At 40.2% G+C, this 281,518-nt stretch overlaps 1 protein-coding gene and 1 long non-coding RNA gene across 2 annotated transcripts; one reads left to right on the forward strand and one right to left on the reverse strand.

Annotated features, from left to right (window-relative positions):
* Positions 1-7,829: 7,829 nt before the first annotated feature.
* LOC136793309 (uncharacterized) lies at positions 7,830-219,490 on the reverse strand. Its single transcript, XR_010838444.1, has 3 exons — positions 218,659-219,490; positions 79,382-79,445; positions 7,830-7,898 (listed from the first exon to the last, which is right to left on the reverse strand). It is a non-coding gene; the product is annotated as an uncharacterized lncRNA (long non-coding RNA).
* A 2,140-nt stretch (positions 219,491-221,630) lies between these two features.
* AGA (aspartylglucosaminidase) lies at positions 221,631-232,816 on the forward strand. The gene is made up of 9 exons (XM_059049083.2): positions 221,631-221,874; positions 223,749-223,902; positions 225,213-225,325; positions 226,442-226,554; positions 227,782-227,896; positions 228,521-228,596; positions 229,418-229,525; positions 230,231-230,364; positions 231,775-232,816. The coding sequence occupies exons 1-9, from the start codon at positions 221,745-221,747 to the stop codon at positions 231,873-231,875; spliced, it is 1,044 nt and encodes a 347-aa protein (XP_058905066.1). The 5' UTR covers positions 221,631-221,744; the 3' UTR covers positions 231,876-232,816.
* The last annotated feature ends 48,702 nt before the right edge of the window (positions 232,817-281,518 follow it).

Here is a 281,518-nt window from a genome sequence, read left to right on the forward strand (position 1 = left end):
CCTGAATATCCTGAGTATCTAGGGTGGTTGCTACTTACTGGGACAAGTCATCTGGGAGCCGGAGGAATCCCTGAGACGTCACTTGGAACTTCTAGGCCTGTTGACACGATGAAGCGGGATCATAGCATTCTGAACTGATAGGAGACCAAGTCCCCCAAGAGCTGAAATTCTGCACCTCAGCTGCCAGCAGCAAGCTAAAATGTGGGCCAAGAGTAAGGGACATCCCGCATGGGTGATGGAAGAGGGAGGTCATTGATTACAGCCCCGAACTGGCTGCAGCGACGGGGACTGCATCTCGTTACACTTACTTCCCTAAGAAACACGGGTCTGACTTACCACCGTGCTGAGCTGGGCACAGAAAAGACCTAACGATGGATCTGAACAGCACAAAGGACGGACAGGATGCACACAGAAGAGAGGAAGAGCCGCTGCCCCTTCTCATTCCCTTGGCCTGGCTCTCATTTCAGAGGTAGTGAGATTGGGCGATTTCGTGCAAGGTGACCCTCAAACGGAGCCTTCCACCGTCACTGCCTTTCCATGTTCTTTCAGATTTCTGTCATAGAATCATCTTCCAAGTCTAAAATTCGGACCGACGGGCCCTGTACAAATGTGTTACAGAAGCGAGGAGTAGTTGATACTAGGAACTCCTCAGCCAGTACAGGAGGAGAGCTGGTGGGTAAAAGCTGCAGCCCAGGGCCAAGTCTGGGAAGCCTTCTACATGCTTCTCAGGTGTCCCTGCAAAACCCAATCCCTGGTCAGAGTCACAGATGACATACTCTGGTCACTGCTTCCGTTTCTCCCTGCTTCCTCTCTCCTTCCCAGAGTCAAGTCTCAAATCAGCCTGCTGCCCTGATCGCAGACCCTGCTTTCCAAAACAGAATGGAGACACCTGTGTTTCATGGAAACCTCCTAGATATTAAGAACGATCCATATATACTTATTATCATTTATAATATCAGCATTATTGAACAGGTGCTAGACAAGTGTATATTATGTATGTACATTATCATATGTAAATAAGATGATTCCTGTATGAGCTGTGGTTTTATTCACTGATGATATTAAAGTTTATATTGAACTACGTCTCTCCATTTTAAGTGCGAAAGTATACAATCATCCGACTGAGCTGACATTTTTCAGCCTGACATTTAATACTGTCACAGACAAACAGTCCTACTGAGCCTTGCCTAGGATTTCAAAGACAGTGTCTCCAGGCAGAAACGTTTTAAGTTTGATTTAATGAAAATTATGAGTCACAAAAATAACTGCTTCAAGTAATATTAAATATCCAGACTAGAAATAAGTCTGTAAAGTTCTAACCTAAAAGCTTTCGATCGTCTCTAAGTTTGCTATGACGACCACGAGGTTCAGATTTCCACCATTGTCAATTTTGTTCCATTTACTACCTTGTAGAATTTGTAAACAAGCCCATTTCCCTGTACGGAAATGAGCAGTCCTTTTTGTTGTTGCTGCTATACTGTTTTCAATTTTGCGTTCCCCAGTGAGTCTCACATAGTAATAAAAGGCATATTAGCTAACGTTTTGATCTCATGCTATGTAATAGTTTGTTTTACACACATGTTCACATATATAGTTTTTGCAGCATCTTTGTGAAATAAACTGATCATCCCCATTTTACAGATAAAGAAATTATGGTACAAAGATATAAAATAAACATATCTAATATGCCTGGTGGTAACACAAGGATAAAAATCCCAGCAGTCGACTCCAAACAGTACATTTCTAACAACTAGACAATTGTGACTAAAAATCTATTTTAGGGAGGTAATTCCTCCAATAAAACTCTTAAGGTTTTAAGAAACTACAGCTGTATCTATGCAATTTTTCACCATCCTATATACCAATATATACCTCTATATTTCAAATATTCTTTGAGAATATGCTTCATTCTTATTCTAAATCAAGAAAATAATTTAATGTACAGGTCAAAAAGCCAATCCTCATGGCACCACTCAACACAATTTCTTAAACTGACACCATATTTTAACGGCCAACTCACATTCCATCAAGTCTATCCATACTCAAGTGCATAAATACCTTATGAGTTTTTTTACCAAATTCTTTTGATGCAAATTATGCTTTCATGGCTATAACTAGGCTAGAAAAGGTAGGTCTTTCTATGTGTTTAGAGAAATATGCCATTAGGATATTACTTTCTTCTGAAATTTAAAGAAACAATTAAGCAAACCCATCCGTGGAGTTTAAAAATCAGTTGAAGAATAAAACTGTCTGATTTATGAGGAAAAGTCTAAGAAGCTAGATAAGCTGATATCTGATGAGAGAGAAAATAAAGGTAGTAATATAACTGAAAGTTATAAACACCATTAAAGACAGAACTATTTGTCACCCTGGCTTTTCTGCTGTATCTTGGAATAGGGCGATACTGTCGAGTGCGAAGAAGATTTTCTTCACCACTTTTGAGGTTTTATAATCTGCTGCCTTGGAAATGAAACTCCCCGATAAAAGTAGAACAAGTTTGCCACTTATGTAATGGGTACCAATTTGCTGTGAATAGACTTAATTTTATTAAATCCTTTGAGATTCCATAGGAGTCACTCTGTCAATATTGACTGCAATTTAGATAAAAACTCTTCAGCTTTGGAACCTTCTCTTTTGTGTAAACTGTGCTCAGCTCGAAAGATAATTCCTTAAAGCCTGCTCATGTACAAAATGGCCGCAGACTCTATCCTTTATGCTGCATTCCCACTGCAGTCAGGGTCTCCTCACCACCAGGCACGAGGCACACTAGTTTGATGAGACCGCCTCACATCGGAGGAAGTCGGCTTCCTCTACGGCAAGTTCCAGCGTGCGACAACCCTTTTACCCAATTGCCAGAGGACTTCTGTGTAGCCAGGCCAGCTCTCCCCCGTAGGGGATCCGGGAAGCGGAAGACAGACCTGGGGGGGAGGCAGCTGAGGACAGGCAAGTGAACCACACGCTAGTGAACACAGAACCTAACCTGACATCGACATCCAACGTCCAGAAATCCAGAACTTTCTGTCAAGCTCTTGAAGAACAGAGGACAAACACAAAGAGAAAGAAAGGGAAAACGAACTTTCCCCTAAGGAATCAAAATAGGATACAAACTGTTTACCTTTGTTCAAGACAGATGAATACAATGGTTCAAAAGGAAAATGTAAGCACTATCTATAAATTAGTGAAATGAAAGAGAACGAAGAGCTATTTAAAATGCCCAACTGTAAAATCGAGAGCTAGTGGGAAGTGACCGCATAGCACAGGGAGATCAGCTCAGTGCTTCTGTGACCACCTAGAGGGGTGGGATAGGGAGGGTGGGAGGGAGGGAGGCGCAAGAGGGAAGAGATATGGGCACATATGTATATGTATGGCTGATTCACTTTGTTATACAGCAGAAACGAACACACCATTGTAAGGCAATTATACTCCACTAAAGATGTTTAAAAAATAAATAAAATGGGCTTCCCTGGTGGCGCAGTGGTTGAGAGTCCGCCTGCCAATGCAGGGGACACGGGTTCGTGCCCCGGTCCGGGAAGATCCCACATGTCGCGGAGTGGCTGGGCCCGTGAGCCATGGCCGCTGGGCCTGTGCATCCGGAGCCTGTGCTCCGCAACGGGAGAGGCCACAGCAGTGAGAGGCCCACGTACCACAAAAGGAAAAAAAAAAAAAATAAATAAATAAATAAATAAATAAATAAATAAAATGAAATGAAATGCCCAATGCTTTAACAGAGTCTATAAACGTTCTATACAGAGCTATGATACATGGGGGCGTTTGCAGGGGTCAAGCCAGGAAAAAATTACCTTTAGAAATTCTTTTAAAACTGCCAAGGATAACCGTTAATAAATTAAGAACTTTAAGAGCACAAAATGATTATGTTTACTTAAGTTTACAATCCGTCTTTCCTGAATTATACATGTAATTCGCTAAAATCAAAATTACTTATAATTCTGAAACTAGGTGAATCATTTTTTCCTTTGAACTGCTATTGTTCATGTATTATCTAAAATACCTTCCCAACTCGGTGCGTCACTAGTACCACAGCGTGTTTCAGATGTCTTTATGAGATAAAGAGACCATGGTTGCAGAGATAGTCAAGCGTACTCCCTAAGGTCATAACCCAGAATAATTTCATTTTTAAAGGCCTCTCTCATGTGTAGAACAATTAATTCCGTTTCATACACTGAACTTGCGTTGTCAAGCCCAATACATAGACAACTCACAACAACAGATATTGTTCTTGACATGATCGTTATACAAAGGATGAACTGTTAGGCAAGATGGGAAAACCTAGGATATGCTCCCCTTTGACACATAATCATTCTTCCTTTTCTGGATTTTCCCATTACGTATTTTATTTAGCCTTCCAAATGTCAGTTTTCTGGGAGGAAGCTGGTGGCAAGATCATTTGACTGTTGGATGGATTTAATGTGAGCCTCTAGGAACTGTGCAAACCTCATATGTGTTGAAGAATTTTCACCTCGAACAAATTGCTTGTTACATGCAGATAACTCCAAGTCCAATCTCAGGCTGTTAAGTGTATATTATCCCACGGGGCTAAATTATGATTCGCCAAGCTTAAGTCTCAGGAAAATTTGAATGAATTTTTAAATAGTGGCTCTCTTATCTTATAATTTGATTAAGTTTTAAAAATTGAATCATACAAATTCTAATAGAATCATTCAAAGTTAATTACTATTTACAGAAAAAGTTATTTGACCTTTTATAATCATGAAGGACAAAGGGGAAATTAATTGTATAATGTTATTGAAAAAGTCCACGTATTACATCAGTAGTATTTTCAATGTAAATGTTTTAATCCCACAAATATACTGCAAGTGCCTACACCATTAAATTTACCACTCATTTTATTTACCATACTCTGACACAAAAGATTCAAAGGTATTTTTAAGATTCATCTGTCACACCAAGTTTGCTGCGGACATGCAATTTTCTGCATGAAAATTTTATCCATCTTGAAACCTTCTATATAGGAAAGTTGAGCATGAAAGATTCACTGGCGAAATCACAGGTGTAATTCTATAGACTTTGTTATGCATGTTTTGGAAATGTCACCATCATTTCTATAGTAAGCATCTTCTTATTTCAGGATGGCTGCTTTCCATACAAAGCACAGATAGAGAGAACTCAAATTCTTTAAATAACGATGGACATTCTCCTCCAAATGTGCCTAACGTTTTAACTCCTTTAGACATCTATGTAATTTGTGTTCGTGTACCTTTAACTTTGTCTAAATACCAAGTATTTTGGCAGAAAAGACATTATGAATATGCGTACGTGACAAAAACTTGTCTGAAAAGTCTAGAAGCCTTCTGACGACGGCAACCAACTAATGAAGTCATTATCATACCGGTTAGCAGTAGAAACGAAGGGAAACTCGGGAGAACAGAGCTCTGAGACCACCTGGACTGATCCACAGGCAAAGCATTAACAGTATGCAAATGATTTAACAGCAATACAGGCTGCATTCCCAGAGTAAATTTCATCATTTTCATTTTGTAGGCAGCTACTGCAAGCTTTCTGCTTGACCCTGAATTAATAGTTCCAGCAAGCTGCATCCTGCAGTTTAGAGTAACACTACCTGAAAGCCTTTGGAAAAGGAGATCAAGATTGCCAAGGACTTCTGCAGAGAAACTGCTCGAAGCTTTAATTGTTTCTGTAAATGAGGGTCTCCACGCATGAGTGCAAAGAGAAACAATTTGCACACACAATGCCACAGGTGGGTAACATACAGCCTCGGTGCCAGGGTAAGATGAGCGTTCCTGTCAGGAGCTGGGTCACCTCAGCAAAGACAGTCTATTTCTTTAAATCTCTTTCCCACTGGCACAGTGACCTTCATTCCTGCCACCCAACTCCAGGGAGCTGTTGTGAGAATTAAGTCAAATAGTAGCTACTTCTATTTGTTTCCTTTTCTCTGATTCCCTATTTTCTCCTCTCTTAAAAGATTTGTACTAGAGGAGCCCATGCTCTCAAGCTCTGAATTTCTGTGATTTGGGGGGGCATAGGCTGTAAAGAAACTTTCAGAGCTTAAGAAGCCTTGAGTCTCTTCCTTTTGTGAGTAGCTAAGAATATAAGAAACATATTAAATAATTTAAGTAGTAAAAAAAATTTCTAAATCCTGTCCGTAGTTATTCAGGTTGTACTCTTACTGTCATCTAAATATAAAGTCATGGCTTAACTCGAGGCTTTTCAAGCAGAACTGGTGGGAACAGTGGAACGGTGGTTACCAAGGGCTGGGGGTCAAGGATCGGGGAGATGATGTTGAAGGGTAGAACTTGCAACCAGTAGATAAATAAGCAGACAAACAAGTCCTGGAGAGCTAACGCTCAGCATAGTGACAATAGCCAACAGTACTGCATTATAAACTTCAAAGCTGCTAAGAGACAATTGTTCTCACTATAAAAAATAATAATTATGTGACATGATAGAGGTACTAGCTAGTGCTACAGTGACCATACAGCAATATATGAATTCATCAAGCCAACACCTTGTACGCCTTATACTTATACAACGTTAGACGTCAATTGAATCACAGTAAATAAAAAATTTGAGACTTTCTTAACTGTGAGGTTGAAACAACTCATTGTGCCCCAATCCCCCAATTTCCCACAATCTTCCCCCTAGAGAAAGGTACTCTCGGGAATGAAAGCATAAAATATCTTCAGACTGTTACCAACAACAAAGTGCCATCATCATACAACATCTGAAGCACCTCTAGTTACCTCTTGAAACAATTAGGCTGACTTTTAGGTCACATCCTGAGAGAGAGAACATTTCCGCTTACACAAAAGCAAAAACACGTTCCCATCAAATAGTACAACAGAGCACACGAAACTGCCACATACACACGCACAGAAGCTGTCTTTGCTCACGTGGCTCCCATGTGCTTGAATTCCAGTTACTGTGGTTAAGTTAGATGATACAGTCCCAACAACAGCTCAAATGTAAGTTACCACTTCATATTAACTATGAGTAATTGCATTCATTACAAACTTCGCTGCTAGCTCTTCAGTATGCAAACCCCAGCGTAGATATCAGATGTGCATTGTGATCAAAGCCCATTCAAATATCTCAAACTTCACTGATGACTCATTGTACATCTGTTATTCAATTCATGCACAGACAGTAAAGCATGCAGTTGTGCTGTCTCCTTGTCTCCCAGCGATAAACCCAAGTAACATTTCTCGACAATTCAAAGACGATGTGACTAATACAGATAAAAGTACAGCAAAGAAACCTGAAAACACCACCAGAAGTCAAGTCAGAGCCATAGCAGAAGTCAACCATGGGACTTCTGTCATTGCTTCTGGTCCAGAAACTCTGGATATGCAGCCAGAGGAATTCAGTGAAGCCGAACTGATCCACATCAATAAGGAAAGTTGGTTGTAATGAAAAGGATGAAAATGTCCCAAGGATTAGAAGTGGGTAAGAAGCTCATATTAAAAGGAACTTGGCAATATTCCACAACATCAATGGCACAAGGATAAAATGATAGCTGATCCCAATTCAAAATATGACAATTAGTGTAGGATGTAGGCACAGAAAACATGCTCACCCCGTATCAGAAGTTGTACAATGAGGGGAAAAAAGTACTATCGAAAACTATTCTGGTACCTATTTACGAAGAATTGGCCATCCCATGCAACTGTAAATTTAGCAACCAAATGTCCTCTCCCAACAGGAATCCTGACTCCAAGGCAGGCGCGTGTAGGATCCGCAGAGCATAGGACCCAGGGAAGGAGCCGTGCAGTCGGACCAGAACTAGGTCAGAGAGATTTCTCTGCTCCACACTTACCTCAGATGCCACCACTTTCCGCCCTCACATGAAGAAAATGAAGTCACTGTCGGAATAACGTTCAATATCCACTGTTGTCTGTCGGCTGAAAAACAAAAAAAAAACAAAAAACACTTCTCAGTGTTTCCAGTGTGTCAAATTACCGTGAATAATTTTACTGTTTTTCATTTCCCTCTACATTATAAATGACCAAAAAGGAGTGTTTAGTATTTAGACCAAAATGTATCAAAGTCATGGGGAAAAAAATGATTTTTGCCATTTATTAGATCACTTTGCAGTTTCAGTCTACAGAGTAATTTTCATGGTTCCACAGTACCATTCAAAGCCAAAAGATGTATCTACACACACACAGTGGGGTAAAGGGAGATGCTCTGAAGGATAATCAAAGCCTTGAAGGAATGGGATGGGATCAAGAGATCAGCATTGAGTTGTTTTCATGCTGCTTTTATTTTACTTAATTGAACTTGGTGCTCTGACGTATATAAACTCATAATTAACGTGTATTTCTTCTAAAAAGTTCATGTTTCTGCTCTCCTTACCTTCAAGGTGACATCTCCACCACCACAGGTGGATTTAACAGCAAGCTTATTTTTAGTTCTCCATATGGCTGCCTTGACTTTGCTCTGGCCATTACAAGGCGCATTCGTTTCTTGCCAGGATGCTTTTTATCATGGAAGTAGGCTTGGGGCCTATCACAGTCCTGGGTTTTAAAGTTAAATACCTTTCTTTGCCTTGAAATAAATCTCTTCAGCTTCCTTATTTTCCCATTGTCCTACCTTTGGCACTAGAGAGAGTTATACTTTCTATTTTTAATCAAAAACATCTCCTGTGTGTTCTTTTAACACTTCTATTTTGCAGGATGATGCCTAGTCATTGCTATAAAATCTGCAAGGCCTAACGAATTTGCGGGACTTTTTCAAGTTAAAATAAGTATTATGCTAACATGTAGAAGGTTGTCTACAGTCTGCTGCACTGAGAAACTCTCCTCTTAAGAATCCTGTTGAAAGTTTACCTGATGAAGCTTTTCTAACTGGTTTGTACTTCTCATGTTTCCTGAATTGTTATCTTGTCTTTTGTTTACAGAACCATGGCACCTGATTTTATAATCAGTTGTAGGTTGTCATTAATTAAGCATTTATGCTGAATAATCTACGTTTTTAAAGGGTTTCCATCATCATCTACTGTGTATTAATGTATTGATAGTATAGATGCTATAAAATAATATAGCATACAGAGAAGTTTGGTTTTAATAAAAGATTTGTTATTCCTTACTTTTGTTAGCACTAAAACAAGATAAGTGAAAACAAGATATTGCTCAAAGAGTTACGATTTTATGAGCAATCTACAAAGAAACTAAAACTGTGATATATAACTCGCTTCAAAGGTAGGCATCTAAAATGCTCTGGGCACGTTTCACGCTAAGTTTTCAACCTTAGACAGAAACGTCAAATCCATCTGTAACTCTTTCTGAAACCTATTATCAAATGAGAAAAAATTTCCTGGCTGACACCCTTATCTTGTGATGGAGCTTTGACACTTGAATCAACTAATAATTGTAGCTGTTTCACAGAAAAGGTCAGTTTTGACAAATGGCCTCTTGCACCTGGTGAAAACACTCGTTCACAGTTAGGCTCAGGTTTTATTCAGTAAATGCAGTTACATAATCAGAAGCATCTTTGGATGGACCACAATATACCACAGGGCTTTTACATAAAGGAAAGCATAAAGCTACATCTTTGTCTTAATTTATCCTCCTAATGACAAGAACAAACAGATTAGTATAAAAAGCTATAGGAAGCAGAGTTATGTGAACATGTCACTGCAGATATGTAACAGTAAGACCGGTGCCAAGCAATAAAGGGTAGATGAAAGTTAAAAGACGATAATTGTACACAGCCCCCATTGTATACTATTATGAGAAAACTTGGTAGTGAAAGTCACAGTAAATGAAAAATCCAAAGTAGTGACCTTCTTCATACAAGTCTGGTTAGATAGGCAAATTCACATGTATTCATTTTTTAAATTTAAGATTGAAAAATGAATGTTGTATAAGTTATTTTCTTCTCTAGTCCCTGAATAATTCTCATAACTCATTAACTTTTTAAAAATTATCCCCGAATGTCATCAGAATTAGCTGAAATATTTTTAAGACTCAATAACCAACATACTAACATGTTTCATTTTAGATCTTGTTTGCAAAACAGAAACAGGCTTACAGACATGGAAAACAAACTTATGGTTACATTGGGGAAATGTGGTAGGGAGGGATAAATCAGGAGCTTGGAATGAACATATACACACTACTATATATAAGATAGATAACCAACAAAGACCTACTGTATAGCGTAGGTAACTATTCAATATTCTGAGATAACTTATATGAGAAAAGAATCTTAAAAAGAATGATAATACGTACATATATGACTGAATCACTTTGCTGTATGCCTGAAACTAACACAACATTGTAAATCAACTATACTCCAATAAAATTAAAAATCATTTTAGAAAAGAGAATTCTTACTGTAGACACATAGAAAAGAGGCTAACTTACACAACTTTCTGAGAAATGTGGACATGTATTCTATGACCAAGAATTGGTCCATCGAAAAGAGTGTTTGTTTGAATGCCTAGTAGGTGCTTAGCAATGCTACATTATGTGGGGAATGGAAACAAATGGTATCACAGTGCATTAGACGAAATTTGCATGTTGCACTAAGGGTTAAACAATTATAACCCTTGCACCTGGTAAACACTCATTCACTGTCAGGCTCAGGTTTTACACCCTTTCACCAGGTGCTGGGACAATGTAACAATTCACAGGAGATGAAGATGAAAAGGGGCCAAAGGGAAAGGATGTCCTGATGGAGGATATTGGTTTTCATTTTTGTTATCACCGTCTACTAGAACTTTGATAGGTAAGAAGAACACTGAACACCATGACAAAGAGGGAGAAAAAGTGGAATCATAGACAGTGGTGAGAACCTGATGTTATTTCCAGACAGTGGGGCAGGAGAAAAAGGAGGGAGGAAGAAAGGAGAATAAGGGACAGGGGAACACTAAAATGTAAGAGACACAGGGAACCCTGGTGGAGAGAGAGTGATAAGTAAAATGACATATTAAGATAGGCCTCACTTATCCTTCTCAAACTCTTCCAAAAGATAGAAGAGGGATGAACACTCCCAAACTCATTCTATGAGGCCACCATAACCCTGATACCAAAACCAGGCAAAGATGTCACAAAGAACGAAAACTACAGGCCAATAACACTGATGAATATAGATGCAAAAATCCTCAACAAAATACTAGGGAACAGAATCCAACAGCACATCAAAAGGATCATACACCATGATCAAGTGAGGTTTATTCCAGGAATGCAAGGATTCTTCAATATATGCAAATCAATCAACATAATACACCATATCAACAAACTGAAGGAGAAAAACCACATGATCATCGCAATAGATGCAGAGAAAGCTTTTGACAAAATTCAACACCCATTTATCATAAAAACCCCACAGAAAGTAGGCATAGAGGGAACTTTCCTCAACATAATAAAGGCCATATATGACAAACCCACAGCCAACATCATTCTCAATGGTGAAAAACTGAAACTATTTCCACTAAGATCAGGAACAAGGCAAGGTTGCCCACTCTCAACACTCTTATTCAACATAGTTTTGGAAGTTTTAGCCACAGCAGTCAGAGAAGGAAATGAAATAAAAGGAATCCAAATAGGAAAAGAAGAAGTAAAGCTGTCACTCTTTGCAGATGACATGATACTATACATAGAGAATCCTAAGGATGCTACCAGAAAACTACTAGAGCTAATCAATGATTTTGGTAGGGTAGCAGGATACAAAATTAATGCACAGAAATCTCTGGCATTCCTATACACTAATGATGAAAAATCTGAGAGTGAAATTAAGAAAACACTCCCATTTACCATTGCAACAAAAAGAATAAAATATCTAGGAAAAAACCTACCTAAGGAGACAAAAGACCTGTATGCAGAAAATTATAAGACACTGATTAAAGAAATTAAAGATGATACAAATAGATGGAGAGATATACCATGTTCTTGGATTGGAAGAATCCACATTGTGAAAATGACTCTACTACCCAAAGCAATCTATAGATTCAATGCAATCCCTATCAAACTACCAATGGCATTGTTCACAGAATTAGAACAAAAAATTTCACAATTTGTATGGCAACACAAAAGACCCCGAATAGCCAAAGCAATCTTGTGAAAGAAGAATGGCGCTGGAGGAATCAGGTGCCTGGACTTCAGACTAAACTACAAAGCTACAGTGATCAAGACAGTATGGATCTGTATTTCTGTTTTGTGCCTGTACAATTGTACAGGATAGAAAGCCCAGAGATAAACCCATGCACATACGGGCACCTTATCTTTGTTAAAGGAGGCAAGAACACACCATGGAGGAAAGACAGCCTCTTCAATAAGTGGTGCTGGGAAAACTGGACAGCTACATGTAAAAGAATGAAATTAGAGCACTCCCTAACACCATACACAAAAGTAAACTCAAAAGGGATTAAAGACCTAAATGTATGGCTGGACATTATAAAACTCTTAGAGGAAAACATAGGCAGAACACTCTATGACATAAATCACAGCAAGAACCTTTTAGACCCACCTCCTAGAGAAATGGAATTAAAAACAAAAGTAAACAAATAGGACCTAATGAAACTTAAAAGCTTTTGCACAGCAAACGAAACCATAAAGAAGATGAAAAGACATCCCTCAGAATGGGAGAATATATTTACAAATGAAGCAACTGACAAAGGATTAATCTCCAAAATATACAAGCAACTCAGGCAGCTCAATATCAAAAAAAACAAACAACTAATCCAAAAATGGGCAGAAGACCTAAATAGACATTTCTCCATAAAGTTATTCAGGTTGCCAACAAACACATGAAAGGATGCTCAAAGTCACTAATCATTAGAGAAATGCAAATCAAAACCACAATGAGGTATCATCTCACACCGGTCAGAATGGCCATCATCAAAAAATCTAGAAACCATAAATGCTGGAGAGGGTGTGGAGAAAAGGGAACCCTCTTGCACTGTTGGTGGGAATGTAAATTGATACAGTCACTATGGAGAACAGTATGGAGATTCCTTAAAAAACTAAAAATAGAACTACCATATGACCCAGCAATCCCACTGCTGGGCATATACCTCGAGAAAACCATAATTCAAAAAGTGTCATATACTACAATGTTCACCGCAGCACTATTTACAATAGCCAGAACATGGAAGCAACCTAAGTGTCCATCGGCAGATGAATGGATAAAGATGTGGCACATGTACGATGGAATATTACTCGGCCATAAAAACAAAATTGAGTTATTTGTAGTGAGGTGGATGGACCTAGAGTCTGTCACACAGAGTGAAGTAAGTCAGAAAGAGAAAAAGAAATACCGTATGCTAACACAAATATATGGAATCAAAAAAAAAAAAAAAAAATCGTTCTGATGAACACTGGGCCAGGACAGGAATAAAGATGCAGATGTAGAGAATGGACTTGAGGACATGGGGAGGGGGAAGTGTATACTGGGATGAAGTGAAAGAGTAGCATTGACATTCACCAAATGTAAAATAGATAGCTAATGGGAAGCAGCACATAACACTGGGAGATCAGCTCAGGGCTTTGTGACCACCTAGAGGGGAGGGTTAGGGAGGGTGGGAGTGAGATGCAAGAGGGAAGGGATATGGGGATATATGTATACATATAACTGATTCACTGTGTTATACAGCAGAAAGCTACAATAGTGTAAAGCAATTATACTCCAATAAAGATGTTAGAAAAAAAATACTGATGGCAAAAAGAGAAAAAAAGATGATTAGTAATGAAGCGTTACTTAGCAACAAAAGAGAATGCACTATGCATACACACAACATGCACGAATCTCAAAAGAATATTGTTGAGTGAAAGAAAAGACGTGGTGATTCTATTTATACAGGTTTCTGTAAAATGCATCTCACCTGTGTTGACAGAGCAGATTATTGGTTGCTGAGAGATGCGAGATAAAAGAAAGGTATTACAAAGTGGCATGACAGATTTGGGGAAATTGTAGACACACTCTAATTGTGGTGATGGTTTTATGGGTGTATACATATGTCAAATCCTATCACACTATGACTTAAGCATGTACAGTTCTCTGTATGTCAATTATACCTTATAATCTATAAAACTCTTAGGCCATGATTTAGGAAACTTCTTATAATATAAAATGTATTGAAAATAAACAATAAGAAATGCAAATGATAATGGTTAGTATTCTCTCCAGTTATACAAAGTAAAATAAATATTATCTTCTCAGTCTTATTTGGTGCTAAGAACCAGATATAAACAACTTTATCTATTTGAAGGGTACACATAAACGTTTACACTTAATAGAATTTTGTTTGGAAATATTCAAAATTGTTTGAAATTATCAAAACCATGAAGAACATGTAGTGGTAATGCATATAATCTGGAGCAAAGGAGATGATACTGAAAAGAAAATATTTGCAATGTTTTTGTTCTATTTTGTTTTTATTTATTTTCTATTGAACTATAGTTGATTTACAGTATTAATTTAGTTTCCGGTCTACAACTTAGTGATACAGTATTTGTATAGATTATACTCCATTTCATTTTATTATAAAATACTGGCAATATTCCCTGTTCTGTACAATATATCATTTGTTTAATTTATTTTTTGTTTATTCTTGGATGCATTGGGTCTTCGTCACTGCACTCAGGTTTTTCTCTATTTGTGGTGAGCAGGGGCTACTCTTCGTTGCAGTGCACAGGTTTCTCATTGCAGTGGCTTCTCGTTACAGAACACGGGCTTTAGAGCGCAGGCTCAATAGTTGTGGCACAGGGGCTTCAGTAGCTTGGCTCACAGGCTCTAGAGCACAGGCTCAGTAATTGTGGAGTGCGGGCTCTAGAGCACAGGCTCAGTAGTTGTGCCACATGTGCTTAATTGCTCTGCGGCATGTGGGATCTTCCCGGACCAGGGCTTGAACCTATGTCCTCTGCATGGGTAGGTGGATTCTTAACCACTCTGCTACCTGGGAAACCCTGTACAATATATACTTGTAGCTTGTTAATTTTATACATAGAATTTTTGCCTTTTGATCACCTAGCCTTATCTTGTCCTGACTCCTTCCCTGTCCCCCGGTAAGCACTAGTTTGTTCTCCATGTCTGTGAGTCTGTTTCTGTTGGTAGATCCATGTGTTTATGCTTTAGATTTCACCATGTAAGTGATAAAAGACAGTGTTCTTCTGACTTACTTCATTAAGCGTAACACCCTCTAGGTCCATCCAAGTTGTTGCAAATGGCAGAATTTCATTCTTTTTTAGGGCTGAGTAGTATTCCACTGTATATATGTGCCACATCTTTATCCATTCATCTGTCAATGGACACTTAGGTTGCTTCCATATCTTGGCTATTGTAAATAGTGCTATCATGAACATTGAGGTGCATGTATCCTCATAATAATCTGAAAAATTAAGATGTGAGTACTTTATAAACTTTTAAGTCATGAACTCTAAATAGATAAATTAAGTGATTTTGAAAAACAAGAGAAGGGAAGTAATTTGGGTCCAAGAGAACCTAGAAGATGGGTTGAATCTTAAATGGAAATTTTAAATAAGAAACCTGAGGTTCAAAGAAATAAAATTTACTATCCAAAACTATACTAATAGCTATTTGCAACATCAACTCCAATCCCTTAATTCAAATCCAATTTTGTTTACAATATACCATTTGAAACTTGATATTTTGGCAGAAGTTAAAGAATCTGTTGAAAGATTGAAGGCAGAGCAAGGAAGAATCCACTGATCCTAAAAGTCATCAGAAAGTAACTTGCAGTATCATTCAACATGTAGCACATAAAATAAGAGCTTCCATCCTGGACATGTTTGGCCCCGGTAGACCCAAAGAGTATACTCATTTGCCCTCCTTTTCATTAACCTGTTCTCTGTGACAAGCCGTTCCTTCCCCTTTCTATTCTATGTAGTTTGGTTCGATTGACCCAATTCTCCATCACCAAGCATTGGGATGTGGTCCAAGCTTACTAGGATTACCACTTCCTCTTAGATAATTTCATTGCAGCCTCCTCAATATAGCTATGCCTGAAGCCAAGCTAGTTTGATCTGGGTTTCTGACCTCAACAACCTCCCAAATATCTTGACTATAACATGGAATTTACAATGGTTCCAAATGTTGTATTAAGTTTTAGATTTGATTATTTCTCAAGTTTCCTAGAATAAGGCTGAAAAAGTTCTCTTTATTGAACATTCCTGTTGAGATCCAGGAGTTCAAGAAAGGAAGAAATTCTATTGTAAAAGCTGAAAACGGCTATCAATTAGGCCCACATTATTATGACACTTTAATGAGAAATCTGCTCACGGTAGGGCAAGGGAAATTTCTGAGTTTGAAGAGCACGCTGGCTTAGAAAAGTTTATGGTGTCAAGTGATGTGCCACAGAAGTAATGAGTTCCTCTTGGACCAAGTTTTGTGGTGTGATTTTTAGCTGCTATCAATCCTCCTATATTTCTACAGCCTCTCAGGGAGCCTGTGAACTACCTAATAGCTTTAGAATACATTTCCTTTCTGCTTTACAATACATTTCCTTTCTGCTTAAGTCAGCAGAGGGTTTTCTGTGGCTTGAAATTATATTGCTACAGTAAGGGACAATTTCTTTGGATGGAGTTTTCCCTGCTTCTAAGACTTTCATCCACAGTGAGGCAGCTTACTCATTTATTTATTTAAATATGTATTTTTTAAATATTCAAACACATATTTATTGAAGTATCATTGCTTTACAATGGTGTGTTAGTTTCTGCTGTATAACAAAGTGAATCAGCTATAGGTCTACATATATCTGCATATCCCCTCCCTCTTGCATCTCCCTCCCACCCTCCCTATCCTATCCCTCAAGGTGGTCAGAAACCACCGAGCTGATCTCCCAGTGTGATGCAGCTGCTTCCCACTAGCTATCTATTTTACATTACTTTCGGGATGCCTAGAGGCCCCTCGGTTTTCACTTTGAGAAGCTAATGATTTCTAATGATGGAGAACTCATCACCTTGGCTAAGTACCTCAATTTCTCCATCAGGAGGTCAGAATTGCTTTCTAAAACAGAAGAAGCCGTATCATTTTTTGAGCTCTGTATAAGTGTGGTCATTTAGTTGTAGCTCCACATTTGCACTGCTCCAATTCTTATTCCACTACCCACCTCTTACATCCTGACAGATGGCTTGAACTACAGGCAAAACACTGCCTTGTATCCATTATTTTATTTCAGTAAGTTACTGTCTGCCTGCTTGACTTGACTATTATTAGTTTTCACTGTTTAAGGAAATCCTGACCTGTTTTCCTGTCTTGGTTTTGACCTGTGATTCTGTTTCATGCTTCATTAAGTAAATTTCCATCTTCCTTTAAGTTTTTGAGAACTCACTCATCTTCTAGATCCTGCCTTGGATCCAGAAGGCTCTCTGCAGTATTTTTCTTCTAGGCTAACTATGTCAGTTTTTGAGTCTCAGGGGGCAGGGAGGAAAAAGGAGGGGGAAAACTAAATTCCATTCTCAAGTCATCTAATATTTTCATCTTACTATGTTACTTAATACACAAACGAAAAATAACGCACAAGACCTACCAACTCCGTTAAGAAATTAGACATGACCAATATGGCTGAAACCCCGTGTATTTCTACCTTCCATATCTCATGGCCTCACTGCCTTTCCTAAAATGCACATAACCCTCCATCTGCTTTGTGCGAGGTCCCTGCACAACTTTACGGTGGTGACTAATCTTTGGAATTTCTCCAGTTTGGGGTTGAGGGTATGTCCTTTGGGGAGTATTGCTTCCTTTTTTTTTGGTTTTTTTGTTTGTTTGGTTTTTTGCTTTTTTTTTTTTTTTTTTTTTTTGCTTTTTTGCTTCCAAAAGCCCCACTGTGCTCACGTTCAAGGCCTCGTCTCTTGTTCCATACATGTCCCTTAAAATGCAAGCCTTTTCGTTACCAAGATTAGCAAAAGACTCCGATACATGTATAACTTCAGCTGACAGCTCTGGTTTCCAGTCCCCTCTGGTTTTCCACACTAGAATCTTTGCTCTACAGCACTTCTGGATGTTTTGTGTATTGAAGTGGAAGCCAAGGTCCTAGATAGCTTATCTGCCATGTTGCTAGAAGCAGCTCTATGCTTACTTTTTACATTTCCTTTGATAATTGCATTTACATATCTTAAACTATTAAGTTTCCTTTAAGTTCAATGTGGCTATTGCAAGTGACTATTATTACCTATTAAAAGTTACAGTGTAGGACTTCCCTGGTGGCACAGTGGTTGAGACTCCGCCTGCCGATGCAGGGGACAGGGGTTCGTGCCCCGGTCCGGGAATATCCCACGTGCCGCGGAGTAGCTGGGCCCGTGAGCCATGGCTGCTGAGCCTGTGCTCCGCAACGGGAGAGGCCACAGCAGTGAGAGGCCAACATACCGCTAAAATAAAATAAGTTACAGTGTAAAATCTAAAACTAAAGAGTGGTTATTGTAGGTATTGGAGATTATAATTGTTATGGTGCTCATATTGTTATTTTATTCAATTTCATAATATGTAAGTTATAAGGTCTAGATAGAAACAATTATAGAAAAGCAGAATAAAAAAAATTAAGTTGCCCAAATACATTCTAAAAGAGACCCAGGATATATTGGGCTTCTGTTTCCAATTGTCAAGATGAATCATCATGTCTAAACAACTGGTGATAAATTGATCTCTCACTGTTGGTGCTGAAAGCATTCTCCTGAGAAAATAGAAGCTACTATCTCCTTGAAATATGTTCATCACCACAAATGATACTAGATGGACTCACTCTCGTTATTTGTTAATGACGATTAATAATCTCTGCCACTTTCACCACATACTCGGTATCAAGAATAATATCGCTACTTAAGAGCCATCACTGCCAGGTGTTCCAAACTCAATTTCCTGCAGAGGAAATTATGAAAAACCATATACCTATATCCTTAGAGTAAAATCGGGTATTACAGATATGTCCTTAAAGTAAAATTGGGTATTACAGATAACTGAATTAGGCCAGCAGAAATTACAAAATGATGGCAGAGTCAGAGAACCTACGTAACAGACAAGATTATCAATTGAAACCGATGATGGTTGAAGTCAGGGAGAACAGGACTGGCAGGTTCTAGGTGATACAGCCTGTGTGTGATTCTAGAGGAGTCACAGCGTGGGACTTGCTCAAGCAAGTGAAAATCTAGGAAGAGATGTGACCACACAGGAAAGAAACAATCTCCACAAACCCTGCAACTCTACACTCAAGCGGATGTCTTGTCAAGGACACATCAAAATGAAGACATATCCGTCCTGCTGGCAGTCTTCAGGAAGTATTAGATCTCTTAACCTGATGTAGGTGTTTAGCATATTAAGTTTTCTCAAGGAAGTCTGCCAACTAAAAATAGATCTGTTCACTTAGACCCAGTCAACAGTATTTTCTTCTGTTTTGTGAAGTGTTTGTGCCAATGAGATTCTTCCACTTCCTGAAATCTGCCACTAAAATGTATATAAAATCTGCATTACCTCTATTATATAGACTGCATTACCTCAAGCTCAATCAGATTAATTCATCTCTGGCAGATAGATGTGGAATAAAAAGTCATACCTTTCTTTCAAGTGAGTGCTCAGATTTGTAGATATTGAGTAAAGCAACCATCACTTCACAAGTGGAATAAAAGGAATATGTAAATAGTTTTCACTCATACTCATTGGGGATTGTAAAAGAAACTATGACACCTTTGTCAAAAATCAATTGACCACAAATGTACAGGTACATACTGACCATTCTATATGGTTTCATTGAGCTGTATGTCTGTCCTTTGACAAACACCCAACTGTTTCTACTGTAGGCTTCAAATCTTGAAATCAAGTGCTGTTTATCTTGCAAATTTTTTCAAAATTGTTTTGGTTATTCTAATTACTTTACCATGAATTTTAGAATTGGTTTGTCAATTTTTATAAAAAGTGTTGCTGTACTATCAATATGGACTTTACCGCACCTAGAGATCAATTCAGGGAGGATTAGAATTTCTAAAATATTGTCTTTCAATCTATAAATAGGTATATCTCACCATCTTTAATTTCTCTCAGCAATATTTCGGTGTATATTTCTTGACCATATTTTCTTACATGTACCACTAAACACTTTGTCATTTGATACTATCATAAAAAGCATTTTTATTTCAATTTTCAGCTGATAGTACCAAGAAATACAAATTGAGATTTCCACATTGACCTTGTATCCTACATACTTTGTAGTTTCACTAGCAACTTACATATTCTACAGATTTTGCACTTAAGAAATCACGTCATTTGCAAATGCAGACATTCTTTCCCAACGCCAGTGCATTTTTCCTTGCTCTGCCTCTGTTACTACAGCCAGCACTTTTGGTTCAATGTAGAATGTAAAAGTTAAAAGGAGAAATCTTTGCCTTACTCTTATGGGGGTGGGCATTTCTTTTTTCACTATAAAGAATGATGTTAGGTTTTTCCCATAGAAGTCCTTTATTGTGCTGATTTTTCCTTCTAATGTTATCTCATTGAGAATTTTATCAAGGATGACTGAAATTTGACAAATCTGATTCCACTGAAATCATTTTTCTTCCTTAACTAGTTAATATAGTTAATAACATTGATGTCCAAATAAGCCAAACTTGGATTCCCGTGATAAACCCGTTTGTCATTAGTCTTTTATACATTGCTGGATTTGATTTGCTAAAATGTTCTTCAAAATCTTGTCTATGTGTTTAAGTGGTATTGTCTGTAGACCTCCTTTCTTATAAGGTCTTAAGTTTGATTATCAGAGTAAGGCTCACCTCCTAAGATGAGTTAGAACGTGTCCTGCTGTGGTGTGCGGAATTGGTAATTTTCTTCAAAATGTATCTAGAGAGAAGTTTTCATTTGGAGGTTTGTGACATCAAATGGAATCAGGTTAACATTTTCATGTTCTAGTGAGAAACCTAGGGTGTTCTCTGGAAAATTGCCCATTTCACATAAGTCTATTAAACTGGTACAAATTTTTATATAATTCCTCTATTATTTATAAACAGGGATTAGTAAACTTTCTGTAAGATGCCAGATATTTTAGGCTTTGTGTACCATACATTGTCACTATCATTCAACTCTATTAGAGTACAAAAGCAGTATAGGCCTGAAGACACAGCTATGGCTGGGCTACACTAAGACTCTCAGTGACCAGCAGGTTAGATTAGGCCTAGAAGCCATAGTTCACTGACCTTTAAGTACCTGTAGCATCTCCTGTGATTATCTGCTTTTTAATTCCTGATCATGGTAATTTTATCTATTGATCTGTCCAAAGAAACAGTTCTTGGTTTCATTGACTCATTTTTATTTTGTCATTTGTGGCTTTAGTTTTTATTATTTGTTTCTGCTGTTCACCTTCTGTTTACTTTGCTCTGCATGCTTTAGTTTCTTAGGGTTGAAGTTTATATCATTGATTTGGAATCTTTCTTCTGTTCTAACATCAGCACCTAATATTATAAATATCCCTGTATGCACTGCCTTACCTGCATCTCAGAAGTTTTAATGTGTGAATTTTAATTTATTTTGAAACATTTTAATACACTTTATTTCCTTTATAACCAATGAATCCTTTAGAAGTACACTACATTACTTCCCACTGTTTGGTGATTTTATGTGTCTATGTTGATTTCTCATTTAATTTCAAAAAGCTCAGGAGATACTCATTTTTTCTAATCCTTTAAAACTTGAGACATTTTGTGGCCCAGAACATGGTCTTGATCAATGTTCTGTGGGCATTTGAGAACGTTTTTTGCTGTTTGGCATATTATTCCATAAATGTTATAGGTGTGGTTGCTTGCTGGTGTTTTTCACATCTCCTGTGCCCGTATGTGTATAATTGCAGACATGCTGTAATTGAGTTATCCAGTTTTCCTTATACTTTGATTAGATTTTCTCTGCATACTTAAGCTTATTTTGCATATATAGATAAGAGTTTTGTATCTTTGTAATTGACCAATTTATCAAATATTCCCTTTACCCTTGGTAATATTTCTCCTTCTGAAGTCTACTTAATCTGATATGAAGTAATTTGCTACTATATTATAGTATTTAAACTTTTATATTTAACCAATCTATCTTTATAAAATATGTGGGAGATAGCATATAATTGGTTCTTGCTTTTTTAATTGAGTTTAACATCTGCTTTTACTTGGTTATTAGGTCATTTAACATTTAATTCGTATGGCTGATCTTATTTGTTTTCTATGTTACCACTGTTCTTTGTATGTCTTTGTTTTTCACACTCTTGTAGATTGAGTTTAGAACTTCTTATATCCCCAGAAGCCTAATAGCTGCATTTTTGTTTTCATTGTTTGCTATGTTTAACATACATCTTTTAGTGTATCTTCAGTACACACAGAAAAGCCTTACAACGGTATACTTCTGTTTCCCCTCCCGTACATTATATTCTTGTCATATTTTGCATCTACTTGAGCTATAAAACTTTATATATCAGTTTTTGCTTTAACAGTTATATTTTAAAATATTTAAAGACAGACAAGAATGACTTCTCTTCCTATTTTCATAATACTAGGAGTCCTTGAATAAAATTATCTATTTGCACATAACAAGACCTAAAAATTGAAATGCAAACCCTAAAGTTTACACAAAACACCAAACTGTTAGAACTAAAAGAACTCAGTGAAGTTTCTGGATATAAAAATATATTGGCATTTTGATATATAAACCAACTGAAAAGGAAATTAAGAACACAATTCCATTTACAATGGGATCAAGAATATTTAGGATTAACTTACCAAGGAGGCAAAAAGACATGTATGCTGAAAACTATAAAACACTGCTGAAAGAAATTAAATTTGACAAGTAAAGGGAAAGACGTCATGTTCATTGACTGGAAGAATGTTGTTAAGATGGCAGCATGACCCAAAATGATCTACAGAGTCAATTCAATCCGTATCAAAATCTCAATGAAGTGTTTGGCAACAGTAGAAAAATGTATCCTAAAATTCACATGGAATCTCAGTAACCAAGTTACAGTCTCCCATTTCCCCATTGCTTACCATAGCTTTGTAGCCAGTTTTGCAAAGGAGTGTGGTACTGTCACAAAGAGGCATACAGACGGTAAAAGAGAGAGCCTCAAGTTGGACCCTTACCTTATGCCATATACAAAAATTAACTCAAAATGTAAAGTCTAAGTGATCTGGAACTATTCAACCGTTGGGAGCAAACACGGGGAAATCGTTTCACAACATTGGATTTGCCAATTATTTCTTGGATGTGACACCAAAAACATATAAATTGAACATCAAAATTAAGATCTTTTGTGCCAAGTACACTATCAACATAGTGAAAAGGCAACCCATGGAATGGAATATATTAGCAAATCACTATCTGATAGGGAATTAACATCTAGAGTATATACAGCACACCTACTAAACAAAAATCAAGTTTGTTTTAAAAAATGGGCAAAGAACTTAGACATTTCTCCAAAGAAGATACACACATGGCCTGTAAATACATGAAAAAGATGATCATCACTCATCATTAGAGAAACGCAAATAAAACCATACTGAGATACTAACTTACATCTACTAAGATGCTTACTATCTAAAAAAAATACAACAAATAGCAGCAAGTATATAGCAAAATTGGAACCCTTGTGTACTGTTGATGGTAGAACAGCGCAGTCATTCAGGAAAACATAGCATTTCTTCAAAAAACTAAAGACAGAACTACCATATGGTCCAACAATTCAACTTGTGCATACCCAAAAGAGAAAGCAGAGACTTGAACACGTTTTGTGCTACCATGTTCATAAGAGCCTTATTCACAACAGACTAATGGTGGAAGCAAACCGAGTATCCAACGACAGACGAATGAATAAATGGTACATTTTAAGACAGTACGCTTCTCCCTGACCACTGCTGCTACGGTCAGACTTACATTTTTCCCAATTAACTATTTTTTTCATTTCAGTTTCTAAGTAAGTGGCTGGGTTGAGGACTGCTCCGTATGAGGCGGCCCTCTTGGGGGGGGGGGGGGCTGCACTGCATGGCTTTCAGTTCCCCGACCAGGGACTGAACCCGGGTCACAGCGGTGAAAGCCTGGAATCCTAACCGCTAGGCCACCAGGGAACTCCTGAAAAGCCTTTTTATTTTCCACTCCCAGAATTCCCTTAAGATCCTTCACCCATCTCTTTGAGAAGTTTTTACTTCTTATTGACTTGAAGCAATTATATGTTTACATACAAATTGTCTGCTATGTCCATTTTAACTATTTTCTCCAAGAACCTAGCCACACTGAGATGATTTTTTTGTCCTCATGCAATCCACCTTAGCATAGGGAAAGGAACAGCCTCCTGGAAAGCAGCCCCCTCTTGGCTAGAAGGGGAAGCGCCCCAGCAGGAAACCTCCGTCCCCGGACTTTGCGGCTTCGCAAAACCTGCCGCTCACGGCACCATCCTGCCTCTGTGTTCAGGACTGCTCCCACTTGTGCTAGGTGCCCCGTCTCACACCTTGGCCCACAGAAGAGATGAGAACATACAAGGATCAAGCAGCCTGACAGGTCCCTCTGCAGGGCTTGAGTTCATCTCCCTGCCAGGTGGTCCCACACCTCTCCGGCTCCCGGGGTCCACCCCCTCCAGGCATGTATGGCTGGTTCACTGTGAACCTCCCTTCTGCAGGCTCTCAACGTTCCTACGTGTCGCCAATTCACTCTTCAGTATCATCTTCCCTTTCTTAGGAATTTTTTTCTTTAAAATTATTTATTTATTTATTTAGCGATACGCGAGCCTCTCACCGCTGCGGCTTCTCCCGTTGCGGAGCACAGGCTCCGGACGCGCAGGCGCAGCGGCTACGGCTCACGGGCCCAGCCGGTCCAGACGCGCAGGCGTAGCGGCCACGGCTCACGGGCCCAGCCGCTCCGCGGCACGTGGGATCTGCCGCCAGCCGCGGCGGGTCCTCAAAGTGCAGCAACAACCGACGAGAGGGGGCAGGGAACTGAACGCACCAAGCTATGGGATCAGAAGGGCACAAGCAACTGACGGTTGGTTGCAAGGCAAGTTTAACAACAAAGTGTAGCCGTATATATACCCCTAAAGCAGGGAATTTGCTTAGTCACGCCTTATCGGCATCAGCTGGTTGATTGGCTTCCCGGCTTCTCCCTCAAAGGCACCAATTTCCCCTCCAGGGTTGCTTTTCCTAGCTTTAGGGAACAACCAGGGACTCCCAGTAACTGAGCAGGTCCCTGGAGCGATCTGGCCAAAGGCCATCTCCTTTTTTACGTTCATACCATAAAGTCCAGGATGCAGACCAAGGAGAGTACAATCGGGCCCCGAGGCCCATGAGGGTCTTAATGGCGCCTTCCTCAGAGGACAATGCTCGCCACAGGGATCCTCCCGGACCGGGGCACGAACCCGCGGCCCCCGCGTCGGCAGGCGGACTCCCAACCCCTGCGCCACCAGGGAAGCCCAGGAATTCTTCACAGTTCCTTCTCCTCTGAGAAATTCTTTTACTCTTGTTAATCACAGTGTACGTGTGCGTGTTCTATCATTACATAGTTTGTTTATATGGTTTGAGGTAGGAGCAAAGAGTGAAACTTACCACCTTGTCCCAGCTCTGACAATTCCAGAGCATCCTGGCAGGAGGAGAGAGGCTCAATAGTCCACTACAACGGAACTTCAACTTTTTAAAACTCTTTGAGGCATAACGTAGGTTTCATTCACCCTCTAAGAAACGAGCCTGACGCCTGATAAGATCAAACAAAGCACTTCATATACACCCCCTTATACCACACAACTTCTAGGTTAGGACGCCCACAGCACCTACTAGAAAACAGATTAAATAACTGGTATCAGTAATCCATTAGTGTAAAAAAGATACTTATGTTAATAGATTACTGAATTAATATCACAATAAACAAAGCTGTAAAATTTTAAAGCAAAGAAGTACTTTCAATTAAAGCAGGATAACTTTGAATGTCCACACATCTACAAAATGTATTCCTTTTTCCTTTCCTTCTCACCTGAATTAAGATACTTTAACGGCAGGCCCGTAGATGTTGGCCCAAGTTAGACAGCAGTGTAAATAAGGGCCAAGAGGGAGGAGAGCTCAGGCTAAAGGCTGGGGCTCACAGCACTAAGATGCTTCTCCAACAACAGCTGTTCACCCTCCACTCACTGACGGATCCGAGTTGTTGGAGGACATTTTAATGGGAGATAAAACTGGTGGCAGAGTCTCGATGTTTTGATCATATTTACTTTATAACATCGTGTGGAGGCAGCTATTCTGCGTGCTGGCTCGGGCCGTCACTACTTGTCTTGCATGGAGGGAGTCATGTTGAAAAATCACACCTCCTAAGGCTCAGCCAGCTACAAATTTCTTTTTTGTTTGTTTTTGTTTAAACTAAGAGGGGACATATCCACAGGGTGAGGCTGGTTCCCAGCAGTGTCACAGACCCCAGAGGAAACGCAGGCGGGGTCGCAGGCCTGGCTGAACACTCCAGCCACCGGTTGCAGCAGAAAGAGGCCTTCATAGCCCATCAGGCCGCACCCCAAGCCGGTTAAGCCCGCGTCTCCGCGGCTGCGATCGGGTGTCAGACGCTGAAAGCCCCCCAGCTGATTCCTCTGAACCCTCAGCCAGAGCTGAGAAACTATCCCAGAGCTTCGGAGGCGGTGCCTTAAAGCTTCGTGGTTTCGTCCACGCAGAGAGTGGTCCTTTCCACTGGATTTTACCCTTTTTTTTTTTTTTTTTTTTTTTTGCGGTACGCGGGCCTCTCACCACTGTGGCCTCTCCCGTTGCGGAGCACAGGCTCCGGACGCGCAGGCGCAGCGGCCACGGCTCACGGGCCCAGCCGCCCCGCGGCACGTGGGATCTTCCCGGACCGGGGCACGAACCTGCGTCCCCTGCATCGGCAGGCGGACTCTCAACCGCTGCGCCACCAGGGAAGCCCTCTTACATACTTTAATTTACTTCTGGGTACTGAATTGTTTTATGCTACTATAAATAGTATCTAGTTAGTTTTTCATTTTCCACCTGTACCTTGTAGGCATAGAAATAACAATTTACCTGCCTTGTTAGCAAATAAATATATAGCTTGACACGTCAAATATACTTTAAGTCTAGTAACATACAGCTATCTAAATCTGGGACCAACTTTCAACATTTGGCTGATTTCATGGTGTTTACCATAATATTTCTAAACAGTGTGCTTAAAGTGTTATTTCTTGATTTCTCAATTTTGGATAGTACGTAGTACTTTCCAAAAAAAAAGAAAAAGGAGGATTTAGGGGTTTTTTTTTTTCCCCTTTAAAACACACACACACACACACACACACACACACACACACACACAGCCTTTTATGAGTTGTATCAGAATTTTAAGCCATTATTCAAAACTCAACCACGGACAATATTGTGACTTTTTTTCTGATGTACTTGTTTTTTGCTTTTTGTGGGGTTTTTTCGCGGTACACGGGCCTCTCACTGCTGCGGCCTCTCCCATTGCGGAGCACAGGCTCCGGACGCGCAGGCGCAGCGGCCACGGCTCACGGGCCCAGCCGCTCCGCGGCACGTGGGATCTTCCCGGACCGGGTCACGAACCCGCGTCCCCTGCATCGGCAGGCGGACCCTCAACCTCTGCCCCACCAGGGAGGCCCGGACTTTACCCTATTTTACAAGGTTCTGATTCCTTACGCCTCCCAATGCTATTTACCGCCATTGAACCTTCTTCCAGAGAAGGTTACGAAATCCCGAGTACCCCGAAACAGGTATTTAAGCTTTTCCGTCGACATTCACTTGAAAAGGAAGGGACGTTTAGAGTCACTGCTCCCTCTACACTTCTTCCATTTAGAATCACAAGAAACTCAAAATAGATTTTTCAAACATAGCTTTTTTCCCTCTGTAACACATTCCTTTGTGATTAGAGCCATTACACAAGCGTTTTTATTTTAATTGAATTTCATTATCTCTAAAGTGATTCAACCTGCTGTGCTCTTCGCCCAATCATCCGGCTGAAAACAGCTCTCTCGCAGGTACTTTGCAAGGCAGCAAAATATATATATACACAGACACACACACAGACACACACACACACACAGACACTACTCATTGAGCAGTTCTTCCTAAAAGATGTAGTTGTTACTGTAAACAATTTTCGTTTCAAAGAAGGACGTGGAACACGTTGGTTTTCATCATTACTTTTCTAAACATAAGACAAGCGCGGGGCGGTTGAGGCCCCCAGTGCCCCGTAAATGCGCTCAGGAGGCCGGAGACGAGAGGCGCACCCCCTGCTCTCTGTGTGTAGCTGCGGTTAAACACGCAGAACTTTCTGGTCGTCCCGTCAGCGGGGAGGAGTTCGCCCCGGGTCACTCCTTGGCCAGCTCGGCAAGAGCCTTGGAACCAACAGCACGTGTTTTAAAAACGAACAGCCGGAGACAACGCGGTTTCTCGCCAGGTCGGCAGCAGGGAAGAGAGACCCTCTCGCCACCGCCCTCCGAGGCTGGGGGGCGGGGAGGGGGTGGGACGGGTGGGCCTTGACTCTCAGAGAAACCCAGGAACGAGGGGCCGTAAGGCTGGGCAGCCTCGGGGGAGTCGGGCCGGGACCAGGTCTCGGAGCCGAGGTGACCCGAGTCCAGGGGCGTCTGCGGAGAGCACGTGCGGAGCTTCTCACGGGTCGCCCAACGCGCCTGCAGCACCCGCTGCTGCAGAGAGAGCGCCGTGACGCCACCAACGCGAGCTCTTACCTTCCGACGCGTGAGATCGAGGTGCTGCGCAGGGCCGCGTCCCTCCCGGAGGCTCCGGGGAAGAGCTCCCGCTCTCTCTCGGCGTCTCGAGGGGCCCGCGGTGCTCGGCTCCCGCCCGCTTCTTCCCGCCGTCCTGCTCCCGGCAGCGCACCTCCAGCTATGGCTGCGAGCCGCACGCCTCCCTCCTATAAGGTCGGGCCCACATCGACTCCACCTGGATACGCTAACTCCCATCTGAAGACCCTTCACTAACCCCACCACGCAAGGCGGTGCGTTCTCAGGTGCCGGGGATCAAGGTGCGCGCATCTCCGAGGGGGGAATTCTCAGCCCACCAGGATTCGCATCGTGCGGATACACGTCACGTGTGATTCTGCCCCTGAAAGCAATTTAGGGATCAGACAAGAAAGATGTGGCACGAAGACCTTTGGGCAGCTCCTAACACCCTAATGAAGCAGAAGGGAACCGTGCAGCTCGGTTTCTATTACTGCAGCTTAGTAAGAGCCACTATTAAAACATCAAGCTTCCTATGTGCCAGCTGCTGCAGTTGGTACTTGGTATGTGCGACCCCATTCAGGACTGCAAGGGTGTTTCTCATTCACCCATGAATAAACTGAACCAGAGAGAATTTAAGTAATTTGGCCAAAGTCACACGGCCAGTAGGTGGCAAGACGAGGGTTCTCATCCTTGGCTCTGGGCACCAAAGCCCGTGGGCATTCCTGCTGCGCGAGATGCCGGGTCTGCTGACGGCGCAGGAGGCACGCAGGACAGTGGCGGCAGCCCCGCAGCAGGACTCGGAGAGCTGCGGGCTGCGGAGAGACGCAGTCACCTGTGAAAGGAAAGATCTCGTTCCACCAGCCTCTTCCTCCTTTTTTGCTCCGAGTCTCAAATGAGCACCTTGTTTGCTTCTTCCAGAAGACCCGAGGATAAGAATCTTCAGGGCAACCTCTCACTCTCAGGTGCATCTCCTAAGAGAGGGTTTTCCTGAGGCACTGCGTAATCTTGCCTCCAGCCCTGAGGACTTTGACCTTTCAGTTATCTTCACATCTCTTTCTCCAAGAAACTGACTTCTGCTTCCTCGGGCCCATCTGCCAGTTCTTTCTGTTGTTTGTTGGCTTTTTTTTGGTTTATTTTAACATACTTCGTTGAAGTCTAATTTATATAAAGTGTACCCATTGACACGCACATTTCAATGAGCCTAGATAAATGTACACACCCATGTCACCACCTCCCAAATCAAGATACAGGATGTTTCCAACACTTCAAAATTTCTGTCCTGCACCTTCTCACTCAATCCTCTCTTCAGCTCTAGTCCTACGCAGCCACTGATCTGGTTTCCGTCACAGCAGATTATACTGGTCTTTCCTGGAGCTTCATGTGAATAGAATCACACAGTAATACTCTCTATGCCTGGCTTCTTTCGCTCCGTGTGATGTTCGTTGAGATCCCTGTTATTGCATCATCAGTAACTAATTCACTTGTATCACTAGGTGTTATTCACCCAGAGCTGTATCTCTAAGAACTTAGAGCACAGTGATGTGAAGGGTGTATTGGACTTCATAGTGAAATGGAGCAGCACCCTAGGGTCCTTACCACCCAGGTCCTCCACCCGCCTTTTGTCTGTGGAAGAACTTTAGCCAAAGAATAAGTTTAATCAGAGAATGGCGAAAATGTAGAAACAAAGGAAAATAATCCAACAAGACTAAATAATAATATTTAGTCATTAAGCAAAGTCAAGGACCTTTAGTTCCCGTTTAAGGGCTACAGATGATATTCTGAGCCGTGACCTGTGAGCTGCCTTATAGATACTAAACCCCACCAGGTGGAAGAAGTTAGCTACGTGATGACCAAGCTGTAGCCATGACATAAGCTGCCACAATTCCGAGAACTGGCCTCAAAGAAATGGGAACAAACCGACCCCGGAACTGAAGATTAACTGTACCTAAAACTATCGAGATTTAATCGTTTGCTTATACTATGGGTTGAGATGTGCCAGATATTCCTTGTGAATACTCAGTGTATTTCACACCATTCTAAACTCTCTGCTGTATGCAGAGGTATCAATCCTGAACACTTCGCTTGCAAGTCTTTCTTGCCAGGAGGGTTATGGACAGTACCACCAAGAATCTGTGGGTTTAGGAAGATGGAAGAGAGTATTCTCAAGTGGTGACTGCAGATAGATGCTTGGGTGTCAGCAACTTACTGACTTGGGATGCCACCTGTGGATTCTGGACGCCCTATGGAGAGTCGTCTGCTTTAGTTCAATCACAGTTGAGACTGTTGGAAGTGGCTTCTTTGTACTCCTTGGGCTTCCATATTTTTTCGCTTCTCAGACCTTCCAACGGTTTTGTCAGCCTCTCATTTTCTGCGTTAAATGTACCACTGGAAGTAGAAAACCGCAAAGCAAACATGGTGATACAATTAAAAGAAATTATCAAGTCTAAGGCGTGGAATATGCTGGATGTCAGTGAGAGGAGCCCAGCATTTGAGATCATTCTGCCCCGTATTAAAACAACACAAACAGCTGAGAGAATGAGCTGGAAACCTTCATCCTCGTGGAACTAGCAGGACAGGAGCTGGAAGAGGCCCTGCTATCTATATAGCACTGTAACCACCCTTTAAAGTGCTGTCTCCTAAAAATAAATATAAATAGCAGTAAACAAGCCCTTACATAGACCATAGCACTTCTGTGAGTTATATCAGTGATCCAAACTGATCTCATGTTCTGCAGCTGGGTTTGGCTGATCATGTATTTCTAATGTTCTCAGGTACCTGAAAGAGGTTTACAACCGTCTCTGAAAGAATACTACATCATCTAACATTTTGACAATTATTTCTAAAAAATAATATTTCAACTAAAACGTTCAGCACTCAATCAAAGATATCTAGAGACGTAAGAAGCTATGACATCTGAATGGAGACCAACACACAAAAAGTGTTAAGCAAAAATAAGTCCTCAGTTACTCCAGGTAGTAGAATCAATAGATATGGGTTGTCAAATAACTATGCTTACTGTGGAGATACAAGGAAAGCACAAGCATTTCAGCAAACAACTCAAAGATTTTAAAAAACAAATTTTATATTCCAGGTTTGGAAGAGAAGCAAGTAAAAATTCTACACTAAAAATGCAGTTCCTGAAATTGAGGACTCAGTAGACAAATATAACAGGAAATGAGATTTAGCTGAAGAGAAAGTTAGTAACTGGGAAATAGATGAGAAGAACTGCCAAGAATGAGGCACAGAGAGACAAAGGACTAAAAACTACAGAAGAGAGGATGAGACAGCAAGGATACAGTTAGAAGATTTAATATGTTTAATTGAGGAAACCAAAGAAAATGCAAAATACATGAATAAATACAAAGTAACGCTGACTGAATAAAAAAATCAGATACTGTGGTGTTTGAAAGTATTTATAGAATTAAATAAGTCAAGAGAGCATAAAATGTCTAGGTTAACAACTGAAGAAGACTAAAAGACTATATATCTAGCCCACCAATAGGAAAAAATGGAATAATAAAAATATCTCAGTCAATCAACAAAAGGGAAATGAGAAGTAAGATACTGAGGGCAGATAAGGAAAATACAGTAGTATCATATAAAGTCCAATCTATAAATAAATGGTAATGAACCATGGGAAAGAAAATGCTTGATAATCTAAATGAAGTACAAACAATATATACTTGCTTCTAAGAGATATATCTGAAATATAAGCATGCAGAAAATTTAAAGTAAAAGGATGGAAAAGATATGCCATTTAAACACCAATCAAAGAAAAGCGATGTATAGGCAGACCTCAGCGATATTGTGGGTTCCGTTCCAGACAACAGCAATAAAGCAGATGTCACAATAAATTGAGGCACACATAGTTTTTGGTTTCCCATTGCATATAAATGTTATGTTTACATTATACGGTAGTTTATTAAGTGTGCAATAGCAGTTATGTCTGAAAAAATGCATGCCACAGAGAGCCATGGCCGCTGCGCCTGCGCGTCCGGAGCCTGTGCTCTGCAACGGGAGAGGCCGCAACAGTGAGAGGCCCGCGTACCGCAAAAAAAAAAAAAAAAAAAAAAAAAAAAAAAGGCATTATCTATGGAGCGCAATAAAGCGAGGCGCAATAAAGTGGCGTATGCCTATACCTATACTAATATTAGACAAAGTAGACTTTAAGGCAAAACAAAGTCCTAGAGACAACGCAGGTCACTTTGCAATGCTATAATCTTTACTTCACCAGAAATAAATCTTGACCAGTAAAGAACTGGCCAGCCTAGCCCAGTCCAAACTTCTTCCCGTAGAATGATCACCTACTTAAATAAAGTCTTCTGAAGTTACTGCTTTGAGATGTGGCTGGATGCATACACAGACAAATCTAATTGATACTCTGAGGAAGAAGAGCTGCAGAAAAAAATTCAGCAACTATCTTACTGGTAAACATTGCTTTTTCTCCCTTGAGTTCAGAACGAAATAAGAACGATTGACATTATTACTCTCATTCATCATTGTGCTAAGGCCTCCTAAACAGGTCCAAACATGGCCTGAGAGAGCAGAGAAAATAGATAGGGGAGATGTTTTTATTGTGCTGGGGGTTGGGAGCTGAGGGAGGGTTCCCAAGCATCTCAGGGGCTCCTGGGGTTTGGACCTCCCACCAGTGCATCAAAGGAAGCCATCCTTGTCAGCTTGCCCAGGTGCAGGGCAGAAGGGAAAGCAGGGGGGAGGCTGCAAAGCTGTCAGCAAACATCAAAACATGGCATCAGATTCTTTATTTCGCTTTCTCTCCCCTGTATCTTGGACACCGCTAATTTATAGGTCTTAGATCCCAAAGAAGATATGTTTCCACCAGGAATCACAACAATGGTCTCTCTGAATCACAAGCTGAGGCTGACACATTGTCGCTTATGGCTCATCGGTCAGCAACAAATGGGATCACAGGTGACTGATCTTGCTTATCAAGGGGAAAATGGAATTGCTACTACAAAACTGGCTGAAGAAGCCGAATGTCTGGAATTCGCCCGTGTCCAGTGCTACAAGTTAATGAAAGGGTACGACACCCCCAAATAATTGAGATCTTTAACGACTCACAATTTCAGTGATAATTTGGTACAATCTATGAGGTTAAGAACTATTACTGGATGAGGCTCTAGTTGAGGGCAAAGAGAGCAAGAAATTGGTATTGGAAGAAAGAGCTTAGAAATCCTAACTTGTGACAAGTGTCAGAAGCTCATTCCCTTCTGCTAATATTGTCTATATGATGAGTGATCATTAAACTGTCCTTAATTGAGGACAGTTTAATGAAGTTTCTCCTTTTGCGGTGTAGTTGCAGTTTAGGGCATCGTAAGGAAGAGTGAGGGGGTAACAGCAGCACAAAGCCATTACCACACTCAAGACTGAGAGGGGAACAAATCGCGTTGGAGGAGACTGAATGAAGTCAGGCTCTGGAAGTGTGGGTTCTGTACGGGAGATGGAGGTTTACAGCACAGCCACTGCTCAGAAGAGAATTAGTGAGCTTGTGGTGGGTGGAAACAGCTGCCCTGACCTACTCCCAACTCTCCATCTCCAGCTGGTGTCTCCCTGTGACTGATCCCGACTAGAAACCCAAGAGCAAGGAAGCCTAAGGGATGTCATCAAATTCCTGCCAGGGAACTTCCCGGACAGAAAGCTGAGCAGGAAGGGGCAAAGAACGGATGTTAGGGTCAGGGCTGCAGGAGGGGGAGGGAAATAGAATACAACCAACCATCATATAGTATAAATTATATCTCTCTAGTAGACGTATGGCATTGTGAGTTAAGTTTCATGAAAATGTTCATACGCTCGATTGAATAACTCACCTCTAGGAATTTATCTTAAGGACACTATTGAACGAAAATACAATTGCCATTGCATTACTATTTATAACTGGGAAAAAAGAAATAGCTTAAAATTTTAGAGTAATAGGTTAGTATGATGGAGAAATATGTCACCATTATAATCATGCTATATGCGGGTTCTATGCTTTGCCACCCCTTTGTATCCTCAGCACCCTCACCTCTCTTTGAGAAAGTGTCTTTCTTTAATGCAACAGGATTTAAATGTCAAGAACAATCTATACGTATATATAATTTATATATATTTATTTATATATTTAATTTTATTTTATATATATGTATATAGTTTTTTCTCTTAGGTCCTCCCCTCTGAACAGTTGCAAATATGGATAGAGCAGCAGCGGATTAAAGGAAGAGCAGTGTACAGAGTTGCTACCTGCGGAAAAGCAGCAGAAACGCTAAGAAGGAAGGACACCAGAGGAGGAGTCTTCTACACGTCGATATGGGTTCACTCTGTCACTGCTTTAAAAGGGACCCAAGGACAATGGTAAAGAAGAATTAGTGCTGTCATCTGGACTTCACACGTACTCCGGATCAACTCTGTATGACAATGGGTCATTTCTAGTTAAGACTTCCACCTGCCTGCTTTTCTCATAATTATGGCTTAAATTAGCATTGCAACATATGCAAGAATACTTTGGAATCTGGAAAAATCATGTGCTGTTAAGTATAATAGGCAGGTTACAAAATGTAATATACCATTACAGTGTACTCTGTCTTCATGACCCTAATTTAGATTTTCAAATACCTATTTTACAATGCCTATATGAACACTATTTCTGAAGTGTTAACAGAAGTTAATTCTGGATGGTGGAATCACGCTAACTTGGTTTTTTACTTCCCTAAGAAGTTTTCCAAAATTTTCTAAATATTTGTTACATGTATTATCAGAAAAGATCTCTTAAGGAATTTGTATCTCAGTGTGGACTGTACGATTCGTTAGTGAATGCTGGCTTAATAAAGCCATTTTCTGAGAGTGTTACACATTTTAACATGCCAAAACTAATCACTTCAACAAATCACATACTTTAAAGCCATGCCTCAAAAGTTTGAACTACACAGTACAACAGAGAATGAGAATTTGAACCACAATAAATACCATAAATGCATAGGGATACACAATTCACCGCCTGACATAGATTAAGGTACAACTGCCGCATGATTAAGGTACAATTACGTGCAGGTGTTGTGACCTGATCTTCCAAGAATAGGCGAGTTCAGAGATCTCTTTATTTTAAATAGTCCTCATCTTTAGCTTCCTTCTAAGAAAGAAGGCGTTTGGGAAACAGAATGTGACACTGACACTCTCGGACAAAGGGCATTTTCCCCCTCGCCTCGCCGTATGAACCACGCACAAAGATGCACCAAGAATTACCCTAACAAGCTTCCCAGTTTAAAAATAGGGGCCAAAACTCACTGAGTTTTCACCGTTGTAGATTTTAGTATGAAATTTTCATTCCCTGAGTTGATTTAATTGTTTGGAATTGAATGAACTAATGAACTCCGAATAGAAACAAGGGCTGGGAACTCCGCTTAATGTTACGTGGCAGCCTGGATGGGAGGGGAGTTTGGGGGAGAGTGGATACACGGACATGTGTGGCTGAGTCGCTTTGCTGCGCACCTGAAACTCTCACAACACTGTTAATCGGCTATACGCCAATATAAACTAGAAAGTTTAAAAAAAAAATTTTAAAAAGAAGAAAGAAGGTTCCACTGCAAATGGGGCGTTTCCACATTGTCCCCCCAACTCAAGTGTATTTCTTTGGGGGAAATGAAGTGCATGACATGATTGTTCTTTTAACTAAATAGATCTTGTGTTGTACCAAATGTAGCTAAAGGATGAAGAGAAATGAGTTCTTTTTGGTGAACCCATTAACCCATAGAAGTCTTCACTTATGCCTTCCCAAACTTCTAAAATATGTGCTGATTATGGGTCAGAACTTATGTTGTAAACATTTGGAAATAGAACTTGACCATCACCTCTCTGTAGTTCATTGTTAGTTGTACGGCGTAAAATGCAGTTAGAAATTTTGGTGAGAATATTTAATGAAATAAAATAATCATCATCATAATGTAAGAAACCAGGACTACAATTATTCTGTTTCTGACTATAATTCATAATTGCTACCTAAGCTTTACTGTATGCATTAATACTACCCTAAGAGGATAAATGGTAAATCTGATATTAAAACGTAGAGTAGCTTTTATCATTTTATGTGTAATCGTAGTAGCCTAAATTACACACATTTTCAACATCAGATAATTTATGTAATTGCTCTGCTTTGGTTAGACTGAAGCTCATAATTTCTCTGATTTGTCCTGAGTATGATAAAAAGACAACAAATACTGGGGCATCAGATGGTATTCAGTCAGCAACCAGATAGTGTCAGGGAAATTGGAGTTTTCTGAAAGCTTAAAAGAATTTATTGGGAAAAAAAGCACTCTTGATTACACTACACCTGTTTTCCTCTGTCTTTATTGTAGGGCATGGGATAAATTGATCATCTGGATATTGGATTTGCCTCTTAAAAAAAAAAAATCAATGTTGTAAAGATAGTCATACAGGTTGAGAAAAATGAGGTGAGATTCATTTCATAAGCATGAATTTCCATTAATGCTTATGGTTGCCAAAACATCTAAACAGAGATGTGACTGAGGAGAAAAATATTTTCTCGTAAATATTTTCTTTTTAGTCATTCTTTAAAAATTATCTAATTTTTCCTTCCACTCACCAGGTTCAAGATTTAATTTCAAGCAGTAAAGAGCAAAATATTTTAAACGAGTTAGTACAGGATTTTCTAGCCATTTAACTAAAAATTTGAAGCTGCACTGTTAGAGCTCATCTATGCCTATTTCATAACCAGTCTATAGTTCTACTAAATTTTACCTTTGTTAACTATTGATAGAAGCCACAACTACTGACCACCAGAAACACAGGTGGCCAAAACAAAATGTGGGCTTATTTAGTTTGCAGCCACATTTTAAATTTTTATTTACTTAATTGTTTTTGGTATTGACAGGAGTTGAGGAAGGAAAAGGGAGTTTGGACCCGATTATAAAGGACTTTCAAACGGCATGCCAGAGATCTTGGACTTCACCTGCTAGACAGTGGGAAACCAGCTCAGCTTTTTAGATGGTGAATGAGTTAAGATACCAGTTTACTAACATATTAAAATAATAGCTAGGGCTTCCCTGGTGGCGCGGTGGTTGAGAGTCCGCCTGCCGATGCGGGGGACGCGGGTTCGTGCCCCGGTCCGGGAGGATCCCACGTGCCGCGGAGTGGCTGGGCCAGTGAACCGTGGCCGCTGCGCCTGCGCGTCCGGAGCCCGTGCTCCGCAACGGGAGAGGCCACAACAGTGAGAGGCCCGCGTACCGCAAAAAATAATAAAAATAATAATAATAATAGCTAATATGTATGAGCTCTTTTGGTATACCTTCTCCATATAATTCTATAAACTCTACATGCATTAACTTATTTCATGCTCACAGTAACCTCATTACGTAAATGTTAGGATTTTCTTCCATTTATAGGTGAATAGACTAAAGCTTGGAATCACTTGTGTGCGATCACACAGGGAAAATGTATCAGAAGCAAGTTTCGCACTCCAGTCTTTCTGTCTCCAGGGATTTCACCACTAACCTCTGAACTGTATAACATTAAATTTCTCAGGGTGGTTTATAAAATGAAATGCACAAGTAAATGATTAAAATTTTGGAGCTAATCGCCTCTTCATTTTGTTTCCCCAACCCTGGACTTGGAAGAGGCTTGTTTTGGATCTTGGGGGTTGGGGCTATGGGGACAATGGGTATCTATTGTACTTGAAAAAATAACTGGAAACAATAAAGGAAAGCTAAATAATATCACCCATAAAAAAATCTATTACTGCACTCCACTGCTTTTTAATGCTTGCTCTAAAAAATTATTGACATGCTCAATATCTTCCTTTGAATTTCTCAAGTAACTTCCAGAGAATTTACGTGAGGTAGATAATAAAAGAGACAAGAAGTGGTTCGTGAAAGCTGATGAAGTTGAATTTAAGAGCATACTTTTAAAATCCTTCTAATAAATGTTGCTTGTTTCAAAGCTCTTTTCAGTTCACAGTGCAGGAACAAGATGGCAACATTAATGGAGATTCAGAATAGATTCAAATACAAAATGATGTTATATGATGTGTAGCCATATGTGTAGCCATATTTTCCCTGACTTGATGATCTGCTTCCTATGCTTGGTGACCCTGAAGTATTATCTTGACTCTATTCCCCTCTGTTTTTGATTTATGATTTCCAAATTCAAAACTAGATCTGATGAATTTATCCTGATTCTTATATACATTCTTCTCTACGGAGATTGTTTTTTCATTGGGAAACTCGTTTTTCCTGATCCTTGTTTATAATCCTGCCACAAATTAGGCATTCTGTTCCCCTCCATCTAATGCTCCCGAAAAGAGCATAACTTTTCACCATGTACATTACTCACCCAAATGGATCATAAAACTAATAAAAGTCCAACAGACTTTTGAGACTGTCAACAGACTCTCAAGGTGTCCAATGCTTGAGTTACAGAAGTTGTAAAATAACTAATAATACATTTGTTACAATCACAGGATTATAGCTTAGGAGCAGAGTTCCAGTTTGGGGGTTTGGGGAATTTGAATAGAAATAAAATCCTGGAGAAACCAAGAGAGAAACTCAGGCATAGGAGCAAGAAGACATAAATTCTCTTCCTACAATTTTTAAGTGGATCCTGAAACTTGAAGTTTGGCCATAATAAACAGGGTTAAAACAATATGACCTGTAGGCCGATGGCATCAAGGTTGATTCGATGCTGAATCCAAAGAGAAGAACCAAGTTCTTTTTGTATTTGTCCCCAGAAGATGGCCCGGTTGCAGGGCCTGGGGTCAATGTGAAACCAGCCTCCAGAAGTTAAGCCATTGCAGAATGAACAGCATGGTAAGGAGGCAAGAAAAGGGACAGGTCCCCAAACCCTCACTCTGTAAGATACATGAATGGGAGGAGCGCCAGGGATTTTTAGGGCAGTGCAACTGCTCTGTGTGATACAAGAATTGTGAATCCACATCATTCATTATACATTTGTCCAAACCCATAGAATATACAACACCAAGAGTCAGCCATAATGTAAACTCTGGACTTTGGTTGATAATGACATGTCAATATAGGTCCATCGATTGTAACAAATGTACCATCTGGTGACGAATGATGATACAGCTGGAGGTTATGCATATGTTATGGAAGAGTGGGAAATCTATGTACTTTCCTCTCAGTTTTGCTGTGATCCTAAAACTGCTCTAAACAATACAGTCTATTGAGAGAGAGAGAGAGAGAGAGAGAAAGGTGAAGCCAGCAACAGAATAATAAAGATGAGGGAAGATGATTCTAGAGGGAAGATTTTCCTTGGTCGTGTCTCCCAGTGTCCTAGAACAATGGAGGAAAACATTTAATGCCTTGGGTATGTCCCCAAGTTTTTCACTTTACTACCATTTTAGAAATTCAGAGCTAATAAGCTCTTGACAATAGTATTTCAGTCAAGTACTACCTGGCCTCCTTGAGTTCAGTCTCTCCTTCACCCAATCCACATGCCACACTGCTTCTATGTTTATGTTTCACAAATCACTAACTTCACGCCCCCGCTACTGGAATTTCTCAATAAACTCCTGTTACCAGGTGAAGTCTAATTTTTCAACATGTCATAGTAGGTCTGAGCAGGTTCAATGTTACAATGACCATTTAGTTTACAATCGAGGAATAGGTAAAATAATATTATGAATAAAACACACAGACAAATGCGTCCCTTCAAGAAATGGGGAGTATAGTAAGGAAACAAATTGTACAATGTGAAATACAATAAAATCTGATAGATAATACATTAAACAGTAAAGCAGAAATAGGAGGCAATCAGATTAATTCTAAGAAAGAAACCGTCTCCTTATGAGGGGCTTGTAAAGAAACATGAGTACCATCAGACGAGGGGCTGGGAAGAATTGCTTAAGCAAAGGTTAAGCCCAGCCGAAGCAGTGAGTTTAAACTGTGTTCACTTTGAGGAAACGAAGTAGACACTACAGTTAATTGGGGGCCAAAATGAAAAGAGTACGCCATGTTTTGCTTTTACAAAAATACGTATAACTTCTTAAAGAATAGGAAGTCTCAATGAGCTTCTGAGATCAAGCCAAATGATAAAATCAGCGTTGCACAACTCAAATACTCAACGATTTGAGTTTCAGTTGTAGGTTGGGTTTGCCAGGGGAATGAAAGATAGTGGACTCAGTTTACTCCAATCTGACCAGATGGACTTAGATGGGTATAATAAAATCAAGTCCTGATTTTAAAATAAATACGAATAACAATGATAATAATGGTAAAACAAGGCTATTAATTAGAGGAGACAGAGGAGGAGCAGTGGATAATGGATTAAAGCTTTGCCCCGGCTCATTACACAGGAATGTGTCCCCAGTTCAGGCATCTTTCCTCAGGATGGACGTGACTTGTGGCAGAAATGATGTTAGTGGTTGTCGAATTCTACTTTTGCTGATAGTGCCTGTCTTGGGTTTCTAGTACAAAAGGTCCGAGGTGAAGCTCAAAACTTACACACCACCAGAGAGAAAGGTCTTTTCTCACTGACCTATTGACTCCTCAGCACTCTTTTTAAAAGCCAGTGCCAATTTCAGGTGTACAGCAAAGTGATTCAGTTATACATATACATGTATCTGTTCTTTTTCAAATTCTTTTCCCATTCAGGTGATTACAGAACACCCGAAACGAACACAGCATTGTTAATCAGATATACTCCAATAGAAAATAAAAAAAAAAAAATTTAAATCCATTTGTTAAAAAAAAGAATTTGTGCATGACTCTGCCACCTCAGGACTCAGACCAGAAGCATTTTTAATTAAAAAATATTAAAAATAAAACTGTTTAAATTCCAAAAGAAAAATAAAAAGCCAGTGCCTAATTGTTAGCGGCTCAACTGTTTACTAAAACAGCAAACGTTTAGGAGAAAAAATAGGCATGAAAATACTCTGAATTTATCACTCAGTGATGATTCCAAGATGGTCGTTTTTGCTTTTTTCATCATACTACTTACGCTCTACCTTCCAGCGCAGTGCTTAAGATTATGCACTCTAGCCCTGGTCCGGGAGGATCCCACGTGCCGCGGAGCGGCTGGGCCCGTGAGCCGTGGCCGCTGCGCCTGCGCGTCCGGAGCGGCTGGGCCCGTGAGCCGTGGCCGCTGCGCCTGCGCGTCCGGAGCCTGTGCTCCGCAACAGGAGAGGCCACAGCAGTGAGAGGCCCGAGTACCGCAAAACACAACAAACAAACAAACAAAAAAGATTATGCACTCTAAAATCAGACCACTTGAGAGGTCACATCTTAGCTCTGCGACCTACCGGTCATGTAATCACATGACCCAGACATGTAACCTGGCTGACATCACTTGCCGTATCTCTAAGGCGGCAAGAATGATGGACTCCTCCTCATAGTTTATTCTGGGAAGTAAAAGACTCAATACTTGAAAAAAAATTAAAATATTGCCAAGGACACAATATAAGAGCTGGCAAGATGAGGAAAATCACAAAATGCAATTTATCAATACGTAGTCATTTCTATTGTCCCTTGTAGGCAAACAGAGGTCATCATCACTCTCCACACTGCTACAATCAATGGTCAAGTCTCTGGATCCCCACCTGCCACGGCTTCCCTGGCCCATCACGGCAGATTCTGCCTCTTCACACCATGTCTCAACGGTGCAGTACCTTAACATTCAGCACTCAGACCTTTCTCTTTTCTCCTCCTGTGATTTCATGCAGATCCTGATTTACAAACCTTTCATTAAATGATGTCTCCTAAATGTAAGTATCCCAGATAGAACTCTCTCCTGAACTTAAAGTTCACGCATCCAATTACCTACTGAAAAATCACGATGTGGGTGACAAATAGATAGCCCACAGTTAAATTCTTCCTAACTGAATATCGGAGCTTTCCCAGCACCTGTTGTACCCAGTTTTCCTGACCTGATGTTACAACTACATCATCCTTTTTGTAGTGGAGGAGAAAAGCCTTGACAACATTCTGGGTTCCTCTTTCCTCTAAAGCTCTATGTCTAAACTGCCAGTAGATTTTGTTGCTTCTGTCATCAATATACACCCCAAATCTGACCACCTCTTTAGCATTTGCGCTGCTATTCTGGTCCATCCTGGTCCAGGCCATTGTGATCTCTTGCTAGGACTATTTGGATAGCCTCCAAATTGGTCTCCTTCCTTTTACCTTCCCCCCAACAGTCAGCTCTCAACTCAGCATCGACTGGTGCTTCTAAAATATCATTTCATTCACAACACTCCTCTGCTTACACTACTCCAATGGCTGTTCTTTTCACTCAGAGTAAAAACTGAAGCCTCTCCCTGAACCTACAGGGTCTATCCTGACCAGCACCTCTTACTTCTCTGAATATCTCTCTTGGTCTACCTTTAATAACTAATAAATAATGAGAATGAGAATTCCTGACATACGTAAAGTGAGTAGATTAGCCAATACAAACAATTTATCTATAATATAGAATAAGAGGACCAGCTTGATGTATGGTTTTGAAAAAATTATTAAAGTTTTTATTATTTTGACTTTCTTATGCCGACTTTGAAGAAAATGAGTTTGCTACCAGATGAAAGAAAAGGGAAGGGAAGGGAGAAATTGAGAGAGAGAGAGAGAGAGAGAGAGAGAAAGCAAGGAAAGAAGAAAGGAAGCTAGATCTATACATATAAACACAGCTACATACCAATAAATATAAAGGTATTTTACACACTATTCTTCTTTTTAAAACACACAAAGCAACAATTTATTTCAAGATAAATTACAGTCACAGAGGTATCTCAAGTGTTTGTAAAACCACCTATACATTTAAACAAATTGTAAAATATGTTAAAGAACATCAACTATCTCAAGGATGATATCTACTAACATACTACAAGAATTCCCTAACTAAGGAATTCTCACTGATTATGACTGTCATTGTAATTAACATCTCCTGAAATAAGTTATCTATAAACAGAGAACTTGAGTACAGTTTGCCAATGTCCACTTTTACTCATGAATGAGTTTTACTCAGAATCCCACATAAATTGGTCATTCTATGCAAACACACAACTACTGATGGAGTTGTTTTCTTTGTATTTGAGATGGAGAGGAGCAATCCTGTCCAACTGCCATACTTGTGGGTTATGAATTAATTTCACATCCACCATTATTAAAATATTATTACTCATGGTTGAATGTGTTAATGAAAAATAACTACTTGTCACAGGCAAATATTATCGAAAGAGCAATAAGGCAATGAAAGCCACCCAGCCAAAAATGTAATCCATTTGTCACTTCATTGAAGAATTCAGTAACTCTGGAGACATGCAATCGTGTAAATAATCTTGGTTTACTTGTGGGAGAAACATTCAGGACAAACAATAATAATATTCTGGATTTATTTTTCTTTAGATACTCAAAAAAAATTGTAATTCTTAAAATGTTGGGAAATATAAGATAATATTTCCCATGCATGCATGCATGGAAAATTTTAGAAATAAAGCTAAATTTAGAAAAAAACACATATTCTGATAAAATATACTGGGGGAATTAGTTCAGGCCATAGGATAAATTGATCACATAAATCTCTAGCAAAATATATTAATAGCTACAGTAAAATCCAATAAAACAAAATTAGTATCCTTATGCCTCAAGGCACATTCGACTTCTCTCACAAATCTGTTTCCAACACCATTTCAGCTCGATGCCCTCTGTCTGCCAAGAAAGTATGTCTTTAAGACTTTTTTCTCAAATAAGGAATCTTTTTAACATTGAAAAACTTTTTATTAGAACTGTACAAAGCTTGTTTTGAATAACCATTTGGACAGATAACTAGAGAAAAACTTTCTTTTCCTTGCTTTCTTATCATTAGTCTAAAAACAAAAAACTAAAACCATAATAATGCTCTTAATTCTGGCAGTCATGCCCCTATTTGTACGTCCATTAAATGAAATAATGTAATGAAGATTTTTTGCAGACCGTAAAGTTATAAAATGGTAGGCGGTATGATTATCATTTTATTTACAAGAAAACACCTAAGACAGGGACTCTGTTATGTATAGTTGGCCAACAAAACATTGCTGCCTGTCCTACAATAGAAGTTTAGATTAATAGAACTTTGCTACCTTTTCCAGAATACTCTTTTAGTGCTCTATTTAACCACTTGATCTGCTTCCAAAGTAGGTAAATTTATTTTGTTAAGCAAATATTAGAATTACTTATTAGCATAATCATGTTATTGATTTATTATTCAAAAGCTGACTTAAGTAGTTAAATAGCTCATCTTCAGAGTGCTTTGCATGAAAGATGCACATTATTTTTCTTCTGGAATAAGAACAGAATCCGTGTCTTCTCACAAAGATGAGGAAGGTGAAAACAGCCCTCAGGGTGAATAACAATGAAACACATACACCTTTCTCAGAAGCCAACCCGATTCAACAGCTACATCACATTACTTTCACCTTTCCAATTAGGTGAAGACAAGCTAATCTGTAGTGATGTGTTAGAAGAAAAGTTAATAACTTTGGTCTCCTCAGAAGTACCTATATGTGTAGCAAAAACAACAAGAGAAGTAAAAACCAGCCACTCTTTTGTTATTCTGTGTGTCTCTGTCATACAGACATTAGGCTTAGCATCTTGGGTTCTGACTGAGTGCCTTGTTGGCCTAAGGTAAGGACAGCTTTCCTGTGACTATCACTGAAGAGCCATGGTATTCATTACATGGCAGAGACAGATATTGGGAGAAGAAGCAGTAACTCAGAAGGAGGGCTTTCCATAACAAAATGGAAAGTTATTTTGTTTTCTTAGACATCAAGGATTCCAGGTAAAGTGAGGCCGTTTCTTGGTGATGGGTTGAAAGACCGTACTGTTCCATGGAGGCATAGACCAGGGCTAAAAGATTCCCTGTTAAGAACCTTTTTTTTTTTTTTTCGGTATGCGGGCCTCTCACTGTTGTGGCCTCTCCCGTTGCGGAGCACAGGCTCCGGACGCACAGGCCTAGTGGCCATGGCTCACGGGCTTAGTTGCTCCGCGGCATGTGGGATCTTCCCGGACCAGGGCACGAACCCGTGTCTCCTGCATCGGCAGGCGGACTCTCAACCACTGCGCCACCAGGGAAGCCCCCCTGTTAAGAACCTTAAGGAATAGTTGACTAAACCATGTGGTTGATGCTTTTTCTAATTGCATTTTATCTATATTTTCTTGCCTTTTTCAAACCTTTAAAAAAGTCCTATTAAAATATTTTACTCTGGCTTATACTTCGCTACAAAGGTGGGGCATTTCTGGCCCCTCACATCTCAGGTCAGAGGTAAAATACAAAGAAGCAATTTTGCTAAAATCAGGATGATGCGGACAGTGGTAATTTTCTCCCCCAGTTAGGAGAAAAGGAAATAGTTACTCCATTGCATGATATGTTGCTAAAAGACCAGTGGGTTTCCTCTCAGTCAAAGAAGATAACTGGGTTTTATGGAGAGGAGGTGCTTTTTTGTTGTTTTAAATAGTTTTTTTTTTTTTTTTAATAACACCCTAAACCTAGGTCTTTAAGAAGCAGGACTAGATGGAAATGTTTTCAATAGTTTGGGGTTAGTCTTTCATGGATTAGCATGTGATTTGGATAAGTTTTAAAACAATGTTTACAGATTCAGGACGATATCCAATACATCAGGAAAACCCTTTGCTTCTACCTTTAAAATAGATTCGGAACCTAACCTTCTCAACAGCTCCCCTCCCACTACCTTGAAATCTACAGCCCTCCTACTGGTCTACCTACTTCCTCGTTCTCCCCTACAGTCTGTTTTTAGCATAGCAGCCTGATGATCACTTAACATGTAAGCCATCGCATCCCATCCCTTTAGTGGAAACCCTGAAAGGCCTCTCCATTTCAGTCACGCCAGATTTGTACCGCAGAACCAAAGGAGCTCTCGGATCTGACTCCTAGCTCCCACCCTTGATGACTCTTTTCACTCACTCTTCTCTAGCTACAGTGACCTCCTTACTCTCCCTCAAATATACCAAATGTGCTTCCTTTTGTATTAACTGCTTTTCTGCCCACAAAAAATCATCTCTTCTCCCACATATCTGTAAGGCGAGCTTCCTCCTTCAAGTACTGGGTTGGCCAAAAAGTTGGTTTGGGTTTTTCTGAAAGATGGGCAACCCAATATTTGATTAAATGTCACCTTCTCAATAGGACTTATCCAGACCAGCCTATATAAAACTGCAACTCTCTTCATCTACATCCACATTTTTTTCACCTTGTTCTAGGTTTCCATTTTCCTATTATGCAATATAATTTCTTTATTATGATCAGTATTTATCACGTGTGGTCTATATCCCCAGTTTAAGTGCCATGAGGGGAGAGATTTTTATTTTGTTTACTACTATGCCTAAATCATTTTAAACAATGTCAAACATGTAACAAGTACTCAAAGAATTGTTGCTTAATAAAGTTAGGGACACAACAAAAGAGGATTCAGACAAGCCCAGAACAGACCCCATCCTAATCCTAACAGAGATACCAAATCACTGCAAGAAAGAGGTTTTCCTCACTCATTCTTTTCACTCATATTTATTGGTCTAACTACAAGCCAGTTAGATTTCTAGGTGCTGGGGATACACTGATAAACAGAAATTAACAGAGTCCCTAACTGCATGAGCTTATGTACCAGTGGGGTAATCAAAAATTCTAAAAAACACAAAAGTAAACCTCCTTTGTTATAATAGTTAGGGTGTTACAGGGAGATATATACCCTCATCAAAATTAAAAACTTGTTCTTCGTAGAATACCATCAAGAAAGTGGACAAAATAACCTATAGAATAGAAGAAAATATAAAGGACTTATATCCAGAATACGTAAGAATTTACAATTCAACAAGAAGACAACTGAATTTTAAAACTTGGCAAAGGATCTGAATCGAAACTTCTCCAGAGATGATATACAGATAACTAAAAAGTAAAAAACACGCTCAACATCTTTAGTCATGAGGAAAGTGCAAATCAAACCTATAAAGAGATATCAATTCACACGCACTAAAATGGATATGAACACAAAGGCACATAATAACAACTGTTGGCGACGATATGAAGAAATCAGAAACCCCATACAATGTTGGTGGGAAGGTAAAATGGCACCATGCTTTAGAAAATAATGTAGCCATTCCCCATAAAGCTAAACATAGAATTACCAAATGACCCAGAGATTTCACTCGAATGTATACGCCAAAGGGAACTGAAAGCAGATATCCTCAAAAAACTTGGTCAAGGGCTTCCCTGGTGGCGCAGTGGTTGAGAATCTGCCTGCCGATGCAGGGGACACGGGATTGAGCCCTGGGCTGGGAAGATCCCACATGCCGCGGAGCAACTGGGCCCGTGAGCCACAACTACTGAGCCTGCGCGTCTGGAGCCTGTGCTCCGCAACAAGAGAGGCCGTGACAGTGAGAGGCCCGTGCACGGCGATGAGGAGTGGCCCCCGCTCGCCGCAACTAGAGAAAGCCCGCGCGCAGCAACGAAGACCCAACACAGCCGAAAATAAATAAATAAATAAATAAAAATGAAAAAAATAAAACTTGGTCAAGAATGTTCATAGCAGCAATAATTACAATAGCCAGAAATGGGGAAAAAAAGTCCATCAACTGATTAATGGATAAACAAGTGTGATATAACCATAAAATGGAATATTATTTGTCCACAAAGAAAAATGAAGTATCAATACAGTTAGTCAACAGAAAAGGCATAATCTTCCATCAGGATAATGCATGACCGCATGTTTCTGTGATGACCAGGCAAAAGCCGTTACACCTTAGCTGGGAAGTTCTGATTCCTCTGCCGTATTCTTCAGACATTGCGCCTCCGGATTTCCATTTATTTCGGGTCTTTACAAAATTCTCTTAATGGAAAAAAATTTGATTCCCTGGAAGACTGTAAAGGAACCTGGAACAGTTCTTTGCTCAAAAAGATAAAAAGTTTGGGGAAGGGCTTCCCTGGTGGCGCAGTGGTTGACAATCCGCCTGCCGATGCAGGAGACACGGGTTCGTGCCCTGGTCCGGGAAGATCCCACGTGCCGCGGAGCAACTGAGCTCGTGAGCCGTGGCCGCTGCGCCTGCGCATCCAGAGCCTGTGCTCTGCAATGGGAGAGGCCACAACAGTGAGAGGCCCGAATACCGCAAAAAAAAAAAAAAAAAAAAAAAAAAAAAAAAGTTTGGGGAAGATGGAATTATGAAGTTGCCTGAAAAATGGCAGAAGGTAGTGGAACAAAAGGGTGAATATGTTGTTCAAGAAAGTTCTTGGTGAAAATGAAAAATGTGTCTTTTATTTTTATTTAAAAACTGAAGGCATGTTTTAGCCGACCCAATAGTATTGATATCATAAACCAATATCAGTTTCAAACAGACAAAAGAGTGAATATTTAAATAAATTATTAAAAAATAAAATTAAAGGAATATTTAACTTGCTGATTTGGAAGCAATTTATTAATTACTAAAGCAACAAAAAAAATTACCAAAAAAGAGAATTGAAGACCTGAGTGCACAGTAACTAAAGCTCCTTAATGCCAAGAAAGAACTTAAATAAAATCAACATAAACATTTTTAAATGAGAAAATATGCCAAGGTTAATGTTGTGTTTGTATATACACACACACACACAAACACACATACATATACCCTTAAAAAAATAGGAAAATGTACTAATGAATAGGCAATTGGACAAAAGAGAAAATATTCCATTTCTGTAGTTACTATAGTGATTGCAGAAAAACATGCTCTAATATGTGAAAGATATGTTTTAATATATTGTGCACTGCTCATGAGTGGGTACAGAGAATATAAATTGGTCCGAACATCTGGAAAACATTCAACAGTTTGCATCGAGAGACTGAAAAATGTGTATTCTATGTGACTTAATTATTCTGATTTTGACACCTTTCCTAATTACATCACCACATATTTGGATATAAAAATATGTAAAAAATATCTCCATTATGATATTGTTACAATAACAATCTTGTTATAATATGTAAATAAGTCAAATTTTCAACAATTAGAAAACAGTTCACTTAATTAGGACATATCTATATACAAGACTATTTTATTTAATAAAAATAGGTGTTTGAAAAATGTTAATGTCAAGAGAATATTTTCACAGTATAATATCTAGTGAGAAAAACACTACATATACTGTATTAGAGTTTGTTCACAGTTGGGGTAGAAAAAATATTGAACAGAAATACACAAAATGCAAATATGCTACTGATGAGAATACACTTTGGTGAGTATGAAGTGATTTTTATTTTTTCTTAATTTGTTCTCTATTTTCTAAAATTGGCATCTATTCCTGAGATAATCATATACACCACACCAGGAAGTGGCTTCTGCTGGAATTGTACTTTTGCTTGAATCATTTTTCTTATATCCTGCTAGTTTGCAATTATTGAAGTGTGACTCTGAGTTGCAGAATCATATTGAGTTTCATTTAAATGATAAAGCAAGTATTTTGTCACTGCCAGCTTTATAATAAAATTGATATTTTATGCTATATTCTCTATTATCAACATAAATGAGTTTTATGAAACATAAATAATAATTGAAAAGGCTATTAGGGCATTCACATCTTTTAAATATGTTCATAGTTTATATTTTCCCCTAACTCTTCCAAGTATTAAATGTTCAAAGAAACAAGTTTAAACAAAATATTATTTATACTTTTTTAATCTTTACACCTCTATATGTTATCAGTTTGGGGGGATACGGTCAGTAAGTTTATGAAGAAACTTAAATTGTAAGTGAAGCTTATGAGTCTAAAGTACACATCTTTAAATTACAGGCACAGAAATCGATACAAGACAAAACTACTTTGTAAGGAGCAATGAGGTGAAACTTAATACTAATTAATTTGCATTTGCTTAAGTTCAAATGCAAATTAAAAGTAAAGGACTTCTTCAAGTCATTGTTTCCATGCTATCTAACAATGATCACATTGATATGAAAGAGACATCACTTCTCTGACTTGTGATATTACTTACAAAAAACAAATACTGAAAGAGTAAATTGTACAGAATGTTTTTTGGTTAAATCATTTAAATGAGGTTATTACCTCTTTTGGTCCTATATCCTCCCCCCACCCTCCCCCCAAAATCCAAATATTTTAATCTTCAGGCAAATTCACACATGAAAATGAGAGTAATATTTAATTCATATCCCGTCCTTCTCCTCAGCCACGAACACGTTTTTAAATTTTATAATAGCAAAGGCATTGAAAGAGCATCAACAGCTTATTCTAATCTAAGTTTAAGTTTCCTGATTGCTGGTTACAAGCCCTCATTCCTTAGATACTTTATAAGAATTTGTTTTTATAAGAATAAAAGCCCAAGCACAATTTTTAAAAAGACATTTACACATTACAGCCTTGTGAAAAATTGAATCAGCTGACCTTCACATCCTTTCATTCTAATCTAAGCTATTTTAAAAATTGGTTATTTGGGGTTTGGCGCTTTTTTTTTTTTTTGTAATTTACAGTGTATATTGGTACAAGTTAGATTGTCTTGCCCATCTCATTTTTATTCCAAATCTATTTCTCCTGAGCAGTCAAAACTACAATATCATATTTATTACTATTTTTTATTATTCCTCAACCTTGTAGTAATATACATATATGTTTTAAACTTGTAAATACATTTCATGTCATATACTATTGGACGAGCAAAAATGATATCAATAAATCGACCCATGTTTGCAGGACTTCCGCCCCCCTCTTTTCTCGCCCTCTCTCTTTCTCTCATTTAACTCAGCACCCTCAAACTGTAGAAATGATTGGATTTTTATTAAGTCAGCAAAATAAGTCTTTATACATTACAATGAGCAGCTATCACTTAGGAAATGTCAATAACTTTAGATGTCAACCTGTGCTGATTCGCTTCCATTGAAGAACAGACAAAACTCTTCCTCTGGATTTATTAGCTATTCATACTGGGAACATTCAAATACAATTAAACTTTTGAGTATGGACATGGGTCATAAGGGGTGTGGGAAGTGCACTATGTTGCATGTAGAAGCTGTGGCTTCTAAGCATGGCTTGGTCCCTGACCAGCTCTGAGAGCCTCAGCAGACCAGTTACAAGATCTTCCTAGATCTCAGTTCTATCTATAAAAATGGTATTTGGTTATGATTTCAAAATTGTTATTCAACTATTGTTGAGGAAATATCATCAAAAACAAAATCTTCTTCCAACTCATAGAAATCACATAACATAAAATTATATATATACACATATAAGTCTATATATGTGTGTATATATATATATATATATCTATGTACGTATATATAGAGAGAGATTTATTATAGGAATTGGCTCACATGATTAAGGAAGTTGGGAAGTCCCAACGCCTACCATCTACCAGCTGAACAACCAGGCAAGCTGGTTGAACTGGACTTGAACTGGTGTAATTCACTCCAAATCCAACGGCCTGAGAACCGGGAGCACTGAGGCCCAAGGGCAGGAGACGATGGATGTCCCAATTCAAGCAAGAGAACGAATTCACACTTCCTCTGACTTTTTGATCTATTCAGTCCCTCAGTCAATTGGATGGTGCCCCCCTGCGTTGGTGGGGAACATCTTTTTTACTCAGGCTACAGATCCAAATGATAATCTCTTCCACAAACATCCTCACAGACACGCCCAGAAGTTATATTATCAGCTATCTGTAAATGATATATACCAGCTGTATTATACCAGTCAAGATGACACATAAAATTAACCATCACATAATAACAACAACAAAAAAGTTCTTGCCATGGTCTACAATGTTTTAAGAGATGTCTATGTGTGTGTCTAAGACAGAAATCTGTGGAATAGTGATGGGATAAAAATACACAAAACAAATGGGTAGGAATCTATCAATTATGGACATAGCACGAAAGGTCCAGTGTGGTGAGGAGACAATCAGGAAGTAAGCGAAAGGGAGGGAGGGCAGAATAAGAGTGTGAGAGGCCATTCCAATCCTGGAAAGGTCCGTAACAATTTTAAGGCTTCAAGGCTTTTACTTAATCACACATCTTCACTGAGGCTGCTTGTAGTATAACTATATTCAATTAAATCTATGTTCCTTCTAAAATCATAGATTCAATTAAAAAAATTTTTTTTGCTCTGTTACTCATCTTTCATTGATGAAACCATACATTTATTCAAAAGGACGATGTGATAAGGCAGAGAATTAGTGTGTGATTTAGACAGAAAATGCTACACAGCCCCTGAGGAAGTATACAGCAACTTCTTTCTAAGATTTGTTTCCTTTTTTGCATTACTCTGGGGCCTTCTTTTCAAGGAAAAAAGATGAGCTTATTGTTCAGTCAGGGAAGTATAGAGCCATACACTCAATAAACGTTGATTACTTATAAAGTTTTAAAAGTACAGGTATTTTTTCTGTTTTTTGTGTGTAATTTTACACAAGGGAATTTGTATGTCTGTTCTCTGCTGTCACATCTAGAGTGTCATTTCTTCTCCTGCCATGAGCGGCATGGAACCTATGAAAAATAGAGAAAGCATTCAGCGTAGACTGCGTAACATACATAAAGAAACATATTTAGTGTAGATTGAGACAGACTTGATTTAAACCGCATCACTACCACCACCACAGCGACACACACATTACACAACCATGCCTGCAAAAAGGAAGAAGAAAAACGTAGTCAAAGGAAATGCTTTATGACCTGTTTTACCTACTTTAAGATGCTGACTATTGAATAATTCTGCGGCCTCAGAACTAGGTTAACTACTTAAAGTCGTGTAAACGTTACTGATTGTTTCTGTTCTTTTTCATACAATTAACATAAACGTGATCTATGTTGGTAATTTTTTAAAACACGCACACAAAGGACCTCAGGCAGCATTAAAAATGCTGATCTGCAGTTTGCTCCCAGGAAAGCAGAAGCTCATTCTTACATACCCTGAGGGTGAGCGAGTTTAGGATATTTTACTAAATTCACAAGTTAAGTTCTATAAAAGAGAACATTTAGAAATTAATGCTAAACTCTAAACAGATTTGGATGTACCACACTAGATCTCAAATGATATGCAAAGGTTTTCTTTTAGGAAAAAAAAAAAAAAAAGAAATAGCATAATTTATAAAACTACTTTCAAATTATAGGCATTGAAAACAACTGTTCGCTAAGCTACTCTCCAATTACAGTTGACCTGCAAACAAAGCACAAGGGATTCCTAAAGGACATAATCTAAGGAGTGGTTCTCAAACCCACTGCATATAAAATCATCCCAGAAATTCTTATGTCATTATTCTGAGACAGGGCCCCTTGTCTAAGGATGATTGGGTTATGATTGGCATTGTAAGCCTAGAATATTTCAGATGTTAGCATTATGCATATCCTTCCCACATCCCTATACACAAAATACACTAAGGACAGAGAATGACTGAGGAAATCAACCTTTTCCCAATGTCTGATAACGGTATTGTCTAACCAGAGCTTTCTGGATCCAGTCGAGGAGTAGCATTGAGACTTGATGCTAAGCTAACACACTGGGGTGAGAAGGGGAGGGTGGGAACTAAAAAACAGAAGGAATAGATGTTGGGATAAAATCCCCTCCAAAAGTTGTTGTTAAACCGGTTTGGGCCTTACCTTCTAGGCATTTCCCCATCAATGAGCCCCTTCTACCATCTCAGCTGTGGTGAAAATTCTCTGAAATCTTCAATGACAGAAATTTCTCCCGGTCAGGAAATAAGCCTTTGGCGCCTCTCCAAGCTGTTGCGTTTCTGCATCTGAATGATGCAAACTCCAAGTTCAGTTTATTGGTTTGGTTCGCAAACTCGAGTTCCCAGACTCAGAAGCGAGGAGAGACCAAGAAGGAGGCAGCCACTCCAGACTGGGAGGTGACAGGTTTAATAAGCAGGGAACGCACACAGGAGGCTTGTCTTGGGCGCCCCTAGATGCGCAGGTCTCTACCCACCCGCCAGAATCTTAAGAGTTGACTGGTGTCCCTCATTTTATCGTGCTTCAGAGCCATTGTGTTTTTTTACAAACTGAAGGTGTATGGCACCCCTGTATTCAGCAAATCTCTTGGCACCATTTTTCCAGCAGCATTACTTTAAAATTAAGATATATATATCTATGTATTTTATATGTAAATATATATCTATATTTTGTAGACAGAATGTTATTGCACACCTAATAGACTACAGTATAGTGTGAACAACTTTTATGTGCACCAAAAAAGTCCGTGTGCCCAAAAACTTGGTGACTCGTTTTATTGTGATATCCACCATCCAGAGGGTCTCAACGACGCACTCATCTCTCAAGGCTGCGTCCCTGAAAACAGCTTCTGGTGTATGAACATGGGCAGAATGTATATTCCAAGGACAGGGAGCCGGGAAGGAGCCTCCGGTGGCCTTGGGTCAACTGCTCGACACATCCTCTCAATTATCTGCTTCAACAATTTTCCTAATTTGAGATGGACACTTTGAAACAGATACAAAAAAATAAATTTCCTTAACTACTGAGGTGAAGAGAGAAAAGCCGTATTTTAGATTCCTGATAGAATTACTAACAAAATAATGTACCATTCACCTGTACCGACCCTAAAATTGTACGTTCCACTCTCCAAACTCTAGTTCTGACCAACATGCAAAACGTGGAAACAGGGTCATGTCAGGTATAAAGAAACAAACCCAAATCAAGGCTGGAGAATAACTGATTACTTCCATCTCCTGTCCTCCATTTTTTCGGTACTGGTACCTTCACTCTAAAATCAAACATGGAGACTTCTGCTTCAGGCCATCTCAGACTTCCTAGAACTGAAATGACCTTCCTGCTATTAATAAATGGAAAATTTGACAGCATGTATAAGGAAACGGTTTTCAGACATTGGGCAACAAACAGCACTTGACTGTAATCCCTAAAGGAAAGAACGTGATGAGACCTATCATAACCCCAGATTTCCGCCTAAAGGCAAATCAGTCTCTCTTCCTTGAAGAGGAAGAGACCAGAGCTCAAGGAGGCTGAGACAGTTAGAGCACAGAAGAGAGAAAACTATGCAGAGAGAGCTCCAGAAATCTGCTTACTGTTTCCCTCAAGTTTATTGCTGAAAGCTAAGATGCACAGGCAAAGAGTGAAACTCCCTGAGGCCAGGTGAGAACACCAGGAAGCTATAAACTGCTCCATTCTCAGAGCTCACCCCAGGAAAGGGAACATTCGAGTTTTAAACATCCAGAATAGAAAATCCTCACTGAACACACAGGGTATCCTTTAGAGACCACAGAAGATTATTGCCTTAGTAATCAGGTTCAACAAGCCCTACATGAAGATCACTCTATGTCCACCTATGTAGAAGGAGTTCTAAGACAGTCTCTGACACTCCTGCCTCTGTCGTACCTGCTTTGGACTAACCCCTTCCCTTCAGTGTGGGCGGAACACTAGCCACTTAACAAAAAAGTTACATTTATTTATAAAGTTAAAGCTCTCGGCAAACCAGGAATAAAAATAAACTTCCACAAAAAATAAGAGTAAAAATCAATGAAATAGGCAATGAAAAGATAATAATGAAAATAAACGATACCAAAAGTAAATTCCTTGAAAAAATCAGTAAAATTGATAAAACTTGAACTAGACTGATCAAGAAAAAAGAGAGGATATAAATTATCAACATCACAAATAAAATGGGTAATATCGCTAGATACTAGAGACATCAAAAGACTAATAAGCGAATATTATGAACAATTACAAGCCAATAAATTTGATAATTTAAACAAATTACTTACCTTAAAAGACAGAAAAATTGACTGAATAAAAAAAGTAGAAAATTTGAAGAGCTTTATATCTGTTAAAGAAATTGTATTTCTTTACTTAAAAATTTCTCTTAATTAAAACAAAAAAACTTTTCAAATCCCAGATAAGTGCCCACAAAAATAAATAAATAAATTTAAACACTTGACATGTGAATATAAAACCTCTAGGCTCAAATGACTTTATTGGTTAAAAAAAAAGAAAAAAAAGGAAAAATATCCAACAACCATCATGATAACTCCCAGAAAATTAGGGATAGAAGGGAACTTTTTTAACTTGATAAAGAAGATCTACAAAAAACCTAGAGCTCGCATCGCATTAAACATGGAAAAACAATAATTTCTCACTAAGATCAAAAATAAAACAAAAATACCCACTCTCATCTCTTTTACTCAATTTTATTAGCGTACAGAAAGGAGGGAAATTGAAATAAAATTCAAACAGGTTGGGAATGATTTCATGATCCTGCATAGAGCAAAAGCTAAAGAAATATACAAGAAACTTAACAGAATTAATAAGTGAATTTAGCAAGGTGTAGAGTATACAGTTGACAAAAATAAATATATTTCTAAATAAAAGCAGTAAAATAAAACTGGAAATTTAAATTAAAAAATTAATTTATCGGGCTTCCCTGGTGGCGCAGTGGTTGAGAGCCCGCCTGCCGATGCAGGGGACACAGGTTTGTGCCCCGGTCCGGGAAGATCCCACATGCCGTGGAGCGGCTGGGCCCGTGAGCCATGGCCGCTGAGCCTGCGCGTCCAGAGCCCGTGCTCCGCAACGGGAGAGGCCACAACAGTGAGAGACCCGCGTATCGCAAAAAAAAAAGAAAAAGAAAAAAAATTATCTTATAATAACATCCAGAAACAAGACATTCTTGTTGAACTTTGAACAAGACAGGTACAGTGAAAACTACAAAATATCACTGAGATTAAACATTGAAATTAGTGAAGAAACTGGGACTTCCCTGCAAGTCCACTGGTTTAGACTTCCAGTGCAGGGGGCCCAGGTTCGATCCGTGGACAGGGAACTAGATCCCGCACGCCACAACTAAGAAACGGCGCAGCCAAATAAATAAATAAATATTAAAGCAATGGAGAAATATACCATGTTCAAAGACCGAAGAATGAAAATTGTTAAGATGGCAGTTATTTCAAAATTGGTCTTTAGAATCAGTGCAATCCCTATCAAGCACATTATTTCTTCCCATTCTCCCTTATTATCGCCATTGATTTTCTTTCACCGTACCATGTAAAAACCACGGATACTAAAGAGTGTTTCTGAGTCTATTGAGCTAGGAAGGAATAATAGTAGAACAACTAATACGGAATGTTTCAAGACGAAAAGTAAGGGGAATTATTATTTGCTGCAAAGAAGTCCAGTAGAATGAAGAAGTGAAGAGAGACCACTGGTATAATAAAGGGGTTTTCTGGTATCCATAATAAACACCTCCAGAAAAGTGTCCCCAATTGATGTGTCCTTTCCTTTGAGGATCATCCTTCATCCATCTATCCAGAGGAATGTGTGCTTTCAGTCATATACATACTGTGCCCCATTAGCATAATTTGATGTTTGATTGGTGCTGTTCCAATAAAGTTCTCTCCAGGTACACTGGAGTTGCAATCCATTAAGTTCAGTTACTCGGTGTTGGATCATTTAGAGAATTTAAACTTTTTCAACTGAAAATTGGGCCTGTCATTGTATGTGTCAGAAAGCAAATTGTCAATATCAAAATGTCTCAAACCAGGCTTCTAAAACTGACCATAACCTCTAATTTCCTATCTCAGGGAATATCACTCTACACAATAGATTCATTTACTTTCATTTATTCAACCTTTTCAAAAATGTGTATTATATTTGTAGGGCACAGAATATGGTATATATTAATTTAACCATATCAGTTATGTTGTTCAAACCTCCAATTTCTGCTTTATAATTTATGTATTTGATAACACTTTAACAAGAGTGGTCTATTAATGATTCTTCCAGTACCTGTGTGGTTGTCTTTTAAACTTGGATTTTCGATGGCTTTTGTCATAGATATTTTGCTCTTCATACTTTTATGACTAGACTGTCTTCATCATGAATTATGCCTGAAGGAGTTATTGCATATAATGAGCCTTCAGTAGTATACACTACACATAGGCAAAAGTGGCGATTACTGTCCTAGGAGTAAAAAGTTACCCTCTTTGTCTCATATTATTGAAAAAGTTTTTCTTGAAGGAACACTACGCACTCATCACTGTGTCTGGCCTTGGAGAGAGACTCTGTCCCCAAGGAGTTCACATTTTAGTGAGATTCAATACACAGCCTTATCATGGAATGTAATATTTTTTATCAATATAAAAATTAATAGTTTTATTCTCTTAAATTTTATTTTGTCTATCATTAAACTCCCATGTGTGTGTCTTTCCTCTTGTCTGTCTACTAAATGTTTGCCCATTCTTTCAAAATTTTCAGTGTAACTCTGCTTGAGGTTTTTCCATTATGGGCAGCACATAATTGAATTTACTTTTGTTTTTGTTTTTTGACAAAATCTGCGAGCGTTTTTGTTTCAGTAGGGGACTTTATCCTGTGAATATTTATAGAAATAACTGATGTCCTTGGTTATATTTCTGTTTTCCTGTTTTATGTTTTTGGTTTATTAGACTTCCCTGTTGTTTAATTTATTTTCTGCCTGTTTATTATATGCACAGAGCTCTTCTACTCTATGCAATGACTTGAAAGTCGAGTTTTTAAACATTCCACTGCTATTTGTCTTTCAGTTTTCCAAAACCTATGTCAATCTACTTCTCCTAATATGAGAGTTAAACAAATATACAAAAATGTTACTCTCTCTCATGCTGGAGGAAAATATATCTTTGATTTTTCTACCCCTCACCCATTTCTATTTTCTTGTGAAATCACTCTTGAAATATAAACCCCAAAAATCATTATTTTATTTTTAAGAAATTATAAGTATTTCCCTTTTGTTTTATCCATCCCAGTAGGAACTGATTTAGATTTTTCATTTCATGTTAATATGTCAGCAATCACAAGTAGTGCTTAAATATTATGAAGCACTCATTCTTAAATTCTTCACTGGCATTTATCTCAAGTTCAGTTGCTCAGCAGGAATAAGTCTTCAAGACATTCACTCTAATCCGACTATCCCAGCACCCTGAAAGACATGTTTCTGAGAAAATCTTTTTTTGTTGCATTTACGTGTATATATATCAACTTGCTTGGGTGTTGACACTTTGTTTCAAAACTGTTTTCTCTCAACATTTTATGGCTGGTTATTGCTCCACTGCCTTCTGGAATTTCACATGGTAGATGATTGTTACCATAGGATTTTTTTTAAGTAACCCAGATTTTGTTATTGTTGTTCTGCTTGAAAGCCAGTAGGATTTTTTTTGTTTTTTCTTGAGGCTGAAGATGCCACTAATATTTCTCTAGGCAAGGGTCTCTTTTTCAGTTTTGCCTAGAAAATAACAATCTCTTTCAAGCTTGAGATTTTATTTTTACTTCATTACAGTTATCTTCGTTCATCTTTCATTCATTCTGTTTTTTAAATTGCTTCTGTTCCATTTGTTTTGGCTTCTGCTTCAGGATTTTATTCTCTTATAAGCTTACAGAAAATATTTCTACTTATTATCTTTCCGCTCATTATCTTATCTTTTATCTTTTCCTCTGTGTTCTGGAGTAACTTGTATACCATCGGACTCACTCAATTTTCTGTTGACAGCTCTATACTGATTTCCTGTAGTTCTCAAGTCTCTTGCTATATTTTTAGGATTCCTTGCTGTTCCTTCTCATTTCCGTTCTCTCTCTTCATCTCTGCTTGTCTCAGAAGCTCACCACCTTCCTCTGCTGTTCTGTTCCAAGCGTCATACTAAGCACTGAGCTTATAAAGATGAATACACCATAGCTCCTGACCTCAAAGGGTTCACGTTCCAAAGAATGAGACAAACACACAACAGATAATTGGAAAACACTCTGATAATGAACTAATAGAAATGTGTAGAGAACATTATGAGTCCATCAAGACGAGGCCCAGTGGAGACACGAACGCTCCCTGGAGACAGGTTGCAAAGGATGACTAGGATTTCACCACATGAGGTGGGAAGGGGTAGGCTCTCTAGACTCAAGGCATTTTGGACAAGTGCCAGTAATGCTTGTGTGAAACACAGTCGATTCGGTACTGGTGAGCCTCAAGTGCCTTGTGAGAAGTAATGAGAAATGAGGCAGGATATGCACATAAGTGTCTATTCCTGGAGATACCTATGGCAGGTAGGTTGGATTTACATTGTGGGTGGCAGGGAACCATTGGAAATCATAGGCTTTTATGCAGGAGAGGATTTCAGAGAAATAAAACTAGAAGCAGAGAGATGAAGTAGAAGTAGAATAGGTGTCTCCTTACTGTCCCTGCTCTTGTACTTTGGATCATTTTATGAATATAAAGGGATTATTTATTTTTATTATATCTGATTTCTTATTCGATTTTAACAGATTCTTTACTCATAGCTTTCAGAGTAATGTTCCCTTCCCTTCATAGTGCAGATCTTAATGGATTTCACATGCAGTTAACATATCTTTGCTCAATTTTGAGTGAGGATGTTTCTTTTTAGGTCTGATTTTTGCCAACACAATAATACTAAAATGTTCCTAATCACCACTAACTTCATTTCTAGCTCTAACTCCATTCATGTGATAGCTAGGAACATTTTTCTCTCAAATCTAAACCAGGAGTGAATTATCATGCTACTACCTTCAGTCTTAATTCCAATAACTAATTTAGGATTATTCTAGAGTGACTATACTGAACTGTTAATTTCTGTCAAATTCTAAAACTCTGAAAAGAGAAAAAATGCTGAATAAAAGCGGTGGTCTCCAAACTGGTTACATCAAAATATCCCATCAGAAACAAAAACAAAAAACAAAAAAACACACACAGTATATGATACATGTGAGAGCTGATATATTAATAAGCTACTCTCCGATCTAAGTGTTCCTGTTCAGTCATGGAGTAAGTGCACTTTTTCTAGTTTAAACATCCCCTGTGACTCAAGCCAGAAGACAGATAAGTAGAAATCTTCTGTTTCTTACCTTCTTATTTCCCTCCAAGTGTGCATAGGCAAGGATTATGTTTATCATTCCAGCCCATCAATTTTTCAGTTAATCCTTGTGTAGCATGACTACTATTTTTAGGTTTCATTGTCATGGTTTATTTGCCTCACTTTCATGTGTAGGCAGACAGAAGGAGATTTTCATGAGCATTTGAGTTTGAACGTGGTATAGGACATATCATATATGGCCAGTCAACAGTTCACCCAAGAATATCTGAAAGATCAACATTCTAAAATAAAAACCTGATTATATCACTCCCCTCATTAAAATCCTTCAGTGACTCCCAATCACCTACAGAATACAATTCAAACTCCTCCATGGTGGATGTGGTCATTCATGACCTGGTTTCTGCCTTCTGTTTTAATATCACCTGTGTCCATTGCCCCAGACATACCCTGGACTCTTATGCTTTGGAACTACTTTATTCCCAAACATCATTTACTCTTTAATGCCATATGTCTTGGCATATACTTCTTTTGCTGTAAGAAATAAGGGGAATCTACTATTCTCCCCTCCTGTCTATTCAGCCAACAAGTCATTTTTCCAGAGAGCTAATATGTAAATCACCACAAGAAATGGGCATTCCACCTACTATACATGATTTTATACATGTGTATGATGGTGTGTATTCATAGATGTCTACACATACATACATACACATGTATGTGATTACATTAGACAAAGTATAATAGAGCTTCAAAAGAATGAAGACATCTTTAAGTAGTGTCTTCTGTCTGTCTGTCTGTCTCTCTCTCTTTCTGTTTTATAACATGGTAATATGTTATGTATTTATTTCCATCCATCTACCTTCTTTTTTTGTAGACCAGATTCTTTACTTACCATCTACATTATGTATTACCCCAATTTGCATCCCACAGTCTCTGTATCCCAAATATAAATGTATAAATCTGGAAGAGACAATCTAACTTGTGTTCACCCATGACCCAGTAAAATGCAGCAGAGCAGAGAATGTGAATTTAAGAAAAATGCCACCTACCAGGCCTTGGTCCATATACCTTGCCTAAGAGGATATATATAAGGGCAGTCAGGGAAGAAAGAAAAGAACTGATATGTCTGGTGCAGGCAGTAGGTTTAATATTCCTATTCTCTGGCTGTCTTCCTTACTAGACTGAACTTCTTCTAATAGAGTTTTTGTCTTTGTCATTTTTATATTGTCAGGGTCTACTATATAACAGAAACATAGTTCATTATTTGATGAGGTGATGAAGGAATGAAAGGTAGGGTAGCAAACTAAAAGGGAGTAACTATACATAGAAAATATATTTTATATGGAGGAGTCAAATATATTGGTAGGCTGAGAGGTTGAGCAATCTACTGATTCAGTGCAGTTCCTATCAAAATATCAATGGCATTTTTCACAGAACTAGAACAAATAACTTTAAAATCTGTATGGAAACACAACAGGCCCTGAACAGCCAAAACAATCTTGAGAAAGAAGAACAAATCTTGAGGTATCACACTCCATGACTTCAGACTATACTACAAAGCTACTGTAATCAAGACAGTATGAACTTGCACAAAAACAGACACACAGATTAGTGGAAAAGAATAGATAGCCCAGAAATAAATCCACACACTTATGGTCAATCAGTCTACGACAAAGGAGGCAAGAACATACAATGGAGAAAAGACAGTCTTTTCAATAAGTGATGCTGGGAAAACTGGACAGCTACATGTAAAAGAATGAAACTACAACATTTTCTAACACCATATACAAAAAAAACTCAAAATGGATTAAAGATCTAAATATAAGACCAGAAACCATAAAACTCCTAGAAGAAAACATAGAAGGAAAACTCTTTGACATAAATTGTAGTAATATTTCTGAGGATCTGTCTCCTAAAGCAAACTAAACGTAAAAGGTTTTGCACAGCAAAGGAAACGATGACAAAACAAAAAGAGAACCTACTGGATGGGAGAAAATTTTGCAAGGCATACAAATTTTTTAAATTAAACAGATAAATATTTTGAAGTACTTTTAGTAACTGAGTAGGGGTGGGTGGGAAGCAGCAAACTTTAAATTTTATATTTTGACTATGTAAGACATAATATGTAGATTTTAACACCATCGTTGAACTCACCTTAATGATGTTGCAAATATCAACATTTCTAAAAAATTGATATTGCAAATATCAATACTTCTAAAAAATAGTTAAAGAAAAAAGCATCAAACCATGGATATACCTAATGTACTCAAAATACCATATTATTTGCACATATTAATTAACATTCTGCTTATCCCTCAATGAACCTGTAGTCATAGTAATAAAATCTGATAAAATACATTAGAGATAACCTAATCTAAAATATTTTTAAGAATGAGAATCCAAATGATTTCTGATTACTCCAGAAAGATCCCTGAGTATATGAAATGCGCAGTTTATTTTTATGAATGTGCTAACCCACTGAATTACCACTCAGTCCTTTACAACTCTTGAACTAAAACTCTGTATTCTGTTGTTTCTTCTAAATTGGTTTCTATATAATTCCCAGAATCCAGGCCTGTAAACTAGGGCTTGTCTCTATCCTCTTTTTCAATGTAGACAAGGCAGCATTTTTGTCTATTTTAGTAAGAACGTTAGGTCTCTTTGGAGGGTTATTCAAACCACTGCTAACCCAGGATGTTAGTCTAATGTTGAAACTATTGTTTTGCTATTTTGTAATTAAACAGATTTTTCTTGATGCAAATATTCAGCAACATTCTTTAGGGACATTCTTAAGCAAACGTTCCCACTTTGTGTGGTGTAACAAATGAAGTAATTTTTGTATTCTTCCTGTTACATTTTGTAAGACTGTAAAAGTGCTTTTCTCCTAGAATGCCCTATAATGGCTATAAGCACAGCGGTATGAAGAAAAGATTTAAGAATACAGAAACACAGTTTGAAACAATGTGGAGTAACTGTGTCGACTTTAGGGAAATAACAACAGCAGACAGAGTGACCTGGCGCGCAGCAGTCAGAAATGAGGTCATTCACATTTAACAAAGAGCCTTGGGCGTTTTAAGGGAAGAGACTAAGCCAAAAACAATCATTTCCCCAAGCCCAGAGATTCTGCAGAGGTACAGTAAAAAAAAAGCTCCTGATTCCATATGGGTCCATGCAAGTACCGTTATGCCCACAGCTAAAAACAAGGACATAATCTTGTCATATTAACTTCAAATATGGAGTCCAATGTAACGTATTAGTGCAGATTCAGTACATTTCTTTAACCAAGCAATTCAACATTACTCTCTCCATTTTCAACTGCTGACTTTAGCATTCTTATTTCCTATGTTATTTCTTCAAGTAATTTTCTACATAGTCAGAAAACTGGAAGTAAAAAGATTTATCCGAGAACTGTGACTCATGTTCAGCTAGCTTTTAACTGACATGCTTTCTGAGAGCACACTTTTCAGTAAGGTGCTGCTAGGGGGGAAACTTTACCTCCCGTGGACTGTCTTCAAAGCTACGAAAACTCATTTTGTCTTCTTTTGCTTGATGTTACGTCCTCATTCAGATGAAACGATTTTTGTTCCGTACCTTCTGTTTGAAGGCCTGTAATTTCACCACGGTGGATGGTGGAAATGAAGTTTGGTGGAGGAAATGATGTGGAAAGCTGCGTTTGATATTTCTGGGCTGTCCTAGTGAGCTGGAGAGTGAACAAGCTAACAGATTTTACACACAGCAACTTCCAGGACATTAGAAAGCTAAACGTCCTTTCCTTTTCAAAGAATAATTATTGTGGTTTGATTTATCGATAATGGTTTCACTGTAATTATAATAGAAATAATGAATGGATCTTCTGTCTCCTAAGAGTTATGCTCCCTTCTTTGGAGCTTGTTGGTGGGCTCTACGAATAAGTCAAACAAATTTAACATATTAAGGCTGTTAGGCACATTAATTATCAGCAGAACAACACAATAGCTCTGTTTCCAGGCAATAGTTTCTTGTAATAAATTGACATCAAAACAAAGGAAGAGTGGGAAAGTTATTTCTGCTAACATAGAAATATGTATTATATAATGCACCTGTTTGCATGTAGGTTTATGGTGAAATCAACACTTCATCTTACTGCATCATAGTATTGAAACGCAGAAACGAACCAGGCTCAAGCAGAATAAACATGGAGAGTTCTGAAATCTATGGTAGAACAAAGCATAGGTTCAAAAACCATCCCGGTATATGGGTGGGCGTCTGCATCCTTTCTTCTTTCCTTCTTCTTCCTACCCTTCCTCCTTCCCCCCCTCCCTTGTTTCCTTCCCTCCTTCCTTCCCTCCTTTGAGAGACCTTACTGCAAAAACAATGTGATCCTTTCAATGAAACAACGCCACGTGATTTCTTAATCACTTAGCCTTTTGCTTGGTCATTTGTGGTGGTCACGCCTGTTGCCCCCCGGCTGCAGGCAATAATGAAAACGGACCTTTTCATTAGTCACATACAATACATAATGGCTGCAAGACTCTAACATCCTTTATGCAAATGATTTTTAGAGTTTATTAATTAGTTTTTGAGGAATATTAATTTCTCCAACCCTCCAGAATTATTGCTACTGGGAAATAGGCTTGAATTCATTTTAACTATGATAAAATTGCACTCAGTGACAATTAATGGAGCAAAGCAGAAGAGACCTCTGGATCAAATGAGAAGCACACTCTTACAATAGCTTCTCGTGGATACTTTTAGTTCGTATGCGCAGACACGATTTTAAGCACAATAAGTACTATCTCTGGTCAGATAAATGTTTCGGGCACTGGGTTTGAAAATAATTTATATGCAGCAAATTGAGTTCAGAGGTGTTTTATAATCAACGTGCCTATGTTTCTGTATATTGAAAAAATAAAAAGTAAAACTTCAAAACATGCCCAAGGGAGCATCTAGTAGTGTTTTGCTGGACCGCTACTGAGCTATTTATGCTCAACCAATAAGGCTGCCAGGTGATGCCAGGAATGCCTCCTTTTCGACTGCAAATGAGGGACTTGGTTTTAACTAGAAATACCCTGGAGCAAATATAAAAAGCACTGACAAAGTGCAAAGTTAATTTTGTAAAAATTAACAATATCTTTTATTCTACCAGTTTCCTGTTAGATACAATACCTTAGGCAACATTAGGAAGCAACCTATATTCGCATTTGTGGGTTAGGGATGTCAGAGTTGAGTTCCATTTTGTTTTCCACCTTAGGAGCAAGTGAATATAGTTTCAGAACTTACATATATGTTTTAAAATATATTCTTGGAACACTGAATTTGAAAACACCATCAAAAAAAAGGTTTTAAAAAATAAGCGAAATAAAATATTGTGAGCCACATTTTGTGATTTGTTTCTTTTTGCATTAAATGCTAGTTTAAAAGACTAGTGACTGTGACCTATTCAGAGAAGAAACTGATGAGCCAACAATTAAGTTCGGGAAGAAAAACAACCTAAGATTTTTGAGATTCTCAGATTGGTGAAGGATGAGATCCTTTGATGAGGAGTAAATAAATGCTTCAAGTTGTGGCAACCTATTTATGTAGAGAAACACATACTCTTATACAGTATACATCAAGTAGTTTAAAGAGTGGCTACATCAGAGATGAGAAAACAACTACCGTTGAAACGTGTCATCCGTTTTTATTGCATGCATAGGTGTTGGCTCTCTTCAAAAGTGTTTTTGAAGTTATTCAAAACAGGTCCAAAGTTTTTCATAGGTTGTGAGGTCTCAGATCCCACTGAGAATATAAATCGTCTTGTGAACTCTCCAGAAAAAAAAAAAAAAATTAAATATGCATATATTAACTGTTGCAAGCTCTTTTTATTGTTGCTGGTACTCTGAAAGCAATCTTTGAATCCTCTTGTGATTCTCAAAGATCTAGGCTAAGAAACTCTGGTTTAGCCAGTGAAAAGCTCTTGAAAGTTGCTGAAAAGCTAACATGTCTAAAAACATTACTCTTTAGTCTGCCTTCATGTCTAAAGTGGTCCACTATTAATATTAAAGTGTTAGATTTTGGAAATCACTTGCTAAGCATGCTAGGCTAAGTGTAAACGCTTACATAATATCATATCAGCATGTAAGCTTGTCAAAATAAGTCAAGTGCATGTTCAGAAAATTGTCTACTGTGAGGTTTAAAACAAAGCAGGCAAACAAAGACCCAGGCCCGTTCAGACCCAGGGAAAGCGCCACAGGAAGCAGGTGCAGCATGAGGACTGGGAAGTCCCGTGACTGGCTGGGGTGCAGGAGACTCAAGAAAACAGAGGGGCCGACAACCACCATTGCCTTTCTCACAGTTTTCTGTACCGAATGTCACTAGCTCGTGGTGGAGGTATTATGTCGCATCTTATGTCTAAGAATGATGACCATACAAAACTGGACAAAACCCCGATCTCTAACACATGCTGGTTTCACTTATGAAAATAACATACTTTTCATCTTTATCTTGAGAATACAGTATTGGCATTGCAAATTCACAGGAAAGTAACTTGGCTCTTTTTGTTAAGAACTTATCTCAGGACATTTCAAGTAATCCGAATGTGGTCTACTGATCAAACAAGGGTAGAAAAATGTGTCCCGTGAAGCACCTGAGTCCAGTGTATCTCATTAATCTTTTCCTTCCTCATTTCCTACTTAAGAAAAGATTCCGCCCAAATAAGACTCTGTGTACGTAGGAGATATGTTTATCCCTGACTCTATTCTCAACACTGGATGGTAGATGGTACAGGCAGGGCAAAGTCACCTCAGAGAAGGAGGTAACAATATAAAATTATCAATAGACGGATCTGGAAAGAAATGAGTATACCATCATGCAATGAGAGAGTAGGATGGAGAGGTAGCTACGGCGGGGGTAACTTGTGAGATGAAACTCCAGGCCCAGCAGGAAGAGGAGAAATATGGAAGGCACCGAACCCAGGAAGCATTTGAAGCAGTTAGGAAGAGGGGATGGAGAGGTGGGAACATGGTCATGACAACAGGAACCCCCGCATCACCTTGATGATTCACTCCCTGCACAATTCAGAGCACCACGGGGCGAAGCATGGGATTCATCGAACAGAGAGCTCGCGGCACGGCTGCTGCTCCAACAGCAGACTTGGAAGGAAGCCAGGATGGTTCTTCCTCGGAGACAGAAACACATGGCAAAGGGCAGAAAACGGGAGGCCATTTTAAGGCATATCGCCCAGGGAGTTAACATGAGAGAGTCCTGTTTGTTTTATCAAAATAGAAGAGGAAGTTAGTGAATGAGAGGGAATTCAGGTCTTGATGAGAATAAAACAGTCTAGGACCGTTCAGGGGTCAAACGCTGAAAAGACATGAAGAGATCTGTGGAGCCGCAGTAACGATCCGGGTGCGCTTGAATAACAAGGACTTCAGTTGAACTCAATCAGTGCGATTACATAACTTGCCACAGAAACAAAACTCCTCAGCTGGAAGTGGGAACAGTGCTATCAAAACTTGGGAAAATACTATATAGTATTATATTATATACAATTATATTATTAATATATAAATATACAATAATCATTATATAATATGTTATATACATTATAATTATTATTGTATTATAATATATTCTAGTGAATATATATATGCACTAGAATTATTCTGGGAAGAAAACATTTTTTAAGAAATATGTGGATAGGGCTTCCCTGGTGGCGCAGCGGTTGGGAGTCCGCCTGCCGATGCAGGGGACGCGGGTTCGCGCCCCGGTCCGGGAAGATCCCACGTGCCGCGGAGCGGCTGGGCCCGTGAGCCGTGGCCGCTGAGCAGCGGGAGAGGCCACGGCAGTGACAGGTCCACGTACCACAAAAAAAAAAAAAAAGAAACACTATGACGAAATCCTAGTAGTATGTCCTGCACAGGAGGCACAGGTTTCTGTTTATAGTAAAGTGTGAGGGTTAGGGCAATTAACTCCGAATTCATCAAAAATGGGGGAAAATCTCTCTTTAGGATTTTTTTTTTTCTCTTTAGGTTTTCAAAAATTTTTATTAATGACCCAGGTAGGGCTACAGGAACAAGGTGCAGCATGAGGACTGGGAAGTCCTGTTATTTTACACGTGATCTATGACAAACTAAAAGCAAAGGGATACCTAAAACCCAATGAGGATGTGACCTTACTGGCTTATTCGCTGGACCATGGAGTGTCACGTGCAAAATGTCATTTTCATTATTTATGCAGGAAAAAGAAATTCCACATTGCACTTGGACTTTTTTCCTTTTAGTCTCCATTCACGTCTAGAAAGAATGAAATTTGGGGTTTATATAGTGCATTTTGCCTCAGGAACACAAAGTGCTTTGAAAACATTATTGTAGGTTTTCCAAAAGAGTGAGATTAGATGCCTATTTTTATTCTCCTGCACTGAGCAGAAAACTGACTTGGACAAGGTTAGTCAAGTTAGTGACAGAATTCAGAATTAAAGTCAGGACAAAAGGATAAATCCTCCAAGACAAAAAGACGCATTCAAAGGAAAGTAGCACATTATTTTTGGCATTAAAATATACGTGTTACCAGATGTATCTTAAACAGCTTTTGAAAATCAGAATTAAAGATAAGACAGACTAATAATGGAACTCAAAGCCATGCAGGCTACCGAATGAATGACCCGGCCATTCCGAATTAAATATGTAATGCTCAACACATACAAATTAGCCATTTTTAATTTTTTCTCAGGAATTAAGTTTAATGAGTTAGGCACCGTGAAAGCAATATTCTCTTAGATAAGAGTACAATATTTAGTTTGTTCTGTTTTTTGCCTGTCATTGTTTTGAGACTGAGACTGATAACATTTTGCTTATTGGGTAATTGCAACCTTAATAAAAACAAGAGGTTTATGCCTTTGGTACTTTTCTTCAAAATAAACACATACAAACAAACAACAGCCAGTTATTCTAACCCTAGTCTGGGTCCACCATTCTCCTGGATATGCAGCGGAATTTTCACCCTATCACAAGTACAACTTCTAGAAACAAAACTTCCAACACTTAGCAATGGCATCCTTCTGTCCTTACTTTACTGTTGTCTAGTCACATCCTGGTCCTTTCTTTACAATTTTAAAAAATATTTTTATGGCAATATTTTAGCTCAACAGATACATGTAAGGGTCTACTATGTGTCAGGTTCTGAGGAGATAAAAATGAGTGAGAAAATGGTTCCTACAGTCAAGCCTAGGGAAGAGGGCAATTATATAAACAATTTTAATAGCATGTAAGAGATATAATAACAGAAATATTTATTTATGGAGTCCACAGAAGTAAGTAGGACCGCAAAGGGGGTACTACAGGGGACGCATTGCCTCTCTCATTGTCGAGCGGGTGGGCTGGGCTGGGGAGGAACAGCCGAGCATCCCAGCGCTTTAGGGTGGTGGAAATCATCCCGGCAACAGCACCAGTGGTCCTTTCTAAGGTTGAAAACTGTATTTCCCAGAAACCCCTCGGCCTGAACGGTGCCAGGTTAGAATCTGTCACTGACAGGAACTTGTGGGAGTTTGGGAAGGAAGAAGGAAAGCAGAAACCATTAAGCTTGGTATTTGACAGTAATGTTGCTACAGATTTCCGGACCTTCCACAGACTTCCTCTCTGCGGTCCCTAAAATCAGCAGCTTCACCGAGGCTGACACATTGCTCCAATCTCCCAGCCTCAGACTTCCAAGCCTTTGTTCTCCCAGGTCCTACCATATTCAGATAAATTCAAATTCCTATATTAGAGCCCATATACAGATTCCTATATTAAAGAGATCCTTCCCCTAATACTTGTACTAAATATCTTCCTGGCTGAATCCAGAGAGATGCAGACAATTTCACAAAGGAGAAACTTAAGCAAGGTTTTGAAAGCTAAATAGGAGCTCATCAGGTGAACAAGCTACAGAAATAATTCCTGTATAAGAGGAGAGCATGGCCATTGGATGCAAATTGATTGTTCTGAATCTATGAAGGAACAAAAAATAGGCATGGCTAAATGCTCCCAGAATCGTCCCTCTCTCTAGCCACTAAGACAGATGGTGCATTTTCCTGCTTAGTTTGAGCTCGTCACTCAATTTCCAAGGAGTGGCCCCGCCTTGGGATCAAAGGTTGAAAGACAGAGGTCAACTTGGGGCTTGAGGGGCCCCACTCAGAGACAGCTCATCTGAGAATAAACTCAGGCAAGGTGAGCAGAGCCCGATGGAAAGACAGAAGCTGGGCTCTGATGGCATAAATTGAAGCCTCATCTCCAGCCGTGATTGAAATTAGTTTATCTCTTGGATTTCTCAGTCATGTGAAGAAAATGAAGAGGAAAACCTTCTTCCTATAAAACACGTTTGAGAAACGTAAGCTTTCGAGTTACCGTGAAATCGTTCTTTGGTTCCCACGCTGATTCTACAAACCCTACAAAACTGTACCAAAGTGAAGTTTGGTAAGTGCAAGTCATTTTTCAGCAAATACTTATTGTGTCAGATAGTGCCTGGCGCTGTACTGGGCACTGGTCATTCAAAAAGACGAACAAAGGGCTTCCCTGGTGGCGCAGTGGTTGAGAATCCGCCTGCCGACGCGGGGGACGCGGGTTCGTGCCCCGGTCCGGGAGGATCCCACGTGCCGCGGAGCAACTGAGCCCGTGAGCCATGGCCACTGCGCCTGCGCGTCCGGAGCCTGTGCTCCCCAAAGGGAGAGGCCACGGCAGTGAGAGGCCCGCGTACTGCAAAAAAAAAAAAAGACGAACAAAGATGCTTGTCCTTGAGGAGCTTACATTCCACCGGGTAGAGGTAGAAAATAATTGGGAGAACAGGTCACAAATCAGTAAGTTACGTAGCGTCTCCTTCCTCAACCCCAGCTGACCACAAAGGAAAGAACTCACCAGTTTGCGACAGGGACGACCCAGGGACGCCCCGAGGTCCTTCCGCCTGCCTCTCCCCAGTTACTTCTCTCTTTAACCAGCACCCCTTTACTCACAGGGGTAGCTGGACAAAGGGCCCTTACAACCTGCTGTGATGAACTTAGAAAAACAAATTCCCTTTTTGGTGGCATCTGCGAGCGCCGCTTAGGAACCAGGTCCGATCAGGTGATGGTGAGCAGGAAATGTAGGGCCTCCTTATTCAAGGCACACGTTCTTTCCCTCCTGTCGTCCTGCCGCTGCTTTTCTGATGGCCCTGGCACCATCAGCTGCCAGGCGGAGAATCTCATTTTCTTCCGGGTGTCCTCAGTGCTATGACCATTAATAATAGAGCTTCCTCTCTTAAGGCTTGGTGTCGGTTCTGTCATGAGCACAGCCATCGGGTACTTCCTTGCGGATCACGGTGAGTCTGGGCATTGGGCAGGTCCCTCTAGGGTTGACTGAAGCACAGACTTCTGACTTCACGTGGCTGTTTACATCCTGAAGCTTCTCCTCCGTCCCTCCCTCCATACCTTGAGTTAGTGAATTTCCTCATACTTCACAAGGAAAAATGGAGCAATCACAAGATAACATTTAGCAGACTTTCCACCACGTCCATTACCTACCAGCTTCTGCTCTACATAATCAACTCTCCCATTTGTCGACTGAGATGAACATTCTGTGATACTTTGCAAAACCAACTCCTCCATGTTTCCCCCAGGATCCCATCCCGCCTTGGGCGCTCAAACAATCCTTTCTTCGTCTTCCTACATCAACATTTTTCACTTCTCAGTGGCTTATACCCGCAACACAAACGTATTCAGTTATTTCTGTCATCTAAAACTTTAAAAATCTCATTTTCCATTGTACCTGCAGAGGAGCCTGAGAAGGAGTGTCCAGGGAAGTAGGAGGGAAACAAAGGATGTGGACTGTTGTAGCCCGTGTGAAAAATAATAGTAGTAAAGGGAGAAGGAGTCATTGTCACGTCAACACTGCTGTCATACGAGAGGATGACATCTGGAAGCAACAAGGGTCGTTCCCACGTGGAGTCACTGGTGAGTCCTGAGAGCAATTTTGATGGAGAGGTGAGGGTAAAAATGGGATAGGAACATGTTTCATAAAGACCAGGGGAAGAGGCATGGGGTGCAGAGCGTTAGCTATTTCAAGGAACAAAGAAGCGGCATGGTACTGAAAAGGGAAGTAGAGACATTATCGAGGAATTCCATCTGGGGTAACAGGCAGAAAAGCAGCGTAGGTTAGGAGCAAGCGTAGGAGACAGACAAAGCAGAGTTAAGACACGGCCTATGGAAGGTCTTTTCTGATTGCTTCAAAATTTTTAGTGTAAGAGAAAGCAAGCTGAGAGTGAGGATAGAAGATATGAAACTGTCTTCTTGGGACCATCAATTCTGGACACACAGTATGATCCAAGCAGCCCTCTTGAGGTTCATGGTCAGGAATTCAAAGTGAGACAAGTCAACATGACTGTGTTTTCTTCAGCCCCATTATAATGCAGGCATGGAACCGGGTGGAGAATTGAATTTAATCAGGTTGTAGGTTGGCTAAGCCAGTATAAGCAAGCAAGGTACAAAAAAAAAAAAAATCTGAAATTATATGCAAAGGACATATAATAGTTATTGACCATGAAATTCATGGTGGGTAAAGGAGCAAAGCACATGAAGCAGGTAAGGGACAGTTCAACGATAGTAACACCGGTGGATTAAGGGATCTTGGCGTTACTGATTTGGGGACTGAGTGTGAGCTGTCATGATAGGAAGTATAGTTAGAATAGGGTGCATGAAATTTCGGTTTTAGAAGGGTTGTAATTATTGACTAGGTCTAGTACCATTCTTGGATGTCTGAGATAGCATGAAAGGCAAGGATGGTACGTTCCAGTACAAGTGAGGTGTTTCTCTTTAAACTTGTTGAGTGCCTTTCTATTATTGGCAAGATTAAAGTCACAGCTCCATAGCATATGACACTAGGCCCTTGATGGTTTAACTCTCTCCGCGTGCTATTCTAATCTAATCTCTCAGCCCTCTCTTATGAACCTTCAGAAATTCCAAACTACCTCAGTTTCCGTGAATAACACTTTTATTTGACTACATCTTCATATATAAATATTTCTCCCTCTTTCCCTAATGTTTTTGTTTTCCTTTCTGGCCAGACTGATAAATTCCATTATGCTTAATCATCTCTGAATTTTTTCCTGATGATTTTATTTACTTACATATATATGCAGTATTTATTGTCTTATGAAAATATGGCAAATATTGAGAAAATAGCCAGCTTCCTCATGTTTGTACATTTTGTGCCTAATTGAAATGCCTGACACATGAAATAAATATATTTCAGATGAATAAATGGACAGATAAATATTAGTCATTTCAAGTCTTCAGAAAGCCTTCTTGCTCCACTTCCTAACTCAGTTTAACTCTCATTTGTGGCTATTTCCTTATGAAATCAAAGGCCACTATGCTGATTGAAAGGTACCTGCTACTATCAGAGAGGAAATATAAGCTTCTCTTCTTCATATTCCCCCGTGGGCCAAATATCTTCAGATTGTCATAACCCAGAAGGCCAAACCTTCCTATAGCTCCCCTCCTACCTGAGCTAAGGTACACATTTACGGCTCATACCTACAATATATTCGGAAAAGCCCCGTTTCACAGAAGTCTATACATAAGACATGTTGCTTTGTTATAACAGGAAGGCTTATATTGAATAATGTTATTAGATTTTTCAATAGAAAAATAATATTGTTAACTGAATACTGTAACTTAATTAGAGATAAAACAAAAACTGGGGATACAGGAGATATCCAATAACTTCTGAACTCAGCAATTCCGGTGCATCTTGACTTAGTGCAAAGGGAGCACACCTGTAAGAAATACTACTCTATCCACTAACCTTAGTGGGAAAAATAACTAAAAGTATCTGATAGCAGAGATGTGAATCAGGTAACATGCTAAGTAATGTAATGGAAGTCTCCCCAAGCCACCAGATGCATAGCCAAAGAGAAAATTGTAGCAAAATGGTTATTTTGTTGTTCAGCCCCTTTTTCTTACTGAAAAGATAGGTGTGGTAGTTGGCACGTGTCTTACCTGCTGTATTGGTCCTGCCCTTGAGTCACGGAAATGACACTCTTTGCCCAGAAGATTTACAAGCTGCCCAGAGAGTCCAAGTCTTTTTTGAAAGAATACAGCAACTGTTGCTTCTCTATCTACAGACTGTGGGTAAAACATTATTTCACATTTGGTCTTTGAGGGTCCTGGGAACCATAAAAGGGCCACGAGATGCCCTTGTCTTAAACCACCTGTCTCACGAGGTAATTGCTCAAAACAGAATGGTGAAATCCCATCCACCTACTCCATGGAGACCTCTGGAATCTCTCAACCAAGCAAATAAGCTTCCTTCTTTCAATTCTCTCCCCAACTCAGGAGGAAGAAACCTTGGGTGAACCCATAAAAAAATCTCCCAATAGAAAACCTTAGAAATGCATAAGAATAGTGATGAGTTTGTGTGTGTGTGTGTGTGTGTGCGTGTGTGTTTGTGATATCTACAAGTAAGGAAAGAACCAATTAGAAAATATAAAGAAAATCCTCAGAGAAAGTACATGGCGATGCCCATGAATTGAAGCTGTGACTGAGGGATTCTGCTGATCTCAGTATGCTTGGGCTTGAGTCAAAATCCACATGAGGACAGGCAAAGAGGCCTTGAGAAGTTTTTACTAAGAACTTCACATATACTTTGGATGAAGACTCAATAAAAGCATAAAATAGAAAAGAAAGAAAATCCCCACTAATGGAGGAAGACCAAAAATAGTTTTTGCCTGTTTTATCCTGGGCTCTGCTCAGAAAAATTCAAAAGCTCCTGGAAATTCATAAACACAACAGGCTTGAGGCATGAAGTTCAAGGATAATCTAGAAATCCCTACTTCAAGAAATCAACATTAAATATAGTCTGAGCTGCTGAGAAACCTGTAGTTCCTGGAAAACACAGACCAAAAAACCAACAAAAAACACCTCTCTTGAGGGTCATGCCCTCTACATGGCCCAAAAGTTTTACTGCAAATAAACTCTCGCTAAAGATTTTCTCCCAACAACCCAACATTAGTGTGAACCGGCGGACACAACAGGCAGCAGAAAGAAATACTGAAGAACTACAACTAACAGAACTATCAGATATGAACAATACAACGAGTTCAACTGCCTAAGGCATAAAGGCATTCATCAAAAACATAAAAATCCCAGATCAACAGACTATTAAAAAAGGCATATTTAAAGAAGATAGACCCTTGAGTATTGAAAAATAAAGTCATTGTAGTCAAAAATTAGTTGAACAGGCTAAGAAGTCAATTAGAGCTAAAAACTTGGTGAATTTGAATATTAATCTGAGAAAATTACTGAGAATTGAGCATAAGGTTAAAACAGACATAGTAATAGGAGAGTTTAATAAATATAGAAATGAAAATAAGAAAATCTAACGAATGGCTAAGAAAAAGTTTTAAATGGAAAGAGAATTGTTCTACGGTCCAAGATGGCAACACAGGAGGCCCCTGAACTCACCTCCTCCCACAGATGCATTGGATCTACAGTTACACACAGAACAATTCCCTCTGAAGGAAATCTGGACACTAGCTGAGCGCCTCCTACACACTAGGTGAGCAAGGAGAAACCCAACCTGGGGAGGAAAGGTGAGACGCACTCTTACCAGAAACCCCACCCCAGCACAGTGCCCAGCAGGAGGGAGCTCACAAATTCCAGCTTCTTCCTGAGGAATAAACGGCTTGGACCCCACATTTTCAGACTTCCACCTGAGGGCTGGGCCCCCCAAACACCCAAATCTGAAAGCCTATAGGGCTTTCGTCCACGAGACCCACAAGACAATAGCAAACAAAGGAAGAGTTCCGACCAGGCTCCAGGCCTGCTCTGTCTGACCCCCAGGGCCCAGTGCACAGGCAGCGGACAGAAATGCGCACATGCTAGTCTTTACCTGAAAGAGGTCTACAGTAAGTCTCCTACATACGAACGAGTTCCGTTTTGAGACTGCATGCAGAAGTCCAATTTGTTCATAAGTCCAACAAAATTAGCCTGGGTACCCAACTAACACGGCATAATAACAGCATTTTTCACAATAGCCAAGATATGGAAACAACCAAAGGGTCTGTCAATGAATGAACGCGTGAAGAAGACGTGGCATATATACTGCGAAGTATCACGAAGAGGCCATCGGCAGTCATGAGTACTCTGTACACCTTGATTGAACTTATGGCCTTGCAGCTGTGTGCATTTGTCCAAATTAATCCACTATACACTTTAAATGAATGCATTTTGGGCCTATGAGTTATACTGCAACAAGGTTGATTTTAAAAATCCATCATGATTAAGTTTCCAAAGACATCAGCTAGTGGGATGAAAAACATTCAACAAATTAACCCCTATTATGGGTGGAAATTTGTTCCCTCCAAATCCATTTGTTGAAGTCCTAACCCCCAGTACCTCAGAAGGTGGCTATCTATGAATATGAGGCCTTCAAAGGGTGATTATGTCAAAACAAAGTGCTTTAGGATGGGCCCTAATGCAACATGACTGGTGTCCTTATAAGAAGATTGAGACAGAGAGACGCAGAGAGAGAGAGAGGGAGAGAGGCCAGGGAAGCTCACACATAAGGAAAGGCCATGTGAAGACAGAGAAGGTGGCCATCTGCGAGCCAAGGAAAGAAGCCTCAGGAGAAACCGGTCCTGCCGACAACTTGATCTTGGACTTCCAGCCTTCAGAGCTATCAGAAAATAAATTTCTGTTGTTTAAGCCAATGAGTCGATGGTATTTTTTGAAGGACAGCCAGAGCAAACCAATACACATCAAAATATATAAATATTTAACAGAAATATTTTATATATTTATATAAATACATATATATATAAATCATAAGTAGATACATAAAATCTACTTTACAAAAGTTAATACAAAAAACCCAGTAGATATATAAAAATCATAGGATAAAATTCAAATTCTCTAAATCACTTTAAAAAGAAAATTATTAGCAGAATAGGAACAGGAGTATAATACCTAAAGTGATGACAGTATCTTTCTAAAACCTTGATCAAACATGACTCATACTGACAAAACATTAGAGACCTTTCCTTTAAAAGTCAGGAACGGGCTTCCCTGGTGGCACAGAGGTTGAGAATCTGCCTGCCAACGCAGGGGACGTGGGTTCGAGCCCTGGTCTGGGAAGATCCCACATGTCGCGGAGCAACTGGGCCCGTGAGCCACAACTACTGAGCCTACGCGTCTGGAGCCTGTGCTCCGCAACAAGAGAGGCCCGCGTACCACGATGAAGAGTGGCCCCCGCTCGCCGCAACTAGAGAAAGCCCTCGCACAGAAACGAAGACCCAACACAGCCAAAAATAAATAAGAGTCAGGAACATACGAGGGTACTTACTACTGTAGTTTCTAAACGGTGACATAAAAAGAGGAAAAGAAATAAAACCATAAATATCGGAAAGGAAAACTCACTATTTACACGTTATAATTGTGTATATGGAAAATCTAAACATATCTACAAACTTTTAGAACAAAAAAGCGAATTCAGCAAGTTTGATGACAAGACCATTGTAAAAAATCTATTGCTTTCCTGTAAAATAACAACAGCAATAATAAATCTTTAAAAATTCAACTTTACAATGACAAATAAAACTGATTTGTCTCAAAAAGCTCCAGCAAAGAGGTGCAGTAACTTCATGGAATTTTAAAAACAAAAGGAGGTATATGAATTGAAGACTCAACATTGGAAAGATGTCAATTCTGCCAAAATCTCTAGAGCCAAAATGATCCCTTTCAACATTGAAACCAGCAATCTGTATTTTTTGCTGTTGTTTAGGAGAAACTTGACAAATTGACTCTAGAGTGTATACAAAAATTTCAGTGTCCAAAAATGACCAAAATTCTTAAAGAAAAATGACAGTGATACCTAAGAGTTTTATTATAAAATAATAATAAATAATATAGTGTGAATTTGTGCAAGAATAGACAAGAAGACCAGTGGAACTCAAGGATGCTCGGGATTGGAGACCCACGTGTTTGGAAACTTGATATAAGACAGGCTTACCATTGCAAATCAGCGGGAAAAGGAAGCCTTTTTCAATCATTTGTTCTGGGACAGTTGGTTTCTCCTGTAGAAAAACAAAATGACATCAGATCCTTACTTCAAACCACACACAAAAATAAATTCCAGGTGCATTAAAGACATATATGTGAAAGCATTTCTTTGAAAGTTTTGGAATAAAATATGTAAGAGTGTCTTCTAATTTCAAGATTAGAAAGGAATTTTTACATAAAACAAAAAATTTAATATGAAAGATTAAGTCATCTCTGTACGAGAAAATTCAATATAGACAAAATAGGAAAGAAACCACAAATCAGAAGAACATGTATAATCTACATCAACAAAAAATATATACTTAATATATTTAAAGAATCCCTTTAAACTGATAAGAAAAACATTGTTATACAGCAGAAACTAACACACCATTGTAAAGCAATTATACTCCAATAAAGATGTTCAAAAAAAAAGTAATCCAATATAAAAATAGGCCAAAGAAAATTACCAATTTGCAGAAAATCCAAATGGCTATCAAGCATATGGAAAGTTTCTTAAACTCACCAGTATTCATAAAATTGCTAACTCTAACAATAATGATATACTGTTTTACGATTGGTTAGACTTGTCAATATTGAAATTTGATAAGGTTTCAAAATATGAAAGTTTGACCTTATCAAGAGTTGGCAAAAATGTGAAGCAATAAGAACTCTTGCAAAGTGCTGGTAGGAGTGTAAATTAGTACCATTTTCTTGGAGAAATATTTGAATATGGAGTTTCACACTCATTCACACACCACTGAAACAATGTTTATAAGAGCAACACGAATGAATCTTCCCTACAAAAAGTGAGGCATAGGAAAGTAAACTGACATTCCTAGGGTCCCCCGGCTAGTAAGGGGTGAAATCATGATTCAAATCTAGGCATCTGACTGCAAGGGTCTCCCCGCTACCCACTCCAGTGGGTATCATAAAAGTGGGTATATACCAGCATCATAAAAGACTTTGAAGCCATTAAAAAATTATCGAACTCTGTGTTTACTAAAATTTAAATGAGCTCTAATATATTGTTACAAGAAGAATCAATGCTAATGAATGTGGATAATCTAACAGGATCTACAAATAATACATTAGAACTAAGAAATGAATTTGGATAATTTGTTACTTACAAGATCAAAATGTGAAAATCATTTTTATTTCTATACACCAGCAAGAGCAATTACAACATTTAATTTTAAAAAGATATTTTATGAGCACATATAAAAATTCAAATACATAGGACTACATTTAAAAGTACACAATTATTGAAAGAAATGAATAAATCCTAAATAAATGTGTGGGTAAATGCATATATGTAAACCATAAAAAATTGATAAAATTAGACTACAGTAAAATTTTAAAATTCTATTTATCAGATGATAGCATTAAGAAAGTAAAAAGCAGATCACATAATGAGAGAAGACACTTGAAACACACATAACCAAGAAACGACTTGTATCCAGAATATAGAAATCATTCCCTCAAATCCATATGAAAAGATACACAACTCAGTCATACAATGAGCAAAAGGGATAGCCTTTCACAGAAAAGATACACAAATGACTACTAACATATGAAAAGGTGTTCACCCTCATTAGTAATCTGGGAAATTTGAAATAGAACCTCCATGAGACACCACTAAACATGCATTAGAACGGCCAATGCCGTTTTTGTGAATCTCAAAAAGAGATTCACAGCTAAGTTTGGGTGAGCATGTGAAGTACAGGAAGTCACGAACAGTGCTAGAGGGTGTGTAAATGCGTGCAGCCACTTGCAAAACAAGGCTTATCAAACTTGATCTGTGACCAAACAATTCCACGCCTGGTATATACCAGCGTTGCATCCACGTGTACCAAAAGACATTTTTAAAATATTTCTGGCGGCTTTAGTTATCAGCTCCCCAAGCAGAAAAAAAAAAACAAAAAAATCTATCAACATGAAATGAACAGATAAACTTGTGGTATATTTTGTAAGTGAAATCGCGTACACTAAATGCAATGAATGAACTCTACCTACACATTCACAAACGTGTACGTTTACAAAAATAATTTTGAGCAAAAGCAGCCAGGCGCAAAAGGATATACACGGTATGATTGCAGTTATATAAGCAGGCAAGATCAATTTCCTGTCATATTAGAAGTCAGAAGTGAGGAAGAAAGAACAAGTTGCTGTTGTATGAGGCACCAGGGAGGGCTGGCCTTTTGAGGTTTGGGCAGATTTCTATTTCTTGACCTGAGATGTGTTTCCATTGGTGTCATTAGCTTCGATAATTTGGGGGGTTGTACATTTCTATGGCGTATACTTTTATATATGCATATCATATATAAAAAAAAATTGTTTAAGAAAACAATATTTAAAACAGACTGTATTTTTTTACTGTCTGCCCGTATGTACATAGTTTATCTAGATATATTACATAAGTGATGATGGTTACATTTGATGATAATATACATGTAGTTTGACATGTAGAGTATATTCACACTCTACATGTCAAACTAGAAAACTTAAAACTTTGTTTTCAGTTCAAACTCTCCAATTGTTTGGGGGGATCTTTTAGCTCTCCGATGTTTTAGACAATTTCTCCATTAAGAATCAGAGTGGTGCCTGTTGTTTGTGTTGCAGAAATAGAAGTAAAACACAAAATCTCTCCCCTCAACTCAGAAAAACCTCCACTACAGTTGAAGAGAAAGAAACCAGTTTCATTACTGAGTAAGCAGTAAACCAGAACGTGACGTGCATGGTACACCGTCCAGTAAGAGACTGTGAAAACGAAAAGAAATCTCACCTTTCATAGAGCCAAGCAGATACAGCCCATTTCACGCATGTTCTCAGCATCCACAACTAGTCCTCAAGTAAGAGGACTCAGCAGCTGCATACGTCACATAGAGTTCACACCCGGAGTTCACCCACCCACACGGTGGTGGCAACCATCTGGGTTAGCTAATTGGATTTATCCAAAGGAAAAATAAACTTCTAATATCTTTATGAAAAGGGGTACTTTGCGGCTTGGAGTGAGGTACCCACCAGGGTCAGACTTCCACCTTCCCTCTAGACGCTGGGAGCTAGAGGTACTTTCTTCCTTCATAATTACATTTTTAAGAGATGGTTCCTGAGACCTTGAGAAAGACAATCCTGGGTGATAAATCTAGCCAGAGACTTATTTAACTTTTAAAAATATTTACATACATTTTAAAGAGATAGAGAAAGAACTTAATTACAAGTTTTCTAAAGTAAACACTTTAAGAAAAGGGAAAGGAGAAAGTCTCTTCTCAACAGAGAGAACTAAGCCTCGTATTTAATTTGTATTTGCCTTTACACTTGCCACTTACAACCTAATGAATGAAGAGAAAGGCTGTCTTTAATAATATATTTGATAGATTTTGAATTTTTTACTATGCCCATATAGTATTTGACATGTATATAGGTATTTCAACTTACACGTTTATATACACGTATAGGTGTAAATTATACATTTTTAAAAAGAGCGAACTAAAAGAAAAATGGTAATTCAGTTCAGACATATAGAAAGTTAAAAAACTGAGTTTAATTGTTTCCAGTGTAATATCTATAAGTATCCCAACTATTTTTCCCATTCACATGGCAATATTGAATCAGGCTAAATTCCTAGTGACAATTTAGAGGTAAATTAATCCTTGTTAATTCAACAACACACTGTAATGAGCTACAAGGATGGAGGGAGATGCAGATTCTGATGTGTGGCTGCAATAGTACCTCTGATTTTGTCATCACTGTATTAAAATAGCATTTTAATACTTTGAAACTCAGCGTCTCCATTTTAAAAATACAGTAAGTCTAATTGCCAGTCTCATCAGGGTCTCCTGTGGTTGATTAAACCTTACTGAAAGGTCTAGTGGGGAAGCTCCAAGCTGCTCAGTTGTCTAATAAGCTTGTATCAAGCGATTCTCCTCACTCACAATACAGGTTCCAAGACACGAGGGACCTAGTTAGAGGATGGTTTTAAAAAGTGTCTGGTGAGCTTCTTAATTAAAAGAAAGAATCTCTGCTACGGTCAGTATGTGAATAATTTTTTAAAAGACTGCCACCCTTATTTCACTCCCCAAACCCATAATGTGTACATGAAATGTGAATGTTTTTATGGCTATGCATTTCGCTAAAAATGACTTTCAAACAAATATAAAATACTCGGTGAAACACAGTTCTTTACTTAATGCAGGGCAACTAAGACCTTGATAGAAGCAAGGAAGAAAGAATGAATTATTTTTTTCTTGCCTTCCTCTATGATTGTAATTAAACAATACAAAATATATATATTTATTTAAATGTATACATAAATTTTACATATAAAAGGTTATATTTTATATATATATATATATATATATATACTTACACACATACAGAGAGAGAAAGAGAAAGAGAGAGACTACAACATCAATCTCTTCAGCAAATATATTCCAAAATCTCAAGACACTTTACTATGAAATTCTTTTCAATAAAATCAAATTATATTATGCCAAATTAAATATATTTAGATTTGCTCTTGTTATTTCTTATGTGGAATAAGAAATACTTACTCCATGTCCATCTCACTCCTATAAATCCTTAAAAATTCAGATTAACTCTCTTTTTTTCTAACTATAGGTTTTCCACTTGCTCTAATCCCATTGAACCTATCCTCTGAAATGATACACAATGATTAGCCCAAACCTCACAATTTAGCCACCATTGCCCGTAGCCTCATGCTGTTCTATAACTGTCTTATTTTCCAGAATAGAGTATAAATTCCTAGAAGACTTTTCTTAATCCTCTCATCACAGGTAAACTATTTTAAACTGACCCAGTCCTTTAAACATCAGTATGATCTTCTCATTAAACCTCTTAAATCCTCAGCATTCCTTTGATGTTTGACTCATACCATTCTCAGAAATGTGTCTCCCGTGTATCGACTGCAATTTCACACATTTTTAAAGTTGGACCAAATACTAGAGTCAAATCTCGCTTTTGAATTTCATCCTATTTTTACTTGCACAGTTAGCCATTTATTTCGTATTCCTGTTGCTATTTGTGCAGGTTTGTTTGCTTGTTTACCTGTTGCAGTTTGTTTTTCCTTCCCAAGAATTTTTGTGCTCCGTGAATTTCACTTACTTCCTTTATGGCTGTGGTTCCATTTTCAAGGGTCATTTTATAATCATTCTATCACTAAAACTGACAGTTGACAGAGTGGGAAAGGGAAGAGTTCAAACTGGTAAACTGGATGAAAGACAAGTCACCAGAAATGGATTAAATGCATTTGAGTCCGAAGGAATTCAAGGGAAGCAGAGAGGAAGCACGAGCAAAGATGTAACGCCTGTCATTGTGAAAGGTGCTTGTCTCCGAGCCCTGACCTGTGAGAGAATCATCCGTCATATCTTAGCCCACAGCCTCCATGGGCAGAATTAGGGCTACACGCGGACAGATGGCCACCCCACTTTCAGCAACCAGAAGGATCTGGCCAAGCAGCATGTCTTTATTCCCTGGCCCTGTTGACTTGCAGGATCTGAATTCTGTCTTGATTCCCTAAGTTCAGTCCCTGAACCCCATCTGACCCCTCGCCCCTTGCTATAAACTACACCAGAAACTGAGGTTCCCCACAGGCTCTCTCTAGAAGAGCTTGCATGAATCTTCTCTCAGAAATGTGATGTTTCAAATGGGGAAGGGAAACAGCCTTGAGACCATCACCAGGAGACCAAACTCTACCCCCAGGACTCCCACCACCACCACACTACTTGCTATTTGAAAGATTAAGTAGCCACAGGGAAGGATTGGTATGGAGCCATCAGTGAAATGTTCTTGGTGTCATCGCTCCATAGAGCCCCTCCTACATAAAGTTTACTTTTAAAACAGAAATAGTCACAAATGTAGAAAACAAACTTACGGCTACCAGGGGGAAAAAGTGGGGGGAGGGATAAACTGGGAGATTGAGATTGACATATACACACTACTATGTATAAAATAGATAACTAATAAGGACCTACTGTAGTGCACAGGGAACCCTACTCAGTACTCTGGAATGACCTATATGAGAAAATAATCCAAAAAAAGAGTGGATATATGTATACATATAACTGATTCACTTTGCTATACAGCAGAAACTAACACAACTTTTTTTTTTTTTTTTTTTTTTTTTGCGGTACGCGGGCCTCTCACTGCTGTGGCCTCTCCCGTTGCGGAGCGCAGGCTCCGGACGCGCAGGCTCAGCGGCCACGGCTCACGGGCCCAGCCGCTCTGCGGCACGTGGGATCTTCCCGGACCGGGGCACGAACCCGCGTCCCCCGCATCGGCAGGTGGACTCCCAACCACTGCGCCACCAGGGAAGCCCCTAACACAACTTTGTAAATCAACTACACTCCAATAAAATTTTTTTTAAAAAAACAAAGATAACATATCATGTCTCTAAACTCCTCTAGCAACAAGTACCTATCAAATTTGTAACAGTTCACATAGGATTTAGCAAATTCATTTACTTTAATTATTCTTGCCTGTCTCTCCTTTGTTTTCATTTTGTATTTTTGTTGTTTCTTTTATTGTGCTGTTTTGGTTTTTGTGTTGCATATGCCCTTGAGTTCATTACGCCTCTTCATGGCATACTCAATACTGTCTTTGCTGGAGGTTTTGTGGATGTTCTTTTGAGCAGAATAATAATAAGGGATGCCAGATGCAGCGTCAGTCATCAAGGATGCAGGGGTAAGTAAGAAGCATCCCGCCAGCAAAGGACTGCACAACCCAGCGCAGCTGGCCAATCCAGAGACGAGCCGTCCGAGGTACACGGAGCAATGATAAACCCAGCATGGGCAGGTGATGGTGAAGAGGGGTTAGACACACCAGACTGAGAGAGTCACAGAAAGTTTCCTGGAGAAGGTGACAGCTCAGTTGAGCCTAAAACAGTGATAGGTAAATAGGGGCTGTTATTTCTCTTCGAGAAATACGAAGAGAGGGAAGTGTAAATAAAAGTTTAGTGGTAACAAGCAGCTCTGAGAATGTTTTGTATATCATTGATTAACACACTGCAAAAATTTTATGCTCCTCTCTGAATTGGTTTTGTCTACCATTCAATTTCAGTATGAGATGCGCTCCCCCAGAAAGGAAAAGGTTACGCCATAAGGGCTGTCCTGCTGACAGAGTAAGTCAATGAAGTTATTACTGGTTACACGACAGATATGCAAGTTGGTAGAAAACTTATAAAACATTATGTGTTAACTCTGGAAACATTCTCCACTTAGCACACAATTCAATTCTACCAGTAAACAACAAAAAACATTATTTGAAAGGTGAATTACGTTTTGTCTAAAAACTGGGACCTCACTGAATCTCTTGTCCTACAAGTGAGTTGACAATACATACTTTGTTCCTTTCACCTTGTAAGGGACATCTTGCTTGAATTCGATTTGTATGTGGATGAAACACCCAAGCTGTTAATTTACTGGTTAATATTCCCCTTTGCCACGTACTGGCAAAAGATAATTGGCAGTAATGTGATTTAAACTTACTTGAATTTGCAGCTGTTAATTGAACTTTCATTTTTAGTAACTCTGCATCGCAGCCTAGAAATAACTGAATTCACAAAAGATGCCCCCAGATCTCCTTCTGAAGAAAGAACCGTCAGAGTGGGAAAGGTTCCGTGTCCTCCCTCCCATCTGGACCCTAGGGGATCAACTCTCAGTCACCCTTAGCGTTATCGTCTATACTCGTGATCTGGCGATTATGGACTGGGCTACTTGTCCGCTTATCTCTCAAGGAAAGGAGAGCACAGCACAGTGCGAGGAGGAGCCATTAATCCAAGGACGGGACTCTGAACTAATTTCAGTGACGGATGAATGTAGTCAAGAGGTGATTTTAAACTGTAATGATGAAGAAAGCGATCAGCTGATGCAGATTTTAGACACCGTACCAGGAACAATAATGAGAAAAGAAGACACTTAATCACATTCGCAAAAGAATTAGAGGAATGCATAATGAATGAGCAATAAAACTCGTGGTGAGATATCTTTCAAATATCACTAGAGGGGCTTCCCTGGGGGCGCGGTGGTTGAGAGTCCGCCTGCCGATGCGGGGGACGCGGGTTCGGGCCCCGGTCCGGGAAGATCCCACGTGCAGCGGAGCGGCTGGGCCCGTGAGCCGTGGCCGCTGGGCCTGCGCGTCCGGAGCCTGTGCTCCGCAACAGGAGAGGCCACGTTAGTGAGAGGCCCGCGTACCGGAAAAAATAAAATAAAAAATATCACTAGAAAGGGAGAGTAAGACGCAAAAGAGACACTGTCGTCTGTGTTAGTGATAAAGATTTTGCATAGAAGTTCAAGAAGACAGTGGGTAGAGACAGAAAATTCTACAGCTAAATGCAAGTGGCCATTGGATTTGTGAAGAAGGGGTTTAACAAATTTGTAGGGTGTACACTGTACAAAAAACAAAAACAACAACAAGAAGACATTTACTATTTTAATATATCCTAAGAATAGGGGAGTAGCAGCTAGGAATTTATACATGAAATGGAGCAAAAATTGTAGAAAAAGCAAATGTCTTTCAAAAATGCAAATGTTAGCACAGACAAGCAAAACAAAAGATCTCATGGATTAGAGAGAAAAAATGTAGAAGAAATGTAATTTTGTAGATAGAAGTATTAGTAAGAGATTAAACAGAACATGACAATGAATGAAATACATTCACTGCCGGAAATCAACGTCACAAAAGCATAGGTTCTCTAAGACCTAAAACTCAAACATTTTTCTTTACAAAATGGAAGTGAGGACAAGGTAGAAATAAGGTTTATAAGCACCCAGAGACCAAATATTATGGAATAATGTATGCAATAAATAGCAAAATGCAAGGGAATTAAAATCATAAATAACAGTGATATTCGCTAGATATCCACTGTATAGTATAGTTATACATGTATTTACACATACGTGTATAGTATATTTATACATATATTTACATATATGTGTAGATCAATAAACAAATGATGTCCTGATGTCCTGTGTGTGTGTGTGTGTGTGCGTAGAATAAGCAGCAACATACAAGGAAAATAACATGCCATGTTTGCATGTATACATGCATGTATGTAGAAAATATAATGATGTATGTGACAGATAGATATGCATATAAACATTACATATATAAACGAGGGTTAATACTCTTAGTACCCACCAGGTGCCTATTACAGTTTTAAATGCTTTATACATTAACTCCTTTAATCCTTGTAATTACCCTATGAAGTGTGTGTGAGGTAGGTCCCACTATGGCTCCATTTTACAGAACCAGAAACACAGCAAGCAGACATGCTTAAAAAAAATAGTGAGTAGCCAAGCTGAGATTCTGAACCCAGGACACTTGGCTCTGTGGCCCTGCTCTTCGTCCTACTATCCCTGCCGCTTCCCGCGGTACAAAGACGGTTTTGCACAGCAGACAATATTTCCTTCAAAGGAAATTAACAACATTGTTCAAGAAATAAAAGAGGAAATCCAAAAGGTCAGCCTTTAAACTGTATTCCTTTCCGCTTCCCCTTTGCCACGTAATTGGCAGTAATGTGATTTACACTTACTTGAATTTGTAGCTGTTAATTGAACTTTCATTTTTAGTAACTCTGCATCGCAGCCTAGAAATAACTGAATTCACAAAAGATGCCCCCAGATCTCCTTCTGAAGAGAGAACCGTCAGAGTGGGGAAGGTTCCGTGTCCTCCCTCCCATCTGGACCCTAGGGGATCAACCCTCAATCACCCGTAGCGTTATCGTCTATACTCGTGATCTGGCGACTGTGATCACAGACTTCACATAAAGTACGAGGACATCAGCGCTGGGTACTTGACAGCACGAGACTTGCAGGTTTGGTGAATGTATGCTTACATCTTGACTCTGCGATCACTCCCTTTGTGAATTTAGGTGACCTCTTTGAACTTCGGTTTAACTTCTCCCTGAAAGGGATAAAGTTACTTATTTTGATAGAGAATTAACTTTATATAAAATAACTTTTGGTTAGAGGGTTTAATCATTTTTAGATGACACCTAGTACGCCTTGCTGGCCTTGTAAATTTTGCCCCTTGTGTTTTAATATAATGAAAAGCCTACTGTTTAAAATTTCCATGGCCTTTCTCACCGATCATTTTTCAGATTTGAAAAAGAGAATTTTTTCAAAGTGTTGTTCAGAATGTCAGACATCTGATGAAATTACAAAGCAAGGCTTTCTGAAGAAAAATTACTCAGAGAAAAGTTGCAGTAGAGGCAACACATTTCTTTCCTAAAATTTGCCTTTAAACACATCGAAGTAAATGATTTTAAAAAATTTTAATTACAAAAGTTAGTAACCAAACATGAATGCTTACTGTTCATTTCCCCTAAGAAAATGTATCTCCTTTGCTCTATAGTGGAGCTGGTAAGCAAGCTGCCCAGTTATTTCATGGGTACGTTGTTACGAACTTAAAACTCGAGAGCAAGCAGTGCTGAGGATGTTTTTAAATTTGAAGTGTGTGAAGGGATATGCACACCACAGCTCGATGCTAGTGGACAGAGATGTATGACTAGATACTAGAGTACTGAACGCACAATGCAACACATCATGAAAGAATCACAGGTGTGCAAGACACCTCCTTCCGCACCGGGAAATCGGTTAGCAGAGGTTCCCAGGAGAACTTTCTGCAACGATGAGAAGGTTTCTGACCTCCGCTGTTCCACGTGTCAGTCAACAGCCACAAACAGCTTTGGAGCACTTGCAAATGAGAACAGTGCAAATGAGGGAGGGAAATTTTTATTTTATTAAAATTAAATCAAATTAAAGCCTAAATATCTTTATGTGTCTAGTGGCTATTGGTGACAAAAGTGCAGAACACATTTTTTTAAATGTGTTCATGCTTGTGTGTGTGTGTGTGTGTGTCCAGATGGTCGTAAGGATCGAATAGTGTAAGCTGTAATTGTAGCATTTATATAACAGGCTACAAACCTCATGTTTCTTCCTCATTTGAAAGCCATGTGGGACTCACGAGTCACAGCTCCTAAAGTGCCTTATTTCACGTCCTGTCTGCTGTAAAGCTATGAAAAGAAATGCACTTTCAGGCCTAGTAAGTGGCTTCATAAGTTTAATTTTTGCTGTATAATGACTGATCTTAGGTAAACAGTAAACAAATAATATAATGTATTTTCTCAACAAATATTAAAGAATATTTGTGTTTCCAAAGCATTATTGTGTGCGGTCTATTGAAGGAACCAGTAACATTTAAAAATCATTTTTAGACTCTTCTTTTTTTTTTCTTTTTTTTGCGGTACGCGGGCCTCTCACCGCTGTGGCCTCTCCCGCTGCGGAGCACAGGCTCCGGACGTGCAGGCCCAGCGGCCACGGCTCACGGGCCTAGCTGCTCCGCGGCACGTGGGATCCTCCCGGACCGGGGCACGAACCCGCGTCCCCTGCATCGGCAGGCGGACTCCCAACCACTGCGCCAACAGGGAAGCCCTAAACTCTCCTTTTCATAATTTACTTCCCTATAATGTAAAAAGTAGAAGATATTTCTTCTGCCAGCTCTATTAGTTTTTTCTCTCCTTCATGGTTTTCATAACAGACAATATTTACAGTTAAAATGAATAAAAGTCTATCGTAGAATTTTCAATCTAGAGATTCCAAGTTTTATTCTTTAAACTAGTGGTACAGCTAGGACCTCAGGGGGATGAATAAAGATGAGTGAGTAACTTTTGATGATCTCTTTCATATTTACAAATATGCTGGCATTACACTACATGATTCATACCAAGGTACAAACTACCTAAATAAATGCATGCTTTTTAAAAAGTCTTTACATCTGTTAAAAAAGGAAGAGCATTTAAAAAAAAATCAAATGTCAATATGTCATTAATATTAAGAAAAATGAGCTTAGCAAGGTTCAATATATGATGAGAGTTTTTTCCTTGACATTTAACCCATCATATTAAAAGCTTCTTCAAAGAAAAGAAATATCAGCTTGTCACCTGGAGATCAAAATTGAGCTGTTCTAAGACAAACTGCTGTTTCTTCCCTATGATGAAATTCATAGGATGGACAAAAATGTCAGGATAAAAATAGACCACCTAGGAAAACGAAAAAAGCCATCAGGAGAAGAAGTATAGCTATTGTTATAATTACAACTAAAAATAATTTAAAAGGCAGTTATTCTTCCCTAGTAACACATAAAAAAAACACATAGCACATTGATTTATACTGTTAAATACTTATGTGAGAATAAGATGTGATAAGACAATGCTTATGGTAGCCTGTGGGTTTAATTTTAATAAAAGATGAATCATGGAAAACGTGGTTATTTTAAAAGATGGCAAATAGTTTAACTTATACTGTGCAAAGATCATACCACAAACTGGCATTTCAAAATTCCGGGATAACAAAAAGGGAGACACATATGAATATTAAATATCATGCAAGATGCTGGAAGGTTGGGTGCAAAATAAACATATCTTATACGGAAAATCTCTGAAAATTCAAGAGTGACAGAGCAGTAAATAAATCTAAATATAAAACTTATCTTGGATACATGCCATAGAACAGCAGCAGACAGCTCAAGATGAAATCTGTTACTCCTAAACACATTCCCCCAAAGAAAAGACTGAATATTAAAAATAACAGGCTTTTCTGTTTCTGTGAAGTGGAAGAATATGAATTTGTGCAGATTTTATGAAACGCAAATACTCTTTGCCACTGGCCACCTCATATTATTAATTGCTCGCTTTTCAACGTTATATTCTGAGAAAACTATTAGCTACTTTCATGGAGACTTTATCCTGTAGATTATATTCCAGTATTACCTAATGAGATTTTAATGCTTGGCAAATGAATACAGTTAGCAGTCGTATTTGGATTTTACTTAAGAACTATGATTATCACTTTTTATAGCTCACTTTCAATTATTCAGGGATGCATTTTCTAGTCTTCTTTATTCTACACTGTTTTTCCAATCCATATTTCTCCTATACAGTGAATGATGCAAAGAGAGAAGTTCAAATCAGGTATGGGCCAAAATTCACTGTGACTTTAAAGAAAATAAGTATCATAGTATGTGATACACCTGGCACATCAGATTGGCAAAATATTTTTTAATTTTGTAAGAGCATTGGATTTAGATTTTAACAGTGAAACGGAGAAAGGAGAAAGTGCTTAATGCATTATTTGGGGTTGTGCATAAAATGTGTTGCAGAAGGGATAACTAGTGACCAAGCCCTCAGAAACAAAAATAACAATAATAAAATAAAGTGTAATTCTGCACAAGCTAGACCTAAGACGTGGTATATTGTAGCTTCCCAGAGTGAAGATATTGGCTAGTATTAGAAGAGCAGAATGGCAGACGTGTCAGTTTTCCGGTTTAAGATGATACAAATGTTTTCCATATCTGCCGTGTGTTTATGGCATCATGAGAACATACAAGAAAATCGCCTTAACCAGAAATGATCCACACCACATTCAAAAGTGTGTAACAGTTAAAAACCTAATACTCAGGAAAATTTAAAGGATAACACTGAACGTTCTTCTCAGTTTTGTAAAGGGATTTCAAAAGATTTAGAATAGACTATGCCTGTGTGATCAGTTGTCTTTATGTTTTAAAGTATAATTTAACATGATATTTGACTTTCACCACAGGTTCACATAACTGAATGAAACACTTCCACAGGTCATGTTTTCACTTTTTTCAGTCGACATTAAATTCTGAGGACCAGCCATGTCAGTTAAGTGTTCCATAGTAAAGGACCAACACATTTTGCTTTCTTCACTCCCCTAATAATAAATACTTAAGTTGCCTCCAATTTTCTACTTCCACAAACATAGTCAGTCATGACCCTGCTTGGAACTGAGGACTAGATTTTCAGAAGTATAATAACAAACATCGGATTGTTGAATAAGATACAAGCATTTGTAAATTCACTACTATGTATTTCCCTCCAAAAAGGCTGCACCAGACTATGATCCTACAAGCTATAGATGACAAATATCATTCCTCTATATTCTGGTATCTTTCCCATTTTGTGAATCCAATGGGTGTGAATTGGTATTTTGTTTTTGTTTTATTTTGTGTTTATCTGATTATTAAAGAGGTTTCACATCTTTACATGTAATTAAGTCATTTTGTGCCTATTTATATGCTTTGCCAATTTTCTTACTCATTTCTCCACCTTTTCTGTTTGCTTAGAAGACATTCTTTGTACCGTTTCAATATTTAGTCCTTTGCAAACATCTTCTCCCAATCTGTCATCCATCTGTGAATACTTTCTGTAATAGTCTCCACTGAACAAAATTCCTGAATTTTTATGTAGATAAATCCATTGCGTGAAAACATGTGCAATGTGTTTTTAGGGTTCTGAAAAGAACTTTCTTCCCATCCCCAAACTTTTTATACTTTTGCTATTTACATTTATATCATTAATCAACCTGTAGTTCACCATTGCATGGGGTAGGACACAGGGAGACAACTTTATTACTTTATTGTGGAAGTCTGCTTTCCCAAAACAATTTATGAGCTGTTCAGCCTTTCAGCACTGGATATGGAACCACTTCCATTATTACCTAGTTCCCAGATCAAGGGGTCTGTTTTTGAACTCTATTTTGTTACATTAATCTTTTTGTTATTTCCTACAATAGTAATAATTGTGTTTATTATTTAGGCTTTGTGGTGCATCTATATATCTCTTAGGAGATATCTTCTTTTTTTGTCAATTGAGCTTTTCATGGATATTTATGTACATATGTTCAATTCTTCTAAATGATTTTTTATTCGAATCACATTGAACTTATAAAGCAATATAAAAACTATATTGTTAAAGACATTATGTCTCCACATTTATTCAGATCTCCTTTTATTTCCTTTACTACAATTTTAAAATTTCTATTACAAGGGTTTTGTGTATTGTTTCCCAGGTTAATTTCGACACACTTAATTTTTGTTGTTGTTGTTTCATATTACATTTTTTAAAGCAGTCATTACTGATTTAGATGAATGCTGAAGAAATAAATAAGTTGACCTCATATTCATCAAAATTACTCATTTTTCCTATTAATTTATAATTTGTTAATTCTGCTAGGATTTCTATGGCTATCATATCTCTGAAATGCTAGAGTTTACTCATTTGTTCTTTTTCTCAAATGTTCTCAAAATTCACATTTATTTTACTGGATTTTAAAGAATTATTCCTGATCTCCAGTGACTTATTGAACTTTAATAATGAAAATAGGACACCTTTGTTTTGCTCCCAAAGATAATGTGTCTAAAATTAATCTTTAGATATGACATTTGATATAATTATGGTATAGGCTTTTAACACATTAAGAGAGTTTGTAAACTTTTCTGAGCAGTTTAAAGTATATATTTTAAATAGAAATACAACTTTCTAAACTGTTTCAGTATTTATATTGTTTGCTTCAATATTTAACATAGATAATGAACTTCACCGAATTCTTGTTTAGCATCTATTGACATATTTATGTGATTTTTCTCAGCCTATTAAAGAGCTGAATTACACTGGCAAATTTTACAAAGTGAAACTATCCTTCTGTTCTTATTATAAACCTTATTTAATCAAAAAGTACTTCTAATTATATTTTTGAATTTAGTAAGCTAGTAAAATGGTATACTCAGATGGGATTATTTCCCTACCTATGGCTGAAATTCTAGGAAAATCAGTATTAACCACTCCCATAATCCACAGAACTCTAGACCCCTCCCAAGCAGCACTTGCATGCATATGACCCTTCGGTCAACCTCCACCTCCATCATAAAAGAGGTAGAGAAGCTGAACAAGGTTGGTAATCAAGGAGATGATTTGTCAGAGGCCATCAATCCACTCTAAGTGTCACTTTCCCCACTGGGAAGAAGTTGGGAGTATTTCAAGCCTAGAGAAGAGCTTCAAGGAGCCCTGGATTTTTTAGAACAACAATTAACTGAAGTCTGACAAAGGTCTGTGATGTAAAGATGGGAGGATTTGGAAACGGACAGAGAATGCTGTACAGGGCGTAAGCAGTGCAGGAGACCAGCTATGACCCCCCTATATCAGCTGGGGCAAGAAGAGCATGGGAGTGTTTCTCAGAAAGCCAATGTGGGCTACATGGAAATAACATTTGCCAAAAGAATGTTAAGTCCTTCCAAAGGACCAAGTAATCACAACAGGGGGCTGGACCACCCAATTCCGAGGGGCTAGGGGAGAAAACATCACCTACTTCGTGGGAAATGTAGTCAAGTTTTCCAACAGAGGCTTTCAAAGGACTCAGAGGGACTCACATAAGAATGAGTAAAGTATAGACATTCTCCTGACCAGTAGGAAATAAGAAAATTTAAATCAATCCTAAGGAAAATGTCTGTGTTAACATTTAGATAGATGTATTAATATCCAATTTTTTGTATGCATACCTATATGTATGTGTTTTTATACACTATGTATGTGTGTATATGGGTACATATATGTGTGTATATGTGTATAAATACATATATAAAATATGTATATGTGTATATATACATATATAAAGTAAATTTGAGCTTAAATTGTTCATAAAGTGCAAAATACTGTTGTTGTTTTTTTACTCAAAACTATACCATAAATGTTTTACTTATTAATAGTATTTTCTAAATCTTATATAGCATTGAAATTGACTGAACCAGGGTTGGCAGGTTAAAAACAGAAAATAACTACATTTATTTTTCGCTACCATTCTTTCCAATTTTGAATTGTTCTTATTCATTCCTGGATGAAATAATAGGCAGGTCTGCCTCTTTTCTCTGATCACTCTTAGGTATTAACAAGAACTCCCATTTTGGGGGGTATAAAAAGTCCTTTCCAGCCTTATATCTAAGCATGACTCTCTCATCCAATTCACTTTCCTCATTCTCTCTTCCCTAATCTCAGACAATCAGTAACAGACAAATAAATCATTATTTTCTCTCTCGTGGATTCCCTGGTGGTCTTCCATAACTGGCGTTTCCTCCCTGTCAACCTGGTCGGAGACACAACACTTTCTCCCCAGAATTAACACACTGCTGCTTAGCCCCACTATTCACTCGTCTGTTAGGACCACTTCCAGGTGGGCCTTTTTGATGGGGTTCATTTTGAAATCATTAAGTCCCTCAAGTCCAGCTTCTTTCTGAGTGCTCTGTGTCTGGCCCCCTGGAAACATGCATTTTTTAAATTGAACTATAGTTGACTTACAATATTATATTATCTTCAGGTATATAACATGGTGGTTCAATATTTTTGTAGACTATACACCATTCAAACTTATTTTACAAAATATTGACTATCTTCCCTGTGCTGCACATTACATCCCTGTGGCATATATTTTATCTTATAACTGCTAGTTTGTACCTCTTAACCCCCTTCACCTATTTCACCCCTACCCTTCTCCCCTGTGGTAACCACTAATTTGTTCTCTGTATCTATGAATCTGTTTGTTTTGTTTTATTTGTGTTCACTTTGTTTTTGAGACTCCACATATAAGTGAAATCATACAGTTTTTGACTTTTTCTGTCTGACTTTCACTAAGCATAATAGCCTCCAGGTCCATCCGTGGAAACGTGTATCTTTACCCCAACATCAGTGGGTGTGCACCAGTCTCCCACTCCATCTTTCTTCCTACTCTGCCAGCAATTATAAAGCTTTTAGACTTTTTCTCACACCTGTGTCAGGTACCAATCCCTGTGTCTACAGCACAGTCCATACAGGTCAAGATCCCTAAGTTCTTTTCCAAAAGCTCTCCTAACCTGGTTTAAAAAGAAAATGTACCTCACCTCCCTAAAATTTTTGTCCAAGGAAATTCCCATTTAAAAACATCCTGTAATGAATTCCTAGGCTTCTCTTATATACCTGGAGGTGTATGATGGTCTAATGGTGCAGAAAGAGTTTTTGGCCACCTCCTTTGTAATTCATAGATGGCCTAAAACAGCCTCTCAGAATATGGGACCACCTGGCTTCTACTTTATTTCTGTTTTGGTGCTCCGGCTAAAGTAAAAAAAGAATCATTGATCAAGGCCCTTAGATGTGATTTTTAAAGTTGTACAGTGTAAAACACTTAAAGGTATCAAGACTTAATTATCTTCCAAGCTCTTGCACAATGAAGGTTGCCTTTATGTTCTTTGCATTCATTATTTTATATAACAAATGTGTATAGTAATTGCTTACTATGAGTAAGGTACTGTTCTAAGAACTGGAACTGTAGTAGAAAACAAATCTATTCTCATGGAATCTACATTCTAGTGAGAAAGACAGACAAAAATGAATAGTTTTATTATAGGTAAATGTTATGGCAAAAATATAGAGTGTAGCTAATAGGACCGGGGACTGCCTTAAGTGTCGTTAGGAAAGGTAATGAGTAGATAAATTAAGTAGAATTTGTAAAGAAGTGACAGAGGGAGGCCCGCTTAGACTATGGAATAGCATCCAGGCAAGTACAAGGGCCCGGCAGAGAGCATGTGTTGTCGTCCCGTTAGAGGAAAAGCAAGAAGACCAGGAAAACTCTGAATATAAATGGTAAAGTTGGGCCTCCCTGGTGGCACAGTGGTTAAGAATCCGCCTGCCAATGCAGGGGACACGGGTTTGAGCCCTGGTCCGGGAAGATCCCACGTACCACGGAGCAACTAAGCCCGTGCGCCCCAACGACCGAGCCTACACTCTAGAGCCCACGAGCCACAACTACTGAGCCCGCTTGCCACAACTACTGAAGCCCATGCGCCTAGAGCCCGTGCTCCACAATAAGAGAAGCTACTGCAATGAGAAGCCCACGCACAGCAACGAAGAGTAGCCCCCGCTCGCCGGAACTAGAGAAAGCCCGTGCAGCAATGAAGACCCAACACAGCCAAAAATAAATCAATAAAATAAAGTTATTGAAAGAAAGAAAGAAAAGAAATGGTAAAGTTCCAGAGTCACAGTCTCATTTTTCTCATGATCTACTTTCTTGATGTTAAATTCACTTTTCAACCTGCACCGGGAAAGCAAGGTGACATACATTCTTTTCACAGCCTTTTTGTTGCTGTCTACCTGGCATTTATTTGACAGACCTTTCCTAGAAACCTATAGGACTGTCTCCTTCTCAAATGCCCATCTCAAGAAAACTCTGAAACAATGCAATACATGAAAAAAATACAGACTGTGTAATTAATCTGAACAAAGGCGAAAATTTTACCAGACTCATGCCTATCAAGTTATTCAAATACAAATGGCCACATTTAAATAAGAGATAAACCATGTACTTTTGGTCATCTCCAACTACTAGCTCTTTAATTTTCTCTGAGTTTGTAAACATCAGTCTTGTTTCATTCAATATTTTTAATAAGTTTAGTTTCAGTTGATATTTTGTCGAATGTAAAAAAAATTTTTAAGATGAAAAATAACGTTTGCACTGCATGAACTCATAGCCATTTGGGGGAAAGAGAACAAATAAATTGGACCAGAGTTGCAGTGAGGCTTTGCAAAAAGTACAAAGAAAGTACTATGGGTATAATGTGCTGGTCTTAAAAGATGGCCCCAAGTTCTTTGACATGCCTCACCTTTTGAACTTGGGCAGGATTGTGACTGCCTTGACCTACAGATTACAGAGGAAGTGATGCTATGTGACTTTCAAGGTGAGATCGTAAGAGACATACAGCTTCCGGGGTCTCTGTTAGAAAGCTTGCTCTCTAGATGCTCCCCCCCACCCAGAACACAGCCCTCGCAGCAGCTGCTGTGCTGGGAAAACCCTGAACATCATGGAGCGAGCATGTGTAAGTGCCTGGCTGACAGTTCCAGTGGAGCCTTCTGGTCAACCCAGCCCAGGAACCTGACTTGGAGGTAAAGAAACCTCCCAATGGCTGCAGCCTCAGAAGTGTGGCGCCTCCACCATCCAAGTCTTCCCAGGTGCAGCCCCAGACATGGAACAGAGACAACTTTTTCTGAGATGCTGTTTTTATTCCCAATCCACAGAAAATCGAAGCATAATGAAATGGTTGACATTTGACATCTCTAAGTTTGGGGTGGCTTGTTATGTTGCAATAGATAAATAGGATCATCTATTACAGAATTTCGGAAGGCCTTTATTTCAAACATTTAGTAACTATAATCCTTCACGATCCTTTGGATTTTCAGCTATTGGGCTAGAATTTTCTTTTGATAAGAGCAGACCCTGTATCACTTATTCTCCCTGGGAAAGTTGGGGAAGGCTTCAGAGCACACGTACCATTTGTCAATATTATTGAAAAATAGCCTGATCTATTTGATGTGTTCTCTGCACCACCAGTCAGGGCCAACACCCAAAAGCCTTTCATGTTTTGAAAAGCACCTCCAAATCATTTCTCAATTCCTCAGTTTTGTCATCTGCCTGAACTTGGTACAAACCCCGTGTCATTCTAGATGTAATTTCCCAAGGCAGGCCAGTCAGTATTGTGACAGCAGATTATGGAAAAAGCAAAGCTGCCTTCTTTTGTCCCTAAAAGAATAAGAAGGAAGGTAGAGGCAAAAAACACACAAGGATTCTATTGCCTTTTCATCTATCTTACCACTGTCCGTGTCAGCTCTGCAATGCAGAGGCATCGTTCAGTCTTTGCGCCCGAAAAATAAATGGGGGCATTTTTTTTTCTTTTTTGCTAACCTATCTTTTAAAAATCACTTAGTTAGGCCCAGAGGCTGTGCAATGGGAGTATACAGGGTTTAGGAAAAATAAAACCAAGGAGTGAATCAGGACATTTTGTATGCTTGAAGCTTTTAGGAGGGCAAGTGCTAACCGAGGACGTGTACCATTGTTATGACGACTGATTCGTCATGAACAGCAAGATTTCAGAAAGAAAAGGAAGAAGCCCCTACAAGCAGCTTACTGTCAGGTCTCCACAATAAAAATTCAAGACAGAAGACAATGAACCCTACATTCAGGCATTATTAATCTACCATTCCTCTACCTAGATTTTCGATTACTCTGTTCATTATAAATCTATTTCACATGTCACTTTCCTTGTGAGTACCCCTAGTTGATTTTTCCCCCCAGCTTCTGCTCTCTCTTGGCCCCAAACCCTTACCCACTCTCTGCTCTGATGATTTCAGTTCCACAAGGTATCTGTTGCCAAATTATCACAACTAATTTCCTCCTTTCAACTAAAGGTCATCGTTTGTTTGAGAAGAGCAAAAAGAACTACATGAAGCATATTGACATTGTGTAAATGAGAGCCAAACATCAAGGGGTGTGTGGTTAATGAACAAAGGATCATTGCTTAGTGTGTAACTGCAGCATTAAAGTCCACTGTATGCTTGTGAGAGAATGAGTGAAAAAACCAAAGGACATATTAGTATTATCATAAAAATGTTTTAACCTTCTGGATTCCCTGAAAGGGTCTCAGAAAAATGTCAGCATATTCTGAGAACTGTTGTCTTATACCCAAAGTTCCATTCTAGCTAATATTGATATTCTGATTTAACTTCTAAGGTCCTATTGACTGTTTTGAAGATTATGATTACTTTCAAAATACTAACAAAGAACGTGAAATGAATACACGGTAGAAAAATGTTGAATTCAAAATAAAGGGAAGAATAATAGAAAAGCGGTTTTTATTAGGAAGCCAATCGTAATAGAAAACTTAAATCTATGTACGCACCAAGTTAAAAAAAAAAAAAAAAAGATACCTCTATTAAAACGCTTGTCACATGAAAAAATTTTAAAAAGCCTTCCGGTTGAACTCCCTGCGAAGGGGACGGGCCAGAGGACAGCCCGCCAGGCCCGAGGACACCCACCCCAGGCAGTGGGTGCTCTGGCCTTCTTCCTATGCAGAGTCTGATTCTTCGGACTTAAGTGCCTATTAAAGAGAACAAAATGCATTTTGTTTCTCTTGTACACAGATACATAGGGAAGTGCTTATAAAATATGTGCCTGTTTATATAATTCAGCACAACATCCTGTGTAATGAAATTGCCTCTGTTCTCCTGTGGGCCAGGAAAAACAATGTAAGGAGGAAAGATCATTCTGAAACACATATTAGATATTAGGCTTATGATTCAAAGACTAGATAACTGCGCAAATAATAATGCAGCTACAACTACATCTTATGATGTAGTCTCTAAATGAAGCAAAATGATAAACACTTACTTAAGAGGAAAAGTACGAAAATAAATTGCTGGAATGTATTTTTACCTTACATAAAGAATTTTGTAGTTAGAGTCATACTTTTAAATTAGTTATGCTATGCTGGAGTAGTTACGTGTGTGTGTGTGTGTGCGTGTGTGTGTGTGTGTGTGTGTGTGTTCCATAAAGAGAACATAAAATATATTTTAATATTTTAAATTTCAGTGTCAATGTTTCATTGGAATGTAACTTCAGTGTTTGCTGATTTACAGTTGCAGAAAAAGAAACACGGGTAGACTAGCAATTAGTTATATAATTATCTGATGTGAAAGATTTATAAAATACACAGGAATCTTACCTTTAATACAAACTTTATGTTTTAATACGTCATGAAATTTGGCTTTCAGCTGTCAGTTATACATTATTACCATCACTGTAGCGATTAATTAACACATTTGGGGTTAGGTGAGAAGTGAGTCATTTGTCTATGTTTCATACTTTAGATAGCCTAAATTGTATGTTTAAGTATATGTTTAGATAGTCACTCATCTAAAATATAAAAGGAATACTATCTCTTCATATCCACCAGTAAAGATGCTAATAGACAATGTGTTAAGTGAACATTGTGGAAAATAGGGACCATTTCAAAAAGGCTAACAGAACTATTTTGCTATATTATTTCAACATTCATTTCATTTCTAGGAATAATTTTCCTTACCTACAAAAATTAAGGTTTAAATACCATGCCTGTATCTCTAAGGTGTCATCGTTAAAAGTTAATCACTTGCATAAATATTCTTTGTTTAAAAATTAGAGATAGTCTGTGCAGTAACTAACAAATACGATCCCTTTATTAACAGTTTAACCTTTGGAATTATAGAAGTATAGGGAGTGTACAAATATAAGACATACCCTCCTTCCTAAAAAAGTTTATCATTTCAGGAGGCAAACCTAACACACATGAGATGATCCAAGACAGCATAAAATTAGGACTAACCTATATTATATGAGCTGCAAGAGCTGTGAAAGTTCACGGGCAAAGAGATCAAGGAAGCTAGAATCACTGGGATGCTTTCGTGGGGGAAGCTTCCCCATTCAACAGTTCGGGATATTGAAAGTTTTCAGCTAACCAGCTCTTGGTCCCTGTGCACCTAAACTTTACTATAAAACTGAAACTACATTTAGAAATGGAAGTAGAGGAAATTATTTTTTTAATTTTAGGAGATGTTCACTGACAAAAATTCAAGCGATTTTCTATGAAAAGAAAATGTTTTAATGTATAGCTCACAAAATACAGAAGAACCAGTAATAAATGAAATATTAAAATGAACAGTTTTTGGTAAGCATAACGATCAAATAAAATAAGCTAAGTCTTACTTATTAGTTTTCCACTCACAAGTTTAGAGAGTAAATTATTCTGGAGAAAGAGGTTATCCCCGGAAGAATGAAAAGGAAAGCCAAGTCAGAAAAATGCACAGTGGCTGAGAAGTAATAAAAGGTTCTCTCAACAGAATTCATAAATTTGATATGGGTCAGCAGTTCCATAATTTTACTCTTCAAATTGAACTGGAAGAAAATTTAGATAATAATTTATTATGTGGTTACTGGGAGCAAACACTCAAAATATTTTTAATTTACAAACAATAAAAATGGAAATGCAAGCATCTGAGAACCTACAGGATGAGAGTAAATGGGAAACATATCAAAATAGGCTTTCTAGCCACCCTCAGGATTCAGAGAGGAGAGGTCTCACGCTGGAGGAGAGACATTGGGATAAACAAGATAAATAAAGAGGAAAAGATCTAATGGCTCTGTAGTGGTAGAGACAAGACAGATAAATGTACAACAGCTAGAAAGACAACCAGAGGAACTGACATGGGTGATTACCAACTGACCAGCAGTGTTGAACATATAGTACGTGCTTAATAAATAAATACTCCTTAGTTGATTTCTACATTGCCACGTGAGGAAAGTTAATGCTACAGAGTACAGGGAATGTAAATACGAACTGGTCACGAACACAAAACAAGAAAATACTGGTTGTATTCCATTATAGAAAGAAAGTTAGATTTTAAAATACATGTTTAATAATATATGAATACTAATTATCTTTTATAAATGTGAGCTGGGCGTAAAAGAAGAAAAAATGTTTGAGTTAAATATATTGATATAATCAATCAGATACTACAAAATGTTCAGATTTTCTTCAACGCCTTTTTCAACGGGGATAAAAGAAAACACATTGTACAAAATGGTACATCAAGTTGTACTTTCTTTGTCATTCCCCCAAAATGATCTCAGGAATATCAGTTAGGTAAATTTAGCAGTAATGAGTAAATTTTAAAAATTGGGTTAAAATTGGAAAAGATAAATCCAGTGAACTATTTATGACTTCAAAACTGTGAGACATTAAGAAATTTAGATAATTGAAGAAGGAAAGTGTGCACATAAATTCAATACATTATTTAGCATACGAAACGTGAATATTTTGCCTTGATTGAAACGAAATGTTTATTCCACAAGAAAAACATGTCAAGGAAAAAGACAAAATTGAGCGAGCACACCTCTAAAAGAAACAGTAAACCTTCTCTGCATTATCAAAATGGGGTTTTTCCTTTGTTGAGCTTTTGCTTCCACAGGCTCACCAGACATGGCAGGAAGTGTTTGGCTTCCAAGCACTAACTGTGGCTGGTGACGGGGGTGTACCGGAGCCATCACTGGGAGTGAATAGTTAATCTCACTGTTCTTATTAATTCATCCACAAGAAAGGACAGAAAAGCAAAATATCAAAGGAGTACTGAGAATGGCTTTAGTAAGAGTGAGGACCCTTTAGGCAAGAGAGCCTCAGAAATGTACGTCAAAAACATCATTAGACTCTTAACTTTATTAACTTACAACAGAGAACGTGGCAATGGGTACCAGGAGCGCTTCTTTGAACACAAAGCCGCACGAGCACATTGTCAAGCAGCAGACAGGCGGTTCGTTATCCATGACCCAACTGCTTTATCTCCAAGGAGAAAAAAAATAACCACCTCTCTGGCTTCCCGTGTTCACATTAAAATAAAGCATACACAGACATCAAATGTACTGTTTCCTAGAAAACCATGGATATATATTTCTTTTATATCTAAAATGTAACCAAATATAAGTACTATAAGACATATTTTAAATAGTTGTATTTATATAGTCACAATAGCAAAGCAATTCATATTTTTTGTTCGATCAATACACCTTTGAGTACAATTTTCAAAAAATATACCAAATTGAGTACATTTTGCATAAATTCAATATATTATGTTATTGTAAATAATGCAGCAAAAGTCATATTGACTCTAGGGAAAAGGACTAAGACTCATAAAGTGTTAATTTTTTTTTTTTATGACATGTCTCTACCACGCCAGGTGTTTACCCTGGTCTGGAATGACTCCCTAATTCTTCAATGCGTCTACTATAATTCTGGATATCTTCCCAGTTCCCTAAAGTTTCTACTCTATGTTGTTGGTTTCACTTACACCCCACGTATGTCTAGACTGACTGAGGTTGTCACCCTAATTCTCCAGGTGTGTTTGACCACAGACATTGTCCTAATTCCCCAGGCGTTTGTACTCTGACTAGTGATTTCCCCCTACCTTCCCAGATTTGCCTACTATCACCTAGGGTGTCTCTCTAACCCCAGGAGTTTCTAAACTATCGTTGGATGTTGCCCTACTTTTGCAGGTTGTAAACACTAACCAAAAAAGTCTTTCTAAATCCCTGGGTGTGTCTACGCTGACCTCGGTTGAATCTATAATTCCCCAGTTCAATCAATGTCATTGGATGTCCACTCAATTCTCCAGGAGTATCTTTTCTGATTTGGGATGCCTCTTGAATTAATCAATGTTTTTATCCTAATCTTGAATATCTCCCTATTTCCCCATGGTTGTCTATATTAAACTGGGATGGTTCCCTCATTTTCCAAGTTTTTTTCAACCCTAACCTTGTATGTGTGCATAATTCCCCTGATGTGTCTACACTGAACTGGGATGGCTGACAAATGCCCCAGGAATTTCTACACTGACCTGGTATGCATGTAAGAGTTCATTTAACTTGCTTTATTTTAGGAAATATGATTTAAGTCAGAAGAAAAATCATTGGAAACATTAGAAAAATCATAGATTACAATCTTCATAAAATACTGATAAATTTTCTTTATGAAAGGAGTTATTTGAATAAAAAAATCATACTTTGAAAGGAGAGCTATTGAGTTAATAGAGTACAACAAAACTTGAGGATGTCAAAATAAATGTCTATATATGGGTGTACTAAAAAGATAATGTGTAGTAGGCATAATGTATACTTGACTGAAAGGAGTAATTTGTTCTAATTATTCAAGAAAAAGTTAACATTTTTACTGTCAAAACATGGTAATGTTAACGTTAGTGGTTGCTACATCTCAAAAGTTTCTAATAACAAGAACAGAGATGTCAGATACAAAGTAAAACTATGTATTTGTATCGATAGGGATGGTGTTGCCCTAATAAATTAATTCTGCGGATGCTGATACCCTGACATCATGCAAATAATTGTTCATTCCTTTAAAAGAACAGTATAGAAAGTTACACTTTAATATTTTTTCAAATAATTCACTTGGCTTTTTAAGAAAAGGAATATCCTCAGGGAAATTTTCAAATAAGGATTAAACACAGAGACAGATTGCCTCAAAACAGAGATCGTCAACTGTACTTGCAAATGAGGTATCAATGCAGAGCATTTGTTAACATTTCCATTTTACTTACTAGTTAAATTGTACTTATTTGTAACTGTGAAAATCAACACTCTGAAAGTTATTTTTAAAGGTTGCACTCCACAATCGTTATTGTTACTGTGTTAAAACCTCACGTACATAAGTGACACCTAGGATTTAGGTTTTATGTCTTTTCTTCTCATTTTGAGGCTACAGGAACTTGAAGTAATCCAAAAATTAAATCATCTACCTTTTCGATATTTCAATACTGCCAATTATAGACCAGACACAGGGAATTGAGTCAATTATTTGGATATTATGAAATATTTTCCCATTTCCTATCGCACAGGGGAAATTATGGCTATTTAGGACAATTTAAATTATTTATTCGGAAATTCAGTGTCATGTATATAATATTATATGTGTATTTGTTGGGATTTGGGGACACTTGTTTAAAAATACCTAAACATCTTCCATTATGAGTATAGCATCAAAAATACATCTTGCTGATATTTTAATTTCCTTCTAATTAAAAATGTAAATGGTATTCCAGGCAAATTTTTTCATCTAGAATTTTATTTTTAACCTACATCCTAACTTTTTGACCCTCAGCAATTGATAAATTACTGTAACATTTGTCAAGGAGTGGGGATTATGTAAAATATGTAATATATATTTATATTTTATGCAGTAGTTAAAATATGTACATGATATATTTTACACATATAACCCTGATTTGTTTTGAGGTTTTGATTCTAAAATACAGAGATGACTGCTACTCTAAGATGTTGAATGTATGTTGTTAAAAATATAGCTTTCAGATAGTTAAACATTCAAGTACATAAGATATACCTTACAGTTTGAGAGAAAGCTATATATTATTTTCCTAACACAGAAATCTATCAGCAGTGATATTTGCCAAATGCTTGAATATGGTGACCTTAAAAAGAAACTAGTATTAAGAAATGTATTTCACTCTTTTAAAATTGTATCAATGAAATTCATGTATCCATAGTTGAAGAGAGAAATCTACTAATTCATATATATATATATGTATATACACATGCACACAATCAAAACATGCATTTTGTCATAGTAAATGGACTTTTTAATGATCCATTCAGCAAGGAAAAATTGTTTCCCAGCAGGAATTCCACAGATTTCAAAACTGTCTGAATGCACAATAATGAAATTACTCGAGCTCAGGTATTGCCTTTTTAATTATTTTTAGCATCTGCCATTCTTCCATGAAAGCACATTCATTCATTCTGTCACCCCGTTAGCATCACAGAAAGTTATGACAAACCAAATAGCGGGGGTAGGGAATCAAAGATAACATATTTTGTCCAGAGAAATAATCTTATCTGTTTGCCTTCTTTTTCAGATACATCTCAGCCATCTTATAAACTCAGTCTCTCAAAATCAGACTAAAGTCCAGTCACATTGCTATGCATCATTCAGAATAAAATCTGCATTCTATAGAAAAGTCAGTGATCTGAATATTTGATTGTGCTAAGAGAAATGGCTTTCTAAATTGGGGGATTTTCAAAACTTATTTTTATACTGTGAAAATACTCCTAAATGTTCAGTTTAATTCTCCTTGTATTTTACTTGTTATTTTTAAACTAGATAAGTGCTTTGCAATAGAGCAGACTCACCTGCTTTAGTAAATGTGACTGGGATTGTGTTTTTGTTAACTTTAAGCTATTACCATGACAATTGTTTTTCATTAATTCATAATTAACTAATAGCCTCATCAAATGAATTTATGAAACATTACTGTGATTTGGGTTGAGAAGATTTTTACCAGTGCACTTCATCATTTATAACAAATTCTGAAGACTACCATTAACATCTCTATTTTGGAAAGCTTACATCTGTTTATTCAGGTTGACTACAGGCTCAAATTTCTCACTGGAAAATATATTCAAATGTCTTAAAAAAACAGGTCCTTTAACCTTATATTTATAATTATGTAAATCATCCTTGACTAACAGGAGTTGATGTGTAATGTTTTTAATATAGGGCTTCCAGACTACTTAGACACAAAATTTCAGAAAGTTAGAATAAAATCACACCAGGAGTTTAACCTGCCTCAAGAGAGCACTTCAGTTTGTGTACACAATTGCCATGAGTCACTGTAAGTATTTTTCAGTCAACAAACATTTATTGACTGGTGTTTATGTGCCAGTCATTGTGCTAGAATGCTAAGTACATGGGGATTAAGTACATTCAAGACCTCAAAGAGCTAGAGTTACAATCCAGCAGGAAACAGAGCCAAGAAAATCAATAACATTTGAATACCATTACACAGGAATACAACAGATGCAATAGAAGTAAAGAGAAAGAACATATAACCCAAAGTGAACGGAGTCAGGAGGGGCTCTTCTGATGGCTAGGATGAAGTACACTAGCCTAAGAAGATGAAAGTGGTTTTCTGTTGCTGTTGTTGTTTGTTTGTTTGTTATAAAGTAACAGCAAATGCATTTACAGAAAGACAACAATATGATGTAAGTTCAATACAGCTGGAGCAGAATTTGGTGATTACCATTGACCAAAACAACTGATGTTTATTTTAATGTCTTAATAGTTCATGCATGTTCTTCTATATTCTTCATTTCTACATGTAGAAACTCTTCTGATATGTGTAAAATTTTTAAAAAATCTCTAACAATTCCACCATACAAAAATAATTGATATTACTCTTTCTGTGTATTTCTTTTCATTGTTTTTTTCAGTAGAGCTACATATTTTTTTATTAAATTGGAGTCACTGAGTATATGTAGTTTGATACCTGTTTTTCTCTTAACATTGTGAATATTTTCCCATATTGCTAAATGTTTTAAATTCTTTTTTTAAATAATATTTTTAGTGACCTTAAATACAGCATCATCAAAATGTACCAAAATATACTTACTTAAGCCCTTAGTTTTTTTGTCTGTTTGTTTGCTGTTGTTTTTTTAACATCTTTATTGGAGTATAATTGCTTTACAATGGTGTGTTAGTTTCTGCTGTATAACAAAGTGAATCCTACATGTGATATTATCCCTGATTATTTCTTTAGGATAGATTTTGAAAAGTGAGATGACTGGAGAAGAGTATATAAAAATTTTTATGGATCTTGATGTGAATTTCCAATCTGTTAACAAGAAAGAATGCATTCCCACCAACAGTATATGAGAAATTTTATCTTCTAAGCATCTCTTATCATATTTCTCATCTTTTAATTATTTGGATATTTTTATCTTGGTCTAACTTCTATTGTGACTATGCAAACTAAATTTAAAGGTCCTCTGTCACATTATATATACTACTAATTATTATTAAGCCACTATGACAACATATACTCATGGTTAACAAAGTTAAAATTTTATAAATCTGAGATTTAAAACTTCATTTTTCTCAAGTGAGAATATTATTAAAAGTATAGCTTTCCTGAGCAGTTGAGGTTTTTGAACACTCCTTATCCGGGGCTATCCACAGGCTCTCTAAATAAAGGCATATGATGAAGGAATGAAGATGCAGTTATGGAGTATCAAATTCACCTTCTCTCCTGACCTTCTCATCCACAGTTTTTTTAAATAATGTTACATATTGAGACTATATAATGTGAAACTTCCCTTAGAATTCAGAATATTTCTGTACATTTTTGTCATGCTCCAACATAACCTAAAATGGGACAAGTTCTTTTATTTGAGCATATTCTTTTTAAGACCAAAAGAACTTTGAATAAAATCCCAAACCTCAGGGTTAATTCCCCTAACCAACCACTAGCCAACAGTATTTCCAACTAAGATTACAGATTTTCATAAGACCCAGAGATGGTCTCAACAATGTTTGATGCCAAAATTAAGCTGGTGCCAACATTCAATTTTGCTAAGAAAAGCATGAACTGTGCATCTCTGTTTCCTATCGACAGAACAATTTTAGTTCACTCAGAAGAAGTTCCTGAGTAGGACTCCATGTAGTTCTAGATTAATGTAGATCTCTGGATTAATACTTAAAGCTCCTACAAAACATATATACATCTAATTGAAGATTCTGTAAAGCATATTATATACAATCATTTGTAACCTTATATTCTTGAGGATAACTAAGTTAGCTTCTGCAAGAGATACACTTCAAAGTCTCTATGGCTTAAAACAATATAGGTGTATTTCTTGTCCACCTGATCTTCAACAACCTGAAATCCAATACTGCTGTCTGGAACACATGCCTCCAACATCAAAAGATAGAGTGCTCAGGAGAGACACACCAGCTCTTCTCTACCTCAGCCCCTAGTTCATTAGCTGGAACAGCATGGAAGGCTAGGGAATGGAGGGGAGCAGAGGGAGGGTGGATGTTACTACTTGTCTTTCCCTGTATCTTAACTAAAGGATACTACACAGCTGTAATACATGAAAGAGTTAACAGAGGTCAGATCTCTACTATAAAATGTTTACTGAATGAGTTTTCGACCTTATTTTAGACCCTATTGGAAAACATAAGAAGTTGAAGACATAATCTCTACCCACAAAAATTCTGAAGTTTATGATATAGGTAAGCAGCTGATGAAAAATATATGAATAGTTTAAGGGCTATTTTTGCACCACAGAAACTGAAAACTTTAATAGGAAAGGGGGAGATCCAGGAATAATTAGTGTAGGCTTCATAACAAAGGTAGGGTGTAAGTTTGTCCCCAGTGGAGAGAAGAGTGGGATTTACAAAGGAGGAAGGTAAAAGAAAGAGCAATGGAGGCAAGATGATGGGCTCCAGGGAAGGCAAAGGTGAGAATGAGTGTGACAGCCTCAGAGAGCCTTAAGGAAATGGGCCTAATTAGAGTACTGAGCACATTTTGAGAAACATTAGGAGATAAAATTCAACAGACAGAGCAGAGACTCTCGTAAACCACACAGAGGAACTTAGAATTGATACAGTAGAAAACTGGGAAACATTTAAAGTTCCTGAGTAAAAGACTCAGATCTATTTGGTTAAGAATTATACTTCAGGAGGACCTTCAAGATGGCGGAGGAGTAAGACGTGGAGATCACCTTCCTCCCCACAAATACAACAGAAATACATCTACACGTGGAACAGCTCCTACAGAACACCTACTGGATGCTGACAGAAGACCTCAGACTTCCCAAAAGGCAAGAAACTCCCCACGTAACCGGGTAGGGCAAAAGAAAAGAGAAAAAACAGAGACAAAAAAAAAAAAAAAAAAAGAATAGGGATGGGACCTGAACCTCGGGGAGGAAGCTGTGAAGGAGGAAAAGTTTCCACACACTAGGAAGCCCCTTCATGGGCAGAGACTGTGGGTGGCAGAGGGGGGAAGCTTCGGAGCCACAGAGGAGAGTGCAGTAACAGGGGTGCGGAGGGCAAAGTGGAGAGATTCCCGCACAGAGGATGGGTGCTGACCAGCACTCACGACGACTACGAACCTGCAGCCTGCAAAAAGGAGACCCCCAAACACAGTAAGTTAAACAAAATGAGAAGACAGAGAAATATGCAGCAGATGTAGGAACAAGGTAAAAACTCACCAGAGCAAACAAATGAAGAGGAAATAGGCAGTCTACCTGAAAAAGAATTCAGAGTAATAATAGTAAAGATGATCCAAAATCTTGGTAATAGAATGGAGAAAATACAAGAAACGTTTAACAAGGACCTAGAAGACCTAAAGAGCAAACAAACAATGATGAAAAACACATTAAATGAAACTAAAAATACTCTAGAAGGAATCAATAGCACAATAACTGAGGCAGAAGAACAGATAAGTGATCTGGAAGATAAAATAGTGGAAATAACTACCACAGAGCAGAATAAATTTAAAAAGAAAGAAACGAATAGAAGGACAGTCTCAGAGACGTCTGGGACAACATTAAATGGACCAACATTCAAACTACAAGGGTCCCAGAAGAAGAAGAGAAAAAGAAAGGGACTGAGAAAATATTTGAAGAGACTATAGTTGAAAGCTTCCCTAACATGGGAAAGGAAATAGTCAATCAAGTCCAGGAAGTGCAGAGTCCCATACAGGATAAATCCAAAGATAAACATGCCAAGACAAAAATTAATCAAACTATCAAAAATTAAATACAAAGAAAAAATATAAAAGCAGCAAGGGAAAAGCAACAAATAATATACAAGGGAATCCCCAAAAGGTTAATAGCTGATCTTTCAGGAGAAACTCTGCAAGCCAGAAGGGAGTGGCAGGACATATTTAAAGTAATGAAAGGGAAAAACCTACAACCAAGAGTACTCTACCCAACAAGGATCTCACTCAGATTCGACAGAGAAATTAAAACCTTTACAGACAAGCAAAAGCTGAGAGAGTTCAGCACCACCAAACAAGCTTTACAACAAATGCTAAAGGAACTTCTCTAGGCAGGAAACACAAGAGAAGGAAAAGACCTGCAATAACAAACCCAAAACAATTAAGAAAATGGTAATAGTAACATACATATTGATAATTACCTTAAATGTAAATGGATTAAATGCTCCAACCAAAAGACATAGACTGGCTGAATGGATAAAAAAGCAAGACCCGTCTATGTGCTGTCTACAAGAGACCCACTTCAGACCTAGGGACACATACAGACTGAAAGTAAGGGGATGGAAAATGATATTCCATGCAAATGGAAATCAAAAGAAAGCTGAAGTAGCAATCCTCATATCAGATGAAATAGACTTTAAAATAAAGACTATTGCAAGAGACAACAAGAACACTACATGATAATCAAAGGATCAATCCAAGAAGTAGATAAAACAATTGTAAATATTTATGCACCCAACATAGAAGCACCTCAATACATAAGGCAAATGCTAACAGCCATAAAAGGGGAAATCGACAGTAACACAATCATAGTAGGAGACTTTAACACCCCACGTTCACCAATGGACAGATCATCCAAAATGAAAATAAATAAGGAAACACAAGCTTTAAATGACACATTAAACAAGATGGACTTAATTGATATTTATAGGACATTCCATCACAAAACAACAGAATAAACTTTCTTCTCAAGTGCTCATGGAAGATTCTCCAGGATAGAACATATCTGTGGCACAAATCAAGCCTTGGTAAATTTAAGAAATGAAATCGTATCAAGTATCTTTTCTGATCACAATGCTCTGAGACTAGATATCACTTACAGGAAAAAAAACTGTAAATAATACAAACACATGGAGGCCAAACAATACGCTAATAAATAACTAAGAGATCACTGAAGAAATCGAAGAGGAAATCAAAAAATACCTAGAAGCAAATGACAATGAAAACAGGAGGACCAATAACCTGTGAGATACAGCAAAAGCAGTTCCAAGAGGGAAGTTTATAGCAGTACAATCCTACTTCAAGTAATAAGAAACATCTCACATAAACAACCTAACCTTACACCTAAAGCAATTAGAGAAAGAAGAAAATAAAAACCCAAAGTTAGCAGAAGGAAAAAAAATCATAAAGATCAGATCAGAAATAAATGAAAAAGAAATGAAGGAAGCAGTAGCAAAGACCAATAAAACTAAAAGCTGGTTCTTTCAGAAGATAAACAAAATTGATAAACCATTAGACAGACTCATCAAGAAAAAAAAGGGAGAAGACTCATATCAATAGAATTAGAAATGAAAAAGGAGAAGTAACAACTGACACTGCAGAAATACAAAGGATCATGAGAGATTACTACAAGCAACTACATGCCAATAAAATGGACAATCTGGAAGAAATGGACAAATTCTTATAAATGCACAACCTTCCGAGACTGAAATAGGAAGAAATAGAAAATATGAACAGACCAATCACAAGCACTGAAATTGAAACTGTGATTAAAAATCTTCCAACAAACAAAAGCCCAGGACCAGATGGCTTCACAGGCGAATTCTATCAAACATTTAGAGAAGAGCTAACACCTATCCTTCTCAAACTCTTCCAAAATGTAGCAGAGAGAGGAACACTCCCAAACTCATTCTATGATGCTACCATCACCCTGATACCAAAACCAGACAATGATGTCACAAAAAAAGAAAACTACAGGCCAATATCACTGATGAACATAGATGCAAAATACTAGCAAACAGAGTCCAACAGCACATTTAGAGGATCATACACCATGATCAAGCAGGGTTTATCCCAGGACTGCAAGGATTCTTCCATATATGCAAATAAATCAATGTGATACACCATATTAACAAATTGAAGGATTAAAAACCATATGCTCAACTCAATAGATGTAGAAAAAGCTTTTGACAAAATTCAACATCCATTTATGATAAAAAATTCTCCAGAAAGTAGGCAAAGAGGGAACTTACCTCAACATAATAAAGGCCATATATGACAAACCCACAGCCAGCATTGTTCTCAATGGTGAAAAACTGAAACCATTTCCACTAAGATCAGGAACAAGACTAGGTTGCCCACTCTCACCACTATTATTCAACATAGTTTTGGAAGTTTTAGCCACAGCAATCAGAGAAAAAAAGAAATAAAAGAAATCCAAATTGGAAAAGAAGAAGTAAAACTGTCACTTTTTTCAGATGACATGATGTTACACATAGAAAATCCTAAAGATGCTACCACGAAACTACTAGAGTTAATCAATGAATATGGTAAAGTAGCAGGATACAAAATTAATTCACTGAAATCTCTTGCATTCCTATAAACTAATGATGAAAAATCTGAAAGAGAAAGTAAGGAAACACTCCCATTTACCATTGCAACAAAAGAATAAAATACCTAGGAATAAACCTACCTAAGGAGACAAAAGAACTGTATGCAGAAAACCATAAGAAACTGATGAAAGAAATTTAAGATGATACAAACAGCTGGAAAGATATACCATGTTCTTTGACTGAAAGAATCAACATTGTGAAAATGACTCTACTACCCAAAGCAATCTACAGATTCAGTGCAATCCCTATCAAACTACCAATGGCATTTTTCACAGAACTAGAACAAAAATTTTCCCAAGTTGTATGGAAACACAGAGGACCCCGAATAGCCAAAACAATCTTGAGAAAGAAAAACGGAGCTGAAGGAATCAGGCTCCCGGACTTCAGACTATACTACAAAGCGACAGTAATCAAGATAGTATAGTACTGGCACAAAAACAGAAATATAGATCAATGGAACAGGATAGAAAGCCCAGAGATAAACCCACACACATATGGTCACCTTATCTTTGATAAAGGAGGCAAGAATACACAATGGAGAAAAGACAGCCTCTTCAATGAGTGGTGCTCGGAAAACGGGACAGCTATATGTAAAAGAATGAAATTAGAACACTCCGTAACACCATACACAAAAATAAACTCAAAATGGATTAAGGACCTAAATGTAAGGCCAGACATTATCAAACTCTTAGAGGAAAACATAGGCAGAACACTCTGTGACATACATCACAGCAAGATCCTTTTTGACCCACCTCCTAGAGAAATGGAAATAAAAACAAAAACAAACAAATGGGACCTAATGAAACTTAAAAGCTTTTGCACAGCAAAGGAAACCATAAACAAGACGAAAAGACAACCCTTAGAATGGGAGAAAATATTTGCAAATGAAGCAACTGACAAAGGATTAATCTCCAAAATATACAAGCGGCTCATGTAACTCAATATCAAAAAAACAAGCCAATCCAAAAATGGACAGACGACCTAAATAGACATTTCTCCAAGGAAGACATACAGATGGCCAACAGACACATGAAAGGATGCTCAACATCACTAGTCATTAGAGAAATGCAAATCAAAACTACAATGAGGTATCACCTCACACCGGTCAGAATGGCCATCATCAAAAAATCTACAAACAATAAATGCTGGAGAGGGTGTGGAGAAAAGGGAACCCTCTTGCACTGCTGGTAGGAATGTATATTGAATGTATATTGTTCTCCACTATGGAGAACAGTATGGAACTAAAAATAGAACTACCATATGACCCCGCAATCTCACTACTGGGCATATACCCTGAGAAAACCATAATTCAAAAAGTGTCATGTACCACAATGTTCACTGCAGCACTATTTACAATAGCCAGGACATGGAAGCAACCTAAGTGTCCATCAACAGATGAATGGATAAAGAAGATGTGGCACATATATACAATGGAATATTACTCAACCATAAAAAGAAATGAAATTGAGCTTTTTGTAGTGAGGTGGATGGACCTAGAGTCTGTCATACAGAATGAAGTAAGTCTGAAAGAGAAAAACAAATACCGTATGCTAACACATATATATGAATCTAAGAAAAGAAAAATCAGGTTCTGATGAACCTAGGGGCAGGACAGCAATAAAGATGTAGACGTAGAGAATGGACTTGAGGACACAGGGCAGGGCAAGGGTAAGCTGGGATGAAGTGAGAGAGCGGCATGGACATATATACACTACCAAATGTAAAATACATAGCTAGTGGGAAGCGGCCGCATAGCACAGGGAGATCAGCTCGGTGCTTTGTGACCACCTAGAGGGGTGGGATAGGGAGGGAGGGAGGGAGACGCAAGAGGAAGGGGATATGGGAATATATGTATATGTATAGCTGATTCACTTTGTTATAAAGCAGAAACTAACACACCATTGTAAAGCAATTATACTCCAATAAAGGTGTTAAAAAAATTAAAAAGAATTGTAATTCACCTATTCCCATGAGGACATGAAGTAGCTAACAAAATTAGGCATAAAGGAAAAAAGCGAGCAGAGTGCTTGATGAATTTAATGAATTTAATGAAAGAGAAGGAAGAAATGCTGGGCTACAGAGCACCTGAAACAACATCTGGGCAGTGATGGCTCAACTGTGTATGAGTTTAGCTCTTAATTTTCTTACTTAAAACGAAAAGGAAAAAGATGGGGTTATATATTTTTCACCATGGGCCACAAGAAATTAACCTTCACCAATATGTGTCATGATACCTACAGTGCTTGAGAAAGGCCTGATTCGTAATTGTCTCCGGAGGGAGTTGGAGTAGCTCACAGAAGTTCGAGGGGGCAAAGCCATCGGCACTAGGGCCCTGCACCATTCTTGGCGACCAACACCCAAAGGACCAAAGTTATTTTACGGCAGTGGCAGTGATCCAACTGCAGGAGAAACTGCCTGGTATGAGTTGATCGTTGGAGTCCCTAAATATTCTCTGGGAAGTAAGTGCTCCTAAAGGAAGGGGCGGCATTCTCGAGTTTTCACAAAGGAAAGAAGACCTCGCTGAAAGCGGAACCGCGATCCATGCTCCGAGCTTCATACTGACGCGTCCACAAACGCAATTAGAGTCCTTTGTCCTTCAACTCATCCCTTTTATCTCTGCCAAGGGGCATAACGGTGATGTTGCTAAGGCTTTACACATGCTGGCGTTGATTATTTAGACAAGATAAGGAGACGGCTTATGTGAATAATTTAACTTGCCATGACTATTGGTGTTGCTTTCGAAACACCCAAACTTCATTCAGAAAAATCACACAATCTTAAAGCTGTTAAGAAGCCTTTGGGGAGGTCTTCCCTGGTGGCGCAGTGGTTGCGAGTCCGCCTGCCGATACGGGGGACGCGGGTTCGTGCCCCGGTCCGGGAGGATCCCACGTGCCGCGGAGCGGCTGGTCCCGTGAGCCGTGGCCGCTGCGCCTGCGCGTCCGGAGCCTGTGCTCCGCAACGGGAGAGGCCACAGCGGTGAGAGGCCCGCGTACCGCAAAAAAAAGAATCCAAACGGCACCTTCTCGTTTTCATGTAACGCCACATCTAAATCATTATAATGGCTACTATTTTAAAATCTTTTGGAACAGAAGACGGCATACTCTCTAATTGATAGTAGCCTTAGACATTATAAAATATATCCAGTTTACAGCTTGATGATTTTATGGAGAAAGATGACTAAAGGTAGACTCTCTGTAATATAAAGAAACCAATGCAAAAAAAGAAAAAAGTTTAAAAATGCAATTATGTTTGTTTTAAAACAAATTACGTAAGGTAAGATAGTAAATTCCCTAACACTGTTCCTCGGTTGCTATGTTCCTTTTTCAAATGACAGAAACATTGTGATACATATTCTTGTGTGACCACTTAGAAAAGACTGTTTCATAAAAGCATGTGGTTAAGAAATACACATGATTTTAACAAGAGGTAATGACAACCAACTTCATCGCATTGATCACTATCTTCTGTGTAATACAGAAAAGAAACAAATTTTTAAATCTATTCAAGAAAACATGAACAAGGGCTTCCCTGGTGGCGCAGTGGTTGAGAGTCCGCCTGCCGATGCAGGGGACGCGGGTTCGAGCCCTGGTCCGGGAAGATGCCACGTGCCGCGGAGCAACTGGGCCCGTGCGCCACAACTACTGAGCCTGCGCGTCTGGAGCCTGTGCTCCGCAACAAGAGAGGCCGTGACAGTGAGAGACCCGCGCACCGCGATGAAGAGCGGCCCCCACTCGCCACAACTAGAGAAAGCCCTCGCGCAGAAACGAAGACCCAACGCAGCCAAAATTAAATAAATAAAATTAAAAAAAAAAAAAAAGAAAGAAAGAAAATATGAACAACTAAATAATTACAATGCAATCTCACCACAGTCAGTCAGTGCGCTTTCAGCCGCTTCGCCCATTGTTACCAGTTCTGAGTAATAATTCAATGAACATTGTACATGCCCAGATATTTGTTGAGTCTCTCAGCATAATACAGATGATACAGTTTTGCTCCCTGGGTTAACATGTGACAATCCTCCAAGTTGCTGGGTTCTATACTGTGGATCTCAAAACTTATTGGAGACATTATGACATGGTTGGGGCTCCTTTGAAACAAAAGGTACCAATCTGTTCATGCTACATGCATAGGCTGTGCTGCGGTGTCACTGCAGAAGGTTTTACAAGCCTGACAACTGTATCAAATGCCACTCTACAATGAAAAAAGAAAGGCTGAATTCAAAGAAACATGAACATTATAACTAAAAGCCATGTTTCCTTTCAATCAAATAAGAAGATCTAACAATCTTTTGAGACTCTCCAAACAATGGACTAATTCTTTGATTCTGTCAGACTAAATTAAAAATAAGCTACAAAGTAAGATTTTTTTTTTACTTTCTTTTTTTATGCTTTTTCTTTGTTAGCTGTATCCTTTGCTCTTCAGTTTTGCTCATTTCTTTAAAATGGAAACAACCAATGGAAAATGCACTAGAAAAGGTCACTGAAATAAATGCATAAATGCACGATTTTGAAAACATTGTTACAGTAGCACTCTAGTAGATTCAGAAATATGTAGCTTGACATCTTTAAAAGCATACTGTCAAATTGACCTGAGTCAAACTGAGACATTATTGACAATCAAGTTAATAAGCATTTAGACCATCTATTGTTCCTTTGATAATTTATGACCGCTTCTTTGTAAGCAACATGATCTATAATTCTCTAAAAGTATAAGGCCACTTTCATTACCAAGAGGATTGTACTGACTTGTCTATGACTTACAAATGTATCGCTTTTGATTTCTAACAACTCCAGGGGTCTTGGATATTGATGCGGAACAAAGTAAGTTCATAACTAGCTTCAAGGTGTCAGAATTGCTAACATCACTAGCACCTCAGTGCTGTGCAAGTAGCATAAGAAATCGCTAAATTCTAATCTTATCAAACGACAGTTTTGTGGGGACTCAAGTTCAGTTCTCGAAAGTTTAAGCCAAGAAGTTCCCTTTCCGTGAAAGACAATTTGCCAACACCCATAAAACACCAATTCTTCTCTCCAACCACTCAGAAATGAATTTACTTGTAAAAAGAAGTTTTCACTTGTGTATTTGCTGTAAGAGAGTGCCTATGGATTTATACTCACAACAAATATATATAAAACACTAATTATGCCTGATATTCATATGTAAATGCATATATATATATATATATATATATATACACACTATTGGTCATATTTAGATTTTAAGTCCTTAATAGGTGGATACCCTACACTATACACACTGTATTTAATGTGTGACATGTAAAAACAGGTAAGTCTCACAGATGGCTGAGAACAAATGACCTCTGATAATAAATACAGCAGATCTACTGTCACAGTTTTGTGTTTCACCAGGCACCCATATGGATTCTACTTCCGCGTTGTACAAGATAAAGCTGGCATCGTGTACGTACACATTTTTTTTTTTTTTTTTTTTTTTTTTTTTTTTTGCGGTATGCGGGCCTCTCACTGTTGTGGCCTTTCCCATTGCGGAGCACAGGCTCCGGACGCGCAGGCGCAGCGGCCACGGCTCACGGGCTTAGCTGCTCCGCGGCACGTGGGATCTTCCCGGACCAGGGCACGAATCCGTGTCTCCTGCATCGGCAGGCGGACTCTCAACCACTGCGCCACCAGGGAAGCCCCACGTACACATTTTTTAAACTTACAAGTATTACAACCCCACAGAAATAATGCAACCTTTCAATATTTGTTTCTAAGAATAGGGCCCCACTACATTTTATATTTTAATAAAACAGATATTTTTCAACTAATCTCTTCTCTCTGTGCCAGTCCTTATCCTCATAAAGTGTCTAATAAAAAGCTGGTATTTAGGTGCAGATTGTACATTATGCAGAAGATACTGGATGAGGGCATCAGCTGTTTTACAATATTCCAAGGGTAAATTTACTGGTAAAACTGTATAATGTGTACTAACCGGACTCCCATCCATAACAGCAGAGATTCTGTGAGTTTTCTGATGAGCTAACCTGTTACTCCTTAAGGCACAATCAAACGCATGATTATTGTAACATTAAAACAATGGGCCTTGGTTAAAAGGCTCAGAAATTTTCTTTTCCACAAACTTAGAAAAGGCTTGATTTAAACTGAGTGTTTTAACCTCACATACATTCTTCTTAAAACCTCTTCTTTAATAATGTTTGCGCCAAAGTGTACTTACTGTGCCATCTTCAGGACATTTTTAGAAAACAGCTCTAGGCAGGAAGTTAGAATATAATATCCTTGATGGGGTTTTTTAAGAATTATCTTAAAGATATAGAAATTTTTGTATATATACATATATTTTGTTTGTTTGTTTTATTTTTTTAACATCGTTTTTGGATTATAACTGTTTTACAACAGTGTGTTAGTTTCTCCTTTACAACAAAGTGAATCAGCTATACATATACATATGTCCCCATATCTCCTCCCTCTTGCGTCTCCCTCCCTCCCACCCTCCCTATCCCACCCCTCCAGGTGGTCACAAAGCCCCGAGCTGATCTCCCTGTGCTATGATCTCCCTGTGCTATGCGGCAGCTTCCCACTAGCTATCTAATTTACATTTGGTAGTGTGTATATGTCCATGTCACTCTCTCTCGTCACATCTTACCCTTCCCCCTCCCCATATCCTCAAGTCCATGCTCTAGTAGGTCTGTGTTTTATTCCCGTCCTATCACTAATTTTTTTTTTTTTTTTGTGGTACGCAGGCCTCTCACCGTTGTGGCCTCTCCCGTTGCGAGGCACAGGCTCCGGACACACAGGCTCAGCGGCCACGGCTCACGGGCCCAGCCGCTCCGCTGCACGTGGGATCCTCCCGGACCGGGGCACGAACCCGCGTCCCCCGCATCGGCAGGCGGATTCTCAACCACTGCGCCACCAGGGAAGCCCACTAATCTTTTTTTAATTATAAAATCTGTTGGTTAAAATTCTATTGTAAAGCAAATAAGCTTTATGTGGCAATGTATATGTATGAAAAATTTGACATGTAAATATGTACACATATATACATACATACATACATACATATTTAAAGTACTTTACAGTTTCCAAAGCACTTACATATCATCTTATTTCATATTTACAGCCTATCTGGTGTAATCCTTTTTCAAATGAGAAATTTCAGGTATTGACATAAATTAGTTTGTCCAAAGTTTCAAACTTTTTGAACCGTGTAACCAAGATTCAATACATCTTTGTACTTGAAGAAAAGAATGGTTTCCCCTAGCATAATGATTATTATCTTTATAATCAATGAAAAAATGATACGTAACTCCTAATTATTCTTGTTCAATAATTTTTTAAAACATCGGTAATGAAAGTTGGTATAATTCCTGCATAGGATGGTCATATATCACCAACAAATCAGCCATTTGTATCCAGCTCAATTCTTTCATCATTCCTGAACTTCAAGAAATCTATAGGAAAACAAGGAAATATCTGACTAGTAGAAAATTTTAGGAGAATTATACAAATCAGTTCACATATTACTTATATGATAAACCAGAATATACAAATACAAATTTGCCTCTCTTATACCTCTAAGATATTCTAGAGAGAGCCAACACGATGCATTGGTGTCATTTTGGGTAACCATATATCCTGGTTTACTTGGGACAGTAGTGCTTACTAGCAGAATGCCTTTTTAAACATTCAAATGTGTACAAACTTGGACAATATATTAAGTGATCAACTGAAGATGGTTTATGAAGTAGAGCAGCACACCTCATCCAAAGGTCCTAATTAATCAACTTGAAGGTGGAAAGCAAGATGACAGCACCATGAAAGGCTTCCCCTCGTTAGTAATCCATCCATTCTACATGCATCCTGGAAGTAGGCTTAGAACCAGAAGACATGCGTTCCGATTCTAGCATTGTCTTTTAAAAGGTGGTGAATTTGTGCACATCTCTGAAATTCTCTAAGTCTCTGTTTCCTTGTACCAGGATAATAATACCTCCTCCCCAAGGCGTGTGTAAGGACTAAATAAAACAACCACATGAAATCAACTAGCAGTCTGCCCAGCACCAGGACTGTAGGAATGCCCATTTGCTATACATCTGTACATCTCTGAGGATTAGAGAGATGGCCTGGACATAAGCGATATCAAACAGATGCTTTTATTCAATGAATTTTAAAGGACAGGGAAGCCATTACCTTTACAAGAGGAGATTTTTTTAAATATAGCCTAATCAAATTCATCTATTTTTTGAAGATTAACAATTCTCACAAATAAACCAACCACATACGGCTTTCCCTGATATGAAAGAAATGCCAAAACCCACTGGAGGCTAATGGACTTCAGACATCACCGACTCATGGACTTCTCTAATGAGAATACCTCTTCCTAGAGATAAGGTTCCTAAATGTATGAGTTACAAGCCCAGTTTGCAAGCCTGATGGAAGCTATGACTCTACCTCTAAAAACAAATAAATTATATATAACAAATAAATTACATATGTGTATATATATATATTTATACATATCTACAATACACATATGCACAACCATACATACAATTTCAAGAGGTTTATGAAAAACTCTAAAACCTATCTCATGGGTTTTTGGTTAAGAATTCCTAAACTCCAGCAATGGCTTGCTCTTTGCTGACCCCACAACACATGTATTATTATAGATACTAAACAACTGGGATGGCTGTTTAATGAAGTAATATTTAGTCTTGCTACACGGGCTCTATGCTGATATTTTTCTACTCTGTTCCACGCCAGTGCATTCTATTACATTCTATTCTGTACTATACTGTACTGGTTTTAAAAAATAATAAGAGCTGGTTTAACTAACTATATTGATTTCAGATTTCATGGTCAGACTGAAAACTATTGCTGCAGGTATGACAGCAGCAGGCTCGGTACCATGAAGGCAAGATACTGCTTAGCTGCTGGTTACGGACCTAAAGGAGACAGACTTTGAAAGGAAAAGGGTAGGGTAGGCAAAGGGCACTAAGGGATCTGAGGAAAGCACAGCCCCAGGCCCCTCCCTGCCTGTGAACAGAGCTCTGGTAGACTTCCAAGAGGAGGCATCCCCTACAAAGCCACTCTTGGTGTTTATTTTAAGTAGATTATTTAATTTGTATTTGCACAAAAATGAATGGTGGGTGAGGGAAACATGAGCCCTGGACAGTCTATACGTCCTTAAAATAAAGCAATCTTGACACACGGTACTGCAGGAAAAATATTTTCTTAGCAAAAAGCCCAAATAAAACAAATGGGAAATGAAAGCATTTTCAAAAGTAAGTTTGTGCGTTTATGTACACTGACCTTGTTTCCAAAAGAATTTGAGAGGACTTCAAAGGAAATCTAGGATTTGTTTTTTCAAATTAACTTGGAATTCGGTGCATTAGCAATGAAACACTGAGAAAGGCAGACGAGTTGGTTCAATAGAATACTCCGCTGCGCACAAGAACAATGGGTTGCTGAGTTCAAGGTCCCTAGACACAGACAAGCAGGTTCTAATTGTGATGAGTGCAACCTGTATCATCAGAGCTGTTAACCATCTGAATGAAAGCCACACGGGGCGATCTTTGCTGCTATTGGTTGTTTTGAGCAAAGACTAATCCATTAAAGGGTTACACAAGGGATACTTGCAGTTAGATTCACATCTCAATTTAGAAACAGACACTCTGGCGAAAACATTCATTGATTCCAGGTTAAAAGAGGAAACGGACAATAAACAATTCACATGAAAAATAAGCAATCTTTTAAAAGGTGATTGGTGGGGATGCAGTGGTTAAGGATCCGCCTGCCAAGGCAGGGGACACAGGTTCGAGCCCTGGTCTGGGAAGATGCCACATGCCACGGAGCAACTGAGCCCACGTGCCACAACTACTGAAGCCCGCGTGCCTAGAGCCCATGCTCTGCAACGAGAAGCCACCGCAGTGAGAAGCCCGCACACCGCAACGGAGAGTAGCCCCCTATCGCCGCAACTAGAGAAAGCCCGCACACAGCTACGAAGACCCAACACAGCCAAAAATAAATTAAAAAAAAAAAAAGTTGATGGGTGCTACAAGAAAAAGAAAAAAAAGACCAGTGAAGGGAAGAGGAGGAAAGCAGCATTGGGGAGAACACAGGTAGCAATGAAAAATGGTGCAGGGTCAGAAAATAATGGTGTAAAACACATGCAGAGAAAATAGGTTTCTCAGAAGTTTTGCCACCTAGATGATTCAGGTCTTTTAAATGTACCTATATTACCAATCCAGCCTCCCAGTTTTTCTGGCAAATTATAGTCTGTGGTGAGTTTTAAATAAGTGAGCTTACTTTGTTTTAAAAACAACTGTGATGTCTAAATTTTGTCCAAAAAAGAAACCCCGCCAGTAAGCATTATTTTAATGTATCAAAGAATAGGCTATGTTAAAAGCAGTTTGAGAGAGTTTATGAATGTTACTTTGGGCAAGAACGTTAGTACTATTTTCTGATAACCTTTGATATCAAAGCATTATGAAACAGGTCATAGTTTATTTTTTTTTAATTTATATGGAAATGCAAAGGATCTAGAATAGTCGAAACAATTTTGTTTGGTTTTTTAATTTGTTTGTTTGTTTTTTGGCCGCGCTGTACAACAGGTGGGATTTTAGTTCCCCGACCAGGGATTGAACCTGTGTCCTCTGCAGTGGAGGCAAGGAGTCCCAATGACCGGACCACTAGGGAAGTTCTAGATCACAGTTTATGAAAAGCTGCATAATACTTAGTTTATTATTAAGCTCTATGCAGCTCTGTGAAAGTATCTAGTCACTAGAAAACGGTTTAAATACATGTCTACAGATATAACCAATGAGTTTGTATCATGTGCTTTAGATTGGGAAATTTAATAAGTTTTGACCGCCAGCTCTACTACAAAAAGAAAATACTTCTGAAGAAACAGTCCCTCATTCTTTGAAAATTACATAATTTGGATTACTAACCTATCTGTAACATTTGATTGTATAGATTTAGTCCTAATATTTTCATTTGTTTTATATGAGCAAATAGGACTATTTGAAGTAGTCCACCAGTTGTACCCTTAAAAGCACAAAGGACATTTCATTGCTCACATCCATAATTCTCAAAAATGTTCCTGATAGCTACCCTATTAAAAGGGGCTAGGATATCATATATTATAAATACTGGAGTCTAGAGGGAAAGACATAAAAAATTTTTCATTCGAAAGTTGAGTTGGAAAGCATGAGAGGGAAGGCAAGTACAGAGTCTGCCTGGGCGTGTGTACGTGTGCGCACCTAGAATACGGACCTATTAATCAAATTCGTACCAATTCATCATTAGGTTCTTTTTTAAACCATTTTCATTTGATCTATTACAGAAGATTGGTTTTCTAACACTTAGCGTTCTGGCAGTTTGCATGAATGTATGTCTGCAAAAATCTCTACAACTGAACAGGATTTTATCTGCAATGTGTGTCCTTTCTGAGGCTGCTGCCCTTGAGAGCTCTTCTCCTCAAACTCAGCTGTCCTCCTGAGATCTAAGCTCAGTCCCAGGCCCACTGTGGGTACCTCGGCCATCTCTCAGAGCTTCGGGATTCCAGCCTCTGCCATTTGATTCCAAGGCTTATTCTTGTGCTTCTTTCTCCTTGATTATGACGAGGAGATCTTACACACGGCACATGTCAAGTAAGAAGGGCACACAAATATCCGCTCTGCAGAAAACCTGTTTGACTGGGGCAGAGCAAATGCTATTTATTCCCCAAACCTCATTTCCTCTTCCTTTAGGCAAGCAGCTAGATTATATTTCCAAGCCTCGCTGACGGGTACATAGAGCCACATGACTGAGTCTCTGCCAAAGGGACGTGGGCAGAAGTGGTGTATGCCCCGTCCAGATCTCCCAGCTTTGCTCCCTATTCCTTTATCCATGGAAAACTTAAGGCTTTAAGAACCACTAGCTACATAGCACAGGGAGATCAGCTCCTTGCTTTGTGACCACCTAGAGGGGTGGGATAGGGAGGGTGGGAGGGAGGGAGGCGCAAGAGGGAGGAGATATGGGGATATACGTACACGTATAGCTGATTCACTTTGTTATACAGCAGAAACTAACACACCATTGTAAAGCAATTATACTCCAATAAAGACGCTAAAAAATTTTTTAAAAAAAACCCACTAGCTAAAGGTGCCTGGTCCGCTAATGCTTGCACAGAGCAAAGCACCTCTGACACACTCCTCTGTGACCTAAATCAACAGACCAGAATGTTCGTGAGAAACACACCCTTACCTGACAAGCCACTGAAACGCTGGGTTGTTTATTTCAGCCGCATGTGTCATTTACCATCTTTAAGACAGTTTCTGAGGTTTGATGGGCTGGGATGCTACTGTACGGTGTTTTCACATATTTCAGCGAGCCCACTGTCCCCGACAAGAGACTGAGAGAATGGACAGTGTGATTTTATGAGCAAGTAACAGTTCATGAGAGATAAGGGCTCAGAGGACAGGAAAGACCCCAGAAAAGGAGACAACTCAAATCGTAAAAGATGGGTATCATACATAAATGCCAAGTCCTGAAAAAGACCCTAGAGAACATCTTGTTTTTCCTAGTTTCTTTACAAAAATGGGAATGGATGTCCCATGGCTTCTGTTTGTTTTTACTTGGAGTATTGTTAGTTTCAGGTGCACAGCGTAGTGGATTGAGTATTTTTGCAGATTATACTCCACTAGAGGGTATTACAAGATAACGGCCGTAGTTCCCTGCGCTATACAGTATATCCTGTTGCGTACCTATTTTATATATAGTGGTTTCTATCTGTTAATCCCATGCTCCGAATTTGCCCCTCCTCCCTCCCCTCTCCCCCTTGGAAACCACTAGTTTGTTTTCTATGTCTCTGAGTCTGTTCCTGTTTCGCATGTACCTTCCACGGTTTTAAATGAATGCCCTGAAGTCGCATAAACAGTTGGAAGCAGAGCTATCGAACAATAACCTTGATCAATCGTTACATACTGTTACCCTAGAAGACTACAGAAACTCCAGGATACTTTTGTAACCTTTATTTTCCTGAGAAATTTAACGGAACTCAAGCCTGCAAAGACTTGGGGAGGAAGTGAGAATCCAGTAAGAATTCTTAGAGTTTAAAGAACATACTCAAAACTGCCAGCTGCACTTTCCACCTTCTCCTTCAAAAATTCCCCAATGACTCCATCTAGGGCAAATCCTGTCACCGGTGTGTCCATCCCGGGGGTGGTGGGAGGGGCTGGGCTGCTTTCCATCCTCTGGGAGCAACTTAATCCATTTACCCACGTGTGTGATAGAAATATCAGTCTTCTCCACACCTGCCACAACAAGGAAAGGAACTGGAGGAGGCAGCGCTCTAGAGAAAACCGGACGCCTTGGCAGGAAGCCATCTGGACCTGTGAAGACCGCGAGAACCCTGTCTGATCAGGGGAAGAAGATGGAGGTGAAATCTGTTTCTTTCAGTGGATTCGGTAACTAGCAGCTTGTGCCTCCCCAACCAGTAAGGGACCTCAGCCTCGGAAGCAATGACTTATCAACAAAGCACTTGAACATTTACAGTTAATCTAACTGCCAACTCATCCCATGTATATTTTAATCCAGGGTTTGGCAAACTACGTCCCACAAACCGAAGCCAGTGCACCACTTGTTTGTATAAACAGAGTGTTATTAGAACACGCGCAGGCCTGTTCGTTTACGTGTTGTTGGTGGCAGATTTCTCGCCACTACAGCGGAGTTAAGTACTCGGGACACAGACCATATGGCCTGCAAAGCCTAAAGGAGCTACTGACTGGCTCTTTCTAGAGGAAATTTGCCAGCCTCTGTTTTAATGCATCAAGAGCTAAGTTCTCAATTTCATATTTATATTTCTAGGTCATTCCAAATTTACCAATCTCTGTTTGGGGCTTTAATCTCAACAGCAATAGGGAATTCGAGTAAAGACAATATTTTCTAAATTTAATTCTGTGAGGAAAATCTCACAGGAACAGACCCATTTTTTCTGGGCTGCATCATGATCTTCTCTGATCCTTACGTTTCAGAACAAATCATCACCACCGTGTTGAGTAGGCAGAAGACAAAAGTAGGAGAGATCAGTTTGAGATTATGAAAGAGAAAAAAAGGTTTTAACTATTAGAAATGAATGTCAAGTTGAGTCATTGATCTCTAGCCAACTGACACTCTACTTTTTAAAACACTTGTTTTAATGTCTTTTTATGCAAACTAAGAAGAAGGGATTTCCCCCACCCCAGACTAAATAATATACTTTGTGAAAGTACTGCCTCAGTTTGACCCCAGAAAACAGGATGGACAACCTGCAAAAGTCCAGCCAGCTTATCAGACTAAAACCACAACACAGCTTTTTACCTATTGGTGCAAATACCTCAATAAATTTTGCGGGGTTTTTTTTTTGCTTTTGCTTTTGTTTGTTTTGATTTTCAGTTTTACCTGGATTAAGACAACTATGTATTTTTTGAATTAAGAAGTGTTTTAATTCCCTCAGGTCACGGGAGGCAGGGGAAGTAGGAATCTCTCTTTACATCACTTCTGTATACAGTCCTTGGTGTAAAAAGAAATGCAATACAGTTTTGCTGATTGGATGGTTCAATTACTAAATGATTCAGATCGTGAATAAACATTTATTTTGTAAATGAATTCATGATTTTTCTGAACTTGATAAAGTTCCATTTTAACCTTGTAATTTTTAGTGCTGAATTTTTAAAAAAATGATCATGTACAGTAGAAAAGGTGCTAAAAATAGCTTGCTATTCCAAATTGTCAAGTTAGTTATACTTACTTGCATTTTTTTACTGAACTGATCTGCAAATTTTACTGGGCTCATGTACCTAGTACTGGCACATCAATTTCACATTCCGATATTCTCCGACACACTTAAATATGATGTATTCACATATCACTTTTGATTATGCAAAAAAAACCCCTGATGAGCTGCATTTGGTAGTCTACCAGGATACAAAGTAAAACAATCAGATCAGCCTGTGGAACGGAAGAAAATATCTGAAAACCATATCTGATAAGAGGTTAATAATATCCAAAATATATAAGAAACTATAACTCGAAAGCCAAAAAACACACCAATAACCCAATTTAAAAATGGGCTAAGGAGTTGAATTGACATTTTTCCGAAGAAGACACACAAATGGCCAACAGGTATAGGGAACATGCTCAGCTTCACAAATCATCACCCAGATCACAAGATATCACCTCATACCTGTCAGAATGGCTATTATCAAAAAACAAGACAAGTGTTGGTGAGGGTGTAGAGAAACTGGAACCCTTGCACACTGCTGGCAGGAATGCAAAAAAGGTACAGCTGCTACTGAAAACAGTATGGAAGCTTCTCAAAAAATTAAAAATAGAACTAACAGCAATCTTACGTCAGGGTATTTATCCAAAAGAATTGAAACTGGGATCTCAAAGAGATATTTACACGTCCATGTTTATTGCAGCACTATCACAGTAATCAACTTGGAAACGACCTAAATGTCCATCAACACATGAATGAATAAAGAAAATGTGGTATGACAAACAATAGAACACTATTCAGTCTTTAAAAAAAAAAAAGGAACTTCTGCAAATATGCAACAAGATGGGTAAACCTTGGGGACATGATGCTGAGTGAAATAAGCAAGTCACAGAAAGACAGATACTGCATGATTCCACTTTTATAAGATATCAAAAATCAGCCAATTCATAGAATCAGAGTGGGATGGTGGTTGCCAGGTGCTGGCGGCAGGGGGAGGGGAAGGAGGAAAATGGAAATTACCAGTCAGTTGGCATAAAGTTTCAGTTAAGCAAGAAAACTAAGTTCCAGAGATCTGCTGCACCACATTGTACCTCAAATCAACAGGAGTGTAATACACACTTAAAAAATGTAAGAGGGCAGATCTCATGTGAAGTGTTCTTGTCATAATAAAATTTAAAAAATTTAAAAACAACTAGACCACTTAGTACGTTCTACTCTTGCTTTTAAAAAGTATCTAAACTTTAAAAAGATAAAGAAAACAAAATTCCTAAAAAGTATAATAGCATAGTAGGTAGATTTGTACAAACAAGCTAGATTTTTCTCTCCCACATTCTCAAAATACTTGATAAGAGGGCACTGGAAGTGGTTACCTTCAGAATTTCTCTAGAAAAATCTTAAAGTTACCAATATATTTTAATTAGGTTTTATGTTTATGTGCGTGACTTGTGTGTACTTGACAGATATCGCGGGGCAGGAGGAAATCAGCCCACCTCCAGCCACCCCTAGATGTTGCCCTATAGGTAATGAATTATATTTATCTTGTTTTTATTCCCCCCCCAACTGGAAAAGAACACATGTGTTTTAGCATTTACAAGTGGGCAATAAACAAAATTTTTAAAGTATGTCTTGTGCTAGAATTCAGATATTGAGAAACTAATTTTGCTGAATCCTCAGTGACTGATGAGCAAATCAAGCTCTACTGCCCTGAGACAAACTTTCTATTTCCAAGGATTACGATCTCTTTCTTCATCTCTCTCTCTCTCTCTCTCTCTCTCTCTCTCTCTCATACTCTCAAGAAAATTCTATTTGTAAAAGCTAAAAGGAACCTGTTTTAGCTTTACTGATGTCACACCTGAATTATCACAGAGTCACTTTCTTAATTGTCGTATTTGATAGATATGCTGCTTTTCTCCCAGAGTCAATAATATCATGAAAAATGTTTATACAGCACTGAAGTATATATTAAAGGTTCCTTAAGGACAACGGAGAAATATATTACTCAAATTTATATCATAAAGATGCTAATGCAATCAAATTGGAACCTAATTTAATTGAGTTATTGATTTGAAAAGCAATTTTCTATCAGAAACTGCCATTATTCAAAAACTAATTTCACGCCTTTAAGGAACTTCTCCTACCCTCTTCTTTCCTAAGATGCTGATGGCTAGGAAAGGCAGAAATGAACTGTCACTACTACTGAGGCCATATTTGTTCAAACAATGTTTTGTTACAATCTGATAAAAGGATGTAGCTGAAGAGATTTTTATTAACTTCAAATGGTGTCACTTCTTCCTAACAGAGACACCAGAACCACCAATTAGTCCTTCCAAATATAGTCAGTGTGCTACAAGGGAGTTCTCCAAGTACGTAAGCAGGGAAGATGCTTACCGGGGGGGAGGCAGTCAAGAAACCTACCTGGGAATACTTAGCACGCAGGTTTCTGACATCAGGGGCTTAGAGTCTGGATAACAAGCCTGACAGGACAGCAGATCATGGTCTACAGATGATTTACTCGGCGTGTGATCACTAGCTTTAGCAAAAGAGGGGAAAAAAGCAGAAGTCTGAAGTTCAGCTAAAGTTGAGAAGAGAAAAGTGAGCCAAAGAGCTGTTCCTGCTTCCAAAAAAAGCAAAGCATGCAGCTACCACGGTGGCAAAGGCTCAGAATCTGTGGGGCTGGAAGAAAGATCTGAAGCCTCTTGAACAGCAAATGGCCCTGAGCAGTATTCCACATATTTGCCTAACCAATGGAAAGCTGGAGAACAGTTACTATTGGGCATCTTTCCGACAATGTGATGAGTTTGCAAAGTCAAAGCTCTTTGGCAGGCATGGCTATTTGGGGGAGGAATTTGGGGCAACCTGGGTGCTGTTTTTCCCCTATAAATCCTATTCTCAACCACAGAGGCAACCGAGGGGAAACATGGCCATTTTCCTGATCACGGCATTGAAAAGACAGTCGGAATGGGGGCAGCTCGTTCTTCCAAAGTCCTTTGTCAGAGAAGCAAAGAGAAAAGTCTGTTGAAATACATCCAGTACAAAACAATTTGTCCAGGTCATTTCTGAAACACCCATCATGAGTTTGTCACAATGTCTAAGAAAACTGTCTCGCACATTAATATGCTGTTAATGGAACTTGAGAATTTAAAAAGCATTATAAATTATATGGCCATCCCAAAGATTAAATAATCACTGTTTACTCTGTCCTTGTTATGAAATATCATGCCAAGACTTAAATAATCCCCAGCCAGGCAAAGCAGAACCAAACGTTGCCCGGAACAGTTAAAGCAGACATTTCAAATGCCACGTATTCAACTTTTGTGTTTTTGAACTTTTCAGCCGTGGTCCCAATGCTATATTTTCATAGTAGAAAAGCATGGAAATGTTCACCAAGTCACGGTACTGGTGTTATTAAATGTTCATAGCATGTATTTCCCTAGATCCTTTTGATGCTGCTGTTTGAAAGGTTATGGCAGTCCCCCAGATGTATAATGCTAGAATTTTCTGCATTCATTTCATATGCTAAAATAAAAGAACTTTTAAAAAGCAAAGGGTGGACCGTAAAAAATAAATAAATAAACAAACTTTAAGTCCAACCTTAGGACTCTTTGTGTGTGTAGCAATCATTACGCTTTTTTTTTCCCAACTAAATAGAAAATGACTACTTTACATTCAGCAGCCACAACTGTGATGCCGTTCCAATCACAGTGTAAAATGCACCAGTTACATCTAACTGGTGATTTTCACATACACACAGACACACACACACATTTTAAAAGTATCTCTGCACTTTCTCCAGAAATACTAGGCTCTGTCTTAAATAGCACTTACAAAAGATGAAGGATAAGTATCAAAGTATAAGTACCACAGATATGAAATGTATCTAGTGCGCCTATGCAGGAGGAAATGTTACTAAGTGAAATGTTATAAAGGAAATTGCCATTATGTTCTAATACGTTAACATGGCTTCTAAACTATCATTTGCTTGTTTTTCTTAGAAGGTATATTCACACTCACGGTCCTAAGTCAATTTCTTGGCCCTGACAAATTAATTAAGCAAGGAGGCCATCAGACGCAGTGGCTTGAATGCCATAGCGACCACGTGAGCAAACCCAACGCTAAGCCTGCAAATGCCTCAAGGCTAAGGAATCAAAACACCAAGGACACGCAGTCACAAAGAGCCAACGAGGCTTTACGCTATAGCCAATCATTCTCTTACTCGGCTTCCACGTTTCCTCTATAAACGTCTCCTCTCCAGCTCCTGTGGATGGAGCGTTCCTATCCACTTCCAGTTTGGCAGTGCCTGATTAGAACAGCATTTTGCTCAAATAAACTCTTAAAATTTTTATTATGCCCCAGTTTATCTTCTAACAGTTCTGGTGCCAGAAGAGGAAACCAAACGCTCTCCCGATACCCCCCGGGGGCAAAGAGCAACGACGTGCAGGTACTCCGGAGCCCCGAGCCCGCCGTTTCCTTGCCACCTCCCGCGGTCATGGGCAGGGCCCTCTCAGATCCTAGAGCTGAGCTTTAGCATCGTGAACTTTCAGACTTTGAGCATTTCTTTTTCCAGACTGGGTCCAGAAACCTGCCAGAGTGGGACTGGATCTGACTTAGAAACCAGACGGTGTCCAATGTAGAAACCGGACTAGGTCCAGGGTTGGACTGGATCTGACTTAAGCTGAACCGGACCCAGTAGGGGGCTTCAGGTGAATAAAATTTGTCTTAAGGTTGAACAGGCATGTTAAGCTCACCAAAGATCATCTCGAATTAGAGTGGCCACAGTAGAGAACTTTTAACCTAGGTAAACGTATCCAGTTAGGAGCAGCCCCAGAAAAAAAAAAAAAAGGGGGTCCCAGGCACTCACCAGAAAAGGTAGAAGGAACATTATTTTTCTCCTCTACAGTTTCTGGGGACCTGGATGAGACCCACTGGGACACCCCCGCTTGCTCCAGAGCCTGCAGACGGGATCCCGGGAAACTGGCAAAGCCGGCAAAGGGTGAGGGTGAGGGTTCTTACCAAAATCAGCTCTCCCGGACCTCTGCTGCACGGCCTGAAAAAACAGCTCTACCTGTTTTTTCAAGTTCACGTGATCAAGTATTAATCTTCAGTAGATAAAAGACAATTGAAGTTTGTGGGTTTAATTAAAATAGGCATGTCTTCTGAGTTATCAGCCTTAAATTTAACATAGACATGCAAGTCTTATTCTGCCTGGATTGGCTAGTCAAATAAGTTATCTATCTCTGTTACAAAATTTGTCAGCAAGAAAAATAACTTAAGATGATTGCTGGCTGTTTAATATCTTATGAAATTTTCATGAGTTATCTAAACATGATTGTTATGAACAAATGAAGTAAACAGATGTTAATAAAAGTTTATAAATGGACTTTTCGATGATGAAGAAGTTTTATAAAATATGCATATACTTAAAAACAGCCCCTAAAATCTTTTGGTAACTTGAAACCTTAGATTTTTGCTGAGTTAAGTAAATAATTGGCTTTCGTTGACTATCTAATTTCCAAATAAGATAAAATATCAATACATTAACTAATCAGCATATGTGTATCTACTTCTGGTCCCCTATTACAGAAAAACTAGACATGTTGGGGTCTATTAGTAAACATTTCTGTGCCGCATTTAAAATTTTACTATAAGAAAGAATATACTTCTACAAATTATGAAATGTATTTATACATTTATCAGTCCAGAGCATACTAGTAACAGGCAGTACACAACTGTTTACTTCTTAGTAAACTAAGGATTCTAAGGGTTAAGAAGTCTAATCAGTATATATAATTAAAACTATTTAGCAATAATAAGGGTGAAAGGAAACAACTGTGTATGAAGAGTAGGTAAGAAAGTTAAAATGACTAATTGTTCCAGAATGAGAAAGAGGAAAAAACATAGGACAAAATCTGAATAAATATTAAAAAGCTGTAGAAGGTTCATGGAAAAGGAAACTTGGGATGGGAATTTTATGGATGTTTGAGCTGGCTAATATTGGAATGAATTTATTTAAGCTTTAAAAAAATGCGTTTTAATATCAAAAGTACACTGATGCAAAATTAGAGTTTGGTTTTCTCTCTGCTAAAAAAACCAAAGTTTTCTTAGATTATTGACATACTCTTTTCCGGACGCGCAGGCGCAGCGGCCACGGCTCACGGGCCCAGCCGCTCCACGGCACGTGGGATCCTCGCGGACCCGGGCACGAACCCGCGTCCCCTGCATCGGCAGGCAGACCCTCAACCACTGCGCCACCAGGGAAGCCCTGATATACTCTTAATAAGATATTGCAAGCAGAGGTTTTTCTTTACCCTTTCAGTAATGTGCCCAAACAGCAAAGATGGTGTGTCCCACCAAAAGAGTTTACTGTGCTTCACATTGTTTTTATCAGGGCTTTGATTACTTAAGAAAACCCAGTCTTCTCAGTAATAAAAGAGCAAAAGTTTTGTTCACAACTGTGTAATCTTCTGTATTTGCCTTTAACATCTTCCATTGTCACTTTTTAAAACTATATAGTTAAGTATTGCTTCATAATGAGCTGTGATCCTAGTTAACCAAATGTTCAAACCTTTGGACAGTTTCCCAAAATCAAAGTCTAAAGGGACTCTTTTTGATCTTAAATCAACTTTGATATTTCCCAGAGAGCCCCTGGAAAATCTCAAAAAAATTTTTCTCTCACCGTGTAGAAGAAAGATGTTGAACTAATTAGGTTTACTTAATATGTTAAATTATGTGGGAAGCATTGTCAAATAAGAAGTGATAATAAACCTTCTTAGGTTATATGTGTGTGGGTATATGTTACTGATATAGGTATCGCAGAAATTGTTTAACGTTTCTAGAAATTTGTCAATACTCTCATTGTCCAATTATTACTCTAAATCATTGTATACCACAGAATAACTACATTTCTTCATCAGATTTTTAAGCATGGCCATTTAAAAAAATTCTTTGTCATTTACAAACAGTGACTGTTTTACTCTGACACTTCTGCAAATGTGCTTCACCTTCGGAGAGACTCATGGAAAGCACTCAGACAAGCCCTCTAGAATATAGGCTTCGGATAACTTTAAGATCATAAAAACTGAACTGTGTAAGAATTTCCAGAAATAGTGGAAAAGCTGGATTCAAGCAGAAGAGGAATAAATAATATGGGATTGAATGAAGTAATGAGGATAATTATGTATTTTTTACAACTTTTTCTTTGAAACATTGCTGGTTCCTTAATATTTTATTTTTCTAGATTTAAGGAAACCTTTTTCTCCTACACTAGGATTTGCAATAACTTTGTAAATATACCTATGGAAATAGAACTGAAACATTTACTTTTTCCCCCTACCTGATCACTCCAGAATTCAGAAACTTATTGAATATTCTTATTTTCATGATAATATAGTTATTTGCATAAGTTCAATTATAAAATGTATTCTCCTTATTACAGGACGCGATTGGAAACATTGATTGTATTACCAAGGCTTTGAATGTCATACTTGAGAATATGCATAAAATGAGATATGACCAGACAGCTTTAAAGAACTACGGTTGACCCTTATGGAGCCAATAAAGCCCCTTGGAAAAAATCAGTCTGGTGCCTTGTCTGCAGGGTTACCAGCAGCCTTGCCAGGTAAAGAAGGTCACTTCCTGGCAGGCCCAGGAACCTCAGCCTTGAGGACCTCAAGAAGAGAGCAATTCAGCTAAATGTATATGTATTGCAGGTAAAGTCTGATAGTAAGTTCTTGGCTTCTTAGTCTGAGGAGGCTTTTAAAAAATCTAATCTAAGATTCCTTACGAAAAGTTCCAGCAAAGCATATTCAAAAACAGCCTATATGGTTGATCTCTAATCTTGCTGCTGTACTTATATAAATAATCAGGCCTGGTTTAATGACACTAGACTTATCTTTGCAAAAAAAAAATAGTCTTATTGTGATTATCTTTGATAGAAAGAAGGGTGATTATAGAGGAAAAGTTATATTTCAGTAGAAAATTATAAACTTATGGATATCAGATTCTAGTCCTGTTCATTGTCTTTGAGACCATTTGTCTGTAAACTGGACAGGATCCTGAATTCTACTAGTATCCTCAAATATGTGGCCACAACTCTCCAAACTCATGTTTCCAATTTTCTCACACCCTTCTGATTTGGAATCACTAAGATCAAAGCCTGCCCTTGAACCTCCTTGGAAGGGCCCATACCAGGTCCTCCTCACTACCCAGATGGCAGCCAAACTTCAGGGACTTGAACCATATTCCCCATTTGAAAAGGGCTCCTCCAGACTTAGAACTGCATACCAGCTGGAGTTCTAAAATTAAAATTGAGTAGGGGGGTTCCTCCCCAGAAGCAGACAGCTTCTTGAGGTGGACAGCTCTCTCAAGATCCGGATCAACATCTTTACCTCCAGTATGAAATCTTTGTTCCTTTTGCCTTTCTGCTACTTGCTTCTTTTCTCCATTAATACAAAGGAAAACAATGCTCCTTAACTCTGGCAACTATTGCTGAATCTACCGCTAAGGCCATAGTTGTACAATAGTCTCTAGGCTTTCTTGCTAAAGTGGTTTTAGACAATAGAGTTGCGTTAGATAACTTACTGGATGAACAAGGAGGGGTCTCTGCTGTATCTTCATCAGCACTTCTGCTACTGCAGCAAGTACCAGAAATTAACAAACAAGTCACTTGGCTAAAACAATGTGCTGACCCTCAGATACATTCTTTCATGTATCTGATACCAACTGGTTTCGTTCATGGGGGACCTGGCTAAGGAGGATACTCCAGTTTCTCAGTATTATCATCCTAAAACTTATCATTGTCAATCTCCCTAGTTTGCTATGTTCTCTCAAAGGTCTCAAATGCGTGTTCACAGCCATCAGCAGTACATCAGATGGACTCACTGAACTTGGAGAAACAGAACCAAGATGAACAATGAGATGAACAGCAAAAACCAGCCTTCTATAGGTCTGACATCAGAAGCTATGGGTTTCACAATGAGACAAGAGCAACTTAACTCTGATGGTGACCAAGAATGGCGTTAATGCCAGTACACTGTCCGTCTCTCATGTATGAGAGGATGACCAAAAGGGGGAAATTACGAACTTAAAAAGCCAGGAGGCCATTAGACTGAGGTAGCTCTAATGCCCATGAGCGCCAAACCAAAATCGAAGCCAGCAAATGCCTCAAGGTGAGGAAATCAAATCAATGAGGACCACCGATAACAGACAGCCAACAAGACTTCACACTATAGCCAATCCATCATTTTCTTACTTTGCTTCTGCCTTTTTTCCATTAAAGTGTCTCCCAGAGCTCTTGTTGGTGAAGTGCTCCTAACCACTTCCGGTTTGGCACCGCCTGATTTGAATTAATTCTTCTGCTTAAATAAACTCTTAAGAATTTTAATATGCGTCAGCTTACTAACAGAACACAGCACCAGTAATTCTCCACGTTTATGGTGCACATAATGCAGTTTCCAGCCAAACTTTTTCTCTCTTGTCTGGTTTGCAAGTTCATTAATTTGTTCAGAAAATATTTGAACAGCTAAGCATCCTCCAGGAATCTCAGAGATCATTTTTAAGCAACTTTATTAGAATCCTAGTGGAAAATGAATGACTTAAAACAAATAAAAATGAAGGATCATAAGAGCTGAGACAACTTTGGGGCAGTTTTTACTTCACTTAAGATTCCTGAGATGGATCATTACTTTAATGGGAAAATGCTGAACTTTAATTCTTTGTGAAGCTGATCTGTACCTGTCTTCTTCAAAAATGAAAAGTTATTTCCATCCTAACCATATCTACTTCTGCTCAAAGTCTGTTGTCTTACTTGATTGCAGTTGGCATTACATCAAAACATAATTTTCTGGACTTTTTTTGTACTTGTTCCTGCCTTTCATCCACTGTTTTTAGGTTACCTTATAATCCTTCATTCCCCAGACTTTATTTGACTAATCCAAAGAAAGTTGCTCCAATGTATGGAATAGACAACTGGGGGGGGGGGCATACTGTAGAGCACAGGGAACTCAGCGCACTATGGTGTCCTAAATGGGAGGGAAATCCAAAAGGGACGGGATATACATATATGTAGGGCTGATGCAGCTTGCTATCCAGTAGCAGCTAACACAACATTGTAAGGCAACTATACTCCAATAAAAATTAATTTCAAAAAAGTTTTTTAAAACAAAGAAATTTGCTCCAAGTCCTGTTAGCATGTTTTTATTCCAGAGTCTTTCTTTACTTCTTCCATAATAGTAAAAAAAAAAATAGCTGGGCACAGAGACACAAAGAATAAAGACTGTATTTACCAGATTCCCTTGCATTTATATATAGTTATGTGACTGTGTTCTGGACAAGAACATGTAAATAAAATTGTTACTTAACAGTTTTCTAGATACTCCCCAAAAAAAAAAAAAAAAAAAAAGAAGTGAGGTTCATGTCCCTCTTTTCTCCCTCTATACTCCTGCCTGGAGCCATCTTAAACCACATGTCACACAGAGCTGAGAAACAAGATAGAAAGAACTTCAGTCCTCCTCAGTGTGGACGACGAGTGACCGTGGACCCGCTACTTGGACTTGTATACGTGAGGGAGAAATAAAGTGCTGTCTTGTTTTGAGCCACTTTGTTTTTCTTTTAAGTTTTTTTCTGACACATACAGTTCAATGTCATCAAAAGTATTTAGCCAACGTTTGTAGGACTGGACTAATTGTTTCTCACTCCTCACTCACTCCCTGTAATCTGTTTCTACCTCTTTGTCTATGTTCATGTAACTTGCCCCGTGCCCTTCTGTGGGAGTATATGGGCCTATTGGACTCACTGACTTGGGACTTTGACAGCCCATGTGACACTTTCCACATCTGAACAGAAGCCTCCGAAATGACTGCAGTGGGCTCAGCCTGGCTCTATTCTTGCTCTCAGTCATGAGACCAGCATTAGACACATGGAGGCTACTCCACCATCCTGGGTCTCAGAACCAGAAGACACACGGACCCAAGCCAAGCAGAAATAAGTGCTTACTGAAGTAAGCCACTGAGATTTTGACTTTTTTCTGTTGTTTGGTTACCTCAGTAAAAACTAATACAGAAATTATGTATCAACTCAAACAACCATAAAGAATCTTGTAAGAAACAAGGCTCCATAGATTAGTTTAAGTGTGATTTTGAAAAAATGAGGCATAACTGTTTATCTTTGGTGGCAGTAACACCATTTAACAGTCTTTGAAATTGCACATGGTACAACATGAGTAAGCAAATGAATCTTTTTTTGGTGAACAGACTCAAGATAATCACAATGGTCTTTATAATTTGTTTATTTTAAATACTTTACTAATCCTTGCACTTCGCCTCACACCTTAAGCGAATTTCCCTTCTTTTGTGGTTCTATAAAAACTGGTACAAACATCATTACCCCTTGTATGTTGAATGACCATCATCTCTAATAGGTCTGTCTGGTTGAAAAATAAAAAGACATGATTTAAAACAAAAATAGCCAACAGTGACTTCACCCATAAAACAAGTCTGGTACAGAGAAAGGATTATAAGTAGCATATCCTTATCAACCTATTAAATATGTGAACATAAGATAATAGCAGGGTAGCCTTTCTGTGACTAATATATAGGCTAAAATCACAGGAAAACAGGGATCAGAGGAGTACATGATGTATGTTCTGTCAGCTGAGAGCCCTAGAAGCAGTGGTTTTCCAGAGTAGCAAGAATATTGAGCACCTAGAACTTGGTTTTTAATACGATTCTGAAAGAAAAGGAATGAGGGATCTTTGGGAAAATGGCTGCTTCTGGATTTAGGGCAGGAAATATATAAGCGAGTAAGAGGGATCTGGAGCATCTAGTACTTCCAGAAAGTAAGGAAGAACTCATGAACATTAAAACAAGAAAACAAACACACCACAATGATGTCAAAGGGACGTGGCAGCCAACTGAAAGAGCTCCCAATGGCAGCAAAATATAAAGTAGAGTTGGATCATATCCCAAAATAAATAGAACTATGCATGAGTCTATACAATTATAAATGATTAAATAATGAAGGAAGGAGGGAGGGAGGGAAGGAAGGAAGGAAGGGGAGGAAGAGAGAAAGAGAGAGAGAAGAGAAAGGTTAAGTATCCTATGCAACGAATTCCAAATAATTTACATAGATGCTCCACCTTCAAGGAGGTGGAACACAGCTCCCTAGGCTTTAAATGCGGCTGCACATAATGACTTATTTCTAAAGTGTACAGTGTGGAAAGAGGAGGGAAAAAGTAACTTTATAGCAGAGAAGGCTGTCACATACGGTAATTCTCAGTCAACACCAACTGAGGTTAGTCACCTTGCTATGACGCACCTTGATGCGACAAAAATGGCACGCGGCTTCTGTGGTTTTCCGCCCCAAAACACATAATCCCGTTCTAACCATGAGGAAAACATCAGACAGTCCAGATGAGAGACAGTCTATAAAATATCTGACCAGTAACTTCAAAACCACCACGATCATGAAAAACAAGGAAAGTCTGAGAAACTGTCATTCACAGACAAGAGAGGCCTAAGGAGATATGATGGCTAAATGTAATTCAACATCCTGGATGGAATCTTGGAACAGAGAAAGGACATTAGGTAAAAACTAAGGAAATATGAATAAAGAATAGACTTTTAAAATAATAATGTATCAATAGTGGTTCATTCATTGTAGCAAATCTACCATATTCACGTAAGATATTAATAATAGACAAAACTGGGTGTTGGGTATCTGGGAACTCTGTATTATCTTCACAGTTTTGCCATAAATATTAAAGTGTTCTAAAACGAAAAGTCTATTTCGAAAAGTAAATGTAGCTTTAAAATTTATTTTAAAAGTCATATAATCCTCTTCTTAAAACCTCACATTTTCTTGATTAAAATGGGAATTTTAAAAAAAAGCTCTTCAAGATACATTTATTTTATTGCTCATCCTACAGTATCAAAGTAACTAAAATATTATCTATATTAAACTTAGAATGCAATTTCATAATTTGAAGGTTTTACCATTTAAAAATATCTAGAGGTAATTTAAAAGTCATTATAAATTATATAGATTAAAAGCTATTTCAAATGAATTCGATTCTTATTCATATGTTAAACCTTGTTCTATAAATATATAAAGTCTTCTAGGAAATCTAACATTATGTCTTTTAAATATGTGGGTAAAATAGTGCTAAGATTTATACTGTGACTAAATGAAGAAGAAAAATTCAAACGTAACACTTGGTCAGAATAGTCTGAAGACTAGAAAGATGGATGAGAATGAAATTTCTAGGTTTTGTCATCTTATAACCAGTTTTGCATCAAAATCCAATTCAAGAAATATAGAATGAGAAGAAGCAGTAACTATAAATACGACCTGAATTACAATCATGTATCTAATAACTATTTGTACCATGATGCATTCATGTTAATTCCAGCCCTTCTTTGCTTCCTAAGTGAACCAAGAAAAGCATCACAGCACAAACTCTCAGAGGGATTAGCATTTCTTTAATAGTTTACATTAAGTGATTCTGTACATTTTATTTATATATATATATATATATATATATATATATACACTTTCTCCTTCTAACATATATTAATTTTCTTTACAAATGTTACCATAGAGCTTACTTTGCTGGGTGATTATTGATTTTCTATTTCCTCTTTGAAGCACCTGGCTTACTTTACTTGTTGATGTTTTCATTGATTTTCTATTTCTTTTTAGAAAGCGATGAGAGCGTTTAAAGAGGTCATGCTACTTGGCAAGAATAAGATGTTACGTTGTGTGGTGTTTCTAGGGAATTTCACCATTAAACTTACTACTTTTATTTTCATAGAAAGTGGTGATTTTTTTTTTTTAACTCTGGATTGTACACCATTGTGTTGTCTCTTTATTTTATGTTTACATGTGTTATTCTACAGATTAACTTTGCAAGAAAAAAATTGTGATTTTTTTTGACTGGTTTAAATGTATCACCGTACCAATTTCTATTACAGTGAATTCTCAAAGGGAATAACCTAAATTTTGAAAGGCTATTTTGAGTCTCATAATGTGTGTGTGTGTGTGTGTGTGTGTGTGTATATATATATAAAATATTGAAAGTTGTGACAATTTAAATCATAACAGAAATATTAATCGCTCAAATAGCACTTCTGAACGTAAACAATTATTGGGATGATTCAAGCAATGATCATCTTCTTTGCCTTAACTGGGGTGATGGTGTGGGAATCTCATAATTTACCAGAATGTGGATTTCTGCCTTAATGGAATGACTGTCTATCTGAGTGAGAAAACAAATTTGGCTTTTAAATTTTCTAAGAGAATACAATTTTGCTATCTACCCAGAATCAACCGTCCAAATGCCATGCAGCACTAGTCAAACATACTGGAGAGATCTGATTTTTCAAAGGATCTATGTAAGGGACATAATAGCCAATTATTCCTCTAGAACTGCCCGGTCCGGTTCACTAGCCACCAGTTACCTGTAGCCATTGTACACTTAAGATGTTATTAGTATTAATGGAGATGTTCTGAGAGTGAAACACACACCAGAATATCAGAGAAAAGAATGTAATATATCTGACATTAATAATCATATATTTACGGTACATTGAAATAATATCTTGACTACATAGGGTTAAACAAAATGTTTTTAAAATTTATTTTGCCTGTTTTTTCTTTTTTTAGTGTAATCCAGAAGTACCTAAGTGGTGTGCATTCTGTTTCTACTGAACAGTGTTGTTCTAGATTCTCTCAGCTCTGTTCCTATGACAGATCTTATGAATGTACCGTGTCTGGACTGTTTTATCTTAGATCCCTATAGCAATGACATGATCAAATTAAAATGTAGTTCTATGTCTTTGATTTGTGAGATATGATCAATCTTACAATAGAAAATTATGGGCTTGTGCTATCAAACATCACTAGCGAAAGCTGTTCCCCAGAAACTTGTGACCCACAGGGATCTGGGCCAAAGAAGAGAGGGCTTTTATGGATGAGCTGTGCTAACCTTGACTCTGATTAGGCTCTCTCAGGAGATCTGTCCAGCAATGTTCCTTAAATATTCACGAAGTTTTCCCACGCTCTATTGCCTCTCTAGCTGCCTTTTTTCTTTCCAATGTCCTTAATGTAATAGAAACACTGAGTCCAAATTTTGTACCAGTAATGGAAATCATAAAATTTTAAAATTAAATTATAATAACCATTCATATCCACCGGCAGAAAAAAATGAATATTTATGGTATATGACTTCATGGGGTATATATTGCAAGTTTACTTCGTTAGTTTTCAAGCACTTCCCTGAAGGCCTGTGCACTATCACAGAAAAGAAAGTATTACTTTAGAAAAGAACTTTTTGTGTGCCATGCATGTCCAGAAAATAAGAAATGAGAGTTGTGTCTTAAAAGAATATTCAAAACTAACAATTCCAAACGGAGACCTGTTTTGTCAACTTTTCAGCGGGTGGAGCAACAGATAGCGATAGTCAGGCATCTAGAAATGGGAGAGAAAGAAAGGAGAGTAATTTAGAAGAGGCAGCTGTGACCTAGAGGCGGAGGCGGAACCTGACTACAGCCTCCTCAGGGAGGAAACAGCAGGAACCAAGCCACGGGAAGCCAGCAGAAGGAAAGACCCCACAGGGGGCCATACTGCCATGTCATGGGGTTTTATTTGTGTTTGTTTGTTTTTGTTTCATAGGAGGGGAGAGATTATTTGTTTCTTTAATTGTGATGGAGGATTTCAAGCTACACCCCACAAGCCCAATCCCTGTGATGGTGGAAGAAACTCTGCAACAAGGAAACTAAATAAAGCCTGCAGAATCATACCAATAAAAGAAGGTTGGTTTTTTTTTAAAAAAAAAAAAAAAAAAGAATGTTGGTTTGTTTCAGTGTTACATACCTGTTACCAGTTGTAAGTTCTGAAATCTAAATTCAATCTTGAAATTCTTGCCATTAAAAGGGAAACAGGATGAAGATATACTCTGAATTTTGCATGCCAGTAACCACATTTGCCACAAATCTCAAGATTATGAACCACGACGTGGTCTTCCACGCGCTGCATACTCAGATCAGCATAATATGCTCTAGAATACTTCCTGCCAACAACACACTCTGTAGTACAGCTGTTAAGGAACAATCCCTCTAAGAGGAATCTTACTGGACTGAGGCACTGAACAAGTTTAAAAGGGCTAAAAATAGTGTCTGTCTGAAGTCTCATGCCAATGGAAAAAGAAGAAACGTGCCCTCTTTCCTTCTGATTCCCTCTTAATTGTCAACCCAGCCATGCTCTACCATTAGCCTCATGTGGTTTGTACTATATATCTGATTACTTTGGGATTTTTCTATGCCCCAGTGATCTCATCTTTTTTTACAACTTTAGTTAATTCTCCAAGAAGAGTTGTATGCCCTGCCGTAGAAGCACTACGATATGCTTCTCCGCTGGCAGCGACCTGGGTAACTGGGCAAGCGTGGAGCTCTGGTTTGGAGAGACTGACCAGGAAACTAGAGCCAAGGGTGTAAAGGGGGTTCTTACTGCCAGTTGGAAAAATAAGCATTTGAGAGTCTTCATAATCATGAAGAGAAAAATTCTATTATATAATCACTTCTATTTTTACACGTCGGAAGGCTGATATGAAAAAGTGCGAATTATATTTTGGCAAAAGTTACAGTCTTGCAAGGTCCAAATGAAAGTTTTGTGTTTTGGCTAAAGTTGAAGATACTGCCTTTCCTCAAGGAAGACAGCTTACCTGAACAGAATCCAAGCATTCCCTAATAGAAATAGAAAGAAGTATTTGTGTTCTGGTCCTCCAACCTTTTATATATTCTCTACCTTGAAAATAGGCCTTTAGCCTGAAAAGTAGCGTGCAGACTTGAGTAAAATCAGTAAATATCATGTCTTTACAGATTTATCCAAATCTTTAAAATTCCTACACCTCAGTTTTCCTTACTGAAAATTATCATCATCATTATTATTGTTACTATTAGTAAACCTCCATACAAATAAACACTAAGTAGAGGATTGGTTTGAAACACACATACCTTCATTTCATGTGAGCACCGCTAACAAAGAAACCATCTGCTGACTTAAATAAATCAGCCTTAAAACACTGACAATAAAGGAAAAATTCAACAGCAGTTGGCTTAAGCCCAAACTGGCACACATTCAGTTTAAAAGTCTTCCTATTTACTTCCCAAGTCTCTTTTGTATATAAAAAAGAAACCTTCGCTTAGACTTTCATAAACGGTATTTAGCCAATGTGCTCTGCAAATGACTCCTTTAAGATCTTTAGAGATCACACAAGTAGAAAAATCCCTCCTTTCCTTTTATTCCATAGCACTCAGCCATCCGGTTTGAAATACCCTCACACCTAACCAATGCCGCAAACATATGTATCTGAAACCAGCTGTCAATCACAGCAGCTTCAAGTCTCCAAGAGGCAGCCCGCCAGGTTTCTAAAGAGCAGAAATAATCTTCCACTAAAGTGCCTCAAAGTCTTCTGATAGCAAGTGCATTCTGGAGATGTTAAAACCTACTGTGCGGGCTTCCCTGGTGGCGCAGTGGTTGAGAGTCTGCCTGCCGATGCGGGGGACGCGGGTTCGTGCCCCGGTCTGGGAGGATCCCACGTGCCGCGGAGCGGCTGGGCCCGTGAGCCGTGGCCGCTGCGCCTGCGCGTCCGGAGCCTGTGCTCCGCAACGGGAGAGGCCACAACAGTGAGAGGCCCGCGTACCGCAGAAAACAAAAACAAAAACAAAAAAAACCTACTGTGAAGAGCGAAGACTGAGCTTGTACTCTGACTGGATCATCCCAGGTTTAAGAACCTGGTGCCATATTTGGGAAGGGATGTGTTTTGACTCAGCCAAGACTCTCCTGATGTTGGAGTCATCTGTACAGACACATGAAGATTTCCCGTCTGTCTTAGTGCCGGAGGAAATTTCTCATGTTTTCTTGGCCCTTCTCTCTTAGAAACATAGTATATCACCTTGGCAAAGATATCATTGGAAGAAAATCTCCCTTAACATGTCTCTCCATTTTCCATATTAGAAAATGAAGGCCAAGAGCATTACATTAAGGCCAAGAGGCCAAGATCTCACAGTTCATGGAAAAACCAGGATTCCTCATGCAAAATTCTTAATATTTCCTCTAAACCATAATGCCACCTGAAAACAGCTTTATTGCAAGGATTAACTTATGGCCTAGGTGAAATGGAGATACACAGAGGAATATACACTTCTTTCGCCTGGATGTCATGGGTGGTCACAAGGCAAGTCATCCAGATCGGGACTCCTGGTTTTTGCTCCTTGAAGCTGTGTTCTCGCACCATTTAAATCATCATAGTTTTAACCAATATCACTAAAGACCAGTGAGGTGATGTAACTTGGGGTTATATCAACCTATTCAATATTACACTGTTCCCTTTGGCAGGTTTATTAAAAATCAAACGATGAAGAATGAAAACAGATTGGATTGCTTGGTTGGGCTGCCTCCTGGTGGTAACCATACAAAGTACATGCTTGTTGAGTTTTGTGACAAATGCCTATTGATCAACTAAGCAGCATTTTGTTTTAAGCTGCATCGGGATTAAGGTTAGTGAGCTGTCTCTTGGACGTCGATTCATGAAGAAGCCCAAACATAAGGGACAGGACCTTGCCTAAGATTAAAAAAATATATATAGCACCGGCTATACTCAAGGACCGCTAAAACTAGATCCACTTTATAGTTTCCTCAGAAATAGTATGCTTAGTAAAACGTAATGAAGTCTAACAGCTAGACTCCTTTCCTCAAATCATTATTATAGATGGTGTAAATTAAAAACCAAAATTAGGACTGGACTTGAAGTTAAACAAATTGGGCTCTAGATTTGATTCAGTCATGGTCTGTGGTCATTCAACCTTTTTGACCTCGGCTTTCATGCTGCAAGATTAGATGAACTCAAAGATCACTTCTGCTGCTACAGTGTATCATTGGAACACAGTGGTGAGTTTACATTGGCTTGGTCCAAAAGTTCGTTCAGATTTTTTGCAACATCTTGTGAAAAACCCAAATGAACTTTCTTGGCCAACCCAATAATACAAGTGTTCGTTTATTTGAAAACTATGAGTTTAAAAAATCTATTATGTCCTTGGCACTGTCATGGTAGATTCATAAGTGAGGCTTTTCGAGGGAGATTCTCTCATGCTGTGGGGAGAGCAAACATCACATTCTGAAATTAAAATGCACACTACTTACTGTCTCTCTGGGTTTTGATCTCCAAATCAAATAGCAAAGAATCCTGGTCCACTAAGAAATAACTACCTACAGAACTTGCTCCTACGGCCCTTATTAATGTATCACTACAGGGGACATATTAAGATCTGAATTCTTTTGACATTTACAATAAGGTTTGTGCTTATAAACACAAGACCGCACCATATTCAAACTTATTAGCATATTATAACAGATTAGATGCTTGAAATCTGCAAAGGCAGTTGGTCTGCAGCCCCCTTGGGAAAAAAAATCTAAGGGCAGTAACAGCAATAATCTCAAATCACAGCAATGCCTTTGCAGGTCGGTTTCAAAGCACTAATTCGGGAGGAAAACAAAGACAATAAGAAGAAAATTATTCAATGGTAGTCATTTTGTAGGACATTCGTCCCACTGGACCCACATAGCCAGTTTGCCTCATTAACTCAACAGGATAGTTCAGGACCCCCTGACCGAGGCACCCAAACAAAAGGGACACGGGAGCCCCAGGAAACTGGACGTCGCATACGAACGTGTGCTTTCCTCTGACAAGGGAAGCGCTAATAGGTTACTTCTTCTTGAGTTAATAAAATTGGGTGTGCGTGTGTGTATGTGTACATAAACACAATAAAGAGATGAATAATTTCGCTTTTTAGTATATTAAGAATATGTGTTAAAAGCTATGGGACCCTAAATTCCGGTTCTTAAAATTTGTTCAGGTAAGTTGCTAGAATTCTATTTCGTAAAAGTAAGTAACTTCAAATAATGTACTAAACGTAAATATCTTCACATAATCGCTAGAGTTTATTCGTTACTGTGTGCTAAGCACTGTTCTAAGTCCTGGTGTGTTTAAAGTCATTATTTTTCACAGAATCCTTATGAAAAGATCCAATGATTATCTCCACTTCTCAGGTAAAGAAACTGAGACAAAAATCAATCAGGGGGGCTTCCCTGGTGGCGCGGTGGTTGCGAGTCCGCCTGCCGATGCAGGGGACACGGGTTCGTGCCCCGGTCTGGGAAGATCCCACGTGCCGTGGAGCGGCTGGGCCCGTGAGCCGTGGCCGCTGAGCCTGTGCTCCGCAATGGGACAGGCCCCAGCAGTGAGAGGCCCGCAAACCGCAAAAAAAAAAAAAAAAAAAAAAAAAAAAAAAAAAAAAAAATCAATCAAGGAACTTGCCCAAGGATATACAACTAATGGGTGAGAAAACTGATGGCCACAGCCAACAAAGTCTGGCTGCAGAGCAAGGAACCCGATCATAGGCACATATGCTCCCTCTCCGCACTCTCTCAAATCGACTACTAAGCAAATGAACTCACTGGCTCCTCCCAGGACCCAAAAGCAAGGGCAGCTCCAAAGGGAAACAGGTGGTGTCATGAGAGGCTGCAGCCAAACCTGCCTTTCCATCTAAGATGGCTCTTGGTGTGTGAGGGCTGCCATGAAAGAACCACGGGCAGGGCTTAACCAACAAAAATGTATTCTCTCACTGCTCTGGAGGTTCTGAGAGCAAGGTGTTGCTCTAAGGCGTCTCTCCGAGGCTTATAGACGGTGGTCCTCTCCCCGGGTCTTCACAGCGCTTATCCTCTGGATGTCGGTCTGCTAATCTCTTTTCGTAAGGCTACTAGTCCCGTTAGATTCATGCTTTCCCTAATGGCCTCACTTAACTGTAATTACCTCTCGAAAGACCCTATCTCCAAATACAGTCACATTCTGAGATCCTGGGAATTCGGGCTTCCGCATATTCCTTTGGGGAGAATACAGTTCGGCCCATAATGACTGTTTTTGGTCATTTTCACCAGCATTCACACCGGTCAGGAACCTGAGCAAAGCTGCTGCAAAGGTTGGGTTCTTTGAACATGTGCTGCAATTAGAATAGAAGTAATGTAAGTAAGTACCATAGTACTTATTAAACATTCGCACTGTGCACAGCGCTACACTAAACACTCATGAAAGGACTGTGAACTTTAGCATATATTAATGTGGTTGTTCTTTGAGCAGGTCCAGGTGTGTAACACTCTGCTTGGTGCCGTGAGAAATGTGAAGAAACGTAACAGCCCCATCCTCTAGGTATTGGAAATCTTGTTGGAAAACAGGAAAAGATAGGCGTAAAACACTAACACCAAAGCGTACAGCGGCTTTACAACAGAGGCCATGAAGAGTTTATAATTACAATTAGGTGAGGGCGGGGAAAATTAAGTCAGAACTTGGAAGAGAGAATGTCAGTTCTAAGAAGATATCATGGACTAGGAAGGCTTTAGTGGAGAATCAAACTTGACTTAGGGCTTCAAGATGCACAAGATTGAAGGGACAAAGTGAAAAGAAGGCATTTCAGAGAAGCAAAGCCCAGAAGACCGATCAAAGAATAGCGGGAAGATAAGTTTTACTAAAGCGAAGAGTTCTATAGGAAGTGATAGAAGTTGGTTAGAAAGGTAGATTGGAAAGATTACAGGCAGACTGCCCAGATATTTCAGGTTCAGGTCCAGACCACAGTAAGGCAAGTATGACAATGAAGAGAGACACACAAATTTTTTGGTTCCCCAGTGCATAAAAAAGTTACGTTTAGGGCTTCCCTGGTGGCGCAGTGGTTGAGAATCTGCCAGCTAATGCAGGGGACAAGGGTTCGAGCCCTGGTCTGGGAAGATCCCACATGCCGCGGAGCAACTAGGCCTGTGAGCCAAAATTACTGAGCCTGCGCGTCTGGAGCTTGTGCTCCGCAACAAGAGAGGCCGCGATAGTGAGAGGCCCGCGCACCGCGATGAAGAGTGGTCCCCGCTCGCCACAACTAGAGAAAGCCCTCGCACAGAAACGAAGACCCAACACAGCAAAAATAAGTAAATAAATAATTTTTTTAAAAAGTTATGTTTACACTATACTCTAGTCTACATGAGCAATAAATAGCATTAAGCCAAAAACAAAAAAGTACATACCTTAACTTAAACATTCTTTATTGTTGAAACATGCTAACCATCATCTGAGCTTTCATCAAGTTGCAGTAGTGACAGCAAAGATCGCTGATCACAGATTCCCATAGCAAGTCTAATAATGAAATCATCATCCTCATCAAAAAGTTTGAAATATTGCGACAATTACCAAAATGTGACACAGAGACATGAAGCGAGCAAATGCCGTTAGAAAAATGGCGCTGATAGACGCTCAACGCGGGTTGCCAGAGACCTTCAGTTTGTAAAAAACACAGTACCTGTGGATCGCAATCAAGTGAAGTGCAATAAAATGAGGTACGTACATACATTGTCTATAATCACCCAAGCTTGGAAGGTGAATATCATTATAATCATTAAGTTACAGAAGAGGAAAGCAGATGCAAAAAGTTTCATGAATTCTCAAGTTACAGGGTGGTGGGCAGGTAATAAACGGAAGAGTTGGGATTTGGGAGACTTGCACCTTCAAGTTTCAACAAATCTACAGCGAGATTTGATTATTAGGATGCAGATACCCTTGACACATCTTCATGCTTATTTCCACCCTAATCGAAACCACAATTCAATAATAATTTTGTTGAAAGACACCAATTTTTTGGCTCTAGTGTACTAAGACTTCATTATTAAGGTCACTACTCAAATGGTAGAAGGGGTCTCCGAGAGCCAGTACCAAGCAGTGCTTTCAGGCTCAGCTTTAAACGGAATAGGAATGTGGTCGGATTTCTGGGTTGTCAAGAAGCCTACATTCGCCTCCCCCAAAAAGCTTCTTTGAAATGCTTCTGAACGGGAAGCAATGCCTTCCACATACGACATCTTCCTGCTGGGGTGTCTGTCTCTTTCATACCACCTATGGCATTAGCTGTGCCTCTCGCTGTCAGGTTGTCCCATGACTTCTCCTTTAGTACTTACAGAATCTATAAATGAACAAAGCAATTATGTTCAGCACTTACTAAAGCATCTCAAAATAGACCTAAACGGGTAACTTTCTGATTCCATTCAGCCAGATTCAGTGGGAGACTGGAAAGATTACGGGCTCTGAAATCACGTGCACCTTGCATAGAAATTCAACCCCAGTTCTTACTGTCTGGTTGCCATTGTTCGGGAAGCAACGTAACGTTTCTGAGCCAGTTTTCTAATCTGAAAATGGTAAATACTTAAATCACTGAGTCGTCATAAATATCAAATAATATGTAGAATAAGCACAGTGTTTCATATACAGCAGTTGCTCTAGAGATATTAACTCCCTTTCTTTCCATTTTACTGAGTCTTCTTTGATAAGAAAAATGAAAATAACATGTGCACTGACCATCCGAAAGAGTGAAGATGGAACGTAAGATCTCATCAAGCAGAAGTAGGGCCGTGGTGTACTGATAAACCAGATACACAAAATAAATAAATAAAATAAGCTCTGTTTGTAATGTTGGTCCATTTTAGTGATATAGATACACCCCTCTATGGCTAATTTCAGGCTACCAATAATATAACTACCAGCTCTCAAACTTTAATATTTAACAATCTGTTTTCACAAGCCACACTAGCTGGCTCCACACCAGAGGAAACTGACAATTGTTAGCTTCCTCATGCAGCATTGGGCTCTTTTGTCCCTGTTTCCTGTCTTGTCTTCAAAGCATGGGTATAAGGAGTGGTTAGGCTGAATTTAGAACAAGCCAAAGTAAACGTTGATAGCTGGGAGGAAATTCTAGTCACTGAGCAGCTATAAGACGCATATAGGTAAAGGCAGAGACATATAATAAAATATTTAGTTAATTTCCTAGTCCCAGAATTACATCTTCAGCCCCTGTGATAGTCCCGGTACATAGTATCGTCGTCTATCATTACTGGTTTAATATATCGATTAGATATTTTCCTTTCATTGCAATTGAAATCTGAGTCAATATTGTACTACTGCATCTTCAGGTAAGTAGATGTTTAAACTGTAACTGACTTAGTTATAGCTGTGGACACTCAACATACCAGTTTGAAAATGGGGATAATGATACCTATTTCCCAGAGTTGTATAAATGCCTAGAGCCTCCTGGTGATACTGGATGGCAAAGTATTTAAGTGTATGGGCTCGGAAGATCTAGAAGCATCTTGGTTCCCTGTGGAAAATAGTCTAGCGACTTATTCGCTATATGTCTGTTTTCTCATCTTTAAAATAAAAATGGTGATACCTACTCACAAGGTTGGTCTGAGGACTACATAATATAAATTATACAAGCTTCTTAGAACAGTGTTTGGCACAGGATAAGCAAATGATAAGTGAGACCCATGATTATTTGTAATGTATGACCATTAAATAAATGTTTATTCTCCGGCGCATCCCTGTTTCTGCTTACTTATGTTGGTCTTCATGGCCCTCAATGTTTTCGATAATTTGACCCTAGTTGCCAATTTAACCTGCCCGCCTTCCGCACTTCAACGTGTACCAACAGGCTCCTCTAACACTCACGTTCAATACCAAGCTTCTAGACCTGCCAGAAACATCTTTCCTACTTTCTCCCACTGGCCTACGTCTGCCTTAACTCAGCCGGACCGAGCCTTCACTCCAGCCTTCATGGCTCTTCCTTCTCTGAACCCCTCTAGCAAGTACACTTATGCCACGTAATTAATCATTTAATTATACAGTCCCTTGTATTTTTCTTTCTGCTCGAGAAAGAGCATTATGTTCGATATTTATCCTAGCTCTAGAATTGTACAAGAAACATAGTACTTCCCCCAATAACTATGCATTAATTTACTATTTATAATTAACTATGTTATGGTATCGATAGAGCCTTTAACAGAAGTTTTATTTGCAACCGATACCCTCTGCGTTAAAATGTCAACCATGTAAAAAAGAATGAAATCATGCCATTTGTAGCAACATGGATGGACCTAGAGATCATCATGTTAAGTGAAGTAAGTCAGAGAAAGACAAGTATCATATATCACTTATATGTCGAATCTAAAAAAATGATACAAATGAACTTATTTACAAAACAGAAATAGACCTACAGACATAGAAAACAAACTGATGGTTACCAAAGGTGATGGGGGTGGGTGAGGAGGGATAAATTAGAAGTTTGGGATTAACATACACTACTATATATAAAATAGATAACAGCAAGGACTCACTGTATAGCAGAGGGAACTCTATTCAATATCTTGTAACGACCTATAATGCAAAAGAATTTGAAAAAGAATAGATATATATGTGTATAACTGAATCACTTTGCTATACACCTGAAACTGACACAACACTGTAAATTAACTATACTTCAATTTTTTTTATGTTTTGAAAAAATGTCAACCATGTAAGAGCATATTTAAGAGATAATATTTAACTGCTTCAAATGATTAACCATTCGCTGTAATAGTGTGCCATTTGAATGCTAGATATTTCTGAAGTTTAAAGTCTACTGTCAGGGAACTCATTCGATTATGACAAAACATTTTACTTTAGTCGAAGTGGAAGCTTTACATACCAAAATGCAGTGAAAATATTTGCTCTGGTTCAGACTGCAACGTGAAAAAGAAACAAAGAAACACCCTTAATGGGACGTAATGTGTAGATTCCTTTTCACTCTGATGACGATGAATGGCATGCGGTTGCCCGGGCCTCTAATGTAGTCGGAACATCACATGGGATATCCTGAGGCAGCAGAAAAAATAATTCAGAAGAAGTAACATGCTCCCAGAAAGCTCAACTCTGCTCTTGAAAGTAAGCTCGCGCCGACGGATGTCGGAGTACCTGGCGAGTCCACCAGCGCGCGCTGGGCGCATGCGCAGTTGCTTTGTGAGCCCCGTAATACGTTTGGCAGTTCACTTGCATCTAAAAGTTACTTGTGATTATTTCCTAACTCTGTTTGATCCCATGAGTCCAGGCTTCTGTCTGCATCTGCCACGCCAAAGAAATTTTGTGACTGCAAAATTAAGGCTATCTAGACCTGCAAAAGTCACACATCGTATAAGTCAAGTCAGTCATTTCAACATTTTAAAAGTTCAACTAAGATCCACCAGGGCTCCTCGACCAATGATTTCCTGAATTAGTTATCCAGGATATGGGATTTTGTTTCTTTTAATGCCTCTCTGGAATGTACTGCATGTCTTGTTTATACAATCCTACTTTTCCGGGAACTGATAGAAAGCAGGCACTTAAGAAACGTTTGTTTTTCTACGCTCCGACCTTTAAAACACAGAACAATAGAGATTGAAAACAATCACAGTAAACCTGATGTAACGGTATTTATTGGTATATGTGCAAGCTAAACCCTAAACATATACATTTACAAAATTAAACACCCAAACACATAGAGAATTTTGAAAGATCAGGTTTGATTTTAGAACCTCATAAATTTTCATAAGTAAGACTGTTCCCATCGGATCGTCCTGAGGGGAGAACATGAAGGAATAGGATCCTGGTCTCAGCATCCTGGGTTAATAGCCACAGGCACCCAGGGTGGGACCTTGGGTACTTTAGTTCCCAGGTAGCCTCAGAGCCAGGTGGCACTCCTGGCTCTCAATAAATGCTTACGAAAAGAATTAAAGTAGTTTTGTAAAAAAGAAAAGAAAAACAGGATGTCCTGAGTGAGTGACAGAGAGAAGATATCCCTTAGGAGCAGGCTACGTTTCAAACTAAGACCAGGAAAGGGAGGCTCTGGCAGGACGAGGGTGGGTAGCGATAGGATCCAGAGGGAAGGGAGATCACTTTAACATTTTGTCTCTTTCTGTGCCACTGTCTTTATGTCCCTTCATTTCTCATTTCCTCCTCAGTTCTTTTTCTTTTCTACTTTCTTCTTCATTTTAATGTCCTTTGTCTGCTTACTTTATTTTGTCTCCTTGCTTCCCTCTATTGATTTGTTTTCTCCCTCTAATCACCAGCACTACTGACTCCATTCTCTGTAAGTTACTATTAATTATGGTTTGGTCCGATGTCTTCAAGCAAAGTGACAATAAACTGTTGGTAATGGGCACACCCTGTCACTTTTAACAGATTTCAGTAGAGATACATCCAAGCAGTAGGCAAGGCCCTCAGCCAATAGAATAAAGAAGTACAACAGGCTTTAGCCGGTTATGCAAAGAAGAGTTACTCTTCCCGGCATGAAGGGAGTAGTGGGACAGGGTGAAGAGGTCTGACTCCTCAATCAGAAAGGATTTCCAAAGAACAGCCCTGTTTCCATCCGGCACCATCACACTTGAAAAGCTCTGTGGGAGGGACATTTGTTACAGATGCAGTACTTTCGCAGTGGCAAAACTGTAGTAATTCCACAGTGCTTCTCTAAAATGTAACCAAAATAAGGACAGCATCGCAGATGAAATCATCTCTCTCCCAGGCGACACTGTGAAAATAGCTTTACCTTTCAAACAGTTTGCCGAGTGGATTTAATAGTTTAGAGAAATATGGTTATAATGCCCAATGGGAAAACATTCAGCATGTTTAATGTGAACCTTCTATTGGAGTACAAGATACAGACAGAAAAGAGTACCCTTCCTATGTATACAGGTGGATGGCTTTTCATCCATCATATACCTAGTTCCTAAATCAAAACAAAGTATTACCAGAATCCTAGAAGCAACCCCCTTCCTTCATCCAGTTATACCAATCACAACCCAAGGGTAATCACTATCCTAACATCAAACATGTTGACTTTGCCTGATTTTGTTCTTCATATGCTATTTAACATAATATTGCATTTATTACTCATTTTACTACTTATGATGCTTAATATTTTTAAATAATTTCATTTGAGCCAGGTTATTTTTCTTGAAACTAACATGCATGGAATCAACAGCCTCTATGAATGAAAAATTCACACAAAAATTTACCAACGATATAATTAACTTTGAGAGATTTCAAACAGGTATGTCAGGGATTATGTTGCATAGTTAGGACACTATAGCAATATGTAATCCCAAGAAATCTAATAAACTAAGGGAAAAGAGAACTATTTCTCTAATCAATACTATTAATTTATAAATGCAAACACAAACTTAAATGTTTAATAAGTTGTCACACCATGGAATTAATTTGAGTTACATTTATTTTAAAATAACAATCTGAAAGTTATTACAAATAAATGTTAAGTTCTATGCTGTTTTCCAAAATTCCATTGCATAATAAAAGGATAGATGACCCCTCAATTTTATAACAGATTATGAGGAAAAAGTCCTGGGAGATTTAGCTGATCCAATTGCTTGGTTCAACTTCTTTATAAAGCTAATTCAACCCCAGGCTGTAATGACAGAAGTATTGCATTGGCCAAAAAGATGGTTCTGGGTTTCCCGTACGATGTTACCCAGTATAATACTCAGGAAGAATAATGCTTGTATTCTCTCAAACTGTCATACCCTTTCTGGCATGTCACATATTCTTGTTGTACCTTAAAAGACACAAGGTACTTTTGTACCTAGTTGTAAAGTAGGTTGTCAGGAGGAGAGAACTCAATTTCTTCAAAAGATGTAGTAAAGGTTTCCCATAATGAATAGTTGGAGAAACAGAAATATTTAGGGCTACAGAATAGAGTTTTGGGGGACATGACAGCTGTCTCCAGATATTTTAAGAATTGCCATGTGAATGGCAAAATGGATTTAATCAAAACTTCTCTTGAGGGTAGAACTGGCAAAAATTAAGTAACAAGGAAAAGGTTTTGCTAAATATATATAAAAAATTCTACCTAACAATTATAGTTGTCCAGTAGCAGAACTGGCTGAATCAGAAGACTATTTCCCATTAGAGTAGAACTTAACCTTCAGGAAAATAATTTTCTCCAAATTTAAGAGAATTCCACCTAACAATTGTCGTTCTACAATTTGCTGACTCAAAAAGGCAATGATTCCCATAGTTACCAAGTGTCTGCAGAGGGAAGGCCACGTTAACAGATGTTTCTACCTACGTATGGCAGTCATTACAGACCCCTGAGGTCTCTCTGAATGTTAAATTTCAATGTTTTATGTTTTATAATCATTGAATAAGTTTTTATACTACCTCTTTTTCTTTAAAAAGGTAATTAAATTTTTCCATATGTTTTTTCTTTTTTATTGAAGTAGAGTTGATTTACAAAGTTCTGTTAGTTTCAGGTGTACAGAAAAGTGATTCGGATATATATATGTGTGTGTATACACACACACACACACACACACACATATACACATATATACGTATGTATATGTTTTATATATATATATTCTTTTTCAGATTCTTTTCCATTATAGGTTACTACAAGATATTGAATAGAGTTCTCTGTGCTCTACAGTAGGTCCTTGTTGTTTATCTACCTTATATACAGTATTGTGTATATGTTGATCCCATACTCCCAATTTATCCCTCTCTAACCCCTAAATTTTGCAGTACGTTTTAAAACGTGGGCACAATGTATTTTGTTAAATAACTAAGCCTATTGAAACTTTCTGCACTAGCAACTAGTGAGCTGCCAAACCATCACATATCTCTCGTGTCAATCACGATGATCAAACTAGTGATGCGGTAACCAAAGCCCCCCAGCCTCAGCGGCTTTGGAGAACAGAGTTCATGGCTTGCCTTTCCTCCATGTCCATCACAAGCTGCCTGGGTCTAAGTCCCAGGTCTTCCTGGACCCAATTTGCAGACAGCCAGCTCCCTGTAACACTGCTGGTTATTAAGGCAGAGGAAGAAACGGCGGCAAGTCACACACACTGTTGCAGCTTCCGCCCCACGGGCATACGCATCACATGCGCTCAGATTGCATCGGTTAAAGGAGGTTTATTAATTAGGAATGTTAACAGTGGGTGTGAGGACCTGTCAATGACACTGCCTCTATTTTGCTCTTTTGCTTCATGTCAGGACTGCTCGCTGGTAAGAGAAAGCCCCTTTACAGAGGCCTACAGGAAACGCAGCCTCCGTGCCGTGACTTCTCTGCACCCTTAAAAACAAGCAAACAACAGAGAAGCCGGTGCAGCACGCTTATGACGCTAGTGAAACTATAGCTGAAGTTGGAGTGAAAGATGCTCAAACCTGAAACTGGTCTATTTTAGCTCATTGTCGTTCAGTGTACAAGTGACAGTTCCCAGTTACTGATTTGGTGTTATTTGGTGATTAGAAGTGAACTTTTTTCTGAGAAATTGGGAGGCTCATGTACTAATTTCATACTAATACATGCAAATCTTGTAAAGATTATGACTGATCTGCCTCACAAGTGGAACAGATTACACACACACACACACACACGACAAAAGCCTCACTAGTCACTGCTTCTGGAACTAAGAAATTAAATCAACTTTCATATATTATAATGTTTCCTCCCGCTTCTATTACTTTGCTTTTTTTCTGTAGAAATATAAAATAAAAATCTAAATCTTCCTCAAAATTATTTGTCGTTATTTCACCAAAATTCCATTTTTGTGGGCAAAAGACAAGACGACGTAGCTGTGAGTAGCACTCTCCTGTGAAAACAGTGAAACATTCATCGCACTGAGATATTTTTGATCGGTGACCTTAGAAGGACGTTGGCTATTACAGGTCAAATTTTAATTCCTCCAAAATCGTTGCCCATATGCCTCCAGAAGCTGCATCTTCCCTCCTCATTTCTTCTCTCATGTGTCCCTTTCACTCCCTCCTGCTTGCCTAGAAAAGGGCTCGCTCTTGTTTTAATGATCTAGCATTTTAAATGGAACTAACTGCCTTCAGAGCTGTCTTGGCAGATGCTCACAAAACCACGTCTCGACGAGAAGCATCTCAGACGGTTTCTGTATTTAACAAATCTGTGTGGAGTGTCCCGTTGTGTCAGGATGGAGACCAGGCGCGGGGACTTAGGCATGAGGAAGTCCCAGCGCCCGACCTCAGAGACGTCACAGTCCTGCAGCGAAGACTGAAAACCAATTACGGGATCACAGTGGAGCATCTCAGAAACGTAAGCACGTTCCCCTCTCCGTTACCTCCTTTCCTTTCAAGTATTTAAACACACGGAGTCCCGAATGGAAAACAATTTAGAAATCATCCCAAAATGCCTGTCCCAGGACTAAGGCTGCCTAACCCACCTCAGATTCTCAGTGGGGCTTCTTACACATGGAGGGATCTTTCTTATAGATCCTTGGGATCTTTCCCAGGACATTCAGATCTGTTAGACTGGAACGGGTCTCTGGGAATCTAGTTTTCCAAAGCTCCCGGCTGATTTTTCTACACAACCAACTTTTGAACTTCTGTATCAGAGCAAATAATGAGATTGCCTTTCCATATACATATACATACACACACAGACACACAGACACACACACAAATACACACAAAGAAAAAAACAGGCAATAAAGAATATTTTAATGACATAAGAGCCTATCAGTGTATTCCTGCAAACTAAAATATCAAAAGCAATATAGGTCTAATTTTTTTTTTTTTTTTTTTTTTTTTTTTGCGGTATGCGGGCCTCTCACTGTTGTGGCCTCTCCCGTTGCGGAGCACAGGCTCTGGACGCACAGGCCCAGCGGCCACGGCTCACGGGCTTAGTTGCTCCGCGGCACGTGGGATCTTCCCAGACCAGGGCACAAACCCGCGTCTCCTGCATCGGCAGGCGGATTCTCAACCACTGCGCCACCAGGGAAGCCCAGGTCTAATTTTTAAAATGGAAATCTTGAGTAACTTGGGGGTATGGAGAGAGTATTGTTTCTTACCATGAAATGGTAAAAATGGAGAAGCACCTAGCTTCTATGGTAATAATATGTATGACAGGTTAGGAATATATAGTAAAAGAGCTAAACTACTGACTCCAATCAATGATTACCAAAGTCACATTAAATGGGTCAATAGTTTACATAAAACAATTTTGGGAAGATTACACAGTAAGTGGAAGGAAATATATGTAAACAATAATCGATACAAAACCAAAGGAAATGGGGAATGTTAAAAGACAATTTACTTGCCTCAGAGTAAGGAAAATACCCAGAATAAAATGGACCAAAATGGATAAAGAAGAAAAACAAGAAGTAATCAAGTTTGAGAAAGAAGCACTTGGGAGAGCTAAGATGCAGTTCAGGAAGTTGCAAATAAATCAATGTGCCTCAGCAAGGGGGAAGGAAAGGAAGACGGTGCAAGAGTTTAAAGTACATGCTAACGCATTTTTCAAGTAGCAGAGGAAATGATATGAGAATTTACTGAGCAAAAAGAATGTATATCTCATACATAACCACATAGCTAAGTGCCCCGGCTTATTCCCAGAGCTGAGTACGGGAATTCAACTAGCCAAGTGGGGTTTGGGAGAGGATCATGTAAATTCTATCGTATTGTATCCCGAGCCCTGGGAATAGAGCATCGGTCCACAAAGAAAGGAATTGCAAATATTCAATACAAACAAGCTGATGGTGCAGAACCAGAAGGCGTCAGACAAAGAAGAGACACAATAAAATCCAGCAACTCATAAATAAACTAGTAAAACTAGCGGAGTCTATACAACTCCAGTAAATCTGGAAATCCATGGAGTTAATGTTTAGGTTGAAATCAGCCGAGCTATGTGATAGCACATGAGGCTATTACATGGGGGGAAAAAAAAAATGTGACTGTTAATTCATCAGCAATCAGAAACACAGTCGGAGTAAAAAGAGAAAATACACTGCACGATTTTAAAATTCAATGCAGCCGAGTAATTGAGGGTTTCGTGAGAAATCGGTTGCAATTTTTGGCCTAGTTCTCGAAGTAGAACATAATCTTGCAGAACGTAGCAAACGCTGTCCAAGTCTAAAGACACAGATGAACATTGTAAGCAAGTCTGAGAATTAAGTCCACCTTTGGGCAATTACGGGCAGCTTGGGTCACCTCATTAGGGCTTTGGTCACAGTCCGCTGCATGACTGACGCGAACTGTTCCGAAGCACACGTCTGCCTCTTCTATTATTAATTTCGACCCGAGGGCGAATGCCGGGAGAACTTACTTTAGTTTCTGCCACCTGCTGCCATTTCAAGTGCCAGGAACAGCGGCAGTGAAAAATGAAAGCACCACCTTAAAGAAAGGCTGTGCCACAGTGTCGTTTTGGGAAACTGACAGCTTCGTGCAGTCCCGGTCTTAAGGAAAGGGATTTTCTCTTGTGCTTTCTGTTGCCATTTTGACAAAGGAAGACATTCTCCCACCTCTAGATGCAGGAGAATGGTTCTCTTGTTGAAATCCAAAATTTGGGGGGTGAAAAATACATCCGCAGGGTTCAGACGACTCCAGGTGTTGCTTTTTCAGTATCTCAAGCCCAGAAAGGTGAGTTGATTCTTGAAGGAAATGACTTTGAACTCGTGTCAAATTCAGCTGCTTTGATTCAGCAAGCCACAACAGTTAAGCACAAGGGTGGGAGGGAGACGCAAGAGGGACGAGATACCGGGATATGTGTATATGTAGAGCTGATTCACTTTGTTGTACAGCAGAAACTAACACACCACTGTAAAGCAATTCTACTCCAATAAAGATGTTAAAAAAAACACAACAACAACAAGGATATCAGAAAATTTGGGGATGGTATCTCTGTTTCTGAAAAAGGAACAGTTCAACAGGCTGATGAATAAGATCTGAGCGATCCAGCTACCGAAACTGGAAGAGGCCAGACTCACGCGTGATAAGTTAGAAATGGATGAAAGCTCTTTTGACTTGGGGGGGCGGGGGGAAAGAGGCAAGTAGACACAGATTTGCAAGTCACAAGTGGGAACTTCTTTACCCCAAAGACTGTAAGCTAATGTGGGACACGGCATAGCTTAGAGTCTATTCGTTCGAAAGAAAAGAAAAAAACAAAAAAACTGGAGAAATGGATTTTTCTGTCTGACCTTTAACACAATAAAGAGCCCACAACAAACCAAGAAGATAAAGCGATGCCAAGATTTTGATTTTTAAAAAAATAAAGAGAAACTATATTAGCTTTGTATTGTGCAGAAAAGATAATTCAGAAAAGATAGCTCTGAAGGAGACAAGAGGCTGAAAGTAACGGAGTGGACAGCTGCTTCAAGGCTAGTTGTTAAAATCCAGGAAAGTCTTTTGAAAAGAAAATTAATTTTCCAACAGAAAATTCAGTGTTAAGAAAGCAGAATAGTTGTGATACAGAGGCAAGTTTTCGGAGGCACCGTGTTGTGGGATACTCCTACTCATTGAAAGGAAGAACAGGACGGATATACATCCTTTTTTCCCTTCAGACAACGGTTGTCATGAAATACAAGTACTTTGAAGAAATACAAATTCTATAATTACTGACTTTTTTTCATAATAAAAGATACCTTTAGTTCCGTTCTGGCATCTTTAGATAAGAATGAGCAGGGTTTTGACATGCAAGAAAGCCACAATAAGAACTTTGGGTTCCGTGTGTGGCTGCAGCGCTTTGACCTTGGACTACACAAAAGGGTGGCTTCTGAGAGAGCGAGGGACAGAGAGGGCAGAGAGATGGTAGCCCGCTCAAACGTCGGCCTCTGCTTTTCTACATTCCCCGGGCACGTGCAGACCCGAGCCCATGTCGGAACTACCCACCAGGAGTGCAGACACAGGCCAAGAATGTGCTCTCCTCTAGTGAAACGGAAGGTAAGTCCCGTTTGATCAGATAATATGGCAAAACGGCCAAGCTAGCCTTATCGCCCCTCCCAGAGGTAAAGTGCATTGAGATTACCAGAGGACAATCGCCAGTAGTGACTGTTAGGACAAATTAAAATACCTAAAGGAAGGGGAGCCGACCTCTCTCACCAGAAGAGTGTTCTAATCTTGAGTCTGAGCCAGAAGTACATCCCCCAGAGAACTGCAACAATTTATCCTCAGATCGCGGGTCAGCAGGGGACTGGTTCCTTCTGCGAAGTCAGTGTCAGGATCTGCTCTGAAAGGATGAACTGGCATCTCCGGGTAAGTCCAGTAGCAGCTGTGACGGTCAGAGTGGTACCTGGGGTTACCTGGGCCAATTTTCTGGGCCCTCTTCTTCCACCATCTTCTTCTCCAACTTGAGGAACCTCTAACCACCTTCCCTCACAGCAGCCAAGCAATTAAGGATTTAAGTGTGATTTTTCTGTCACTGCCTTAGGATACTGGTATCAGTTTTCCACACGTATGGGTAGCCCATTTTCTGGCTATTGAACACGTAGATACATAGAATTATAGCTACTCATCTGACTGCAGCTGCCTTAAAAGTGTTGATCAAAACTTGAGGGGTAAATGAACTCTCCTTTGCCAAGATGCTTGGAAGGCAGCCTACTACATCTGAAATTATCTGCGGCCTTTTGAGTGAGAAATATCAAAAGCAGGTCCTTTAAAAATCAACCATTTACTAGTAGTAAATGAATATTTTTTATCCTAACACGAAGACCTCAAAAAAATGGGAGAAGTAAGACCTATCCCGTCTGTGGCCCTTCAGCGCACATTGAATGGTTACTTTACTAATATGCCTTCGCTTAAGATAGCTGAGAGAAAGAAACACAATAAACTAGGCTTCAGGACAGTGACTCCCTCCATACGGAACATTGCTACACAAATTCCCTGGAAGTAGAGGTTGACTAAGGTTTGTATTTGAATGCATTTCTGCGTCGAGCGCCTGGGTGAGTGAATCAGGTATTACGTCTCTGTTGCTCTCATTCACCGGAGATTGAGGTAAATCGAACTGATGAAGAGCTGACCCCCTGGTGCCCACCCTGAGTCCCCAAGTTTTAGGCCGCCCTCAACCCATTGTCAAGTGTTGACTCTTGCAAGAGTAAGAAACAAATGAGGATTCCTACGGGTATCAAGCCTGCCCCTCTTTCAAAGTCCCCTCCTTCCTTTTGTGGACTGCTCCTTCCTGACCTTCAAACTGCACATGGGATTGAGCTTTTGAGAAATGACGCAGCTTTGACCTTCTACTCCTTTGGACCTCTGACTTCCGGATCCACTCTCTTTTCAACCCAGCCCCAAATTGAATTATCAACTTGGATCGTGCTCTCTGAATCCAGATTTCCAGGGCAGCTCTTGCCCATGGATCAGTCTGACAGCTCCAGCGAATGCTCCTGTAGCTTGACAACGTAACACTGGGGGTGGACGTATTTGTGTTGTGATTACTAAATATGGGAACATATGTATACGTATAACTGATTCACTTTGTTGTAAAGCAGAAACTAACACACCATTGTAAAGCAATTATACTCCAAAAAGATGTTGAAAAAAAAAAGATTTAAATATCCATTACACAGGGTATGTGATGCGGTTTTGCACTGAGGGCAACTTGTTCAATTACGACCACCTCGTGCATTACTTGCCACCTGTGTGACAAGTTGCAATCCATTCTCTGTTCCCTGTTGCCTGGCTGCTACACCCACCCTCAACTTTGGAGTTTCCGGAAAAACAAAAAAATGTGTTCATTACATACTTTTTTATTCCTGTTACACATGCAGCAAATCACCCCTTTACTTGCTATTCTTCTGTAGAGAAAAACACAGGATCACTTTCTATTCTTTTTCGAATCTTTCTATTTAGATGACCCAGAACATGATACAAATCAAGAGTTTTTCAGTGTTTCTAATCCCTGCACTCTCCTAAAATTGCATTATTCATGGTCACCGCCAACATTTTAACTGTCCTTTTTATTCCTTATTCATTGTATTCCACGCCAGGCCATAAATGTTGAACAAACCCAAAGGGTGAAATAGAGACGCAGGACTAGAGCAAATATAGCAAAATTTTAAGGAGTGCCGGAGGCTGGATGATGTCAGCCTCAAAGACAGTCCATCCTGAGGATGAGATAAACCCGCCCATCGATAACTGCAGGTAAGTCGCCCATTCAAGTGTCAGGTGGAGCGCCGAAGCCAAAAACTACATTAGATTCAGCAAACAATTGCGGTTGAGTCCAAGAAATATTAGAGAGCAGAGCAGACACAGAGTTAAGAATGTGGTGTCAGCATCAGAGGATCAGCTACCAGCAAAATGCAGTGATCTAAAGGCTGGGCAAGGGTGCTTCTCAATGACTTGGCAAAAGCAGGAACCCTTCTCCGATCCTACTGGTAGGGGTACGAGTGAGAGGCTAGCTGGGGTGGACAGTTAGAGGCTGGGAAATAATGGTACAACCCATCCCGACACCACCACGGAAGCTGCTGAAGGACTTGACCATCAATTCTATCTTGAAACATTTCTTTCTTTCCTGTTTTCTAAGACATCCTAATTTTCCTCCGTCTTCCTTCATTCTTGGATCTCTACTTCCTTTGAAAACTTCCTTTTCTGAACACTAAATTTAGATCACGGCTGGGTTCTCTCTATAGATAGAGATTTAAATTTCGATACAGATAAAGATGACAGCACATACAGAGTTCAGCATGTTTTTCCACAGTGGGCTTAAAACCAGCATATATATATATATGAACATATATATATATATATATATATATATATATATATATATGAACATATATATAGTCACATAGATACATGTAGGTGTATATGTATATACAGATAAATGATACATATAAAATATATATTTGTATATACACATAGTTTATATATACATTCACTGTAATATGTGTACATTGTTTTTGTGTGGGCGTGTGGGTCCGTATTCTCACCCTAGAATATCTCATCTCCTCATGGCTAAAGCCATGACATATTAATGTAGATAAGTTGATAAATAGACAGGATACAACCTTACCGTGAAGGCACAGTCCTACGTCATAGCAACTGAACGGATAGATCCAATTTTGATCACCTACATTCCCTTAAATTGAACAGATCTGACACTAAACTCATCATCTTCAAAATCAACTTAATTAGGTTTTAAAAACCTTTTTTTTTACAGAGGGCAGGAGAGGGCCACATATTGAATCCTATACTGAAGATCTCACCAGGCACAAGTGCACACAGACGCACAACTGGTGTCCTTTGAACATTCCTCTCTCCTCCACTTGGCTGTTTTCTTCTGTGATGATTCTTTCCTCCATCAGGCTCTCACCTCATTGAAATTTTCTTTCCCAGTAGATCCAATTAAAGGCCAGGAATTCAATTTCATTTTCCTACTTTAGGTTAAATGTCCACCCCCCAAATCATTGTTGTAGCCTGAGGCATGGAATATTGACTATCCAAGCCTGGGATGGAGGCCAGAAAGATGAACACAGACCATATGTGGAAGAGGGTTGTTTCCCCAAAGGAAGGGAAAATGCCATTCCTAGAGGTGGGGAATGAATATTGGGCACAGACAAGAGATTCTATGATGGTTTGTTCTTTAATTATCTGCGGAATCATATGACCGTTTTTCTTGACTACCTTTTCTAAAATAGGCCCCCTTTTAATTGCTTCTTCTAACTCATTTCCTTCATATAACTTATAATGTTTGCAATATTCAATATTTCTTTTCATTTGTTTATTAACTGTCCAACACACTAAATCAGGGCAGCTTATTTAGTTCAACACAGCCGCATGAAGGCAAGAATCTTGTCTGTCATTTTTGGTTTTGTTTTTGTCATCTCAAGTGCCTAGCACGATCCCTGGTACATTATTTTAACTCAAGAAATATCTGTTTTTAAATGATAGAATTGCACACAATGCATATGAAAAATATCTAGAAATACTTTAAACGTTAACAGCTATCAGTGTGATGAACTTTGGCATAATTTTTTCTTTTCTTTCTTTTTCTTTTTCCTTTGTTTCCAAAATGTCTGAGCACATAAGACTATCTATAGTTTTCTTTTTATTTGTTTTCTTTTCATAAACAATATCACACTTTAAAATTTGTTTTAAAATTGTAAAAATAAAACAAACAAACAAACAAACAAACAAAAAACCATACAGCTTTGTTGAACTGCCTGGAGGCGGATGAATTCCAGGGGCAGGTGTTGTAGTTGCCCAGATATGAATGGCTTGGATTGGGTAGGGCCAGAGGGCCTGCAGCCTGAAGAGATCCTTCAACAGCTCCCATACCACCTTATCTAACGCCTTCGCTATTCTACGAGAACTCAAGGTATCTTCCAAAAACCCTCACTCACTCATACAATTTGGTGCATTCTTTGTACATATCCTGCCTTGAACTTAGAGTCCAGGTATCATTTTTACAAACACTTGATGCAGACAGCCTGCAAAGCATATAAAAGAGGTGATATGGCAACGTAGAAACAGCACGAGTCTTACAAAGAAACAGTGGGAAAAGCCATAGGCCTTGGCGTAAGGGAAATGTGGCTTGACTTAGGCATCCCTGAGCATGCCATTGGACTTTACACCTACGAGTCGTGAGCACTGAGAATCTACGGCTCGTGGAGAGTGCATGACTGTGTGGTCACCAGAGTCACCTTCAGACATTCTTCATGGTCCACAAGTTACAAATGTCTGAAAACTTTTCCTTCCTATTGTATCTTTAAGTAACCCTTTTCTTTCACACTTGTAATAAATCCTTGCCTTGTCCTGTGTTAATTGTCTCAGTAAACCCACTCATTAGGTTACCATCCTTGCCCACATGTAAGGGGCTGTCTTGTATTTAAGCCTTTACGTTTCTCTGTGAAATGGCTCTTAATTTCTTAATCTGGGACAACAACAAATTATTTGTGAAGAACACACTAGCCTGAAACGACCACTATCAACGTTGATGTCAGATGCTTACAGAGACCACCAAATGGAATTAAATGTATTAAGACAAATAAGCTTAATGCAAATTTCACCATTTTTCTGGAGGTTTGATCTCACAATGACAAGCATTGGATGTTAAAGAAAAGACTTAAGAGTCACTTTTAAGAGCATACAGTAAGTGGTTATATTGCTGAGGTCACAAAAATATAACCAGGGGACAGATGAAATAGTAAATGGGTACTTTTGTATAGGGATACATTTTTCAGAGACAGCACCATACATACATTTTTTAAATGCCTTATCCCAGAAAACATAGATGGAATTAAAGACAACCTGCTCTAAAAACAGTGTCTCTGGTAATGATAAAGATCTTCCTTGTGCTGAAAAACAAATGAGAAGTTTGAATAAATTGTTTCATGGAAATGGAGCAAAGAAAAAAGAAATGTTTCTAAATTAAATTAGTTTCTATAATATGTTTAGAAAAACTTATATGGTGATAAACTTCAATAAATTAAATATTTTAAGTAGACTTTTGACCATCTCTGCTACAAGTCACAGACAGGAAGTAGGGAAGAGGAGTATGACCTTGGACATGTTTCTTAAGTTTTCTACACCGTAATGTCCTCCTGGGTAAAACAGGGATATAATATCTACCTCATTGGGTTATTCAGAGAATTAAATGAACTAAGTACTCTATGTCACAGCTATTATCAGTCTACACACACTTCACAGAGGATTTCATGTCTGGCCCACTCTTTCAGCACTTACACGCCAACTTGATATTCAGCTGCCTACCCACTCATTTATCATTGTCCATGTAGACTACAAACAGCAAAGAGCACAGAAGGCACGTCATACATTTTTCAGATCGCCCTTACACCACAAAGGTCCCGTGCATGTTAAGGTCCCCAACAATACTGCTGATTAATGACATCGACTCCTCGCTAGGCACCTCAGCATTTTAGCATTTGTGTCCCACAGAGTTTATCAATGCATCCAATGCATTATTTCACTAAATAAAACACACCTGCTGAAAGATTGCAACTCACTCCGTGAGCCTCTCAGGCACCGTGATTTTTGCCCACAGCTGTCCTTATCTGACTTAAACTGTCCCTTTCCAGTGGAATCAAAGTGTTGACCATGCATGGTCTATTTCTTTTGACAATATTTGCCTTTTCCCAGAAAGGCCACACAAGGCTAAGGAAATGGAATAGACTTTGGTCCTTTATATGTATTACCTTTAATCAAAAACTACATCATCTGATGCCCAGCCAATGACCAGGTCACAGGGCAGACAAACTCCTGGGAATGCAGAGGATGAGCAATTCTCAATCTATGCGCTGTCGTTTGGGCTCACTAGGAATTGTCCAATTCCCCCAACACCTTCCCCCATTCTCTCTGTCAATCTCCCTTTTGCTTGGTTCCATTGCCTGAAATACAGCAAGTAGAACTTTGTTTGTAGCAGCCATCACCCGGAGCTATAAAGAGCCTGTTATATTCAAGTATCCTAGAGAGATTATGCTGATAGGAGAAGAGAGGGAGAAAATTACTCATGAGCAAGTAATCCTAACTGGAAACCTTTCTAGTAGCTCCCCCATGGGTAACAGAAAGGAGACGTCCTGCATCCCTTGAGTGGAGGTGAACTAGTAAAGGATGTACCATGTGTTGCTGGAGCCTCCATGAGAACTGAGCAAGGCAGAGTAATAGGCTTCGCCAGATACCTCCTATGAGACAAGCATATAGTAGAAAGAAAAAAAAAAGACACTCATCATTGCATTAGAGAGTTTTCCTCCATTTTACTAGATTTTTAGTTTTACTAGATGTACTAGATCCACAAATGATGATTAACTCCTTTGAGCCTCAATTTTCTCCAAAGATGACAATGTGATGAGATAATGAATATAAGATGAGGTGACCTATCTTAAGAGAGGTCTACTGGGCCCAGTAGAAGCCAAATAGAGGGTAATTCCTCTTCCTGTGTCTTAAATGGGTTAATGGAACGCTTTTGCCACAGAGATTATTGGGAGGATTGAATGAGCTAATAGATAGAAAAAGAGTTTTTGCAAAACGTAAAGCACCATTACCGATATTCATTCTTATGATTACTAGCACAAGGCTTTTGTCTGGTCAGCTGACAAGGATCTGTGTCTCCAAACGGAGCCCCGGGAGTTGTACTGGGTGTCAAGTCTAGTTGGTTGCATGAGTGAAGTAGAAAACACCCCAATCTGGGACCCCAGAAACCTGCGTTTGACGCCTGCCACCTCTGTGAATAGGTCACATCATGCCCCAAGCCTTGGTTTGCCTTTTGTAAAATGATTATAACACCTATCCGGCAGTCATTATGATATTTAAACAAATTCAGGGAGATGAAACAGTGAGAGGCCCGCGTACCGCAAATAAACAAACAACAAAAAAACCCCTGTATCATCTTTGAAGGCACTCTCCATGTCTTATTCAACTTAGCAGCCCACCCATCACTTGGCAAGTAGCCTTGCCCATAATAGGATCTTGGAAAAGGTTTGTTCAATGCATGAATTATGGATCTTTCCATAAATGCCCTTTGAGATTTAATTACCTTCTCTCACAAAACACTTTATGGATACTGTAATTTAACCTGTGATTGTAAACTTTATCACAAAAACTTTGGAACCCAACCAAATTTGTTTCTCTGAAGTTTTATGACACATGTAATTCTCAGGTAATTACACTGGTGCTAGCATAGAGGGCTTATCTTTAACATGGTTTAAAAACATGTTATAAGGGGCTTCCCTGGTGGCTCAGTGGTTAAGAATCCGCCCGCCAATGCACGGGACACGGGTACCAGCCCTGGTCTAGGAAGATCCCACGTGCCACAGAGCAACTAAGCCCGTGTGCCACAACCACTGAGCCTGTGCTCTAGAGCCCATGAGCCACAACTGCTGAGCCTGTGTGCCACAACTACTGAGCCTGTGCTCCGCAACAAGAGAAACCACCGCAATGAGAAGCTCGCGCACCGGAAAGAAGAGTAGCCCCCGCTCGCCGCAACCAGAGAAAGCCCGCGCGCAGCAACAAAGACCCAACGCAGCCAAAAATAAATTTTAAAAAACTCTTCAGTTTTGCTCCCTTCTTTGCTGACTGATCTTAATTGGCCAGTTATTTTGATAGAAATAAGTTTGATTTAAACTGTGGAAAATAACTCTTGGAAGAATGCTATCTAACTGAATAATCTTGCAGCTATCTCTCCGGAATATTATATGTTCTAAATAGAAAATGTCTTTTATTTTTAAATATCCTATTAAAATATTCCATGCTATTAAATAAATCCTCTTTTTAAATAATACTAGGCACACGAGATGAGATACAACATATTTCAAGTTGATATTTCCCCCAACATTCCAAACACCAAAAATCAATTTTTTTAGATCTGCTAAAAGCAAAATGGCTGAAAAAGTACTAACTGCCAAAACAAACAAAAAAGTCTAAACAAGTATCAACCCCCAACCTGGACATAGAACTCCTGCCATCACTGATCACTATACACTCTGTACTTAGATGTTTGCCATCTCTCCCTCCTACTAATACTAAAATGCAACTATCACTTTATCAATTTATAAAAGAGTAGTCCCTCATTTCTTTTATCTACATGAACAGTAGTGGTTTACAAACTATTAGTGCCATAGCTACTATGTCCAGCGTTATAACTATTTGCTGGTTATTACAAAAAATCAGAAGACATCTTTCCAAGCCTTGTACAAATGGAGATCATTCAACCACTAACATCAGTGGAGGCCCTCGATATTCACTGGATGCAACAGAATCTGATTCTCTGCACACTGATTCTAGGAAGTTTGGATTAGAAATATATTAGAAATATATTCAAAGTACAGATTATGCCACCCTTCAAAAGATGCAAAGATCAAGGAGAAAGAAAATAATCTGGGGGTAATCAACTTAGAAAACAAAATGATTATGATGTAAGGTTGTAATAAGTTCATACTCTGCATGTTTGTTTCACCTGTGCATTTTCTTATAGAATTAATTATCTTACTAAGTATGCAAAGATGCATCTTGAAGATGTTTATTTCATTTTGAATGAAAAAATATTAAGCAAATTTGGGACTACAGGATATGAGCTGCAATTTGGTGACTGTAGATGACATGAATATACCGAGGAGGGGAAGTTCTGGGGCAGGAAGCTTGTAAACCCAGGTCTGCGGGACGATTCTGAGGGTCATGGGTTTAATTGAGCAAACAGACAAGGATGAGCAAAATGCATGTTTTTCATCTGCCTCCAACAAGTCTGAAGTCCAGTCACAGGTGTATTTCAAGTAAATCAAAGGGTATATGGCGAGGGGGCTGGAGTAGAGACAGGTGAAGGAGTCCAGTCACCTGGAGGGCAGAGCAAAAAAGTTTGAACACAACTGAGGATAAAAAGGGAGCCCAGGGCTTCCCTGGTGGCGCAGTGGTTGAGAATCCGCCTGCTGATGCAGGGGACGCGGGTTCGTGCCCCGGTCCGGGAAGATCCCACGTGCCGCGGAGCAGCTGGGCCCGTGAGCCGTGGCCGCTGAACCTGCGCGTCCGGAGCCTGTGCTCCGCAACGGGAGAGGCCACAGCAGTGAGAGGCCCAAAAAAGGGAGCCCAGAAGAGCATGCATAGACTGGCACACTAGGAAAGCTTTAGAAGTTACAGGTCCTTGTGAGAAGGGAGTAGAAGGTTAGGAATTTAGGCAGCATTGTAGATTTGGTACATACTGTGCTGAGAGTCAGGGAAGGACAGAGCTTGATTAGAGATCTCAGAGCTTGAGCAATGCCTTAAAATGTTTAAGTCCAAAGCTCAGTCATTCCGGTCTGGCAAAGTGAAATAAACACAAAAGTCTACAGAGTCTGGGAAACAAGCAACTGGGAGGAGCCTGAAGAATCATTAAATCTGATGTTGAAATAACTAATGCTACAGAAGAAATGTAGATCGCAAGGGCTGCAGTTATGGCGTAAGGTGGAAATCGGTGAATTAATTCTACTCAAGATTCAACTTCGGGCTTGTTGAAAAATCAACATCTGCACACGTAAACGTTATATAAGTTGCATTTTAAAGCAATCAGCTCAAAGGACAGAGTTGCTTGCGAAGAACCAAGTGACATCAGGCCAGGGCTGTTCAGGAGGCCACCCCTTTTCCTCATGGGAGATGCTCTCAGGTTATAGTGATGGTTTCCAGTTCATCCAGGAGAGAGCCGTGCTGGACATCAAAAGCCAAGAACAGGAGTTCTCTGAGCGTCTTAGCTCCCAGACAGCCTTGCCACATTTACCTAATATGATTGCAAACGACTTCAATAAGTCAAATTACCCAAACCTAACTTCCAAGTTATAGGTACAATCTCTGGTATATACACCCAACGCCATATTGTGGCATTATCCAAAGATCATATAATAATGAGTAGGCAGTCTGCATGTACGGTCACATTTTGATGATCATTGCGCAGACATGAACCGTCATTAATCGTCTGCCCCACGTGGCCTGGGGAACTGAGTAGAGCAGACCTAGCTGAGGTTTAAAGAAACAAGAAGGCCTAGAGGGAGATACTGGGGTCACATGAGCTCTGATGGAATTTGATCCTAGCAACAAAGAATTCTTGATGAGATTCTGCTCAGGGCATTTAAGGGGGCCAATAGATCTCGAGCTGTGCAAGATTAGAAATTATTTCTGCAGTACTATAACTAACTAGACAGCCATCCTCAGTGTAAAACAGACAAGCTTTGTAAATAAGTATTACGTGTCAACATATTTCTTTATTTAGTAGAATTATTATATTTGTAGCACTGCACCCTGTCTCCAACTCCATCCTGGTCATCATCTGTATCAGTGTCTTTAAATGGAGACAGAAGACACACAACAAATTCTAAGATCATAGGAAATAGGACCAGTTAAAAAAAATGTATCGAACAAGCGTCAAAATGCAAACAGAACAAAAGAAAACAAAACCAAAACCTATAGGCTAAAATATTGAGCTTACTAAAAGGGAATATATAATTGGGACAGAAATAGCATATTTGTACTAAACACATCATTTATAGTTTCTAACAGACCACACACCACCCCTTCGAAGGGGTTTCCCTCCTACGATTCCGGCTGCAGCTGTGTTTTGTACAGCAAAATGCACCAGTCTGGATGCAGAGAGCTTAAAGGCGGGCATCTGACCCAAGGATGCTATTCACAGATTGTTCCATGAGTTTGGGGGGGGCAAGAAAAATACCAGAATTGGACGGTAACTGCGTTGCAATATGCAAAAATTGCATGATAATTTTTAAGAAGAGCTAAAAAAGCAATCTTAACCTTAAAAAAGAAGCTATAAATAAAATAGGGAAAAGGCCAAGAGTGTGAAAGAAAAGCAGACAGACCTGAAGGCGGTCGTGTGCCAACAGCTGGTCAATAAGCGCGGTGTGGAAGAGATCTCTGATTCGCAGCGCTTGAGAGCTGGACGGTTTCTGTGACGTGAACACTCCCAGCGTGGCCAGTGTAAGGTGACCAGTGTAAAGCCACCGAACGCGGGGCTGGAAGAAACGCTTCCGCCGCACTCCCCACACACCCGACACCCGACAGGCGAGACCGAAAACTCCTGCCCCTTGGCGCGCTGGACTTGCTGGAGTCTGTTTCCAGCCTCCACGAGGTTTGCTTTTACCATAGTTATCGTTTGAGAGTGGCCATTACATCGCAGTCTCTCTCATTAAAACTGAAGCTAAGGGAATTCATACTATAATTAAAAGAGTCCCCTGTAAGACTTGCTTGGTTGTTTTTCTAACCCAATTCAAAAAAAAAAAAAAAAAAAAAAGATGCAAGTGCAGGATGTGGGAGATTTCAGTAGCACAGGCTAAAAGTATTTAGGTGCTTTATTTATTTAGTTATTTTTGGCTGCGTTGGGTCTTCGCTTCTGCGCGAGGGCTCTCTCTAGTTGTGGCGAGCGGGGGCCACTCTGCATCGTGGTGCGCGGGCCTCTCCCTATCGTGGCCTCTCTTGTTGCGGAGCACAGGCTCCGGACGCGCAGGCTCAGGAGTTGTGGCTCACGGGCTTAATTGCTCCGCGGCACGTGGGATCTTCCCGGACCGGGGCTCGAACCCGCGTCCCCCGCATCGGCAGGCGGGCTCTCAACCACTGCGCCACCGGGGAAGCCCTATTTAGGTGCTTTAGATTGGAGAACGCGGGGTGAATTCTCCATCTCTGTTTAACATAGGGTGTGAAAGCTGAATTGCCAACTTCCTTCGTTCGTTTACGTTTTCGGCATTAATGAAAAAAAGACAGTAATGACTAAAGGTGGCTGTGGCTCTGCTCTTGTTCCAAAAGAATTGCAGGAACAAAACTCCCCTGCTTCTCCCCTTCCATGAACGATGGGGACAGAGGTTGGCCACTGATCGAATGATAGCTTCGCGTGTTCATCTCTGCTGCAACGCAGTGGGTTCCAGAATGTCATCCCACGACCAGTACCACCAGTCTCACCAGGGAACTTTTTGCAAATACGAAGTCCCTTCTGAAGACCTCCAAGTCAGAAACTCTGGGGTAGAGCACAACCGTTTTGTTTTAACGAGCCCTCCGGGAAATTCTGGAAAAAACTTTGAGATCCTTTAGCATCACTCGTCCTTTGGCGGTGCTTCTCCTCGTGTCACGTGTCCCGATGGTTAACTCAGAAGGTCAGTGGCAGGGGCCACTTACATTTTCTACACAATACTTACTGTTATTACTAATAATTCAAATTTCATTGTAATTTGCTCTGCTCACAGCGGCCTAACGCACAACCCTCATTCGGTCAAAGTCTCTCCCCACTTCTGGGGTCTTGGGGGACATCTCCTGTTAGTTTCTGAGATGCACCCTGACACTTTCTGCTCTGACCCCCTCTGCTGATGTCCTGGGAGAGGCGTCAGGCTGGAGAACTTCCGGATCGCAGGGCCAAGGGGCAGCAGGCTTATTGGGAAAGGGGCTCCGGGATTTGCTTTGAAGTTAAGTTTAGAGGCAGACACGCTGTTTCTATGCTGTTTACGTGTTACACATCTAAAGAAATGACAATGTCTACACATCACAAATGATCTGCCAGGAAATCTAAGAGACGAGCTAGAAGTCACACGAGTTTGTGTGCCCCGTGTAACGAGGGCTTATAAAACGTAGTGAAGAAATGCCGAAAGCAATCATTGTAGTTGACAGAGCTAGTGACATTGCTGACGCGGAGAGGCTGAGGGGCGCGGTGAACGTCTGGGGAGAAAACGTTGTTGCGAATTAAGCTAATTTCCTAAGCCATCGTAGTAACTATAAAAGTCCAAGCAATATTCAACTTTCCATCGAAGACAGTGAAAAGAATTGACAGGTCCATCCAGCCCCCTGATGAATCTCTTGACCTTTTAGTCGAGCAATGTGCCAGCTTCCTCCAATGTGAGCTTTCCTCGGAAGTAGCAGGGGCTGAGACATCGAGGCGAGAAGTCGTGTGCACTTCCATACCACTGCAAATGCATTGCTCGCTCACTCCTCGTGACATTTTCCAACTATGGCTTCAGTATTAATTCAGTGGTAGCAGAGTGTACCTGCCTGGGATGTATTTATCCACGCTATACGGACTGTGACAAAATAGCACAATAATTTATTCTAAACCTAATGCGAATCCAAACCATTTACACAGAAACGGATGTGCTAACAATCCCTAACATTCAGAAACTTTAAAGAAATGAAATATAACAGGTGCTTGATGTCATTCATCAAGCTATGACGTTTCTATGACCCAAGAGAAATGTCATATGCAGAAAAATTTAAGAAGCCAAGATGCGATCAGCCCAGTTGCAATGTAGCCAGATTAGTATATACTCTGTTCCGGTGAACCTCCTGGCAGGGTCTTTCTAGTGCCAACATCAAGGAAGTTGTAAAAATTAAATCTCAAAAAGGCAACTCAAAGCAAAGCTTCTACTCAATGAATATCTAAGAAAACTAATTTTAGCTTTTACTAGCTTGCAATGTAACATAAAGCAAGACTTGTATGGTATTCTGTATCTTTTTGGTGAAAGAGCTACAATGTAGGTTTTAAGAAAGTGTCTCAACTCAAAACTGTACTTGGCTTTTTGAGGATATTGTCATACTCTGCTCCCTTCATGGCTTTGCTCACAGGAGGGAACACAGAGAACACACAGGTGGGCGGGGAGGAGGTCGTTCACTTGCACGTGGCAGGCACGTGGCAGGCACGTGGCAGGCTCGTGGCAGGCTCCAGGGCAAACGTCAGTGTGAGCTCACGGATTGGCCACATCCCAGAAATAGGAACATGCAGTCCCCTTCATTGCTGCCAATGCTTATTTTTAAGTAAGCTAGAGCCATTGCCATAAAATATACACACATTTAAAAAAAATCAAATTCTAGGCATCTGATGAAAAGGTATTAGAAAACACTTTTTTTCAATCCCAAGTTAATATTTATTTTTAAAATTGCAATGAACTCCTTTTTTGTGTTTTGAAAGACTTTGTCCTTGACTAAACCGATGGCATATCCACACCAGAATCCATAAAACACCAACACTCTTAGAATAAAGTTGTATTTTTCTAGCCGAAAACAAAAACGAAGCAGCTTTTGCATAAAGCTGTATGGCGTACCTCAGGGTAAGATTTTTTTTCTAGCACCAAAAGGGGAAGAAAGTAAGTAGATACACAGCTTGGTTGCTGTCTTTCCCCTGTGAAAGCTCAGAGAAACAAAGAGAACAATGTCCTTGTTTTATGATTTTAACTCTGCTGGAAAGCTGCTCTAGTAAGTTTCTAGAAGGGCATGCATTTGATGAAAATCTTAAAAGCAACTGAATGGTATAAACCGTTGACTTTTATCCTTCCCTATCATGAGTCCCTTATTCTTTGAAGGATCTTTACCCGGGAAGCTTTCAACTTCCGTTGTCATAAGAAGCCTCTTGTACCCACAGGTAAAACTAAAGAGGAAAGTTATGTATGAACTAAACATAAATTCAAAAATAGAATCAGCTCCTCCACTGAATTTAAGTTTTGTGAATAACGTATTTTCTCCCTTAGATCTGTAGAGATTGTAGGTGAAACTCTACCTCCCCACCAAAAAAATCTGCCAATCAGATTGTCTGTATCATTTCTTCATTGGATTACACCTCTATTCATTTTGACTTCAGTTAACATGCCACCGAATGAATTCTAAAAGCCAGTTATAGGCGCCACACATTTCTAAGAAAGTTTTTAATTTTAAGTGTTTTATGCTGTGCCAATACAGTAGTATAACTACTGTTTTCATCTTGCGGAATATAAATGTCTTCTAGAAAAAGCAGATTTCCTCTTTTCAATCAGCTGTTTGAGTTTGTTAGAAACAGGTAAAAATTGAATACCACCAGCCTCTCCACACACCTGTAATTACACACACACACACACACACACACACACACACACACACACACACGTCTAATTCTTCATATGTGAATTATAGATGAGGCTCAGGAAATGTGGGTTGTTCTACTGCTAAAGGCAGATACAACTCAACCTGTAAAGAACATTAATAATAATATAAAATTTTAATATTAATTTAGAGCAAAAAGTAAGCCAAGACTTCATGCTCTTTCATACATTTACAAAACTTATATTTATAAAACGTCTACTCTGTGAAATGCCGTCTAATTATATTCACCTAGTAACCCATTTCCCTTTCACTTCCTTCTGTCCCTTGAACTTGACTGGTATATTTTTTTTTAAATCAAGTCTTAACCCTTTAACCTACTAATGAGATGCCTTAATGGACTGTTGAGTGATAGCCATTCTTTATCTCTATAATCGCTTCAGTGTTAGCAGAGATGGAAATTAAAAGTATTCACTCCAGAGCCTTACTTTATATTATTATATCATTTTATGTTGGTCTTGATTGATTTGAGTTCTTCATAAGGGCAGCCATTTCTGTGTCCAGCTCCCATGTGCTGCTTTTCTTTCCACAAACATTTTGGAAGAAGACGAATATTTCCAAGCCACAGTGAATCAGATTATAAATATCAAAAAATTTCAACAAGAGGGTGACTGAAAAGAAAAAAAAATCAAGAAAATCTAGGCTTAGCTATAGAAGCAACAGATGTCAATTTTAGGGGACATAAACACTGTTTACTTTTGGACTAGTGTCTTGTCTGGCCAAGTTTAGGACAGGATAGAGCTAGGACCCAGGTTTCTGGGGTCTCAGCCCAATTTGTCTTCCATTACATTACTCGACTCTGTCATCAGTGTCTCCTTACAGAAGAACATCTACCGTACCAAATAATTTACATAAATCCTTTTTTTAAAAAAAGGAATGAGGGTAGAGATTAGTTGATTTTAAATGAAAAGTAATTTTTCATTATCTAATTAGGTATCTGCTCATCTGTGATCATATTTACCAGTTTCAATTTCTTATCAAATTCTACATTCATAAAAATTCAACTTCCACATGGATGTTTTATCTTCCTTTTCCTTTCATTCTTTCTTTTTTTTCTTCCTTCTTCCTTTTTTTCCCTTTGTTCTCTTTTTATGTTTAAGATTATGGATTTTTTCTACCTTAGCACTTTTTCCCATCAATAGTAAGTCAGATGATGTGAGCCACTGGTAGGTGCACAAATACAGACTATGTGGGACACGATTATACCAAGATATTGTCTCCTTTGTCTTTCATATGCAAGTTTTCACCTCAGAGAATGATATATCTGTGAATAAGTAGATCTGGAAAGGTCAGGGTGCGATCCAGCACAGGCACACACTAAACATACTAAGCCTGCCCTTTTGTCCCCTGCCCCGTATTAGCTTCAGATTTAGGTGACGTCCTTTAGCATCACCAACCTCCCTGTTATCCCTGCTAAAACCCAAAAGACATATTGACCTCCTGGCTCTTCCTCATCTCCCCGAATTAACTGATCATAAAGTCCTTCTAATTTTTCTCATGAATAATTTTCAAATTATTCCATCTTTTCCATTTGGTCCTACTATCCCTGCCCTTCCTACCTCTCAGCTGGGTGATGGCAAAAAGGCACTTTCAATTGGTCGTTTTTGCCCCAAAGCCCCACCTCCATATTTACTGCTAAGATGAATTATCTGAATTAAAAATCTGCTGAAACGTCTTTAATGGCACCTAACAATATGTCCAAACTCCTTACACTCTCATACATGGTCCTCTCGGGTCGTACCTTTCCAGTGTCTACCGTTTCAGTATTTCCCCACCTCAGTCCCATGTGAACTTCATAACAGTTTTTACAACTGTTTTTACTAATCAGTTCTGGCATTGCTTCCTCCAGGAAGCCTGCACGGGCTTCCCAATTTGGAGCTAAGTAGCCTGTCTAACCATGACTCTCATAACATCAAACCGCTATAGTGGAATTATCTATTTATACGTTTGTTTCTCCTACAAAATTTGCAAGTTCCTTGCACAGTGAAAAGTGCTCCTTAAACATCATAGGTATTCACTTAAGATGTGTCTAATTCTCTAATCAGTGAATTGATTAATGAGGTGTCTGAAAAAAAAACATGACCCACAATGAAGATTTTTGAAAGGAAAGATCACCTTCAAACAGAAAAATAGCAAGAGGGCTTCCCTGGTGGCGCGGCAGTTGAGAGTCCGCCTGCCGATGCAGGGGACGCGGGTTCGTGCCCCGGTCCGGGAAGATCCCACGTGCCGCGGAGCGGCTGGGCCCGTGAGCCGTGGCCGCTGAGCCTGCACGTCCGGAGCCTGTGCTCCGCAACGGGAGAGGCCACAGCAGTGAGAGGCCCGCGTACCGCAAAAAAAAAAAAAAGAAAAATAGCAAGAAAGATTTCACAGTGGCAGCAGCGCTTGACGTGAGCATTGTAAGCTGCATAAAATCCAATACGCAGCGCTCCGTGAAAGGACTTGTCGGGAAAAGACGTCAAATACAAAAGTGAGAGGCTTGTCAGGTAGCAGGACGTAGGCCAGTTTCACAATCTCGGAATGCGTGGTCGGTGTAAAATCATGGGTGGAAGTAAAGCCTAGAACAAAACGAGGAAGGATTTTGACCTCCAAACTAGAGATGCCGACCTATGTTTAATTAAGAAAACAAGCTATCATGTATTCAACATAGACTTTGTGATACAGATATCGCGTATATAGACACATATATACTGTATATATATAACCTCTTTAAATGTACTGACAATTAAACCATGAGTAGATACTATATCTATTTTACCAATAGAGAAAGTAAGGTATATGGAGGTTAAGCAACTTATCCAAGATCACACAGCTAGTTAGTATAAAACCAGGATTCAAAACTAGACAATCTGGCTGAGAAACTCACACTCTTAAAAATTCTGAGGATTTTAAATCAGGGCAAGAGAAACAAAATCTTGGGATAGGTTTATTTTTAACCCATCAAGAACCTGCTAAAGTTCTGATTGTCTACTTGATGGATTGGTTGAAAGCTAGATTCAGTCATGGCCCAGGATGGATGAAGTTGAAAGGACGGCACTTTTTTTTCATTTTTTGAGCAATGTAAAAAGAATACAAAGAATAGGGAGAATAAATATTAATAATTCTTCTGGATGTTTTAACGAGTGACCACTAAGCCAACCCTTAACTCTGTCTTCTGAGGCTCCCTTTATCAAGACACCAAGCAATACATTGGTGAGATAAAGGGATACTTCTATTCTTGAAAAGTGCTATTATCTGTGGATAAGAGTACGTTGCTGGAGCAGAGAGCTCAAATTCTCACCATCTCTACGCTTATTGTACAGCCTCCTCTCCTTCAAAAAGTCTTGTAAGAAGTACTCCGCCAGTTGATGGGGAAGAAAACATTTAACCTTCCTTGCCTAAAGCAATGTGTTAGGACCACGCAGAGGTGGGCTGATACAGCATTTCGCCACCGTCAGGGGAGCTGTGACGTAGAGCAGGAAAGATTTATCCTCCCAGGGGCACCAGTTTTTGTGTGGTCGGAGAACTGTCCTTCGGGATGTGATATATACCTCAAACCATCCTCAGGTAGTTGACGTTAAGTACCACACATAAAACACACAGGCCTGGGAACCAAGGAGGGAAAGTAGCATCTCTCACTGTTACACCTGCAGTCCCTCTCATAATATTTTTGCTTCCCACCCCTGAAACTTTGGTATCTTGATTTTTAGAGGTTTTCACACCATAGCGTAAACTGGTAACTTCCCCAGCACCAATGATCTCCCTTTGCATGTTAATAATAGAACACCCTGCACATTTGTTCAGTGAATGGCTGCCCGGTTAGAGACAAGTTCCAGCTTTCCACTGCCTCTATACAGAGTTATGTGCCATAGTTCTAGCTAAGGAGGTGCGATCAGAAAGGACGCGTGCAACTTCAAGGTCAAGTCCTTTAAAAAGGAAAATTCTTGAACTTCCCTTCCTTAACTTTCCACATGTGTGGGGGCTAGAATTCACAGGTATAAAGCAGATGAGCCAGTCCTGAGCATGCAGACGAGACCCTGAGGCATTACAGAGCTACAAGATAGAACAAGATTGACAGAACCCCTGGATAATCTTATTAAGCAAAGATACTTCTATGCCTTCAACCACCGGCCAACTCTGGACTTGTGTGAGAGGGAAATCATTATCTTGTTCAAGCTACAATATTTGGGGCTTTCTTCATTACAGCAAGTTAGCCTGCACTGTAACTTAAAAAGGTACCCAAGGGAGAGATGTTCTCAGCTGAGAAAATGAAAATGGTCTCACTGCACTAGCAGATGAGATCTGGTCACTTGGGGGTCCACATGTCACTGGACCAGCAAAGAAGAATGGTCCAGGGACATGCATTTACTGGGGTGATTAATACAGTTAAAGGGGAAATAGAGTAACTGCTATATTGTGAAGATAAAAAAGAATATGTCTGGAAAACTGGGGATCCTCTGGTTTGCCTCCCAACTCTACCATGACCAGGAAGAGTTGAGTTACCAACAGAGAGTATACCCTGATTTGTTTATGTGTCATCTGAGGGAAAACAGGGCTTGGAATGGGTGTAATGGTTAATTTTACGTGTCAACCTGACTGGGCCACAGGGTGCCCAGATATTGAGTCAAACATTATTCTGGTTGTTTCCGTAAGGGTGCTTCAGGATGAAGCTAACATTTGAGTCAGTAGACCCAGGAAAGAAAATTGCACTCCTAAATGTGGGTGGTCCCATCCAATCAGCCCAAATGAAATTTTAAAAAGCTGCCTCCTTTTGGTTTTGCACAAGGGAACTCCTCCTGCCTGACTGTTGAGCTGGAATGTTGGTCTTTTCTGGCCTTTAGACTCACACCGGAACATCAGCACTTCTTGTGTGTAGAGACGGTAGCGTCTCAGGATGGAACTTACACCATCTGTTCTCTTGGTCCTCAGGCCTTTGGACTTGGACTCGAACCACACATCTCCTCTCCTGGGTCTCCAGCTTGCTGACTGCAGATCTTGGGACTTCTCAGCCTCCATCATCATGTGGGCCAATTCCTTATAACAATCTTGACCAATAGCTAGCTAGCTAGCTACCTAGCTGGATGGAAAGAACCAGATGCTATTTGTCTGTTGCCCTGGAGAACCCTGACTAATACAGAGAGTGAAGGGAACAAGTTATAAGCGCCCCCTATGTTCTCCTGGAAGTTATACAGAAATATAGAAAAATAGGGCTTTAGAAACTACCAATATTTTCTTACTTTCTCTTAAGTATCTACTATCACTTCTTTATCTTTTCTCTCTTTTCTCTACTGCTTTTCTATAGGGTCTTCAATTTTACAAGTAGTGGTTAACTTTATAATATAGTCCACAGCTTACAGGATGGCGGGGAGGGATGGATATCACCCAGAGATGGATGTAGGAACTGGTGAGACCTTGGATCTTCTGTCTGAAGAGTATACTTTGTTGCCTGTATGAGGAAGCGTTGCTGTTGGTTAGGTAAAAGCATGTTTCACTTGTGTCTAAGATTGTTCTGTTGAAATTTGTGAATGAGAAGCAGGTCACATATGCTGTTTGATGGGACCAAGAGAGAACGGCAAAAATAGGAACCATTTTACTCAACACCAATCCCATCCCCCGCTGTACTGCCGGAGCTAAGCATCTAGAGCAACCTGCCTCTCCCAGACTGTCTTCCATCCACAGCTCTTTCCGTCATTTAAAGTATGTCAATCAAATAACTCATTCAAGATTCTAATTAGAAACTGATGGGTGTGGGCAGATGCAGATCTCCCGTGAGCTGTGATCTGTAGAGGGACACTCTGGATTCAACAGATGGAAGCCCTACTGGGCAGCTTCCTCATTTGGGCAGATGTGGCTTGGTTTTGAAGCCGGAAGGAAGGGGCAGCTTCCTGGTGGTGGCCAAGGCAGCAGCTTCGTCTGAGAGCCACTTTGAGGGGGGAAGCCCAACTCAAAACTTCAGTTTTCGTAATGCCGTGAGAGCCATGTAGCGCTCAGATTTATTTATGTTTTTAAACTGCCCAGTTGGAGTATTCAAGTGTAGGTAATAAGCAAGTCGTGTTATAATAGTACTGTGACTTTTTGTTGCCATCTCCTCTTTTTGATCATTTCCTTGAGTAAGTAATCAAGATGACTAAGACATCTTTCATGTCAAAATTTCTGTAAATCAAAAGTGTAAGGAAGGTGTAGAAATCAGGAGAGAGATTAGGACTAGTGAATAAAGAAGAAACAAATGGTTAAAGTTAAGAGAGTGACTAGAAAGGCCAAGAGAAGGCTACAGAGATAGAAATGATGGCCCAAGGTAGAATTTTTGGAATAAAAATTAATAACTAATAATAACAGATAAAGCAGGCAGAGATAGGAGGACTATCAAATTCTGTGTCAGGAAAGCCAGGGTGACGGATTTCTGCAAAAGCAATGAGGGGCATTAGTGTCTGATGTCAAGGCCTTATCGAGGAGGATGAAAAATGGAAAAGGACCATTGTTTATGTCATTATACAATCACATGTGACCTTCAAGTTTGTCAATCCGTTGTTATGGACTTAAGGTGGAAGGCAGATTGTTGAGGGTTAATAAATGAGAGGATGCAGCAGAAATGGAATATTTGAGGGTGTCAAAATATTCTCTTTCCAAAAGTTTTGTTTATTTAAAAGGCTCAGAAGCCAGTTCCCTGTGGAAATAGCGTGATCGGAGGAAAATTTCTATTCTATCTTATAGACAAAAGAGAGAGGCTAGTGGGGCGGAAGAAATTGAAAATGAAATCGAAAGAAATGATAATTAATAAAGAAGTGTTCAGAAATAATAGGGAAGAACTAGGATGAAAAGCTGAAATTATGCAGATGGTCTAATAAGAGCCCAGAGAAATAATTATTTCTTCCAACAATAAATCATTTACTGTATAGGTTAGGAACATTAATTTAACCAAGAAATCTCTCATGACTAAGTTTCTCTACTTTCTCTGTTCATCAGAAAAAATACAGAAACACAATTTTGTTGTTACAAAGATGTTAGGAGATTGTGCCTTATCATTCACATTCTGGGAGAACAGGAGTTCGGTGCCACTCTAGTCGCAATTCAGAACAACTCTGCACCTTTTGGAAACATGGAATTGCAGAATGTTGCAGCTAGAATGGACCTTGCAAGAGAATGTTAAGTTCTTTGCTCCTCATTTAAATTAAGGTTTTCAAAGAGGCCAGATGCAACATAAGCACAGGAATTCTAACTGAAACACAACCATAAAGAAAAACTAGTTGCCTCTTCCAGATACACTTCAGAAGGAGTTCACACGAAGCCTGGGGTTCAACGACAGTTGTCTAAGTCCACACATCTGAAGTTAACTGGCAACAAACTCTCAGTTATGTATGTTTGATGGAAATGATCTGGGTGAAAGAGAATATACCTGTATACTTCAGGACCAAATAAAATCATAGCACCCCTTGCCTTAGAACATCATTTCCCTCTTTTTACCTTGAATGATATAGGTTGATTATCCATATTGAATTCAATAAGCACTTTTCTCCGCATCATTTTGTCACCCATCTTCATGGTTCAGTTCTAAGTGAATGATTTAAAACATAATGTAGTTTCCCACAAGGGTAAAAAATACTCTGAATCATCATTTTGGGGCCTCGAGGACAAAGAAGCCATCATGTTTGAGTTTCTCTGAGAACTGTTCTAAAAGCGACAGTCTTAACTAAATTCTATACGGCAAATCCACAAATCAGGGTGGGCACAGACCACACACTAACAGAAACGTTGGGAAAGGCTGTCTCGGGCGTGCAATCTTTCTACCACGGAGTTGGGGGAATTCCGCGGTGGCCGAGTGGCTAGGACTCTTCTCTGTCACTGCCAGAGACCAGGTTCAATCCCTGGTGTGGGAACTAAGAGCCTGCAAGCCATGTGGCTGGAAAAAAAGAAAGAAAGAAAAATAAAAATTCTCCAGTCCTGCAAAAGTCACTTTAAAAAAAAAAAAAGGAAAAGGAAAGAAAAAAGAAATCGAAAAAAATTAAAAAAAAAAAACAGAATGGACCTTGGGCACGGAACACTTCCTTACCGAGAGATAAGGAGCTCACACAGCTCGTGCTGGGCTTATCCCCTTGTGTGGGACCATCTTACCTTGTTTCAGGCTCAGTGAATACTCTTGCTCTGCTTAAGCCTGTGTGGCATACGGCGCCTGGCCTACGCCCACTGCTTTCTCTCTCCTCTGTGGGGAAGGGAAGCGTCCTTCCATTGCGCGTGAGAGGCATGTACGTAGGTGAATGACCCTGTGTAGCTGTGGGAAGAGACCTGCTGGCCATGGGGGACCAATGCCCACTATTAAAGCTGATCTTTTGCTGTCTCTTCATGTAAGTAAAGTGTTGCTCCATCCAGTGCTTGACTGCATTGTGTCTTCCTTGGCAACTTCCATACAAGATACAACGATCAGAAGTGTTTGGACTTCTATTCCTGGTGTTTGGTGTAGTGGTGACCTTTGCTATTCTGCGTGGAGTTGGAGCCCTCCCCATGGGATTGGTAATCAATGCTCAATGAGAAAGAGATTCAGAGAAAAGAGAGTGTCACTTTCCAGTACTAGGATACATCTATCTGGCAACCTTCAAGTAACAGAGGTCTTTGTACATTTCAGAGACAATGGACCAAGAGCACATATAATTAACAACCTGGCATCGGAGACAAAATGTTAGTTGGCCAAAGGAAGTACACGCAGATTGCCAAGTCTCTGGAGATTTTAAGAGGCTTCAGGCTCTCTATTAATGGAAGTACATTATAATATTTAGCTTTCATAGGCTTAAAAAAATGTTAATCACCTCGGTGATTGACAGCCTCTAAGATGATCCCCGGTGAAATCCACCTCACCTCCTCGCTTTCATGCCCTTGTGTAAATTCCCTCTCCTTGAGTGTGGCCTGGACCTAGTGACTTGCTTTAAATGAGTAGAATTCACTAAAAGTAATGGAATGTCATTTCCTCCGAACAGTAGTGGTTTTTTCACTTTGGTGCCCTTTTCATTCCCTCCATATGCTTCACTCTGAACGAAGCCAGGCGCCATGTTATAAAGTGATCCATAAAGAGGCCCGCGGGGCACAGAACCATCTCCATCCAAGAGCCTGTGAGGACCTGAGACTCACGGGGGTGAGTTTAGAAGCCGGTCCTGCTCCATCAGGACTTGAGATGTCTGTCTGCAGCCTCTGCTAACAGCTTAGATGCAGCCTAATGAGCTGCCCTGGTCGGAGACACACAGACACCCCTGTGCCCCATGCCTGACCTACCGGAAACTATCCAAGAATCGTGGCTGCTTCAAGCTGCTAAGTTTGAGGGTAATTTATCACACAACAACAGATGACTCATACAGTCTCTAAATGTCTAATGTTAGATCTGTCCTTGGGATAAGTAAGGCATTTTATTTATTTTTAACAATGATTTGAATCCAGGCACCATTCTAAGTACTGTACAAATATTAACTCACTCAAGCCTTACAACGGTCCTGTGAGTTAGATTCTGTTGTTATTTACTTTTTTGTAGATGAAGAAACAAACCACTTTCCCAATGTTCAGCACTTCAAGAGGTAAAATTTAGATCCACACTTTTAACTATGATGCTCTGCTGACTCTACAAGACAGTAAACGTTTGTTATTTTCATTGCTAGTTAGACAGAAACCTCCCGCCAAATAAATTCCCTGCAACTGAAGTATCCTAGTCAAATAAGTAGCTCATGAGTTTCTCAAGCCAAGAGCTCTATCTGCATGTCTTGCCTCTACCAAGCACCTACCACATAGCATACATTCAGAAAACGTTGGTTGAAAAATATTGACTTAGGGGACGGGACAGCAGTAGGCTCATGCAGAGAAGAAGTCATCCTATGTGAAATGAAACACCCCAGAGCTAATTTTACTGCTACTTACACTCCCTATAATTATTTCAACCCAGTCTGTAAAAAGAAGTCCAACCATGCACTTACAAAGATGCATTTTTCTAGCTGTTTCTCTTTACTTCCATCTTGCACCAGTTGGAAGGAAAGGTTTATCAGCTGGTCAATGACAAAGTAATTTATGGACAGTGGAAGTGATTTGGAGACACTGGACTCTCACCTGGGCGCCGGGAGACCTTACTTCGTTGTTAATAGTCATATGCAATATCACACCTTCTGTGTTCATTTTTAAAGCTGAGTGAATTGGTCCTGAATGAAGCCTCATGAGACCGTTTTACAATTAATACACAGAACTACTGGCAAATAGAGGGAACTTTACATGGACGTCGTAAATTATCGGTTCATCTCTGAGATGTCTCCCCACTTACAAATATTTCTTTTTAAAAACTAATATATATATATATATATATATATATATATATATATATATATATATATAAGTTTGGCTACGATGGAATACAAAAGAAAGAAGAAAAAATTCAGTAGTGAAAAGTTCAGGGAGAAAACACAATGAAGCAAGAAGCCCGTGAGCTTAAAACAGTTCAAGAGAAAAGAGGCCGTATTATTTGGACCTGAGTCACTATGGTAACTGCAAAAGGACTTGGTCCACAGAATTAGAGGAGCTCATTTGTGAGTCCCTACGAAAAGCTGCAGATATGACTTCTTTCTTTCTCAAAGAGGGAAATTTCACAAAACAGAGTAGGGATGAGAGGAAACAAGAGGGGAAGGAGATCAGTCCCCTCCATCGCAATCCACATGGTACCCTCTGAACTCACAGGTATTGGAACATCAAGTTTCCCTCACTAGGAAAAGTTCAGAGGTAAGTTCAAAAATGGTTCTTTAATCAATTGAAAAAGAACAATCCAATGTTGAGTTTTCACAACATTAAAGAAACACTGGAGAAAAATATAGATACGGAGTGTGTATTAATGCCAACATAATTACCAGTATATTCTGTGACTGGAAATACGGCGACTGCCTTTATTATTGAGAACTTACAGAGTGAAATATTTCAAAAGGGCCGTATTAGAGAATACTTTCACTTTCCATATTTACTGCTATATTTTTGCATATGTTCAACACTTTTGTTTATTACCTGATTTTTACTAAAATACAATGTAGAGGTCACACATATGCATTGTTTTATACTAGTAATGAACCCCCAAAGTGGAAGAGAATATACAGCAAAAAGCAGAAGGGAGGACTTCGGCTGTTAACAGAAGAAATACTGTGCTTCAAAATTAAATACTGAATTTAGTTGCTAAATACTTTGCTTCTTGTCAATAAAAGCTTTCCTCCACTAGAGCAGTATTATAAATAATTAATATTTGCTAATAATTTTAGCAAATTTTGAAGTGCTTTCATATTTTTTAATCCGTACAAAAGCCATGTGACGTGTGAACTACAACTACCTCCTTGATAAGAAAAGAAGCTCAAAAAGCAAAATGGGGCTTCGCTGGTGGCGCAGCGGTTGAGGGTCCGCCTGCCGATGCGGGGGACGCGGGTTCGTGCCCGGGTCCGGGAGGATCCCACATGCCGCGGAGCGGCTGGGCCCGTGAGCCGTGGCCGCTGCGCCTGCGCGTCCGGAGCCTGTGCTCCGCAACGGGAGAGGCCACGGCGGTGAGAGGCCCGCGTACCGCAAAAAAAAAAAAAAAAAAAGCAAAATGGCTTGTCCTAGAATACCAGACCTTTCAATATCAGATTTGATTTGTGTTTCTCACTGCATTCTGCCTATAAATTATATTGCTGAGGAATATGAGATGCTCAGGAAGAATAAAATCAAGGTAGCTAGTCACTAATAGTATATCGTTTCCTTGAAACAGGTATTCCTGATATTTAATTCCCATAAAACTGTCATCACATGCAAAATATGACCAACAGGTAAAAAGGGAAAATAATTATACCGACTTCAATCCATATGACAAATGTATGTCTAGATAGCAGAAGAAACATGTTTAAAAGAAATGGGGAAATGCCAGTAGATAAACCAAATTATGTAACTGCATTCAGAAATAAAGGCCCTTATGGCTATTTCTGTTTCCAGATATTGAAAAAAAAAAAAGTGGAAATGCATTTTCATGATTTACTTTCAAATAAGATTGAAACCAAATGTGATGACCTGGAGACTTAGGGAAAAATGATAAATATGTTTATAAAATATCCTGTACAATAGAATTATATTATAAGGAAAATATGGAATGTCTGATGGGTCTCTGTCATCAGCAAGAAAGTGGTAGGTGTCGTGGCTATGGTATCACCACACATAGCAGAGCAAGCATATAAATGAGCATGTTTTTTAAAACTTTTTATTTTATATTGGTGTATAGTTGATTAACAATGTTGTGTTAGCTTCAGGTGTACAGCAAAGTGATTCAATTACACATACACATGTTATCTATTCTTTCTCAAATTCTTTTCCCACTTAGGTTGCTACATAACACTGAGCAGAGGTCCCTGTGCTCTACAGTGGGTCCTCGTTGGTTACTCATCTTAAATACAGCGGTGTGTACACGTCAGTCCCAAACTCCCTAACTATCCCTCGCCCCCGACCCTTCCCCTCTGGAAACCGTAAGTTCGTTCTAAAAGAGCATAGTTTTAAACAAGATTTCAACTGTGTTTACTTTCAACATTCTAAGTATTAGAATACTAAGCTCCTAAAGGAGTTTTTAAGAATCCTGGCAAAGCTACATGGAAGGCATGGAAAGAATACCGTAAAAAAAAACAAATTCAACGAGTCACTTTAGCCTTGACCTAAACTCAATGACAGGTCTGATATTCTGAATCTGTCTGGGAAAATTATATTCCACAACCGCTTGAAAAAGCTATAGGGCATCGTGATTTATAATAGCAGCTCTGAACAAATAAAAACCCCACGTTTTTACACTTGAGCAAAATTGGACTTGGACAATAGGGAACCTGAAAATCATTTGGATTCGCGCCGTGTTTCAAAAACACATCCCTAGGACCTCTTAGCATCCATCCCGGCCCGAACTGATGGCCGGGACCAAGCGTTCCAAGCAGAGCTACACGTTGACCAGACTCTGCATGTTTAAAATCCGGGGGCTGCATACTTGTACAGGCCATCTCTTCTTTTTCCAGTGGGACACCTGAAGGAGGCCAGGAGGCAGAGAATGACTGTAATCCAAGTTGGAGATCATAAAAGTATGAATTAAAGTTTCACTGCCCATCTGTGACATTACATTCGAACTCACTCTATTAATAAACTGATCACATACGGGTTTTCCCCAGTAGTCCAAATGTAATTCAGGAACAACAGCCATCAATTAACATTCATGCCTAGTGCACAGATACGAGAATGGAGATCGTTTGTGCTTTGTACCGGGAAGAGATGAAAATCCGCAGGCACTGAATTTCAGGAGCTTTAAAGTGTGTATCTTTTTCATATTCTCTGAATTATACTTCAGGATGTCTGAGACCCCCAGAGCTCAGCCTCCGATATCCTATGAGGCTGAAGCAGGTGTTGAATAGGGAAAATGCTCTCTAATAGCTTAGGCAAGTTCACCATTCTATTCTTATTCTTTTCTTGGTTCATAATATCTATTTATTCCTGAAATACTCAGGCACAAATTGAGCTACATCGCTGTAAAAATGAGAGAAAGAAAAGAACAGCCAGCTTCTGTCCCTTTACCAGGAGAGGTTACAACAGAACTTAACAGGAACACGACTGGATCAGGGGCACACAGGCTGATAAAAGGAGGTCTGATCCACCATAGGCAGAGGCTTTTAAGCCCCACGTGGCATCGAAGGGTATCAAAGTTTCCAGGCTGGATTCAGGAAATCCAGTTAACATTACCGCTTAGGCCGAACACATGGTTTGAATACAATAGATCGTTTTTATTTTTGCGTTATAAAGTCGTATGGTATTTTGGGATTTGACCCAACTATTCAGAAAATTTTAACTTTTCCCATAAAAGTAAGCTGATAGGGACTTTTCATTATCAATACAGACGTGCTTTTCTAAAATGGATTAAACATTTCATTCCCTAAATTATGCTGCATAGGTAATGTTTCTTTCATCTTTTTTCTTGATTATCACAAAACCTGTATAACTGTATCATCCTCACAGAGCAGAAGTCAACTATTTCATAAAGATATAAGCTATCATGGCGATTTCGCCCGGAGCCTTGGAGAATTCTATGTACAAACAGATTTTGTATAATAAAAGTGATTTTATAATAAAAATGATTTTGATGATGATGGATAAGGAATACAATATAATATTGATATCCAAAAGTCTTTGTTCCAAAGATTTTGCTCTTCTGGACTCCTTCTCAGAAACCCTCAAGCTAAAGTTGTGTACGTGCATTATTTGTATGTTTTAGTAACCAGATAATCCATGACTTTCCTACACAGGCAGAGGAAATGGGAATTATAATCAGTTACCAAATCGGGCAAGCGATAACAGACCTATCAAAAGTGGTCTACTCTTTCTGCTTTCGCAGCCTGGGAAATTCCACTGGGCAGATCTACAGAGAGTGCGCAGGTCACCACATTTCAAGTCCTGACGCTTAATGGAGTTTGGGTGGGTTTTTTGCATGTGAGAATTACCATGACATTTTATTTTAATGTTTTACGTTCACTCCAACTTGAATCTGTACAGATTTTGAACAAGAAAATACACCCTGTGAACTTTATTTCATGCTATGTGCTATATAGTTTTATTCTAACTTGGGGACTCACTCCCTTTATTGCATACATATTTTTTTCTTTGAAAAAAGATATCATTTTCTAAGAACACCTCATGTTTGCTGCCTTAATGGATTGTCCTGTCATTATTTCTACTTAAATTACTCACCCCCAATCTTTACCCATTATAAGTCTTCCAAGAACCCGTTCATCTGCTAATTCCTCAGTGATTACCCCCGACAGACAGAATCTCCCTCTACTCTGGACTCAGAGCATCTGAAGCCACACTGCAGCGTGAGTTACTTCTTGTGTCTATTTAGAGACTTATTCTCAAGCTAATTATAGTAGGCAGGGTAAGAGGAAGAAGAGGGCTGATAATATATTCTCTCGTCACCAGTAGGCACTCAACGCACACCTACTAGATAAAACAGTGTCCTGGCAATTAAGAGCAAGTCTAGGTGTTCGTATATTTTTCTTATTAAATGCCATTTATTAACAATTGTAAATATTTTCAGGAAAAATTCTAACAATGGCAAGTCTTTTACGAATTTATTGTAAGCACCAAAGTGGTATTTTGTCTTTAAAATCACTATTAAACATCCAAAGTTCTGTTAAAACTCTATGAGTACCAGAAACTACGGGCCAACATATGAAAACAAAAGGAAAGAATGCCATGACAAAGAAGAGGAGGGCTCACACGGAGCAGGACCCCAAAGGAAATCTACAACATCACAGGAAATGACACCTTGAATCTACTGCTCTCAGGCAAGGAGTGCATATTACAACCGTATCAAAGTAACCGATGTAGGCAAAACGAAAGGGAAACTAGTAGAAAAAACATTCACACAAAAATGGATGGACTCTCAACGGCGTTCATAAATGGTTTCATAACTTACAAACCATAATGGTGCACCTATACCCTCCAGCAAACACCACATGGCAGGTTTAAAGTAAAAAAAGACAGTTCAGTTATGCAAAAATGCACGAATAGAGGGGCCGGGTCACACAGCACAGAGAGGGCTAGATGGCTAACACTGGCGAGAAAACGCCTGCGGGGGAGAAATGGATTCGAATTCTTCAGGAATAACGACCAAGTCAAAAATCAGTCTAACCACAATTTTCTTCCCGAGACAGACCTATTCTGCTGACACCAAGTTGGGCTGTGCAGACATCATTAATGAGCAAGTTATTCAGATAAAATTATTTGCTCTATTAGGATATCCTTATTTAGGACTGATCCAAGATGATTTTTTTGTTTCTCATAAATTTTGCCGTTCTGTGAATTCTTATTTCAGGCATGTGGCTGCATAGAATAATTATAAAGGACTTTATCTTAGAGCAAGTTAAAACCAGATTTTTATAGACCAGTATTTTGACTTCCTCTCCATTTTTAGTGGGTTTTCGTTCTTCTAATTTTCCTCTTCCCAAACCCACACCCAGCAGTAGAAAGGCTGAAAATTCCCCTCCATGTCGGTGCAAAAATTTTATTCACGGGCTTCCCTGGGGGCGCAGTGGTTAAGATTCCGCCTGCCACTGCAGCGGACATGGGTTCGAGCCCTGGTCCGGGAAGATCCCACATGCCACGGAGCGGCTAAGCCCGTGTGCCACAACTACTGAGCCTGCATACCACAACTACTGAGCCCACGTGCCTAGAGCCCGTGCTCCACAGCAGGAGAAGCCACCGCAATGAGAAGCCCACACACCGCAACAAAGAGTAGAACCCGCTCGCCGCAACTAGAGAAAGCCCGGCGCAGCAACGAAGACCCAACACAGCCAAAAATAAATAAATAAAATAAATAAATTTATTTTAAAAAAATTTATTCAGACTTTTGTGAATTCTACGTCTTCAAGCTTAGCCTAGTTGGTTGAGAAAGCTAGTTCTTGGTTTCCTTCACCATTCCTCAAATTTGTGATGCCTTCCAGCTGTACTCCAGAGTAGCTGTCTCATTCTCGAGTTGGGGTAAACGTCTACATAATAAGAGCAAAAAGATCTAACAAAGGAACGGAATTGTTCAATTATATGTTATCGAAGTCCAGTTAGGGGGAACAGAGTATATCCAGTAACATAATTCTTAAGCGGTCAATTGGGAGAAAAACATCATGCTTTCTGCTAAATGCAACCACTTGCAAAATCTTGTATGTTAGCTCTGCAGATGTACTTCCTTTTAAAACAGCTCTCTGTAGAACTTAGCAGTTAAAAACAAAACCAAACTGTAAACCAGATAGATTTCTCACTTTAGGCTCTGTATACCACCAGTTATTTTGTTCCATTTTATGATTATACACGTTTGGGTTAGGTGTCAAGGGCAATACAATCTTGCATTTTACAGATCCTTCCAGGAGAAAGTGGACTGAGATTATAAATACTTATTTACAGAACACAGCGCCTAAAGGAAATTCTCCCCAGGTCCCCAGTACACACTAAATAAACTTTACATTAACGCTCTAGGATCAAAAGGGGGGAAAGAAATAGCCTTTCTTGAGTTGTTACGGGTGCTGGGTCCGGAACCTTGGGTGCTTCGTGTAGGTTTCAGCACTTGACCCTCTAAGCCCAGAAGGAATCGGTCATGGTCATTGTACAGAGGCCTGGAGACTGATTTTCCCCAAGTAATCCAGCTACTCACTGACACCACTGAGTCTGATGGCTCCAAAGTCTACGCGCTTTCCACCACAAAAACGCTTCCATTTCTCAAAGTGGAGGATGAAAAAAGAAAAAAGATAAGCTTTGGGTACAAAAAGGCAAGAGCAGGTTTCCTCTGCAAAGTTTATTTTAGCTTAAAAGCCCGCATATCTTCCCAGATCTAAATCAAACACCTCCACCTCCATCCTCTTCCGTTTTTTGAGCAAAGCCTGAGCGTCAGCTGTTGTCCCCAGCGCCCCCCCCCACCAAAGCCCTGTCCCTACGTTCCCAGAACATACACTCGATGCTTGGATGAAAGCAAAGAGGATTCTCCCGTTTGATTGAATGTGTCTGCTGGGGAAAAGGAACTGGCTCAAAACATACGTAGAAAAATAAAAAACCACATTGCATATATTGAGTAATAAATGCTTTATACGAATTAACTCAATCCTCAGAAAAGACTATCGATGTTATTTTTATTGCTAATTTGTACACGTGTAAACAGAGACATTTTACAGAATAGGAAACAAGGTTGAATAATTTGCCTAAAGGCACACAGCAAATAAGTGGCAAAGTTAGGATCGGACTCAGGCAGAGTCACTCTTTATTATTAGCATCACCAAGAACATAAACTACATAACTGTCACCTTTTGCAAGTATTAATTCATAGTGTTGTTTACCAAACATTGACAATAAATTCCTAGTTCATAAAACTAAAAAAAATTAAAAATAAAAAATAGTAATAAGTAACGTCATGGAAACATTTTAAAAATTGGCTGATGAGGTCCATTTCCCCCTAAGTAAATTAAACGAATTAGAAGCATATTCATGTGTCATGTAGCATTCACTAGAAAATTCAGCAGCCAATAAAAATGCATATTTTGTAATAACTACGATCCATTAGTTTTATTTTAATGAATATAAAAAGAAAGTATTAGTAATATACCAATCTTTATTACAACCTCTCAACCCATCCACATAAGACTATATTTAAAGATATGGTTTTATTTTCTTCCAGGACACGAAAGTGATGTCCTTTAATTAAAGCTTTATTTTTCAGATCAAGATAATTTAGGTCTTGTCATTGACCATCTCTCTTTTAGAAAGAAAAGGAAGAAGTAACTTTAGAAAGTAAGCTTCAGAAAGCCCTGGTCATTTGGTTTCAAATTTACACTAAAGAAACTACCTCCATCTAAATGGAAATGTGAAATTTTTTTCTGAATCATTGGTATCTTTAGCAAAATTAGAGCTAATCAGAATGAAAAATCTGCTCCTCAAAACCAGAGCTAACACACATCTGAAGTATGTTTCTTTGTCACCAACTTGAGTCAGAATTGCCTTAACTGCATTAGCATCTGAAATTTCAATTAACCTTATATATTTTTTAACTCTCACTTCCCATTTTCTCTTCCCTAACCTTTCCATAGTTACTGATGCACAAGAATCCTATTTCTTACACAAACTAAAATATAAATATGCAAGAATCCCATTAAAAACCAGTTGGTTGAGGTGTGGATTTGGTCATTATTTAAGTCATGTGCCTTATATTGAGTGCGAGGGATACCCCATCTCGGTAACTATAACCCAGCCCTCTGTTACGGGGCCTTGATTTCCTGATGAAGAGAAGTAAAGTTCTCCTAGGAGGGAAGAAAAGGGTACAAGAAGGAGAAAGCTAGCTAATAAAAAACCAGCTACAAGCTAATAAAAGGACTGTTTAAACTATTATACAAATGGAATATTGAAGGTTTGCAAAATACATTTTAAAAACTATTCCATCATCACAAAATAAAACAAAGAGAAAATATATTAAGCTCTTAAATGCATAGGACTTTTCCAAAATGGTGCAGTAGTCATAATTAAATGAAACAAATTAATAAATTGAATATGGACATTTTATGTGTTATTTTCATGATGGTAGTGGAGAAAAATAATAATCATAATGGGTAAAATGAGAAATCTGTTGACCTTATGAAAAAGAAGGAAAATGCTCACCGCGTGTGAGGTTTTTGCAGGGTTTTGCGATAATACTAATCCTTAAGGAGCTCAGTCTTAATGCTTAATAAGCATTCCTTTTTTTTTCCTCCAGAATAATACCAATAAGAATTTATTTTTAGAATTAACTAACAAAATATCAGAAAGGTTACCTTTTGTTCATAAGCCATAAAGGATTTAAGCTTACCGTCTTTCTATTTCCACCAATAATCCTCTAAAAGGAACTTCTTTTGAAGGCATGTTATTCTACTGCTAGTTTCTATTTTGTAACTTTTCCCCAAGATAAACAAATATTCTCTGAATTTAAAAGGTGTTGATGGACATAAACACTGCCATTAACACTGGTCAACAGAATTAGGGAAACTGAGTTGGGTGCATTTCTCAACTTTCCTTTTCTGTTGTTTGATTTGATATCGTGTGTATATATTACTTGTGTAATTTTAAAAGAAGTATCTTGGGGCTTCCCTGGTGGCGCAGTGGTTGAGAATCCGCCTGCCGATGCAGGAGACACGGGTTCGTGCCCTGGTCCGGGAGGATCCCACATACTGTGGAGCAACTAAGCCCGTGAGCCGTGGCCGCTGCGCCTGCGCGTCCGGAGCCTGTGCTCCGCAACGGGAGAGGCCACAGCGGTGAGAGGCCCGCGTACCGCAAAAAAAAAAAAAAAAAAAAAAAAAGAAGTATCTTATGGAGGAAAAACAACAAGCGAATCTGTTGGTGTAGCCACCACCAACCTTAATACTTTTCAGCTGTGTTCAGAATCACCTCACCAAGGACAGAATCCGGGTAAGCTGCTTTGCCACTGGCTTTGACAGCGGAAGAAGAGAAGAGATTTTGAAAATAGTGAGCTCCCCGTAGCTTTTGTAACAAGAGTTTTGTTAGTTGACACCTCAACATGGTGGGTGGACAAGCTCTGGTTTCCCTGAACTAGTGCTTATTGGCCACTCACTACGTGCAGAAACTGAGCTAACAACTTTATACTAATGAACTCATTTCATGCTGAGTTTCTATGGATGATACACAGTGAAGGGGGTTTTCTGTTTGGGGGTTTGTTTGCTTGTCTTCTGTCTCAAGCATCTTCCTGTTCACTGTTGTTCACGTGTCACTGAATTCACAATTTGTGTCTCAGAATGATTCTCACCAACAAAGCATTTTGCCCATATACCTTCCTCCAGACATCTTTGATTTTTCTCACCACTTTCAATTTTCAAAAGAAAGATTGTTCCCTTTTTTTTTTTTTTGGTCAGCATATCTATGTTCTCACTAGCACTTAATTCACTATAGTAAATCCCTTTCTGCTTAAAATAGACAGACTGGTGTCTGTTCACCAACCCAAAACAAAATTTCTCTCACTCTGCTTTTTAATTCTTTCTACGCCTTGGCTTTAGAGTTTTTCTGAGTTCCTCTCGGCCCTCTCACTCTTCCAGTACATTCTGTCTCAGCCTTAGAAAAATAACGTAAAATACAGAGTGCCCTGCTCTTGTGGTCAAGTAACGAGTTCAAACTTCGGGCTTCTCCTCATAAGGTACACAACCCTGAGGGCTCTCATTCAAGCTCTAACTCCAGAGAGAGATTTACAGCGTTTGCCTTGGGCCTGGGATGCAGCGACCAGGACCCCAGACCCAGGTCAGGGGCTGTAGGTGTGCGGGAGGTTACACCCCCTGTCTGTGGTTGCTGCGCCGGGCAGGGGACAAGCAACGCTTTCACATCAGAGGTGAAAAGGGGACACATGAATAAAGAGAAAGAGTGGTGACTCCTTCAGCATAAGGGCAGGGATTAGCACCTGGACCATCTCCTAAGAGAAGTGCTGGATTCCACGCCCTCAACAGTGAGGAGGGAGCCAAGACTCCTAACCCTGGAGCGGCCAACTCACTGCAAAGTCCAATCAGATGGCCTGGAGCTCAGGAAGGAAGTAGAGCATTAAAACCCAGCAGCACAGTCAAGCAAATACAAGCAACAGTCTCCTTGACCATTTCCACAAGGAAAGTCTGAGGCTGCAGATAGAACAACAAAAGCCTTCCGAATGAAGAATTCCACAAGCCACCATTACCTAGTTGTAGCAATTCGTGATCCCAGAATCCTGATTAATCCACTTATCCACTCAAAATAGACGAATTAGATAATTAGTACCAGCCATAATATATGCCAGGCTGAAGACATTTAGTGAATAACACCGTGTCCATCTTCCCGAAGTTTCCATTCTCATGAGGAACAGCAACCATAAACGGGGAAGGAAGAAAATAATAATCTCCCATAAATGCTAAAAATATACCAGGTAAAGAAACAGGGGTGGGTTAAGTCGGTTGGTCAAGGAAAATGTTTTTGTAAAGTTAACATCTGAACAGAGATTGGGATGTGTGGAAGAAGAGATCATCCAAAGATCTGAGGGAAGGGTGACTCACGTTTGCGGATGGAAATGAGCTTAGTATGCTTGACGAAACCACAAGAAGGCAATTGGGGGTGAAGTGCAGAGAGAGGGGTGGGACAAAGAGACCCTAGAGAAGTAGCTTCCAATCTAGGCGAATGCTGGCACCTCCCAGGAGCCGTCAAACGCCAAGTCTCCAGCTCAGGCAGCATTCTTCAACTTTACAGGCAATTCTCAATGTGCGGTCAAGATTGAGAATCTAGAGCTTTCCTGAACAAAAAGGATTTGGGTCCAAGTGTGATGCGAAGTCAGAGGAAGTTTTTGTTTGGTTTGGTTTTTTCTGTTCTTTTAATAGTGGGGTGTCGTTATCTAATTTATATTTGTAAGAAACAAACAAACAAACAAAAACAATGTTATTTGCAGGAGGGATGGTAGATGGTACGAAGAGATCAGAACGGTGCCTGTGTGGAAGCAGAGATGCCCGTGGCTGAGCCGCTGTGGCCGCATTGGGGACAAAGGAGCGCCTAGAAGTGCTTGTATTTGGAAGGTTTTATTAAGAGCCGATAGGATTTGCTGATACAGGTTTGAGGAAAGAAAATCAAGGATGAATCCCAGGTTTCTAGTCTGAGCAACTGGAGGAAGGTGGCGTCACAGAATCAGGTTTCAGGATCTTCTAAACTTCGAGCTAGATGAATCCTGAGCCTGAGACCAAACACAAAATGTTTCCAACTCATTGCGCTTCAAATGCAATGCCTAAGCATAAATAGACAGAATTCACACTGCTTTTTTTCCTTCCTCTGCCTGCAGGTAAAGGTCCTGAGCCCCAGAGCAGACGTGGTATTTCTCTCTGTGCTCAGTGCTCTTGTAGGACAAAGAAGATTTGCACGCTTCTTAGGTTTTTTGTAGGGAAGGGTTGGAATTTGCTGCAGGTAATGTCAGAGAGATTCTGAAGTGTGTGTATTACATTTTCTGGAGCAGAGAATTTGGGCTGAGAGGGTGGCCTCGTGGTAAACGATTTTTTGATAATCTCTGCCTATGGCATCATCTCGATAGGTCCTCTTGCGTAAATCCTGTTGGAGACCAACTCATGGGCTATCTCTACAACTTTGGTTTTGCTTTCTTGGTAAGATGGAGGCTTTATTGAGGAGATAAAGTAACATATCAAGTGAACAAGGAAGCAGAATTCCTCAACAAAGAGGCTTTAAGTGGATGATTTTCTAATGCTAGTTCATCTCCCTTCAGGCAGATATCTGTGATATGGAGAAAGGTATTTATTTGGCATACATTGCTTAAGAGCAATGAGTCACACTACAGAAATAAGTGCTAAAGTCTACCAGAGAACCTACCTAGGCGTGTAAGTAGCAGCTAGCCCCAAACTAGGGGCTAGCACAATGCAGTTATTTCATACTACAGTGGGTAAATAAATTGTAGAACAGTGTGTTACACACCAATGAAAAAGAAAGAACTGTGATTCCATGCAACAATGTAAATGAATATCACAGACATAGTGTTGGGGGAAAAAGAAAAAAAAAAAAAGCCAGACATAAAAGGATACACACTATATGTTTTCATTTACATGAAGTTCAAGAACAGGCAAACTATTCTACAGTGATAGAGGTCACATTAGGGCTTATTTTTGGAAGGGGATGGAAAATGGCTAAGTACAGCTGTTGGAAATGTTCTATACCTTGATCTAGGTGGTGGTAACATGAATGCATTTCTATATGTAAAAATCCATCAAGTTATACACCTAATATTTGTGCACTTACACTATAAACACAAGATGTACTTAAATATCTTCCATAGAAATATACAGATAGCACCTGAGTAATCACTTGCTTATGTTCATGCAGGCAGCCCCAGAAAACCTGGGGAAGTGGACCACACGTCAGATGTGCAGGCCTGGGCACCGTGTTTGCTCCAGCAGGAGGTCAGACCCACAGCAAATGCACCCAGTATGCTGCACCACCCTTCACACAAGACTGTCGTCGGTCTCCAGGTAAAGGTATTTAAAGCTGAGTAATTCCAAACGTGCTATTTTTGGACCGTTGGGTTCTTAGCGTAAAGTGTACACGATCCCACTCCTGTTGCCAAGGAAGCAAATTTCTCTTTCTGAAGTGTAGGCATCGCCAGCACCAATCCCTTTAGCCGATCTGTGCTCCTGTGTCAAGTGCAAGGGAGTCGCTTGTTTATTGGCAGTTACTTTTGACTGTGATACCAAGAGCCCAGGAGGAAGTTGCAATGCTACAAAAGTCAGCCGTTACTAAAGCAACCTGGAGCTGAGCTCAGTCTGTGGCTACGCCTTACACCAACAGCAGAGGGCTTTCTCGGCAGTTAAGATGCTGCCAGGGAAGCTGACAGACGACGTGTTTTCTCCTACCTCCTGCACATCCGTATGACACCAAGAGCCGCAAGTGGCGGTCCACTGGGTGGTCCAATAGAGGCCCTTCACAGCTGGACCTAGAAACCCTTGGGCCTTGGTGGATTTGTGACTCATGAAAACAGGGGCTAGAATTTGTTCATAGGGTTTCATTTTAATATGCTTTTCCCTAAAACTGTTCATCGCCAAGTCTCCTCATTTTCCCTGTGTGAAAGGGGGCGCCACTACTCAGGAGACTTTAACACAAAGTGTGGGACCCGTACCTGCTTCCCCTATAACAGGAGACGGACTCTGCTACGCTCAGGCTCTCAGAGGCTACCGGACGGGGAGCCCCAGTGATTAGGCCAGGAATCCCCCTGTGAAGTCGATTCTCTTTGCAGAGTACACTGCTTGGGAAGCAGCATAATTTGAGAAATATGATCACTTTTAAACCTAGTTGGGTTATCTTAGTCTTAATGTAAAGATGACTTGTAAAATATCTGTGCTTCATATGGACAAAGGGAAAATATTCAGCTAGGAGCTACATTCGTTTCACATCTGCCACTAACGAGCTCTACTATTATGCTCTCTCTTGGGAAGAATCCATCCATATGGCCACACGGGAGAGTTAAATAAAATATGTTGCATAGCTACAGATACAGAGAGAGTGTAATTTATAGGCCTCAAAGAGAGTAAATAAATTGAAGATAATTCTAATGGTCACGAGTAAGCAAGTTCTCATCAGAAGGAAAGCTACTTGTAAAGCCACAGGGCCAGGGAGTTTCGGCTCCAGGTGCGGACTTTCCTGATGATATCTCATCGGAGACATACGTGAACAACCAAATCCAAGGATCTACACAATAATATTTAGGCCCAGGAGTTACATTCAAGCTATTTAATTTGGGTGCATTGGCCCTAGTTAATCAGAATGAATACCTGTTCAGAAGAGACAGCAGCTATCGTGGGAGAATTGTGTGCCCAGCCTCCCCGAACATCTACTTTGCCTTCCATGAAGATGATAAAAGAATCCCCAGGAAAAGATGCAGTTCACACCCAGAAACGAGAACTAATCTACGATTAGCATATGTAGTTCTACATAACACACCGCGAAGCTTGAACGGTGGCTTCAAACGCATGTCGGCTGGCCCCAGGGTATGTTTTCTTAGGCACTGCACTGTGCTTCTGATACGCCAAGACACCAGGAATCAGTGTGTGGGTCCCCTTATTAATAAGCTTAGCCTTTGCTTGCAATTCTGCTCAAAGTATATTTTTTAAGCATGAATCTCAATCAACAAATATGCATGAAAGGCTGCTCTCCTAATTAGGCTCCACGTATGACTGTAGGGTTCTTCAGATCTGTATTTCCAGCCTGAGTCCTGCAAGTCTTTCATTTCTCAAAGGGACTGCATTTTTTCTGGGCAGAGTGACGGGAGGCTTGGGCTTTTAAGAGCCCCTCCGATGGGAAGCGTCACCTGCTACTCTTCACTGGGCAGACTCAAGTGTGTCATGACACTCGCTGTTTGTCACCATTAGAGAATCTCTTCCATTCTGGGAATAGATACCATTTAATTATTTCATGGCCAATATCATATATGTCATGCCTATATTCATGGAATGGGTTTTTAAGGTCATCTGTTCCGTTCCCAAGTCTTCTGAAATTACTACATTTACTTCCTGTCAGATAAATGAGAATGTTTATCACCAACAGACCAAAGAGGGTAATTTCTATTCTAATATCTAATAGCTAATAACCCTCATTGTCAAGAAATGTCTTGTGTTTAAATAACCTAATCCTTTAGGCTTCATCTTAACTGGATTTTATTTCAATTTATCCTCGATAGTTACTGATCTTGAAATGTCACCCAACCTGTTAAAAGAGAGGAAGCACTTTGGAAGATGGGATGAAATTTTATAGTGACCTAGAATAAATTAGTGAAGTAATGAGAACTTAAAAACAAAACTTTGTTACGACTGAACAAGTTATATACATATGAGACCACAACCTGACAGAACATAGATCACAGTGCAGCAAACCCGTATCTTTATATTTAAAAATAAATAAGCAAAAACGGGGAGGAAAGGATCCTTTACGTCCCTCAGAGCCCTATTTTACCACTAGTGTAGGTCTTACAACTAAGAGTGGCCTAGAAAATGTGACTAGTTCAGATAATAGTATTATGATGATTGCAAGGTTAGTAATACTTAGACAGGCACTTCTAAGACTAATGAATGCTCCCTGAAAATTATCATTTGTATAAAGGTCAATAACTATTTAAGATAATGTAGTATTTGCCCCCAAAGAAAATTTTCTTTTGTTTCTCTTTCCAAACAACTAAGTAATGAAATGACTGTATATATTTTGTGTTAAAATTTTAGATGGAGATTGTCTTTGCTTAGGCTGTAATCTTGGTGATTACTATCTTTTCTAGGAAGAATCTGTGCTTTTTCTTAACCTACACTACATACTTGGCTAGAGGCTTCTAGCTCATAAATAAGTAACCCATCATTAACTAACCCGTGTTTGGTTAGAATTCATTGAGTTCACCTCAGATATTCTTTAAGTGATTCAAAATGCTTTGTGAAACACCACCATTGAGCTCTTATAGTTGGTAATAACATTGTTCTTCTTGCATTTTCTCAGTAACTATGCAGTTACCTTTAGTCTCTATGTTTGTATGTATCACAGCCCTTATAATTAAGTTTGGGTGGTGGTAGGGGAATATGGCATCACTCTGGGTCAAGTTGAACAGACTCGTAGAGGTGGAAGGAATTTTAGTGATGCAGTGACGGGTGTGAGAGTTGTGATAAGCAGGACCAAGTGAGTTGCTATGGAAAGATTTATTAATGTCTAAACCAGATCCACCTTTTTTCTGTGAGCAAAATCCACTTCCTCTTGATCTGTCTTCAGATCAAGGATGTGGAAACTTTGTCCTTTGTTGCTCAGGAATTGTTTTGAATGTACTTGAGTACCATTTAGGTAACCTTCCTCAAATCAAAGCCATTTCTGTTCCCTGAATTCCAATGCCCATGTCAGCGGCTAAGTAATTCTTTCATTTGATTACCTTCCAGGTTGCTCTCCTCAAATTCTCTGCGAAACGTGAAAGGCTTTAACTCAAAGGAAATCAACTAGAGAATTATTAATCTAATATATTTAACATATTCTAAACATAATCATTTCTTTTGCTGGTGGTTTAAGTGCAAAAGAGTGCACACGTGTGTGTTACGTGTGTTTGTGCATTTTGAGTCCTGGCTGTTTATGTGATCGCAATCAGATATTATTACATAATATGCTCCAATACAACATAACATAACACTTGGGAGGCAGTATCGTTTACCATAAACGGATGTGGTTTCTGTAGGCAGATATTATGAATTTGTATTCTGGCTGTACCATTTACAAGCTATAAGAATTTGGATAAGGTATTTAATCTATCTGGTTAAACGCACAGCTCACCCATACAGTGTTAATAATAATATTAATTGTCATATAATGTTATAATGACAGTGCTAAGAGGACTCAATACATGAACACATGAGACATTTAGAACAGAGCTGGAATCACAGGAAGCACACAGTTAATGGTAGCTGTCCATCACCACGGGCATTTGGGAGTAAAAAAGGTAACATACTGATATATTTAGGCATCACGGGTATCCCAGCTCCTAGCACATTCCCTGACTGGAAGCCAAAATTCACACCCCCTTCAGGACGAATTAAAAACACCACCGCAGACCCCTTCTCTCGCAGGTCTGACTCTACAACCTGTCCCTTCATAGAAACAGCACATTTACTTGGGTAATTTTACCATCCCCCATTTTGCCCCCGTAGTTTCACAAGATAACACAGGGATTATATAAACTTCACGTGTTTTAAAAAATCCACTAACTCGGGGAATCCACATCCATCTCGTATTTTCAAAAGAAATAATTCACACAAAGTGAAGAACCAAAGTCACTGAAAATTCGTTTCCCTTGCACTTTTCCCACCGGGCCTATCAACTTCTTGTCGTAAAGAAGGGACGCTTGCTATCACTGAAGCGCTTTTAGGCTTTTAGGCAAACCGGTGACTTCGGTAAAATTAATTTTCTAAAAGTCAGATAATGAAACCTCCTCACCAAGTAACAGTAATTTTCAGTTTTTCATTTGTCTCCACTTTGAGGTACAAAAGCATGCAACAAAATTATTTTTAAGGTATTCAGAATGAAAAGAAAAAAAGAGGGTTAGTCTAAAATTTAACAGCTGTCCACAGTTTAAATCTGAAAATAAGAAGTGTAGCGCATGTTTTAAATCTTCGTAAATTTAAACTTTTTGTAAAGGTCTTTGTTCTCTCCTTGCTGTTTCTCACTTTTGTCCTCGTGATTTCTATGAGCCGAAGGCCTGCCCCTTCAAGCTCTGCGGAGTTACTTCAACTGCTACTATAGGCTCCATTCGGTCCTGGGATTGGGGTATAGAAAATGGCACCTATCAAATTTAAGGGATGGGTTTCTTCACTTTGTATTTGAAGTATTAGTGGGGTTTTAAAATTTATATTTTGGAGAAATTACAATGAATATATAATCCTGATATCAATTCTAAAAATCTTTTCAGTTTAAATTCTCTTTTAAATAATGCAAAAAAGATTAGAAAGTGTAATGACACATCCATTGGCTTATTTTAGACCTCTCAGAAAGTTAGAAACAAGTGCTGAACTTAAATCCATATTATTAAAATTAAAAGTGTTTCTTAAAAATTTCTGCAATGAGAATCAAAAGGAAAAGAAACCACCCAGCCTGAATGATGTACTCTGTGGTGGTCAATTTTATGTGCCAACTTGACTGGCCTAAGGGACGCCCAGAGGCTGGTAGAACATTATTTCTGGGCGTGTCTGGGAGGGTGTGTCTGGGAGAGACTGGCGTTTGATTCAGGAGGCCCTCGCCTACATGGGTGGTCTCATCCAATTCCTCGAGGGCCCAAATGGAACACAAAGGCAGGGGCAGAGCAAATTCTCTCTCTTCTGGAGCTGGGAGGTCCATCTTTTCCTGCCTCTGACCTCAGAGCTCCTGGTTCTCAGGCCTCAGAGCCAGACTGGGTTCCACCACTGGCTTTTCTCATTCTCCAGCTTGCAGACAAGAGACTGTGGGGGTCCTCAGCCTCCACAGCCATATGAACCAATTCCTGCAATAAGTCTCATCTTATATCTACCTCCTTCTCTGTGCCCTATTAGTTCTGTTGCCCTGGAGCACACTGCGGAATACATATGCATTGGAAGTTTGCTTTACTATGCTTATCTGTGTTTTGGCTACTCACTTACTCCCCCTGCAAGATTTTCTCCAAACACGCTTTAAAAACATAGTAACAAAAAGAATCTTGACTGAATAATTTCTCTACACATACATTCACTTTCTGTGTGTGTTTAAATTAGCAATGGCAGATCCCAGAAGAAGGTTCCATCTAGAGATAAAAGGTGAGTTTTTCCAATCCGAAGCCACAGGATAGAACAAAATAAATTAATTTTAAAGAAAAAGAAAACTATTTTATTTCAGTCTCAGTTAATATATTTGACAGCTAACCTACATTAATATATAGCATAACTCTATTCTTCTCAGTAATTAATATACCCTAGTGTTGTCTGCTTAAGATAAAATTATCTATAGAGCATTCACTAAGAGAAACATTGCCCTAAGTTATAATAAAAGTCTGTTTTTTTGAAGATATTGAAAAGTAATAGAGGGCTTCCCTGGTGGCGCAGTGGTTGAGAATCTGTCTGCCAATGCCGGGGACATGTGTTCGAGCCCTGGTCTGGGAAGATCCCACATGCCGCGGAGCAGCTAAGCCCACGTACCACAACTACTGAGCCTGCGCTCTAGAGCCCGCGAGCCACTACTACTGAGCCCATGTGCCACAACTACTGAAGCCTGTGCGCCTAGAGCCCGTGCTCCGCAACAAGAGAAGCCACCGCAATGTGAAGCCCACACACCACAACGAGTGGCCCCCGTTGGCTGCAACTAGAGAAAGCCCGGGCGCAGCCACAAAGACCGAACACAGCCAAAAATAAATAAATTTATTTTTTTTAAAGTAATAAAGATTAAGTCCATAGTTCCACATAGTTATACACAGAAATGCCTGAAGATGCTGAAATAGTCTAATTTTTTGACGTTTTTTTCGTCCTGAAGATTCCATGATGAACCACACATATAAAAAGTCAAGGCAGTGTTTTCAGATCCTTCCCCTGGGAACATTTGGTATTGAGGGAGGGACGTGTCTGATATTTCACATACCTACAGACAGAGTGAGTCTGGAATCTGGCTAATTACCACCTTTGCTGCTTTAGCCTTCACAGGGCACCTGATTTTTCCTCTCAGAGAGATGAGGGAAGCCAGGCAGCTACACGCAGACTGACCCTGCACACAAGTAATCTGAAGAAGACTGACAAGCTTCATTCTCTTTAACTATTTCGTTTTGTTTCATAGAAAGAAGATGAAATGACCACACAATCCTCTGGCTTTATTTTGGCAAATGCTATCATTGAAAGTGTAGAACCAATCAATGACACCTCTGGTTGAAATTTATTTCTAAGGAATATCCCAAAGGAGTGATTTCTGAGGAATAATATGCAGCCTTCACTTGACTTTATCACAGCTGGATACAAAGTGAAATTCCCGGCTGGAATTTAACCACCCAGAACCAGGCACCAGATGGCTTATCTGTACCTCAGCCCGACAGCTGTGTCCTGATATGCACAGCTGGTCTTCACATTTGAATGACAGTATTTAAATGATAACATTATGTGATATAGAAAAATGTGCTTGGGTGGCTCGGTTCTTGAAAACTAGATTGCACAGTTGTTCTTAAAAAGTAAATGCACGGCCTCAACGGCTAATGCACATTCCTTCTATTTGTGCTGATGGGTCTTGGCTGGAGAGAGTTCAGAGCCACGTGGAGGCATTCCGGTGCCGTGTATGTTGTGCTCTCTGCCCACCATGAGTCCCCTGGGCGCTCACCACGTTAGATTTTCCTTCACAGAAAACTAAGCACAGCACAGTGTCCATTGCAAAGCTGGAGACTTTAAAAACTTTGTGATAATTAATAGATAATTGCATTCTGCCAAGACAGAGGAATTCAAAGGTACTTGGTAGAAGGCAGCTGCGATAGAAATTCTTCAACAGTTTGGGATGCTATTATTCATTTCCCAGCTGAGTCACAAATATCACCAGATGAACAGACACAACAAAATTCACACCAAGATTCAGCACTTAAAAAAAAAAAAAAACTATGAAAGGCAACTCTCAAAGAAAATATATTTGAATGCGTTTTGGACACGAATGAAAACTTTGACCTATTTCAAATGAGAGACGGATGAACGAACGTGCAAGGCTTTGACTAATAAAATACATAGTGACAAGTTTTCGGCTTTGACAGAGGTTCCCCGTGCGGCTGCTGGAACTTTGATGAATGTGCGCATTACCCCGAGGACTCGAGGGAAACTCACCCTTAATATATACCCAAAGTCGCTGTGGGTACACGGGAGAAAACATTATGTTTAGTAGTAAGGAGACCTGGATGTATTACCTACGTGCTACCTTCGGTTACAGTGCGTCTGCTCACGTCAGTTTCCTGCTGTCAACTTCAACCCCCTCCCCTGCACAACAGGAGCCGCAGGTGAGCCGACGTGTGGGTGCCCATGTGTGTAAACGGTGATCAAACACAAGGCAATGCGACCGTGGCTGCTGTGCGTCTCCCCAGGGAGCCCCACCCGTGGGACTCGTGTGCCTCCGGCCCGGGCTCTGAGTCCACCGCCAGAGAGAACCCAGGAGGGGCAAAGAGCGGCCTGGCGAGCACAACAAACCGAGAGGATACGTCTTGACCGCCAGTCAAACGGGCTCCATCGCACGAAACCCAGCGGCGGCCAACACCCCCCCGGGGCGGGACCCCGGAGCGAGGAGACCCCCCGCCCCCCCCGCCGCGAGCAGCTCAGGCCCCAGGGGAAAAGGCGAGCCTGCCCGGTTTAACCTTCTCTGACTCGCCACGGGGCACAGGCTGCAAGTGGCCGAGAGCTCAGCGGCCGCGCTCGGTGCGCAGGAGAAGGAAGGTGAGCGGCTGGGAGGAAGGCTCTCCCCTGGCTCTGCCGGCGGACCCTCCTCGGGGACGGGAGCCGCGGGCAGCAGCAGGCTCTGGGGGTGAGGGACCTCGCTGAGCTCGCCCCGCGGCCCCGGCGGGCCGCGCCCGTGAGCAACGTGGGTTCCGCCCCCCCAAGACTCGGCAACCCGTCGGAGCAGGACACCCACCGAAGCGACTCCGAGGCCACTCGGCTCCCCGAACCGAGGGCGCGGCGGCCCTTGTCCCGTCTCGCACCCTGAGCTGTGACTGGTCACACCGCCCAGCGCGGTCACACACACACACACCCCGGCATCTTCCACCCGAACCATCCGCGGGGCCACGGGCTTCTCCTCGCACACGCGCCCAGCGTCTCCGCATCACCGTCGCCGGGACCCTCCCAGCCGGCAGCCCCTCCGCGCTGCCTCGTTCGCCGCCATGGCCTCCGCGGCTCTGGAACTAACGCGCCACGTGTCTGTCCGGAGGTTTACAGAAGTTCCACCGGAGCGGGCATTTCTCCGATTTGTTCACCGCTCTATCGATACCAGATACAAATATCCCTGACACACAGCAAGCAACCAATACCTGTGTCTGAAAAGGAGAAAGGGGAGGAGAGGAGAGGGAAGCAGGGGGGAGGAGGAGGGAAGGAAGGAGGAAAAGGAGGAAAGAAGGGAGGTGAGAGAGGGAGCAAAGAGGTGAGGAAAGAAGAAGAGAAAAAAGGGGACAACAACGGTTGAGGTCTCTGCGGCTACGTCCAGCCCAGATTGTAAACTTCCTCGTCCTTAATGTGCGGGCGGAGTCTGCCTCGGAAGCCTAGAACGTGAGAGTCAGCATGTGCGAGAAGGGCTCCGGGCCTCGGCCCCCACCGACGTGGGCCTCCGCCTTCACAAGGCCGTCCAGCCACTCGGGACCTTCCGCTACTGGTTTGCTGAGTCTCCCTTACACACACCACACACACACCCACACACCCACACACCCACACACCCACACACACCCACACACACACACACACACACCCCGTTCAGCCCGGATGTTGCCGTTGTCGCAGCGACACCAGTAAACTTCCCATCGACCAAGGACACTCCCTCTCCAGTGGCGGACGATTCTCACTGCTTACGTTCTAATTCGGGGGCTTTAAAACGACACTAGAGAAAAAGGCAAAAACCATGATGGACTAGGATTCGGCAACATCCGGCTGCTTGACGTCCAATGGCTCTGCTTCCACGCTCCCCGGCCTGTTTTGTTCACTTATTGCCCATCCTTATGATACTGCCCACAACGAATCTTCTAAATTCCCTCACCCATTTCTTTTTTTTTTTTTTTTTTTGCGGTACGCGGGCCTCTCACTGCTGTGGCCTCTCCCGTTGCGGAGCACAGGCTCCGGACGCGCAGGCGCAGCGGCCATGGCTCACGGGCCCAGCCGCTCCGCGGCACGTGGGATCCTCCCGGACCGGGGCACGAACCCGCGTCCCCCGCATCGGCAGGCGGGCTCTCAACCACTGCGCCACCAGGGAAGCCCTCCCTCACCAATTTCTAGTCACCATTTCAAACTTGCTGTAATCTTGGCAGGTGATTTTTACTACTCCCAGAGAAGATCAAGATGATGAGACATTAAGTCCCCCACATTCCTTTAACCTCATATTCTCAAAAATGCCGCTGTTCCTATCGCAGAGGGAGAATGCCCTATTCCCTTCAACTTCCCCCTGAGCAGCATAATCATCATTCTGATGCTGAATGAGGCTCCTTTGATCTTGAGATGTAAATAAGATGGGCTTAAACTCCAATTTTATACTCTGATGAAATCCAAAGTCCTTAAAAAAGTTTCTAGAAAGTTACAAAGGTCTTAAACTCTCAAGGTCGCCTCAGTATCTGGCCTCTTTCTGTATGTGTTGTTCCTATTATGTACTACACTGACCCAGAAGTGACATCCAGCCACTTCCTTAAAGAAAAAAAAGAAAGAACAAGAAAACGTTGTGAGTGTTGAATGAAGGCTTTTACTGGAAAGGTCAAGAGACACCATTCTAATCCATGAGAACGAAGTGGTTTTCTGCTGGGCATGTCTGGGAATCTCCCACCCCCCGGCTTGAACACGGATACGATGTCTGGAGCAACAGTAGCTGTATTGTGACCATAAGGCAACAAGTGAGTTCTGACATTTTAGAGCTACTGAACCAATGCCAACCCCTTTTTACTTCTTGTTTTGTGCAACAAAGTAAATCCTTTTTGCTTTAAACCGTTACTAAGTTTTCTGTTATTTGATACTCAAAGCACTTAAACCTGATATAAAATTTCAAAATCACAGTTATCATAACCCTAAACCTGTGAGGTTCAAGAGTTTAAAGATGTGTGACCTAAGCTTTTACAGTTAGAGCCATCGGGTAGTTAGGGCACCTAAACTACTAAATGCCATCAGGACCTTGGGATGCAATTAGAAGCTAGTTGGTTCACAGCTCCTTAATTCTGTGACCAGAAGATGATAAAGATGGTAGGAGGGTCAAAAATTCCCTCTTCCTCAGAATGAGAGGTCATTTTCTCTCACTACCTGATTCCCTGAATTTGCTCCAAATCTGGAGACCTGCCGAATACCTCAGTCTGTCCCGGCTCTTCAGAAACCTGTGTTAGTAACAGGCCTTGCCCACCACCTGAGCCATGTAAGCGTCCTGAATTCCTAATATCGACCTTCACCCATGAGCTAGCAGGATACTATTTCAACTGCTACAGTCTACCATATAAACTCAATGTACTACCTGACAGGTTAATTCTGAAACATTATTTATACATGAAGACCTACAATTTGAAAGACAGTAGAAAATGATCATTTTTGTTCAGTCATAAATGAATTTTATACCTCCACTACAAATTATGTTGTATGACCAGTTAAAGGTTTTCTGGGGTGCTCAAAATATTCTATTTGTTGACATGAATGGTGATTACATGGGTGTTCATTTTATGCAAAATTCTTTAGGTTGTATAAATTCTTTACGCTTTATGTCCTTTGCTATATTTATATTTCACAATAAAAAGGGTTTAAATGGTGTAAAGAATATTAGTGGCACACAAAGAGGCTAAAGATATCTTTAAAAAGCAGGTTACACAACAGTTTGTGTATTGTCAAGATTTTTTCACCAAACAGATATGTACCAAAATGCTAATGCCTTATCTTCAGTAAGGGCTAGAGTACAGAGTACTGAGAGATTGTCAAACACCTATGTGTCTCTAAAAAACGACAAAATGAACACCAAGTCACATGTAAAATAATCCTTCCTTTTAAATTTTCATATGAACCATTGGGAAATAACAGACTACTTCGATAGTTATACACAAGATACATCTGTTCACATTAGAATATTTTTCCATTTAAATCATGATCACTGGATGAGTATTACTTTAAATGGTGAGAGTAATCCTGTGAGTCATGGATTTTTTTTCTTTTGGGAATTTTGCTTTTATTGTTAAATTTATCCATTAAAACCATTTGTGACACTAGTTAATGATGTGAAGGTGATGTTTAAGTGGTAGGAAGACATCCTGAAGTTTGTTCTGTTGTCCCCGCCTTTCTTATTATAATGAATCTCATTCATGAAGACATCATAACATTATAAACAACTGTCATAAAAGTAGATTCCACCATGTAAAATGGTCTACTATATCCTTGTTATGATAACTTTATTGTAGCAGTGACCAGTGTTAAAATTACAAATTGAAAATATGTTGTATATAACTCATTCTGAAAAGAAGTCACTTAATAAGACACTATTCCTCTACACAATCTTGGTCCTGTAAGCCACCAGGATGACTTTTAAAGGTTAAAAAGTAAAAAAAAAAAAAAAAAAGTTTGTGATTTGAATCTCCTATGATTTGACATGGGTTTAAGGGCATGACCCTGAAAAAGTATTTCAGAAAGGAAGAATACTTTCTTTTCTGATTTAGAGAATAAGATGACACTTATATCTGTATAACGACTGTAATTATACCAAAATGTACAATCAGGAAGAATCAAGTGTCCCAGGATTAGTGTAAAAATGGACATAAATGGGAAGTGCGGTACCACGAGGTTCTTTTGTTAGCAACTATCATTACTTACAGTCTGCAAAACTGACAAGAGCATGTGCCAATCAAATAAACAACCTGTATTTAGATAACTCAGGTAGTAGTTCACTGGGGAGTTCTTAAAAAAGAAATGATTAGTTCAATGCCAAGTCACGCTTACAGCTTCGAACAAGGAGGAAAACATGGGCATGTTTCTCAAGTGGGTTTCACAGAATCAGTGCAAAAGCCAGAGGGGACGGCTTAGTGTTTTAAGCCGCAGATTTGAAATACCTAGACTCCCTGCAACTACAGCAGTAAATCCTCTGTGGAACCACAGTTTCAAATGCTGTCAGGAGAGACTCAACTCCTCAGCCTTCAGAGACTGATAAATTGAAAGCCGCGAAGCTTAGAAGAAATAGAGGGGAGGCTGCAGCCGCCTGCACCCCTCCTCACCCCACAGAGGAAGGCTCTACCTGTAACAGCGTTCAAGGTTCCGTCTGAGGCTGTCTCCTTGGCGAGGCTGGAGGATGGAGTTTTTAAGACACTCCAGAAATCTCACAACCCTGCCATGGACCATCTTTGTAAACACTGAAACCACATTTTAGTCGAGGGAAAACATTATTTTTAATTCTCATTTAAGACGGTGGAGGAAGTTCTAAGTGCTTACTTAAAAATGCACTATTGGGGGCTTCCCTTCCCTGGTGGCGCAGTGGTTGGGGGTCCGCCTGCCGGTGTGGGGGACGCGGGTTCGTGCCCCGGTCCGGGAGGATCCCACGTGCCGCGGAGCGGCTGGGCCCGTGAGCCGTGGCCGCTGCGCCTGCGCGTCCAGAGCCCGTGCTCCGGGACGGGAGAGGCCGCAGCGGTGAGAGGCCCGCGTACCGCAAAAAAAAAAAAAAAAAAAAAAAAATGCACTATTGGCATCCGGCCAACTCTTCACTAGTCCTGTGGAAAATTCTGAATCTCAAAATTTCTTTTTTGTTGCTTTGTGTATTTCTGCACCCACCTGCTCCCTGACATCGATTGCTTGGCAGATGCCAATTAAACAATAGAATTCTATTGAATTTCCGTTGTACTTTACCATTCTCTCACATCTAACTCATTCCCAAAACTTCACAAGATAAAGAATAAGACTCTTATTTTCTCCGTTTCACAGATGAAAAGTTTGCCTCGGGAAGATTTTATGAATTAACCACACTGATACGTTGTTGCCCTGTGTTTTAAGATCCAGACCTTGAGAGGCCTCCCACAATATTGCTAGCATTCCATTTAGGAAAATGAGCTTTTGACCAAAGAAAACTGTGTAATGCATTCTAAATTTAAATAAAGATAATGTACATCTGATTATTTTGATTTATCAATAATGCTACATACTTCTGCTGTTATATATAATTAATGATTTAAAAGAATAAATAATTGGAGAGGATGCTGGAAAACTGTGGACCATTTTTTTTTTAAGGTCTCCTATCTAACTGATTAACAGATATCTCTTTTCACTTAGATTTACCTCAAAATAAAGCATAAGCATCCAGTTATACACAGGCACAAACGAAAACCTGAGAGTAACATGAGGTGATTTCTAGGACTGAAACTCAAACTATGCTTCAACTGTGAGTCAAGGAAAAATTAATCCAGAAGAAACCCAAATATCCAGACTAATTTAACATCTTTAAGACACAGCTGCAGAGATGATTCTAAATTGAGGCAAACTGAAGAGTTGATCAAACGGGTATTTTAATAAATGTTAGAAAGCCACCAAATAAGTTAGATTCCTTTGAGATGGCACACTAATTATTTTAAATACAAATATCCTTGGGGAAGCTAACGTATCGCTATCTTTTCTCCAACACTCCCACTATCAAATAATTTAGCTGTTTTCCTCCAACCGATAGATGAACTGAACCTCTCTGATGGGAATTTTGATTTCAAGTAGGAAACTTGGACAAGAGTGGACTTAACAGGACGTAACAAGTTCCGGCTCTTTTAGCCAGAAGAAATATACATGCCCAACTAGGGAGAGCCATAGAGACCAGTTTTTTACATATTATGTTACACAATTATTTTTATTTTTATTATTTTAAATTTATTTTTGCTTAAGACTTGACCTGGCTCCCGAGGTTGTATCAAGAAAACTAAGGCTCAGTGCAGGTGCTAATGAAAATTAATTGAAATTTCAAATTTCAGCTGGCATTAGTTTACCCTGATGACCCCAGCACACATGACTTGTTCCTCCTTCAAAACCCCACAGCAGAAGTTTATAACACTTATCTTTAATTACACCTAACTTTTTTTTTTTTTTTTTAATTTGGCTGCATTGGGTCTTCATTGCTGCGTGGGCTTTCTCTACGTGCAGCCAGCAGGGGCTTCTCTTGTTGCGGAGCATTGGCTCTAGGCGCACGGGCTCAGTAGTTGCGGCTTGCGGGCTCCTGAGCGCAGGCTCAGCAGTTGTGGCGCACGGGCTTAGTTGCTCCGCGGCATGTGGGATCTTCCTGGACCAGGGCTCAAACCCGTGCCCCCCGCATTGGCAGACGGATTCTTATCTGCTGCGCCACCAGGGAAGTCCCTGCACGTAACTTTTTAATAGCACTTCCCTATCTTGGGATAATTCTTCTAAGGCTACCTTATGCTATTTAAATTGTGTATTTAATTTCATAGAAATAAAAGCCTTGAAGTTTTTGTAAACCTTGCAACTCCTACCAAGTTAATATTTTACAAGTCTGGGGGTGATGAATTGAGAGATTGGGATTGACATATATACACTAATATGTATAAAATAGGTTAACTCCACATCACCAAACTAAGACTTGACTTAATCACAGTTTTGGCTCTCCCAGAAATGGAACCTTAAACCAGTTAATCAGGAACCGTCTGGTCAGCACTAGTTAGGTAATCTGTTTCCTCCCCTATAGGCAAGTAACTTTAAAATAACCAACCTGCTTTTTTGCCAGTGTAGCTACCTTTTTCCTGCTCTCCTCTGCCCGTGAAAGTCTTTCATGTTGTACAGCTCCTCGGAGCTGCTTTCTACCTCCTAGATTGGATACCGCCTGATTCGAATTGATTTTTGCTCAAATAAATTTTAAAAAATTTAACATGCCTCAGTTTATCTTTTAACAGTTCTAGTGTCAGAAGAGAGAGTGAAGTACGATACACGCCTGACACCCTGCTGCCAAGAGCAAGCAAACGTGGGTACCTGCTGAGCCCTGAGCTCACGCTTCCCCGCCGGCTCTGGAGGTCATGCGCGAGTTGCCCCGGGTCCTAGTCCGAGCTGTCAGGCTTCATGTGAGCATTTCTTTGTCCGTACTGGGTCCAGAAACTGGTCGCAGTCAGGCTGGGTCCGACTTAGAAACCGGACTGGGTTTGGGGTCGGATTGGGACTGACTTGAGCTGGACTGGGTCCAGTGTGGAGCCTCAGGTGAATCAAAGTTTGTTTTCAGGCTGAACAGGCAGGTTAAACTCATCAAGGATAATCCTGAGATCCAGTGGCCACGGTGAACTTTTCACCTAGCTAAGCGTATCCGGTTAGGAGGCGCCCTAGAGTAAAGGGGTCTCAGCCAGGCACTCACCAGAAAAGGTAGAAGGAACATTATTTTTCTCCTCTACAGTTTCTGGGGACCTGGATGAGACCCGCTGGGACACCCCAACTTGCTCCAGAGCCTGCAGATGGGATCCCGGGGAAACTGGTGAAGCCGGCAAAGGTTCTTACCAAAGTCAACTGTCCCGGACCTCTGATGCGGGGCCTGGTCGAGAGCAAGGTACAATCTCATGCTGTGCCTTCCTTTCCAAACCCAGATGGGCAGGGAAAAACAGTTGTGAGAATGAGATCTTTGAATTGTGACTCTTGACTTAGCTTTTAGGTGCCCACTGGTGGTGACTCTCTCATTCCCAGGGACAGCCATGCCTGCTTGTTTATTTGTGGCCCGAGAACGTGGCCTGGCAGGCTGCCAGGTTGCAAGCCCCTGAATATGGCCTGGAAGAAATGTGGGCTGCATCCCATTTGAGGCTCGGGTCCTACCGACTGTTGCCAGCTCTCGGGGGGTGGGGGTGGGGGACTCTGGCTCTTGGGAGAGTAGGATCTTTTGTACCCTTTTGGGGGATACCTCTGCATCCAGGGGCTTGTTCAATACTGCCAGGAATCTGCTCTCTGATTTGAAAGGATTTTTTTTTTTTCTTTTATTAAAGTAGCTCTACAGTCCTAAATTGGCCAAATTGGAAGCTGATGTTTAGAGCCTGAGAGCAACTTTTTTTTAGGTCTTCTCTAAACTAAAATGAAACTATGTACCCAGAGGGAAAGAAAAACATTCTGAAGCCTTTGCGGAAGGATCTACTAAAACATTCCAAAGACGCAGAACTCTAAAATCTGAAACATCGAAAACTTTTGATTTTCATCTTAGTGGAAGATCTTCTCCCTGATATAAAGAAGCAAATTGAGGATAAGTAGTTAGATGGGTGGGTCTGTCTCTTAATATCATTCAGGTTGCAACCCAATTATTTAAGGAATTAAAAACACCTAACTTGTATTACAAATCAAGTCTTTACAGGAACAGAAATGCAGCTCTAGAAACAATTCAAAGCACACTCATCCTTTTTTTTTTTTTTTTTTTTTTCCCCACCAATCCCCAAACCTCCCCAATGAGATGTCAAAAGACTTGCAGACTTTGTAAATGATCTGGACTTAAAGAACAAGAGTCCTTGGGGGAACTTGCATTCTTTCTCTGTGCCTTTTGAGATGTAACTCTTCTACCTGGTCTTCTCTAGAAACCAAGGTAATTCTTATCAGAAGCGGGGGTGGGGGGAGGATATTTTGAAATCCAGGCCTAAGAAAAATCTTAGAAATCTCTTTCATAAAGATTAGTTAAAAGCTATCTGAACAGGTAAACGTATTCTATCTGCCAGGAACACAATTTGGATCCAATGTTATTTTATAAACTAGTGAGTTTGCATTATCATACCTGTCTCATGGCTAAAATCTTAAAATAAAAGCTATAAGATCTCTGTTTGTACCTGTCTGTATGTTTATAATGTCTAGGTATATTATAGATGTGTGATTTTTTTTTAACCTCCCAACAGTATTGCCACAATTAATTCTGTAAACAGCTCTATTTTAATTGGCTTAAAGACAAACATTAAATAAATCAAGTATACTCACAGAAATATAGAAACTAACCCAAATGTTTTTCAATTTCACATGATCTAGGCTAATCTTCGGTAAACAAAACCTAATTTAAGTTTGTCACTTAGAAGAGGCAAGTCTTTGGAGCTCTCAGCATTAAATATAGTACTTTTATTCTACCTCGGTTTACAGAGTCAAATAAGCTCGTTATCTCTGTTGCAGAATTTGTCAGCAAGAAAGATAACTTTAAATGATGATTAGCTGTTTAATGTCTCATGAAATTTCCAAGAGTAAATCTAATTGTTAAGAACAAGCAAATTAAATAGACGTAAGTAAAAGGTTATAAACGCACTTTTCAACAATCATTGTTTTATGGTATGTCTACTGAAAAAATAGTTCCCAGAACCTTCAATACGCTTCAGTTCACCTTTCAACAAGGTAAAGTCTCCGTTCTGCCTTTATTCAAATATTTATTAAGCACTTAATGGTGCCAGGCATAAGGTAAAACACGTTCAAAAAGGCACCCAGGAAGCTTCGTGCCCCGGAGGCGCGGGAAGGTACACTTCCCTGAGCTGGGGGACGGCTGATTTCTGCTTCTCCAGCCGTCTCCATTTCTTTCAGCTCAGAGATGCAAAACCAGAGGACGTCCTACAAAAAGCTGTAGAGAAAAGACGACTGAAGGTAGGGAGGGAGAAATCTAAAAGAAGCTTGGCTGTAAGCCAGGCCGCCTCCCCTACACTCAAAAACCATACGGATCTCTGCGGCCTGGCACCCCACGGAGCACACTGTGAGCTTCGCAAACTTAGCGACTTCAATTTTTAATAAGACGCTAACACGTTAAAATCAAACTTGAATGTTCCCATGCTCGTGTAAACCAAGGCCGAGCAATTTCATACTAACTTTCGGTTGAGTACTAAAAAAAGACAGTCTGCGTACACTTGAGAAGGACGCTAGCGCGGACCCCCGGCGCCCAAGCGGCACGAACACCTCCCGCGGTCCCCAGCAGGAGGCCAGGTCTCGCGAGAGTTGAGCCCGGACCGCGCCCCAAGTGAGCGGGCGGGGCGGGGCGCCGGGACCGTAAGTTCCGGGTTCCCCAGCCGCGGAGGTACGGTGGCCCGGGCGGCCGTGGGCCTCGTCGGGGTTATTCCCGGCGGCAGCGCGCGGCCATGGCGCGGAAGTCGAGCCTCCGGCTGCTGCTGCTGTCGCTGCTGCTGCTCTGCCGGGCCCCGGTGTGCATCTCCGGCCCTCTGCCCCTGATCCTCAACACTTGGCCTTTCAGGAATGCAGCCGTAGCAGGTGCGGGGCCGGGGGCTGCGCTGCCAGAGCTCGCGGGTGGGGCGGGCCGCCGCCGACCGCACGGAGCTGCCGGGAGGCGGGCCTTCCGCAGCCTCCACCGCAGCCTTTCCCGCAGCCGTGGCGCCTCGGGCACTGGACCCTCCTCCCCGCCACAGCTGCATTTTAGGTCCTCAGCGTATTTTGTGACCCCCTCTCTGCAGCCCCGAGTCACTGTATTTTCCACCCTGCTGCCGACCCGGAGCAGTTAACGGCCTTTCTGCTCAGACTCTTCCGCCAGTGGCTCCTACGCCGGCTTTTGCGTGACCTCCAGCCCTTTCCTGCCTCTCCACCTCACCTTTGGAGCCCCTCACATCTCCCCAGTACCCTCTACTTAGGCTTCTCCGACGGCTGAGTTCCCCAACAAAGCGTGCTCGCTTTACGTGTACTTTTTGTTGCACGATGCAGACGCGCTGTATCTGCCACCTGGAAAAGGAGTTTCAACCTTGGTTATACGTTAGTATCACCCTCAGAGCTTCTCAAAAGGACCCGTGCCTGGGCCCTACCTCCTGAGGTTTTCCTTTCATTGCTGGAACCAAAGCTTTTTTTTTTTTAAAAAGCTGCCTAAGTGATGTTGATTTGCAGTCAGCATTGTGAAAACTACCAAACTAAGATATTACCTCTTCCAGGAAGACTTCCCTCATTCAGTGTCCTCAAACCCAGTCTGAGTCAGGTGCCTGGCTTGCGTGCTTTGCTACCATCCTGTACATACCATTACCTTGTCATTTTCTTATCGTACTTGTTTCAGTTTAAGACATACTACCCTAGGAGTAGTTTCGGACCCCTTCTCCCCAATTTGAGGCTGCTAATACGATTTTCTGGGGCTGAATTAGCTTTAGAATTGGATGGAGCTAAGTTTGTATGTTATAGGCAGTGCATATGATTCAGAGAAAAAATGAGGAAACAGGCTCTGAGAAAGAAATTCCCAGCTATAATGAGACAGAAAAGAAAGTTCAGGGCCCTGGGCTGGGAACAATTCTGTGTATGTTGTCTGAATTCAGAGCGGGGGAACTTCTGTAAATACACTTTCAAGCCTGTTCTTTCAGTAGTAATGCTAATTATTTACCAATAGTGTCATTAACCCGTCAAGGAATTCTATTTTAATTAGTAAAGAAATTGACTATTGAACACCTTCCCCGCCCCCCTTTCCATGTTTGGGGCTCTGGAGAACATAGTTTACTGTTAAAAGCGTGGCCCCTGGAACCAAAATGGTTACTTCTGAATCCTGACTTGCTGCCTACCAGCTGTGTGACCTTGAACAAATAACCTCTCTGGGTCTGTTTCTTCCTCTTTAAAATAAGGAGAGTCATTGTACAGTACCTGAAAGATTAAATGAATTATCCACGTGAAGCCCGCGTTGTAATTATTTGCTGTTATTTTGTTGTTATGGAGACTTGCTGGTATATTTTTAATAATCTGATGATGCAGAAGAAATTTACGGGGCTATGATTTCATGAATTTTCAGTTTGCCTTTTAGTAGCTTCAATTGTAACTTTTAAAACTGAAGGAGAGAATACTTCTTTTCTCACACACACACACACACACACACACACACACACAGAGTAGCAAGAGGTATTATTAATAAGTGAAAAAAACCCTCACTTTGCACGAGTAGCCAAAGTCTGAATTCTTCACGGTAAAGGGTTGTGTTACATAATCCCGTCTATATCACTGACTGCTTTGCAGCACCTGATAGACGAAAATTTCAGTTTAACTTGGAGTAAGTATGCAAACAGTTTTAAAAATAGGAGTTTTCAAGCCGTTTTCGGTTTGTTGCCGTTGGCATTGAAAAAAAGCAATCCGTGTCTACACGAGCCCTCTTGGGATTTGATTGGCAGCCTGGAGGACGTTGGCATCTGGAGGGTCTGCGCTGGACGCGGTTGAGAGCGGCTGTGCGGCGTGTGAGCGGGAGCGGTGCGACGGCACCGTGGGCTTCGGCGGCAGCCCCGACGAGTCTGGAGAGACCACCCTCGATGCCATGATCATGGACGGGTAGGCGCGCCCCGAAAAGCCTTAGCGCTCTGCACCGCCGCTGCAGGTTGAGTTACACTCACAGCTGATTAGTCTACTGAGAGCAAGACGGACAAGTATATGTGTGTGTGTTTAAACTTTTTATTGGGGTAGAGTTGATTTACAACGTTGTGTTAGTTTCAGGTATACAGCAAAGTGAATCTGTTATACACACACATCTATCCACCGTGTTTTAGGTTCTTTCCCATGTAGGTCATTACAGAGTACTGAGTACAGTTCCCTGTGCTGTGCAGCAGCTCCTTGTTGTTTATCTGTTTTAGATACAGTAGTGTGTTAGATGTCAATCCCAATCTCCCAGTGTATCCCTCCCCCCGCAGTATATAAGTTTTGATGCAGGTCAGAACCCCTACCATATTGTACTTGGCCTTTCCCCCTCAATCAAAAGCAAGTCATGCCCTTTGCAGCAACATGGAGGAACCTAGAGATGATCAAACTAAGTGAAGTAAGTCAGACAGAGAAAGACAAATATCTTACGATACCACTTATCTGTGGAATCTAAAAAAAAAAAAAACGATACAAATGAACATATTTACAAAACAGAGCTAGACCCAGAGACAGAGAAGACAAACTATGGTTACCAACGGGGAAAGGTACGGGAGGGACAAATTAGGAGGTTGGGATTAACATTTACACACGACTTTATATAAAATAGGTAACCAACAAGGACCTACTGTATAACGCAGGAAACTCTACTCAATATCTTGTAATAACCTATAGTGGAAAAGCATCTGAAAAAGGCTAGATATACATACATATATAGAACTGGTTCACTTGGCTGGACACCTGAAACTAACCCAACACTGTAAATGAGCTGTAGCTCAATAAAGATTTTATTTTGAAAAAACAAATCATAATCATAGTAGAAAACTATCACATCGAGGTAGGTAGTCTCCTTAGAACAGGGAGAACCCCAAGGTAGAGAAATATGCCTCTTACCTGGTAAACCATCGTTTACCCACCAACCACAAACGCTGTGGGTTGCCTGACCTGAAGCCTTAAAACCCCTTTCAAGAGCCGTATTTAAAACGAGCCACGGGAAACTGAGAATCTTAGTGCTTTGGGAATATAGGGCTAATAGATTCTCTGTTTGTTCCTTAATATGTCTGAATGTGGGAATTCGTGTGAACTTCATGGATGTGCCATCATGTCTAGTTAAGACAGTGGAGTTTATCCTACGAAACACTATAGCTTGAAGTAAAGCAATTATTTAAAAACTTGTGAACCAACCTATAGCATACCTTAATAGATCTTACTGCACTTTTTTCTTGCAGTACTACCATGAACGCAGGCGCAGTGGGAGATCTTAGACGAATTAAAAACGCCATCGGTGTAGCGCGAAAAGTACTGGAACACACGACACACACACTGTTAGCAGGAGAGTCAGGTATATTTGTACTCAATTGTTATGTAGTCTTGTGTCTATCGTCTTCACTGTGAAAAAAGGACTCAGGATAAAATAGTGGATAAAAGCAGACCTAAGTTCAAATTCCAGCTGTTTTACTTAATATCTGTTTAACTTTGGATAAGTTACTTAACCTCTAAATTGTACTTTCTTCATTTTAAAAATAGGCTTTTTAGAAATCAGTTTATTATTAATAAATGAGTAATTGCTGGAGGGAAGCAGGATTCAGCATTATTTCTCTGCTTGTATTACATTTTTATGGGTGTAAGACCCAAGGCGCGTAAGAGAAGATGGGAACGGATGGAGTTTTGCTATGGCAATGGCACTTGCTTGAACACCTCCCACGGTGTATACCCCAAACCATACCGTGACCTGTATTCAAAAAGACCATCCTTAACCACGTATTAGCTCACAGTTCCAGTAGGCACCCTTCAATTTTGTTGGAACAGAATGTAAAAATGCCTGACAAACACTGGAGCTGTCAGTCTTTCATGGAATCCAGTGGTGCCTTTATTGGGTGTCTCACGCTGGGCACGGCACCCCAGTTAGAGTCGCGGTTGTTCCGAGGTGTCCCTTTCCTTTTGTGAAGCAGAAGCAGGGAGATCCTGCAGGGAAGGTGGGAAAGGAGAGCTGTCATCACAGCCCCCGCAAGGGTCTCAGCAGATCAGGGTCAGGAAGGACGTAGGGAAGTCGAGATCTAGAAACTGATGCCCACAACACTTGACGTGCGAATGCTCCCTCGACCGTCTGTGTTGACCCCCAGGATGGCTGAGCTCCGCGTGCGCGACAGCTGCCCCACAGCAATTCCTGTGCACGCATTTTGTTTAAAAGATAATACTAGGGCTTCCCTGGTGGCGCAGTGGTTGAGAATCCGCCTGCCGATGCAGGGGTCACGGGTTCGTGCCCTGGTCCGGGAAGATCCCACATGCCGCGGAGCAACTAAGCCCGTGAGCCATGGCCGCTAGGCCTGCGCGTCCGGAGCCTGCGCTCCGCAACGGGAGAGGCCACAGCAGTGAGAGGCCCGCATACCACAAAAAAAAAAAAAAAAAAAAAAAAGATAATACTGAACTCATTTACGTTTTCCTTCCTCATCTCCAGCCACCAAGTTTGCCGAAAGCATGGGGTTCATCAGCGAGGAGTTATCCACCAACGCTTCTCGCGCTCTTCATTCCGATTGGCTTGCCTGGAATTGCCAGCCCAATTACTGGAGGGTGCGTACGCATGAGTTTTAAAAGTGAGTTACGTGAGAAGATGACCTGCCGTCCCCTCCACTCTCGCTCCTGCACCTGTTGCCTCCAGTGCTAATCAGCAGCCTGGTTGCGCTTCGGCACCAGCGACTGACGCCAGCTGTGGGCGCTGGGTGGTCTCGAACGCTCCCCAGCTGCCCCCGACCCACGTCCTGAGTGGGGCACTCCCGGCCCCTGGCCGTGGTTTCAGGCTGTGAAGGTCTTGCTGTGGGAGAAGGGCTGCCTCACTCAGAACTGCTCTGATGTGTTTCCTTGTACCAAAAGGTTCCATGTATTAAGAAAACCAAGTTTGGAAGCCATTAGTCTAAACTATTTCTCATACTTTATCTATGTGAAGTATACCCAGTATCTTTTTCGTTTTTAACTTGAGGATTTATACTATTAGGTGTCTAGCGTGTTACCAGGAAGATAATTTAGGTCAATGGGACGTTTCGCCTAAATCGGTTTGTCTTTGCTACCCGGAATCCTGCTGTGGAGCGTGTTAGTCTTTTACCTGTTTCTTCGCCAAATCCTAGTTACCTCCGAGTAACCAGGGAGTCACTTGAGAGAGGCCACTGCATGAAACCAGGTCATGGGAGGCACCTGGTGTGCAAATGAATAAGACATGACTTGTAGGTTTCTTGCTTTAATACTAATCCATATCCACAACCTGAACTTATGAATTTGGATTATTTTCCTGAGCCTTTTAAGATTCATAAAAGAATCTGAGAGTACAGCTTAGGATATGTTCACGTGTACCTAGCTTTGAAAAATAGAAGATTTTAAAATAGATTTTGCTTTAAATTTCAGAGTAGCTCTTCTTTGTTCAGGGAACAAATTCTAAAATTTAAAAGTCATGTTCTGTACCTGATTTCTTTGAGAAATCTGAAAAAAAATCTAATCTAAAAATCTTCCTTTATATTTGCCATTGTGCTGAGAATTTTTGGCATATACAGAGAAAAACTGGGGATCTTTTCAGGATAATATAAATGTCTCTTCCGTATTATATAATTCTGAGACTACACTAGGTATTGAGTAAAATTATATCCATCTGTCCACATAAGACTTAGCTAACCTTTGTCTTTTAATTCTTATCTTTCAGTTACCCCATGTCCTTTTGGTTTTTTGCTAATGTTTAGCGATTGTACATAACTCCATGCTGGTTACTAAAATCACCCTTTCTGAAAAATAAAACTTAAATCTTGTTTACAGAATGTTATACCAGATGCTTCAAAATACTGTGGACCCTACGAACCACCTAGTATCTTAAAGCGAGATGGTTCTACCTACAAAGAAACAGGAGATAATTACGGTCATGACACAATTGGTAATTTGCCTTCTCTACCGTTTTTATGGTTAAAGTTCAGCTAGTTTTAATTGCCTTCCTGTAGTTCTTAACTTCGTGGTCCTTAATCATGTACCAGAAGGTGATTTTGATTAACTGGCAATTACGAAAAAATAAATCACAGACACACACACACACACACACACACACTCTTTTCATATCATCTGTATACATTTTGGTAAATTATACATAAATCGAATGATTCTTCCCTTGGGGATTTTTAACTCTTTGATATTTAGTTCTTTAGTAATGTTATGTTTGCCACATTCAGATGATCTTTCCAGTCATTTCCTGTGATGTGGACAATTTCCATTCGTCTACAGCCCTGATTCTCTTTGGCATTACATTTGAAAAAGCATTGAAAAGTGAGCAATTTGAAGTGAGGATATGGGATGTCTACAAAATGATGCTGTGAAACAAGGTCATTAAAAAACACAGATTTTACCACTGGTGTAATTTTCAGTATTCCCAAGATTCCTGTTGTCTTCTACCTGAAAATAATGCAAGAGGATATTTACATTACCAGCTGCTCAATTCTTTGGTTATATTTGAGGTACACTTTAGGGTTGACACCTACAATGATTTTTTTTTTTTTTTAATTTCTAGGCATGGTTGTCATCCATAAGATGGGAAATATTGCTGCTGGTACATCTACAAATGGTATAAAATTCAAAATACCTGGGTTAGTGTCTCTGAAAGACCAGATCTCGAAAATATGTGCTGAATATCAACCAGTGTGTCCTAGGTGCTATGGGGGATGCAAATGCAAAGCACAAGCTAAGATGATGGTGAGAGAAAATAAGTTAGCAGCTGCTAAGTGCCAAGGAGAAGGTGTCTGAGCCAGGGCTGCGGAGTTCAGGGATGGTGGTGTGTGGTCAGATTAAGCTGGGGCCGTCGGAGAGCCCTGGAGAGAGGGGTGTGAGCCGACCCTGGCCCCGGGAGAGGCTCCGGGGACATCCAGGCCGAGGCACTAGCAGATCCAAAGTCGCACAGGCTCAGGTTCAGGGCTGCCAACGGCCAGAAACAAAAGCGCACATCTGTCGGGTGCGGGGGAGGAAGGCCAGAGCCAGGTTTCAGGGGGTCTTCAAGGATGTGTGGATTTTATTTCAAAGTAGTAGAAAAGCGTGGAAGGTTTATTACAAGGAAAAACGTGAGTAAAATGTTGGCGCCTGACCCAGACAGCAGGAATAGATTGTAGGTGAGGAACACCAGTTGGGCCCTGCTGAGCTAGTCCGGAAACGAGATGATGAAGGATGGCGATGGCGGAACGGTCACCGTGAAGCTGTGCCGTCCCGCCACGTGCGATGGGCTGCTGTGTGACTCCCATGAAATGCATGCGGGTGCACGACAACCTAAGTGGGAAAACTAAGGAAAGTCTGTTCTCTGTATTCTGAGGAAGAATTTACTTGAAACGCTAGTCAGTGACTAAGTAGAAACGTCTCCTAAAAGCATGTTCTGCCCTTGACTTCCTGTCCCGAATGACCACGATGTGCCCTCCCGAAGTCGAATAGGAGACTCGCCAATCCCTGGGTCCGGGGCCTATGCCGACCGCACTGCAGGGGCCGCAGCAGCGACCGGGGACGGCGACATCCTGATGCGCTTCCTCCCAAGGTGCGCCCCCTGCCTTTGTGACTCAGAGATCTCCGAAGGAGGCGCTGTCCCTCGAGGGAGAGAGTAATGTCTGTGCCGCGTGATCCGAGTTTGCGTGGGCGAGAGCTTTTCAGAGACCCCGCTTACCAACCCGTGACACCATCACTTTGACAATCCTAATCATGCAGATGAAGTAATCGCAGCCCTCTGAAACAGAATACCGGTCACTGCCCCCCAGATGAGAATACTTAGGGTCTATTTAAATGATTCACCTAAGGCCGCTGAGGAAAGGAACCGTGATAACTGATGATAAAAGTAGAAAATGCAGTCGCTGCGAACAATTAATTACTGAGAGAGAATCCTTGCAGCTAGATGTTTTGCGCATGCCTAGTATTTCTCCCCATTGATTGTAGCCCCATTTCTTACTTAAATATAACCTCTATACTGTATGACTTCAGGCTGTCTTGACTAAGTAACACCAGCTGAAGCCAAAAATAGAAGTCCTTATCTGAACTGAGTGGGTGGATTCGTTGAAAAGGTAGACATGGTATCAAGGTTTACTTCCTTTCCTGTTGATACTTTCACAGGAGTTACCTCTCTTCACTTACATGCACTGTATTTTGTCAGATGTGACAGTTTTGATGGTGTTAGATGTCTAACCTCAAGTAACCAAATTTGGAGTTAGTTTATTCTGTGATACTAAAGTTTTGCCTCTGTTTAAATCAGCTACCAAGCTGTAGAATATATGAGAAGAGGAAAAGATCCAACCACAGCATGCCAAAAAGTGATTTTAAGAATCCAGAAGTATTTTCCCAACTTCTTTGGGGCTGTGATATGTGCTAACGTGACTGGAAGTTATGGTAAGTTTTATCTGAAATTCATATTTATATGAACCTGCAGAGGTTGATGAGGACAGAGACGTTAAAGTGTTGTTGGGTATTTTAATCCTCTGCGATAGAAACAGGGACTCTCTTGAGTAGGCAGTGGATAAATGTGAATTGTTGTCGTGTCAAGGCCCCCAAAGTGTTAAAAGTATACCTGAAACTCTCCTCTGTTGACGGGCGGTGGTTAGGATCCAGTCTTGGCCTTTTCGGTCTTACCCTTGACATCTGTCCTAAGGAAGGTGGAGCTTCGGCTCAAGTACATGCTGAGATGGGCTAATCTAGTCAAATGTTTTTATTCATTAGAAGTCGGTAGGGATAAATGATCTCCCCCAATTCTCTGTTCATTATTTAAAGGTCTCAGTCATTTAGATCTCAGGGCTCCCAGGTACAAAATGTATTACTAATTAGTAAACTAAAGGCATTAGCAGAATTATTTTTGCACCGCACTTGAGGCGTGTCCTTTGCTTCATCTGCTCTCCACGTGAGCCTATCACAGTCTCAAAGCATTTCAAGACCAACCACTGCTGCTCATTAGTGAGATTTCAGATGCGGAAGATACACAGCCTACTGATCAATACTCAACTTATTAGGTTAGACTGCTTATTATTGTGCTTTGATCTTTCACTTCCCACAGTTTGGGATCTGAAAAACTTGTTTGAGGAATTCCTTACTCTTTTTTAAGTACTAAAATACAAAAGTCAGTATAAGTTATGGGTGGGGAGGCTTTGTGTCTAAAATAAATCAGCTTCATTGATTCCCTCTTAGGAAATAAACCTTAGAAGGCTCAAAGTTAGATTTAACAGGATGTAAAAATAATTATATAATTGTAGATGAATTTAAAATTGACCAGCCCCTTATAGTTAAAGTAATGGCATTAGAAGGGCTCCCTCCAGGCGTCTGAGCAGGTGAAGAAATCACTGTTGTCTGACAGAGAGCATCTTGACAAAACAAGGCTCACTTTCTACCCGTGAAGAAGCGTAGAAAAGAGCAGGGTACCTGGGGAGGGGAGGCTATGGATGGGTGAAGGGAAGGGCCTAGTCACTAGGGAAATACAGTTTTCAGCGTGTGCCAGAAATTTTTCTTCTTCTACGAAAAGCATATGAAAACGTTAAAATAACAGTAGCAATGACCGCATATGTGTAGGAGCAAAAATTCAGCCTATATTCTGAGGTTCAAAGAGATGGCTTTCCCACTGCTTTTCTTTCCCCTCACGGACTGTCAGCTAATCTGCACTAAGGAGGACACACAGCCCACTTCCGTGTGGCCTGACCCGACAGCAGGTACACAACAGCCAGTGTCCAGGTAGGGAAGCGATGTCTGTATTGGCTGTAAATTACATGTGCATTCTATATTTAACCAAACAACTTTTTCTCTTCTTGGCCCCAGGTGCTGCCTGCAATAAACTTTCAACATTTACTCAGTTTCATTTCATGGTTTACAATCCTCTAAAAAGTGAGCCAACTGAGGAAAAAGTAGACTGCATCTAATCCATCTTTTCTGTCCGCATCTATATTTACAGAAGAAAGAAACAGAGGCTGAAAAGGCTCCTCACTGTCTGCCTCGTGTATTCTAAAATTCTTTGTGTAAAATGAGCACAAAAATTGTATGCTAAAAGAGCATTTTCACTTTCTATATCTAAAACATTTTTATTATCTGTTTTTATTTAAGCTTTGTATAGCCCCTGAAAGTGAATATGTGTGTGTATGTGTGTTGTATGTGTTTGCATTTTGAGTGGTGTTTGGATTTCTGCTCAGTGTTTCAAGGAATTGCTACTTTGGGGATTTATTTCCATAAATAAATGATACAGTAAAGCCACAAGAAATAATCTATAATTGGATACTTAAAATAATTAGAGTAGCCAAGGTTTTTAGACCCAAAGAAAAAAGTAACTGAGTCACAGCATGGTGAGTCCTGATGGAATCTCAGTGCCTTAGAGCAGTGGGTCTCTCGTCACTGGTGATCAGTTGCACTTAATGCTCTCTTCTAGCTTGCGGAGGAAAGAACGCTGTTAATCATAAAGGCGCATTTTGTTTAGCACGTATTAGAAAACCTGGGCCGTCTTCTGACGAGCAACTGTGTTGATTTTCTTGGGCTTTTTCCTCTGGTGGTGCTCTCAACGTGTGAAGGTTTTTAGCCACCCAAAAAAATCTCTGACCTTATAGCTACAAATATTTAGCATTGATAATTTCTTCCGAAAATGATTTAGGGAACTTGAGCTGTACTGTGGTTTTGCTAATCTCTCGTGCAGCTGTTGGTGGTTTGAATTAGCAGTGGGTCGGGAACTCTCGTCTGCCTTGATTTTCCGAGCGCTCGCTCAGCCGTCTGCGGACAACTCGACGGGACTGGAAGCGCGCGTTCTTGGTGTCATCTCTGCCTCCACTACCTTCCTTCTACATCAGGAGTCATTAATAAAACCGCGTGTACAGTATTGTCCCCCACCTTTAGTATATCTGCGCCGTTTCTCCCTGCACTCACCTTAAGATTTCATGCTCTCTGTAAGTTAGGGCTGGAAAGCTGTAGCTTTGGGAATGCCCTGCGGTCACCTGTTCCCAGACCTTGCCATGTGTCATCGCTTTCTGGGGAGCCTCTTCACAAATGACCTCTGCTCTGTGCCACCCAATCAGAGTCTGCACGAGTGGGAACTTGAAAGCTGGACTCAGCAGCTGCTGACGGCAGCCTGAAAGCCAATAAGGAGACAGGCCCGCAGCCTCACGCTCACGGAGCGGGAGGGAAAATCTGACTTTTGTGGGTTTCCCCAAGGTACATCGACTTGCTGACAGCTGATAACGGGGCCTCGGAACAGGGGAAGAGAAGCCAGATTTAAACTTGGAATATATTTATATCAAGATGAAATGCCTGTTTTGTGTGTTTGCCATCCGTTGATATGTTAGGCAGCCGTGTACCACCAGAAAAATGAAGTTGAAAGGCTTCACGGCCTGTCACTCCCCATCAAATTAGAAGTTTAGCTGATCCTGATTTATAGAATTCTGACCTGAAGTTGTTAGACATACATATGTACACTATATACACATAAACAAAAAAAGGGTCTGTTTCCATTACCATCACTCAGATGATTCCTTTGGGTTTCAAAAGGCAAATAATAAGAATAATGAATTTTTAATTGAGATGTCATACATAGACTATAATATACTTTTAAAGCCCATAATTTATTTATTTATTTATTTAACGGTACGCGGGCCTCTCCCTGTTGCAGCCTCTCCCGTTGCGGAGCACAGGCTCCGGACGCGCAGCCGCAGCGGCCACGGCTCACGGGCCCAGCCGCCCCGCGGCACGTGGGATCCTCCCGGACCGGGGCACGAACCCGCGTCCCCTGCATCGGCAGGCGGACTCTCAACCGCTGCGCCACCAGGGAAGCCCTAAAGCCCATAATATTTAATTGTTGAACTTCTTTTTAAAGTGTTATTACATCTGATGCTTGGTATTTGAATTTGGAGCTAAGAATATAATTGAACTCAGTATCTTAATAGTTTAATTAATTTCATTTGAATTAAAAACTGATGACATAAATATGTATCTTAATTGGATGCTAATTATGAAAATAGATTAAGACCTATTTATGTCACTTTACTGGTCGTGTTTTCAAAAAGATTCCTAGACCTTTAAAAAAGCGTCTAAAAAGGCATATTTAAATTTTTTGCTTGTTTTCTTGATTATTTTGCTATTTATGTGTTACTCAATATATATTCAAACCCTGTCTTAGGAAGTTAAAAAGATGAGATAACAAGGTCTTCAAAAATTGTTCATCGGCGAATTGTTTGTGCCCCATAGGTGCTATATGATGAGTCTTTTCATATACGACCCAGGGTCAGCCAGTAAAGAGGTGCCATGTTTCAGTATTTGGAAAAGCATAGCCATTTGAAGGATAAAATCATTGCCACATTCAAAATGGATATGATGGGGAAAGTTAAAGCTGCCACCATCAACCTATTTGTTTCTGAGTTAAAGGGACAGGAAGTCGTATAGTTCTAATGCAGGGACGGTGCACTAAAGAATTGGTCAACTGATTTAAACTTGTGACCTTTCTATGCTGTGCATTACATGTGGTTGCTCACATATTCTCTTTAATTAAAATTTGGTTTCTAGAATGTGGATGGTGACATATAATAATATGAGAAAGGTATAAGAGTAGATGGAAAACACAGTCCCTACCAATTGCCAGCAATCTGTCTCTATTTCTTTCTAACTTGTGCAAAATCCTTAAACACCATAAATGTCAAAACACTTCTTTCCATTCCTAAATAAAACCGATGCCATGTCTTCCTCTCCTGTTCTGTTTATGGTAATAAAGGCTGACTGAAAATTAAACCAAAGAGTTAAGAATAAAAGCGATCCAAGCTCACTCAATTGAGGTCTTACGATGCTAAAGCAGTGTTGTATCGGAGCCCCTTTAACCAGGGAGCCAATGGTTAAATTGTTAATGTCCTGAAATCAACCATGTTGGGAGTATTTATACCACATATGTCAGCAAATATTACTAATTAGGGCTTGTTTTCCCCCTAGAAAGACAGTTTACCAGCATACCATTGGCCAAAAGTGTTGTGAGACACTGTAGCGTATATATCGCATGCACACACACATATATGCATACACACACTGTCTTAGAGGAGCTCCGGAACTTAATTCCCACCCTGGCTCCATCACTTACTAGCTGTATGCCCTTGAGCAGTTAACTTGTCTTCTCTGTGCCTGAGTTTTCTCTTCTGTAAAATGGGAATGTGGGTCATAACAGTACCTACGTTACCAGATGGTTGTGGAGATCTGCCTAAAGTATTTAGAACAGGGTCCCACACAGAAGGTGCTCAGTAAATGGCGGCTGATATCATTGCTGTTATCTAGCCTGAAGCAAGAAATCAGACTTTAAATAATATTTTGAGCAACTGTACCTGATACATCACGTATCTTACTGGCCACCATTTGCATCGTATCGAGCCCCTAGGCCTCTGACTCACTGCATTTACTCAGTACTGCTACTGGAAAACCACGCGTGAATATGCAGTTACTTGTGCCCATTATTCTCTGCCTGGGACCACAAAGGTGGCATTTATGCCCACCTACACACTCACCTTCCTTTTCCCACTGCATCTTCCCTGCAAGGAAAAAACCCAAGGCAGGAAGGGTATCAGTGAAATGTGTTCCTGAGCCTACTTAGTTATGTGTGAAATGTTGCTTGTGGGTGATTAATTTATTTCTTAATTACTGTCTGTTACTCAAAGAATGTCTTCTCACAACCCTCCTAACGTATAATAATACAAGTCAAGATGATAAACATGTGCTTATTTCCTCTCCCTCTACTGCTCTAAAATTACTTTTAAAGAGAAGAAGATAAAATAAGTCCACAATATCAAAGGGAATGCAAGGTGATCAGTGGAAGACTTCCAAAAAAAATTCAGAAGATGGAAGAAAAATGTCAAAAAAGAGTGAAGGACGTTTTACCGAGAACTGGTGAAGAAGATCTGCTCATACAACTCTGAGAAGATTAAGAGTTCAAATGTCAGTAATAATACAGTAAACTAGCGAAATATAGAGTTAAAAACAAGAAAATATATATAGGAATCCCCCCTACTCTCTGCCACACGCACACACACACAGAGGCTGCACACTTTGGATAAACTTGGAGAAGGAGCTAGGGAAGCTAGCTCAGAGAGTTCCTTTTCTCAAACAAGGCACTCTGCATGCAGCAATTAACACCGTCAGCTCCTAGCTAGCTCATCCTACAATAAGGACTGCCAATTGCCAAGCCCTGCCCATGTTCACAGAGCACAGATTGGACTTTCTGACAGTTGCCTTATTCTTAAATATTAGATGGTAATCTAGGATTGCTGGATAGTTGAAAAAAGTCTACAAAATGAAAGCCATTTTCTTAATGTAGGAGGAATCATACATACCAGAATGAAGCAGGAGGAAAGAGAAATAACTTGGGGACACAAGACAACAGTAAAAGAGAAAGTGCAAGAAGTATTTTCAGTGAGATTTTAAAATATAATATCCTTCAAATAAGAACAGGATAGTATGAAAAAGGAGCAAGGTAGAGGAAAGAAAATCTTCAACAAAAAAGATCAAACAAAAAAAAATAGGGCAAATGAATTTCTCAATATAAATAGATACATTTCCCACAGTTCAAAGTGTTCACTGATTTTGCTTCAGAGAGAAATAAAAAAGACACATGTTCAGACATTGTGAAATTTCTAAACTGTTGGATAAAAGTTTCTAAAAACTCCCAAAGGGAAGGAACATGTTGACATACAGGGAATGAGAATCAGACTAGTGCCAGACCTTTCACCTACAAAGCACTGGATGCTGGAAAACGATGAAGCAACCAACACCTTCCTTTTTTTTTTTTTTTTTTTTTCAGGAAAAATTAAAATGATCAACATTAAACAATTATCAAGCAAGAGTAAGGGCTAAAATAAAGATCTCTAGAAACAGGTACGATTCAGAAAGTTTACTTTCCACCCATCCTGTCTCTACGAAGTTATTTCAGGATATCCTCCAACAGAATGAGCGCAACATTTGGGAGGGAGATGTGGGTCCAAGCAAACAACGGTTTCCAGTCTGAGAGCTTAGTGACGGTAGTTGTACAGCAGACCTGGCATGCTGACTGCATTTGAAAAAACTATGAGGCTAGAATAAAGTTGATTAGAAAAAGTGAGATAAAAAGCAAGAGAGGAGGAGGGGAGAGAAGGAGGAGAAAGTGAAAGAAGAGAGAGAGAGAGAGAGAAGCAGGTAGAGAAGAAAGAAGGAAGGATGTGGAAGAGAGAGAAAGGGAGGGAGGGAGGGAGGGAGGGAGGAAATTAAGAGAAAGAAAAACTTCACGAGAAAAAGTACCTGGGAGTATCATAATACATAGAGGATATTTCCTGGCTCTACAGGTTATAATAATTGGAACCTTCAGATAGGCTATGGGTAGGAGAAAAGAGAGACCATACACTTTATGCCCTCCAAGTTCTCGACTGATTTTGTCAAGGATCTGGAAGTTGAGCTCAGGTGGGTGACTGATGACGCTTCCTTTCATCCCTAACAGGCACTCTCCACACTCTCCACACAAAATAAGATTGTGTCTCATGCGAGAAGCTTAATTTTGTTCTCTGCTGAAGCCCTTTCATATTCAGGACTTATATTACCATTTAGGAAGAAATGCCACATCTCTGAATGTGGTAAAAAGCAGAATCACTGCCCAAATGCCTTAAGCAGCACGTCTGCTTCCTATTTCACTGAATCCCCACATAACTATATCAATAGAACAAGGTAAGCACTGTTAATGATTTTCAACTATTAGAAGCATGGTTTAAGCTTTAGCTCTTCCACAACACACACACACACACACACACACACACTAACACACCTTGAATGAACTTGTGGGCAGAGCTAGAGAAGCTAGTGTTAAGGTTGCAATCATCATTTCAAGTACTGGAATCCAACACAAAACTTAATCTGGTTAAAGACCAGACTGTAACTGTATACTTGTAGACATGTGTAACAGTAAACTTTAAATATAAATGATAGAAGGCGGGAGGGGGAAACGGGAAGAAAGATCACATAAAGGAGAGGGAGATATTTGTAATATTTTGTAATATTTTCATCTTACAAAGGGGAAAATCAGGAAATGAAACGAGAAACAAAGGTATAGGTGTTTACAGGTAAGCAAGAAACAAAATATATCACTACAGTGATTTAGCTACAGTGAGAGGCATACGTAAAATCTTTATCATCTAAACTTGATTGATCAGAGAGGAAGCATAAAAGCACCACTCCCCCTTAATGATGTGGAGCTTATCAGCAGGGGTTTCTTATGAGGAGAGCAGATAGGAGATAAGAAGGTCACTGATGCTTCCATGATGAGCCTTTCTCTTCTAGAATTCTTAAAAATTTATACATATATATATAATACATCAAAGCTTGTTAAAACTCACTTTATTAATATAAAACATGGTTCATAGGATCTGAGTTTCCTATGTGAAATCCACATTTGAGATCCCTGAGTCTAACTTTGTATTTTGTAGCTGAGTAAGCTGAGACAGAGAGAGGTGACTCGTAACTTAGAGAGAAGGCCAAATAACTAGTTAGTGTCAAGAACATGTCACTCGTCTCTGCCTCTGTCAATCAGGTTTATCCAAACAAGGGTGTAACCACTACAGTTAATTCTATTCTTCAAGAAGCTGCTGTTTAATTATTTTTCCTTCTTCAGCAAGAGCAGAGTCTGGAAGGTTCTCAAATCCTAGATCACCCATCATGCTCAATAACCCCAAATATATTCATGTAATTCTAAAGAAACTAGATCACATGTAAATGATAATCTCAAGAAACTATATGCTTTAACGAAGTATATTTTGTCCAACACTCCATGTCCTTTTTAAATTACTAGGTGTCTTAGTTTGGGCTGCTAGAATGAAAAACCCTAGGCTGGGTGGCCTAAACGACAGACATTAATTTCTCACAGTTCTGGAGGCCGGAAGAGCGAGATGAAGATGCTGGCAGGTCACTTACCTGGTGAGGGCCTCTTCCTGGTTTGCAGATGGCTGTCCCCTCATTGTGTCCTCACCTGGCAGACAGACAACTCTTATAAGGGCGTCTCACTCTGAAAGGGCTCCACCTTTATGACCTCATCTAACCCTAATCACCTTCCAGAGGTCCGACCTCCTAATACCACCAAATTGGGAACTGGATTTCACTAGGTGAATTTGGAAACAGTGGGGAGACAAACGTTCAGTCCCTAACACTACGCTTCTAAAAATTTAACTTGCACACAAAATTTCAGATATGGGGGATAAATTCACCGAATCCATGATTCTGATATTCTGAAGCACAGAGGACAAATCCCATATTTTGAGTTGTGGCTACTGAGCCTAAGGGCATTTCGTAAGGGTTATTATACCCAGGGTAATATTTTTTAAATATATGTATCTTGTAAGAAAATTTGTTTGAATTATCGGATACCCTTGACTGTTAAAATAACATGCAAAAAGCATGATAATACCTACCTCTTCCCCTAGATTTGGTTCATTTTATAAAAACATTTCAGTGGATGTAGCTTATCCAGTTGCCTCATTCAACCAGATGTTGGTATTGGAAAAGAACCACTAGTTGATATCATTCAATAAGATTCTCTAGCAGTCTATTGCCAACAAGATAATCCCCTGTTCAGTGGAGCATTTTGAAGCCAAATTACACAAGTCACCTAGAGTTCCTACGGCAGACTTATAAAATGGAGGGAAAGGAAGTCCCTGATATCACGGGTGGGTATAAAAAGCAGGAAGGGCAGAAACACACAGTTATCTGATCGTCTACAATTGCATGGAGACGCCCCTCCACCCGCACCCCCACGCCTCCCCTGGAGGGTCCACAGTGTTCTCAGAGGGAACAGTCACTGAAAGAAGATGCAAACAGGCTGTGCGGTGAGACCCTAACTGGCTGTAGCAGAGTTTAGGCCGAACTAGGCTCTCTGAATTAATTCGAATCTCTACTTGTTCGGCTTGGAGACCGGCCAACTCTGCCAGGGCGGTCCCAGCTTCAGAGGTCTCCGTAAGGATGGTTGAGGCCTTTGCAGGTTCTGCGTCGACCCCAGTCCTGCCTCCTTCCTCGTCCTCCCTGGGAGCTGTGTTTGGGCTGCCTTCTTGGGATGCACACACATGTTCACGTGTGTTAGCACCCTGCCAGGCCTGCGGAGACCTTTCCACTACTTGCCCGGCCACAGACATTGGAGCTTCTGATCCCTGTTAAGGATCAGAAGAATTAGAAGAATTGTAATGGCTTCTTTCCATGACTTGTTTGTACGTTACCCTTTGTCGACTTAAAAAAAATAAAACCTAGGGCTTCCCTGGTGGCGCAGTGGTTGCGAGTCCGCCTGCCGATGCAGGAGACACGGGTTCGTGCTCCAGTCCGGGAAGATCCCACATGCCGCGGAGCGGCTGGGCCCGTGAGCCATGGCCGCTGAGCCTGCGCGTCCGGAGCCTGTGCTCCGCAAAGGGAGAGACCACAACAGTGAGAGGCCCGCGTACCGCAAAAATAAATAAATAAATAAAACCTAAAAAATGTACTACGAGAAGGCTGTGTGTTTATTCACTGTCTTACTGAGGCCCACAGCCCGGGAGGCAGCCTCTCAGCTCCGAAGCGGGGAGCCAGCATATATGTGATTTTGGTAAAGGGGGTGCGTGCAAGCCAGCACTCATCTTGGTGGAAGGTTGCCGCTGGTCACGAGGAACGGACATCTTAGTTGATGGTTTTAGTGCTTTTCTAAGCATGGGAAGGATCCGGGTTTGTAAAATATTTCTCCTAAAAATATCTAACTTTCTGAAGGCCTGACCTACCAGTTTTCCCAGAGCACAGAGGGCCTCATTCCTGACCTCCGCCCTGAACTCCTTTCAAGTTGTGTTAAAGACCAGCAGCTGCAGCCAGTGGTGAATGACTCGATCCTTGTAGAGCCCGACGGTGAGCCGCATTCGTTAGTTGGCAGCTTTGAGAGACTACACCTGAGCTACCAGCTGCAGACAAGACACAAAGGTTCCGAGCAGAGGTGACTGCGGAACCCCACTTAGAAGGAGGGACAGGAGCCCAGTGGAGAATGGAGGCTCAGGCCCTTCTTGTAACCGAGTTTGCATAGCGAGCACGTGCGTTTTCGTTTTTATGCGGGTCTCCTTTGGGGGCTGCTGGAGAACAGGAGGGGGCTTCCTGCCAAACTCACCCTCGGGTACTGACCCTGGCTCACACTCTGCCCTGGGTGCTTAGGGTCTTCACCTCTGAACCGTGGGTTTCCACAACAGAACCCCAGAGGGCAAACTGGAGACTGGCCACTTTCAGTCCCCAAACCAACACCATCAGCGGGATCTCGGAGCTCATTAAAAGTGCAGGTTCTCAGGCCCCACCCCAGACCTACTAACGCAGAATCCGCATTTTCACAAGACCCTCACTGACACGTATGACTTTGGGATTTAGCAGCACCGAGCCGGAGGGCGCCAAGCCTCCTTCCAGAGGAGCCAGGCTGGTGAATCAGAAAGAACGCACGCTGGCATTTGGTAGCCCTAAGCTGGAATTTTTTTCTGCCACCACGTTACCTATGTGCCACTGGAGAAATTCCTTGACTTGCCTGAGCCTTTTCCACATCTGTCATGTTGGGTCTCTTACTGTACGTGCTGTTTACAAATCGTGAAGCGCGCACCACCGCGCCTGGCGTACGACAGGAATGAGTGTCTTTTAATCCCTCTCCCTTGCCCGCTCTCTCCTGCAGAACCAATGTTCTGGGATTCTGCAGGTCTCGATTCCTGTCATAGACCTCACTTCCTACTGCCATTGCCTCCAACTTAAGAAAATAAACATAAATGATCAAATCTTACAAAGGTAACATCATATACTAAGAACTAATAGCTATCCGTGGCAGCAAATGGAATTACTCCAGGCTTTGACATGCAATAGCCCTTAGAAATAAACAAACTGGCATCTTCCTCTCCTAGTGTCAGTTCAGCTAGAAACAAATCAAGCTAACGTTTCTGTTTTTCAGATTATCAAGGTGATGCTGTTGCTTGGGGGCAAGATGTGCATATCCCTGGAGTGTTGTCTCAAAACGGGGAGACTGTCGACCCAATTACCTATTAAGAGTTTTTAGTCTTTCACAGTAACCCTGAAGAAATCTGTTTACTCTAAAGAGTTGTTAGGGGAGGGAAATGTCTCCCAAGATATCTTTTTAAATGCTGTTCCATTGTATTTTGAGGTGATATGTTTTGTCTTTTACTGAATAGGTTATTATTCAGAAATGCTCACTTATCTTTACACTCTTCATTTTGAATTCAGCTACGCTGTGACTTTTCTGTAAATCTTTTATGAACAAGGTCTCCGGTGGGTCCTCTTTAATTGGTTAAGGATTATCAGCCGAGAACACTGTCAAAACTCTAGACAGTATTTCTTTTTTAAAAAATCACGCACAAAACTTTGCCTGGGATAAGTTGTCTGGATGCAGATAAAAACAAAGCGTGCTCTTTGCCCGCAAATTCTATTTGCACCTGGTGTGTCAAAACAAGGAGGGCTTTCAAGTGCTCCATTAGCAGTCATATTCTTGAACAGCTTTGCTTTTTAAAACTGAATAGTTTGTGCTATGATTCCGACAAAACTGAAAGAAGGAAGGGGATTGTAGGCCTTTGCTTATAAAATATTCTTGTAGCTATTCTTTCATGGTAAACCAACGGGAGGTATCAAATGCAAAAGCCTCTGAAGGGTTTCCTTCTGTCATCTGACAAATCTAGACACAGCAATTTCATTATCCAGCGTGAAGGAATAAACATAAACACACACAGACATCCACCTGCCACATGGACACCGTTTCCTTTTTTTTTTTCCCTGTTAGGTTATTGTCTACCCCAGAGAATTCATGCTTGGCTATGTATTGGCTCAGTTCAAAACCTTCCCGCACCTTCTTCCTTCCTTTCTTACCTGAAACTTGTGAAACATCTTCCCCATCTTTTCCCTGTTCATATCACAACATGCACAAATGTCTCCTAGGCTTTTCTGTGTACACCTTTGGAGAGCCCCAATAACTAAGATGACTATTACTACATTTATAATTAAACGTATTTCTAAATACTGTATTTGGAACTTCCCTGGCGGTCCAGTGGTTAAGACTCTGTGCTTCCACTTCAGGGGGCCCGGGTTCGAGCCCGGGTGAGGGAACTAAGATCTCGCGTGCCGCAAGGCACGGCCAGAAAACGAAAACAAAACATAATAAGTAAATTAAATAAATAAATACTGTATTAAACTTAGAAGTGGTACTGCAGTCAATGTTAGTATGTTTAATTCTAAATTTTCTATGCTAATCATACTTATGCATTAACTGAGCTATTTTACATCACTTTTTAAATCATTTAAAAATAAAACTGAAAAAAATAATAAAATAAAAATAAAACTGGATCACTAAGCATTAGAGAAATGCAGATCAAAACTACAGTGAGGTACCACCTCACGCCAGTCAGAATGGCCATCATTAAAAGGTCGACAAGGGGCTTCCCTGGTGGCGCAGTGGTTGAGAGTCCGCCTGCCGATGCAGGGGACACGGGTTCGTGCCCCGGTCCGGGAGGATCCCACATGCCGCGGAGCGGCTGGGCCCGTGAGCCATGGCCGCTGAGCCTGCGCGTCCGGAGCCTGTGCTCTGCAGCGGGAGAGGCCCGCGTACCGCAAAAAAAAAAAAAAAAAAAAAAAAAGGTCGACAAATAACAAACGCTGGAGAGAGTGTGGAGCATGTAAGTTGGTGCAGCCACTGTGGAAAAAAGTATGGAGGTTCCTCAGAAAACTAAAAATAGAATGACCATATGATGCAGCAAGCCTACTCCTGGGCATATGCCTGGGCAAAACTATAGTTTAAAAAGATCCACGCACCCCTATGTTCACGGCAGCATGGTCACAATGGCCAAAACGTGGAAGAAACCTAAGTGTCCGCTGACAGATGAACGGACGAAGAAGATGTGGTACATACATACAACGGAATATTACTCAGCCATAAAAAAGAACAAAATAATGCCACTTGCAGCAACATGGATGCACCTAGAGATCGTCTTACTAAGTGAAGTAAGTCAGAAGAGGAAAACAAATACCATATGATATCACTTATATGTGGAATCTAAAATATGACACAAATGAACGTATCTACAAAAGAGAAACAGACTCATAGACATAGAGAACAGACTTGGGTTTGCCTGGAGGGGTTGTGGTAGGAGGGAGAGGGACGGACTGGGAGTTTGGGGTGAGCAGGTGCAAACTATTATACAGAGAATGGATAAACAACAAGGTCCTACTGTAGAGCACAGGGAACTATATTCAATCTCCTGTGATAAACTTTAATGGAAAATAATATGAAAAAAATGTAAAAATAGTAAACAAAATGAGCATTCAAGACCAAGATTAAACTAAAAATGAAAACATGTGCAATATTCTGCCTGATACCATAAGCTGAACTCAGGGAAAACAAGCTGATTCTACTGTTACTATAAGTTAAACATCATTAAGAAGATACATTTCCTGCCAAGGTCTTCACAGCAGGCATTCCAAACCTAACACTACATCGGCAAATTTTTTATTATTACTTTTGGCTTACATTCTATTGGGTATAACACCCCTCTGCTTTTAGGAGACATGTAAAATTTTTGCCAGCTTTGAGAAGTTGTTTTGGATTGGCATAATTGATCATCAAAACTAAATTATATTAGTCGTTATGCCTTAATATACCTTATTTTGGATTTGCAATGCATGTCAAGATGTCCTTATGTCCATTGTTCTTAGATTTTAGAAAAATCATTCACAGCCATTTGTACATTCAGGAAATTCATGAATCCCAGCACAGGCAGAGCTGTGTCTTCCCAAAACCTGCTTTCATTTTGGCAACTCCCGGTCAGCAGGTAATAGGAAGGCTTTCCCACCACTCACCCTGCGCCAGAGAGACATTTTCTGCAGGGAACGGGACCAGAGCTGTCCACTCCCAACACAGATGCCTTGCTGGGAGTCCCTTCCCTTCTTTTGAGCTTCTGATCTGCTTTGGGAGAAGGGCTCAAAGGGTCAGGGGTAGTTGAAAGAACTTGCACAGGGGACAATTTTTATATTATCTCTCTCACCTGGGAGATTTTTCATAAGCCTGCTCAGAACCTCTCTGCTTGGTATGCAATACAGAAATAACGGGGTAAGTCTCATAAACTGAATTGAACTGACCATGGATTTGAAGCTGCTGCCTTTCCCACCGAGTTAAAGCCAAACAGAGTTGCCTCCCCCGGCTAAGCTTTGATCAGTAGTTCAGTACTTCCCTCTTCCTGACTCAAATTCATCCAGTCCCCGGCCCTGGTTTTATTAAATGTTCTTGTTCACTTCACTGGAAATGCTTTAACTCTGGCACCTGCTGGCTGTGAGAGCGATTAGGATTTCATGGGACCAGAGCATTTCATTTCTAGTAAGCCACACCACGGCCCATAAATTAATACAGGATTATGCCTCAGCGTTTACTCTGCGGGCTTGTTTTGAACTGAAAAGGAAAGGCAATTGAAAGGATGAAGAATAAAAGCAAATGATGAGATGAAAAGTGAACAGTCGTACAAGACCTGGCCGTGTGTATTAGCATAAGAGCTTTCTTAGGAGGAAACAAAGAAGCAAACGCTGTGGTGCTCCGTTCCTGCTGATAAACATCATCCCGCCCCCCTCAAGACCTGACTCGCTTGACACATGGAAAATGTCTTACCCTCTGCCAGAACGTGCACGGGGGTCATCTTGAACCTGCTGAAAGCCAGCTGAGCGACTGCAGTCACTGATCCCAGCTGAGCCCAGCCTCACAAGCATTCCCAGCAAGGTGCAAGGTTCCTGAATAAAGCTGTCTTAGACCCTCGGGCCAGCACATCCAAAGCCAAGTGCTACCAAGCGGCCTTTGTCAACATCAAGATAAGCAGGAGAATCACCCCAACTAGTTCTGTCTGAATTCGTAGGGCCTGCGGACGGAGGATTAAGAGGGAGCCGGCACTGCTGAGGGAGCTCTCGTCTGACCTTCTGACCATTTATTATCCTAACGAAGGCATCTAGAACGTCTGCCAGAAACTCAAGATACTGCCTGCACCCCTACCCTAAATAACTCCTGATTCCTTAAAGACAAATATTCCCTGACATGTCAATCATAATTCTCACCAGGCAACTTTAACAACCATGTGGTTTTTTTGTCTTTATAAGATCCCGACTCTTTCCCTCCCCTGAACCCTCTCTCGGTTTCACCTGAATCTGTGTCTCCCAAATTGCAATTCTGAAGACCCCAAATAAAGCTCCTTGTTCTTACAGGGTCCATACTGACTGTTCTTCAACATCCCCAAAGAGTTAAGATAATATAAATCATGAGCCAAGTCCAGCCCACTGCCTGTTTTTGTACAGTCTGTGAGTTAAGAAGGGATCGTACCTTATTAAATGGCGAAAGAAACTCAAAATAATATTTTTTGACACAGGAAGATTCTATGATGTCCACATGTCGGTGTCCATCGGTACGGAAGGACAGCCACACTCTGCTCGTGTGCTGCCGATAGCTACTTCTGCACTACAAGGGCACAGTGGAGTAACTGCAACAGAGACTGCTAATTTACTGCATGACCCTTTGCAGAAAAAGTTTAACTTCTGTTTTAAACCACTAAGTTTTGTGTGGATTTCTTACACGGCGATAGGTAAGCAACTGTCATCTAAGTCAAAAGACAAGATCTTGCAAATGGAATACCTAAGAAACACAATACAGCAGTTGATTTCTTTTCTGTTTTTTAACATCTTTATTGGAGTAGAATTGCTTTACAATGGTGTGTTAGTTTCTGCTGTATAACAAAGTGAATCAGCTATACGTAGACATATATCCCCATATATCCTCCCTCTTGCTTCTCTCTCCCACCCTCCCTGTTCCACCCCTCTAAGTGGTCACAAAGCACTGAGCTGACCTCCCTGTGCTATGTGGCTGCTTCCCACAAGGTATGTATTTTACATTTGGTAGCGTATATAAGTCCATGCCACTCTCACTTCATCCCAGCTTACCCTTCACCCTCCTCGTGTCCTCAAGTCCATTCTCTACATCTGCGTCTTTATTCCTGTCCTGCCTCTAGGTTCTTCATGACCTTTTTTTTTTTTTCTTAGATTCCATATATATGTGTTATCATACTGTATTTGTTTTTCTCTGTCTGACTTTCTTCACTCTGTATGACAGACTCTAGGTCCATCCACCTCACTACAAATAACTCAATTTTGTTTCTTTTTATGGCTGAGTAATATTCCACTGTATATATGTGCCACATCTTCTTTAACCATTCATCTGTCGATGGACACATAGGTTGCTTCCATGTCCTGGCTATTGTAAATAGTGCTGCAATGAACATTGTGGTACATGACTCTTTTTGAATTATAGTTTTCTCAGGGTATATGCCCAGTAGTGAGATTGCTGGGTCATATGGTAGCTCTATTTTTAGTTTTTTGAGGAACCTCCATACTGTTCTCCATAGTGACTGTATCAATTTACATTCCCACCAACAGTGCAAGAGGGTTCCCTTTTCTCAACACCCTCTCCAGCATTTCTTTGTAGATTTTTTTTTTTTTTTGGCGGTACGCAGGCCTCTCACTGTATGTGGCCACTCCTGTGCTGCTGAGGGAAGCTTGTAAGACTGTGCATGAGACCGACTTTCCCAACAGTAGCCCGGCAGATACGACACATACACACAGTAGCCCGGCAGATACGACACATACACGCATGCTCCTGAGATAAACAACTAGTCCTCAGGCAAGAGGACTTGACAGCACCGTTGGTCACACATGTTCACCCCAACTTTACCTGGTAACTTGGGGGGGAGGGTGGCCATTTACGCTAGCAAATTGGCTTTATCCAGAGGAAAAACAAACTTCTCATATCTTTTTTGACTGGAGGTGGTTTTGCAACTTGAAGCGAGCTGCCCACAGACTTAGGCTCCTACCCTCCCATGCAGACTGGAGGTCAGGGGTGCTGTCTCTCTAGGTGTTACGTTTGAAAGAGACGGTTGCCTGGTCCTTGGGAAAAACATTTCTGGGTCGTTAAGCTGACAAAAGTTCTACCAAGTCTTCAGGAAAATGTACATTCATTTCAAAGAGAGGAGAAAGTACTTAGAATTTTTCTAAAGTAAATGCTCTGAGAAAAAGGAGGAAAAAACTGTCTCTTATTTTCAACAGGGAGAATTAAGCCTCTTAATTTGTTTTTCCCCTTACACCTGTCCAAGGGAAGACAATGTATTTCAGAAAGAATGGAGCTTTGAGAAATGAATACCTTCCATTAAATTTAGGGTCACAGAAGTCATTGGTGGCTTCCACGAAGATGGTTACTAGGATGTCGGCAGAGCAGAAGGCAGAGGGCGTGAGTGAAAGATGATTGTAGGTGAGGGGTTAGAAAGAGTAAGAAAAATAAGCTTCCATTGAATGAAGCTGCCTGTGAGGAGAAGGAGGGAAGCCACACCTGGAGGCGAGTCGGGCAAGTCAGAGGTTGCTGCTTCTCCTTCAGGGGGAAGGTGCCTGAGCAGCTTGAAAGCCAACAAGGAGCTCGGGTAGAAAGGGAAAAGGGGAAATTCAGGGTAGAGACGCAGTAATCCTCGGCGTGAGATTCCTGGGGAAGTAAGGGAGGACAGGATTCCAATCTAGGGTAGAAGTACTGACAGCTTGGCAGATGAGGAGAGTTTGCATACACGGAGGGAGACGGCTCTAAATTCTAGAAAGCACTTAGAATTTTGATGAACAAGTTTTAAAGAGATACAGACTTTGTTATATTTTTGTTTGAAGGCTAGATTAGTTCTGCAGAAAACAGCGTTTAACCCCATATGAGTGCAAGGGAGAGACGGTCACGGCGGAACGTTCGACTGTACTTACAGAAGTGTGAGGCCAGGCAGAGAGGCAGCGAGCTGGCGTCCTAGGGGAAGGAGGCGCTGTCCAGAGCCCGAGGGCCCCAGCCTCAGATCTGACAGTGGACGAGGGCCCTGCTGGGAGCTTTAAACCTGCCCAGACAGCCACAGCAGGACACAGGGCACCGAGGCAGGCAGGGAAGCTGAGGAACCCCTGCGTCGCCCCTCCTGCCCGCCCGGGAGGCTCCCGCCGCGGCTGCCTGTGGGCAGGACAGGGCGCAGCGAGATCAAGGAAGGGGTCAGCCTCCCAGGCCTCCGAGCTGAGTAGAGCCCAGGGAGGGGAGGTGGAAAGTTGACGATCTGAACTCTCATTACATCTTTAACCTTGAACCGCCTTGAATTTTGTATCTGTCTCCTCTTGACACAGCCGCACATGAGGGATGGTTAAAGCCCGCGGAAGAGAAGGTGCCGAGCCCAGAATGCCCCACTGGTGACACTCGCCTGGTTTTGTTCTTGCCCCCCGGACGCTTCTCCGCTTTCTCTTCTTGTTTCTCTGCCTTGAACGTCTGCCTTCCTCCGGGTTCGGTTCTGGGTCCTGTCACCCTGTCCCACGCCCCTCCCCGGCTGCTGTCTCACCCGCTCCCATGGCTCCAAGTCTTGGCTACAATGTGATGACTCCCCCAAATCTGTCTCTCCCGGCATCTCGCCTCCCCCGACCCTCTCTCTCTCCCCCTCTCCCCCCTCCTCCAACCCCGCCCCCCCCCTCTCTAACTTGGACTCATGGATTGACGTGCCTTCTGGAAAGCTCCACTGGGACGCCCTACAATCATCTCAAACTCATCAGGTACAGAGGGAACTCCTTCTCGACAAACATGTTCCTCCTACCACGTTCCTCGTCTCAGGGGTTGACAACGCCAAACCATCCAGTCCTTCAAGACCTCGACCCTCTAGTCTGTCACCACACATAGAGTCAGTCACATTTACCTCCTGAATGTTTCACATCCATATACTTCTCGCCATCCTCACCAGCAGTTCCTCAGCTTGGCCACCACTTTCTCTCATGGCGACTGTTCTAACCAGGCACCTAACTGATCTTCTAACCTCAGTTCACGGCTCTTCTCTGACCCATTCTCTAAACTCCACAGCAATCTTCTGGTAACTCAAATGTGATGACACGTGTAATTCTCAGGTGATTACACTGGTGCTAGCATAGAGGGCTCATCTTTAACATGGTTTAAAAACATGTTAGAAGGGGCTTCCCTGGTGGCTCGGTGGTTAAGAATCTGCCTGTCAAGGCAAGGGACACGGGTTCGAGCCCTGGTCCGGGAAGATCCCACATGCCGCGGAGCACCTAAGCCCACGTGCCACAACTACTGAGCCTGCGTGCCACAACTACTGAACCCGCACGCCTAGAGCCCATGCTCCACAAGAGAAGCCACCGCAATGAGAAGGCTGCACACTGCAACGAAGAGTAGCGCCCGCTCGCCGCGACTAGAGAAAGCCCGCACGCAGCAACGAAGACCCAACGCGGCCATAAATAAATAAATTCATTTAAAAAAAACAAACAAACGTGTTATGATATGGTCCCTGCTGACATCACCAAGCCCATTTTCACAAGTCCCCACTCCTCACACGCTGTCTCCAACCAGACCCCCTTCTTCACCAGGATAACTCCTCTGCGTCTCCTCCTTCTACTGTAAAGGTCATCACTTCTTACAGGGTGCTTGCCCTCACTATTTTAGTGTCCCTCTTAAGGGCTCACACCCCCATCATAACATTTATCACATGAAATTGTTATTGCCTATAACTGTCCTTCCTGAATGATAAGACAGAACTATTTCTGCGTTAAGTATTCTCTCCCCAGTTTCAAGCGTAATGCTTTAACCTGAGTAGGAAATCAATAGATGTTTTCATACAAAAGAAAGAAGGAAGGAAGCAATAAAACTATTCCATGGAACAAGGTCTGAATTGGTCATAAGGGAATTTTGTAAAAGTATAGGACGCCACAGTAGCTAAGGTGGCCGATGAGGGTGGTTTAAACTTTGAAGGGTAGGGGAAGGCAGGCTTCTTAGCTACTTGTGGTGGTACCTGTAGGCACATAGACCTTGCTCTCTTAAGCTTAGAGGTAGAATTAATTACATGAAAACTTCCACAATAACAACATTTATTAGCGACAAAAAAATGGTCTCTGTTCATATTGGTACATGACAATTAAGTAAGACGTGACAGGCTGTGACTGAGTCTGCAATAAGCCATGTTTGGGTGTTTTGCACAAGTGTGGTAGGTAACAGGGTGTCATCTTGACAGTAGGTAGGATCCTGAACCCAGTCTACAAAATATTAAATTGCAAATTTTCCCGTGAAAGTCTTTTTCTTTTAAGTGCTTTAGTATCAAAGTAGAAAACAAAATAAAGGAATTTTGAACATTAAAAAAAATTTAACTTCTGGACTTTGATAAACCAATTTTAGGATCTAACTACATCCCTCCTTACTCGGCCAGGTCAGAAGCAGCAAAGGTGGGATGGAGTGAAAGTGCCCACTGCTGCTTTCTGCCACCTTTCAAGAAGGGCGTTTCTCTTTTTTTTTTTTTTTTTTAATTATTTATTTATTTTATTTTGGCTGCATCGGGTCTTGGTTGCGGCATGCGGGATCTTTGTTGAGGCATGTGGGACCTTTAGTTGCAGCACGTAGGCTTCTCTAGTTGTGGCATGCGGGTTTTCTCTCTAGTTGTGGCACACGGGCTCCAGAGTGCGTGGGCTCTGTAGTTTGCAGCACGCGGGCTCTCTCGTTGAGGCACGCGAGCTCAGTAGTTCTGGCACGTGGGCTTAGTTGCCCCATGGCATGTGGTATCTTAGTTCCCTGACCAGGGATAGAACCTGCGTGGCCTGCATTGTAAGGCGGATTCTTTACCACTGGACCACCAGGGAAGTCCCAAGAAGGGCATTTCTTCATACGATGGCTGCTAGCCCAGTGGATATTTAGAAATTTTCTCTCCCGTGACAGAATACCCTTCAACTTTTGGAACAGCATATCCAGCAATATTGGTAAGGTGGGTAGATGTTCCTAAGTCAGGGACTTACTGTCCAGAAAGAGACAGGCAGACAAACAGATGAAGTTCAAAATATCTTCTGGGGCTTGTCCTTGGAAACATAATTATACCTTCAAAGATTCACTTTTTTGATATGACATAAATAGGAACAATAGATTCATCAAGTCAGATGTTTTTTGTCTTCCATGCAGGGAAATTTCTGTAATCAGCATGCTTGTTTTGTTCTAATACGTAGGAATCTTTGCTTCATGGCATAAGGAAGATGGGTGTGTGTGAATATCACAGTGTTCAGATTTTTCCTGGGTCCATTTGGCTCCCTGATTAACTTTGTGGCCAAGTGACATTCTTTCTGCTAGATTTATTTGGAAATCACTGTCCTTTCTTACAGTTGAAATCACTTTCCTGCAACTCTTGCTCTTTTAGACCAAAGTACTAGATTTATGCCTTAACTCAGCTTTATTTATTGGACAGTAGGAGAGCATGCAGTGTCTTACTTGCAGATTGGGGCAAGGGGCCTGTCACATCTTCCTTTCCTACAAGTTCCATTCAAGTTAGCTATGAAAGCACATTATGCCACCGAACACCGGATGTGGCAGGTTCTTACGGCTTTGTGAACAGGTTTGCCATCTTTGTTTGGGTTGCTGGGTCAGGAAATTGACATTCCACTGTTGTGGTTTTAAAAGTATTTGCTGTGACTTCATTTTTTTCTCCCCTCTGACAGTTGAAGCAGAAAGGTAGATTAGCTTTCTTGATTCCAATGATCTTCACTGTAGTATACTGCTGATACGCTACTGTCAGATAAGTTATGTGAAGTAGAAGAAAATGTCACCTGGTAAATGTGACAGTGTTCGAGGGAGGCCTTGAAAGATATTTCTTGTCATTGATGGGTCTCCGAGAAATGTTTTTTAAGGACAGGTAGAATTCTTTTGAAATATTTGAATTGGATTTTTTTTCCTGCCGAATTGGCTGCAAGATTATCATGCAAATGTCAACTTTTGTTTTTAAAAGAGAAATAAATTGAGAAAGTCAGTGTAATATTCTACTTGACTTCATTCCACACGGAGAGTTATTGGAAGGTGTTCTTCGTGGCACTTGAATCCTTCTCTGTTTTTTCTTATTGTCACACAGTAGATCACATCTCAGAAAGACCAAGTTCTCACTGCCACATGCAGAGGGATTTGAGACAATGACAGGATAATATCTGGTGACAATGTACGTCTTCATGTTTACATGTTTTGTGTTGTGAATTGGTGAATGAAGGCTTAAGTACCTGTGACACTTTCAAAGCCTTTTGATTACAGAGAACTGCCTGCAGTTTCCGGCCATCTGGTGAAGTTGAGTTTCGTTTTCTTTTAATTCAGTATTTGTTTCATAATAGCTTATTATTATTTTTTAAGTGTACAAGGTTTCCTGTTCTTCCTGATAAATCACCTTTATCTTTTTACCACGTTGAGAGAATTTGAATCACAGTTAAAATATAAAATGCTCAACTATACTTCAATAAAAAATAAAAATTAAAAAAAATGTAAAATGCTACCCATATTTTTTTTTTCACGGTCAAACATAACTGTTTATTATTTTTTTTAAATCAACATTCAGTTTCTTCCTTTATGCTATCCATATTTTTGAGGCAAGGATACATCCCTCAAAACTTTGTAAGGATGAAGGAACTGCTTACAGAGGTAAGATTAAAAAGGAAACTCGGTGATTATGCCTAAGGACAAGGCAGAAAGTGATGGTTGGGTGTTAAATTTGAGTCCTTTGCCTTATGGATTATATCACCGTGTCTTGGCATGATATCGGGAAATCAGTATGATCTAAAACCATGAAACAAGGTGTTGTGGTTTAAGCTGGACTCTTAACTCTTCACAGAACAGAGACTAAAAACAATAAATGTTTCTAAACTGCTACAGGGGACCATGACTTTTACTAGTTAGGACTGCTGATTGCTAGATTTGTTCATCTTTTTTCCATCAAAAATGAAAACTTCTGAAATCATTTTCAGCACCGTATTGAATATATTTTTCCCTTTATTGACAGAAGAATTCCTGCAAATATAAATAGACTTAGGTCTTAACTCTCATTCAGTCAATTACTGGCATTTCAGTACAAATGCAACCTTCTCAGTTGAGAGTACCTGTCTTGCCTTCCTCTTGGTATTTACGGGATCTGTAACAATTACCTCCGGGCCTCAACTTCCTTCAACTCGGCACTTAAGCATTGCCAGATAAAGAAAATTCCCGTAATCATTCTCAAGAAGTCTCCCTATTTGCAAACCAGTCTCTTGAAACAAATGAGCAATCAGCAGGGCCTTTACTGGAGCCAAGAAGAGACCAGATAGTAATTTTATTGCCTTAGATTTAATGAACAGAAACTGGGATATGAAACTGGATGAGAAGGAAACCAATGGTATTTCTGTTAGCATTAGAAACATACTTGAAAAAAAACATAGGGAAAAGAAGGAAAGCTTGCCCAGCAATGAAGACAGACTTGCCAATGCTAAGTAACTTTTTCTGTATGTGGTAGCTGACATCCCCCCTTAAATACACCCTTTTCTGTCCTTCACAGCACACCTCAGGCTCTGAGTAACCAGGTTTGATCTGCAAGATGAATTACGAAAACCCTAGGGACACAGAGGGAACCAGACGGTAATCTACAGGGAGATCAATCACCCATGGCTCCGTCCTAGGTCAACTCCCGTGCTAATAGCACTCGCTTGCTCCCTGATGTTTCCTTGGGGAAATCTACTTCTGCAGAATATATGAAAAGAGCAAGAATTGAGGAAGGGTGGAGGCAGGTGGATGAATGGGAGTATGATGTGTATTAGAAATAATACCAGAAACAAAAAAATACATGTATTCTTTTGGAGTTGATGAGTTGATATTTTTCCTGGGAACATTTACTAGAATCCTGCCCTGGTTCAGAAAGACTGACTAATCCAAAACTTGATGTGGCTCAAATAAACTGAAATTTGATACAGCTCACATTTTATGGGACCTAACCCAAACATGAAATAGAAAAATTTGATTTATTTTCTAAAATTGCCCTTATAAAATTAATATTTGCTTTGAAAAAGTGAGACTCCATATTCCTGCATTCACTCTACGCCCTTATCATTCTTTCTGTGTATTTATCAGACCAAAATACACACAACATATGTGTGTACATTTGTGGTACATGGCTGCACGCAAACATCACACACAGGTTGCTGGAAGCTGAGTGATTAGCAGGAGAGGAGGCTGAAAGGAAGATGGTTTATGAACTGGGTGAACCAAGGTAAGGTATCCAAGAGTGGCCAGGAATGACGCTATACTCAGGAAAAAAAAATGAAAACCAAGGAACAAATGAAGAGAAGCAATATAATGAGAAAGAGGAAACCAGAGTAACTTTGAGTGGAAGGATGAGAGGGCCTTCTTCCTCTTTAGCCAAGCCATGATTTTACCTGGGATCTATGAGTTTGGAGAAAACGAACTTTGCCAGCACACTGCTGAGAAGAGTTGACAACTACCAAGAAACCTATGGATGGAGAGAGATCTGAACAGCACAGCACCCAGTTGGAGCCCTGAGAGAGTAACACAATGGATCCACTCATCCTTTGGTTATTTCTTGATTTTTCTATCTCAGACACTATCCAGGAGATAGAACTATGAAGAAACAGACAAGGACCCTCCCCAGTGAATCTCATGTAGGCAAGAGGGTAGGGGAGGATTGGGGAGGGAGCAGTTATGAATAAACCCCAAACCCCAAAATGAGATCCCCTCAGACTGACTGGTAGGGTCTGGGTGCAGATTTAGGTTGGTTGATCACAGGTCTTCCCTGAGGTAGTAACTTTGAAGCAAGGTCTGAATGTGGGTGGAGCCAGGCATGGAAGATATGGCGTCTGATATTTTGCAGTGAATATTAGTTACCAAAATTGGCCCATAATTATCCTGGCCATCTCTAATACATACAGCGTTGCAAAATGACATCCTACTAAAAGCATTTCTGAGAGTTCTGGCAACTTCCATGTAAATGTTGCTTTAAATATAATACAGCATATGCCCTAGTCATTCTTTGACTTTTTAAAAATAAAATCCATCCAGTTCCCTCTCATACTCAGGCATATGTCTCCTGTTAAGATAATCATCTTCCCTTTTGGTCTTCCAGCATTAATTACGGCTCCTTTCAATTGCTGGCGCTCTCAATGATAATTTGAAAAAAACAAAAACATGTTTGGGCTATGTAGAAAGTTTTCTTTAGAAAAAGATTATACTAAATGTTTGTCTTGGCAGGAACAAGTATTTTTTTTTTGCCTGTGATTCAAAACTATCCGTGGTATTTCATACCTGCTTTCAAGTAGCAGAGCTACATCTTACGTGATAACCAAAATGCTATACTTCTGTTCGTGACTATTTACATATTGGCATATTTCCCTGTAATGACATCTCTTCATGTCTTAAGAGCAGGGGTGCTGCCTGGCTTGGCTTCGGGCTGTCTTTCCAAGGATGTGTGCGCAGTGAACAGACTTGGAAGACAGCAGAGAGCTCTCTCTGCAGCAAAGGCAGGTCTGAGTACTGTCCAGCATAATAAAGGGAATGTCTTCCTCTGGGCAAAGGTCAGGCAGGCTTACTGCTCATTATAAAGGATTTGGGTTCGTTTCCATTATGCAACTGACTACTTTGCAGGCAACACCTGCCTTCTTCATGGCACCTGGAGGGATCAGGATTCAGAGAAATGGTGCAAATACAGATACTCTGGCCACTGCTGCATCCGTGGGTAGTGAAGTCCTTTGTTTCTGACCTGGGAGTTTCATGTCTTCTTCCAGCATTCATAAATCTGTTAGGCACACTCGTTGACTTGTATTCAGATAAAGTCTTAGACCCTTCACAATTCTTGACAACCAACATGTTAAGCATCTTTAATTTCAAACCTGGTATATAATGAATGATAAAATACAGTTGACCGTAGACCACTGAAAGAAGTATAAACAGATTCCCCTGAAGGTGTGTCTGAGGGACAGATAATTCTGGCTGGAGAACATACGGGAAGTTTTAGAAATTAGAATTCAGTGGAGTGCTTGGGGAAGGGCAGGGCTTTTTCGACCATTGGAATAACAGGGAAGTGCATTCCTAGCAGTGGGAATAGTTTGAGTAAAGTCTAAGAGCATGTTTGCCAGTGAGAGACTGGTTACAGTGGGAGTAGGGCCATTGGGAGAGAATAAGGAGAAATAAGCCTGGAAAAAAAATAAGCATCCAAATTTGGGGGGACTCTGAATTCTGAGTAATTTTTGCTTTTCTTCTTCCTTAGAATCATGGAGGATTTTTTTTTTTTTACAAGAAAGTTTCACACTTTGTACTTTGCATTGAAGAACTGGCTTTGGTACTGGAAAACAATAACACTTAATAAGATAATTTCTACTCTTCCAAAATGAGGGTTGGCATCGTCTTAAATATTCTCAACAGGGGCTTCCCTGGTGGCGCAGAGGTTGAGAGTCCGCCTGCCGATGCAGGGGACGCGGGTTCGTGCCCCGGTCCGGGAAGATCCCACATGCCGCGGAGCGACTGGGCCCGTGAGCCGTGGCCGCTGAACCTGCACGTCCGGAGCCTGTGCTCTGCAGCGGGAGAGGCCACAGCAGTGAGAGGCCCGCATAATGCAAAAAAAAAAAAAAATTCTAAACAAAGGGTGATTTATTTTTTTCTTTACCGCTTTCAGAAAGAGAAGGCATGCACACAAGCACTGTAGATAAACTGCACAGATCACCACCCTTGCATAGGTAAGATAGGTAGTATCAAGGGATGATGAGAAATCAGGGCGTCTCCTCTTTGTCCTCTGTAATCTATGACTCCAGGAAATGGTAGATACCTATCACGACAGAGAAGCACAACTTCCTTGTAACCAGCAGGACTCTATGGCCCTATGGGGCCTTTCTGGGACAGAACCCTCCCCCAAATCTGCTGTCATCCCTCTCTGAAGTACCCAGAAGTACCCAGATAATAGTATCTCATGCATATTTCTTGAGTTTTTCAGATGCTAAAAACCACAACCAAATGCAAGAAATTAACTACCTGATGGTTATGAGCGCATAGCCCCTAGACATTCTGGCGCCTTAGGATTGATAATGGTACCCACCTTATGAGCTCAACATCAACCAATCAGAGAATTGCACGCGAGGTGATCACATACCCTGGGATGCCCTTCCTTCTCTTGGCCTTTAAAAATGCTTTGCTGAAACACTTCAGGGAGTTTGAGCTTTTCTGGGGGTTCACGAGCCACCCATTCTCCTTGCTTGGCCCTGCTCTAAACCTTTCTTTGCTCCAAACTCCGACATTTAGGTTTGTTTGGCTTCACCGTGACTTGGGCACCCTTTCGAAGCAGATTTTCAGACCCATGAGGCTTATTCAAGGGGACAGCTCGGTTTCTTTGCACAGCAAGTTTCCTCCTTCTACAGAAAAGGTAGTCTGGCTAAATATATATATATATATATATAATTCCCAGAAATACAATCTGAAGATTGCAGCCTTCATGTCTTGAAAGACCTTAGTAAATGTCAATGATTTGAAAGTACACTCCAATGTCACATCAAGGACCATGCTTGCTAGAAACAGCTCATTTACACTCAGAGGAAAATAGTCAGAAGTAAAATGTGGGAATGTAGCTTTTCAGATATCTTAGCAGTTGATTATTGATAGAATTGATGTCAAAAAGTTCTAGCATTGATGATATTTATCACAATAGCACAATATGAAAGCAACAAGGTCACTTCCTAAATGTTCTTTCACTATGTTGTTTTCCAGAAGTGTAAATATGACAGAGTGTCTAGGAGCTGCCTAACAGTGGTTTTATCATAAATTCTGAATGATGAATGACTTTCAGACAGTCCTACGCATCCCACAATGAGCTCTAATAATACCAAAGGAGATTTTTATGATGAATACAAATGATCCCTAAAACCCATAATGCATCACACAGAGTAATATCACAATACGAAGGGAGAAGAAAATGAAACTCTAAATAGGCATATGCTTTTATGTACTTTGATTGAATTTGCATTCTTTCACTCCCTCAATCCAACAATAAATATTATTATGGAAAATAAGAAAAATATCTTAAATATCTCTGCAAATTTGATCTGTAAGGAAAACTAATATCACATTTCTATTATAAGACATTTGTATTATAATTTTTACTTATTAGCTAAGTTCAGTGTGAAGATAATGCTTTACACATGCTCCCTTCGGAAAAGATTTTTACATGTATTCTCACTTAAACTTTAAAATAACTCTAAGGAAATATTCCCATTTTATAGACAAAGGAACCAAGGCATTAAAATGACACTTTGGCTAGCTCACAGGGTTAACGAATGATAAAACCAGGAGTAGGAACTTTGGTTGTTTGAAAATTGTACATTAGCCTTACCAACTACCTAAGAGTCAAATAAATTAATTTTAAGGCTACCATTCTAGTAAATCTTATTGTGTAAAAAATGATCCCCAAACCTAGAGGCATTTCATTTTATTTTGTCATGACTTTGTGTGTCAGGGGTCTGGGCAGGGCTGGGCTAGGCATATCTCACCTGGGATTCTGATGCAGTCATGGTCTGGAGGTCAGCCAGGGCGGCAGTCCTCTGGAGGCTCAGCTGGCCGAGATGTCCCAGAGGGTAACTCACGTCGTTGCGCTGGAGACTGGCTGTTGGCTGGGAATTGAGCAGGGGCTCTCTCTCTGGATCCCCCCAAAGATGCCCCTCCAATGTGTGCTGTCTCAGTGTAGCAGGATCTCTTCCATGATGTCCGACTTCCCTCAAAAAGAGCACTTCGAAAAAGAATGGGGCAGAAGGCATAAACTTTTAGGATGTAGCTTGGGAAATCATGGCACCTCTTCTACTATACTCTATTCATTAAAGCAGTCCCAAGCTCTTTCCAATGTCAGGAGTGTTAAATAATTTGTGGCCTTTTATTTTTAACCACTACTGTCTCTAAGGTCACTTTCCCCCTCTGATTTCATTAAAGAGAAACATTTTTTAAATTTTTATTGAAATATAGTTGACGTACAACCCTCTGATTTAATTTGAGCTAAATATCTCTCATATAAGTTTATGATAAATTTTCTAATAAAAACAAAAAACCAAAACCCCCACTAATCCAATTAATTCCTTTAGAGGTAAGAAAAATTCTAGGTGATTTTTATCAAGTAATTTTAAGGTAAGAGACCTGCTTGATTTGTTTTTATGTTCAATGTCTTATGTTTTATGTTCTTAATTTTGATTAAGAGGAGGACATTCTAAAATCAGTCAGGTCTACAAAGACCAACTACAGAAGAAAGTGATCATTTCAAAAAGAAGAAGAAAACAGGATCACAAAGCTTTGCTCTTAGTGACTCCTATTGCCCCGGGGTCAGCTCAGAGCTTTTTTGTGAGTGACACGTGACCTCTGCATAAATGACAAAAAGGATAATGCAGTAAACATCTGTGAAGTTTATGTAATCGTTATCAGTTGGGTTCTTAATGACAGTTCAGTACCTTCTAAAACTGAGTAGAAGGAAGGTAGCTCGCCTCATTGGATTTAACGCATTGCCTCTAACTAATGGTGCTATGCAGGGAATGGTACTATTGCCTAACTCGGGATGCTGTGTAGCTGGTCCAACACCTTTCAGACAACGGTACCCACACGCGACGGGCCACTCCGTGTATCAATTATTTCTTAAACTCAGTTGACCGCTTAGAAATGATAGGTGGGAAAAGCCACTGCACTTACATTTAAGATAATAATTTTATCCTATGCAACAGTTTACATCTAGGTTCTGTGTCCAAGTTTTGAAACGTTTTTGATCAGATTTTCATACTATGATCCTCACAACAACATTGGAAGGTAGACAGAATCACCAGGTGCAGTCACATTTTAATGCTAACTGTACAAGGTGGGTACATTTGCACACAAACTCCTAAAAGTAGATGAAGAGAGGACTAGGACTGGGGCCCGATTCCCCCTGTACTCTCGCCATCAAATGACTAAGAGAGGAGGAGCCACCAGGGCGATGCAAAAGGGGAGTCTGCTGGTTTTGTGATTTGGCCAGAATAGGTCTAAGCTATTTCAAAAGCCCAGGTTATTTGGAAAACCCAAGGTATTTCAGGAAAGAAAACAGGTAGTGGTTAAAAAACAAGCGGGGGAGGGGAGCTTCAGTCTAAGAGTTGAAGAACATGCAAATCGTATCTTTTCTGTTATTCTCAAGTTTAGAAGATAATTTGCTGCATTAACATTCATGGGCTTTGAGAAAGAAATGGAACAGTCAACAAGATATGACTGCAAATACACATATGTGAAATTATGCAAATGAAAGATAATATGAAAATATAGTTATCGTTGTGGTAGTTAGTACCCTTGGGAGATATGCTGTTGCTTTTTAATGCTGTTAATATATGGTATTTTCTTAAAAATAAATCTGATTGATTCCTCAAAGCCTAGCTTTTGAGGAAAGTGATGATGTGGAAAAGCTGGGAAGGTATAAGACACGCACTGCTTCCTAAATAACGATGTGATGTGTGCTCTACTTGATAATTTTGGTGATCTTTTACAAGCAGGTCGTGGAAAAGTGGATTGTGCGTGGCTCTAAAGTCGTTTCTACTCACATGCGGATACGTCTGAATCCACAAACCCCTGTGTGCTAAGTAGTGTTGTTTACTTGAAGACAAAATTAGTCTCTGAGCCCCGTTCTGACAATCTGGTGGCGGATTCCATTTCAATAACTATTAGTGTCCTTCTGTTCCCAGGTCCTCAAAGTTCCTTGGGTGTGTGGAGCCTCACCCAGAGCTGACCACATGGGGATGCTCCACGAGCCACCGATTTTGGATGCTTCAGACACGTTCGTGTTCCAGCCCCACGTGGTCCCTGAGGGCCAGCTTCCATGCCTCGGAGCCACTCAGTGCCTTTGACAAGGTTGCGGACTCTGCGATTACAGTTGGGTGTCTCTGCGGCTCTTTCCTTCGTGCAGAGCCGCTGGTCTCCTGCCCTGGTATAAATTTCTCCAGGGGCTCAGGATTCTTGAAAACAAAGGCCAGGCTTTAAAATCTTGCTTCTGCCAGTTTGCTTGGAAAAGTTATTTAACTTCTACAAGCTTCAGTTTCCTCATCTGGAAAATGGGGATAATAAAATTGGGTTATTGTGAGGATTAAAGGAGATAACATGTTAAAAATATTTAGAATGGTCCCCGGTACATGGTAAGTGCTAACTATTGATATTATCATTATCCAAATAAGATAGTTCCTAGAGTTAGAAGGTAGTGAAGCAGATTCGTAAGTTTTGAAATCTCTCTCTATAGAATGTGTTTACACGTAATGTTTTCAATACCTAAATGTATACTTTGTTCAATTAAGCTTAGAAGAATAAATAGAAAGAAGCAGCAGTTTTTAAAGCAGCTCTGCACTCATGCATGATTTGGGGAGAATCAGAATAGAAGTATTATTTGTAATGTCCTCCTTACTGCTGGTTAAGATGGTAGCAATGGATCTAGGGATATGTTTCCAGCCTATATTTAAATTGACAGGAAATAAGAAGACAGCAAGCAGGTGGCTATTAACCCCTCTTGCCCAGTGAGGTAAGTATCTGATACTGAGTAACAGGAAAGTATTTTAAAGAAAAAAAAATTTTTTTCTGAGGAAATCCAATCTTTTGTGCAACAAGATAATTCCTCCTCTAGCCAAGGCTCTATCCAAAACACCTCCTCATCCCAGGGGCAGTAGACTCACAGAGGTCCTTGTTCGAAAGTCAATCACAGCAAATGTTGTGGAAAAAGGAATCAGATCCTGTGTTTTAACATTAGAGGAAAAAAATTAGAAAACTAGGACTCTGTCCTAAACTAATGCAGCAAAGGCGAACTAGAATACTGCTTTTGTTTTTCGTTGAAGGAAAACAAATTTAATAGAACTAATGAACTAACACTAATGACATTTTGAAATCCCGCTTGTTAAAGTTTATTGTGTTTTGTCTTTAACATACAAATCACAAAAAATTCTACTCAGTATATAAGTAAACAGGATCATTGATCAAGTTTTACCACTTAGATCTTGAGTTACAATATCAAACAGATCCATGTCTAAAAACTGTTGACCCTTTAATCACATTCAGTTCTCCAGGAGGATCTAGCGTAATTTTTTTCATTTCATTTTTACCCCAACTATAAAATTTATAATGAGAAGGAAGGAAAAAATTGTATTAAACAATATATTGGGAACACTTATTTCCTTAGCATTCTCTTTACCCAAACTTCTCGGCTCCCCTGCAGACACCAGGTATAGTCGACTTTTTCTCTTGCACTGTGCTTCACATCTCTTTATTTTTACTACCAGAATAGCCACTCTAGCCTAGACCTTTACCATCAACCTCATGACCAAATTATTGCAAATGCTCTCATTCTTTTCCCATTTCACTCTGTACAGTATATGGCTCATAGACTATACTTTATAAAACTCATCTCTACTAAAACTCTTCAGTACTTTTCTGTAGGGTTAGATCTAGTTCCTTGAATGACTGGGTCTCATTTCACGTTGTTTGATATTCAAGATCTCACATCAATCGGCCTTCCACTATATAATTTCTTACTGTCCTCAAATTATGGCCTCCATGCAATCAAGTGGGCTTCCTTCCAGCGCTCTGAATATGTGCCGTGGAGACCCCATCTCTGTGCCTTTGCTTGAGTGGTTTTCCCACGCCTAGAACAACTACCTTACTAATGTCACATTTCTCTGTGTCTCACTGGCTTCCTAACCGGTGTATGAAAATTATTTGCAAAATTCCAACTCAGGGCAATGTCTTCTTTTTCTGAATTCCTACAGCATTTCTGGTAACGGTCTGTGTTCATATTAAATAATTCTCTACATCGATTTCTAATTGTTTCATTAAAATGAAATAGTCTGTATATTGTGAGAGATGAGTAATTACTCCCAGGATGTATCTATACAGTGAAAATGAAAAGATGATTAGTTCAGATATCTGATGCATTGTAATATTTCTCTACATCCAATTCAGACCTTTCAGAACCAACTGTCCGAGCAGATCAGAGGAGCGGCTGGGGAGGAGAGGAGAAGCAAACTGAGAAGCACAGCCTCAAGCCCAGCGGCCTGTGCTTAAGCGCACCCCTGCAGGCACCTCCACTTGCCTGTGCTTAAGCGCACCCCTGCAGGCACCTCCTGGGGGTGTGGTTTGGGCGCACCTTGGTCTCTCTGAGATCTTCTGCGGCTGCTTCCGTCTCTTCTTCCCCGTTTTCAACAACCATGAATGCTCATCAAAGGTACTTTTGCTCTGATAGCAGCAAAAATAGTTCAGTTATAAAAATCAAGCTTTATGTTGGTCTATGGTCTTAAACTCAGGAATACCTGGATAGTTTTTCACCACAGAATTTTACATATTTATCTCAGAATGACATGATAGGTTGTTTTTTTTTTTTAAACCTGAGATTGATTGAGAGAATCGGAAGCGCACGCAATAATCTCTCAGGGTTGCAGGGGAAATAGGATGGTGAGGGTGACCTCCAGGTGACAAGGAAAAACACAGGTATTCTTGATGTAGCTTACCTTCTAGCTATTGCTTCAGTATTAGTTAAGGAAGGGAACTCTGGAATAAAGTTATGTAGTAGAAGGAACTGTGGAATCACAAATGATTAAAATTACAATAATTGTAAAATCTGAAGGATGTGATCTCCCTACCAGATACAAATGTATCAGACAACCACAGAGGAGACACAGGGAACAGTAGCCTTTCGAATGAAGGAATTTCAGTGGCACAGAGAAGGTGCCCTACCACTGGAGAGGCTGATGGTTCGTTCTGGTTAATAGATTGAAGAATCAAATCCAAGACTTCTGAATCGTATTTCTTAAGACAACATTTAATAAATGCAACCAAAAGTTGTAATGCATGAATGGCAAGCGTATTCAGGAAAAATATGTGCTTGCTGTACTAAGGAAGGAAAGATGAACTTTGCCTGAAACAAGGTTCAAATTAGCTTCTGATAAAATCAATTAAATATAGGGAAATAATTCTTGAATTAAAAATTCCAGAAAGCCAACTTAAAAAAAAAAATGTGAGACGTGTAAGATTTTTAGCTTCCAAGGCTCAGTTGAGAGTAATGAAGGAATTTTATAGAGTATTTTATAGAGTATTGTGTAAAGGAAAGCCTGCATAAAATTTGAATGTCAGATGCTTGGAAGGTGAAAGAGGATAGAGAGCATGCAGATTACAAAATCACTAGGAAGGCTACCAAAAGACGGGAGGAGGACTAGCATTGCAGGGCAAAAAGCAGGAAGCATCACGGTATTGAAATCTTACTGCGGAAAGTATGTACTTGGTGTTAGGCCACCTACTATTTTTTTTTTAATGGCAATGGAATATATGACAGAAATTTGACAAGGATAAATCATTCCAAGCTAGGAGTTATGAGTACTAACAGGGAGAAATGCAAATTGTAAAACACAACGAATATCGCTTCTCGTTATAACGTAAGACTACCCTTCTCCTCTATTGGTGAAATTTCTCCATTGGGCAAGAATAATTTAGGGAAGGATAAATGGTTACAGCCTTGAATCTGAGCAGTGAACAGAAGTCCTCGCTGGAAGTATTTGTGAATTAAGCCACGATAGAATAGGAATCAATGTCTTCTTGGAGAGCAGACAGTTTAAAAAAATCTATCACTTGGTTACTCAGCTTTAGGAAACAAACCATGATAAAATACAGGTACTGTGAGGCAGAATCAATGATCAGCAGGAAATCTGTACACTGTTTAAAAACGCTCTGGAGCAAACCCAGGAAGAGTGTAAGCTATGCACCAAAAAGAACCGTCTCCCATCTTTCTTCCTCCTACCCCTTTGCCTAACTCTCTTTTTCTCCCACCAGTCACTGCCCCTCTTTCCCAACTTCTTACACATAGAAACTCACAGAGAGCACAGTTACCTGGCAAATAATAAGCCAGTATTATCAAAAATATATCTTTTCAAAGATGGTTATTTTTCCAAATGAGAACCAAAATCCCATATATTGTGGAAGATTAGGAACAAACTAGAAATCTCGAAGGTCAGAAATAATTCAAGGGGTATTAATATTATCCCAGTCTCTCAGGATGAACATCTTGGAGTTCTTTTTCATTCCTTTTCTCCTTCATTCCCTATATCTCCCTTTTTAACCTAACTGTCCCAAATCTACATTGTAATAAGTACAACTTCTGGAGTACTTCCTATAAATCTGTATGAATATATTTCCTCTAATGGCTCAAAACAATGGGTAAGGTAGACATTACAGCTCTCTTCCTGGAAGTAAAAGAATTAAGGCCCAAAGACCTACAGTGTTTGCCCAAAGCCATTTAGTGGGCAAATGCCAAGAGCTGTGTCTTAATCAAAATTCCTTTCATTAACTTGAGTTCCTTTTCTTATAACCCATCCCTGTCCCTCCCAGCAAGGCCTCATCACCTCTTAATTATTGCAAGAGCTTTGTGACTTTTAGATGCGTCTCCCTTTTTCAACCCATCCTCTATTTTTTTTAATAAGTTTTTTAAAAAAATAAATTTATTTACTTATTTGTTTATTTTTGTCTGCCTTGGGTCTTCGTAGCTATGCGCGGGCTTTCTCTAGTTGCGGCGAGCAGGGGCTACTCTTCCTTGTGGTGCGCCGGCTTCTCATTGCAGTGGCTTCTCCTGTTGCGGAGCACGGGCTCTAGGCATGCGGGCTTCAGTAGCTGTGGCATGTGGGCTCAGTAGTTGTGGCTCGCAGGCTCCAGAGCACAGGCTCAGTAGCTGTGGCGCACGGGCTTAGTTGCTCTGCGGCATGTGGGATCCTCCCGGACCAGGGCTCGAACCCATGTCCCCTGCATCGGCAGGTGGACTCTCAACCACTGCGCCACCAGGGAAGTCCCTTTCAACTCATCCTTCACAGTAGTTCCCAAACAAAGCTTTCATATCAGAAATAACTTGTGACATCTGTTTGATCTGTACTTTCAGCAGAATACAGTCGATGGGAAAAGGATCCAAAGGAGGGCAATTAGAGACATCAAGAAGTAGAGACAACAGTGTAGTAACAGACTGACTGAATCACGACTCTGAAAAGTCAAAGCTCAGACGAGATATGACAGAGGCCAATAATATAAGAAGAAAGGAAGGGAGTGAGCACAGATAAGACAGCAAGTCAGAGAAATGCCATGAAGCTCAAAGCAGTGATGAGTGGAGAACTTTTAAAGGTCTAAAAGGAAGAGCAGCTTAATAGGATGAATAATAAACTTCTGAAAATTCTACTCTGTGAGATGCTAAGTATAAAAAACATGAATGACTTCAAGATGGCTTTGGATAAATCTACAGATAAGAGCCTTGTAAAGAATCATTAAGGGAAGCTTCTGCTATTTGGAATACATTTGAATTCTTTTGCGGTTAACATCATCTATATTAGTTAATAACTAATATTTCCTTTTTTTTTTTTTTTTGCGGTACGCGGGCCTCTCACCGCTGTGGCCTCTCCCGTTGCGGAGCACAGGCTCCGGACGTGCAGGCTCAGCGGCCACGGCTCACGGGCCCAGCCGCTCCGCGGCACGTGGGATCTTCCCAGACCGGGGCACGAACCCGCGTCCCCGGCATCGGCAGGTGGACTCTCAACCACCGCGCCACCAGGGAAGCCCTTAACTTCCTTTTTTAAAGGACACTCTGTGGCTATGGTTAGAGACAGAATCACAGGCAGAGCAGTTAAGAATCTCATCCCATAGGGAAAGGCAGTGTAGCTTGATTCCACCTATGACTCTGTCACCTACTATCTTGGTCAATTCACCTGTTCTTTCTAAGCTTGAGGTTGATATCTGCAAACTGGGGGAAATAATAATTCCTACCTCAGAGTATGATTGTGAAAATGAAAAAGATATCTATATCTATACATCTCCATGCCTAGGACATGGTAAATATTGAAAAATAGTTAGAAATCTATGAACCTTCCCAATAATTTTGAAATAACGATGAGAACCAGGGAGCAGGAAAGGAAGGGGAAGGGAGGGGAAAAAGGGATTGTAAAAATGGAAATAAGCCGGGATATTTCAAATAAATATGTACTGTAAGGAAAGCCAAACAAACGAAACATCAAAATTTCTCAGTGAACAGGAAAAGTGGAGATGAAAAATTAGTAGAAATGATTGAAACAGACAGTAACCAAATAATCTGACAAGTTAATGAATCCATTAGGTAACCCTTTGCAAGGAAGACAAGATACAAAATTGTATGCAGATGTAACTTTTTTTTCCCCAAGATAATCCCCAAATGGTACTAGGCGCTGTCACAGAGAAAAGGGTAGGGAGCTCACATGCACACTGCTTTGAAGTCCCATCTCAGTGGTCCGGTAGGAAAAGAGAGGACCTCAACTCAAGGTAAACGTGGCCCATGCAGGGAGCACCGTGATTGGATTTGTTTCATGTTACTTCCCTATTTCATAGAAATTTGATGTACTGACAGTTTAAATAAATAATTTATTTGAAACAATGATAATTTAAAAGAGAGTGAAAATCATGATAATAAAAGAACATTGACTATTGCTAAGTCAGTGAAACCTCAGGCCTGACCTTGTGTTGTTTGTCCACAAGCATCCAGAGGGTTAATTTAGCAAATTTTAACGGAACCGTTAACTGCTTCGCGGTCAATCAGCCTTGGAAGCTGTTCCCTGTGGCAGCTCTGAAATGCAACGGCGGAAGACCAGCCAAGCTTGAGACGTGTATTTCTCGCCATTTCCTGTGCCTGCCTGAAATTCCTCTTCATTTCATCAATCTCTGGATAGACTCTTAAAAAGCATTATCCTCTTCTTCTGACCTGGAGGAATTCTCTCCTTCTCTTTCCGACTGAGTATCAGTCACTCTTTGGTATTATATCAGACAGTTTGATAACCGTTCAGAGCTACAGTCCATATGAAGGGAGAAAAATAATTTTTTCCCTCCAATTCCCATCTAGTAAAGTGTTCAAATGACATTTTGTGAATAGTTTTATCAACCATGCTAGAGGGCTCGTGTCCTGTGGCCCACACGCTGGATTCGTGGATTTTTGCCATTAGCTCTCTTGGTGTCTTTGGTCATCTGAGACTCTCTTGGCCTTTTTAAAATTTTTTTAAGGAAGGAGAAAAAAAGTGTGCTCAGATGTGGGAGAGTTAGCATAAAAAACGATAAGTTATCTTTAAAAGGGTTTTATATTTTTTCATAGGAGAAGATGTCATAAGCAGAAATTTTATTTTTATAATACTGTTAACCTTTGATTTATGGCCTAATATTTATCAGGAAGTTCTGTCACTTGTAGAGAGCTATCATGTAATTTATATCAACAAGCTCAACTCTTCATCCACTGATGCCACAGTAGTCTATCCAGTGAAATTCAAAATCGAGTAAAGTGTTATGTATATGAAGGAATTTAATAAATTGCAACATGACATTCTTTGCTTATTAGAAAATACAAAACAAAACAAAACTGTGGATTCTTTCCCAAGAACAAGTTCATGTAGTAATCAATAATCATCTGAAAACCCAAAGGAAAGAATAGTATACATTCTCAATAAACCAAATGGCTTTAAGATAAAGTGTTGTGATGAACTAAGAAGAAAACATTTAAAAATGTATCCATTGTTAGATGTGTTTTAAAATTGTCCTAGTACTTCTCTGGGTATAGTACAGAGAGGGGAATGTACCCTTCTTTGTGATTCAGATACTTTTATTTTGAGAGAACAGCCTTTTGACCGTCATTCCGTCATGGGAGCAATTACAAGAGAATGAGTTACATCAATACTTACTCTAAACTAGTCTCTTGATTTTTTTTTTAAAAGAAAAAAGTGGAGGTAAGCTTTTTATTTTGATATTTGTCTTTTAATAAAAAGCAATGAAATACAGTAAAAAAGAATCACCAATTAATTGCACAAGCTAGGTGATAGTTCATTAATGTTTTATTTTTATCACCTTCTTTACTTAAAGTCTGAAAAGGTTTTTTTTTCAGAATATAAGATTTGAATGAGCTGGAAGAGTGATTGGTAAGTATTCTTGGCGCATCAAAAGAATGTGGGGGGGCTTCCCTGGTGGCGCAGTGGTTGAGAATCCGCCTGCCGATGCAGGAGACACGGGTTCGTGCCCTGGTCCGGGAGGATCCCACATGCCGCGGAGCAGCTAAGCCCGTGAGCCATGGCCGCTAGGCCTGTGCGTCCGGAGCCTGTGCTCCACAACGGGAGAGGCCACAACAGTGAGAGGCCCGCATACCGCAAAAAAAAAAAAAAAAGAATGTGGGGAAAGTCAGAATAATAAAGGAGAAAAGAAGAAACATAGACTTGAAAACAGGTTCAAACACCACTGAGACCAGACTGAAGTTTCTCAACTCTGCTGACAGTGGAAACACCTGGGAAGCTTTTCGGACATACTGATGCCTGAGACTCACTCTCAATGGTTCTCATTTAATTGGTCTGACTTTGGACCTGGGCATAGGTGTTTTTAAGAGCGTTCCCTTCTTTTAATATGCAACCAGTGCTGGGCACGCCCTGTATCAGGCCAGCACTTCAGGTGTGGTGCATGGGCCCTGAGGGTTGCTGAGACATTGCCCCGTGGTCCGTGATGTCATAACACTTTTCACAATACTATTCAGGCATCACTTGCCTTTGCCACTGTGTCGACGCTGGCAACGACGGTGTAAAAGCAACGACGGTGACAGTGGCGCCAGACTATGCTGTCAACCGATCTGTCACAGTCACAAACTCGAGGTTAAAAAGAAGCCAGTTGCTCTGAAGAATGTCCTTGATGAGGCAGATAATAGTATTAATTTTTATTAAATGTCAACCCTTGAACATGTGTTTTTGTAACGTTCTGTGTGACAAAATGGGCATTACACATAAAGTATGTCAGCTCCGTGGTGAAGAGCGATGTTGTCATGAGGAAAACATTGTGATTGAACTGTAAGCTAAAATTAGCCAATGTTTTTGTAAAAGATGTTTTATGTGAACAAATGATTAATAGGTAAACTACAGTTATACAGATTTGGGTATTTGGCAGACATTATACTGAAAATGAATGAAGTAAGCCTGGTGCATCAAAGGAAAACAATCATCAGTATGTGTTATCAGTGATAAAATTTGAATTTTTACGTGAAAATTACATTTTGGAATACCTATCTTCACAACAATGAGGTTTAACAGCATCTCACGAGTACTTGACTTTTCTTATGAGATCGGTAGTTATAATAATAAATATTACTTTTAGGTATTATATAATGAAATCATAAATATTTGTAAGAGCTGCATAAATCAGTTACTCAGTATTTTCCAGATGACCAGTGCATGATGTTACAATAGCATGCATGGGTAAAAGATGCTTTCAAGCACAAGATAAACCAATGGATTTCAACATAATAGAGTAAAAGAAGTTCATTGATATGGTATCAGTTTCTATGTTGCATATAGCATTTAAGAAATTACCACTTGTCAAGACTCGGTGTTGTATCAAAGAAGAAAATCCCAAATTAGCTGATGAGACAATTAAAATACTCTTCCCTTTTCCAAGGACACAGCTGTGTGAGGCCACAGTTTCTCCTGGAACTTCAGTTAAAAGAACACATTGTGGGCTTCCCTGGTGGCGCAGTGGTTGAGAGTCCGCCTGCTAATGTAGGGGACACGGGTTCGAGCCCTGGTCTGGGAGGATCCCACATGCCGTGGAGCAACTAGGCCCGCGAGCCACAACAACTGAGCCTGCACGTCCGGAGCCTGTGCTCCGCAACAAGAGAGGCCGCGACAGTGAGAGGCCCGCGCACCGCGATGAGGAGTGGCCCCTGCTCACCGCAACTGGAGGAAGCCTTCGCACAGAAGCGAAGACCCAACACAGCATAAATAAATTAATTAATAAACTCCTACCCCCAACATCTTCTTTAAAAAAAAAAAAAAAAAAGGAACACATTGCAACACCTAATTCAGAAAGAGAAACAAGAATCCAGCACCCTTTCTCTAAGCCAGCCACTACAGAGCTTTGCAAAAATGTAAAGTGACACATCACTCTTCTCACTAAATGTGTGTTTGTTTTGAAAAATGTAGTTATTTTTCACAAAATGTTTTATGTTAACATGTAATGGGCTTATTATTTTTTACTTAATAAACGGATGTTTATAACGTCTCCATTTTAAGTTTTAATACGGTAAATACTGACAGATGCCACGCGCACCTGCATGTGGCTCTCAGAAATTTTTCACAGCGTGTAAGTGGCCCTGAGAACAAAATATTTGAGGACTGCTGCCCTAAACCAGAGGCAGGTAAGAAAGCCTGCGCAGACGACTGCTCCGACCAAACAGAAGGAAACTGAGCAAGGTGACATGGAAGCCGATACTAAAATCCCAGAGAAGCCAGGAGAGTGTTGAGCAACGAGGTGACATTGTCGAGGGAGAGTGACAGACCAGAGGTGTGGCTTTCATGGCGGAGAAAATGACAGCGACTCAGGCGTGAGAAGACTGAGACCTGAGCCTGAGCCTTGATTCGGGTCTGTGGGAAGGAAGATGCAAGCATTCTGGCTGCTCTAGAAGAAATTATTCTGATTTTTAAGGCAAGGAGTCAGAATTCACTCTAAGAGTTGGTCTTGGGGTGACTGCTACTGATACATACACCCCATGGTTGTTTAAGGGGTTGGGAGGCCTGGAGGAAGGGCATTAGAAATTAAGTCCTGCTTTGCTCTGGTGAGGTTCTTCCGGCCCCCAAATTCTTTGTGATAATTTATAATAGCCTGTCTCATTTTTAGGATTTTACTCTCTGTATGAGGCTCTCTGAATACATCCATTCAGTTCTATTTTTTGTGTCGGTCTGGAATGTGTTACACGATGTATGTTCACGGGTTTGACATCTCTGGGAGCGGGAAAGAGAAACTGGCCGTGGAGCTCTGGAGTGGAGTCTGAGGCCCCTCCACCTGGGATCTCAGAGCACCAAACCATGCTCCAGGAAGGGCAAGGACTTCGGGAGGTGAGCTAAAAGACTACCGAGAATAAGACAAGTTCCGATCTTTGGGATGCGATCGGTTTTGCAGAAAGTTGAGAGTGTTCCTTTACTCTGGGATTCTTCACTGGGTTCGATACGATCCATTTTCAGGAGCTGACTGGCTTGCTGCTTGCTTAACCCTGCTTCCTATGAAGTGCTACTTGAAAATCAAATTGCCATGTTACATTTGCATTGTGTGTTATGCCTGGAGCGTTGTCCTTTGAAATAGATTGGTCAGGGCTGCTATTCACAGAAGAGCAAAAAGCAACCTGCTTGATATTGACACTGAAATTGTGCTGTCCTGGAGAGAATGCCAAATAAGTTACCAGAGGCTACTCTTGAGAAATAAAAGAGCTGAGTAGAGTAGGAAACAGCACACGCAGCCCTCGCTCCTTGACTAACCACGTCTTTATTCAGCGGGAGTACTCACATTCTCCGGCACGGCTGAAGAGTTCTCCTATAATCTCAGAACGAAGGCAACACCTCCGTGACTTCTCACGTACAGCTTTGCTGCCGAGCCTTTCGTGCTATAGTCATATTCATGCACCACCGTCACCTGGCACGGGGTGTGCGGAGGCTGCCTTTATGGCCTCTAGGAAAAGGACATTCACTCCAGTTCCTGCAGGACACATATAAAAAGCCAGCTTTCAAGAAATTTGCTAACTGACACGGACTTCTTCATTCTGTAACCCCACTTGGGGGAAAATAGTTTCAAACTGGCCTCAGATATTGGAAATATATCAAGTTCCAAGAGGTCAATATTGCCCATCAAATATTTTTCTGAGAAAGGCAATGTCATGGACCCAAAAAGCTACGAACACTTTAACTTTGTAACATAGCATGATGTTTAACGAATTGATTACCAGTGGTCTTGAATATCTGAATTAGTAGCATTATTGTGAAATAATAAAATTTTATGAAACGATCTGATCAAAATAAAGGTTTCTTTTCCAACTTATGGCTTACAAGAGATTTTCTGATCATCAGTTAAGACTTTGGAGTTGGTCTCAGGGACATGAATCCACCACCACCTTCTCCTCAGGTTGCCAAGCTTTTCTGATTAAAGCACCTTTCCTTTCTACTGACACCTGCTTCTCGAATCGTTGGCTTTTGAGTGGCCAGTAGCCAAACCCGAGTTCGGTAGCATTTTGATGATATTTGTGTGAAGAAGAATCTATCCTTCTCAACGATAAGTGCTTTGGTTTTCTTTAGTCTAAAACATCTTCATTACTTGAAATATTTTACTTGAAATATTTCAAGTTTTCAGTTAATAGAAATGTCTCAAGCATTATGCTGCTGTCATAAATCACTTATGTTGCCAGGTTATATTTTACAGCTTCGGTTGCTTGAATATTTATTGTAAAGCACCAAGTACAATAATTTCCATTTTTATAATTAATGAAAAGATCTGGAAAAATAATTCTAGTTGGTAAGGCAAGAGTGAATGCCATGTATTCTCAAAATGTTGTCCAAGTTCTTACGTATCATGCCCTTCCGTCAACACACTTTAATTAGAAGAGCGAAGGGAGTGTACTTACTAAAAGCTGCGTCACGGACACTTTTACGTTGTGATGAGCCACCAATGACAAGACGCTGCTCGGCCACCTTACGAGTGCCCTTCTTTTCAATGCACAACTCTCTTTTCTGGTGCATTTTTCTGTAATTTTCAAAATACTTCCTCAGTCTTAACTCATTAAATACTTCCTTCATGAGGGCAATTAAGGCTGAATTTGGCTCTCCCGGTGTCATTCTGATGACAGTATTGAACAATTATACTGGTCTCCCCAAATCTCTCCTAATCTCCGGCTGCCCAGTACTCATATCATAACCTTAGATGTAGGAGGGCCATCCAAGAAGCTCTCAGCCACGGTGGTCAAATAACTCACTTTGGAAAGGCCCCATTTTAACATTCTTTATATACACATTATTCTTGAACTTGTTTTCTCATCTGTGGAGTGATCATAATAAAATCTATTTGTATATGTATATTATATCAAATATCATACTGTATACCTCAAATATGTAAAATTTTTATTTGTCAATTATACCTCAATAAAGCTCAGGGGGAATCCTAAAAAAAAAAAAATCACAATTATACTTGTCTCAGACCTAACCTATCTACATCTTTTATTCTTTAGTTTGACTCTGTTATCTTCCTGAACTCTTGCGTCTATTCCTTCTTCATTCTTTAAAGAATGCGGCCTACTTTCTTGTCATACTAGACAGCAGTTTGGTTGTGCGCTTTTTCCTCCAAAGTTTCTCCTTTTATATTTTGCTCCAAAGGCCCCAGATAGTTAAGTTATCCTTGACTTGAACCTACCATTTCCTCCTCTGCCTTTTCACCTGTCATGCACCCTTGAACGTTTCTAATACACGCCCTTACCAGAGCCTTGCCTATGCAGAGATTCTTATTTATACCTTAATCATTTTCTATATCAAATACTACCTCTACCTCATTTACAGCCTTCTTAAATATTTAATCTGTGAGTTTCAGAAGATCTAGGATTCTGCTGCTACACTGTTACCTCTGCATTTTTCAAAGCTCTATATTCTCGACCTTTTCCTATAATCATTAAAGATTATACCTCAAGGCTTTTTCATCCTTTTTTTTTTTTAACTCTCAGTTACCAGCTCACTTGGTTATTCTTGATATCTTTTCAACTTTCTTATACTCTACTCTTGAAATGGTCCCATAAAAAAAAAGTGCAATACAATGTACCTAATCTCCATTGTGTTTCTGTGAAGTTTACTTTCACAGTATTATTCAACATATAGCAGTTGAATTCCTATAGTCTGTGCTAGAAAATGTGTAGGGCACTGAATATAAAACGTTATGCCGCATACAGGGCGTCTGTCATTACGCGTTTACTGAACTGTTTCCTCGGTGTCATCATTATGACTATTCGAGGCTCTAATAAAGGGTTGACTTTACAACTGAATGAGACAGTAAGGCCCCTTAACATTTTGAATTATTGATCTCTGCTTTGTGTGGTTTCCTGCATTTCTATGTGTCTTCTTGCTTTTATCAGTGTGGATACCAAGATGCAGCCTCTCTCCCTAACACTTCTGCTTTTGTCTCCCAAAGTCTGGAATAATAGACATTTACAATGAAAATAAGGCACAAAGAGTAAATAGGCTGAGAATCTGACCCTCATTTTTAAGATGGTAGGAGTTCACCCCAAAAATAAGTTGTGGAAATTTAGGGCCTAGACTTGGGGAGCTGCACTTTATCTCCTCAAAAGCATGTTTTGCTTATTCCATGGTGTTCTACTTCGGTATGACTGTTGGATACACAGGTTCAAAATACACATGTCATTAAATCTGTTACTGAGGTAGCTAAAAATTTGTTCACCTCTCAAATGCATGTGCCATGGCCACTCCTTTAGGTGAAGAGAATCATAATTTAGGGACAGACAGTAGGCAAGGAAGAGGAGAGTGGTCTGTGGTCTCCACAAGCCCCTCCCCCCAGCCCCCAGTTATCTGCCAGGTGTGGTTAGCCCAGGGGAGGGCAGGAGAGTCACCCCAGGAAGTTTGAGATAAAGTTGTCCTCCAAGAATAAAATCAGGAAGATTCAAAAAGGTAATGGAGGAGATTAGTTATCTGTGGAAATGACATACCCTAAGGAATAGCCAGAAAGATTATGGGGAAATTTAGAAACACCCGGAGGAGTTTGACAGTGGCAGAAACTCCATTGTATCCGTATATTTCCAGCAACAATCGAATCAAAGTAAATGGGTGAAGCTGTAACACAATCAAGCAGGAACCCAATCTGTTACAGTGAATAGATTAAGTGCTCCAATCACGGTCAATTGCACTGTAACCCACCTGAAGAATGAATGTACTGGCGATGCTGGGGGCGTGGAGAGCCCAGGAAGCCAGGATTTGTCTGTGACCAGCTCCCTCCAGCGAGAGAACGGCAGCCTCGGCCTCCACTTCCAAAACTGAACCCGGGGCTGTTTCCATAGCAATTTGTATTTCAAAGGCGTAATTCACATGTAGATCTGCCTGTCGGGGAGAGCCAGCTCATCAGCAAAGCAGACTTCCCTATCAGTTTGGAGGCCAAAAGATTGCATTCTTAGAATTAAAATAACAGCCAAAGAGCAGTCAGTAGAACTAGTAAAGTAAGAGGATAATGTTAATTCAACAGCCGCTATGGAACTCCTACCATATTGAAGCCGATGGCCTAGGGGCTGGGAATCCCGTGTTGAATAAGAGAAAACCCGCGCCTGCGCGGAGGGTTACGTGGAGGAAGACAGACATTAAACAATTATCCTGTACATTATTTTGTTACAATCGTGATTATTTCTAGGAAGAAAATGCACAGGATTTACTTGAACAGAAGAAAACAAAAAAGCCGCCGAGGCCCCTGAACTGATCTGGGGTTTAGAGAAAGCTTTTATGAGGATCCCTTTGGCTGATTTACGCTTGTCTTACAAAGGGGAAAGGGATGGAGGAAGATGAGAATAAACACAAATTGAGGGAATGATATTAGATTAATACTGTGCAAATAGTGGTGACAGTAAGTAGCTCAAACAGGACCTGTGACCAAACAATTATCCACGGAGAGACTATTGCTAATACTCCTTTAAGAGTGGCTCCAAGAGAGGCTTACATTGTGACCCACATTCCGGAGATGACGTGCTCTTCAGAGATGAGCGCCTTCCAGTATCTTTAGACCAGACAACAGCTTTGAAGATTTTACACCCCCGGAGTGGACCAGGAATCGGAACGACCTATGCTCGCTCCGGAAACAAAATGAGGAGGTCTGCAGACGTGTTCTGGACGCACGCAGCCCCTTTGTAGAGCGCTGGACCGCCTGCTACAGGGGACGCGAGACCGGAAGACATAAAGGTGGAAAGACTGCAAAGCGATGCTGAAATAGAGCGTCTCCTGCAGTTGCCTGTTCGAGGCAGAGAAGGGTCAGCGGAACATTTTCCATCAACCAAGCACCTGCTCTAAGTGGGTCTCAAGGGCGCTGGAGCAGAAGCCGCATTACCCGGGAGCGTGTCAGGAGTGGGCTGCCGGCGCACAAGGCCCGGACGCGCTGCGCTGTGTAAGGGAGAGGAGGGGGCCCGCGCGTGCCGGCTCCCCAGTCAGAGACCGCAACGGAAGGGGGGCAGGAACGGATGACGCAGCCGACAGGTGAATCGAGAAGCTGTCCCCGAGAAAATACCTTGGAGAGCTGCTCCAGGGCTTGTAAAGAGAACCAGTCCTCCTGGGGCTAAGATCACAAGGCACTGATTCTTCAAGTCTGTATCCCTTAAACTTTTATTGAGAACTTATTTGTTTAGAGTGTTGAGCAAAATGTTATGGGGGGTTTACCGAATCCTGCCTTTTAGAGGTTTATAGTTTCACACATGCAAGATTTGGTGCCAAAGCAGCTCAACAGAAAGCAAATAAGTACAAAAGGAGATGGATGGAAGGAAGGAAGGAAGGAAGGAAGGGAAATTCTAATGGACTGGGTACAAAGGGAAGGGATAAGTTGTTTCTCTAGGCCTCTAGCTTCTGAAATCTTAACTTTAGTGAAACGTTGTTTTCTTCTTAGTTCCCAACCCCGGGGAACTGTTCACTTGACATTCAAGACAGAATATTTCACACTCCAGGGCTTCCCTGGTGGGGCAGTGGTTGAGAATCCGCCTGCCGATGCAGGAGACACGGGTTCGTGCCCTGGTCCGGGAAGATCCCACGTGCCGCGGAGCAACTAAGCCTGTGAGCCGTGGCCGCTAGGCCTGCGCGTCCGGAGCCTGTGCTCCGCAACGGGAGAGGCCACAACAGTGAGAGGCCCGCATACCGCAAAAAACAAACAAAAAAAAAACAAAAACAAAACACAAGATAAAGACTATTTGTTTCGTTTTCTTCTAAAAGTCTATCGGGGAGTTTTAAGCAAGGAGGCTTCACGGGAGTTTTCATATGTATCAGTGTAAGGGGGTCCCGTTTTAAGTAACTATGTAGGGAAGCAATCACTGACCCCAAAGCGGGAAGGTAGAAAGAAAAGGAGGTTGAAAACTGATGGATGGGAAAAACAGCAGAGAGCAAGGGCTGGACCGCTTTCCAAAGACACAAGAGGAGAAAACAATTGAAGATCGCCTGGAAAGAGACTGGCATGTATAAATTATTTAATTATGCAAATAATTAATGTTAAAACCCCTTCAGAACCGCAGTCGTTTAGACTTGGAAAGGGATTTTAGAAATCTTCCAATATAACCTCTTCCTTTAATGGCCGAAGACCCTGAGGTCCACGAGAAGTTCAGTATCTCGGCGGAGTGAGACATTATTTAGCGGCGATTATTGTTGCCGTTTAGAGGCAGGGCTGCAGTGAGAAACTAGGCAGCCTGACCCCCCGTGCATTCACTTTTTTTTCCAACCCCACATCCCTATTTCACTTCAGATTAATTTACCTGTTAGAGCACACTTAAAAAAAAATTGTCACATGCTTATCCTCGTATATTAGATTAAATGTTTTCTAAAACACAGGCAGATACTCTGCTCCAGAACAGTGGTGGACAAACTTGAGCTTGTAGAGAGGTTACCTGGAGAGCTTCTGGGCCCGCGCCTCCGCCCGGGAGCATTTACCAGCTCTAAGGCGATGCTGTTGTTGCACATTCACACTTGTAATCAGCTCGTTTCCGAGCGCTGGCCCTAGGGGACAGACAGTGGTTACGGGAAACCAGTCCTGGAGATGTGGATGGGAACAGTCAACAACTTGCAACGAGGGAACAACACGGGAAAAGTGGCCAGTGCCAGAGCTATCTGGTTAGCTCTAGCCGACGGTCAGAGCCATCATCAACAGCCTCCTTGCAGGCCAAAGCGCCTTTTGCAAACCTTTCTCTCTGCCTACAGCCGCCGCCCGCCCTCCACCTGGCGCACTCCCCATCCCCAGCCCCGCCTCCTGGTGTCTCTGAGGTTGTCCCGGGAGTTCTCTCCCCTACGTTCTCTTCGAACCCCGTGTCCCTGTCTCACCGAACGGTGACTGCGATTGCCGCTGGAATGCTTCCCTCCGAAGACCTTAGACTCCTGGAGGCACTATTCTTCACGCACACTTTCAGCCGCGCCCAGCAACAGGCACAGAAGTAACACCTGTCCAATGAATGCTTTCATAAATGAGGACAACTCGAGAGAAAACAAATGTAAAATACATATGATGGAACTCATTCTCTGTGAGTGAAACTCGCGGTTCTTAGTTGTATGTTTATTATCTTTTCTTTATCCATGTATCCGTCTATCCATCTACCCATCCATTTTAGCCTTAGTAGGCCTATAAATAAAACGAAAACTTCTGTCAAAAAACAATTAGCACGTGAACAGGTGTAAATGTAGTTTCACGTGATAGCCAATCTTTAATGCAAGTGTTCAGAAAGTACCACCCCAAAGTTTAGCACCATTGATGATAATACATTCGTCTATTGCTGTACCATCTCCGCTAGAGATGGGATTTTACAATGTACCTTCTCCTCTAGTGTCTGAGATTACAGTGGGGAAAAACATCCTTTGATAGAACCTGAGGTCCTTCTAAGCACATCCCGCCTTGCAGGAAGTCAGGCACTGAATTTCCTTGATGACATTCCTGGCAGGACCTAAGCACCTTATAGTATACTCATTTCCATTTTAAGAACTCTGAAAATTTTTGGAATTTTGTCTTGTTATGAAATCTATAATCTCATATCTTCCTGGACTTGTGTGGAATAAACATAATTCTTCTTCCCATCCGTCCCTCAGGTTTCTACACTGTTATCACGGTCCATCCAGCACATTTCCTTCAGTCATAAAGGGATAGAAAAAAATGAAGCCGTGTTTTTTGCATGTTTTAATTTAAGAAATACTTATCAAGTACATTTATTAATTCAAATGTAACTATATATTTACTGTATATATCATCATTCAGATACACGTCTGAATATAATCTCATTCAGAAGGGATATATGGGAATGATAAGCGCTCATTAAGAGAACTTTACAAATTGATTTCTGTCTTATCCTACTTCAATTTCCAATTTTTTTTTTTTTTTTTGTGGTACGCGGGCCTCTCACTGTCGTGGCCTCTCCCGTTGCGGAGCACAGGCTCCAGACGCGCAGGCTCAGCGGCCACGGCTCACGGGCCCAGCCGCTCCGCGGCACGTGGGATCTTCCCGGACCGGGGCACGAACCCGTGACCCCTGCATCAGCAGGCGGATTCTCAACCACTGCGCCACCAGGGAAGCCCTCAATTTCCAATTTTACAGGAGCTTTTTGGTCATTGGTAGTAGCCTTGCTTCCATATTTCTCATTTGTAGAATGATACCCACATGAACATTAGGAGTATTGTGAGAAGGAAATTTAAAGTGGCCGTCTGCCATCCAGCCTTAGAATCGTCCTCAATGTTATTTCACGGTGACACTCCCACCCAGTTCAAGACATAGCTGATAGACCTCCCTTCCACTTGAAGTCTCCATGTCTGTTAACAAATGAGATACGTGAGTTTATGCAGCTGTTCACGAGCTAATTATCCGCAATCACTTCTGATGACTTAATAGGCCACGGTAGGACGTGTGTTTGCTGCTATGCGGAGTTCACGCATTAGGTTTTAACGCGCTGATATCGTTCATTGTGCTCACTGCTGCCTGCTAATAGACCATCCCCGAACATGAGACCATATCGCAATGGAATTTGCTTGTTTATTTAAATAAGTAATAACTACAGACTCAGATCCCAGATCTAGTGTTTACAATTTTAAGAACACACGTTTCTTTTTCTTAGTGCTGCTCATTCCTAATGCATTCAAACTATTCAAGTTTGGAGAAAACGAG

The sequence above is a fragment of the Kogia breviceps genome, chromosome 20 (genome assembly GCF_026419965.1).
Source record: "Kogia breviceps isolate mKogBre1 chromosome 20, mKogBre1 haplotype 1, whole genome shotgun sequence".
Classification (NCBI taxonomy): Eukaryota; Metazoa; Chordata; class Mammalia; order Artiodactyla; family Physeteridae; genus Kogia; species Kogia breviceps.

Coding starts and splice junctions, on each gene's coding strand:
- AGA (XM_059049083.2), top strand. CDS start 221,745: ATGGCGCGGAAGTCGAGCCTCCGGCTGCTGCTGCTGTCGCTGCTGCTG. Junction 228,597..229,417: donor ATAAAATTCAAAATACCTGG/GTTAGTGTCTCT, acceptor GCCCTCCCGAAG/TCGAATAGGAGACTCGCCAA. Junction 229,526..230,230: donor CTGATGCGCTTCCTCCCAAG/GTGCGCCCCCTG, acceptor TGTTTAAATCAG/CTACCAAGCTGTAGAATATA.